The sequence below is a fragment of the Zosterops lateralis genome (assembly GCF_965231275.1).
Source record: "Zosterops lateralis genome assembly, chromosome: Z".
Taxonomy (NCBI): domain Eukaryota; kingdom Metazoa; phylum Chordata; class Aves; order Passeriformes; family Zosteropidae; genus Zosterops; species Zosterops lateralis.
Genome location: NC_139800.1, coordinates 7,133,424 through 7,353,455, shown reverse-complemented (window position 1 = coordinate 7,353,455; position 220,032 = coordinate 7,133,424). Strand labels below are relative to the sequence as shown.

At 39.6% G+C, this 220,032-nt stretch overlaps 2 protein-coding genes across 8 annotated transcripts; one reads left to right on the top strand and one right to left on the bottom strand.

The window, feature by feature from the left end:
* The first annotated feature begins 9,816 nt into the window (after positions 1–9,816).
* LHFPL2 (LHFPL tetraspan subfamily member 2) lies at positions 9,817–125,992 on the top strand. 7 transcript variants are annotated; one of them, XR_014592452.1, is made up of 6 exons: positions 9,817–9,898; positions 43,395–43,453; positions 66,297–66,350; positions 107,456–108,247; positions 121,745–122,688; positions 123,439–125,992. XR_014592452.1 is itself a non-coding variant. In XM_083883294.1 (6 exons), exons 5-6 carry the CDS (start codon positions 107,818–107,820, stop codon positions 121,999–122,001), a joined length of 687 nt encoding a protein of 228 aa, XP_083739420.1. In that variant the 5' UTR covers positions 9,817–9,898; positions 43,395–43,453; positions 66,297–66,350; positions 86,522–86,620; positions 107,456–107,817; the 3' UTR covers positions 122,002–125,992. The 7 variants fall into 7 exon arrangements, 6 of the variants coding, with proteins under 6 accessions (XP_083739420.1, XP_083739419.1, XP_083739422.1 ...); XM_083883294.1 differs by adding an exon at positions 86,522–86,620 and having other exon boundaries at positions 121,745–125,992; XM_083883293.1 differs by having other exon boundaries at positions 121,745–125,992.
* A 2,745-nt stretch (positions 125,993–128,737) lies between these two features.
* Positions 128,738–167,654, bottom strand: SCAMP1 (secretory carrier membrane protein 1). Its single transcript, XM_083883292.1, has 9 exons — positions 167,362–167,654; positions 154,819–154,896; positions 147,374–147,472; positions 147,008–147,119; positions 142,518–142,646; positions 136,516–136,675; positions 134,777–134,878; positions 132,891–133,008; positions 128,738–132,055 (listed from the first exon to the last, which is right to left on the bottom strand). Exons 1-9 carry the CDS (start codon positions 167,416–167,418, stop codon positions 131,891–131,893), a joined length of 1,020 nt encoding a protein of 339 aa, XP_083739418.1. The 5' UTR covers positions 167,419–167,654; the 3' UTR covers positions 128,738–131,890.
* Between the last annotated feature and the right edge of the window lie 52,378 nt (positions 167,655–220,032).

Below are 220,032 nucleotides of genomic sequence, written 5' to 3'. Positions count from 1 at the left end.
ATAATTTGTTTCCAAGCTATTGTTTTGATGTCATCTTATCTGCTCAAATAAGGAAAGCCTGAATTCCTAGGACACTGTAGTGTTTCATTAATGTTATCTCCACTAATTATTTTCATTTATGTTTTAATATAGATCATTCATCACTTCTTAAGCAGCTAATTTAGTTCTTTCAGAGACAAAAAACATAAAAATGGAATTTAAAGTTTCCTACTTACACACAGCACAGTTAAAGATGAAGTGTCACTTAGTGTGTGAGAGAATCTTTGAAAAATAAAAAGCTGCTCTTGTGCTTCTAGGTGTGTGATCCAAGGCCTCTAACAAGGATAGGTACTGTGGAAACAAGTTTTATGCTGCAGTCAGAACTGACCATTAGCAGGGAGCAAGATTATTTGATTATTTTGCAGAGAGACAAGTCAATTGACTCATCAGAAGACAGGGTTATCACTGAACATACACAAACCAGTGGCATAGAAGAGAAATTTACACACCTTATGGGGAGATGGTGCAGTGTTTGCAGTGTAGATAACTTTAAGGGCTGTGGAAAAGAACTGTAATTTTCCAGGAGGGCCATCAACCCATTAAAAGACAGGGATTCAAATTCTGAGTTTTTATGATGTGACCAGTAAAATCCTGAGTTAGAGATCCCAGCAAATCTCTCATGCTAGCATGCAGATAAGACCTAAAGGGTAAATGAGCAGTAAGGTGAAAGGAATTATTATGAAAATGCCAGTCTTTAATTTAAAGGAATTTAAGACTAGTAAGAAATAAATGTTTTAGCATAGGGCTGGGTGCCTAAAGAAATTCAGCAGCTTCTTGTCTGGAATCCTCAACCTCTAGCAAAAGCCTTTTTAGCAAAAGCTCCTAAATAGGTCTTGTCTATTTATATTGGGGCTGATTTTCACATTTTTAAAAAGTTGTTATAGAGATACCATATCTAACAAAGAGATTTATTTAGGTTTCAGTGAATAATTGGAAAAAGACAATACTTTCTACAGGAAAATAGCATAAATCCTAATTATTAGGCTCCTTCAGCAAGGTTTTTCTGTCATTAAATTTATTTTTAAAGTTGTTTGTTGTTTTTTTTAGACAGAATTCTGGTCAATAAAAGTCTTTACTGATGAAGCCTTGTAAGCTCAATTACATGGAATTTAAAGCCAAAACACTAGATTAACTTTTTGTGGCTTAATAATACATACAAGCTATTATTAAGCTGAAATATGATGTCAGAGTACTACTTCACAGAAATGCCACCTTATAATGAAAAGGCACAGTATTTTCAAAGAAGCTTCATGCAAAACTATGACTCTTCTGAAGACGCTTCAGTGGATTATGTAAAAAGAAAGGGTTTATTGCATTTGTTTGACTTTACAGTCTTATCCAAAAAAGAATTTCATTACTGTGTCATTAAGAGCTTCATATATGGGAGCAAGTGTGCTGACACAAATTTGGTATTTCTCAATAGATTCCTTTTTGAGTTCTGATTAAGTTCTGAGGTTATGTGTTTTCTTCTAAGGTTTTATAACCAGCAAGTTTGTTTGCTGGTTTTAAGTCAGAGTAGGGACTCACTCTTCATTGTTTATTCAGCGTATATATTCTTTGAAAGCATCTAATTTTAAGGCTCACTTAAGTTTAGTGTTGTGTGCTACAACGAACAATGAAATCTGATTTCCAAAATGTTGGAGTTTTTAAAGAATTGTGGTTAAACCTCGTTGTACATTAATTTTTTTACAGTGAAATTCAGGACACAAGGCCTTGTGCTGAGGAAGTTAACATTAAAACATTCTGTAGTTTGCCCAGTTATAAGGATATTGCTACACTGTAATTGTTAGTACATAATTGTGATTAGTGATTGACAAAGAAAAGCCTACTGGTGTCAGTCATTATCTATCAAAAATACACGCTTCAACCTTAAAAAGTATTTTTCCAATTCACAAATCTTTTCTTTTAGCCAGATCCAGGTTTCTCCAGGTTATGTAAACTGTATGTGATCCTCCACATTAAAAGATCATCTCCAAATTATTGTCAGTATGTACATGCATATCTTTTGTTCTTTGGAAGAGACATGAAGTCGTGTGCCCCCAGGCTTCTTAGGACATCTGAATCCCTTTAATCTGTCACATGTCAGATTAGTGCTCTTGTGAGGCCATAAACATAAACATAATGTAGCCCCACAGGATGTGTTAATGCTGCCAGAGGCTTTTTTTCAGAGAGGGTGTCTGACTTGTAAGATTATAATTTAAAATTCATATTCGATGGATATTTCAGGTATTCTACAGCTAAAACTGTCTCAGGGTCATAATTTTTTTCTTTTTAAATTATATATGATGTGCTAACTACCTTCTGGAAAAATTAAATATATTATGCTAATGAAGATGCTGCTGTACAATATGCCCTCCAAAGCTTAGGGGCTTTTTAAATATCAAGTGTGTTGGAATAGCTTGTGGCAAGGTCCAAGCAGATGGAAAAAGAATTACTTCTCAGAAAGCTTAAATTTAAACATAGAACAATTCCTTTTGTATTTTATTTTGTTTTTTAATTTATTTTCAGGGTTCTGGATAAACCAAAATATATAGTGCTGGCAAAAGTGCTGGGCTGCATGGTTTCCAACTTGGCTTTACAATCAATAAGCCTCAAAACACAAAGTAAAGGCTTCCCAGGGAGAAACAATGATCAAGGTTGAAAGTGTGGTTCAAGACAGCATGGTTTACCCTGAGAATTCCATCCTTCTTTTACACTGTCTGGAAATAGAAAGCTCATTTAACCTATTTTGGAGATGAATGTGATCATTTCATAATATCCATATTAGAGGTGGGAAGAGTTTCACTACATTTGTGATAGGAGCAGGAAAGGAAAACAGTGAAACCAGAGCCACATGAGACACAACAGGGAACAGATTTCAAAAAATATTCTAAAATACTACATTATACTACATTATTCTATATTACATATTATACATTAATATTACAGATGGCTGACAAGATAACAAGGATAAACTACTAATTCAAACTCCTGGGCTGGAGGGCATAAGTATAACTTCTGTAAGGACAGTTTTATCAGAGTGCAAGGTGTGGAAATGTGATACTCTACAGGATAAACAAAGCAAAGGGGAATCCAACAAAAACCAAACCAGATCAAAACAAAGGAGAATCCAACAAAAAACAATCTGCATTGTTTGTGCCTTCTTTTGGATCCTGGCAAAGCCATGGCCAGTGGGTAAAATCTTGAGAATCCAGATAAGCATAAAATATGTTCGGAATTTACTTCCTATCCTTGAACATGGGGAATGTGTGGAAATTAGCTAAAAACCAGCACAAACTGCCTCCTGGAGTATCAGGGTGTCTGTAACTGCTCTGATTTGTGCTGCACTGGTTCTCACTGACATGCTGTGGTGCCTAGGAAACTTAACTGTAATCATGGCTGAATTACTCCTAAGTCAGAATTCCTAGGAATGCCCATTTTAATTTTGAAAAATATTTCAAGAAGCTATTATAGAATGGGAATAAGGACTAACAAGACTGTTTCACTGAATTTCTTTGGATAGTTTGGAGGAATCTTCCCAATTCTTAAGCAATTTCTTCAAGTGTTAAATCGCTTTGAAAAACTTGGCAATGTTACAATCTCTGAGATTTATCTCTAATGATGTTAACACTGATGAATGAAACATTAAACATTTCTGAGATGTATAATTCCTAGAAATAGCACTAGGCTATTTCCTTTTATAATTTGTAACACAGCCAGTAGAACTGTAGGATATGTTGGAAAAAGTCCTAGAAAATGCCTCATTTGTGGATGAATAAGCTAGTAGTTGAAGAAGGTATCCGAGTTGCTTTATTTTAACTGGATATATGAGTTGATGGAGTAATTTCAAATGTTTTATGCATAGTAGCCTGCTCAGTCATTTGAATGTATATATTTTCTCTTAGCACTCCTGAGGACATTAGAAGCACAACAGATTAGCATAGCTGTTTATTAATGTGGGAATTTTAATAGGTGAACATCTTATTTAAAACCCAGCCTCTTTAATTATTTATACCTAATGCATCTCTTGGTTTGTTCGGTTGAAAGGATACTGTTAATTTAAATTCCCATTAATTACTGCATCAAAGTGCGCTTTAAAATATTCTCTGTCCTAGGGTGCCAAATTATGGGAAAGGAGATAAAACAGCTGTTACTGCTGTTGTGTCAGGCAGCATTTATTTGGCTAGACAGCTTTTTTTTTTTTTAATACTAGTTACAATAATATGTGTTTCAGAAATAGAGATTAGACACAGTGATAAATCTGGATCCCTTCAGTGAGCCTGAGTGTCTGCATTCAATTAAAGCCTTCTTAAAATACAGTGGTAGATTCTTCTATTGTACCATACTGGCAGAGTCCCAAATTAGTTTAACAATTAGTGTCCCCAAAACACACCAAGCTTGGTTCAGAGATGGAATGTGAGACCTCAGAACACTCAGCCAGGGTCAACAGATATCTCTTGACATCCACCACAGGCCTTTGTCTCTTCTCATGTTGCTTTCTTTTTAAAGGTCTCAGACTCTGAGACACTGTTTTACTGACCTTATTTTTTCAATTTGTTTTTATTTTGATGAATGCCTGCTGCTGCCTTGCATTGGTCTGTATGTCTGGAAGAGTGCTTTCTTCATTGCTTTCCCACGGAAACTTCAGCAGGCCTGTCCTTTGTCCCTTTCACTTATTCCTTGTATCTAAATAGGTTATTAAACTAGATTTCCTGAGTCACCCTTGACTTATTTCTCCTGTACAGATGAAAATGTTATGTCTCTGGATATATTGAAATTAGGTAAACAATTCAAATTCACTATGATTTAAGAGATGTCCCAGGCTTTCCTTCCAAACCTTTTTTCCTATTTCCTTTCTCTCTGCAGACATCTCCACGCTTTCTGCAATTCAGCACTGATCCTTCCCTAGGTCACCACATGCAGATAAGTCTAGATACTGTACCTAGGTTCTGTACATAACAGCTTTGAGATGGTAATTTTTCTTTCTCTATGGCTACAATTCTCACTTAAACTTTATTTTTTACCTGAACTATAAAATTCCCTTCCTCTGAAATCTATCAATTCAATATAATATTGCTGTTACCCACTGTGGATGCTCTTGCACCTTTTTTATTACCTACAACGTAAGGTGCTAATTTTGAATGACTTTTTTAGTTTAACCACAGCCTGTTTTCATTTCTCATTTGCTCCTGAAGTCTCCAGTATGAACAGATGGGTCTCCCCATTCTTCAAATGTCTTTTTTTTTTTTTTTTTGACCCTACTGTCACTAGCTATAGATCAAATTCTTTCCTGTAACACCATATACTGGTTGACACTAGAGCAATGAACTACTGAAAAATTAAATGTCACTCACCTAAGTGCATACAAAACCTGAAATTTCTGAAGCTGCAAACAAAAACAAGTGAGACTTGAAAAAGACACACTCTCTTGAAGATTTATTTTCACTGATGTTTTACATCTTACTTTCTGTTTGGGTAGAAGAACAAAAAACCCACAATAAAGTAACACTCATGTCCCTGCTCAATTTCCTCACTCTTCCAGAGCTGAGTCCTCCCTTTTATATACTTCCCACCATCTTCTGCCTCCCTACCTCCTCTTTTTCCATTTTCCTTGGAGTTTTTGGAACAAATTCCAAATGCAGCATTTTCTTTAACATTATTTTACTCCAAAAACTGTGTGTTTCTGTAGTCAGATCATTCATTTGAATAGAATATTAAAATTTATTCCCTTCCTTCACAGCCAGATGATTTTGGAAAAGCAGCCACTTAAAAAATGAAACCAAAATACCAGGAACAAAAAGCAAAAGAAAAGTAGGTTGGGAGCAATGAGGGAACAAATCTAGTGTGAATATATCTGAAGCTTAAAAAGTTGATGTTGATTTGCTCTTTAGTCCAACTACTAGTTCCAGTATGCACACATGATATTCACTTTTTGTTAATTTTTAGCTTTTTGTAGTCTCTATATATACATTTTTGTATCTTCTCCAATATTTTTAATAGTTTCCAGTGACTATTCACAGGCTGAGAACATAATTTTGTGCCAAATAGTGTCTGTTCTTCTTTCCAACCTGTATGTTATTTGCTAGTTATTTGGATGTCATAGTCTCTTTGGTTGTACTTTCTGTTATCCTGTTTTGTCTGCCCTGTCTATATTCTATTCTTACAACCTTCAGAGAATGTTTTCTGGGCCACATCCAAGGCTGTATTTGTTCAGGTGAACTTCAGGAAATTTCAGGGTAAAATAATCCTTCATTCTAACAGTCCATGGAGAATTTAAATCGATCAATCAAAATGAGATCAGCTATTACTATCTGGGGTTATAAGTAAACATATATTTGGGGAGGGGAACTGTCAAAACAAATTAATGCTTATGAGGTTAATATTTGGAAAGATCTATGAGCAAGAGGAAAAAACATTATATCATCTTTTTCATCTCATATATTACTTAATCCAAAGTGTGCTTGTTTGACGTCTCTGTTTCCTGTTTGGATAATGTGTATGTGCTAAGTTCTGGTGATGAGTTATTTGTTTGTGCAGTTGGGCTTAAAATAAGCTAAATAAAAATGTTTAGAGCTGCACATCAAAGCCAATATAGTAATTAGTTACGATTAAAACCCCACTACTTAGATAGAAGGAAATACCAAGTTCCTCACACCAATTCCAAATAAAGAAGTGTTCAAATTAAGAAAATTATATGCTATGCTTAGATCTGCCAGGGTCATAGTCCTTGGCCTTCAGACTACATCAGGGGAATTCAGTGTGCTGCTTCCTACCTCCTTGTGAAAACTGCCTGCTCGTGGCTGTTTTTCTAAGTCACAGACTTGTTCAGCCCCACAGCCTAATGCACTGAGCTTGCCACACAACTTTCTGCATCCAGGTAGTGTGCTTTTAAAAAGTACAGGTAACAACATGTGCTGTGGGCCAGACTGGATCCAATGGGGTCAGACTATCTGTTAGCCCAAATTAAAATGTTCTAAGCCATGGTTGCCTTTTGTGCTGCATGCAGTGCTGTAACTCAGTAACAAGTTTCTTAAAAACTTTATCATAGTGTTCCGTGGGTTATAATTTGCTTATTATCAGGTGTCATCTTTCCCATTAGTAATTACTTTATCCAGTGGCTAAGCCTGCACATTACCACTAACTGATAGCAGCACTGTGTAATTGTTCCTACTGTGTATTTTTAAATAGCAAACAAAATTTAAACAATTAATGGAAGAGGAAGAAAAAGCTGCTGCTGCCACTGGATCCACTACTGCAGCAACCAGCACAACATCACTCTTTATATCCAATCTGTTAATTGCTGTGAGACTTACCTGTGATTTGAACACATGTGGATGTCTATGTTTAAAAGCTGACTTTGCAAATGAAGATAGTAAGAATGCTTTAATAATTATTTTTCTTCACTCTAGGTAAGCGTTATTAAATCAATTAGCATTTTACTTCATCTTTTTAAGAGTTAATAGATATATCTTTTAAAAAGTTAATAGTGAGAAGACTGATGTTTGCTACATGCATATTTGCAATTCAGACTTTATACCTGAATTCACATTAGTGTTGTAGTATCACGGTTCTATCTTTTTGAAACAGAATGGAATATGTATCTATTTCAGAAAAAACTGATCCAAAAGTAGCAGACCTATGTATTGTGGATATCTGCTCAAAGAGCACTCCAAAACTGGAATGCAAGAGGTTTTTAAAACTAATATGACTATTATGTTAATTTTGTGTTATCAAATAGTGTTGCCAGTGAGCTATTTGTGTGAAGTCTCTAGGGTTAAAATATTCTTTAAAGAGATGTTTATTTTTGGGCAGACCTATTGAGTTGTCTCCTATTGTATGTTAAATTAGCTGCTCTCAAAGGTCACACAGAGTTCAGCTTGTCTTTTACAAAGACACCCTTATTATGTAGAAAATGAATTTTCAGGCTCTCTAATGGGAACATTTAAAAATGTCTCTAATATAACTTTTTAAAGAATGTTTTATTTGATGACTTGTCCAGAAAGAGGAAAAGTAATGTAAGGACACAACTTTGGACAATAATCAGACATGGAAGTATATGCTCTTGTTTTCAGTAAGTTTAGAGAATCGTGTATGTTTTTATTGTTTCTGTCATAAGAACATAATTCTTGGAGTTTTGTATTTGTTTTTTCTTCCTCAACCTATGTACTTGGGAAAACATGTACTGACTTTTGGTTTCCTGAGCAGCAGACATGAATTAAAAAAAAGCACAGATCCAGCAACTGGGTCCAGTCAGATGGAATGTGCTCTTGCAGAGTTGAAGAACTTTGGAGTCCCAAGCAGTCAAGATCAGCCTGCATTGCTTCCTCTGTATCATGGCTGTAAAATGATAATTTAGTCAAATGCCATATCATGGCTGTAAAAGGATAATTTAGTCAAAAGCCATAGTTTCAAGTAAACGCTGTGTTTGTGAAAGATACCATTCTGATAGCAGAAGAGAACTTTTTCCCAGAACGGCTTTAGCTGCACCAATCAAGTTTTGCACTGGTGTAGCACTTCATTTATGTCTCTGAGATACCCAGAGTGATTTATTTTATTGGCCAACTTAGCAGCTGGTTTTATCTGTTGCAGCAGCCAGTTCCAACCTAGCAAGTGGAGCTGACACTGGGATGAGCTGTATGAAGTTAGACACCTGTCACCCACTTACACCGAGCAGCACATTGCATCAGGGTGCAACAGTGGGGGATAGCAGAGGCAGGCAGAGACATGTCCAAACCCAAACTTTAATTTTCCCTGCAGATGCTTTAAATGAGTGTCCTTGCTTGTAGACACACATGTGTGTGGCATTAGACATCTCAAAATACTTTTAAAATCACAAATTTCTGGAAAAGCCTATGTCGCCTGACTTTCTTGCTTTCGAGTGTTTGAGTCTTTGCAGCACCGTTCTCACGCTGCTCCACATAAACAATGTTGTATTCTTAGAATTTATCTGTATGTTTTGCATAGTTGTTCTCTGAATTTGACTGATGGACATAGTGACCAATGGAGTCAGGAGGTTGTAACCTCATTGGGCCAATCTTGGCCCTCTGTACAAAATGTATATAAGTTATTGGAGTCAGATAATAAAGAGCCTTCCATGTTTGACCCTGCTGCTGCCTGCTGTCCTCTGTGAGGGTCCACACACACGTCACAACTTGTTACCCCTCTAAGGGCAGGAGTAACAAGCCTGGGTCAACAGAGTGTTGCTCTGAAACTGGAAGAGTGTTAAATGTGGTTTTTAAAGGGATATCGGTGGGAAATTATTTGTTCTAAGGGGGATAAGTTTGAAAGCAGAAGCATTGTAGACCTTTTAGACATTCCCCTGCAACGTAAATTGTATTTCCGAAGGTCTACACCAAGAGGAATTTTCAGAGACAGGAGGACTTGCTGTTTACCATTCATTCCTTCATTCATTCAGTGCACCCCCCATGGCCAGGTGCGGTACCTGGGGCAGGCTGGGATGCCCAGTGCAAGAGGCAGTGCCGGGCCACTCGTGCTGCTCAGTCGGACGGGGGAACCCTCGGTTATCCAAACTCCAGGATGGCGGGGCAGGGGATATTGGGGCTATTTCCCGAGCCTCTCTCCCGGCTGTGGCAGCCCCGGGGCCCGTCCATGGCCGTGGAGGCTCCAGGAACGGGCACGTCAGTGCGAGGGGGCCGGTCCTGGGCAGGGCAGGGCGCCCGCTCCCGTCCCTCCCCGCCCCTCTCCCTCCCTCCCTCCGGCTGGGGGCGGCCGGGGCGGCCCTCGCCGGGCTCCCATTCCTCCTCCCCCGGTGCATGGTGGCGGCGGCAGCGGAGGCGGCTGAGCCCGGCGGGGCGCGGGCCGGAGGCGGCGGAGAGAGAGCGGAGCCCCAGCGCGGAGGAGCCGCCTCTGCCCGGCAGAGGTGAGGGAGAGGCTCCGCCGAAGTTGTGGCGGGTTTGGGAGGACGGGGAGCGCTGGCTGCGCTTCCATTCATTGCCCGAGCGGCGGCCGGGCTGCGCTGCTCCTCCCGGGGCAGGGCTGAGGGCTGCAGCCGTAGGGACAGGCCGGGAGCAGCCGCGGGGGGACGGGGCAGGGCGCGGGGGTGGCCGCGGGGACGGGGCTGTGGCCAGGGGACGGGGCTGTGGCGCCGGCGAGAACCGCCCGGCCACCGGCGGGGCAGCGGCGGAGCGGGAGGGGACCCGGGCCCCTTCCCCGCGGGGAGCCCGGCGGGGACACAGGGCGCGACCCGGTGGGGCGCCCGCGGCCGCCTGGCTGCCTCCTTCCCCGGCTGCCTCTTTGCCCGGCTCCCTCCTTCCCTGGGTGCCTCCTTCCCCGGCTCCCTCCTTCCCTCGCTCCCTCCTTCCCTCGCTCCCTCCTTCTCTCCCTTCCTCTTTCCCTCGCTCCCTCCTTCCCTGTCTGCCTCTTTCCTTCGCTTCTTCCTTCCCTCGCTCCCTCCTTCCTTGGCTGCCTCCTTCCCTCTCTCCCTCTTTCCCTCTCTCCCTCGTTCCCCGCTCTCCTCCCTCCCGCACGGGGTCCAGCCGAGCGGGCGCTCCCGGCTCTTTCTCCGGCACCGCGGGGCGGCCGCGCTCTCTCCGCGCTCCCTGCGCGCCCCAAGGAGCGGAGCGGGGCGGGGACGGCGGGCACCGCCCGTCGGGGGGCCCCGGTCGGCTCCGAGCGGGTCGGGCTGCAGGAGTGGGGCTGCCCCCGGCCCGGGGCACCTGCAGCCTCCCCCCGGGGGCGCTGGAGCTTCTCGACTCTCCCCGAGGTGCCTGGGGGGGAGCGAGCGTTCTCTCAGCTCACCTGTGTGCCTTCGCATTGCTGCCGGGTTCTCAATACCCGTCGTGTTTCTGGGACCAGCTTTAGAGGGAGGGATGTGTGCGTGTGTGTGTATTTTAGTTTTCAGGGCCCTTCGGGGAAGGGCAAGGAAACAGGTGACACAGGTCACCGGTGCACCTTTTTCTGCTGGTTAAGGTGTCACTCCAAAGGCGCTCAGTAACACACCGGTGAGGCTGGATCCTATAATTCAGAAGTTGTGGGTGCTCTGGAGCAACATCCAGTAGAACAGCATCCGCTGGCTGTGCCATGTCCGGACAAGTGCCCACGCTGCCAGCCAGTACCTGGTGGCAGAGCAGCAGCGTTGCACCATCCTAGTAAATTTACACCAAGGCAGAACTAAGCAAACAGACATGCGGAGAGTGTGTGCATCCTCATGAGAGATGTAGAGGAGTAAATGAGGAGTAGGAGTAAAAGAGAACAATTACAAAGCTCCAGCTGACCTCTTCCAGAAGAAAATATTATATATGTTAATTACAAGGTTTGGCTTTCCTAGGGAAACATTTTTAGGCATCATTACAGATCCCTTACTGAAGATGTCTGCTTGGTTCTAGTCCTGCAGTGTGTTCTGACTGCTCAAGCTCATACCTGCATGAGGCCCTGCTGTTTTCATGGGTTTGCTTTGGTCACAGAAACCTTATGGTCCTTATAGTAATTCATAGAGACCTAGATTTGTGCTGTGCACAGTGGGAAATGTCAGTGACGTTCCATTTTATTTTTCTGAATAAAACATACTGCAAAAATATAACACAAATTAATCTCTGCGACCTTCTTGAGTATTTTATCCATGTTCATGCACTGGTCAGGGTGTAGGCAGACTGTTAAGGCAGTTGTTAATTACAGGGTTTTATCTCAGACACAGTTTCATGGGACTATTGCACAGTTTTTCATTCTGTATGCTGGTTGCAGCCACTCCAGCTTTAATCACATCGTTGCTTTCTTCACAGGATTTCTCCCTCTGAGTCATGGATTTATGGGTTTAATCAGTATCTAGGAAATTGCCCACTTTATCTTTTTTTTTAGTTAATCATCTGTTTTTATTAAGCATTCTGGGAAATGTTTGTATGATGATGTACCCACACATCAGGCGAGTAGTAGTAGTGTGTCATTTTCCTTTAGGACTGTAAATCTCTGGGAATGGATGCAGCATTGCTGTGTAAGATTGTAACAGTTACTTTTGTTACTTATTCAAAGCATAGTTCCTCTACATCTTCTAAGACACTCCTGATTGTGCTGGGCTGGTAAGTTAGGATCAGAAGTACTGCTGGCAAAGACTGAAAGGAAGCCAATAATTGCCATGATCCTTTTTCATGTTCCAACTTGTAGCTGTGAAGATTGCTTGTGGTGTTCTGTAATACAGTAGGACAATGACTTATTAACTGCTACATGTTATTGCATCAGCAGAACCTGAGTTAGCTGCAGGTGACTGTATAGCTGGCAACCAGACAAGAAACCTGGTGTTTTACTTTGCATATGGTGTAGACATTGCTGTTTCAATAATTACATGAAAAGGAGGATTCATTATTTTCCTGAGTATTTCGGAGAACAGAATTATTATTCATCAAAATTTGTGTTTCCAGAAGATTCTACTCTGTTAGACATTGAGTACCCATTGGAGGGCTCCCCAGGAAAAGAGAAGTGGTGGTTGCAACAAGGGGATGTGTTGAACACAGGATGGCAGCTCCTAGCTGATGTAAGATTTCTGGTTATCCACTACAGGCAAGAAAAACAGTTTCTAGGAATTTTACCCTCAGCATCTTAAACTTAACTAGTTTCAAGACAAAAAGAATCTCTCCATGTAGGAATAGCCACTGGTGAAGCTGCTGTTTGGCTCAGAGCTGTTTGTTAAAGCTTGAAGTGAGAGGGTGAGGATGTTTGCTCCGCTGTCCCTCGCTGTCCTCACCTCCTACACACACGCATGTTCATGCCCAGGCACAAGCACACACAGCTCCTCTTGCTGGCTGACCCTTCACACCATCCAGCCTGTGGGGAGGAGAGCAGTGCTCAGCTTCTGACTGCTGGTGGCAATAAGAGAAACTGGTTTATGTCCCCTATTCCTTCCCTGTGAACAAGGGCTTTCTGTATCTTCCTTTGTCCTCCTTTTCTCTGTGTTTTCAGTGCCTCTGTTCCCTCTCAAAAGTTCCCATTTCTCTGCTCTCTGCCTGCAGGATGAATCATTTTGGAGTGTCAGCATTTTGGACTCGTTTGGGAACAAGGGTAGAGGTGGCAAGCAACTGGAAGGTGTTACTGATTCTCAGAGCCCTTTTTTTAAAGACAGTTGCTGATGAGATTGTGGTTGACAAGTCTGTTAAAATAATACCTAAGACTTTTGCTTAGATTATTTCTCCCTTTTGGCTTTCCAGCTTTCTTGAAAATTGACAGGATTCTCCTGAGCTGTAGTGCCTAAAATCTGTCCTGGGAAAGCGGAACTAACAGGATGTAGCCTTCCAAAATCACTGTCCTACATACAGATGAATTGGAGTAAAGCTGAATGTAGGGCATTTGTAAAGCCTGGATTAAAAAAACAGTATTGTTATGCCTTGCCTTTTAAAATTGTTCAGAAGATGTGGCCAGATACTGTGAAAGCTGTCTAAACAAGTACTATTTTACTATCTTAAAAGTAAAGTAATATTTTAATGTTATACTGCTGACAGGAGGTGATGCATTTTGGAAAAAAAATGCAGATCTGAGGACCTAATTACTTTTTAATTTGCCTTTGTTTCTCCTTACAACTCTAGCAATTGAGAGTTAAGTATTTCAACATCAGTTAATCAGAGAGTAATCAATTTTCCTAGAAGCATTTTCCTAAAAAACATTTTTTTGTGGAAGGTAATTCCAAAGAAAACTGAACGCACAGTGGAAAAGTAATTAAATTATAAATACTCTGCAATGGCAAACATCTGACTGCAAGTGTACCTGATCTGTGTGAGTGGATCAGGAGTGTATCTGAAATTCTGAATTGTGGCAATATATATAGCAGTTGGACAGTTACAGTATCCATGACTGAGTATAAATAAATCACAGCAAAAATATTTAGAGACCCTTGTGCTGTTCACATAATCAATAGGTTTCAGTTTCTGATTCACTAATGTAATTGAAAAAATTCAAACAAAAAAACCCCAAAAAAGCATGGTCTTTTGCTAAAGATCAATTTCTCCTGCTCTCATTGCCTTCTGGTTTGCATAATCATACTGTCTTTTTCAGCTTGGAGCTCTATAGTTAAGTTAGATGTGGGCTCTTCAAAGGAGAATCCAGAATATTTAAGACATTGATGCATGGGAGGAATGCTGCAGCAATTTGTTCCCTAAAATATTTCTTATGTATTTTGGTTTAGATGTTGTTGGTTGGGGTTACTTTAAGGGGTTTCTCTGAAGCCCATGGTGAAAACACAGGAACTAAATGATAAACCATGAGAATGAAAGAAAATTCATTCCAGGAAAAGAACAAAAAATGTCTTGGAGAAAGCATAGTTTTGTGTTGCAGCCAGTGAGAGTACTATAATAAATGAATGTAGACACACAAGGAAGCTTATTTTAGCTGGTTTTTTTTCACCTTTAACAGCTTCTAGTGCTGATAAACAATAAATGAAGCAATACTGCTGAAGCAGCTGTACAATCTCTTTTGTCGTTAGTGTTACTGCTCTATTTCAGGTTTCTTTTTCTTAATACTGTCATCCTTAAGATGGTGAAGGTATTTTTGAACTGATGTGTTCTGTGTGGTATCATACCTCTTACTGATGAGTATGTCTTAGATTTTGATTACACACACAGTAGTAGCTTTAGAGTTGACTAAGTTGATCTGACACCTGACATTGCATACGTTGTATACCTTCTTGCTCATAATTTCTGAAATTCAGCAATAAGTGTTAAGGCTGTTATTCCATTCCAAATTAATAGCAGTAAGTTTTGTAGATAAAATAATATACTACCCTTTAATAGTACAATTGGTACTTACCGTGAAGTTTGACTGTAGCTCATCAGCTTTTTCATTCCTTTTGATCCCAAGTAGGTTTTCTGTAAGGATGCTTTAGGAGAAAATCCTGTGAGTTTACTGCATAGAAATGGTCAATATGGTAATTTGTAGCAATTACAACCAGAGCCTGGTCTGAACTGAATGTTGCATTACTTTATTAAAACCCATAGTTTTTAAATCTGCTTCCTTTGAGCAATGTGACTTCTCAGGGTGGTTGAGACTTTGGCTGGCTGTGACAAAACTTTCTTGGTTCAGTTTTCAATGATAATCCCTTAAACCTGTTTGGAAAGAATCACCTGTGATGTGGGAAGATAAATTCAGTCTCTGTATTTATTTGATCTTCTGCTGAGATTGCAGATAGGGTGCCAGTTGGTGCCATCTGTGTTTATAGATTTTGCAATAGTATTCACTGAGAGATTATCTGAAAGCCAAATCAGTTTACATAGGTCAGTGAATTGCAGCTTGCAAGGCTTGTGTCTGGGATCATTGTAAACAGGTTTTTCAGACTTTTCATTGAACTTTCATTTGTCTAAACCTGACCTCATCACTAAAGTGTGTGATGGTGATAATACACCAGTATTATATGTTGGTAGATACATTTGTCTTCAATGGTTATGTACTCTTGTTTTGTCTCTTAGCATGTGCATATTACTTCAATACATCGTCTGCAAATATGTGTGGAGAGGGAAGGCTGTGCCAAGAATACTTTCATATAAAGGGTGGAGTTTTTTTATTTAATTTTATTAAGTCTCATATATATTTTTTTTACACAGTGTTGTAAATGTAGCCACTATTCCCTGCTAAAATACCTGTAGAAGAGAGAGGTGCTGCAGATAAGAGTACATGTTCTGTCAGATATTAGGAGTTCACTGATGTTCTGGTTTTGGCTTAGTTAGAGTTACTTTCCTTCATAATAGCTGATACAGTCCTATGTTTTGGGTTTAGTGTGAGACCAATGTTGATACCACAGTGATGTTTTTGTTGTTGCTGACCTTGTAGTCACACCAAGTCAAGGACTTTTCAGCTGCTCATGCTCTGATGGCAAGTAGGCTGGGGTGAAACAAGAAGTTGGAAGGAGACACAGCCAGGACAGCTGACCACAACTGACCCCAGGGATGTTTCACACCAAGTAGCATTGTGCTCAGCAATAAAGCTAGGAGAAGAAGAAGATGAAGGGGATTGCAGTGATGTCATTTGCCTTCTTAAATCACTGTTACCTGTGATAGAGCCCTGCTCTCCTGGTGATGGATGAACAATGTCCTGCCCATGTGAAGCGTTGGTCAAATTCCCTGCTTTGCTTTGCTCATATGCATAGCATTTGCTTTACCTAATCAAGTGTCATGAGTTTTATCATTTTTCCTCTTCTGATTCTTTTCCCTGCCCCCATGAGGGAGGGTGAGTCACAGTCATGACAACTCAAGCAATATTTGTATGGAATATCTTGACAGAGTTCTTTGTGTGCAAAGAATGGCAGCATCTTTCTGCACAACTGTTTACTATTGATGAGTAATACATTCTGATTATACTTGAAATATAAACATTGGAGAATATCTTGTGCAAATACTCTAGTTCTTGCAGCCTTCTATGAAACTTTTTCCAGAAAATAAGGCAGTAGGTATACATGGTCATCATGACAATTTTGGCAATTGTAACTCTATTTCAGAATAGCCAGTTGATAAAACCTGAATTTCATTTTGCACAGGCAATTTCAAAGTAATTCAAAGTTTTCAAGAAAATTCTAAAGGTACATTCTAGTTTAAATATGGCAATGTATTATTTTATTTTGCATGTTGGAAATAGTAGCATATATTTTAATTTTATGTTGGGTCATATTTGTGGATATGTTTCTGTGCTCTTAGAAAATTGTTTTAAGTTCAACATAAGTGTTAGGACAAATTCAGCACAGTAGTAAAAGTTTCATGCATTCTTACACCTCTTCTGTCTCTCTCTGTCTACTGATTTTTTTCCAGATAGTTTTTCTCTGATATGGTTTACCTCTAAGGAGTTAACAAAGGTCTAATTTTCCTCTGTTTTAGGGCTTTTAAAGTTACTGATAGACATAGTACATGACAGCTGGCATGTAAGATATTCCATGGACTGCCCAGCTGATTGTGCTGCTGGGATGGTAGATCATTTAGAGGTATCCAGTTTGCAGAAATGTGGATGAGGTTTGTGTTGTGTATACATGTTTATTCAATCATTAGTCATGATCATGACTGCATAAAATCAGTGCAGTTACTTTCAACCAATCTTTACATCTAAGTGGCCCAGACCACATTCCATGGCAGCCCTGACAGCTTGAATTAAAGCTTGCCTTTTATGGCAGCTGAATTTGGAGTGCAGAAATATACAGCCTTTCTTGAGCTTGGTCACTGAAAGAATGGTACATGTTAATGTGGAAGAGTGGAAGTCCTGTCTAAAACAGAGCTTTAGGAATATTCTAATTTTTTGGTGCTTGACCAGCCTGTATCAGGTTTGCCTTTTTTTTCCTGTTGTTCATTTTATGCATTGCACAGTAGATAAACAATCCTTAAGAGTGCATCAGGACTGTCTCACATACTCATGTGCACTGTACTCTATGTAGCATGCCTCTGTTTCCCAACCAGATTTAAACAATGTCCAGGCAAGGTCAGACAATAGAAGTTCACCAGCAAAATGTCTCCAGATTTTGGCTGGTGGTCCCTCATTCTTTCCACAGACTCCTTGGAGTTGGGCAAGGAGAGAGTCTCAATAAATAATTTATTTGTGAGCAGGTTGTAACTTCTTTCTTCCCAGGGCAATCAATCCTGTAGCTCCTTTTAAACCCCCTCCTTTTTTATTTTGTTGTTGTTAAATCATTGAGAGGAAGAGATTCTGCCTGACATCCCAAGAAGGTCATACAAACATAGGACTGGAAGAGCCATTGCGGTGTCATCTACCCCATCCTTCTCCCTCAGATTAGGATCATCTCTATCTGTCATCTGTGACTTTTTCTAAGGATCTCAGTGGTCTCCCTTACGTTGCCATGATGTAAAATTTTCTTCCTGTGTTACCCAATTCATACCTTTCCTGTAGTAACTTAATACCGCAGTTGTCTAGCTCGTCCCACATCTATCTAGGACAAATAATTTTTTTTGTACATGTTGCTTTTTAAACTATAATAGTTACAATAATATAATAGTTACATAATAGCCTACTTTTTTTTCACTTCACAGGTGCTGGGGTTTTTACACCAGTTATTTTTGTTGCCTTTTTTTGGGTTACCTTTCATTACTTCACATCTATTTTCTTTGTCCATTTAGAAATATATTTGTCTTGAGGCTCCAGTGATGTAGAATAATACAGAATGGTATCCTCTTCATGCTTACTGACACAATGAGGATCTTCTTTTCAGCATTGTGACTCTCTTCAGTGGTTAAATTGGTGAGGAGAAGAGACAACTGGCGTGTGATGACACTTTTATAAAAGCATGAGTGGTGTGTGGTGAGTGGCTTAGGGATAAGTTGTTCACTTTCTTTCCCAGTACAAGAACTAATGAGCATGAAAATGAAACTAGCAGGTGTTGGGTTTGAAATACCAAAAAGAGAAACTTTGTCATGCATGTTTTAAGTTGTGTAACCCCACAGAATGTTGTGGATACTGAAAATTTATACAAATTTGAAGTGAAACTGGAAATTTCTGAATTAATTTCAAAAAATTAATGAAAAAAAGAGTCTGCAAAGGATTATTAAATACATAAGCATGACCTCTGGCTTTGAAAGTCCCTGAGCTGCAAATTATTGGAGACAAGGGTATTTGGGGAAAGTATGACTAAATGATTACACTATTCTCATGCTCTTCCCCAGACATCTGCTTTTGGCTGCTCTTGGAGACAGAGGTACTGGGTAGAAGATTTGACCTGGCATAATTTTAGATTTGTCCTTTTAAATTGTAAAAACTCAAGACACGTTTTTTCTATGAGTTAACAGCTCAGGGTAGCATCTGCAACCCTTGTACTTTTTAGACCAAAAGCCTCCAATCCATTTTCCGTGTAATTTAAGACAGAAGAACTTTCTTAATAAAACACAAAGATTACCATGAGTATTTGTCTCCTGCCAGTTGGCGTCAACTGCAAATTATGTTTCATTTCAGTCATGCTAAACTGCCAGATGAGATAATACATATTGTCTCATTTAGGCAATCTAAGCAGCTATGTCTGTAATCCTAACTTGGCTTTTCTGATTTATTTTCTCCTACGTGTGTGTGAAATTGTATTTAATGTGAAAGATTTTGGGTTTTTGCCCATCTCCCTTCTACTGTAGACACATTTTAACTGCTTACACGAACACATGCTACATGAGATTCCCTGCAGAGTTGGAGAAAAGACTGAAAGCCTTTATGTCTCTGATGGGGACAGAACAATATAGAGGGAGGAGGATGCTGTGTTACTCTGTACCCTACAGACACTGATTTATTGGCTTGATTTAGATTGTTGGTTCAATGGTACATTTTTAGGGCACTTGTGAGCTGATCAAAACCCATAACCACATGATGCAAATGTCTCATGTAAATATAACTTTTCATCCCCAGTTTTAATGTTAACCTTATATTAGTAGGTTTTCTGCTCTGTGGGGTGTTGCTCACCTATCTGTGACTCTGACAATACCTAAACAAATATTGTTTGTACTTTCTCAGCTGATGTGAAGTTGTCTTAAATGCAGCATCCTGCACTCAGGCAAACTTGACAGAAATGTGCTTATGTCTGCACTTGCTTGGGCATAAATTTGTATTGCATAGTGATCACACAAAATGGTAATGTACCAAATGGTAATCTGGCATTAAGGAAGACACAGCCATGGGTTGCACATGCCTTCTTTACTCTTCTGTCATATATTACTATGCTTAACACGTTTTGGCTGGGTTTTCCAAAGTGAGTATGGGGGTTAAATTAACAGTGTTCTCCCGCCAGACTCTCTCTGCAGGCTGCTTCATGTTTTACCCCATAAATGTTTCCTCTATTCTTTTAATACCAAATAAACAATTTTATGTTCCTCCTCTCAGTGGTTTGGGACATGAGGAAAAGCAATTTTGCCAGGAGGTGGAAAGTCTGTGCAGTGATCACAGTGGCAGTGAGGGTGTTTTATACCAGGTATTGGGCTGTTCTGTGCTACTGGTAGTTGAGGTCCCAGATTTATCCTGTGCTCCTGCAGTGGGGTCTGGGTTGAAGAGGTGAGGATCATGCAGGTATTAGGAGGTTTCTTCCTGAGCCTCTGTAGTCTGTATGTACACCTGCTGTTGGGGTAAATTAATCATACTTCAGCTCTATACACAGACCAGCGTGGGCTTTATTTGAATGGTGTGCCTTTGGAGGTGGGGATGGAAAGGCAACATTTCAGTTTGTGTAGGTGAGACCATTGAAGTTTGTTGTAAATAACTGTGAGTGCTGTTCTGTTATTGTTAGGATATTTGTATATAGTAACCACTTTGATCTCTATGCACCAAGTGAACATTAATTAATGTTAGTACAGCAAAATTATTTTCTGACTACTTTAAGACTGTAGGAAACCCTAGAAGGATCCTTTTGTTCAAATATCATCATTTGATACCTGCAAATATTTGAACTGATGATGTATTTGCATATAGCAAACACAGTTCTCTTCTCTGAAGGATTATTAAAGCTGTGCCAAATTCAGTTAGTCACAGTCAACAGTATCACAGCTGGGAATTTTGGAATTGATAAAGGAAACTATTCTGTTTAGGCAGTAAAACTTTCCAACTCTTCTGTTGGACTAAAACACTTCTCCTGTATGGATAGAGAAAGATTGAGCTGTCTTTAACTGATTATACTTACAAGTGTGTACTTGTAAGTATAATCAGTTAAAAACATATACACTTATAGGTAACACAAAGCTACTGTTTAGATATCTAAATGTCTGTGAGCTGAAGAAAAGTGCAAGGTTCTTTGCCAGAGATTTGGGGATTGTATCAGAGAGGTTCATACTTTAAATATGATCTGTGAAAACAGCAAACAAAAAATAATTTTTATAATGTTTTTTCTCCATTTAGCCTTTTTGCTAGTGAGCTATGCTGAGAAAAAAAAAAAAAAAAAAAAAAAAAAAAAAAAAAAAAAAAAAAAAAAAAAAAAAAGGTGACATTGTGTCTAGGTACCTCTCACAATTGCTTCATTGACCTCAGATATTAATTGAGTAATCCTCACACAGTCAGGATGAAAAGTTCAGATTTGAGTCAAACCAACCAAATAATTTGGAAAACAAATATCTCTCTTTCCAATGTACCTTCCTTTTCTGGAAGGAGTGAACAAAACTGATCAGTATCAGTGCTATCATTACTCTGGTGTGTTCTTCTATATCTGATAATGTGAAATGCTAAGCAGAAGCACTGGTTAATTAAAATCTGGTACATCAGACTTGTGTCTGTTTGGCCTGAGGCATCATTTATCAGTTGAGAAGAGCAGTATATGTATAGCCATCTTTGCAAAAGTGTAAAATACTCCATGTTCTCTCCAAAGGTCTTCAGATGTGACAACTCATAGGAGGAAGTTGATAATTGAAGAATGAGCACTTACAGTCCCAGTGTATGGTGAAGTGGTTTGCAGTCTGGGGGGAAACAAAATTATCTGCTACTTACTTTTTCTGGGCTGACTTAGACCATTTTGTGTCCTTCCTCAGTCAAATTCTCAGAAATACGAAGTTTCTTTTTTAGAAAGCAGGAGCTCCTTTTTAAGTTTGGATCCTGTGGTTTCCTGCATGGCCTCAGAAGCTTGGAAATCACCATGTATCTTCTTATTCAAAAAGGAAGCAGGTATGGTCAAACATTTGCTTTCTCTAAAGGAACTGTAATTTGTAAGAATAACAAAAGATGCTTTACATTAAATAGGAACTAAATAGGAATTATATAAGGAATTAATAATAATATTAATAGGAACTGAATAGGAATTAAATAAACATTTAATGGGGCTTAATATATAGAGATGTCTTGAAGAGCCCTGTGCATGGGGCACTGTAGTCATAGAGAGAGGAGAAGGCAGAAGGTCCAAGTGACAGTGCAAGGGTGGATGTTAGGGCTCAACAGGCAAACTCCAAAATCTGGGCTGCTCCTGGCAAAACCTGCAGATCTCTTGCCCCAGTGGCCCTGCTTTGTGAGCTGCTTTGCTCAGGACAGGGAGCATTCTGTTGTCTTTGGATAGCCACAGACATCCTGATTTTGCTTGAGAGAAGCAGAGATTGTATCTCTTAATTTGCATTTATGTCATTACCTCATGATAGAAACAGATCTTTCTAGAAATGGTCTTGCAGTGAAGCTGGTGTCCTGCTTAAGGAACAATAAATAGGTCCCCTTGCCTCTTCTGTCTGCTGCTCACAAATGGCAACTTGATAAAGTCTCTTTGCTGTACACCACTGTTCTGGTTTTGTATATAACTCTAAATTAATTATTTGATCCTGGATGTGTTATATGTCCTTGCAGCTCTGAATTTAACTCATTAGAATTGTGTGTTTCTGTTATTTTAACATGTGCATGCCATTAATGGTTTAATAATACAGTATAGTCTTCATCTATGAATCAAGAGAGGAATAAATGTTGCTGCTCAGCATTGTTGTTAGTGAGTAGAGGCTGATTTTAAGTTTTCAATCTTGATTTTCTCATGTATAATTTATTTTAGTTGTTTTTATTTGTCTGTGTGTGTTTTCATTTGAGTGAGATAAAGATTCAAAGCAGAAGACTACTAAGTATGGCTATAGTCAGCATAAAACTGTCTGTATGCTGCAGAAGGTACATCTGTTCCTCACAGTGGAATAAATGATTCAGTAGTTGGTCCATCCCTCTGGATTATGGATCTGTTGAGAGCCAAGCTTTTGAATGGCTCCTATGTGATCTGTTTTATTTTGAAGATAGCGTACATTTTTCTTTGGAAAGGGCAGACATACCTAACCTGTCAGCCAGCTGGAGGAGAAGCAGCTGTTGAATGAAAAATTTCATATTCCTTCTTCTGTAATTTAGCATGATCAGGAAGTAGTTGATTTTCCTTTTCCTTCACATGTAGGTTTACTTTGCATTGTTGGCTGGCACAACATCATCCATACCCACTTTTGTGGTTGCTGACTGTGACTCAGAGACCTTTGTACTTCTGAGGGCTTTTGCATCTTGAAGTTTTAAAAAGTAAATTAAGCAGTCAAAAGAAGGCTTGATCTAAAAATTATTTTGCTTTCCCTGTTTGCATTGGATTATTGGGGAATTCAAGCCTGTGAAGAGCCCTGTAGCTATTCCTCAAATGCCACTGGGATGGCTGGTGTTGAGTCTGGCAGTGGTGGTAGTTCTTGGTAACCATTTGGTGAATGTCTCTGTCTCCTTTTCCAGCCATATGTGAGTGATCTGAGCACTGCCCACTGGGTGGGTGAGTTGCTTCATCACTAATATGTGTGACTTTCTGGAGGGAGTGTGTGGTTCAAGAGACCTCACAGATTTCCTGAACATGGCCCACACTGTAGTTGTGTCTGTTATTTATTATATCCTTTCAGAAACAGAAGATAAACTAGTTTCCCTAATGACTATGTTTTTTCATATGCTTAAATGAGTTTCTGCCTGTAGTGGGGAGATATTTTGGCTCCCTTTCACTTATTTTTCTGTGTACTAATGCTTTCTCATAGCTCAGCTGGAAGATTCACCACCTACACATTGGTTTGTTCCAGCATAAGATAGATTGCTGTCTGAATATGTGAATAGTTAAATTTTTAAACGTGCATACTGTCTGGAAAATATTACAAAAGCAAATGGTTGTGTGTTGCAGTTTTTAGATATTTAATATTTAAAATAATGTGGCTGTTTGTTGCATTGGTGACTTTTGAGATGTATTTTGAATCTCACAAAAAAGCCACAGTCCTAATTTTGATGGATTGGACATGTGAAAAAAATAGTATTTGACAATAACTGGCATGCAGAACAACTGATGTATGATTTTCAGGACAGAAATCTGTGAAAAAATATCATCCGATACAGATATCATAGTATCATCATCCCTCATTCAGCATCAAGCCTTCCAAATTAAGTAAGAAGAGGAAACTGAGTTTTATCTTGAAATAATTTATTTAATACTATGCAGCTTTGCAGTTTAAACTAAAAAGAAAAGGGGTCTGAGAAACCTAAAAAGTACTAAAGAACTAGGAAAATCTGTAAGATTTAAGTTTGAGGTAGTAATGAAAAAAGATGAGCTCCAATTGTATGCAAAAAATATTCTAGGGACTAACAAAGAGGAGGAAAAAAAAAAGTGTTTCTTTCCTGTTTTATAAACACTTCTTTGTCCCAGAGTACATTTACATTTGTTTGAATTGCAGGTATTTCAAGGTATCTGTTATGAAAAGTTGTTGATAGATTCACGGGAATTAAGAAGAAGGTGTCAAAAGGATCAAAGGGTTGGTGGGATGATTTATGAGGAAAAACAAAACTACTCTTAATGGCCTTTTTTAACAGCAGTGAAATTAGGTCAAAGAAGCAAGGTGATAATGAAATGAGGAAAATGTGGGCTCTGTGTCAGTGTTACTTTTTGTATTGAAATAATTTTCTCTGGAAGCCTTTCTCATCAACTACCAAAAATTGCATTAGTCAGATACAATAAGATTAAGTGGGTTGCTTTGTTCAGAAAGCAGTGCTGTAATGAGCAGCCTTGCACTGACCTAGACTGAGCAGACTGTCTGTTCCTTATCTCCAATTTCTGAGCACCATTTGTGGGGATTGTGTTGTTTTTAGATGAACTTTAGCTTCATTAGTGCTAAAGTTTACTAGTTCTTGAACTCGTGTTAGAAGCTGTAATGGAAATATTTGCCAAATATTGATTTTAATATGCAGAATCTTCATGGCAATACTTAGCTGTGTAGGTTTATAGTTAATCTCTTTCATTCTCCAAATCTGGGAAACTTTCATATGTGATGTCAGATGGTTCATGTAATCATTCATTGGAAATTTTAAATGTAACCAATATGCAATGAACTAGATTAAAAAAAAAAATAAAATCTCTGCTTTAAAAAAAGGGTAGGTATTAATGCAAAAATTTTTGAACAGAAGGAATAGCTGAGGTATTTCCATTCCTCTTCCAAAACCTCATAACTACATCTCTTCTTATGAATTAATGAGTACTGCTCACAGTGTACTTCTCAGAGAACTCAGTAACCAACTGCATTTGTAGTCATGCAGTCTTCTGGTGTTTCCTTAGGAGGTGGGTTGGCACACTGCCAGGAAGTGTGGTTTATTAAATTAATTATCCCTGGTAAATACAAATTTTGAAGTTATGAGGCATCCACTTGCTTCATAATTTGAGGAAGCTTTCTATGATTCTGTCTGCTTTCCTTTATAGTTTGTGCATTTACAATTGATACTTTAGAAAGATGAATGTTGCTCCAGAAAATGGACACAATTAAAAGTTCATAAAAGCAAAGTTAGCTCATCCCTTTTTACAGTTACTTTATTCATTGCATTGTTGAACTATTAGGCTTTTTATTTGCATAAATGGTTTGAATGGGTTGACTTTTAAAAGAACAACTAATTCCTCAACTTGTCCATATTCTGGCATGGCTGCTATAGAGAAAAAGTGCTTCTAAGAAACCTCAGTACTCTGAAACATTACAACAGGGGCATTGTTTTGCAATTAGGAAAACATATACAGGATCTTTCATTTATAGCTGTTTGTTTTTTTTTTAACATGAAAATTTAAAGCACATTCTGTGAACTAACAGGTTTTATTCTAAATCAGACCGCAATAATATCTTTGCTTTCTTCTTATAATGGATGATGCAAAATTAGATTTTTAAATTGGGCTTTGTTTTGATAGGAGCAGAATAGCAGAGAATAGAGTGGTCTAAGTTTCTTGATAAAATTTTTGTGTTGAAATTATGCCTGTTAAATGGAGCATCTGTCTTGTTTCAGCTGAAATTAAGATAATTGCTTCAAAAAAGTACATGTTCAGTTTAGTATCTTGAAATTTTTTATCTCCTATTCCTGTCAGTTCCTGAGACCCTGTATTTATTATTCTTTTAGTCAGATAATAAAGCCTATGTTAAGCATTTGAGAAAGAAATGGGTGTAGATAATAATGAAAGGAGAGAGAGAGATTTACTTAAGAGATCTGTTGTCTGGGGTTTGGGGTTTTTTTGGTTTGTTTTGTTGTGTTGTGTTTGGGGTGTTTTTAATGTTTTGTTTTGGGGGCTTTTTGGTTTTTTTATTTTTTGGTTTGTTTTGGTTTTTTGTTCCAGAGGCTTTTTGGGGGGGGGGGTTAGTTTGGGGGGGGTTTGTTTGTTTTGGTTTTTGGTGGGTTTTGTTTGTTTGTTTGGGTTTTTTATGATTGATCTGACTTTGGTAGAAGAATGTTCTGAGTCTGCATGTCAGCAGCTTTGGAGAAGATGTCCCATAAAGGGAGGCTGTCTTGAGGTACCAAGTGAACGGGGCGTATTTTTCAGTCACTTAGAAAAGCCTAATTCTATTCCTTTAACTAAGATTTATTTATTTAATGTAGCATTGAAGACACAAATTCCAAGTCTTAAAACATGGTAAGCCTGTATAACAGATACACTTCCAGATGTTTTCAAGAGGGCTGTAGTTGTTATGGTGACAGGACACAGTTTTCATTTTGGGTTTTAACAAACAAAAAGGGACTGGAGTATGTTAAATAACACTACAAGCATTCTATCTACTTCTCTTTCTCTTCAGGAGGGATTTCTGTTTAATGTTGTCCAGAGATGTATGGAGCTAAATGGAGGCCCAAAATGCAGTGTTGTGCTCCTGCTGATGATGAGAGTTTTGGGTGTTTTTAAAGTTATCTCAGCAGCTGACTGACATTTAAGAGATGTAATCTTCCTTTGCTTTATAAAACTCTTCTTACTGACACTTCAGGGAAATATCAGCATCAATTATAACATGAACTGGTGCTGAAAATTTTAATAACTAGGAATAACTGTAGACAGCATTTAGCTATATATTTGGGTTTCGAGTTTTGGTGAATCTGTTGATCTAAAATTGAAAAAAGTTATGTTTCTGAAAAGTGTTGAAAGACTGATGACCCATTTGGCAGTGATGGTATTGTGGTACCACAGAGATCTGTCCTAAGTTTTGAGGTATTATGAAGGGTAAAAGGAGGTGAATTAAAATGTATGGTTTCCACTCATCAAAATTATACCTTGTATATATGCTTAGGATCACATAGATGTGAAGAAATCAGTTCTGCATGTGCAGAAATGGAAATTGTGGGCTGGAAATTTAATTAAAAACCTCAATCCAGTGTAGCTGATGTAGTCACACTTAAAGCTCTTTTCCAACAGAAACTGCTCCATGCCCATTTTCAATTGTCCTAAAATTCTGTAAGAACATACAATTTTTTGTGAAGCATACAGTTGCTGGAGGGCTTGTGGGTCCCAATGTGTGGTCTTTAGCTGTTATATGCAACTATACAGTACATTCTTAATTTTAAGAGCTTTGCAGAGTGTCTTTGCTCATCATGACACAAGTCAGAATGCTTCCCAGTGCCACCTATTAAACTTCAGATGTCTGTTCATTTCTAGGATACACAGAATTGTTTGTATTAAATCTGAAATTACAAAAATAGTAGTTTTTTACCTCAATCATTTGTGGTTTAAATTATATGGGGAGGATAATAATCAGTGTTCTCAGAACTTAGTCCCCTCCTGTTTCACCTCACAGGGGACTTCAGTTTTTGGATAATGAGGAGTCACCTACAAATCTTTAGGAGAAGTCAAAGCCCTGCCCCTTCAGTTTGATTGTCCTGATCACTGTGCTCAGGGCTGTTGAGCTTTTTCTATAAGAAACAAATTGAACTGCACATTACAGTTTGTGCATTAATATGAATGTCATAACTGTAAATGAGAGAGCAAAACCAACAAGATATTTGTAATTAGGATTGTTCAGTATTTGGATGAGACACTGTAGCTCTTATCACAAATCTGTAATAAGACAGACTCCAGTCCAATAACTACAACCATAAACAGAATCCATTAAAATCACCAAGGCCAAAGTGCTTTCAGAAAATTTGGAAAAGCTGAGCATTTCAGTTCTCTGAGCATTTCAGTTCTCTGTTCTGTTAATGCTATTTACATCCCCATCCTCCCCATCTTTCCCACCCATTTATATATATATATATATTTTTTTTTCCTTCTGGAGAAGTTTCAGACACTAGAACATGACATAAGTGTTCTGTCTCCAGTTTATTAGATTACATGTGATGACTTAATATTTTACAATGGACTTATGGGCTGGATCTGTGTTTTGTTATGGACTGCTGGGGAGGGGAGGTTAGCAAGACAGCTGCATGTGCAGATGTGTGAGTGTGCTGTGCTGTCAGCCCTGAACAGTCAGAGTGCCCTTGCTGCTGCCTGAGAAGGTAAAAGCAGATTGAAGGTAGCTGGCAGTGATGCCTTGGAATGGTCTCTGGGTCCCATTTTTGGTAGTTTCAGCCCTGACCTTCTGCATCAAGCTGTGGTAGGCAGCAATATTTCACTCCTCAGGCAGTGGGTACTACCTTGAATACCACACTTTTCTTTCTCCTGGGAAATGGTGATGGGTGGACTGGATAGAAATGCTGGAAAAAGCAGGATTTGTATGGGATATTGGGCTGTCTTTGGTGGGATTAACAGGCAGTAGAATAAGTGTATAAAACTAATGCTGACTGATACAGGCTTGAAAAAGTTTCATCTGATGAAAATTTCTAGATTGTTTTTATGTGAAGTGACAAGTTCAGTTGATGGATAAAGATGTGTAATAGGTTTAGGTGTAGTACTTAACCTTTCAACAACCATTTTTGGTCACAGAATTAGCCAAAGTAAAATCAAAGTATCAGCTTTGACCTGGCTGGCAGGTGCCTAATATAACTGTAAATATGGAGTTCTTGTTTAGCTGGATTTGTAGATAAGCTGCTCTCTCTTCACTGATGATTTTATTGGTGACCAAAATCACGTTACCCATGTGAGCCTCTGCAGAGTCACAAAACCAGAGCCTGCAAGGCCCTAAAGAACCCCTCTGGTCAGGCAGTCCGACTCTCAGGGCAGTGGAGGCATTATATATTTCTGGATTAATTCTTGTTCAACCTGTATCATAAAAAGAGCATTTAAAAATCATCAGTGATGGAAAAAGTCAATGTTATTTCAGTGCCAATAGCATAAAGCAGCTAGTGGAATGACAAATAGCAGAAAGAGATGGTGATGTGGACAGGCTGGAAATCCTGAAGTCAAAGTCAACCTGATGAGAAATATGAATAACTCCATGGGCATGTCATGTGGATGTGGGGCAACTCTGAAAAGAGGGTCACAGCAGATAATCAGCTCAACATAAGTTGTCAACACAGAGGAAAAGACCCCAGGATAAGAGGACAGACCTGTCACAATTCCAGAGAATAAAAATTATATGCTCTGCCTAGGAGTAGAGTTTATATCATGTATTTGGCACCAGTGCAATTGCTGCTGGAATAACCTGCCAATGTCTATTATCAAAGATGATGTTAACTGTTACCAGAGAAGAGTCATAAAAAAGTGGTCTGAGACAGGATGTCAGTAAGAAAGTTAAGGTCAATGCTAGAATCAAGATTGCACTTCCCTCCCCTGCTACCTTTCTCCACACCTGAAAAATAAACTGTAGTTCAATGCTGAATTGTTTCAAGAAAATTATGTGGCTTGAGTTAAGCAGCAGTTCTGCCTTTCTAGTTTGATAAGGAGAGGAGGAGAGGAGAAGGAGAAACACAACACTACTGCCATGTAGGGTCACCTGTGCTTTCTACCTGGCTTTACTTTCTGCCCTTGTTAGCCTGTGGGATAGTCCTGCCGTGTTATCCTTGTGGGATAGTCCTTCCTGCAGTGCAGTGACCTCCCCACCAATGCACTTATTGCCACATTCAGCTGGCCAGATGGACCCTGCAAGTGCATACCTCGCCAGCAGCCAGTGGCCCAGGATTTCTGCCCACTCACAAGTTTGATTGCCTTTTTGGAGACATCTCCTGTATGAAATAATATGTTCTTGAAATAATGCAATCTTGAAGATTCTCAGGATAAGTGAGACTGTTCAAAAATCCAGATAATTTCCCTAGATATATTACTCTTCAACAATAAATCATGGCAGCTATGGGACTACATTATTTATACTTGTCATGTCTTATTTCCAGGCTGAAATACCAACAGATGTATCTGATTTCTTTAGAGAAAAAAAAGGTACCTTCCCACCCACAATGCACACTCCTTCAGACATAATGAAAGATAACTTTTTTTTGAGCTTTTATCATTGCCATTCCATTTTATGTTAATTATAGGAGCTAGTTTTGGCATGATTTCATTAGCTGAGCACTTGCCATGTCACCAGTGTTTGATTTGATTTTTTTCTTTTCTTTCTGTCATTACTTCTGCTGTTGCGTAAAAAAACCTTGAAGCATATCACACAACCCAAAAAAGCAATTTAATTTTTTCTCCTTTTTCCCCTTCCCTGAAAAATTAGTTTAGGTTGGGATTCCTTATAGTACAGTAAAATAAAAACAAACCTTGATCTGATAAGTGCTTTGAAGAAAATCCTGTGTACTGAGTTAAGCCGTGAAATAGTGTTCCTAATTCGCTGATTTGAACATAAACTTCTAGAGACACATCTGGATACTTAGTTTAAAAAATAGATACTATGATGCTTTATTAGCTGATACAACTGAGTTCAGATGTTTAAAAAAGAAAAACATGCCTTAACAAAAAATATAGTATTATGAAGGGTAAAAGGAGGTGTTTTTCCCAAAAAATATAGTTTGAAAATAGGGTGAAAGTAAAAAAGGAATTAAAAATGGTAGAAATATAAAGCAAAGTCTGGTTTTAGTTCATGTTGTGGTTTTTTTAGTCTGAGTGTGCAATGGGTCTTAGCTAATGAGAAAAGGAGTAAATAATCAGTTCTTTCTAGCAATTAACTGATCTGCCTGCAGGATGATAATTAAAATGAGTCATGCATGTAAAAGGAAACTGAATCTTTCCCTTGACTCATTTTTCTTCCATTAATTCACTTTCAGAATGGCATGCTTTAAAATTCTGCCAGAAATTGATATATGAGTGTATTCAGTCATAAAAGTGCTGGGTGCTGCTTCAAAGCAATTCCACATGTGAATCCCTTGTAGTGCTGAAAAATTTGCCACCTGATTCATGTTACCTGACCCTTAAGAACCTGCAATGTTTGTAGAGTCAGTAGGAAGAACCAGAGATCCCCAAGGGAATGGTGAGTCTTGGGGCAGGGTTAGCCCATGGATAGGGTTGCTGCTCATCTCCTGCCTGATTTTTTGGCATGGTGCACCTGGCAGGTGGGTGTTGGGCATCTCTACCAGCGTGGGATCCTCTCCTGAGGATATGTAGGTGAGGTGTCCTCCCCATGAGGTCACAGAATTGTCAGAAGGAGAGGAGTTGGAGGGTTTTCCCATCTTTCTGAAGCTGAGCCTTACTCAGGAGTAAGAGAGCCAGGAGGACAGAGAAAATGCTTCAAAGAACCTGATTTTGTGAGGCTTTTAGCTGGTGCCTGCAGTTAGGAGTTGGGAATTACCATTTCTGATCCCTCTGCTTAGGAGCATGACCCATTTTAGGTAACTTCTTAAATATATGAAAAATATATGAAATTTCAGAGAGTTTGGGGAATGTGAGGCATGACAGCCATCTCATGTTTAATCAGAACATTGATTTTTTTTCTTCTTGCAGCTAGTGGTGAAGGCTGGTGCTAGGTTTCTGACACAGAAAAAGATGCATGTTAAAAGTGCCCATGTTTTGGCACCAGTGAAAGAATATCTCCAGCCCCACCAAGAGCTGACTGCTGAGCTGTCAGTGCTGTGGGCCAGGCAGGCTGGCTGCTGCACCTTTGTCTAATTAGGTGTGTATTTCAGAAACCAGCTTCCTCACAGTTCTACTGCATGAGAAATTTGATATTAACTTTGCATGCTGAATTATCAGCTGTGTTAGAAATTTCATTCACAAAAATGAGGAATGAGGGGTTATTTGCTAGAATATTTTGGAAGTATGTCATGTGATGCTTTCTTTATATTCAAGGCTTGATTTTCTCCAGGGAGCTGAAAACCGATGGTTCCAGTAAAAAGCAATGGAAGATATACTGCTTGCTATACCTGACTGCTTTTTATTATAGATCAAAAGAAAAAAAAAAAAACCCATGGGTTTTTTTAACATGCTGGTATTAAAGGTAAAATTCAGCTATTCTCTAGCATATCTTTTGCTTTTGATGCTTGCTTAATTAGCACCAGAGCTTTTCGGAGCTCTGTTAATATATGTTAGTTTTTCCAAAGATATTTTCAGAAATGAATTTTTCTTTAAAGTTTTGCTTTCTAGAATTGGTATTCCTCTCTTGAAGAAATATAAGAAAAGCCTTTTCTTGTTGACAAAATGAGATTTTTCCAGCAGTGCAGTTCATGTGTTTGACCAGGTGATTTTTTTCAGAGATTTGGGGTTTTTGTTAGGTATGATTGTAAGGAGTTCAACTGAGAAAATGAGTTTAAATTAGTTTTTTGGATCATAAATAATTCAGAAATAGAATTCAGACCACCAGGTTCCTAGTTATAATTAATGTAAATCTTAAAAAAGTTACTTCTGTATAGAGTTGTTGTTGGCTTGCAGCTATTGTTTGTATTTTCAGATCAAGGGAAATGAGCAGCAAGTAGGGTTTTTTTAAAGTAACTGGCTTATACTTTCTGAACACTGTAGATGGTAATCTTTAAACACATGGAATCAAGGGGTTAACTTCTCTTAAGTGATTACTCAGACTGGTTAAATATTTTGCCAATTAAGAAGCAGCAGATTTTATCTGACCTACTAGAGTGGGGTGGGATTGCTAAAGCTTAATCATTTATAAGCTTCATTTGATGTAAGGGGCTAATGTTTATTGACTGAACTCTTGGGTTTAACAGATTTTTTTTCTGAAATACAGTAGGATCTAATTTTATTTCATGTTGTCAGAGAAGTGTTGTGGGATTTTTTGTTTTTTGTTTGTTTTTTTTTTCTTTGAAATACATTGAAAATATTCTAAGGTAGCAATGTAGGTAACTAAACATCTGTTTAGCTCTGCTTACTAGAGATATAGATGACAGATGCACAGATGCACAAGTACATATATCTTGGAAGTGCATTCATTTGAATTAAGGCCAGCTCACTTGTGGATGGGTTTAAAATTTGGACTGACTTCAAGACTGTGTCAAATTTTTCCTGTAGTTACTGAAAACTGAACACTGTAATAGGGAAATAGTATGCTGGCCACATGAGGACTAATTGGAAGTATAGGCCTGTCAGGTTTTATCTGCAACTGGGTAACAGGAGTTGGACATGGAGAGGAAAGCTAGAAAGAAGAGTCAGATTAATTTCCCTTCCCTTCCCTTCCCTTCCCTTCCCTTCCCTTCCCTTCCCTTCCCTTCCCTTCCCTTCCCTTCCCTTCCCTTCCCTTCCCTTCCCTTCCCTTCCCTTCCCTTCCCTTCCCTTCCCTTCCCTTCCCTTCCCTTCCCTTCCCTTCCCTTCCCTTCCCTTCCCTTCCCTTCCCTTCCCTTCCCTTCCCTTCCCTTCCCTTCCCTTCCCTTCCCTTCCCTTCCCTTCCCTTCCCTTCCCTTCCCTTCCCTTCCCTTCCCTTCCCTTCCCTTCCCTTCCCTTCCCTTCCCTTCCCTTCCCTTCCCTTCCCTTCCCTTCCCTTCCCTTCCCTTTTTTAAATTTTTATTTGTATTTCTTTTCTTTCAAGAAAAGAAAGAAAAAGTAAACATTTTTTTCTGGCAGGGCAAGTCCTGCTTTGTTTGGGTGGGAGCAAAGAAGTGAGGCTACACTAAAGACATAGAGAATGGCCCTTTTTGTCCTCATTTTTTTCCTTTTATTTGGGATATTGATCAAATAAAAGGTGCCTTCTGACCAAGTGAACTAAAACATCCCATCATTTCCTAAGGGACCCAGTGTGGGCAGATTTCAGGAAGCTTGATGTAGTCAACAAAGAGCCAATGACCTGTTTTTGATAAGCTGTGGCCAGTGCTTTGCTCATGGCATGTACACTGCTGGATGGAATGCTTTAATAAGCCTGTTTTTCTCTGCATACATTTTTGTCACTCCTAGAATTGCAGGAATTGTTTTGTCTTTAGCTCATCTGTTAGAAGGACTATTCTATCTCTATTACCAGCTTGCACTAAATTTGTGATAACTGGGTGCTCTTCTTGAAAGCTTGGAAATTCTCTGTTAAAGGGTAGGGGGTTTTGTTGATTTTGGCTGTTTGGGTTTTTTCCCAACATCTCCACCATCTTAAGAGATGAGCTTGCCAATTCATTTGTTGCTAAAGACAGATGCAAATGAAATCTTGTCTGAAAGAAGAGTTCTTTATCTAGATTGGAACAGGAGATTCCTGCTGTGTCACAATTTACTGTTACCACTTAGAAAGATAAAGGTTGTTTTTCAGTAACGTCCAGCTCTTGATGTTGTTTTTTTTTAGGAGACGGTTTAGCTTCAGCAGATATTCACCCCTGCAAGTAGTGAAGCTTGGGTATGAAGTTTATCCTGACATTATTTTAATACTATCTTTTAAGTAGGAGTACTCAAATTACATATTTATTTATTTATTTATTTATTTATTTATTTATTTCAGGTGACAGATAACTTTTTGTTTGCTTTTTTGGTCAGCTGATCATTGAAAATTTTTGGTGATTTTCAAAACAGTGGTGCTTGGACAAATTTTTTTACGTTCACTGTCTCTCTAGATGTAAAAATCACAGGAATGAAGTGTTGTATCTCTTGGCAGACTTCAAGTGATCAGATGTGTTTTCAAATATGGTCACATAAATTCATTTGTTAACTGATGAATAAGTTTAGGCCATTTAAGTTCCTGTTCTTTTATTAAGTTTTTAATTCTAAACCTCTGTTTAAAATACATATAGGATCTGGAAGATATCTGATGCTTTCTTGGTGGAAGTGAAATATGAAGGTTTGTGTTTTGCTGTGACATTAAGTATCCTTAAAAAGGGAGGTCAGTATATTAGTAGCAGTTACAGTTTAAACTTACTTATTTCAAATAGGTGAAAATAAGTGTCAGGCACTGGATATATTATTCTGTGTAAGAGCTGTATTTTCTGACTGTGAAATATGAATTTGTCCCTGAAGTTGGACAGTTATGCATACATTTGTAAAGTACCTGCATTTGTATGTTACTACACAAAATCCTGTGACTATGTGTGTGTTAAAATACTCAGGACTCACAATGCTAGCATGCCCTGTTACTTAATTAACAGCTGTTTTATTTTAATCAAATGTGTGCTACAAACTTAACCATGTTTGTGTTACTCAATAAGAAAATGGTTCTGTTTATGTTAAAGGATTGTGCCCTTCAGTCAGTTAAAATAAACCAGCAAGCTAATAACATTTTTAGGTATGTCTCTTCTAAATCTGAGTTTCTTTTTGTCTTCTGCCATGATGGCAGAAAGGCTTTAACATGAGCAATTACCAAGGCTGAGTGCTTGTGCAGTGCTGCAGTCCTAATGGAAAGCAGAGCTGTCTGGAGTAATCTGAAAAAAACTGTGTGTTTGTTTGGCCTAACTCCAGTCAAATGATATTTAAAAATATTATAGGTAGCCAAATTAGAGGTGTTCCGAAGTCCCACAGATGTGCAACATTTCCAGTGGTATTCAAGGGGTTGAATACTGGGGTGACCCAGTGTGTTGATTCCCCAGAACTGAGGGAGGGATTAGCCTTGCTCTGCTCCTCATCAGCCCTACTCTCTCCCTCTCCCAGACTAACTCAAGACAAAAAAGAGCCCAGGCTTAGGGTGGTATGTCATGCTGATGTAAAGGAGGGAAAGAGATGGTACTGACTGGCCAGGTATAGGGGCAGAGTGAAGGGAGGGGAGAAGGTGAAGCCCTCTCTCATGTTCCTTTTTGGTTGGCAAAAACCTTCAAACTAGTTCAGCTGCTCCTGAAGCTGCAGCCATGGGGTTACAGGCAGGTCTCCTTCTTCTACAAGATGCTTTAATTTTGTGTGCAAAAGGGGCAACTCATCATTTGGATCAAAGGAGGTCAGTGGATATAGGATAAGATGTATGAGAGTTTTAGGAGCAGATCTCAGGCTTGGCTGCCTCTAAGGGTATGACATGACCGATGCCACGAAACTGACGTTGTTCTGCTTCAGATCAAAGCTTTGCAATCTTCTCCCCATCTTACTTCTAATTCCAGATAATTGGGGACAAGCACAGCAGGACACTGTCTGTCTGACACATCTAAACAAACTCTTATTGCAGAGATTCCTGTTCAAAGCATTTCTCCTTTTCCCTCCCCGGTGCTTGTGTTTCACAGATGGAAGGAAGCCATTTTGTTTTCACAACTTCTGTTATTGCTGTTTGATTCTCCCCTGGGTATCTCTTTTTTCCAGGATTACAGTAGCAGTAATGTTAGTTTTGGAAAGAGGAAAATAAACTGGTCTGTTCCTGGAAATCCAAGTAGTGCTTTATGCAAAGAGGAGAGACGTGGTGCTGTGGCCCTTGTATGTAGAACTCTGGACTGGGGAGTGACTGGCAGACGTGGCAGTGGCTGTGCTAAGATTAATGTTTTTAGGTACAAGGCAGTGCCCTAGAAAAACATAAATGGAAGAGTTAAGTGATATCACAGAAACCAAGCCTAATCATCCTGAGATCTATCAAAATACCAGAGAGGGACTTGCAGAGAGAGACTGGTTGAGGTTGAGTTACTTGCCATACTCAAGATGTCTTCCTTCTGGGTCCTCATCTGCCATTGGGATCCTGCACCTCTGTATCTGTAGACAGTAAAGAGCAATTGCTGTTTGAAGGGATCTTCTGAGGCAAAGGGCATTTGAGAGTCTGGCTCATTTATGTGCTGCTCACTGAGGTGTCACACTGCTCCTGCCTGCAGGAATATCAGGAATGTGCCGGTGGGTTTCATCTGTGCTTGCTGTGAGAGCTGCAGTTCTGCCTGACCTGCAGAGCCATCCTCCTGTTTCAGGGGAATCAGTTTCCCATTGCTTTGTGAACTGTCCATGCACTTCTTGTGTTTACGTGAAGGAAGATGGATCAGTGCTGGTGTGACAGTTCTGGCGGGCAGAGCAGCTCTCACAGCTGAGGAAAAGCACATAGCAGAGCCCTGCCAATGAGTTTGTGATCAGCCTCTTTGCATCTGGAAACTACTAGTAATAATCCCATTCTGCCAGCCAGTACGTGAGGACACAGTGGGAACTGTTTGGGTTGTTTTGCTTTTATTTTTTTGTGTTTTAAAGACTGCATTTTTTAAAAATTTCACTGATCATCTGTAATGGAACAAAAGATAGGACTGGGAGAGTGGCCCTGACACTGTTTTTATAATTTTCTGTCTGGGGAACTGCTTGCTCTTGGGTTTGTTTAACAAAACTCAGAGGCTTTGCAAATGCACCTTGGCAGAGGGAGTTTCCTGGTGAATAGCAGGCTTCCATCTGCATTTGTGTGGATTTAAAAAGAGTGTTTTGATGATGTAGTACATTGCTGAGCTAGGCTCTGGAAAGATATCAACAAGTGTTGTACTGGTGCATGTTAAGTCCAGCAGTTAAATACCTTTTTAACTATGTGAAGCATAAACTTAGGAGCTTTTTATGAGAGTTTAGGATGAAAGTATGATGGTATTATATCAATTATATTAACACTTGGAGGAGAGGTATTCTTTGCAAGGATTCCAGCATTAAATGGATCCTTAAGACATGAGTTTTATTCCCACCCTGCAATTTATAGATTGTGACTTATTTTTTCCCAACACTGTATTAAAATGTCTTGCTGTATCATGAGGTTTATTGAGTCTCCAGTGTGAGATTTTGTTTGAATTTAAGAACTTTCCTAGGAAAAAGAATTTTTTCTTTTTCATTAAACCATTTCCTATAACTCCCATGGCCACTCACTCTCTTGTGCAATTTGAAAACTGTTCCTCCTTCATTGTAATTCCTTAGTAATTTTCAAGCCTGAACAGTTGTACACCTCAAGTAAGGTTCTAGTTGTCTGTCAAGTGATAGTTAAGCATCATGATCCTTTTACTTTTCAGCCTTGGTCTCTATTTACTGCAGATGTTACTGATATATCTAAAATACCTGAGGGCACACAGTAGAGTGAGAAAAGCAGAGGGGAGATGGATTCTGGTTTACAGTGTGCTGTATGTCCAGGCTGGAACACTCTGCTCTGCTTCCTGGAGAAACAGACTCTTCCTGACTCTGGTCTGCTTCCTGCAGGCACATGTCTCATTCTAATGGATCTGTGGACCTGATGCAAGGAAAAAAAGGAAAGTTTTAATGTTTACCAGAAACTTAATTTTCTTTACAGACTAACTTTGCATCAACTAAGTCAGTTTAATTAATCTTGCTAAGAAATGGAAATTGACATTTTAGAGTTTGGATATGTTAGAACATAGCCTGTTTTGCAGAATGAGAAATTAATTGATGCATGCTTAAAGTAATCTGTTACTTAGGAAATGAACTCTTAATGGAAATTACAGGGGTTATGTACTATGAGACAGATTCACAAAAAGTGATGTACTAGGAAAAAGACCAACCATGTTAACAGATCTGGATACAAGTGAAAAGCAGGTATTTCAGATTTAATTTACCTTTGTGGCAGGTTTAGCAGTTGTTCTGTTGCTTAATGGTGAGGAATTCAATTTGAGATTACCTTTTGACTTTTCCAGCTGCACTCTTACTCCTCCTTAATTTGTGCTGTTCATTGCTTCAGGCTATTCCAAGCTTCAATACAGATAAGAGAGCAAACAACCCCTGCCATCCAAAAACTAAACTAAAACATAGCCTGTCTGAAAGAGTTTTCCTTGCAGTTTTTTTCCCTGCTGTGACATACATAATCTATCTCGATATTTGAGAGATCTTTATTCAAATTTTAAATACTGTTTCTACCCAACAAACTTTAAAGAACTGAGAGTTGATGTAGGCTTAATTGTCTTTGCCAGTTGGGTGGGACTGAAGTGCATCTTTGTGGAAAGGTACAAGAAAAGGAGTTTAAAAAGCATACTGATTTTGCTAATGAAGACTTTACATCCAGTGCCTGTAAAATTTCCAGAAATACTTGAGAGACACAGCTAAATTTTTGATGTGAAACCTTGGAGTTCAGATGTAAAAAGTATACTTTCAATTGTATGCATATACATCCCTTCTAGCTTCATATTTTGAGTATTTTATTCTTGCTCCTTCTCAAGCTTCTTTATTTTTCCTTCCTTTCCTGGACTGTTACCTTTTTCTTTCTCTGAGATCCTTAAAGAAGAAATGCAAATGATACTGTTCTTGCACAAAAACTGGTCAGCAAGTACAGTGTAACATGTCAGCTTTCATCTTTACAAGTTACATAACTTTTGAGGATCTTTTGCTTAATTTTGGGTTGGCTTAATTTTAAAGCCCAGCATGGACTTCTGAAGATACACAAAAGTGTGTATTTTCAGTGTGCCCCCAGTAACTAGAAGTCCAGCATTTTAGAAGCTCATTCTCAGTGAAGCAAACTTCACAGTAGGATACAGGCACTATCCTGTTGTTTAAAAGGACTCATTTGGTTACTTCTGGAAAATGTGAGAACTGTGAAGGAGCCAGTGTTGCAAATCTACTGTAATCAAAACCCAGTGAGACTCATCAGGAAAAAGCTCCACCATATACTACTGAAACAAAAGTTTAACAGATGGGCCTACTGAGATTATTTTTAGACATGTAAATTGGTTGAATGTAATGAGTAACACTTCTTACTTGAGCTGCAACCAATGCTTTGTCAATTTTTTCTGCATAGCCACCCAAAGATTAAATTAAAGTGTTTTAAAAATAATTTTTTTTGCCTATACATTTTGTTTTCAAGATCCACAGATATGAAATAAATAACTTTAAAATATCAAAATGGATTCTTTTTTCAACAGTCAAGAAGCAATGCAGTATGCTGCTAAACAGATTCATGGAGAAGATAATTGAAGGCTGTTAAGCAAAGCTTTTGAAAATCATTATAAAATACAACACAGTCTTTGTCAAGCTTTATGGATAACCTACTTTTAAAATAGGCCCCAAGAGCAGAAAAATTGCAGATTAAAGAAAATGCTTCTGTGTCTTAGGTTCTGTTGCTTCTGTAGTGTGATTTTCCCAAAGCTCTGGAGAGGTTACAAGCAGTAAGTACACTGACTGTTTCTTGGTTGCTATGAAAAAAATGAGGAATTTGCAAATCCAGAAACAAGAAAGCAGCAATTGATCCTGGTGTTACACAGGAACATCTGTCTGGAGTTTCAAAGGCAGCTTGCTATCAGCTATGGCACATTTTCTGTCTGGCTGTGTAAGGATTGTGAGAGCTTGTTGTGTCTATATTGAATCTCCTATTGTTCTCCTGCTGTGAAATGACAGATGGACATGTCTATCCTGAGAGATCTGCAACTTTTGGCTGACTCGTGGTTTCTGAATCCATGCATAATAAAGCTTGCTATAGTCCTTCAAGAGGGAAGAAAAACAAAAATAGGAAAAAAAAAATCCAAGTGAAACATATGGTGCCAGGCTGTATTGTGAAATCCTGAAAAGTAAATTCCTTTCTTCTTTTTGAAGGCAGATGAGTTGTCTTTCTGAATGGGAGCTATCAGCTTTTTCTTTATTTTTGTAGGGATCTAACGTATCTGATGCATATGTATGTATATATTTTTCTTTGTCTCAGATAAAACAAGTTATGGTGCTTTTCTGGTGTAGTCACATAAACAACCAGAACAGACACATGGAATCTGAAAAGAACAGTGATGACGGAGGCTAAATTGGTTGATATGTGTGGAGGGCATGGTGTCCAATTCAGAGATATGTTTTGTTTTCTAATGACATGAATTAACATGTCATTAGAAACACGTTAATTAGTTTTCCAATTACATGAGTTTGTCATAATGTGTAGCATAAATGTATGTTAATTGGGTAATAAATATATTTTATGGTTCTGAAAATGGTTTGTCTGACAAAATCTTATTAAAAACATGCATCTCTATTCAGCTCAGGTAAATATGTTTTGGTCTTGAAATAAATGATCTTAGAATTAAAAAAAGAAGATGGAATTACCACTAGTTTTGAGACATCTGTTGGGAAAATACAACTGAGTTAATTTGTGTCACTGTTTAAACGTAAAACTAGATGCTGATGCTTAGTCCTCAGTTTGCCATTGTTTAATGGAAACAGTGCATTTTTGCTTCTGTGATGTTTGCTCTGCAAGTTTGTGGATTGTTAAGGTCTGCTGAGACAATCCCATAGCCAAGTATGCACCACTGTAATTGTTTAAACTGGGAGCTATAAACCATCCTTCTAGACTGAAGGATCTGTATAAATGAAGGGCTTAATTTAACTCCTGTGAAAAGAAATACACAATGAGGAACTATATATTGTAGAAGGGGAAAACATGGAATGGGCTGTGGATCAACATAGTTTTTCTTTTCCGGAATGTTTTTTGTCACATGAATAGAAAGTGGATATTTTTAAAGCAGCAGAAAGACAACAATTTTGTTAAATATTTGGCTTGCCTTTCCTCATGCTGTACTGCAGGAGGGTTACAGCTCACCTCTCTGTTACCTCTAGTTCCTCACAGAATAGTTGAAGGAACTGGATGGGCCAGGATGGGGCAGCGTGACATGTTTTCTCTTCCAGGGACACACTGAGGTCTGTCAGTGAAAATCTGTTGCTCCTGAGCAAAGGGTCACTCAGAGTCAGCCAGTCACTGCCTCTTCCTTTTTCTTAAACTAGTAGGAGACTGTGCAGTCCAATTTCTTCAACTGCCATGTTCTGTGAAAAGTGATTTCTTTCTGATAATACATGACTTTAAAACGTCAAAAACAATTAGTTCAATTCAGGGCAGTGCAATTGAAGTACAGTATAGATACTATAACCTTGATCCTATTCAGTAGAATTTTGATCCACATCCAAGTGGAAGGATTTCTGCTTACCTAAATTGGTATTTGCCAGTGTGATCTGAGAATCCTTTTCAGCTGTGTTTCTGGATGACTCATGTTAAGACATACTTGATTTTTTAAGTATTTTTTGAATGAGAAGGTATAAATAACTACCACTGACAAAAAAAAAAAATTAAAAAAAAAATTTAAAAAAAAATCAAACTGCAAATTCAATTAATGAAATGTGGGCACTCTGGACATCTGCCATAAATAAGGGTTAAGAAATTTGCTGATCCAGTCCTCCTTCACCCATATATGTTATTGTCTTTTTCTCTAGCATGTTAGTACTCATTTCAGTTCTTCTAAATGTGTTTTGGATAAGTCTTAACTCTTCTAGTGGTATGCTGTCTGATGAGGTACATCACTGTATTGGCAACACACAGAAGATGTGAAGCTTTGTGCTTTCTCAGGTCCAATGTGTGCGTTGAATACAGCAAACTGAAACTGTGCAAAAAGTCTGCCCACATAGTGTCATAAGCCCAAATCTTATCAAGCAAAAAGAATAAATATAGATGTTTTACTTGTGAATGGTGTACTGGTAAAAGGAGGGAGTTGACTATTATACTTTCTGGGCTACAAGGAGATATGAAGCTACAGTATGTAGTTAATAATAGTGTCAGTAAACAGTGCTGGAGAATCGAGCCAGTGGGTCTAAATGCTGGAAATTATATGTGTTAACTGGCGACCTACTTTTTTATTGGTGTCTCTTGCTCTTAGTTTTATTTTTCTTTAAAAAACTTCCTTGTCTTTAATTTTCTCTTCTATTTAAAAGAAAGCGAGAGGAAGAGGGAGAGAACACCTTTTTGATATGACTAGCTTAGTGTGACCTTTTAGAATTGAATTATTTTAATAAATGCACACATGACAGGGTGGTTTCTGGCAGTACCAGTAGGTCACTTTAACTGATCAGTGTGTAACAGCGGATATTTGTGGAGTCATGTTTTTGTGTGCTGAGTACAGTGTGTAGCCTACCTGCTGGGTAACTTGACATTTCCATTTATTCCAAGGCAGGTACAAAAAGGAAGATTGCCTTCTTGTACTTCCTGCTGCATTCCCTGTGTCTGCACTCATATTTTGAGAAAACTCAACAGGGAAATCACAGTGCTGACTGCAGTTGCCAGCAGGGGATTTCCATTAGCACAATACCCTCCTACTAAAGCAGTAAGGAGTACCTTGGACCAGAGCAGTGGAGACAGCAGCTTCCTGCAGTTCTCCAGCAGTGTAGCTGAAGGCAATACCTGAGTAGATCTCCACTTGCCCAACCTGCCTGAAGGAGTTTAGTGTGTTTTTCACAATAGAAGTTTTGTTAAACTTCTATTGAATGACCCTGTTTTATTGCCCCTCAACAGGCTTTTGAAGCTAAGCAATAAGGTTAGTGGCTTATTCTACTTTTTTTTTGCTATCTTAATTGAAAGAAAAAAATCCAAACAACCAACCACAAACATTTACTGCTATCAGTGCTTCAAACTAGTGATTTGTTGTTGGGGTTTGTTTGTTCATGGTTTTTTAGATTTCATTTTTTAAAAAAATGTAGATGGTCAGGAGTCACTGTTACTGAAGTCCACTTCTCATAATTTTTCCCTCTCTCATAATTAAGGTCTTTTGTGATCAACTTTTCTTTTTATTTCACTGATTTTAAAGGTTTACCATGCTCAGGTAAGAACTGAAAAATTGGTAAACTGAAAACTCAACAATATAATTTATCTTTTTGTCAGGTACCAGTCCAAGTATTGAGAGAGTCTCTGAAAGAGCAGGAGAATCTTCAGAAGACTGGGTAAGGGCAAATGTGAACCTAATCTCCCTCTTTCTTTCTTACTTAAAAATATACATGAATATGTATATATATTGTAAAGGTGCTGGGGAATATGAAGGGAATTGTAAGCCAGTCAATAAAACCTGAAAGAAGAAAGGAATTACAAATTGGTCAATGAAACCTTAATCCCTGCACATTTCTTTAACAAGTTATTAAACAGTTACTTTATAAGCACCTCTGGAATAATAAAATTGATAAGCAACCAGTATAGATTTATCAAGGAGTAAGGAAATTTTCATTTCCTTCCTTGGTAGTATAGCTAACCTAGCAGATAGAAGATGAGTGGTAGATAGATGATGTATCTTGACTTTATTTCATTCAGTGACTGTGAGTGACTGTGACTACCCCCCACATCACTCATAGAAAAAGGTGTGGAACTCCACATGAAATCATTGTAAAATGAACACACAAGTGGTTGAGAAAAGGTCTCCAAGTATCATTAATGGTTTAGTGACCACTGAGAAGGCATTTCAGATGGGTCCAGGATATCTTCTGCTTTTGCTTGGGTACTTGGTACCAATAGAACACAGAGAATATGGTAAATGGTTATCAAGCAGACACTGTGAATCCACTCGTTGCATATAAGGAGTTGTGGCATCTAAGTAACAAAAGCAAACCTATTATCAGATGACCCAAATTCACTATACAGGGTCCTGTGCCTCAGCTGGAAAATTTAGATGGATTTCACATGGGAAAAAGGATGTCTGTAAAGCAGTTGCTTTGATAATTTGGAGAGGCAGTGCAAACACAATCAGTTGAAATTCCAAAAGGTGAGCACAATTTGGTGTGTTTTGCATACTTGCTGGAAGAGAAATAAAAAATTAAAGTAGTCTAGCCAGTGAAAAGCTGGAGTTTATAGCTGAAGGACAAATACACCTGTTTTTACATCTGAGATATGTTAATAAAAAATGTTGCATGTAAGGGGCCATAGCTGTTATTTTCTGTTTGGCACTAATGAGGTCTTAGGTAGAATACTGCACACAGCAGCTGTGATAAAGTCCTTTAATACTATGACCTGCGTGAAGATTTTGAAGGGAGTGACTGTTTAGCCTCACAGTAAAAAGACAAGAGCTGTGGAAAATCTCTCAAAAAAAGTGAAAATCTTTATAGGACATTGTCTTCCATTATGAGGAGGGCAGAAAAAAATAGCAGTATAATTTTGGATGGATAATAGAAAAGTAAGAACTTTCTTGGGTGTGCCATTTTCTGTGGCAGCTGCCTAATACCCAGTGTCTACTATGTGATTTATCCATTTATATGTTCTCAATAACTCATTTCCTTTTGTTTATTAGAAGGGACAGGTTCTCAGATGTCACATAACTGGAGACAGGGAGTCTCAGTGGCAGTAGGTGTCTGAGTCATGCTGGTTTTCCAGGCTGAAGTGTTATTCTCATTTCTGATGGCTACTGAGCATAGCAGTGAATGGAATCTGGACAGCAAACTCTGTCCAAAATAACAAAATCCTGTTTCATTTTATAAACAGGTGATGACAAAATTAAATCTAGATTGGTGTGTTGCCTTCCTCACAGAAAAGACATCAGATTTAGCCTCATCTTTAGAAAAAGTTTTGAAAAATCCCTCTGTACTTGATTCTTCTTGCTTTACGTCTCACACAATAAATAACCCTACCACTAAACAGACCCCTAGAACACCTGCAAACCCACTCCATTGCCACATAACTGGACTTGATTGGCCAGTTTACCAATGTTCAGATAAATCTGAAGCTCCTTATGGAAGTTTAGTAGTTAACCAGATTAAAAGGAACATTTAATATGCAAAGGGAGCAGAAGTTGTCCTAAATGACTCCTTTTTCCTTATACTGGGATGTGTGTACTGTGCTGGGGTGTTCCTCAGGTACAAGGTCCACCTGTCCAGGCTTAGTTTCCACTGAATTAAAAAAGCTTTCTAAAAGTGGACCAAAGTTTAACCTCTTTGTAGAATACAGCCTTGGCTCTTAAAAATGGTTGTACCTAATTTGTTTTCCTGCTTGAAAGTTGGCTATGGATCATGGCTTGTTTCCCAGCAGTGAATAAAATCACACTTATGGGACAAGCAAAATAATTTTTCTTATTTGCAATTTTTGTTTCTCACAATAATTGTACATAACTGTCTAAATCTGTTATGTCTTGAATTATATCATGCTGTTCACAGAAATTGTGATTAATACTGTTTGTAAACTGGGAGAGACTTAAGAGTCTAATGTCTGCTTACATTCTGTGCCTGTTGGTTTGTCTGCCTTCATCTGGTATTTGGCATATTTTCCTGTATTTCATGAGAACAGACAACTAGGCATGTTCTAGTCAGGCCAAGTGTCCATTTAGTTTCATACTCTTTCCAAAGGCAGCTAGTACATTTTCTTAGGGAGAAAAATGTAAGAAATGCATGAAGTATATGTAGTAATTCTTTCCCATGGTTAGGTCCTTTAATTAGTGGTTTAGGAGCTTCCTTAGCTCTTAAGGTTGAACCACAGGCATTTGTGTTTTCAGTAACCAGCAGTGGGTCTGTAATTCAAGAATTTAATTATTTTTTAGTCTATTTGTGCATTCTGTGTGTCCAGTGTCCTGCTGCAAAGATTCCATAATTCAGGTGTACATTGTGAAGAAAAAATACTTCCTAGTTTATTACAGATCTATCATTGTAGTAACCTGCCAGCTCAATTTTGTTGTGAGAAATGGATCCTTGTTGACTTTTCCATGCATCAGTCATTCTGTCAACCTCTTGTACACTTCTTGGTGATTTTTCTTTGCTGAAGACTTCCACTTTGGACTCGGAAGGTTTGACAGTCTTTTGATGAAAGAATCAATATCACAACATTGTGAAAGCACCACCATCCACTTGGTGGCCAAAGCACTGAAATTTTTCACTTTGTTATCAGTAAAACTGAGTGGAGACTTCTTTAATTCACTAAGATTCTATGAATTATGGGCTAGATGACATATATAAATTAAGGAGGAACGAGACTGATAATTTCCATAAGCAGTATAATACTGAAGTTCTTCCCTTTGTGTACTGTACATAGTCACTAACAGTGGGTGCTGTTATTTGATGACAGTTATTTTCACAGGCATTTTTTGGTGCCAGAAGCACTTGTAACAACTGTGTCTTTATGGTTTCTCCCTTTATTTTTATGTAAAAATTTGAGAATAATGAAGACAGTCTTATTATAGCATCTTACTTTGTTTGAAAAGCATGTTGACAGTTGGTGAGACTGAGATGCAAATTGAGTTAGATAAATTTCATTTAAGTAGGAGCAAAATTGCTCTAGAATTAAAGAAACCCCAAACACTTGCTTCTCATTCCAAAGAAAACCATCCATTTACCTGACCATGAACTGGGACTGAACTGTGACCAGTCTGTTGAGTCTGTAAAAGATCTTTCTCCATGCCCTGGCTGTCCAGTTTTGCCTCTTGTTTTCCCTGTTAGCCAACACATGGGCCACTCTGTGGTTTATCAAATGCCCTGTTACTCTGCATGAGTGTATTTGGCATGCAGTGGTGGAAAGGACACTGTGGCTGTTTTTTATTTCTTAGTATTTTATCTTTAGTTTGTGCATTACCACCTGTGCAGTGCAGAGGGTTGTGGAGCAGGGAGCAGTGAGAAGGGCTGGACGTTGCAGCTCTGCTGAATTGTGACTGTGTTGGGCATGAGGCAGTGGGTGCTGGGAGGAGATTCAGCAGAGAAGGTGTTGGCAAAGTGTTTGAGCCCTCTAGTTTTTCACTTTTGGCTTAGAAGGAAACCACATAATTCTGTGATATTAGGAGAAAAGGAGTGTGCATAGCCCAGAGACCTTCCCACGAGGGTAATTTGTGCAGTCCTGATGCAAGACATTGTCCTGGGTTTCAGTTTCTGGGCTGGGATCTGTAGGTGCTTCTTTCTCTGTGTAATTTTTTTTGTTCAGTTAAATGATTTCAGGCATCAGCAGAAAGGCAGACTTCTCAAAGCTTGATCAACTGTGAAGCACAAATCTGACAACAGTAAGCTTCATTAATGGCATAGCTCATGGATCTGCTTGCTTTAATTAGTTTTCCATAGCTGAGGAAATCTTTGCCATATAAGGGTTATTTTCAGATGCAAGTTTCCATTAGCAGGCAAACACTATAAATTTTAGTTAAAATAATTCAGACTTCACTCCTCTAAAATTTGTTGAAATAGCTTTTTTTTTTTTTTTTTTTTTTTTTTTTTTTTTTTTTTTTTTGGTGATTTCTTCACGTATTGTATTAGGAGCCTTAGTGGAGAGAAGGGCTGGAGAGATGACTCATCTGTCCTTTCATGCTAGGTTGCTTGAAAGACACTGTCTGTTGTGCACTTTGCAACTCCAGGCCAGAAGTTCCAAGTCTGTGCTGACCCTGTGGTAGTCTATAATGGAAACCTGGAGCTGTGTACCTTGAAGAAAGGGAAAGACCGCCAGAATGTTGAAAGGTCAGCTTGGCAGGTGAGAGGTGGGACACATATCTGGCCTGCTGTGCAAAACTAAACTTAAAGTCAAGGAAAAATGTTTTATGGGTCTTTCTTCTGCACATTTATCAGTGTTATTTTGAGTTACAGAAGTCAAAAGCAAATGATGAGTTTTGGTATGCTAATGTTTTCTAGCCCAGTGACCATAAATGAAGAGCTAAAATGTGAGGGTTTTTTTAGTAAATAACTTGTACTATTATCTAATAATTCACACCGTGTTCAAGTTAGAGTATTACAATCCATTAGTTCTTCTCTGTTTTAAATTGTAAAATATTCCTTCTATTTGGAAACAGAATTTTGACTGACAAGGCTTATAAACCTTGAATTTAGTATAGTATTTAAATCTTCTTTGTGTTTCAAAATTGAGTTATTCTCTAGTAGCCAGTAATAGCCTAAAGTTGTTTACACATAAGCAGGAGCAGTTGAATTAAGGCAGCATTTAGCACTTAAAAAAATTTATTTATATAACATTTTCGTTGTTGTTATAGAGGTTGGGTTATTTTTTGTGTGGCCAAGTGATTTCATATTATAATTTTATACTTGTTTTGCTGTTGATAAATACCAGTCAAAGAGCAGTGGTTTGGGTGGGGGGATCTTTGTAGCCTTGTTTCTAGGCATGTTCCAAAGTACACAGCTAAAATACTTCATAGGTTTTGTTTAGAGCAGGGCTTTTAATGGAAAGATCACTGCTGAGTTTTTTGGATGCAATTTTGCAAATACTTGATGCTTGTTCTTTCCTTCAAACTCATCATGACACTTCAGCAGTGGATTTGGCTGTTAAAAATACATAGCTTGTCCTGTTTTAACAAGGATCAGAGAGCCTGTCAATTTTTTTCTGAATGTGTGATGCTTTTGGAGAAATCTGGTAATGAAAGGAAGAGGAGAGTACATGAGAACTAATTGTGTAGAAGGCTCAAGGTATCATCTTGCTGCGGTAAATGTGGAGAGCTTCCTTTGGACTGTTTGGGTAAGGTTGTACCCTGATCTGCTCCTCAGTGCCCATGACTGAAATTTATGATGCGTGGTAGATGCCTTTAGGCAGAGAATGAGCTTTTCATTAATTTGTAACAGAGAGACTGGTGGGAACGTTGTTCAGTGCTGTGGAGAGCTTGTAGTGAATTGCTTCAATGTTAAGCAAGCTAAAAATAATTCTCCAGAAAATGTATGCTTTAGCTAAGCCCTTTGTTTTCTGAACATACATTAGAACAGAGGTTAAAACTATGTAATGAAAGTAAAAAGAGCAACACGTATGCTCCCTCTCTTTATTGTAATCTTGAAATGATTAAGCTGTGTGCTATGTGCAACCTGAAAAATATTGTAGAAAATTTATGATTTTATAAGCTCATAGTATTTTTGCAACTATTTTTACGTCTCCTTTCTGTATATTTATTCTGTGAAGGGACTGGGGTGGAAGAGCCGGCCCATCTGTCTGCAAGTAGATGACTTCCTAAATCCAGTGGCTCCTGATGGGCAGAGCAAAGGAAGAATTGCACACTGGATAAAACCAGTTTCCTCTGCTGCTGTTTGGAGGCATAAAGTTTCCTGAAATTTTAGTTTCCACAGGAAAGGGAACAAAGATAAGAACCATTGATGTAGCCCTTTAAAAACTGTGGTGGAGTGGATCATGGAGAGTGAGTTGCCAGAGGGGAGAGAGAGAACAGCTGTTGAAAGAAGCAGAGATGTTGTAGCTGAGGGGCCAAACACAGCTGAAGGAGGCTGGTTGCAAGCAGAATGAAAGCTTCTAAAAAGCAAGCAGTGCTTGCATGTGAGGCATCTTGGCTATACATTAATTTCTCCATCTGCTCACCAGGTACATTCAGGTATGTGAGAAGCAGAGGCAACATAAGTGTATATAGTCTACAATATTTCTGTGAAAATAGAATGTGTTTGTATTCTTTTTAAAGTAAATTTTTAAATTATGGATCTGTCTCTTCCTTTCCTCAGAGAACAAAGATGTTAAAATGCTGGAGGAAATTGCATAGGTGTATTTCAGCCTCTGGATCTCCTTGAGGAGTAAATGGTCCATGACAAGGATGTTGAGGGGAAGAAACCTTTTCCCCATGATCTCACTCTTTACTGGCTTGGAAGGAAAGCCAGAACTGTAACCCTTTCCTGAAAAAAACACCCTGCATTATTGTTTTGCAAAGGAAAAGGAAGAAAAAAAAGCATTACTTGAGTATTAAGATGCTGTTCTGCTCCCCACCTGTGTGGTAAACAAATCATAAGGAAACTTGGCTGTGAAGGTGTGTTTCTGTCCTTGCTTCGAGGTAGTTCAAACTGTCCCACCTCTCCTGGCCAGAGGGGCTGGAGCTGGCTGGACATCAGCAGTTTCTCTGGTCCTGCTGAAGCTGTGCCAGTGCACAGCTGGGAGCCCAGCCCTCTTTGTGTGGAAAAAGGGATGTTGGCCCTGAAGGAGAACAGAGTGGAGATCTCATCTCTCCTGCAGACACACTTCTTACAGCCTTTAACACTGAGCAGTCCCAAACCTCTCCCTGGATCTCATCTTAATTTAAACATTTGCTTTTTGTATTTGTATTGAGGGAGATGTGAGAGAGGAAATTGCTGCAAGCTGACCTAGAATCACGAATTTAACCTGGTATGTGTGTCCATGAAAGGATATGCATTAGCTTGCTGTTATTAGACCGGTTTTACTTTGCTAGCCTAGTTTTCCAGAGCAAAATATACTTTTGAGATCACTGTGGCAGCTGGTTGTGGTTGGTTTTGGTGGCTGCAGTATAGTTTGTGTCTGAATTTAGGAAGAAAGAAAATGAGAATAATTGGGTGTGAAGTTAAACTGCATAGCATATAAAATGAACTATATGAACACACCAGAACATCTCAACTAGGTGGATTTTCATGATGTTAGGTATGTGAATAGAGTTGCTGTCACTCACCTGGCTGAGAGTCTGGCAAAAACAAAACTATAACTTTTTTGTGGTGTAATACTAAGAAAAAGCAAAGATGCATTTATCAGAAAAACTCTTCCTTAAAATTCAAGTACGAAACGAGTGGAAATCTCATTGACATTGTGTTGAACCAGGAAAATACTTTTAATTTACTGTAGATACTGTTTTGACTGAATACAGGAATTTGTTTGTTTTGTAAAAGGCAGTAGAAATATTTAATTTAAAAACTGTTTGGGACAACATAAGCATATTACTTACCCAAAACACTTCAATGAAGGAAATATGTCCTTCCTGCTTTCCTAGGAATTAATGTTTTACTTTAAGGGTAGCAATTTACGCAACCTATGTATACAATAATCAATATTAACTGCAAGGGACTAAAGAGGTTTATTTGTCCTTCCTCATGACGACTGTCTTTCATCTCTTTACTGCACACAGCCTCATTACTAAAGACTTGTATTCTTCTATATGAAAAAATACTAGTAGCAATTTCATGTTTTCTTACTCTCAGGCAATAGCTTTAACTATCAATTCTTACTATTTATTACTTATGTTAATTGAGGCTTAAAAGCCATACTTGACTGCTGCGTAAATATGGCATAGCAAGATGCCATGAAAGCCTTTTTGTTTGTTTTGTAGGAATATTAAAAATTTCTTTTGGCTCGATGGTTGGCCTCACAACTTCTTCTCAAAGTTGTTTCATTTTTCTGCTGGAAGTGTTAAGCGTAATTATCATCTTGTGCTGAGTTTTATAACAAAGACTTTTGTTTTATAATCTAAACAAAAGCATTCCATTTGTTTTTGTAGAGATATTTACAGAATGGGTGATTAAAGAGAAGGATTGTTGCTTTTCTTTACCTTTATAAGTAATTAAAGCACATTCTGCCACTGTATTTTTCCTTCCCATTCTATTTTTTAAAAATAATTCTGTAAATGCTACATATGCTTATGTCAATGCTTGTGTCATTTCCATTTTAGATAATCTGTGCCAGAAATTGAAAAATATTAGTCCAAAATTAAGGTTCAAAAGAATTTTTGAACAAGGTCATCTTTTCATACAGACAGAAAGATGGGAGTAGCCTATCAGTCTAGGACAAGATTCCCAAAGAAAGTGATGTTTTCCATAGAGCTGAAAGGAAAAATAAACACAATTTTTGTCTATGGTATAGAGATGAGTTGTTGGGCCACAGGCTCTTTAGTACTGCAGATTAGATTTTACCTGTCTGAAAGGCATTTTTGCATTTGTATCCAACCAGTTCATTGCTATTAAAAAGCTCTTTAAGTCTTGTCCACATACTGTTGGATCACAGAACCTCAGATCTGAAGATCCAGAATATCCTCCAGGGTCATCACCAGACAGCACCTATTGGGCTGCTCATTGTTTTCTCTCTTCAGCAGTTTATTGTCTTGGCAATTCACTCCTTTGAATGGGAGCAGACATTAAAACATCTCTGAAAAATTCTCAGTGGTGCTGCAATACCATCTTTGAACAAAAAAGGCACAACAGTAGCAGTTTTCTTGAATGTTAGTGATTCAATTGTTCAGTGGAAGTTAGTTAATAGTATTAGTTAAATTAAAGCTTTAAATGAACTAGAATTCAATAAAAAGAATTTTGGCTGCAATGCTATGATAAACCTGAAAATTTTAAATACTTAGTTTAAAGAAGAACCTGCTTTTTGTAGCCTAACAAGATTATTTGAAATAAATACAATTTTTCAAAAGCTCCCTCCACAAAACTTCTGATTTTCATGCAGAAAGAGGAGGTTTCTATTTTCCTTGTTCAGGAGTAGCAGCTGCCTCTGGATTTCATTCTTGCTAGCTGATAATTGTAGGCAATAAACTTTAACAAGCCAGATGTGATATGCATCTTAATGTTATTCAAAGTAGGAAAAAAACCCCATGTATGACTAAAGGATAGGTGAAACTACATCCCTGGCCTCTCAGGTTCTTTAGTTCTGGTCTGCTTCAATGGATCTTTAATATTGTGAGAAGGAATGACTGAGGAATCCAAAGTGAGATCAGGAAGAACCTTCCCTGATTAGGTTTTTAAAACCACATATAAATATTTTTGGAGCTTGATTGTAATGTGATCACAGAGACATTGTGTGCTACTTAGAAAGACAATAATTTGATGATTAGAGAAAATGAAGTAGCATTTAGTTAATTAATCTTTGATTCTAGTAATTAAAAAATACTTGTTTCAGGAGCAGGGTGTTCCTGATTGAGTCTGTGGGAAGCCATTATATTAGGCACAAAGATTTGAGAGACAAGCTCAATAGCAATGTATGCTGTCATTTCATCCAAAACTACTTGTCTTTCATTGAAAACAAACTATTTAGGCTATTAAAGAAAAAAAAACAAAACACTTTTTTCAGACATACCATACAGTCTTTTAGAAGAATGTTGCAGATATTTACTATATGCAACCTGATGTAAGAGATATTAATTCACATGAATATCTGAGAGGAATGTTACAAATGCCTGGAATATACACCTAGCAATTACCAGTATTTAATTTCTGTGGCTCTTTTTAAAGTTCAGTTGAATTTTGAATTAAATATAATCTTTCATCACTGTGCTTATGACTAGTCTCTCTCTGAAACAATTCTTAGAATCTAAAGTATTTTTAACAGGAATATCATGGAATGGTTTAAGTTGGAAGGGTTCTTTAAGAATCATCTATTTCCAACCCCCCTGCTATGGTCAGGGACACTTTCCATTTGACCAGACACTGTTAAATGACTGGAGTTTTTCAAAGTAGCATTTCTTCTACATGACTTGTAGTTTTGGAAGCTTGAACACTGCACCTGGATGGAGAATCTTCTATGGCCTTATCTGGATGAACTTTATTTCCAGAAAATGGGGAAAAGTTGCAGAAACTTGGCAGTGTTTATTCTAGCATATTGATATCCTTTCTGAGTTCTCAGTGTTTGTGAAGACTGTCCTGGCTATGACAGAGTTCCTGTTAGTGAAACTGTTTGGCTGATTTATTAATGGAAGACATTGTAAGTTTCAGAGAAACTGAAGATGCCATTTTGCACAAGCAAGCAATTTTTCAAAGTAGTAGTCCATTCTCAAAAAAAAAAAAAAAAATTAGAATAACTAGCCTTGCTGTTGCTCAGTTTACTTATAATTTTAGTAGAAGTGAGAGTAGTGTTGAGCATTTGACAAGTTCCTCAGTATATGTGATAGAATAGCATGTCTTTCTGTGTTGAATACCTATCATCTTGTATAGATACAAAAAGGGGAATTGGTTCAGCTTTGCACATCAATGCTCCTTTGATATAAATTCTCCATTGATTTTTCTTCATTGTTATCTAGGTATTAGTATGGAGTAAAATTAATTTCCAAGCCACTGTCTTCCCTCCTGTAAAGTAAAACCAAACTTTTTTCTTGGTTCCCATTTTATTTTATTTCCTCAATTTGCTCTTTATTGCTTTGTGTTCATCCCTTCTTACTTCATAGGAGTCATTAAACAGCTCCTATGATTTTTTTTAAGAGGGTATGAAGGGACCCTAATAGGAATTTCTTTTCTGTCTCGGGATGCTAAAATCAATTTGGTGGCTGCATGTTATGGTGCTCTTCTTCCCTCCCCCACTGATGGAAACATGAGTGGTTTAATCTAGCCCCAAATTGCTGAACGGAAACCCTTTGCTCTTAAGTCAAAAAACTCAGTGCAAGTCTGTGAATCGTTTTATGAAAATACGAGATCGAGTTTCAAGCTTCGAGTCCCTGCTGATACATTAAATTCTTCATGGTATTGGCAGGGAAGAAGCAGGGGACCTTTCTTTAGCTAGATAAATAGGAGAAGTGTCAACTCCAGATGCCTGAGGGAGAGACTCCAGACAAGCTTTTAGTACAATTACAGAAGGACAAAGTGGAAGAGACCCATGGGACTCGTATGTGTATTGAATTTCTTTTAGCTTTTTGGTCACAATGGAGAAAAGTCCTGTAGTTGTCTTTAAAGTAGATATGCTTGTAGCCTTTTGTGTGTAAATATGGGGATGTGGCACTTTTAGGTGGGTTTGCTTTTTTTTTTTTAAATTTTTATTTATTTATTTTATTTTATTTTAATTTTATTTTTAATATATGCATGTATATGTTATATATCTACTGTAGTATTTTAGGAAATGGTGTTGGTAAAGGGTACTCAAGGTAAAAAAAATAGAAGTACCTCTCTTTCAGTGCCCATAGCAACATGGAAGAGTCAAGGCCCTTCCTTGGGACATTCCCAACAGCTGAATTACATGGACTTGCTCGGGACTGGTGCATAACTCAGCAGCATGGATGCTGAGCTTTGGTGCTGTCCTGACGTCAGCAGGATTGTATGTGCAGCAGGGAATTTTGTTTGCCCACCTGATACTCTCTACAGACAGTTAATGACTTGTCTGATCTTCACTTGCCTCAGAAAGCCTTCAGTGATTCTTTACATAAAGACATTTAAAATCATAGAATAAAACACAAAATCATTATTGTTTGCAGTTTGTTGATGGGCATGGCAATCGTGTCTGCATGACCTGCCTACTTTTTTTGTATAAATAAGGATATTTGTTGTATTTCAATCTTCAGCCAAGCCATATTGCTTATGCTTTTGAAGTTGTAGTGACTTGAATTCAGATTTGTTAGGAACATTTCTTTGAAAGCACAATGCTGTCTGATCATATGCTGTGCGTTATAAATCTTGCCTTTCTGATATTCTTTAAGTTACATAATGAAAATGAAAATTTATAATTATAATATGCAGTGCGTCCTCTTCGTGCCTTCTAATTTATAGAATTGGCTATTGTGTTCATTTTAAATGGATATACTAATTAAGTAGTGTCAGCAATTGTGTTGAGCAGAATACTTTTATAACCCATCACTGTCCTTTTCTGAAGACTGGCTATTTTTTTCCTTATCTGAATAGCTTCATTTTACATAAATTATATGAATTGTGTTATTGGACTTGATTTCTTCTGCACCTTTGCTGTGGTTTTATTTCAGGAACTTTCTCTGTTTCTCATTCTTGTTCTTCTGCTTCATCCACTGTAACACACTGGCCACATGAAACTACCAAGGTTTAACCTGGTTTTCCACTCTTAGCTGTACTGGGGAGTATGTGTGTGCATACATGTGTGTAACAAAACTAAAAATAATGACATTTCCTATTTTACAAATAAAATGTTATGATTTAGTTTGATCATTTGGATTGGGGTTTTTGGGATTTTTTTTAGCTTCTTTTTTCATCCATATTTTTAGTCTTAATGATTGTGTAGAAAAGTTTGAGAACACCTTTTCCAATGTGAGGTAATTCTGTTTCTCAGACATGTACCTTTTTAAGAAAACACCAAGAATTTGGAAGTTCACAGTATCATGGTAGCCCTTGGCAGCAGTATCTGGTTTCTTTGCGTGTGACTGAACTGAAATTTTGGCCCTTCTCTGAGGCATTTTTTTATATAGCTAAATAATTGTTCACAAAACCACAGAATATCCTGAGTTGCAAGGGGACCCACAAGGATCATGAAGTCCAACTCCAGTGAATGAACTAATCTCGGTAGTTTACTTTAATCCCAGAATTATTTAGAACATTTTTTTTAAAAACAGTGTCTTTCATTTACCATGAGCTCTCCCTCTGAATTTTTGTCAATCAGTGTAGATAATGTAACTGTTGCACTTCTTGTATTTGGAGGTCAGATGAAAGTCCAAGGTGATATTACAGGACTATAAATAAAGTAGTTAGAAGGATCTGGTAATAGCCAGTTGCCTCAAATACAGAGGAAATTTGAACTGATGTTTTCCATAGTTTCTGCCTCTCTTTGTGTTGAGGATTTACTGGAGGAAGCACTTGTTATGTTTAATGGCTATCAGTGGGTTGTTTATTTTGTAATTTGTTCCATCATTTCTTGATCAAATATGGAATTAAGCATCCAGAGCAAACTGTGGCAGATCTCTTCAATGTAACTGTGTCTTGCATGGAAAAAAGTACTTTCTTGAGCCTAACATTTCCCAATATGCTTTGATGCTATCTGCACTTGTTTTGGCAAATATAGTGAAGAGTTGCTATCCAGTCGTTTGGTTTTTTTCTTTCTGTGCTTATCCACATTTTCTAAGGATCAAAAGAAAATATACCCATATCACTTAAATCTGTGATCTGTTCAAAAGATCCGTACTTTTCATACTGTTATAGTCTGGAACATTCTCTCCCTACTACAGTGCTCCATGACACAATAATGTGTTTTGTGTGTTGAAGTTCTGCAGAAATTTGCCACTTCTGCATAACTTCTTTTAAAAGTTACCTGATAGGCCATAAAATGAGTTTTTCTGTCTAGGTAAAATCTGGGATGTGAAATTATGACCTTTAGGAAAAAAGTCTGGATTTTGCTTTGCCTTTTTAGTTATAGAGAATGACTTCTTAAGCATGTATTAATCATTTCCATTCAAGAGCATCTTATTTTTTTATCTTATTTAGAAAAGAAAAAAAAAAAAACGGGAAAAAAAGCTTCTTAGACTGATGGTGTTTTGCACTTCAGGATACTATTACACATGCTTGCGATTATCTACTCTGCAAACAATTGTCAGAAAACTTCATCTGTTTTCCAAGTCCCACAGAAGAACAGATGTGGAATTAAGTTTCAAACAATGTACTGTTAATCACTTACATCTGGACACGAAATGAACTGGAACACAGTGGGAACTGATTGGATGCTTTGTTAGTTGAGCATGGAGTGGAGAATTTGCATTGTTCTCAGTCTTCATTCTCTGAACAGACCTTGGAAAACAGTACTAATATATGAACAAGACAAGGGTCTGTTTCAGATATTTAACTCTTTCTGGAGAGCCAGAACTGTAGGGGACCACCTGAATGGCGATGGACTATATTGTGTGGATGAATATTGAAGAGAGATTGTGTATGTATGTGAAATTTTCATTTATTTGAGAGCTCTTTTGATGCTGTAAAGGATACTGAGGAGTAGCTGAATATAATTCCTGTGCTTTCAAAAACAGTTACTTAAACCAGTCAGCTTTGCTTGTAAGAGATTTAAAGTCAATGTTCAATTGCTGGAAAACCATAAGAAAACAATTATGTCAGAAAACCGACTCATGTTGTGTTCTAAACCTTAGCATTCATTGGAAAAATCACTTAAAAAGACATCTTATGCAACTTCTTCAGAAAGCTAGTTTTGGGGAGAGAAAGGATCACTATTTGGGGACTCTAGAACTTAGAGCTTCAACTTCACAGGGTTCTTATTATGGATCAGAGCATTAGAAGGTCACTGAGACCTAAATAATTGTTGGATTTTTGTTCTTGGAAGTATTTTTTTTACTACTTGATAAGAAAACTCATGGAAAAAGAGCTACTGATACGCGTTGCTTGTGTGATTGCCCTCTTTGAAGCATGTATAGGTCTAGAAAAATTGTATCTCCTCATAGGAATCTGCATTTTCTGCTGCTGTCAAATTGAATCTGTTGTTAAATTCTGTAGCTTACACGTGTGTGATTATTTTCAGTTACTTGATCCTGTGTAGCCTGGAAGTAATTTGCTTTCCTGAACCTTCAGAATAAAAAAGGGAGTGGGGGTGTGAAGAGAGAATCTAATGAATTTATTGCTTCTTAAATTTGATGAATTTGATTAGGCAGACAAGATTATGTCATATTTCAGGGTTTATAGTAGTTTCTTGAACATATTTAAACTCCCTTAGATGTTAAGCCTTATATTATATTAAAAGGTTAAAAAGCTATGAACTCAGCTGTGTATAGTTTTTGGCTTGAAAATAATAGAGTTGCCCCCAGACCTTGAAATGGGGCATGAAGAGTTTAGTAATAATGCATTTTCTTGCCTCCCACAGAGTTCTCTGCCTGACTGCCCCACTGGCTGTTCCTTAACTTCTCACCTTCACGTTCATCATTGTGTTTATTCTGGTAGTAAGCAAATGGCCAAAGCCAATTAAAATGTTAATTCCTGTTAAGATAGCAAAATACAGTGTTTTGAGAAATGGAGAGAACAGAAGGAACTTTCAGAAATGTTTGTTATGTTCCAGAGACATGTTGTCTCTTAGCTTGACTTTCAGAGAGATCTGTGAAGCTTAGAGCAGAGTTTATATATTCTTTAAACAAATCTTTCATATGGATTTCCTAGGGCTGTTTTGCTTGTGCTTTGTGAAATAACCGATTTCTTTATTTTCTTTGTTTTTGGGGAGGTCTGCTTGACCTTAAATTTTCATGTTTTCTTTCAAAATAACTTTCTTTCATGGATATTATTTTATTTATATGCTTTGCAGAAAAAAAAAAGATAATAACGTTCAAAATAAACATCTTTATATCCCCATATCTTGTTTTCTAGCCTTTGTCTAGAATGAAATAAATGGCTAAGCATTTCAAGTTCTTTAAATGTGACTTTGTGAATGTGGTTGATGTAGACATTGTGTGCATTATCAAGACTTAATAAATGTAGTTGTCTTCTGCCTTTAATAATCAAAAGCCTGGGTTACAGATAATAAGTCTGTATGGTGCTAGTAGAATTCAAATGAGAACCAGCATTTTTGATGAGTAATACTTTGAGAATATTTGAAATAGGTTTAGATTCCTTTTCTTGGTTTTAACAGAGGGTTTGGGACACCTTCAAGCTGTTTAATAAGTTTTTGCTGAGAGGTGAGTGGGAGGTATGCTAATATACTTAAAAAAGGATCTTTGAATGAGAGGGCCTTTAGCAAGGGAGTTTGTTGCCTTGTTATGCTTGTGTTGTTCCCCATACTATGTTTCATTAATTTGTTAATTTTGTGAATTTTGTGAATTTGTTTCATCATGTCATCAGCCTCTGACATAGAAATAGAGAGCTTTCTTATCCCTGCTCTTTTTCTTGAAAGATTATTGTCAAAATCCTGCTCTTTCAGATGGTCATTCTTATATCTCAGTTTTACTCAGAAATGGATGTTAAATAATAATTTAAAAATATTTAGAGGAGCTTAAAGGATATTTCTAACTTCATACAAAATGCATACTGTGACAGTCTTTAAAGAGGATGTTATTGACTTCAGGAAAAAAACTAAACCTAAATTTTCTGTTTGTATTGCCAGGAGATTTCTGAAGAGATTGTTTCTCTACCAGTGTTCAAATAAATTTGCTTCAGAAAAAGCTTAAAATGACAAAAATTTAAAAGGCATATGTTGTATACAAAACCACAATTAATGTATTTTTAGTTGCTCTTCAATGCCCATCATCCCCAGGGCTAGTTAATTCTTTCATCTGCAAATTAAATATGCTCTTTAAGGCTTACCCACTTGAGTGGCCAGCTCATTTCCTCTTCCTTGTGTTAGCATCAGAGGAGTTCCTCTTTGTGGGTTTGTAACCTCCAGCTGGAAAAGCATTCTGTATGGAGATGGCTCAGGACTCTTGGAGGTCTGCAGAAACTGCAGGGTGTTGTCCAGAGCTGGAAAATGCAGGAACGTTACCAGGCAATTTGGGCAGTCTAATGATTGTTGCATTACTTTGTAATAGTCACATCACCATGAGGATACTGCAACTTTGGCTGGAGAAGGAGGTGTGGGATTGAAATCCAAAGAAACCTGGCAGCTGTTCCTTTAAAGAGCATGTGTGGTGCAGATTAAATGAAAGAATTTGTTAATTGCTTATGACATAACAAAACTCCACAGTTGCCATCTCTGGACCTTCGGGAAAAGATAACTGACTTGTCTCCCTTGGAGATATTCTCTTCCACTCCTGCCAGAAGACAGCTTTGTTTGTAAATTTAGGATTTTGCAGGCCAGTGGGTGGTAATCTGGGAGCAATAATTCAAATGCTAATAAATACTCATCAAAATTTGTTACTTATTAAGCCAGCTGACATTTAGGAAGAATAGCCTGAGCTTGCCAAGTGGTTCTAGCTCATTGCTGTGGAGCATGCCACTGGTTAGAGCATTTGATTAGCAACCACATATCAGGGCTCAGGGGGACCCATGTGCCTCAGCCTCCTCTGGGTCCTGCTCATGCTCTTACCTGGGGTCCAGAAGTGTCTTTCAGCCCAGCCTCGTGCCATCAGTCCATGTTGGAGCTGTGCTGCCAATGTGCCTGGAGGCCCAGGAGCTTATCCTCAAGGTAGTTATGCCTCAATCCAGGAGGGGCTGAGGCAAATGGGGAAAGATACCCATTTAGGTCATGGTGAAGAAAACTTTCCTCCCATGGGGCTTTGCAGACACATGTTAATATTTCTTAGATTTCGTTGTTCTGTTTGTTTGTTAAGTTTATGTCACCCTGTTACCATATGTGTTCTTCTCTGTGGTGGCCACCTAGAGCAGCTTGATGGCCAATACAGAGCCAAGGAGCAATTTTAGGGGCTGTAGATGTACTTAGTAGAGATGCTGCTGCAAAGTTTAGGCTGCCTTGAGTTGGTAGAGGGTTGTACCAAAGAAAACCAAAGCTCTGGCTGTGGTGTAACTCATGGTGCAGCTGTGGACTTGCCATTTTGCTTTGTAGTCCCTGTGACTCAGCGATGCGACTTGAGAAGCACATTGTAAAGTGAACTTGTTAAGTGCTTTTACAGTGCCTCAAAAATAAACAGTTTATGCCCTTTTATCCTCATGGATAACACTAAAGATAAGGGCTCCTACTGATTTCAGTGAATGTGGGATCAGGCTCATGGCTGATGTTCTATGTTACTAACTTCAAATAAAGGTTTATGCTTAGCTAAAACAAACCTTAGGAGCCAAAATAAATTTTAGATAATAACTTTACTAATTCAAATTTGCGTATTTTTGCTTTAGTTGGTAATGACTAGCTTGTTTAAGAAATGTAATTTGATTCATTTACTACTCAGTGTTACTGTATTAAGTAAAACACTAAAAGGGATTTTTCTTCTGCAGTGCAGGTCTCTTAATGCTTCTGTATTTATTCTGCTTAGTTTTGTGAGAATTGCTAGGATTATAAAAAGGTATTATTTGGTTAAACATTTTAATGATATATAAAACTATGCTGTGCTGCCTTCTGGGTTGAGGTGGTGCAGTGGGAAAACTGGCATTAAGAGCAGGGATAAGTATATTAGGAGTACATCTGGCTTTTATTAAGTGCAAACTTCAGGACAGGTGCATTTGGGGAAAATATTTTTGTAGAATGAAAAGCAACTTTTTCTTCTGTTCTCTTTGAAACAGCTTGTAAATTAAGCCATTCTATATGACTTCAGAATTTGCTTTAAATTGCATACATATAGATATGTAGCATGATCTTCTAGATTGAACAGATTGGGTAGATAATACAAAAAGGAAAACTGAAATTTTTTCTTTTGTAGGTTTGTGTGAAAGAGAAAATAATGAGCCTGAGAAGAAATGTTTTTTAAAAAATCTGTTGTATATCTTGAGCTGTTAACTTCCTGTGGTGTTTAGCATTCACATTTATTTAGAAGGAGGTTTTATTTATGAGGGTTTTTTTAAAGCTACTATTAATATATCCCTAAAAAACATACTTTGTCCTTTTTGTTTTGCTGTTATTTCTGAAGGTAGCCTTAATGACGCCTATGAAATTCTACTTCTTTTTTTTTTTTTTTTTTTTCATTTTATGTTGTTTTGCATTGATAGCAAAAGACAAAGAACCCATTGAAGGTATTATTTCTATTCATAGTGACATAATTGGTCATACAAACCTCCTTGAAGTAAGCAAATATTTCTTTGATTTCAGTACTTGCTGTTATATAATACATGGAAGTATCACACAGTAGTATATCTGAAGTAAAAGCTACTTGAAAAGGATGTTTTAAGATACAGCAGATATATCTGTATTCTTTTTTTATTGTATTTGTGCTGGAGAGCCTAAGTATACCCACTTCCTACTGTGTACAAAGACAGAGTATGTGACATGGGAATGTTACCAAACCCATTGTGTTGTCTTAGCAGTGTCCAGTCTATTTGTTTCTCCTGTTGACTGTAAATAAGAGAACTTTAGATCAATCGCTCTGCTTGTTAAAGAGACTCTTTATCCCTTAGTTGTGATAAGACATTTATCCCTTGCAAATGAGAAAGGAGCTAAAAATGAAGAATGTAATGTTTCCACCTTTTTTGGAGGAGTGGAGTTGTTGAAACCAAACTTACAGCTAGCTGAGTAGAAAGGGATAAACAGATTTTATGTACTTTTGCCAGCTGTTCTAGAAATCTGTCTGAGCTATTGCAAGATTTGTAAGAGCTCCTGAGAGAAAGAATGAGAACATACATGTGTTTTTCCCATTTTGATTTTTTTGGGAGGATTTGGCCTCTTGAAGCATAAGGGAAGTGCCTGTGTGGTGATGGGGTAGTGGAAGGAGTGAGGACTTTCTTCTTGTTAGCTTTGTCGCAAATGTGGTGACAAAAAGAGACTTTTAAAGTACGGTACTTAACCTTCCTCTTTTTTCAAAGTTTTAGGTTTTTTCTAGTTCTTGTGGGCACATGAGGAAGAGCACTGCTGTGTCTTTGGCAGGTGGATGGCTTTGTGAGAGAGAGGCTTTTTCTACAGCTTCCTCTGTATGCTGATTCTATCTTACCATATTACTCTTTTTTAGGGTGCTCAGACTCCAAGCAAGCAAATTTTCCATAAAAGCACCACCTAATGGATTATTCAGCCAATTAGGTTTGTTTACATGTATTTAAAATTGATCCTGCATTTTTTGGTACTTGGGTTTAAGGAAAACAATTTGGGCCTTTTTGTTCTTGAAAACAGTCTCTGCCTCTGCTAACATTGCTGTATTTTCATTGCCATGCTAACTTTTTGAGACAGAAGTTGAAGTAATCACAGCTGCTTGGTCCAGTCAGTTGGTGTTTTTTTGGTGGTGTTGCTTTTTATTTTTTTTTTTTTTCCTGAAGGAATAGTCTGTATGCCAGGAATTCAGGGGCCATTTTAAGCTATGCTTGAATTTGCAGTGCTCCTAATACACTTTCCTTTGTCCTCAGAAGCACACTTTGTTGGAAGTTCTGCCCCAGTTTTTCAAGGCCAAATTATCTCCCTTTGTAAGAGTGAACTGACCTTCTGACTCACTTGGTTAGTTTATGTAAGGTTCTTCATGTATCTTTTCCACATAAATGTATAAAAATGCAGGATTTGGTATTACTGTGGGAAGTTCTGTATTTCAGTATTGCTGAATCAACCTAACCTCACTTTCATCCCCTTAATTTCTTGCTTTTTGGCAGTGGGGATACAAAACTGTTCAAGATGCTTATTCCTGAAAGTGCTGGCTGAAGGTGAATAATAGCCTATTAATGGGATCTTAGCCTGTAGACATATCCCAGGAAATTCTTGGCTTTCCTTGTTGCTAAGGCTAACTGTTGGTTCATGTGTAAATCAGTTTCTGCCCAGACCCTTACCCCCATTTCAGGAAATGTGCCCTGGGTAGCCAGTGCCCAGTGTCTCCAAGGGATTAGTCTGTCTCAGGTACAAGAATTTGTGTTTGTCCCTGCTTAATTCCATGAAACAGGGTGGAAGGAGTTTAAAGGTGTATTTTTGGGATGACCAGGCTATGTAGTTCAGGTTTTTATTGCAGTGGATTAGGAACTTTTGGAGTTTTCCCTAGGTCATACTTGATTTTAAAGTGCTATTATAAATTGCCATAGAATATACAAATAATCTTAAATGTATTTTCAGATCTTGATGTACTTTGTTAGTAAAATAAAGGAAGAGAAAAAGATGTGATTTTGTGCATGCTTAGCTTATGTGTTGCTGCTTCATAGAATCACAAGGTCACAGAATGATAGAATGGTTAGGGTTGGAAAGGATCTCAAAGGTTATCTGGCTCCAGTCCCCTGTTGTGGGCAGGGACATCCTCTGCTAGGCCAGGTTTCTCAAAGCCCCATCCAACCTGCCCTTGGAAATTTCAGGAATGAGGCATCCACACATTCTCTGGGCAAGCTATGCCTGACCACCCTCACAGTGAATTTATTTCTCCCTTACATCTAATGTAAACCTCCCCTCTTTCAGTCTAAAGCCACTAACCCCTGTTCTATCACTACATGCTGTTGTAAAAAGTCACTCTCTTGCTTTCTTTTAGGCCTTCTTCAGGTACTGGAATTCTGCTAGAAGGCTACAAAATCACAGAATAGGTTATGTTGGAAGGGACTAACTACAGTGGATCCTGTGTTCCAATCTCCCTGCTCAGGCAGGAACATCCTGGAGCACATGGCACTGGACTGTGTCCAGGCAGTTCTTAAATGATCTCCAGTGAGGAACATTCCACAACCTCTCTGGGCAATCTGTTCCAGTGCTCAGCCAGCCAGAGAGTAAAGAAGTTCTTCCTCAAGTTTAAGTGGAATTTCCTGTGCATCAGAGTCTTCCCATTGCCTCTTGTCATCCTGCTTGGCACCTCTGAGAAGAGCCTGGTCCATTGTCTTGATACCCTCCCTTCAGACACTGATAGACAGTGAAGTGTTATCTCTTTTCTCTGCTGAGCAGTGATATGACATGGGAAACCAGCATGAGGCTGTGTTTCCTGGGTATCAGGAAAAGGTTCCTCACTCTGAGGGTGGTTGGGCACTGGAACAGGCTCCCCAGAGAAGTGGTCACAGCACCAAGCCTGACAGAGTTCAAGAAGTGTTAGAACAATGCTCTCAGGCATATGGAGTGATTTTGTGGATTATCCTGTGCAGAGCCAGGAGTTGGACTCTACTTGTGGGTTCCTTCCAATTCAGGATATTCTGTGATCCTATGATGATCTTCATAGTCATTCACTGGACCATCTCCAGTAGTTCCATGTCTTTCTTAACCTTCTGCAATTTGAGCAGTGTGGCTGGAGCACTTGCCAGTGAAAACCGAGGCAAAAAAGTCAGAGAGTACCTCAGCCTTCTGCATGTCCTGGGTAACCACATCTCCTGTTTCTGTCCAGAGAGGGACCACATCTTCCCATCTTGCTTTTATCACCAGCAAACCTGTGGAAGCTTTTCTTTTTGTCCTTGACGTCTCTGGCAAGGTTGAATTCTATCAGGGCTTTAGCTTTCCTCATTAGCTTTTCCTTTTTTATCCCTGGCTTCTCAGACATCCTCTATGTATTCCTCCCAGGCTGCCTGTCCTTGCTTCTGCCCTTTGATTTATGTCTGTCCACAAGCTCCTTGTTCATCCTTGCAGGCCTGGCATTTCTGCCTGCCTTCCTTATTGTTGGGATGCATCCTCCCTGAGCTTGTAGGAGGAGATCCTGGAATGTTAATGAGTTTTCTTGGGCCTTTCTCCCATCCAGGGCTTTATTCCATGGTTATTTCACCAGACAGATGCCTGAAGAGTCCAAAGTCTTCTCTCCTGAAAACTGGGGTTTGTGCTTTGTCTTAGTGCCTTCGTGGTTGGAGTGATGTCCAGAATTCTGTGTTTCTACCCAAGCTGAAATGGCCTGGTAGTGAAATGTTGCCCATGTGCATATGATCTTTACAAGCAATGTTTTTACCATTCCAGCCACCAGTACTAATCATGAATATTGTTTTGATGTTTTTGGCTCTGTATCTTTCTTACATTTTACATCAATTATTTCTCTAGGTATTGCCAGGCGTCTGAAGTGGTTGACTAAGACCTAAAGGATTTGGAACAGTGGTGAGTAAATGAAATTCCGATTATATTTTCCGTGTTTTCACGTGCTGTCTGACTCTGAAGTTTTGCTACTGTATGAAGGATGAAAGATGTTCAGCAGTTTATACCTTTAGAACATTTTCTTCTGAATACCAAGTTCCTGTTCAGAGCATTCAGGCAATTTTTTTCAGCAGAAATTTTAAGAAGGAGGGGAGGAGGCAGTCTGTCTCATTGGCTGCTCTTGATAAATTAATCCTCTCCTCATATTGCCCTTTGAAAAAACTTTCAAGTGACAGTTCAACCTGTACTTACTGAAGTGGTAACCTGACCCATTGTATTAAAATAATGATTCCTGAAATGGCTTTTTGGAATAATGCAATTTTATACATTTAGCAATTATAAAATGAGACATCATTTTTATTTCTTTAAACTGCCAAACTTTGTTTGTAGTTTTTAACTCCCCCTCTGCAAATTGTGGCATCCTTTGTAAAATTAAATAATTTTCCTAATTCTCTATGCTTATTACTGGTTCTTTGCACTGTGTGTGCCAAATACTTATCATTTGGACTAGAGAAGATTGCAAGAAGGATCTAAGGAGAAAATTTGAAAATTTCAAATACTTAAAAAATTGAGGTTTGTAATCTTTTTATGACTATATTATTTGCACTTCCCTGTCTATAGGTGTAGGCTGTCAAAGAGAGCCTTAGAAATGCACAGATAAAGTCAGTGTTACTTGTACTTAATAATTGTGGAACAGAAGAGAATTATAAAATCATTAAGATTGGAAAAGACCTCCAAGATCATTGAGTCCAACTCTTGACCAAACACCACGACATCAGCTAAGGACACAAAGTGCCACGTCCAGTTGTTTCTTGAACACTTCCAGGGATGGTGACACTACCATATCCCTGTGGAACCAATTCCAATGCTTAACCACCTTTTAAAAATCCTTCCTTCAAAAAATCCTTCCTGATGTCCAACCTGAACCTTCCCTTGGTATAGTTTGAAGCCATTTTCTCTTGTCCTGTCACTGACTGCCTGGGAAAATGGAAGAAGGCCAATGGAAGAAGAGTAAAATAATATTTCCAAAAAGCAACTACGTTTTCTTGCCAAGAGGTAATTATTTGGAATAATGTAATGTTTCTAGTTCTCTGGTTTCCATGGCAGAGCAAATTTATGTGAAATATTTCATATTTAAGGGGTTTTGTTTGATTACAATGCTGTTGGCAGCAAATGTTTAGAACCCATATATTTTGTTCTATGTGCTGTTGACTTTGGTGACCAATTCAGTAAGAAACCTTTGCCTTGCTTTTTAATAATTTTTTGCTTTAAAGGGCTCTGAAGAGTATGTTTGTTCTTCATTTCAAAAGTTAGCATTTAGTTACAACTTTGAAGGAATTTATCAGTTTAGAATATTTGCTATTCATGTAGGTCTATATTTACTATGTCCTCTCTATTTCTGCTAGTATTTTACTAGAAAAAGTATATAAGTGAATTTAAAATTTGTCAGTTAGTTCTGGAAAATTCTTTTTTGCCTACATTTTAATCTGCCCCTGTGTTCGTGTTCTCCACTACCTGACAGTTATCAGGACTAAACTGCTGTATCCATGTTTCATCAGTGCACAGACAGAATGAAAGCATTATAGACAGTTCATATTTTTTTATCCAACAAAAAATACAGTTCAACTTTTATGCTGTTTTAGAAAGTGATACTTCAGAATTAAAGAAACTCCTATTAAATTAGAATTGCTTTTTGAGCAGTGTTACAGGTAATATAACTTACTTTATAATAATGGGCCTCAGACCAGCTAAGGGATGAGTCCTATGACACTTAACAACAAAACAGAAACACTAGCATGTGTGTTAATAACCAAACTTAAAAAACAACTTGAGCAACTCTTAGCAGCAGCATGTGGCAAAGACAGTGTACGGGTTAAGTGTAGTGATGATGATAAAATTGCACAATTGATAAGATTAACTCTGTGAGGATCTAATATGTTAAAATAAAATTGAAATTATAACTTTTCTGTAGTAACAAAATATGTAAATAATATTGTCTCTCTCTAGAGTACAGCAAAGTCGAGTTTTCTGCATTTTATTCAAAGGCATTGCATAATTTGTCTTGGTTAAGCACTTATTTGCATAAAAATCTTCAGTTGCAGCAAAATAATTAAGAAGATTGTAACTGGAAGCAATAAATAAACAACAAAGATAAAACTTTAAAGGATCAAATGACCTTTTGCTAATGTCTTAATATTTTGGGGGGTATTTTTTTTACTCTTTCAAGCATTCACATAGTTCCTTGTGTGTGCTCCTTTTGTGTGCAAGGTAAGTAGGATAGAAGCTTATAATATCTTTTCTAATAAACGTGATGGGTAGACGCTTAAATTGCATTATGCAAGAATATTTTTGTTTTCCATATAATATGAGCCAAGAAGTGAGTGCTTAGTGCAGGGGTGCTAAGATCCTTCCAGTACCTCCCTGATGGTAATCCACACTCCAGTGAGATGACTCAGTAAAAGTAGATGTTGTGCTAAGTCCTGGTGCTGGACATCTCTGGAAAACAGCAGGTGTTAATGGGCTTGGGGAGTGTTACCCTCAAAACTCTGATGGGTGATGATGAGATCATTGAAGTTGTGAAGGTCTGGTCCTCTGTTCTCAAAGCTGAAGTTTCACCAGCCACGGGCTGATATTTTTGACAGAGGTTGATACAAAGGTTCAGTTCTTGGACCATGGACTTCTGTCATGGCAGCTACTCTGGAACCTGCCAGCTGATGTGACAGATATTCTTCTGTGTTACATGAAAATACATGTTTTGACTAGCTAATCCTGTTCCTCTTCAGGTAATACACTTACCTAACTTCCCTAGATAGAATCCTTGGTGGGCTTTTGCCTTGGGAACAAATGGGAGAAATCAAGATGAAGGAAAGCAAGCAGTGTCTTTCTTCAGGTCTTTCCTTGTGAGATGTGATATCCATCAGAGGAAGAAAAGCTGTGGTTTGCTCAAGATGTTCTAACTGTAATCTTTGGGCTGAGGTTTGCCCTGTGATGGGATTTTGTGACTTAAGGAATTACATTTTGTGTTTCTGATTAAGTCCTGCCATTTCTCAAGCCTGAAATAGAAAACTTGTTGATAGGTTTGAAGTGACTAAAGGGTCTCTCTCTGTGTCTTAAATCCATGTAGTTAACAGCAGAATAGACATGGGGAGAGGGAATTGATTTTGGGGATTTGTGTTTGGTTTGGGATATATGGTTCTGTTAGTATCAGTACAGTTTTGTACTATGTACATAACAGCACAGAGACAGTGGGTTTTTACTTTTAGAAGCAAAAAACAGAGATGTGACCAGTGTTGCTGTATTTATTTGCATTTATTAATAGCCAGATTAAACAGGAAGCTATACTGCTTTTCTTCTTTGAACCGTCTCCTTTCTGTCTGTGCTTTGCCTTTTCTTTTTATTTTTCATATAGTTCATCTTGATTTACTCCTTCTTTGGAGAGCTTTAGGATGATCTAAAAGTACTAATCCCAAATTGTGCCTCACTTCCATTTAATAGAAAAAAAATAATGGTGGATTTTTTTTCAATTTTTATCCCTTTTGTCTGTCATTAGAGAGGAGAAAGGACATGTTACTGAGTCAAAAAATATTATGGTTTCGAGTTCTTTCCTTCGAAAGGCACTGGGAACTTTCAGATGCTGTAAACCACATGGAACTGATAATTTGCTTATGGAGTAGCAAATACAATGGTTCATTTTCATGTTATTATTTCTGGAACTTAGTGTGGTTCTTGACATGGAGATGCCATACCACAGGCAGTGAGGAAATAGCAATTGCTGCTACAGGAAGAAGTGTGATGTAGTGCCTAGAGCTGCCTGTCCCAACTCCTGCTTTTGACTTCTGCCTCTGTTATTCACATGCTAAGTGATATTAGGAAAGGTAATGAATTTCTTACTCCTCTTGTTGACTTAGATTGCAAAGCCTTTTGTCCAGGTATTGAGCCTCAGTTCCTGTCACTGTGCTTTGATGCCCTGTGGAGCCCTTCATTTGCTATAGTACTGCAATTTTTCCTTGCAGTTTCCCATTAGCTCTCAGAAACTCATTGTGTTATGTGGAATCCTGAAGACACTTGAATATTTATTCCACGAGAAGAAAGCTAGTAATACTTTCCAGAACATGGTTTAATATTGCATTTGGTCTTGTGCAACTGCAGGCTGATGCCAAAAGGAATAGTTCAGCCTTTCTTTCCCTCTCTTGCATCAGCCCCCAGTCCCAAGGTGAGTTCAAGGTAAGCAGCTGATTCAGAAAAAAAAAACCCTAACTGCCTGTGAGGGAAAACTAAATCCGAAAACTATGCTGGCCTGGCTTGTCCTGTGGGTGAGAAATAACTGGATGCAACAAAAGGGACAAAGACACAATAAGCAGCTGGAAGTACGTGGGGAGAGTGATACCGTTTCTTTCAGCAACAGGTAATAAATATACCAGATGAGACATAGCATGGAAACCTTATTAAGAGCTGCATTTTACAGCCATGTTTTGAGCATAACAGAAGAGTGTCTTGCAATGGATGTGACAGCCCAGGTACAGCTCTGAAGATATTTTTTTCTAATACAACTTTTTAATTGTTCTTTTTTCCTATAGTAACAGTTATCTTTGCTGTCTGCATAACAATTTCAAGGCATATTTCTGATGCCTAAATATAAGCTTTTATTTAATTTTAATTTTAAGCTGAAGTCCACTTAACCTTGCAAATTGGGTGACAGAGGCTGCTCTTGATGTGATAGTTTCTATAGACATTATATTCATAATTTCCCCTTTAAACTCTGTCAAGAAACTTGATTCATCCTTGAAAATCACTTGTGTAATTGGAATTGACTCTTTGAAGGGCATTTATCACTCACTGCACTTTCTCTTAAAAATGTATACAACAGATTAGATTGGCTTCTTTGATCTTGCTTTCTTTGTGAGCCTTGTGTAATAAGATCTTGTGTTGAAGACCTGTCTTTTCTTCCCCACTCACCATAAGTTTCCATGAAACAAAAAAAGGGGTGAACAGAACTGAAGAAGAGAGACATGAAATATTAATGTGATTTTGGAAAATGTAGTGACTAACTTTGATTGAGGAGTGTAACTAGCTGTACACATGCTTGTGAGGACATGAATGTTTCCCATCAGTTGGATTGATGGGTGAGGCTGCCGAGTGAATTCAGCTAAGCAGGAGAAACAACAGTTCAGCAGCAAAAAAAAAAAAAAGCAAGTGTGCCTCTGAGAATTCTGCAGCTCAACAGGGACCCTGGCTCTCAAAGCTGTCTGTGAAACTGACCTAGCCAATGATGTTGCTGAAATTTCACATCTGTTATTTCTTACTGCCCACTTCTTTGGCAACGACCAGTCTTCATTTTTTCCATTATAGGCAGCTGCTGGAACTAGAAAGAGCTTGAGCTCATTTTCAGATGTGCTAAATAGACTACGTTTTACCTTTCTTCCCTCCCCCCCTCTGCTCCCCTTTCTTCTACCACATACTGCAGCATACTGACTTGTTTCCAGAGAACAGGATCTGTGAGTTGCATGCCTAACATGTGTCTGAAGATAAGCAGATGTGTTACCCTTGTGCAGGCAAATAATTTTTTTAAAAAACAGGGCCATCATAAAGTCTGGGAAAAGAGATATTCTTAAAAAGAAGCTGTCAGTGAAAGGAGAATTCTACATATACGTTGTGTCAGAACTCACTGACATTTTCATTGAAACCTGCTTTCAACCCTGGCTGACTAGACTTACTTTATGAAGGAAGTAAATGCACAGAGCTCAATGGTGGAGCCAAGTACTTTATTACCAAATAGAACTGAGCTGCTTGAAATAAACAATTCCTTTTGCATTTCTTGAGGCTGTCTTACCATTTTTCTTCAGTGTCCCATAGAGGGATTCTCTTACATCCTTCTGGCCCTTTCTGGCTTAAACTATTGGAGCTGTTAGATTGCTTCCCAAAGCTATTAAATGGGGGAAGGTATTACAGCTTGGAAGAAGGTTTACAGCTTGGAGGAAGGTATTACCTCTAAACAAGCTTGAAAATAATCTGTTGATGGCTGTTCAAATTCATGCATCTAAAATTGTGGAATTGAAGCATAAGAATACAATGTATTTTCCTCCCAGTGATTTATAGAGGCAGACCATGGAAAAAACATTCAATGATAGTTACAAAATGAGAACTGGCCAGCCTGATGAGCAAAGCTTGCTGGCTGAACTCGTTACAAATACCAGGGAACCACCAGAATTCCTTCACTGATTTTTAAATCAGCATGAGATAATAGAATAATGTGGCTTAATCAAGGATGACTACTAATATATGTAGTGAGGTATCCCTGGCAGGTGAATGCTGTGGTCTGATCATGCTGCTGCAGTTCTGTGTAGCAGCAGTGCTTCCCTCAGAACAGCACTCACAGATCCCTGCTATGTAGTCAGAAGGATTTGAGACAAGGACCATACAACAGTCAGAGAATGCTACCAATTTTCAATGTCATTGAATGGATGGGAGGAGGTGAGGTAACATACCTGACCCAAAGGTGGATCAATCTTATGCTACATATGTCTCCTAAAATACTTCAAGATGAAGTATGAAAAATGCCTTTTAAATAAGTATTTTATTGTTTCTAAATATTAAATGTTATTCTGGTGAAATATAATTAAAAAGCCTGATAAAATTCTATATTGCTGTAATTGAAAAAAAATTGCTGTACCAAATGTAGGGTGATTATTTTCTTTGATTTTGCACTTTTTATATCTCTTTAAATCTGTTTTTTTTCTCTAGAGCAAAATAGTTTTGGCTGCTTGTAGAAGATTGCCATTGTCCTTTACCAGATGCTTTTTAAATCCACTTCTTACAGAAATCATGCAGGAAGATAAATATTTTCATAAAGATTCTTTTGGGGGTAAAGTTTAATGCAGCAGACAGTGAAAAAAATTATAACCTCTAAAGATTTATGAATTTTATTAAATGAGGGAAAAATCTTTCCCTGCAGATAATTTTTTTTATGTATTGGAAAAGTTGAATCTGAGAAGAACAAAAAGAAATTCAATACTAGGGAGGTTGAAAACATCCCTTGAAATCCAACTAGTTTTCCAGATTGTTTTGAGCATATTTCTCTCTTGAAATTGGCTACTATTATTCATATTTCTTCCTGAAACTGTCAAATCCATTAGAAGTATGATAATAAAATACTCTTGCATGGGCATATGTAAAGACAACATTATATTTAATACAATTAAAACATTTTCTAGGTCTGTCTCTCTAGCATTATTATGGATGTTTAGCAAGTTCTTTTTATTTGTTACTGAATTTTTCTTTTTAAATTATTGTTTTCCTGGCAACTGGAAGAACTCTATGTCAGAGTTACTACTAGTGCACTAAGGCTGTGTAATGTAGAGGAGATGCTGCTTTGTCTGCACGTGAAATAATCCAAGTGAATCAAAAGAAAATGGACCAGATGACTCTCACTTGGGAAGTCTTTATCCCATTTATTTTTACTTATTTTAATCAGCATTCTACATGTATAGTTCCTTCTTATTAAAGGAAAACCATGGACAGTAATGGCACACTAATTTGGGCTACATTTCAGCAAATTATTTTAAAAATTCATTCACTTCCATTTTAAGATGGTGCTCAACTAGCAGTGATAAGATAGGAAATAGGATTAGCTGTGCAAAATCATATTTTTTTAGCATGTTTTGTGACAGTCTGAAAGACTGCTATGTTCTTTTTTCCAGATGTGTCTGGAGGCACAGCTCAAAACATTAAACCTATGGAAAGCCTGTCAGAAGGTTTGTGTGTTTCCAGGTATTTGAAGTCATCTTGTTATGTTGGCTGACTTTTAATAATTTTACCTGTTAAAGCATCAAATAGCCCTACATGCCATGAGCAACCTTCTAATGTTGCCTGACTTTGGTTCAAAATGACTAAATTATTATCTGTTTGAAGTGTATTGCAATCATCAGAGAAAAGAAATTGTTTCTTTGCTGAGGTTATGGAATGTGGAAGTTGTCTGTAGTTGTGATGGTCTAAGGAAACATCCAGAAAGAGGGGGGGCGGGGGGGAAATGGTTTTTCTTCAATAATACTCTGGAAAAGTGAAAATTTCTGCATTCACTGCTGAGTACCAAGTCTCAACTTCTCTGTTAAAAGCATTTCTGTTTCTAAAAGTTGACTTTGTGGACTTTCACGAAGGCTGATGAAAATTAAAGAAACAGATTAAGAAAGGGAAGAATAGCAAGCAAAATATTAAAAAATAAAAGCCAGTGGCTAGAGAGCAAATAAACAAAGGTTGAAAGCTTAATTCTCTGTCTCTCACAAAGTAAATAACATTCGTTCTTCCCACACCCTAAGATGGGAGCTAGTAAACTTTGGGGTGTCCAAGTGTGAAGCATATGAAGTGTTAGACTGTTGCAGGAGATTCTGAGGAACTTTAAAGGGTTGTGATGGTGTCCCCTCAATTCAGCAGAGTGCCCAGCTGCTTTGGGCTTAATACTGGGGTAGAAAGTATAGCAGAGAGCACAGAGCAAAAGCACTTCTGAGAAGTGTTTTGAGCACAGAGCAAAAACACTTCTGAGAAGGGTTTGGTTCAGTCATTTTAAAACTAGACTGTGGAAGGGACAAGAGATAAGCTTCATTAATCTGGTGCACTGCAAGAAAACCTCAGGGCTCACTTGCTTTCTCACAGTGTAAGATGATTGTACTTAGACATCTGCAAAACTTATGACTAAGTTTTTGTTCCTTTTCTTCTGTAGGCTAATGATACTGAGTAAATTATAGCTCCTGCTCTTCAAGCCTTTATTCACATTGCTTAGATGTATGAAAATCCCTTTTGAGGGTGGCAGTCTGCTGTGAGTACACAGAGATGTTCTTAAGTGTCTGGAAAAGGGACCAGGGCTGATACTGAGCTGGATATTACTTTGTTCCATTTTCTCTTCTTCTTTGGATTAAAAAAAAAGTTATTTCTACTTGAAATACACTGAAGTGTTTTGCATAAGTAAAGAGATCAGTTTCTTCAGCTGTTGCATTATTTCCCTTTTCAGAAAATATTTTGAATCTAAACAAGGACTTTGATTCCATTTCTTTTCCCTCCTATTACAGGCTAACAAAAAATTAACAGCTTCCTAGTAGATCATGCAAAAATTGTGTTTGCTCTTTGAATGAGTTTTTCAATCCATCTTTGCCATGGGTAGTCATCCTTTTTTCTATCTTTGTTGTATTTGATGACAAGAGGAATGGGGCAGCCTTTGTCCCCCTTTGTGACAGCTGATCATTACCTTGAGCTCAGCCCACTTGCTGAGGCCATCAGCTTCATCTGAGGCTTGTCCTTCTTCTCACAGTTTAGTGACTGAATTTTGGTGAGAGCCCTCGAGTAAGATGCAGTCCATTTGTTCTGCTAACAGCCCAGCTGCGGGTATATAAAATCCCCTTTCCCTGTTGCTCCTTGCAACAGCAGGTTTAATTGTTACGGGCTCACAGGAACCAATTAGATTAACAGATGTTAAAGGGAGCCAGTTTCAGGTCTTGGTGGGAAGCAGTAATTTGAGAAGCCTTGTGTAAGGGCTTGCTAACACCTAGGTGATGAGTGTCTGGGTTTGAGGCTGTGGGTGCCATGAAAATTGCATCACTTTTCTCCTGTTTGCTGAGGCCAGATGGGGATGTTTGCAACAACAGCAGCCAGAGCACATTCTTACTTATTTTAGCAAATGACAGCATATTCTAGCAGCTCATCCTTGGTTTTGTTGCAAATTTCCCATACTGCATTAAGCTCTCCTGAACCCTTATATTCATACTTGCTTGAATGTGTCTTGTGGAGGGAGTTTATTTTGGAATCTTTTTGGGTTTCTGTATTAAATGGCAAGTTAGTTAGAATATGAAATATTGTTACAATTTGATGTGGCAGAGATCTCTTGGTTCACCTACTTAATCCATTGCTGGTTCAGAATTTCTTCCTGCTGGGTGCAACCTGAGAGAATGTTTTAGTCCTTTCCATGTTGGAAATGAGGGCGGGAGAATTTCTTTTTCTTCTTCCTCTACTGACTTAAATTGTTTTGGTCAGTGCTGCAATAGCAGGATCTGGTCTCTACAATGGTTCAAATTTACAGATGTTTATGTGGATATTGAAAGGCAATTTGTTTATGGATTTTCAAAGACTTAGTAAGAGTTTCAAGGGTATTCAGAGGAGCTGAATTTTAAAATATATATGTCTTCCCTTGTGTGTTTTTTCTCTCACTTTCTGATTTATAAAGTGTTGGGTCTTGCATGCCCACTTGCACCTTGAATAGCATTTGAATGGTTTTGAAATCACAGAACAGAATAAGAGCTTTTATCAACCAAGGCCCAGTCCATGTTGTTTACTTACTAATACTACTCATTAATTTTATTTGGTTGGTAGAGGAAAAAAATAACCCAACAATAAGGTTTAACTTCATCTATGTCCCTGCAGTTTTTGGCTTGTTCCATCTTATATGTGGGTGGAATGGCATACCATTGCTATCAAAATCTGTCTTATAATGAAATACTTGTTTTCCTCTGCAAGGAAAAAGATGGAAGTTCTTTTATTTGTGAATTTTTACACAGCAAAGAAGTTACATTGGAATTCATGTATGTGGATCTTGTTGCACATTCACTCAGGAATTGTCATTAGCATATGAAAAGCACTTTTATAGCTGTGTCTTGATTTTGTTTCACCAAAATTTGATACAAAATAGTCTGGCATGTGACCAAGGGCGTAGCCTGCATGCTCAGTGTCTTGATGCATATATGTAAACTGACAGATTCCTCTCTGTCTCACCACAGTAATGAAATTGTAAAATGTAATTATGGGCACTATGGTTGAGGCTCCTAAACGTGTGACTCAAGGAAAACACTAGATATGACTCATGATAAAATCACAAGAGCTGGAAATCATTTGAGCTCACTTGGTTTCGATAGATATCGGCTCTAGCTGCACATTTCTTTACAGGATCATGCTTGTAGGTTCAGCTAGCAGCATACTTTTGTGGTATTATCCATGCTAATAAAAAGGAAATTAATAACACCGGGAACTGTGCAGTGGTGTTTTGAGGATGGAACTTTGTTTTCTGTGCCAGCTGATGAAATAATAAGTATCGATTCAAGTAATTATACCCAAGCTTCACAAAGGAACTATATAAGTTTGACTTCATATTCACAAAACATAATATATTAAATAGTGTGACACAGAACTTTACAGTTTGGTTCATTGGAAACTAATGTATTATAAAACTTAATGTATTTAATAACAGGATGACTTTCCAAAATAGGTCCATAAAGCTGGACTTTCAATTATTCCTATGAATATTTACAACTTTATCCAACAGAAACAGGAGTCAGAATAGCAGACTCTTGGGTGAAGAGAAAATGAGACCATTTTCCACTTGAGTTTAATCTATAGATCAGTTCCATATTCTCAGCTGTTTGTGTGTGTTAGTCCCATTTCCTAACTGGCAAAGGGTGCAGTGATGCAGTGTCTATTGTATAGGTCCAGAAATTTGCAGCATGCCTAAATCAGTGAGAATTATATGAAGTTATGTATTTTGTCAGATTTTCCAACCAGGGTGGCCTGATCCGCCCAATTTTTTTAGACATTTTTAAAATGTTGGCAATGTTCAAACTTGGAATAATCAGCACAACTGTAAGAGATGTTACATGATCCACCTGGGTTTAATCCTTGAAGTCAGAAACAGCTGTGGCTTTTTCAAGAGCTGCTCCTATGCTGTTTGTGTGCATGCAGTTATGTTTAAACAAAGGAAGGGTATCTCCATACCTGTAGTAACACAGGTACACATCTGTCCAGTGTTCTCTGAAGATAGATGTAAAACTCCAGTTGGCTTCAGTGAGAGCTACTACACCTTTAGCAGTGGAGTTTGTGTTGAAACACACCTCATGCTAAAAAAGTCTTTTAGAACTTCACAGAATTTGGCACGTTATTTGAAAAATCTGCAAAAGTAGATTATTTATTAAAAGTAGACTATTAGAGTAGCTTTATTTCTTCCACCTCATTATATTTGAGACCTTTTTTTCACTTCTGGAATCTGTAAATCACAGGGTTAAAAGAGGCTCAGAGAGAAATGTTGGAGATAATACCCATGGATGTTTCAGAAGTCTTTGAGAAGAGGAGAGCAATAGATAAAGAACAGTAGATAAAACACTGGACGCTTTGTCATTACCCTAATTATTTTTGGAACAAAAGCAGTGTTCATCTTTGGATCTTGAGTGTATTGAGATGGAAAAAATCTGTTGAATATTTTGTTAATAGTTCATATTCTCCTACTTTTTAATTTATAAATAGTTTGCAACTCGCAGCTTAATTTGTTTAAATTCTTTGATTTGAGGATCAAGAAAAAGACCTAATCAGGTCTCTGAACTCTGTCTCTCAAAGCCTAACAGTCTGATATTTCTGTGACACAGTCTAGAACAAAGTCTGTTGAGTAAAACACTTATCAGTTGGTCTAAATTTATTATAACAGAATGGATGGTTGTGCCATGGAAAAGTTATTTAAACAGTGATGGAATAGAGTTGGTTTGCTGAAGTGTGATGAAGTACATACTGCAGTTAGGAACATATTATTTTAATTAAATGGATGCACAAGTCTTTGTGATCTTATTATTCTGATCAGCTCTTGATAAAGATCTAGACACAGTTTTCCAATTGCTAAAGCATTTTCCTGGCTTGTGCACGATGGCCAACAATGAGGGTTGACAGCAGCTGTGCTGATTAACATACTGCTTTTATAATTTTCATAAAGTAAGAGGCATTGTCCCAGATCATTATTACTACCTTTAGTTCTTAAATGTTAGCATTAGTGTTACTTACTACTGGATAGTAGTTATAGATCTGTTAGTTATAGCTGAACAGCTCTAAGTTGCTACTTTTGAAAGGTAAGTTGAATTGTGCCCCTTTGTTTCAAGGCAGAGCTCAGATTTTGGTACAGAGCAATTCTTGGGAGGTGATTTGTCTTTTCTAAAGTAGAAAAAGCCAAGGGGAGCTATAGTTTTGCAGGAGGAAAAAAGAAAAACTTGAGATGCTAAATCACACAGACATTTGGTAAGTTCTATGTTTTACATTGAATATTAGTGAATCAAGAGCAGATTCCAGTATCTTCTTTGCTGAGTATAAAGCTTTCCTACAGCTTTATTCAGAGAAAACCGTTCCATACTGCTTAACTTCTGCTTCTTTTCAGAAACTGTAGGAATATACTGCAGAATTTGTAGTGTTGTAGAAACTTTAGGTTATGCAGCTTCTTTCACTGCAGTATTTTAGCAGAGTATTTTGTTTACCCATAGCTGCCACTTTTGAAATGCAGAGTTGCTTCATACAGTTCTTGATTGTTCTAAGCTGACATTTACATGTTAAAAAAAATAATTTGTATTCAAACAATATTTTTAGGTGTGAGAGACAATTTGTAGTTCTTTTTCTAAAAAGAGGGTGCTGCTGTACCTTTAGTGAGAGCAACAATTTTGGTTGTGGTGATGTACAACCAAAGTGGGGACCGTGAAGTTTTTAAGTTAAAAGATGTTCTTCTTGAAAGTGAGTGATGGGTTTGTTGGTTTGTCTTATCCCAGGGTTAATGAGAAAATGCTAGTTCATTGCAGAGTGTGTTTTTCCCCTATTTAAAGTCTTTGTCATATCCTCCTCACGTTTTCAGGATGACTTTTAGCTCAGAAAGGGAAAGAAAACAGAGAGGTGCAGAGCTGACGGGAGGGTGATGGATAAACTCCTATAGCAAGTTTGAATGTTGGTCAATAACAAGTACACTGTGCTTGTTTGAAAAAGGATTTTGAGCCAAGACTGTTTTGAAATGTGCTTTTATCAAATCTCTTTCTAACTTAGTGTTCTCCAGAATAGTTTGCAATTGTTTCAACTTGCCATTTACAGCTGATGCTGCCTGATAACAAGCTGATGAAGAATTTTCTATGAACTTTCTTAAAACCTGAAGCTTTATGAAGTCAGTATTTTTCATAGGTCTGTATTACAGACTTTGACAAGAACAGAAATTTGGCACAAACTAGACAGATTAGTTTGCTCTGAAGCAGTGAACAAAGCTGGACAATTTCATCCAGAAATTCTGAGTTTTGTGCTTGTTCACTCCTACTAGGTAAAGATTTTGAAAATCTTGTCCATCTTTGATGTAATTAATTCCTGTGATGGAGGAAAGCTTGAATGATTTCTCTCCCCCATATAGACTATGTTTTTAGCTGTAGTGTATAAGTGTTTCCTTGTTTGTTTTGCTTTGTTTTACATACTTTTGTGTTGGGTTTTGGTTTGGGGGCATTTTTTTTTCCCAAAGCAGAATTAAAAAAAAAAAAATCCAGGAAGGGACAATAACTGTCTAACAGACAAAAACATTGTATACTAATGCTAAAAATCACTAGAAATACTTTGAAAAACCCCTCTTGCTATGTTGGTTAGGAAACTAGGTCATCTGTGTGTTTCATTACTGTGGTTTGATTTATATTGTCTAATTGCAGCTAGATCTTCAGGGCTTTAGAAATGTTCATTCCATTAGGAAAAGCGGTAGTTCTTTGTTTAAAGAAAAATTTCTGGCAGGAGGTAAGAAAGTCTGTAAATACACACACCTGTTTTGTGTGAGTATGTCCTTGCAAAATTTTCACTGAAATATAAGTGCCTCTTCTATCAAAATCAGAGGCTGTCGTGGGTTGCTGGCTGGAAACAGTTTGAGTCCCTGAATAAGATGCAGCATGGACTGAGGCTGGATTCCTCAGTACAGTCTGTTTTGTTTGGGTTTATTTTAATTTTTTTTTTTTCAGAAAGAGTGGCTGCACATTAATTCTTCAATAGGAGTGGGGAAAATATTTGATAAATTTGATAAAGGCACTTGGCAGGGTTTCATTTTATAACAAAACATGGCTTGAAAGCTTGGGGGTGTGAATCATGTCTTAGTTTCTCTTTTTTTGTTTAAATAACTTTTTTGGAAAACAAACTAGATGAGTTTGCTTGAGGGCAGTGTAGGATAGGATGGACAGAAAAATGTTCTAAGTTTATGCTGTTGTGAATTTTCATTAGATTTTAGTGTGCTGAGTCTGTATTTCATTTATACTGTCAGACTTTATGGATGTTTCCTCAAAGGTGATGGGCATTAATGTCAGGCCAAGCCCTTAACTCCCATTTTGGTGTGCTGATAACATATGAACAGCAGTAGGAGGAGGCAATGCAGTGGCTTTAACAGTGCTGCTGAGCATCAAGGACTGTCTGACTGTCTCTGACTGTTCATGACAGTGGTGATTTATGATCTGGGATCCTTTGCAGCACTTTAGTTTGGTATGCTGTTGTTGTGCATATTTATGCTAGGCCAGCAAATCTGTTTTGTGGCTTACAGTTCCTCTGCAGAAATCAGAAATAAAATTGTGAGAAAAGAGAAATTTTTAGATCATCTCACTTCTGTAAACTTCCTGGTTGATTGTATTAATTTTGGAGTAGACATCTGGAAATCCTGGCTCCAAATATGTTAAAACTCAGCAGGCAGCTATTAGTAAACATAGAGAGGAACATCTGCAGCAGCTGCAGCACGACTTTCTGTGCCTCTCCTCAAGACCCAGCTTCAACGACAACCTCTCTTACAAGCTATCTATTAAGACTTTGATGTAGAAGTGAAGAGAAGCAGATGTAAGATATAATCCTTCTGAGTTACTAGTGGGTATTACAAAACAACAGAGATGCAAGTGGCTTAGCAGCTGTTTCCAGTTAGCCATGCCTTCTTGTGTAACTTGGTGGTGATGCTTTAATCCAGGGATGGAAGAGTATGGGTTTCTCTTCCACTACTACAATGTAAATATTTGCACAGGAGAAAAACAATTATGCAAAGCATTATTCAGTAAGGTTGTGGGTCCCAAAGATAGAATGATACTAATTATCTTTCTTTAAAAAAAAAAAAAAAGAAAATTTTGTAAGGCTAGAATGATTACATATGCTATCTTCATGATAATTTTTAGGCCTTTAGTATCTTTATATTCCAGTATTTCATCCACTTGAATGCTTTCTGTTTTCACCATACGTTCTCCCATCTTCAGAAAAAGCATGACAAGTTTCCTCAAATTGTCTTGTTTTCCTCATTAGTTTGTCATAATTTTCCTTTGTTCTTCCAATGCCAGCCAAAATGGAGATATTTGCTTCTTTTATGTGTAGTTAAATGTTATGGATCTCAGCAGTGGAGGGGAAGAAGAGCCAACAGGACAGGCAGGCTGAGTGACAGGGGGAGTTTCTGCAGCTGCTCCAGTCTGACATCATTCATGCAGCAAGTTTTGCAAAAGGTCAGGTCTGCCAGTAGCAGCAGAACTTTTGTTTGGAGGATAAGGTAGATGATTCCTGACAAAAGAACTGGCACCTTTGCACAGAGAGTGAGAAACTTTATCACTGATTTTCTAGAAGTTAGTGTGGGATCTCTTTGAAAGAGGAGATGGGTGCAGGGGAAGTTTGTTTCTTCCTAGAGATTGCTGAAATCTGTGAGACAAATGGATATCTGTGACACAAAGTGTTAAGAGCATGGACTGGCAAAACACTGACTACTTGCTTTGTCTTGCTACCATTGTGGTTCAGTGGTCCATTTGATGATTATACTGGTAGGCCAAGGTCAAATACACCCCTACAGAAGCCTATGATAACTTGTCTGGTCTTGTTTTTTTAAGGACCTCTGAACTGGATCTGCATTATTCTGCTTTAATTATTTGTTAAAATGTTCTCATACTACCTATTGAAGGAAGCAATTTAGAGCTTTGATGAGCATGGCAAATCAGGACCAACTGATTTTTGTCAGGACTGACTTCTGGGCTTTAAATGCAATTTTCTCAACTCGTGACACAGCATAAGGAATATTTAAATTAAGCTTGCATCCTTCCTACTTCAACAGAGGCTTCCTACTTAAAACAGAAATCTGACTTCAGGCATCAACATCTTGTGTAAGGACTTAACTTTGACTTGCCAAAAGATTGCCTTAGAAGATTAGAGAAGTTTTCCCTTGCTCTTAGGATAATAGCAACAACAGTGACAAATGGAGAGCCTGTAGATTGCACTTCATGGGGGAGAGGTGAGTGACAGGGGAGGGAGTGGCAAATACAAATACAATATCCTTCCTTTTTTCTTTGCAAAATGTAGTATCAACTCTACAGAAAGAGGCTAGACAGAAATTGGGAAGTCTAAATTAAAGTGACAATGAAACAGAACAGGAAAATCAATTCAACCCTCACCTGAGAAGCTTAAGGTTTTATTTTTTGGGGGGGGGGGGGGGGGGGGGGGGCAGAGGTTGGAAGACAGCTACCAAGAGAGTGAATTAATGTTGAACTTAAAGGTCATTAAAAGGTAATTTTCAATTAGCAAGGTGTCTCATAGCTGAATGCAATTTATTACACTAGAGAAGACATCTTTTAAAACTGCTGTACCTATTTTTCGTGTGTGATTTTCTTTTAACTCTGTGGGATTTCAAAGGGTATTTTCTCTGTATGTTCTAATGTAAGTAGTGCAGCACTCTCAGAATTTGATAAATTTTGAGTATTATTTTTAGATTTGTTTCAAACATTTGTCAGCTCTAGCTGATGGCTGCAGTCAAAGAATAATGAATTGTTTTCAGCTTTGTGAATGATGTTTTTCAGGAAGTGGATGTTAGAAGCATTGAAATCCAACTTGCAGAGCTCCTCATAGCAAGAAGCACCTTTTCTCTCAAAAGGGTTGTTTGTGTTTTGGGTTTTTTTAAGTAGCCCACTCTAAATCTTTAATCCTGCAAAACATGGATTAATTGCTGTAGACACAAAACTCAGGCCATTTGTATATTTATTATGTAAGTTAGGAGAATTAAAAAAGAAGCATATTCTTATAGTCTACTATGTGAATAATGTTTGCATTATGAAAATGAAAGTCAGGAAGGATGCTTTACTTTCTTTACTGTGAGAGGCTTTTGTTGAGGAGAATGGGGTGACTGGCTGAGAAAATATCCCAAGCAGATTGTGAAAGCTTTGACTTTCACTTAGGATCCTACTCTGTTTGGGCATGCTAATGCATTAACCTGGGGCTTTGAGCATCACATGGCAGCTTAGAGATTCCCATACTGGCATTTGCTATTGCACACATTTTGCCAATTAGCTCTACCCTCTGCAAGCCCCTTCATTGCTTTCAAGGTGTTTTTGCTAATTCAGTTCTTCAGCCTCTGTTACACTGTGAAAAGCACTGATGGGCTGAGTTTTGTCTTTTGCCTAGGTAACTAAAACAGGATTTGTGTTAGAGAACCTTAACATGTGGCTTAAGTAAGAGAATATTCCATCAATAAAAGCATTTTTCCATTATGGTATTCTATTTTCAATGGTTAAATCAGTGCTAAATACTTCTACAAAATCTGTCTGGCAGTATAATTTATGATTAGACCTGAGTGGTGAAGGCTAACTCAGCAGTGTATTTCACATAAACAAGTGCTTGGAGCTGTGGGCTGAAAAGGCAATTTCTTTGGCACACGGGAAATGTAGGACATTTTCAAAGCCTAGACAAACTGAGACAATGCAAAAAAAAAAAAAAATCAAAGGAGGGAATATTTCATGCTCTGACTTGTAATTTTAATTGTTTTGGGGTTTTTGTTGTTCTCACATGCCAAGTTAGCAGTAAAAGCTTCCTATTCTTTTACCTACTTTTTGCAGATCTTGTGTAATGTGTCTAAATCCAAGTTCCTGAAAAGAAATACTTGCTTTTGGACTGTCTGAACTTTTCTAGGAACATAATCTACTTTCTTCTCTCAGCAGCATGGTGTAAGAAGTGGGTTAAACCCAAATACATGTCAGATGCTTCTTTGACAGGCTTGAAATCTAAAAAATGGCTGAATATACCCCTCCCTATAAAATATTCTGGGGAGTGGGTTGAAAAGTTTAAATTCAGCTTCTTAAGGATTGACTGTAAACTCTTACACAGTGTTCAAATCCATATTCAGTATTGTTAGACTAGGTGTATAACCTATTCTGTCAGTAATAAGTACCTTAATTTTCCCCATGAAGAATAGGGATAGTTGGTTGTCTGATTGACCTGGACATTTCTCAAGAAAAGCATGGACCAAAAGGAGCCTTCTGCTAAACTTGTGTCCTTCCCTCTCTGACCTCCAGTTTCTTTGTTGAAATATGTTGCTGGAGGACTGTTTCCTTAGAATTTCAATTTTTGAATCAGCCTTCTGGGCATATGGTTTAGGACTTCCAAACTACCCAGGAGATGATTTCACAATAGCAAAATCTTGTCATGACAAAATGCATCTGCTTATGAGTAATTAATGCTGAAAATAAATGGCAGTTGAACTGAATAGATCATCACGATGTGACAAACTCATCTGAAATCTTTGTTCTCCAAATAGACAGTAAAATATCTACTTCAGAATCTTGAACTGAAGTAATTTTTTCTCTTCCTCTTATGTCTCCATCTAACACTTTCAAGGGACTTCATTTATTTCTCAGCTCACATTAACACAGTGGAGTTTTAGGTTGAAAATCACTGGGAAACTTAGTTAAGATGTTTTACAACAAATTCTGAGATTTGTCTCAAATAGGTTTTTATTGTGTGTTTCACAACTGAGTTTATAAATAAACTTGCACTGTCTGCAATTTAATCAAGCCTAATCTTTCCCCAACACCCACAGGAACTGCCAGTGATACAAACATTTGGGAATTCTAATTGTATATACAGTGTTACCTAAATCCTTTCATCTGTCTGAGAGATATTCTTTCCTGTCTGTTATCTGGAAACCAAATTACTGAAGGGAAAAAGGAAAATCTCTTTCTTCTTCTTTTTTTTTTTATTTTTTTTTTTTTTTTTTAAATACGTATTTGTTAATGGTGGAAGCTGAGTCTTATTGCTTTCTTTATTGTGTGTCCTTATGGACATCTTACAGATGTACTCTATCTTTCTATGTGATACACACTTGCAACAGTTTCAAAACTATTTCTTGCATATATAAATATATATTTTTATATTTATATGTAAATGTTATATATAAATGTTAACAGTGATTATTTAAAACTCTGAGAGGACACATTTTGTGTTTAAGATTAGTATACCCAACTCACTCATGAGTGAGTGGAAAGGTGTTTTCAATTAAACATGTAATATTAAAGGCACTCAGCACTTGACATCTAGAAAGAGATGGAGTTTCTCAAAAAATACATTTAACCTTCCAGGAGCCCAGAGAAGCCTCCACCAGAGGCCTCCTGTGACTAATCCTGTGTTGGGAAGTCATACCTGATGTTCTGATTTGCAACAAAATCAATATATTGAATGTAAGAACAACAGACTGGAAGAAAAAAAAAAAAAAAGTAGATTGCTGGAACTAGATAAGTAAACCAACTGGAAGTTTGTTCTTTGAGAGCTGACTTGGACAGCGTGTGCATATTGAATTTTTTTAATGTGCATGTGTAGCTGTAGTTTTGATTGTTGAGCTCCCATGAGGAGATGAGCTCTGAGACAGAACTTGGAGGATAGTCATGGTAGATGAGGTCAGGAAGAGAGCTCAGGCCAAAAAATGCCTGAATGCAGCACAAGAATGTGATGCAATAATCTTTGATTCTTGCTGCAGACTGCTCGGTGTGTGGTGGGGTTTTTGTTGCTTTTCCCTTTTTTCTCCCAAGTGCACAAGTCTAACCTGTCATCTGGTGTGATGAATGGAGCTGGTCTGTGGCTGGAGATTGGTGTGGCAAGCCCTTCCCCACTTCAGCACACTTCATGTAGATCTGTGATGCAGAGCCAGCTCTGTCCAGAAGGACTGTGGGGCAGGGAGAGGCCACAGCCAGATTTGTATGTCTGTGCAATAAGGATTGACCTGCAGGGAATCACTTGGAAGGCTGCATGTCTTTCTGCGTGCTCAGGATGATCAGCAGCTTCACGAGGACAATTAATATCCTTGCTCTTAGCCCTGGGCATGAAAAGAACTGCTCTCCCCAGATCTCTCTGAAACTTTGGGGGGTCTTGCCTAGCACTTTCCAATGAGGTATCGGGGGACCACAGGTTCTTGTGTGACTCACTGGTCACAGCAGCCCAACTGTTTGGTGTCAGAGCCAAACAACAGGGCTGTTCAGTGCAGGGACACAAGTGCTGCTCCTCAGGCCACTGGCTGCTGTAATTTTCAAACACAAGTGTTGCAACTCAGAGCTGGATCACCCCATTCCTTTTTTGAGGTGGGTTTAAGTGCTTATTTATTTATTTCAACTGCAAGGATTGCCAGGATTTGCTGTTGTGGGGTCAGCAGGCTGTTAAGTGTGAAAAATAGAAAGAGAACTCTTCAGAACTTTGTCTGGAGTGTATTGTTTGAGCGTGGGTCCAGTTGTAATGTGGGTAAAAGAGGAAGAACTTACAATGAAAATGGAAGAATTAGTTTTCTAGTTTTCATCTTGAAGCTGGGCTGCCCCTGGATACAGTTGGACCAGTGTGACTGAACTACAGAAAAATAACAGTGACTGCATAAAACTACATTGTTTTCCACAAAGATATGAGCTAAACAATAAAGATGAGTTCTTTGTGGCTAATATACTGCACACCAGCCCATGAGTCACTGAAGCATTGCTAAAGGGAAATAATTCTAGCATGTGACTTGGCTTGTGACTGTGAATGAAGAAATATCAATAGTTTTGACATGTTTTCTGGAAGGAGCTTCTTTTTCTAGGGGCCTCAATCAATGGGGAGATTTAAGCAATTGCTAAGTCACACTGTAACTTTTGTAATAATGTCCTTCAACTTGTCATGGTGAAGGCCTTTCTTTGAAAAGAAGGGGGAAGCCTTGCCCTCCTCTCCTCTGCTCCCTGGGGTGTGGTCCTGCTGCCAGCTGGAGTGCTTTTCATCTTCACTGGGAGCCAGTTCAACTTGCTCAATGAGAAGATGCCAGTGTGCTTCCTTGCTGGTTTTCTTTCCTTCCCTTCTCTTCTGGATTAACTTTTTGATGGGTTGTCAGATTCAGTCACCTCATGGAGGAATCCAGTGGCTACCAGAACAGCAAAAGGAAGGAGGAAAATGTGTCAGGTGATGGGAAGAAAAGGATCATGTTTGGTCCCCAAGGAGTCCCTGCTAGGCTGGCTCTGCTGTAGCATCTTAATTCCACTCTCCACAACCTGTGTGTGGACATTGTCAAGTAATGGTTCAGATGCAGACCAAGGAACCTTTCAGAATATTGTCATGAAGAGTTTTGAAATGCAAGGAAATACCAGACTTGGGGGTGTTTGTGCAAAATAAATTCTGTACATTTCTAGGGGCTTTTCATCTGTTACTGTAAACACCCATTTGCCATCCCTGAGTAAGGTGGTTGGGATGCCTCCTGGAGAGACCTTACCTGTTTCTTTATTAGCAAACTCTGGATCTCACTGATCCAGACTCTCCATCTTCTTCCAGCTCACTTCATTCCTTCAGCTCACCCAGTCACCAGATATGGTGCGGTTGTTATTTTTTGTCTCCAGATATGGTGTGCTTGGTGGGTTGTTTTTTGGGGGTTAGTTTTTATAGTTCTTTCACTGTTTCCTTCTAAAGCAGCCCCCCCCCCCCCCCCCCCCCCCCGCCCCGCATAGCTCAGCCACTGGCAGGAGAGGGAAAAGCAGGCTCTGAACTGAGCTTTGATTTCAGCCCTGACCTGACATGGTCCATGGCTGATTGAAATCACGTGTTGTCCCCCAGGGAGGGTGACTGCTCTGCTGGTCTGGTTGGGACTCCAGCTTGACAGAAAGGTGTGCAAAATGAGGATGCAGACTGTGGAGGTTTGACTCACTGGGCAAACTTACAGGAGGCCTCCAGCTGCCAATTCAGGGAAGATGTGCATCCCTCAGTGTCATGAGCCATCTGATGGAGTAGAAGATTTTATCTATTCTTACAAAGCTTTCTTCCTTGAAGGAAAGCTTTTAATACTGAAAAATGTGTCTTCATTTTCTAGAATATCTAAATTGTTTGGCTGAAACTTTTGCAAAAAAAATCAGCCTCAGGCAGGCATCTGGTGTGGAAAGTTTCAGCCCAAACTGCTATTTTGGCAAAGTTGTAAAGCAATGAAAATACATTTTAAGAGTGGAAAGTGTTGAACAACTTCTGTACTAAGGCAGAACTTATATTTTGGTGGATAAAGGGAACCTGTGATGGAGTTGGAGGCTGAACTACAACAACTTTCATTCCACTTTCCTGTAAGGGGATGCCCTTACCCAACCTGAAATTCTCCATCAAACAACTGTGTCATATGAACATTTTTCTAGCACTTATATAGTTACTTTATGCAGCCTTAGCTCTTACCAAGGGGAATGTGGAGAAGCTCTGAGCTAATGTAACTAAAACTTGAGGAAAAAATAACCTGGGATTGTGATGGCATACCAGAGGTGTTCTTGCAGGTTCCTGCAGCACACTGCAAATATCAACAGGAAGACAAGCAGTAGATTTTGTTATGGGATCTAGTTTTATAATTAGTTCTGGACCATTTTGAGCAAATGCATCACCTGGGCTGGAAGTTACTGCAAACCCCCTTGGGTGTCTTACATCTGCATCCCAGAGGAGGTGTTCAAGAAACACTGCAACTGCCTGCACATCCTGTTTTGATTTGGTTGATTTATTGTCCTGTAATTTAGAGACTGGCCATGTGAAGGGCATGAATCTCAAGTTTGACTGATTGCACTGGAAAAGAAAGCTCTTTTCAGTTCACCCTGAAATTCTTACCACATTTCTGTCCAGCCATTCAAGCTTACCCCAGCCACAGCTGCCTTCATAGCTCTTGCTGAAACTTGAAACTTGAAGAAAGGTGGAGAAAATCTTTATACAGATTTTTTTTAATGGTAACCCTACACAGATTTTTTTCTGCTCCTTTATGCTTTCTTATGGCTCTGTTCAGTGCTGTAGTTGTTTTTACAACTGCATACCCATATAGGCTTCTGTTTTGTGTTTAAGGATAAAATTGTTTGTTGGACGAAACATTAATCTATGAAGGGTTTATGGACTGATTGTGAACCAGAACTCTGTTTCTAGGATCCTAGCTACATCAGTTCAGTTAATATCATGCCTACTCTTTCATATGAATTAAGGCTTCTTGTATCTTCCCTCCTGTCACATTTTTAAGACCTCCGGCCATTGCTTCTGTCCTCTGATCTCTCTTCTAATCTCTACATATTTTTCTGAAATGTTAAGCAAGAAGCTGGATGCTTTGAAAGTGCATGTAATCACTCCTTTCTGTGTTTTGGTGGGAGTACTAACACATTACTGAATTAGAACATCTTAGATTTGCTTTTGTCCTCTTATCATTCTTTTGACTCCTACTCACTTGTGACCCATTTTACATTTCTTTTCTATAGTACTGCTAGTTGTTGTTCAGTCTGTATTTATATACTTCTCTTTCTTGCTACTTGCCCTCATTGAATGTTGTCTTTTTTGATTTCATGCTAATTTATCTTGTACTTTTAGGAAATACTTGAATTCTGCTATATCCAGATTCCTGGAGGTTTCAATTGTTTTTAAAAAATGAAAGCAAAACTTCATTCACCATCCCCTTTCTGACAGGAAGAGAATGAAACTTTTGATGTAGGGTTCATTCTGATCCCATCCCCCTGTCAGACCCCCCTTCTCATCCCATCCCCACCTCCCTTGCTTTTTTTTTTCTCCATTGCCAGAAACATTCCAGATCTTTCTGTCTGCAATTCTCTGGACATCTAAGCACATACATACATTCTTGAGATATAGAAAAAGATTATCTCCTTCTCATGTACTATTTCTAGCTGAGAAAGCAGCATAACTGATTCAAAGTGCATCAGTATCCTATTAGCCCTTTTCCTCAGTTAATCTCATTGGTGTTAGTTAATTCATAACCCTTGATATACACCAAGGCTTCAAGTTCATTGTGTTTATGATATGCAATTACTCTGGGCAGATCCAATTACTGACTTCTATTTCAATAAATTGAATTCCTCTACATGAATGCCTCTTGAATTTCTCTACTAAAGATCATGTCTGCATACAGTGAAGGGCTGTAAGGGTTACCTTTGATTTAATCAGTTTTAGCATACTCAATTTTTTTTTTACTGCCTTTTCCAAACGCAGTTTTGGAAAACCCCTAATTGTTTGTATTTTCTGATGGCTGCTTGGTGGACTTAGTGTAAGCTACTGTCTGGGCTCACAATTCACAGCACAAGAATTTTTTTGACAGAGGTAGTCTTCTAGTGTTAAGAGCATATGTGGGCAATGTGAATATAATGTGAGCCTGGGTTTTAATTGTGAAGAGGAAGAACAAGCAACCCTGTTTTTTGGGGAGGGCTGGTGCTCAGCCTTGTTGGGCTCAAAACATTGAGGTCAGGATGTGTCAGATATGCATTCATTCCCAACTAAGTTTCTCCATTACCTGTTTTCTTTAAGAAGCTGTTTCCCAGTGATTTCATGTTGCATGTTTATTCTTCTAAACTTTTAAAAGGTCACCCATCATTTCAAGGGCTCCCTCAGATGATTAGTAATCAGAGTCTCACTTCCTGAATACCAGCCGATCTAAGTGAAAACATGGTAACTGAGTCACTTTGTTATTTTGTTTCTAAGATTACAGTTGTAGATGTGTGTTTTGTGTCCAAAGAAGCTTTTATTCCTGTGATCAAATAGCAAGGCAAGCCTCATGGAAATGATGAGTTCATAAACTGTTGGCAATTAAGTTAGGATTTTTGAATTACACTGAACTTTTACAATATCCTGTGAAATCTTTCTCTGCAGGAGGAAAAAAAAACCCAACAAAACTATGAAAACTTATTTACTGTTTCAAAAGCTTTGCTGTAGTTGAGAAGTCTGTCTGATATGTCTACAGCCTTGGTATTCTGTATTACTTTCTTCTGGGAACTGAATTCAGACAATGTCACTAACCAGAGGGATTTGTGTCTTAATATTCTGGTGGGTACATGAAAGCATTTTACCAGCTCAGAGATCAGTATCATAGTCTGTATTTTTTTTTTTTTGTGCTTTAAGCCACAATTTTAACTAGGAGGTAAATAATATTATGCATGAATATATCTATTAATCTGCAGAATATATCTAACAATTTTTTTTTTCAAAGTAGAACAAAATACACATCCCCATAACTCCACTTCAGAGAGCTTTGCCTGAATTTTATTATTGGAAAAAAATGGGCCTCAATTTCTTGCTTTCATGGCAGGGGGAAAAAAGTGGGTGAGATGTATTTTCCTTCTTCTCTCTGTCTAGTTTGTACAGAGCATTGGTTTGACAACATCCGTAACAGTTTATGTGTGTTGGAATAACAGATTCTCCCTGCAAAACTGTAAAAGCATGACATGAATATTGCCAGACTTAAAAATCCGCTCTATGCTAATGCCAGTTTTATGAAGTTAAATATGAATATTTTTTTTAAACTGTGTTCTTTGTATGCTGCCTCACTTAATCAGCCAAGGTATGGTATATTCTTACATTCACATGCTTTTCAAAAATGTCCAGTATCCCCAGTTTTTCACTATTAATGCAAATACACCATATGTCTACCAAGACAGGAAGGGAAAAAAGGCAAATTGAGGTTTTGTTCTGTTAACTTTTTGCATCTTTCATTTGTCTTATAAAGGAATTGCTTTACTTGTGAGTGGTAAGTGTACATGAGTACACTGCCAACAAACCTAAATGAATATTGTTTTTTTTCCTCTGCTGTCTTAGAAAGCAAATTGATGCCATAGTTTAATTGAGGTGATAGGGCTGGGTTGGACTCAATGATCTTGAAGGTCTCTTCCAACCTTGTGATTCTGTGAAATGAGAGAATGGACAAGTCAATATTATTTTTCTTAGTGCAGTGCTGCTAGATACTTGTTTTTGGATGGTTTCAAAACAAGCTAAGGGTAATTCCAGCTTTCTGAGCAATGTTAGTATTTGCTCATCAGGATCTTCAGGGCATGACTCTGCAGAATGAAGGGAAACTTCTGTTAATCTTAGCAGCTATATTGAGCTCTTGAAGGCTGTGATCCCTCAGCTAGAAGATTTTCAATGGTAGTCTACCCTTAGGAAATGGGATTATTTGGATTTTGAAAATGGGATGGTGCACCCAGATTAAGTATAACTTGTCTTCAGCAGCATTCTTCTGTGCATTTTTTCATAGTATTTTCAGGAGACAAAATATAATTTAAATTGCACAGAGAGATCACTGCCTGCTTGAAGACCCTTCTTGGTCTTCTCCCCCTGAAGATATAGTATTTTAAACTTTGGGGTTTAAAGAAACAGTCCATTAAAAGATGAGATTTACTTTCAAAATTTCATGTTCTTTATAGATTTAACTCTTGCTTATAAGAGTTCATAAGTTTCCTGTTTCTTGATCTTAGTTGGGTATAGGTTATTTTTTTTTACCCTCCAGCACTACGTTCTTCAATATTGAAATGTTACTGCTGCTTGATAAATTTCAGTCTTTTCTATTAAATTTCTTTTCACAAATTCCCCAAGAGCTTCCAAAGGTTAAACTGTGATTGACCATTCTTTTGCACACATTTAAATTATCTACCATCCTTTTACATTTTCTTATAAAATTCAGTATCACTTTTCCTTCATAATCATTTAACATTTGTATTATGAGACTTCTGGTAGTGTCACTTTTTGTACTGGTGAGTGCTGAAAATAATCCAAGGTGCAAGGACACCTTGTGTCAGACCTTTCCCAGGTCAATCAGACTGTTTGTGCTGCAGTGCTGTCAAGAAGTGGTGGTGCTGTTGGGTTTTTTGGAGGGTGAATGGCACAGCCTTTCTGAGTTGGCTCAGAAAGAGCAACCAGGCTCTTGGAGTGTGGATGAGCTGTCAGTCTCCACACAGGTACAGTGGAATGTCCAACATTCCTATTGTTCCTCTCCATATTTTAGCATATTTAGCATGTTATTTTCTCTGATTACAGTAATACTGCATTGACCTTCTTTTATGCGTGCAGCTTTCCTGTGCAGGTTATTATAACAGCCTGTGTTTTCATTCCCATAGTGTGCTTTGTTCCACCAGGCTCTTCCTCTCACCAGCTGGTTCCTATTTATTTATTTTCTTTTTAACTTTATTTGCATAAAGACATGGATGTCTTACTGTTACTTTGCTTCCTCACCAGCTTGTAACTGCTCCAGATTTATTTTTAGTATTTCACCTTATCTCTTCCTTGCATTTGCTTGTGGTGTAAGTACTTTCTGCTTATTGTTTCTTTTTATAGCTTCCTGTGAAAAAAAAACAACAAACCCTTAAACAAAACTACGAGTTTAAAAACAAGGGAGAGGATTGTTTTACTGGGTATGACTGTGACCAGCATGTTGATCTTACATTTCAGACACACATGTCTAATCTAACCTGGCCTGTCATGTTTGTTTGTTTGTTTGTTTGTTTGTTTGTTTTCAAACCAACAACTAGACCATTTGTATACTATCTTCTTGTAACAGGTCATAAAAAAGCCAAAAACTAGTACACAGAAGTTTTTACACATTTAGGGAAGGGAGCTATGTACATTCTTGTTTTTTCAGCGTATTTTTTTGCAGTTTTGGCTGGTTTTAAGCCCTCTTGGATACAAGGCAATGTCTGTGGAGTACAGAGAATTGAAGTGTGCACATGCTGCAAGCAGTATTAGGCTCCAGTACAATGCCGCTTGACAATTTCTGCAATTTCTTATTTCAGCCTGCATTTGGCAGACAAGCTACTGGGCATATCTTAGGTAACAGGACTAAGACTCTGCTAAATGCTTTAGAATTTTTTTGACAATGTGTTAAACACTCTGCAGTGAATAGTGGTGCTCTTCTTTTGTAATTCTTGTATTTTGTAAAAGCATTGGAGAGTTCAGTACAGCTGCAAGGACTCAGAAGTCTTAAATCACACTGCCAAGGCCATGGTCATGATGAGCAAAGACAAATATTGCTTATAGGACAGGAATTGCCCTAAGTTTGGTTTTGAAACTGTACAAAAAAGAGTGTTTAGCAGCACCATACTAAGAAAGAAAAATAAAAAAAGATAACTTTGCCAACTAATATCTTCTGCTTTCTATGTTCTCTTTCCCTAAATAGGATAGCAGATTTTGATTGTAGTAAAAAAGGAACAAAGTCATTCTTTCCTTTCTTGGGAAAAACATGCACAGTAAACAAATGTGAATGTCCTTGAAGCCAAGGACACACACCTTGAACAGAGAGGAGCACAACTGCCACCAACTGTGGCCTCTCCTGCGCCAATCTGTGTATATCTCTTCCAGTCCAGAGAAAACTGAATTTTCTGTGAGTTTTGGTGAAACATAAGCTATTTTTTCTTGTGCTCTATGCAGAATCAATCAGGCAGCATCTTAAAATAATGCTGCAAAACAGGCATCACCTGCAGTGCAGATGGCACCAGCAATGAAGCCAGTGGTGGTGGCCTCACACTCAAAGCCTGGTGCATGCTGAGTTTTTCCTTACACAAAGGCAAGGATTTGATGTGGGTTTCAGCCCTACAAGGGCAGGACCTGCAAGGACACAGAGCACAAATTGCAGCTGTGAGAAGACAGACAGCCTGCTGCCAGGGGGCTGCTGCAGCACTCCTGGCAGCTCTGACCTGGCTGTGCACATGCAGCAACTGGCCTTTGGGCACATCCCCAGGACCATCTGCTTGAGGAACCTCTCACTTCTGTCCCACAACAAAACCTTCTTTCTAGGAGAGCTGCTGAGGAATCTAGATTTTGCAACAGCAGTTATGTCATCTCAAGCAAATTGGTATTTTCACAGCTCCATTCAGATGAGATCATTATCCAAATGGTGAGTCAGGCCAGTCAAATCTTTTGTTCTGGCTGTGCTGCAAATAGACTAGGCTGCATCAAAAAGCTTTGAAAGCTGCTTTTCTGTTATTCCTGCCATCATCACAGCTCAGGGAGAAAGTGATTACAGAAGCAAGGACTCAAATGCTTCATTCAGCCTGTTTGGGTTTTGGTTTTTACCTTGGTAACTTCGGGTTTACTCTAGTTGAGTAAATGCAGTGTACACCAACCAGTGTATTCTTAGAATTTATGCTATGCAAAACACCAGATGGATCTTTCAACTCTTACTCTAGATAATGAATTAAATTGCAAAAGATAAGCAGTATTTCAAAAGAAACAATCCTTTTCTTTTTCTAAATATGACATTCACTGAACACAGATTAGTGAGTTTCATTTCCAGTTTCCTGTAGAGTTGTATTCTCTGGCATAAAGTTTATTAAAAGGGGAGCCTGTTGTGCCATTTTGGCTCAAGAGATGCCAAACTGATGATCTGCAAGTGCTGTAGACACTGTTCATCTAACAGTGCTGGGAGACTCTCAGGATACTGGGTAGGCATTGAAGCTGTTTTGCTTCCTGTTTGATTTATTCAGTGGATTGCAGAATTTGTAATAGTTTACGTTTTGTTTTGGTTTTGTTTTTTTTTCTTAAAGCTTTGAGATGATAATTTTTCAAGTTTAACTTTCATAGAAGTATTTCTGCTGGTTAAATAAAATAAGAATTTCCATGTCCTTAATGTTTTATCTCTCAAAACAGATGAATCTCCTGATGCAACCTTAATTCAGGAAGAATGTAAAATGACTTTGTAATGATAAAATATTTCCAAGCTTTTTGTTATATATATATGTATACATATGTATACACACACAAATACACACAAGACAAAACTTCAGCTGTGTCAGAAAGCAAGATTGTACACATTATCAGATATCTGGAGCTTAATAACGGGTAGCAGTCACTGCTGGAAAACATTTCAGTAACTTAGGCAGTGCTTCACTTAGAAGAACACTCAACCCCCCATCCCCAAGCCATTTTTATATATTGTGATGTTGGTCTTTCTACCTGCATGTTTTTGTCCTCTCTCTATTTAAGTAGTCTATTTTGATTTGTTTTCTTTATTTTCTCTCCCTTGATGCTTTGGACATCTCATAACTCTGTTGCTCAAAAGTGAGAGAACATTGGGCTAAGCATCTTTAAAAAACCAAACAAAGCAAAAAACAGAGAAAATATGGTTTGTTCAGAATATGCTGGTTTAGGCTTAAATGGTTTTGCTTATTTGACTGCATTATCTGAACTTTTAATTCTGCAACCCTACCATAACCAAATAGAAAAAGACTGGCAAAAGAGCATGTCCTGATCACCTGAGATAAAGTTAAATACACAACTACATAAACTGGGATGTTTGTCCCAGATTGGGGAGTCATGGTACAAAATTCTTAGTAAAATTCTGAGAAGTTTGAGTACATGTCTGGCCTGAATGACCGTATCTTTTTTTTTCAGCTTTATACATGCCATTAATGATTTGTTCAAATCTAATTAATTTTGCCTTTGATTAAACAAGTTGGTTTTTAGGAGAGCATTTATTAGGAAATAAAAGATAAAATTTATAGTTTGCAACCATGTATTTTAAAGAACCAATTAATGCTAGTAATAGTCAATGTCAACATACAGAATGCAATGAGTGTACTGTTTAGAATTGGTTTGAAATAGCAACTTCTCTGATGGACAGTTAATGAAACTGTTTCTTGTACCATACTTTTAATTTTGCCATGAAATTCTATGCTTGCATAGAACTTGAAATGCAATGAGGCAATCTACTCTATAATTAGATTATAATTAATCTTATATTTAAAGATAATTTTCAGAATTCAGTTAAATGTTTGAGACTTACAGAGAAGACAGATTTCCATAAAGCTTGTAGTATGCAGGGACCTTTTTCCTAGTAATAATTATCTGTCTGTTCCTTGGGAGATCTTGAGATATACATTTTGATTCATTTGCATTTCCCAATGGAAAAGACATAATCAAGAACTTTCCACCTTTTGGCAACAGTACAATCAGATGTTGCCCTCCCACCAGTCTGTAGACTGCATTTGCTTTCAAGAGAATTAATGTCACAGAGAACTGAAAGAAACTAACCCAACCTAATAGGTAAAAATGTGGTCTGTGGTGAAGTCAGTCCACTCCCTACAGCCTAGTGGGACCTGTGAGTATCTGTAGCTTTACCCTCTTCAATGAGGAACAGGTTTGGGAAATCATCTGCTACAGGTGTTTCAAGTTCATGTTCCTCTCTGAAGCACAAGTGGAGAAAGTTAGTTATAGAGGTAAGTTTGTTTCTTTACAGGTGAATTTCTTTGCAGCTGTTGTGACATGTTCCTGTGGTAATTGCCTGTTTCAGCAGCGGATACTGCAGGAAAAAAAACTTCAGTTTCATACCTAAACCGTTTCTCAGTGAGCAGAAAATCAAAGTCATTATTGGAGATGGGGCCATGTCCACAGTCCTCCTTTGGGGAGAAGGAAAAGTACAAATGCATGTGGTGTGTCAGGGCTAGATCTGCAAAGTGGCACAGGAATAGCTGAAGATTGTGTTTGAAGGAGAACAAGAACTGTGTTTGGCACAGTGCAAGACACTGCAGAGTACATTATATCCCCAAAATTTTAGAGTTTCTAGTGGCAACATTTAGGTTCAGTTCACAGTATTGCTACAGACTTCATTGCAGGAGTGAGGAACATCTCATCCAGAGCACTAGGATGGTTATTTATGCTTTTTTCCTTTTGTTTTGCCTTCCTTTTGTGTATTTGTATGGCAGTAAGGTGGCTCATTACCAGACCTATATGCATATCCCCACACAGGGGGATATGTTTTAGTTTTAGTTTGCACAATTTAGTGTTTCTGTGACACAGAATGCCTGACATCAAGAGACAGAGGCATGACAGCATTTTTGGAGCAAAGTGAAGCTGAGAAAGTTGCTCTTTCCCCCTTGTCTAGCCCTTTTCAATTTCTACAAATGCTCATTAGTTATTAATTTTTGTGGTCATATACATCTTAAGGACAGAAAAGGACTGTTAGCGTTATCTAGTCTAGCAAGTCAAACAGCACTAAAACAAGCCAGAATTTTGCACATGGCTCAGTTTGTAGAAGTATCTTCAACTTTGACTTTAGAATTAAATCCAGTTACTAAACTAAATAATCTGTTTATTTTTGCTTCTTGGTCTAAAATGGAGTTTCCAGAATTTCAGCCATTTGTCTAGATTTGTCCAAGCTCTTTGCAGTGAGCTTCCATTTTACAGATCCCAGCTGAACACAGCATTCCTGTAATTATTGATGAATGAAATACACAGTATTGAGAGTATTTCAGTTCTTCTCTTTGGCCACAGTCAGCAGGTTAACCATTAATAACAACTATAGCTCACGTTTATTTGATGTGCACAGAGATATGCCAGTCTGAGTACTTTGCATTTTCCTGGATAAAAGGCTTCTTGTGCATTCTTTTCAAGTTCACTTTAATATGTGGTGCCCAGATATTTCAGACATCCTTGCCAGCACAGAAACATGGCAGCTCTGATCCATCATAGCCCTTTTCCACTTCCTTGAGCCATTACTGGTTCTCCCCAGTCCCAATACCATCAAAAGTCTCAGTGAAGGTGTTTCTGTAATGTACACGTGCTTTATGCATCACTGTGCTTGTTTGTATTGATTGTTTTTGAAGAACGTCTCACTTTCTGATATATTCCCTATTCAACTTTCAGTCTGAATTAAGAGGAACAAGAATGATTGCATATCTTTGTGACAAGACAGGTTCTCCATTTCCTCAGTCACGTTTGTGTGTCTTGGATCCAAAGTGCAAGGTCCTGGCGTGCCAGAGAAATGTGCCCTCTCCTTGCTGTGGGAGTGTCACATGCCATGGGCCTGGGAAACAGTCAATACCTGTGAGGTGTCTTTCCAGGCAGTAGCAATCTGGGAAAACTTGACGTAGAAGATTGTTTGCAGGCGTTTACAGTGAGCAAACACCTCTGGGTTCTTCCTGCTTGCAGAGGTCAGCCCTTGGCTCTGCAGCCTTGGATCTGGTCTCAGCAGAAGGATGAGCCACCCCTGGCTGTTCAGACAGGCTGGAGAGCCATAAACTTTGTGGTTGCTCTGCTGACAGAGCCACAAATGTGAAAGGAGACACTGCAATCATTTCCTTTTGGGGATTAACTGAAGTGGTGTTTCCTTCATTCAAAGAACCAAGGCTGTTTGCTGGGCTGTCTGCTTTGTCTCAGAGCAAATGAGGAGCCCAATATGGTATTCCATCTTGGCCTAACTTCAACAGGCACATCCCATAGGTGCCTTTCTCTTAAGCTTGTTTGTCTGAAACAGATTCTCTTCCCTCCAGTTTGAAAGGCTGTTCCTTCCTAAACAATCCTCATGTCTTTGATCTGCTGTGTTTGTGAGGCTTTTCCTGAGCTAGTATTGTCTTTTTAGTAAGCAATTCCCTAGAGTTTGCTGAGAAGTGTCACAACTGAGTCATTCTTTCCTTTCCTGCCTGTTTTTCTCACTAGTCTCTAATATATTAAACAATAACCAATGTATTAGTATAATAAATATCTTAGTACAATATTAATAAATTATTAAGAGTAGTTCCAAATCTGTCACAATGAACTCATGGGAGTGAACTGCTTTTTTACAATAAGCACAGATTCCATGTGGTTTTGGTCTGATTCTCTAGTTTATGCACACACTATTAACTATTTAAATAGCCATAGTGTGCCTTCCTTTTAAAGTAAAAATCCTTAGTATAAAAATAGCAAAGATTTGTTACTACCAAATATTCGTAGTTCCTTCCTTCTGACTTCCTAACCTCTTTTTTTTCTGATCAGACACCTTTAGGAGCTCCAGTTAAAGAGTTGGAAGAAGTAATCACAGCACAATGAATATTTGAGTCTGCTTGCATATATGATAATGTAGGTAACCAAGAAAGGCGGCTTCAGATGAGACTTTTGAAGATTGAGACTTTAGTGAGCTACTGAGGAATCGAACTAGGAAAGGAAAGTCATGATTCTGCTCCCAGTTGGTGAATTCCTGAGCAGTTAGACTATCACTAATTGTAGCCAAGATTGCTCCCCTAGTGATGATTTTTGATGTGATGTGTAATTTTCTCTTGAGAAGCAACAATAGAAATACCACACATTAGCTTTCCTTAACATTGTAGGCTTTAATAAATTTTGGAATTACAAAAGATCCCACGTAAATTTTCAAAACACAGTGTAACGGCTGCAGATTTAAGGAATTTTGTAAGTCAACAAATACAGAGCAATGGAACAAATCTCCAGCTTGAGAATTTGTGCTTCATAGGCAATGCTGGAAATCTGAGTTACCTTGATCTCTTCTTAGTGGGGGGGCAATAAGCAAAGTTTTGTCTGGATGAGGGAAGAGGGAAATGAATTCTGTGTTTAAACCTCCCCTGCAGTTGGTCTGAAAATTTGGAAACTTTCATTCTTGTAGTGATTTTTCAGTGATGTATTGGCCCCATTAAAGTCAGTGGGAGTTTTGCCATGGTTTTTAATGAGGTCAGAAAAAGAATAGTACATTTCAACTGCCTTTTTTTTTTTAAGTTGGAAAGAAGTTTTATATTTGTTTCTTTTACAGTGATATATTCTAGAAACAAATCCACCTGTAATTAGATGGCATATTCCATAGCATTTGCAAACTGGAATGTAATAAATATCATATCCAGCTTCAAGAGACCAACAATCATTGTCAGAATTATTTTCTTTTGTTTTATACATTTATTTTTCACTTGGTGTACATAATATTTGGGCACATGAGGGATAGTTTAATTCAAATTTTATATCTACATTCCTTTGGTACGGAGAGGCTGAAGTAAACAGGGTAATTCAAAGGAACGACAAAGGAAATAGGGTTTTAATTAGGATACTTTAGTCAGTTTTGACTATTTTGAAAAATATTTTCATTTTCCATTTCATATCTTACATTGTGCCAGCAGGAACAAGACATGATGCATCATAAGTCTACATTCTTTCCATTACCAGTGAAATTCATCTGTTTAGTCTGATCTGTTTTCAACCACCTGTCATAATAATGCACTCATTAGTATGCCTGGGCAGGTTTATAATGGTTAAATATTCATGAGATATGCAAATATTTACTCTCTTTAATTCACAAGTGAAGACTAATCAAAACTGCTCTTTGTTCTCCAAGTAAAAAGCTCTATTCTGGGATGTTGTTAAGGCTGGCAATAATTTGATGAAAATACATAGGTGAATCCTTTGCTTATTCTCAGCTATTTCTCTGAAGCTGTGCAACCACTTCAACTTTAAAGCATCTTCTCCATTTTTGTTATCTGATGCTGAATATTTTTGATCACTTTGAAATGTGTTACATTTAGAAAACAAAACAAAGGCACAATGAAGTGTCCTTCCCTCTTCTTGGTCCAGGTGCTTCCTGTGGTGAGTTTGCAGTGCTTATCAGAGATCAGGGCCAGCAGAGCTCCTTGTAGTCTGCAGAGACAGCCCACACCAAATATTTGGGTCTTTCCTGAAGTACTCATCCTTGTCACTGTTCTCTCGTGACAGAGGAGTGTGATGAATGTACTTCTTACATTTGCAAGTCACCTCTAAGTGTGTGGGGTAGAAATGCAGAGGTGCACCCCCTACCTTTCTGTCTCCTGAGAAATGCTGCTTGGTGTCTGCTCTGCTGCTTTTAAGACTGCAGAAGGGTTGGCAGAAACCTGCCATCTCCTTCTCAACAGCAGTTCCTGTAAGAATCCTGAGAGCACCGAGTGGGAGGAGAAGTTTATTTACCAACATTTATCACTTACCCAGAAAATGCACAATCTCTAGTGCTCATACCACATTGTCCCTCTCACCTCAGTGGTTTGATGGCTGCCTCCCTCTGCCAGGCAGGGTGAACTCACAGTTGAATAGTTTGCTTGTCCAATGACACCTCAGGATGGAAGCTTTTTAAAGTGGGAGCTCACGTCAACCTGGGTGGGGGTCAGCTTGAGGTAATTGAGTCTTAGTGTGTGAGCCTCTTTCTATTTGTTTTAAATAGTGAGTCAACATCAACACAAATAGGAGCCACTTCCACTGTCATAGTTTAAAGCATATTCAGAGAGTTTATGACTGCTAATGAACAACATTACAGAAAAAGCAGAACCCAGGCTTCCAGGATTGGCACATTTTGGGTTGTGAGGTGCTCAAGCTTGTGTATGGTAAACAAGATATAGAAACTCATCTATGTAGTTGTACTTTGGACCCCAACAAATTTTGGAAGAAAATGTCTAACTATGCTTGGATTTATTTTATAAACAGGGATGGCTTCAGCAGTCTGTGTGGCCTTCCATTCAGATGTTTGCTTAAGCCAAGCCAAAAGCCACTTATCTAAAGATGATTTATTCTCACTCTTGAGCTGACAGAACTGGGCTGGAAAGGGCGAAAGCTAAATCATAGTCTAAGCCTCTGACTTCAGTCAAATCATAATGGGAGCATGCAGGACTGGCCATAACATTGTTCTGCAAGGTACTTTTGGTTCTCTTGTACACTGCTTGTTGGACACCTTTTTAAAATAAACAGCCATGGTATGTGATTGACTCAGATTTGAACTTTGCAGCTGTTCCTTTCTATCTGCCTGGTATGCCAAAGCAAAACCCTGCAGCTCAACATCTTCAAAATCAAAACTTTAATTCAAATATTGTAATTTGGATAAGCTTCCCACGTTCTGTTTTTGGCAGTGTAAGTAAAATGGAGGCAATTTTGTTTCTTTATCTAGTTCAGAAAAATAGATGTTGTTTATGTACTTTGAACATGGACATATTGTGTAGTAAAAGGCAACAGTTAAATAGTCCTAGCTAGAGATGTGAAATATGACTGGAGGCAGTGTATCTGGTTGTTGAAATTGAATCTGAAGGGAAAGAAAGTTTTAGCAATGTTTTAAGTTGGCTTGATTTGTAAGATTAAAACAACTGAAACAATTTTGCATTTGAGAACTCTTACTCTCTTTGGATGCTTTGAGGGTCTGATGTTCTTGTTGACATCTTTTCACTGTGTGAGACTTCACTTAGTGCAGAGCATGACTGTGAACATGGTTTTGGTAGCCAGGATAAATGAGGCTGAAGGTTTAGTTTTGACCCATCCAAGAGCTGTGCTGTCCAGACAAGGAATGTGGTTTATTATGGTGGGCCAGAATGGCACTGACCCTCATGCTGCTGTGGTGTGTGGCTTATGTGGGAACCTGCTATTCAGGGCTGTTTCCAGCATGGATGTCTCCCTTCCACAGCAGAGGAAGACTGGATGCAGTAGTAAAAACAGGGGGAGGCCCAAATGCCTAAGGGGTGAGGTTACTTCTTGTAATCTGCTTCTTCAGCAAGAATTACTTTGAATGAGTTAATACCAAAAGGGTTAAAGAACCATTGTGTATTTTGAATTTGGGCTGTCAAAGCAAATATTTTGACAGTCGGTCAGAAGTGGATGCTGAGTGGCGTGCTGTGAAGAACATACGGTTCTGTCATGGAAAAAAAACTTGTTGAGGGATGGGAAACTGAGAGGAAGAATAAACAGCTAGTTTTCAGCCTTGCAAGGGCCTGGTTTGAGTTTCTGCTGAGCAAAAACGAAGGGGAAAAAAGAAGCAGGGGGTGAGCAGAGTGAAGCTTCATGCAGCACAGTTATTTTAGCACAGCCTAATAGCTGGAAAGGCTTCCATGGCTCAAACATATTGTTGGAGCCATGTGAGAGATGGTTAGGTTAGTTGGGAAAGCCAAAGTGGGGAGGAGGTTGTGGGAAGCAAAAGGGGGAAGATGTTGTTGGGAGGAAAAGGTTGACTACATAAATGTGACTGAGCTGGAACTTGTCTTCTTTCCTTACTAAGTCTCAGAAAGAAATGCCTCTGCCCCTCCTTCTGTGCTCACCATCCTACTTTATATGTTTTTGTCTGTCTGACAAAAAGGACTTGTACATGAGTGCTGCTCTCCTTTCAGCATGTCACTAGTGCAAGAAAAAGCTAATGCAGATGTTCTCCCATGGATAAGGGTACATTGGTATGTGTATTGGCTCTTGGTATATTTTGCACCAGTATGAAGTATTCATTGCATATCTGCTACCTCACTTTTAGATGCTGCAAAATTTCCTTTCGTTGCACAACAGGGAAGTGAACTCCTGAGATTTGACATGACCTCCAGGCCAGCTTTAGACAAGCTGTTTTGTTCATGTAGTGACTTTTCTGGAGATACTGTCTTAAAATTTTGCTGCAATTTATTATTGCACTTCTGTTTCAGTTGGGAACAAACCCCATGATATGGTCTTTTCTTCCAGTATAGCATCCTATGTTCGTTATCAGTGACGTATTTTTATTGCTGCGAGTATTCGTCGAGAATTTCCACCTAGCTAAGTAAATATGAACTTTGTTTTCATCTATGTTCAATAAACAGTGTTTTATATCCAGTAGTACAGAGTCAACAGTAGGAGCCATTTGGGTGTTCAGCTCTTATGTCCCTTCCACCTCACTGAAAATTCTGGAAGTACAAAGATGAGGAGTTCATATGGGTGCAGTTCTTGCAGAAAAATACAGATTTTAGAGCATTTTGGAGCATGTTTTGAAAAAATAAAGGCATTTTCAATTAAATTCTCTTCATTCATGCAGATGACAGTGGAAGAATATAGATTTGTAGTGGGCATTTCCTACATTCCAATCATTATTTAAAGTGGAAATACTGAGCAAATTAACTTTTTTTGGCAGGCTGACACTTCAGCTCTCTGTTATTACAAAGGGTGTACTCAAGTCATTAGTATGTCAGGTTTCTTGAAAACTTAATGCTCTCCCCCCTTCAAAATGGAAAACTAGCGGAACTGTTTTCTCACCATGTCTAAAAACCCTTTTTTAAAGCAGTGCCATAACACTGAACTACAAATTCTGTCACTGGCACATCAGCTTCAAGCCACTTATACCAAAGGAATCTGCAGATCTAGATCATTCTCTACAACTAGTATGGGGGGACTAGAAAATGCTGGATGAAATTTTGAATGTGTGAAGTTGCACGTGTATGTTTCATTTTGCATTCAGTGGGACTAATATTCAACCACCTGAGTGGTTGAATAACTCCTAAGAAATTAAATACCAACACCGTGACAAACCTACATAAAAATACTGGGGATGCCTGTTTTTCTGGCATCTGTTGACTGCAGCAGCACAGCAGTGAGGTCCAGATCTGGTTCTTTACTCTTGCCTTCAGTTCAGTATTTGGGGTTTGGTGAGGAAAACTTGGAAGTGCTACATTCTCATCATGGAGGGGGTAACACGAGGGCGTTTCCTGCTCCCACCCTTGCATTCAAACAACTCTGTTTCAGTTCAAGAGTAGAGGCGTGTGGGATGACCTGTTTGTTATTTTGAGGCTGATATTTGGATAGGAGTTGGAAGTGTAGTGATCTCTGCCTCTTGTGCTAAGATAAAGTGTAACTCTGGGAATGTCATCAGGCACTGTTGAAAGGCAGTATAATGGCTTGGGGAAAGCCCTGGGGAACGTTTTGCTGCAGTCACAGCACACACAGAGCTGTGGAAGAGGGGAATTGAGAGGCGTTAGGGAGCTCAAGGCTGACTTGGGCAAAGCTTCTCTTTGGGGCTTTTGGCAGTGACTGGGGCACTTTCCCACCAATTCCTCTTTTTTACAATGGCTTAAGCCAGCAGAGGCTGCCAGTGCTGGCGGCAGTTCAAGGTGAGGTGTGTGACATACCTGCAGGCAGGTTGTTTTCCTGAAACACGGGTGCAAACCTCAATCCCGAACCCAGGCAGGCACCACTCCTTGGAAAATCCAGGCTTCAAAGGAGTCACCACATCACAGGATGAGCTGTCTGCAACTTATAATCTCGTTCACCTCTTCTTGAGGCGAGGCTGGCTCAGCTGCAGTCAGCAGAAACCCAGAAGGCTGGAACAAGGTTCCTGCATTGCCCCTTGCACCCAGGTGCCCGTGGCATGTGGGGAGCTGTGTTCAGCCTCTGCCCTGAAGGCGGGCTGTGCTGCCTCCCCAAAGTGAAGGCAGGAGCTGCACATCTGTGAAACTGCTTAAGCGTGTCCAAACATTTTGCTGGGTGACTGCCAGCACCCTTGGTAATTTGGACCAGAAGAAGATGATGGGGGTGTGGTGGTAGGAGTGGCTGGGACCGCTGGGTGTTACTGAGACCTTTGCTTGCAAAGGGCTTGACAAACACCCACCATGGGACAGGGCACAGCAGATACTGTAAGTATTGGCAGCAGTGGAGGGAGAGGAGATTAATTACTCCCCTGCAACGAATCAGGGAGGTTTGACCAGCCCTTGTTAGAGCTTTGTGTGTTGATGTGAATCTGTGCCAGGTCTTGGTTTTGTTGTGGGGGTGGAAATGACTTTTTTCTTATTGCTGATGTATTTTTGCTTTTCTTGTAGGTGTGTGATGTCAAACAGTGGGCAGTCCTTGCAGCCTCCCCCACCAGCCTTCAGTGTCATGTGCCAGTATGAATATTGAGAAAGAAAAGCATACTTCAGAGCTCAGCATCCCAGAAAAAAAAAACGAGGAACTAAACAGAGAGAGCAAATGATTGCACTGCTTGCAAAACTTGAGGCTGTTCACTTTTTCTCCTGAGAAGCTTCATCTTGCCCTTTGTGAGAGAGAGTCGAGAAAGTAGGCAGAGCAGCCACGGTGACTTTCTTAGAGTCTTTTTTTTAATTTTATTTTTTTAATTTAACACTTCCTCCCTCGTGTCTGGGATTTCATGCTGCACTGATCACGGGGCACTGGACCAGCAAATATGTGTCATGTCATAGTGACGTGCCGGTCGATGCTGTGGACTCTGCTGAGCATCGTGGTGGCTTTCGCCGAGCTCATCGCCTTCATGAGCGCCGACTGGCTGATCGGCAGGGCCAAGCCCTGGGGCCCCGAGGAGATGGACAACAGGACCGGGGGCCCGCAGGAGCCCTATCGCCCCACGCTGGGAATCTACGGCCGCTGCACCAGGATCTCGCACATGCAGTTCTCCCGGCGGGACACGCTCTGCGGCCCCTACGCCGAGAACTTCGGAGAGATTGCCAGTGGGTTCTGGCAGGCCACCGCTATCTTCCTGGCCTTGGGAATCATGATCCTCTGCACCGTGGCGTTTGTCTCTGTCTTCACCATGTGCGTGCAGAGTATTATGAAGAAAAGCATTTTTAATGTCTGTGGGCTGCTACAAGGGATTGCAGGTATGTGTCTCGCTGAACTTTTAATTTTTTGGGTGATTCAGAGGAAGAAATGTAGCAATTCTGGGCTGCCTGCAAGACAGGCTGCATTAGGCAGAGCCAGTGCCATTCTATATGCTGGTGTTTATTCAAACATAACTGAAATTTATAGCTACACAGCATGTAATACATTGACATTGGCAGCAGAACTGCAGCCTGATGTGTGCCAAAATGAACTGACCAGTGTTGCTTTTGTTTGCTGTTCATTTTTTTCCCCCTCTGTTTGAATTTCTTTCAGTTACAAAAACTCCTCTCCTTTGCTACCAGCAGAGAACAAAGTTAATACTCGTATTAAGGCAGTCTATCTCCCTCTTGCTACTTTAGTAATTTTTCCATGGACTGAAGGCAGTTCCCTCAGTGTCTCAAAGGCTTCATGACTGTGGTGAGAGTAAATACCACCCCAGGGCTAAGAACTGGTTGTAGTTGCACACCCAGTTCCTCCAGCATTTCATGCTAAGCAGCCTCTGTCAAAGCTGTGAGCTCGACAAGTGATACCTTGAGATAAACCTTTCCTTTAGCCAGCTTATTGTTCAGCTGCAGTTACACAGCCCACTGAGCTTGTCTTTTCACTGTTCAAGGATCAGCTGTGCTTTGCCTGAGAAGATGGATTTGTTCTAGAGATTTGTTTCTGCTTAAACCCATAGATTTTGCAGAGATTAAATGGCTGTTAGTAAACCAGCCCTGGACAGCTTTAGTTAGAGAAGTATTCATTTTTCTGTACTTGTTACTGAGCCATGGGGAAAACCTGTCTCATACAGAGGTTTTCATCTTTTGTGCTCTGTGTGTGTGGTCATCTGGAGGAGGAGAGTGGTCTTCTGCCCTGCCTCTGGCAGCCCTCAGAGGCCTGTGAGGAGAGAGGGAATGAGCAGGGCCATCTCCTCTTTCTATCTCGGTGGGGCTCTTAAACAGATGTTTTCAATTCACAAAATTATTTAATCACAACAAAAATTAGGTTTTAACTTGTTTTGCTTGAAATGTGAATCCAGCTTTCCCCCTTCCCACCTCCACTGAGGCGGCCAAACATGTCTGTGATACCTAAACAGGAGATGTAATGACAGATGCTCAGACATTTATCTGAAGCTGGATGGTTTCATTTGCTTAGTTGAGACCTAACGTAATCCTATTCTAAACACACATGGGGAAGTAGGTGAAAACTGATTTCGCTGCCTTCTGCAACCCTCTAGAACCAGTGTTACATGCCAGGGACTGGCTGATGCTGGCTCCTGGAGCACTGCCATGGTGGCTCTCACCATTGGCTACTTCATTCATCTTCAATATAGAAAATACTGACATATACTGATATAACACTTGACTTCATGTCCCCCACAATGTAAGGTTTGTGCTTCTGGAGCAGAATTATGTCCCTAGATTGGCTAAAGATGCTTCTGTTCATCTGATACCGTATAATCAGCATATCAGGTCCTTCAGATGAAAGTGACTGCTCTTGCTGTAGTCACTCTTGGTGCACAGAATTTGCCAGAAGCAATGTGACAAGGGAGCAGATTGGCAGTGCAGATTAAGCCAGGGTAAGTTGTTAGTTTCTTGCTTTATTACTCTATACTTCAGAAATAATCCATCACTGTTTTTCCAGGAGTTTCAATTATTACTTGTTTTCTTCTGGTGGGGTATTTGTATGGGAAAGATCGCTTAACAGCGTAAATAGATCTTTGGCATGTCAGATTTGGGTCTTTTGAAAAGATAACTTTACTTACAACTCTGATACCATCTCAAAATACCTAGTCTATCACCTTAGATTAGCAGGTAGAAGGTACTTGTATCTTAGAAGTGCGTTCTGGAGACCATCCATTTGTGAGGAAATGCATGCCAAGAGAGTTTAATGTTTTCATTTCAATCCAGCTGTACATAATGGGACTTGAAGCATAAAACATTGAACAGCATAGTTGACAAAGCATTTCTTACGTGTTAGGGCATAGATCAATCCTTCTTGACCTGTACTGAGCATAGAAGCACTTCCCTTCTTACAATTCAGATAAATGACACAGCAGGAAACTGGGTAAGAGCAAGGTCACCTTACTGGAAGGTTGCTATGTAGGCCTGCCAGTATTTACAGCAGGCAATTTGTGGCTCACAGCTCCTTCCCTCAAGATTTGTTTTATTGGGACCACTGCTACTTTTGTGCCAGTAGTATTACAGCATCTGCTTAGTTAGTTGCAATTATTTTCCTTATGACTAATAAAGGCTGCTAATTTAAACTTTCTCAGTTCCTGAGTTTTGAAAAACGCTTAAGCAAGTTGCTCAAGAGGGACAGTTGTCAGCATGGCTAATTCAAACAGGGATTGTGATAGATAAACTAATGCCCTGACCAGAGGACAAGATATAACCCTGCCTTAATTACTTTAAGCATTGCATCATTCTTTCTAATGTGACCAATGAGATTTTTAATAAGCGTACGAGAAGGACTCACAAAACAATTTTGTTAATCAGCCTATATCAGTGCAATATTTGCAAGTATGTCAAACATCTCCTTTTCAAACATGAGATGCACACATGGTAGAGTCATCTGCAGGAACTAAGGATCTTGCAGACTTAATCTCATTTAAAATCTCTATATCTTTGCAGTAGAGATTTAATATAATTAAAAACATACAACAACCTAATTTATTCCTGGAATTCATCATGACAAAACAATAACAGACACCGGATATATCTTTCCAGTCTAGCAAGATTGGTTGTGGATGATGCCTATGGTGGAATTACAGAACAGAAAGCAACAGCTCTTCTGTTATGGCCCTTGGACAGTGCAAACTGTCATTTAGATCAACAGGAGGAAGACATACACATATCTGGACCATAGAGATTTTTAAAATATTATTTTTTGTGGCAGAAAATGAGAAATACAAGACTATAGAATAAGAAAATGGCTCTTGTTTAAACTCCTGTAATTCCTTTGTTATAGAGCAGGAACTTCTACCATTTTACTTTCAGACTGCAGTGCCTTTTATTCTGCAGCTGTAGAAACAGTAATCAGTAGCCCTGGTTTTGGAGGATTGTTTCATCTGGATCAGCACCTTTTCTCTGCATTAGAGAGTGCAGAGAATGGAGACATGTAATTGAATAAATAATTACTATGCAGTAGCAAGAAGACCAGGGAGACTTTCATTTTTATGTCTTTTTAGGGAAAGTATTTTACTTTTAGTCTGTGAATTACTTGAAATGCAGAGGCTGGAGGAGGAAGGATATTATTACATGTTAACTGACAAGAATCAATTCAAAGTACATTTTCACAGTAATCATGTGGCTATAGGAAGTAAATAATTGGTGATTCCCATACTGACATACCTTGGTATGTCTATAATGTAATTGCATATATATTTGTCTTATTTGGGCTTGTGTACTTCACTTTGTTGCTAACTAATATAATATAAACATAACCTAGCCTCAAAGGAGGGTGGGGAAAGCTTAGGACAGAGTCTAAACCCAGTTTGGCTTTCATCTCTGATAGCTTCCTCTATGAAAGCTCATAGTCAACAAGTTGGCTTCCTTTTCTGGGCTTGGCCATGGCTGGGCAGACACAACCCCTTCCCCACAGCCAGTGTCTGCCTGACTTGCAGCTGAGCCACAATGCACCAGCACCACCCTGATTGCACACCAGGGGGAGGAAACTGCATTAGCTGCACCAATATTATAGCAACCACAGAATCTGAGCATGCCCCTCTGGGTTTTTGTCGGGAGCTCAACATCATGTGCCTGAAGAGGCTCTGGGGAGAGCACTGGGGAAATGAAGCTGGCATGTCAGGAGGGCTAATGGGTTTGGGAGTTCAATTTCTTCTACTGCTCTTTTGTTGTGCTGGAGCAGGGCTGCCTTGCCAGGAACATTTACCAAAAGAGGATAAATATAGTTCCTCTTCTCTAAAATCTTTCCAGGGCTTCATCTGAGACGCCTCTTGTGAGTCACCCCCTTATCATCTCTTCCTCTGTTCATAGTCCACTGTCTCCTAGCTCCAACAGGGCATGACAGAAGCATGCAGAAAAAAAGCATGTAAAAATTAGATTGCATCAGTCAGAAGACTAGCTGTGTCCCAGGTGCACAGCAAGGAGAGTCTCTGGTTTATTCAGATGAATGCATGGCTGCATTTGGCTGTCATGTGGCTTAGCTGGCTGTGCTAAGTGCCACTGGAGCTGCATCTTTTACAGGTAGATGACCAGGCAGCCAAAGCAGAGGTTTGTGTTTTCAAAGGCTGCAGGCAGGCCAGTTATGTTCCCTTGGATGTTTAGTTGAAGTCTGTCTGCTTGGGCCCAGATGCTGCAGCTTTGGGCCTCTCTCTGTCACCCCAGCAGTTTCTCCTCCAGCATTGCTGGGGAATGACTCAGCTTCTTCTTTTCCAAGGTCTGGGAGGTTTTTTTTTCCCCTGACAGTTTCCCTGCTCAGTCCCAAGCAGTGATAATTCTTCCACAGTACTTTCTATTCTCAGGTATCTCAAGAGGTCTTCTGTATTCTTTCTTCTGACCTTTTCATGATTACTCTCTATGACTGTCCATGTCTTCTCCTTTTCCCTTCTTGGTATCTTGGAGGGTTCCTCCATCAGGAGCTGCTGCAGTACCTTGGCAATAGTTCAGTTCCAGGAGTACAACTTTACCCCCAAATTCAAGGAAACTTCTCTGCAGCTTTCTAAAATGAAAAGATGAAATCCAGTTTCAAACCAGCTGCGTGTGTAACGTTCTGTCTTCGCTGCTGAAAGAGTTTGTTTTACATCTCTTGAGCTGAGAAATTGTTCAGCCTGTTATACTTACTTGGCATCGTTTCTATTTTGGGAGGCTGGGTGATTAGGAAGATGGCCTGAGCAGAGTGTGATAGGAACCATCTGAAGGGGATGAGGATCTGGAGCTGCCTGTGGGGGTGGGTGCAGCAGGATCCAGCCACACAGGGTGGGCTCATGGTGTTTGCAGCCATGCACTGCAGACTTCTGGCTGCTGGAAGTTAAGGAGGCCAGTGGGAGTTGCGGAGGAGGAAGCTGGGGAGGAAGTGGGAGGTCAGCCAGGCCTTTCATCATAGAGGGGAGAGAAAGCAGGAGACACAAGCTGTGGCAGAAGGGGCATGAGGCTTCTAGAGGCTTCTAGACCTCCTTCATATTCAGACCATAACAGAAAAGTTATGGTAGCTGCAGCATGGTTTAAGGTATTTGTTTATAGGTGGCATCACGCTGTACAAAGGATTATTTTGTCTAAGAAAGAGACAAACTGGTTAATAAGGAAGAAAGCACCTTGTGAGCTGAGTTACCTGCAGGCAACAGAAGCTGTTGCACAGCCAGAGAGCCCAAGCAGTAGGAGAGCAGACCAAGAGTGGTTTTGCCCTTGAAGGCAAGGAAGCTTCTTGTTTGTCTTTCTAAAACGCAGAGCATGCATTTTTCAAAAAGCATATTTCCTCTTTGGATTCAGCTCAGGGTTTTTCTTTTCTGATGCCAGAATTCCGAATTCTTGGGGTGGGAAGAAAGAAAAAAAGGGAGGGGAGAGGGATTTCTGATGGAAATCCTGACAGTCTGAACTGCTTTTGCTGTCTGCGGTATAGTGCTTCCTGTAACCTACATGGCCCAGTGCCAGCAGGATATCTAGCACACACTTGGCTGCTGAAAGTTCAAGCAAAGGGGACTGCTGTGTTGGAATATGCCAGGGAAGGAAAACTAAGTTCAAGTGCCAAATTTCTGTTGAGCCTGAGGGGAGACCTTAATAACTTCAAAGAAATAAATGAAGATTTCAGTGTTTTGTTAGATTCGGTGGTCGACTCACCTCCTGCACTATCAAGGTGGGCACTTGGAAACCAGCAGACACACAGCATATTAAAATGAGTAGAAAAATAAACAAATATTTCAGGTTTTCAGTGATCAAATTTGGCAGTTGATTATCTTGGCAAGCATAAATTTCTTCCAACAAACAGCACTTAGTGTGAGAGAGACTCCCATGCTACCCACTGAGAAACATTTTACTGTGGCACATGTGCACACTGAGGTCTCTTACTTCAACCAGCATAGGTGAAATGTTGAGCACTTCTTTACACCTCTGCCCTGGTGATGTGGGAAAGAGTGCTGGTGACCCCAAGAGGCCATGGGGATACCAGGAGGGCACAAGGGCTCTGTTTCTGTCAGATTTTTGGTTCTAAGCCTCAGCGCCAAGACAGATGCTGCTGTTTGTATATAGAATGCAAACACAGGAAAAATATTTAAACTTAGCAAATGCTGTGTTCTCACTCAAACACAAGAAAAAAAAAAAAAAGAGGAAAGGAGCTCTTCCAAGCCCCTTTTCTTGGACTAACTTTTGCTTAGCTCCTGTCTTTGTTGTTCCTGATGTGGTGGTGAGGAAATAAGTGGATTTGAACTGTGCTTTCTTACCCAGTACAGATGCCCTGCAGTCTGCTGCTGCATAGCTCACGAAGCCACAGGAAATTCTCCCCTTCCTGCATCTCCATTTGCCTTTCCCTTCAGGCTGAGTCCTAGTTCCTCTGCAGCTCCTCTCCCTCACCCCCAAACTGAGGTTTTGTTTGTATTATGGGATCAGTATTGAGGAAATGTTAGGCCATGAAAAAGGTGACCTGCAGCCCTTTTACCTCTGTTTAAGCGAAGGGAGGTGGTTGTTTTGGCCTCCCTTACTGAGCTATAGTCATATTTCATTCCCTTTCTGCTAACCCAGCATTGAGGAATTGGTGATTTGGAGGCAATGGCACTCATAGGTTGAACAGCAGTGGAAAAGGTTATGGTGAATGGTAGGAAATAGACTGGGTCTTTGCCTCTGCTTCTTTCAGGAGCAGACTATTTGACATGGCCTTTCCTTCCCTGATTCAGGAACTTCCTGGATTTACCACCCACAATTTAATTTCTCATTTAGGAGCATTTACTGAGTCTTTTATTGGGTCATCCTAGATTAAAATCACTCAGTGCTTTATTGGGTTTTAAGGTAAAATGTGAGAGGTGGCTGTGCCTGAGCAATGGCCCCATGAGTGGAGAGCCTTTGATTACCCCTGTACTGCTGAAAACTTGTAAACATTTGGCTTTTTCCCTGTAAGTTGCTTTATCTTGACTTAATTGCTGGGTTGACAGCCACCAACCACATGGGAGCCCCCAGAGTGTGGTGACTTTACAGCCAGCAAAGAGGCAGCAGTGTCATTTCAGAGCTTGGGACTGGTTTTACTTTGAGTCTACACATTTTCTTTCCTCCCAAATAATAGGCACTCTTACCACATCCATAAAAATTATTGAAAACTAAGAGTGAATTTACTCTCTCCTCTCTTAAAAACAGTAAGTCTGCAGGCTCACACTTTTCACCTCAGAGAAGTTCAAGCAGTAAGATCATACCAATGTAATAAACAACCCCCAAATTCCTCACATTGAGCTAATAAACTGAGTTATTTTGTGCCTTTTTTGGGGGGTAGTAAAATACAATAGTTGAGCATCCCACCAGTTGAGCATCCCTGCACTATATTTCTATCTCTGTTTCCAGATTGCAACAGCACTAATATCATCAGATGTTTGCATAGGTTTGGTTATGAATAAGTATCTCTGATTTGCATAATACATGGGAAAAGAAACATAAGAGTAAGGACCTCATCCTCTTCCTCAGCTTAGAGAAGGCAGTGGTTAGGGAAATATTTTTTCTTCTGGTAAGTGCATGCTCTTATAGTACCCTGAGACAGTTTTAAAGGGGAAAAAAAATCCATGTAGGTTTTGAGCCATCATCTGGTTGTAGTGTTAAACCTCTAATTCTACTGCCTCAGCTTAGGGTACACTGAAATCTATATATGTGAGCAGTCACCTGCAGTGACTGAAGGTATGAAGGTGTGCACTTGCCTCGGGGCACTGCCTGCTGGCAGCCCTCCCCACCTCATCAGCCATGCTTCCAAGTTACCCCAAAACACATCTGTTTGTGTTAGCCTGCACCAACTGTGGTGTCCAGGTAGGCTTTTTAAAGCATTGATCTTCATAATGCTGTGAGTTTTTCTTTTGTTTCTCAGGCAGCTTTTACCAGTAGGCCAGAGGCCATTTCCAAGGCACTGGGGCATGTGAAGTCTCCCCTTTCTTTCTGGACAAAGACCTACTCGCCTCTGGTCAGCTGCTTGCATTTGGTGGGTCTGGCAGCCACCCAGGGGGCTGAAGAGCAACTGCAGAGGCAGGTCTGGGGCTTGTGTTGTGGGTGCTGTGAGCAGTGCTCCATTCAGCATCTCATGCTTTTCCTGTAAGCCAGTGTGGAGTGCCAGAAGCACCATGTCAGCAGGCCTGAGCCCATCTCTTGGGCTCTCATCTGGTTAAAATGGTATTACTGGATCACTTCACTGGGGGAAGGTGTCTGTGGTGCAGCTGCCAAGTAGGAGGGTCTCCCTTCACCTGTCAGGGGGCAAAGTGAGCAAAAGTGCATGGGGTGGTAACCTGGTAGCATCCCTGCTGGGTTTGTCAGGAAAAACTTGCATATGGGAAAGCCCCCTTGGCTTAAGCTACACTAGTGCATTTGTACAGATATTTAGCACACAGAATGGTTTAGCATATTGACACGTGTGGAAATGTGAGCACTAAAGGCAGGGTGCCTGGCTGATGCAGTCTCCCTGGACTGATACTTAATCTCCTGTGGTTTTGCAGAAGATGAAAACAATCAGGACCAGTGCCACTGGGGATGCAGCCCACCTGCACTGCACTGCAAAGCTAGTCCCTCCCTGCTTCGACCCTTTTATCCTTTTTGTTTTCCTCTCTTAAAATGTTGCTGCTCAGTTGTGCTGCTCCATAGCAGCCTGTTGCAGTGCCACCTCATTGATCACAGCTGCTTAATTTCCTGTTTCTTCAGCAGTATTTAAAAGCTTTTTTTTTACTATTTTGCTAGGAAATTAGTAGATATTTTCAGGCTTTGCAATGGAAAGTGGCTTTGTTTAGTATATGCTCTTGTTTAATATGGCACAACAGCAGCTGCACAGGAGACTGTCAAAACTAAATAGCATGTCCTCATTTTAAACAAGGCTCTGCCCCACCTCCTGTCTCAAGAGTTGCTTCCAGGGAAGAAGAAAGGTTTTCCTCAGATCTGACCCCAGCTCATAATGTGACATAAAAATGTCCACGATGAAAGGCTGGTCTGTTGGTTTTCCACAACACTGACCTGGCAGCACTGCTGAGTGTATAAAAACCAGAAGGAGCAATACCTTGCTGCAGCTGCAGGCCTTTGAAAGGGGAAAAGTTCTTGATGCACAAATACAAAAAGTCTTCTCCCATAGGAAAAATCATTAATGAACTGTCTTTTGAAATATTTTTGCACAGTGATCCAATGTGCTACATTGATATTGACGTTCTCAGTGTGCTGTAAGGTTTTTCTTTGGTCTTTCATGAGAAAGGACTTGCTTTTACACCATTTAAATATTAAATAGGCTGTTGTAATCAGGAGATATATAGTAATCTAATAATAACACTAAAATCTAAATCTCATAAAGGCATCTTTTTGAAAGCAAGTAATTAGGGCCTGATAATAAAAGCTTATGTGGTCAAAATGCCTTCAGTGAAAGATGTAAACATGTTCTCCGCTGACAGAACTTACACCCAAAGAGTTATAGGTGAAGTCGCTGGGTAAAAAAGTAATTTGAATAAGACAGTTTTAATAAGATAGTTTTCTGTTGTCATACCTACGCACCTGGCAACATTGTGTGACACTCTTTCATAGCTCTGTTTTGAGGATTCCTAAGAGGACAGGTATCTGAGAGCTAGCAACAACTAACAAAAAGGAAATGTTGAAAAATTATCATATTGCAAATTATCAATTTTCAAGAAGTGGGATTGTGCTGCTTAAAAACTGGGAACAACAATATGTGTGCAGCAGAAGCTGCAGTTTCAGCAGTGCAGCTGTGCCCAGAGAGGGCGTTAAATCTAGAACAGTGCAAGCATGAGCTCTGTGAGCCTGTAGAGGAGCACAGATGGAAAACAGCTTGTAATGTTTCAGAGTGAATTTGTTTCTCCCAGCAGAGTGAACAAACAGCAGTAATTCCACAGGTAGGTTGGCTGTGAATTAAAAATCATTTATTGTACAGCAGCATGAGGAACTGAAAAGATTCACTGTAGAAAACTTGTTCAGACAGAGCACTGAAATTTTATTCTCTGTTCTTTTTCTTGAGTATTGGCTTCTCTTCAAAGACACAGGGATGAACAAAAACTGATTTATTAAGAATAAAAGCCCTCTATAATTAACATTTACTGTCCTCCTGCTAGATATGTCTCAAGGCAAACTGTCAACAGAAGAGAGCTTTTTCCTCCTCATCCCTTTGCATCCATGTTCCCAGGAGTAGTGGGGGTGGTTCTTTTTGAGGGGTGTCTGGCTGCAGTAGTTGAACAGTAAAGTGCTTTGGTCTGCTGTCTTCTATTTTAGGCAATTTAGGCAATGGATTGCACTGTTAGTGGGTGGTGGAGCATCATCATTTGCCTGTTTTGTTCAAGCTCTAGGAGTGTCTCTACTGGGTAGCAGGAGGCAAAGCTCCTCTTTAATTGCTCACTCCTTTCTGGGTGAATCAGGAGAGTCCTGCACAGCTCAGGATCCATTGCTCTGCATATTGGAGTTTTGAGCTGAATACAATGATGAGGGGCCTGGGCCTCTCCACTTGCTGTTAGCATGAATCAAAGAGTGCCTTTCTCCTGTGGGTATTTTGAATTGACTTAATGGAATCATCTTTATTTACTTTCCCTATTAAGCAGGAACCAGATAGTAATGAAATAAAAAATTGTGATAAATAGTGCTAAGAGACTCATGAGATACTTTCTGTCTGCACTGAAAGGGAATAGTAGAAAGGAAGTTTGGTAGTGAAAATACTATTTTTTTTATTTTTAGCTTTATTATGCTGGTCCAGAATAGGAGTTACAAAGTTAGCTGTCTGAAATCAGGTACATACTCTGACTGTATTCAAATCCATAGTTAAGGCTTTCCTCCAGATTTTGTTTTCATCTCTGAGAAAATAGCTGAAGTTTATCAAATTAGGACCTTTTATAGTATTTATTAGATTTATATATCCAGGAATTTTCTGTACTTTTGAAAAAAAAAAAGGTCTAAGTCCATAAAGTCCTAATGACTACATTTGGCGGCAGTGCTGTGCCTTTTGACAAGCCTGAGTTTTGGGTATTGGCTTTTCAGCTTGGGGCATACATTCCATGAACCAGTAGCTTTCGAGTTGCTCAGCGCTCTAGTTTTGATAAAAAGTGATGGATGTGTCTTCTTGGTCCTGCTTGTGACACTCAGCCATAAGCCAGGTTTGCTGTTAAACACAGGCTGTCGAGGTTTGTGAGTGATGGAGTGGTAAACTTAAAAAACTTCCGTGTTGGCAGCAGCTGCACTGGCATTTCAGATCCAGCCTCTTGAGTCAGTGGTGGTGATTTTTTTCCTGCCAAAGGGCTTGTGATCGTTAGAGAGAGCAGCAACTGGTCCATACCAATGTGCAGTCAGAGAGATACATGGTGTGGTCATACGGGTTGTGCAGAACAGGAAACTGGTGATGAATAGAGGAGAAGGAACTGCTGGTGTTTAGTCTGAAATGGCTGCAGGGCTCAGCAGGATGAATGCACAGCTTATCCAGGTCTGTCCAAGATAAAGCAATACTTTATACTTAATGTATTTGGCCAACCAGCCAGGAAACACTGCATAAAATTTGTCATTGGTTCTTAAATGTAAGCAGTGATGAAATCCCTCCACAGAGAACGGATATCACTCACTAATGGATTTTGCCGCCCCAAAGAGTAATGACATTTAGGTCATTCATGCCCATGGTGTTGTGTCATCATTAGAAAAACGCTGGAGGAAGGACTTTCCTTTGTGAAATGTCTGGCATTCACAGACATTCATTTTAGACAGTAGGATGATGGTTTTTGCATTTTGTGTAAATTAACTGCTTGCTAGCTAGGGCCCACCTTTTCGTTGTTCATCAGGAAGATTTCATGCATCTGGCTGAGTTTCTTGGAACAAACAAGGAACTCTAACATACTGCAGAGAAGTCTAACTGCTAGTCTCACTGAATGGGAGAAGATGTAAACAAGTCTTTAAACCTGTTCTTTGTAATCTCTTGGTAACAGGAAAGAAAAAAAAAAAAGGCTGGTTTTAGTGAACAATTTTTAGCCCACTTCTGGAAGGTGACAACACTTTCAGCAGCTGTTTTCATCAGGATACCAGGTTAAATAAAGGGCTTTAAAGTGCAGGAAAGGTTAATCAGAAATATTTACAGGATTTGGAAGGCTATATTAATTTTCTGGATAAACTGGTTGTATTTAAACAAAAACTGTTTTTTACAATTTTCCTGTTCTTTTAAGTAAATTTTTAAGGTAAACAGAAATTTTGATACTGTGAGCTGTTTAGCTCCTTCCTACACTTCTTGTAGGAGGGAGGTATGTGTTTATTTCGTTGTTATTTACACTGTAGCCACTAGCATATTAGACATTTTGATTAAATCTCCTTTCTTTGTGCAAAGACACATGTGTGCAGGGACTCTAATGTGACTTCCAATTCCCTTAATGAAGAAGCCCTTCACTGCTTAGATGATCTTCATAGAGAAACCCATGAATACAAGAGACAATCAATGGGCAAAACAACTAGTCTGAGCTTTTCACTTCCAGCCTGAGGCACACCAGAGTGTTTGGGTTGTTTAGCCAGATGGGGAGTTGAGGCTTTTGGCCCTGCCATCAGCAGGAAAGTTCTTTCCTTCTGAAGTAGTCAGTCGCCTGTTTGGAGGATCCCAGGGTTACGTATGTGCTGGCTGTGGGTACTTGGATTTGTTTGTTTGAGGCTGACTCCAGAATCCCTCTGTTATGAGAGCAGCTTACTGAATTGGCAGTGTTATTTTTCTGCTATGTCCTAATGTGGCCAAAAAAGCAGAAGTGTGAGGGTTTGGTGGTGGGTTTTTTTGGGTTGGTTTTTGTTTGTTTATTTATTTGTTTTTGTTTTGTGTGTGGTTTTGCTTGTTTTGTTTGTTGTTGGGGTGGTTTGTTGTTATTGTTTTGTTTTTTTCCTGGCAAGAAAATCAATATAGGCAAAATCCATAGGAAAAAAGGCAAACATGTTTATGGTGAATGGCTAAATAAAGCTGAATGAGGGCCAGCTAAATACAAAATCAAAAGTGGATGCAAGTATTCTTACGTTTTTGAGAAGTGCGAGCATAAGCAGTAGGTGGAGATGCTGGAAAATTTTGCCTGCTCGGTATTTGTAGCAATAGTGTGTGAGAGCAAAGGATGTAGGAGGAGTACAGAGATTAAAATAAGGAACTGGGCCATTATCATGAAAAATAAGCCTTTCTCTACATATATCACAGGATAGCTTGAAATTTAGTTAAAAGACAGCATGGCATATACTAGGGAACAATCAGTAAAGGAAGGTTGGATGGGTGAGATGGCAGTTTTCTCCTGATCCTGTTAAATGAGGAGTTTTAGCGAGCGTAATAACCATTACTACATGTGCTGCATTTGGTGTTAAACTGATTGATTATTAAAACTTATTTCTGTTTTTTATTTTCAGGGCTCTTCCTTATCTTAGGCTTGATACTTTACCCTGCAGGTTGGGGATGCCAGAAGGCGATAAGCTATTGTGGACCTTATGCTTCTGCTTACAAACTCGGAGACTGCTCCTTAGGCTGGGCCTTCTACACAGCCATTGGCGGCACTGTTCTGACCTTCATCTGTGCAGTCTTCTCAGCACAGGCTGAAATAGCCACCTCCAGTGACAAAGTGCAAGAAGAAATAGAAGAAGGAAAAAACCTTATCTGCCTCCTTTAACTCCAGTAGGGGAAAAACACCAGCACCTGGATCTTTATCTGCTTTCCATTGACTGGACAAGCAGATCCATTTACCTGTTTTTACCATTTGTGTGATTGAGCCCCATGCATTCCAGCCCTGAACTACTGAAAGGGTCTTTCTTCTTTGCTGGGCAATGAGGATCAGAGAAAGGATCCCAAGAAAGCAGAATGTAAATACCTGGGGATATTTTTAGTTTCATTCTGTGATCAGAACACAGTGGAATATGTTAATCCGACTGGGGATGTGAGTAATCACATGTATATAGCAGGAATGTTGTTCAAACTGACAAATTCTGATTGATCGGATTGCCTAACCCACCTTGGTCACTTTGAAGAATTTGGGTTTAAATAATAAAAGCCAGCACATATTTTTTTCTTTTCTTAAGCAAAAGAGAAGCCTATTTTAATGAGGCTTTGTTTCCAAGGGCTCCCCTCACTGGTGAATATTCCTTCACCATCATCTGGTTTGGTACCATTTTCATGGAGGTGCTTTTTGGTACTGAACTTCCTAGAAAGTACAGTGCCTTCTTGGATATTAACTCTATGTTGGAGAGAGAAAACCTGACATTTACAGCAATCTTCAGGCATTTAGAAAATCAAGTCCCTGCCAGGTTGCTCTCTCTTGAAACTTAAGAGTGCAAGGTGTGTGCAACTTGTTACTGAGCAGGTAAATATTGTTTCCACTGACTAGACAGAGAAGCTGTTGTTTAGACTGGCTCACTCCCGATTCAGATAAATTTGAAATATTTCTACAGCCTTTATTGTAACTTCTGAAATCCCAAGCAGACAACAGCTCCGCACAGCACCAGCCTTACCTGGGCTGCAGCCTCTCTTACAACTGTAGATTTCACATTGCACTTCAATAGTGTTACTTTTTCCTCTTGTCAGTGAAACATCATTCCCAGTCTACAGATCAGTCTGTCTGATGACCCAGATGCACATGAGTCTTTAGGAAATTTAAATTTTTCAGGAAGCCTTGACGAATTCTTTGTGGCTGGGAAGATTTTTTTTTTTTTTTTTTTTTAATGTGTGTGTGTTTGTGTGTGTAGTAGTAGTAGACCTTTTTCCAACTAAATCAGCAGAAATTAAACAGACCTTGCCACAAATGCCATTTTTTCTTCTCAAAGCCAGCTGGTTGTGTTATTTGTGGTATTGCTTCACTTACTAGAACTACTTCTGATACCAAACAGAGGAATGATGAAACTGTGCCATAGGAGCATTGGGGATAATTCATCCGAGAAGTAGTTCTAATAAAATTCTAGGTGAAGTGTAGACTCCTTTTCTTCTTTCTTGGTAACTTAACATCATCCAATGACAGTGTTGCTTCACTATTACACAGAGCAGAGATTCTTGTTTTTATCCTGGTCAGTCCGTTAAAATGTGCCATTACTTATTAAAAAATGGTTGTTCTGTCCAGGTGGGTAGCTGGTTTCAAGGCACTGCTGACCATCTCTGTGCCCACGGCACTTGCAGCCTGCCTGCTGGACAGGTGACCTCTCAGACACAGTGCAACAAGGTCAACTTCTGCCTGTATTCAAAAAGGGATGGTTTTAACCTGGCCTCTTCTTGCATTCACCTGTTCCTGCATCCACCATCTTCTGCTTTAAAACAGGTAACACTGGCCTTTAAATATTGAGTTTCAATCCACTCCAAAAATTATGGTCTGGGACCAACTGCCTGCACAAACCAAGATTTTAATAAAGCAGAATTACCAGCACAAAGTGGTGCCTGAGGGTGAAAATCACAGCCCAGGCACCCTGTCCACACACACCTGTGTTTGTCTCGTTGGCTTTGCTCCACACCTGAAGGACATGCACTGGGCATTCCTCCTGAGCCCCTGCTGGAGCATACACTGGACCTGGGCCACCAGCTCAGCTCTGCCCTGCCCTGGGGGCCCTGCAGTTGGGAAAGAGGGGGCAAGCACTTGACTGAATACAAAATCAACCAGCTAAAGATGAACTACTAAGGAGATGTATGGTTCTAGCTTCCTTAGGTGGGTAGCAATCCAAAGTCACCACTGCCAACAAGTCTTGACACAATATTAGGGTGAAAAATGCTGCTTTGGCTTAAGCACTTGATTAGTCAGAATCAAGTCAGTTCTTACAAAGGTGGAGAGGGCATACCCTGCTCTGGCTGAGAAGTAAACAATGAACAACCTTCATTCACATTACTAGCTGACCTCTGCTGTGATCCACATGACACTTAAAAAAATTTTAATATTCTGTTTTGTTTGGGTTTGGCTTTTTTAAGTACAAAGGAGAGATTTTCAGTGGCACATTTTGCTTTTGTTTGCATTAGTAACCAAGAAGAACCAGCTTTTCTGCTTGTTGCTGGTATATTATCAGCTTGCTCTGCAACAGCATAATTAACTAACTTGCAAGAATATCCATGTTCATCACATAGCACAGATAGAAGACAGGCTGGGAAGAAACACAGAGGAGAAATAATCAGAATTTCTTTTCTCAGGGTTCTGTTTTTCTAGCAAGTGATAAGGTGGTATATATTGCAAATTTTTTTCCCTGGATCAGGTTTTCAGGTGCAGGGTGCACTCATTAATTTTCACAGCTGTTTAAATTGCTCCTGAAGTTCACCTCAGTAGTAGCTTTCAAAGGGACTTTGGGAAAAGAAAAAAAGAAAAATCAGCTTAAAGCTAATTTAATTGATTTCATGAGAGGGCTGCAGAATGTAACTGCTTCTTCATGTACATGCACTGCATAGGATCTAGAGGAATTTGCTGTGGATTCTTTAAAACCTGTGTGCCAATTAGTTCAGTTTAACTTTGTTTTGTGGTATTGAAGATTTCTTCAAACATCTGTGGTTTCATCACCTTCTTAAACTTATATTCAATAAAGTGCCATAGACCTTTTTTTGAATTGTAGCATATTTAAATATATATATATATATACACAGACTTGTGTGAGACGTGCAATACAACAAATGGGTTTTGTGGGCGTTTTTTTGGTTATTGTCTTGTGGGGTTGTTTTTTTTGTTTTTGTTTTTTTTTTTTTTTTAAATTTCAGTTTTTTCTTTTGAACAAGTGATTAGAAAAGGGACTTCCCAGGGAAGAAGTGGCTGGAGTTTGGTGGTGTGGATATAGAGTAACGCAAAAAAATCACTGATGTTGAAGATCAATACAACAGTAGTAATAGCAGCTTGAAGATTTAACAAAAATGTCTTCTAGATTGATTTGAATTACGCAGAATACAGACACTTCCAGTGTGAAGCTGTGTCCACCTCTGGCCATTAACATTAAAAGCTGAAAAGGCTCAGCAAGGTTTCTTAGTGTGCTTTATTTGTAATGTGGCACTGCAAAAAACATTGCTACTGAGCTGCTTCTGGGTTGTCTATATCACCTTTGTATCTATTTTACTCAATAAAGTTCTCTGGATTCTGAGATTTTTTTTTTTTTTCAGCCAATAATTTCCATTTTGCATTGTTACCCTCCCCACTGAAGTTTCCCACATCCTAGTGGTAAATGGAGAGGAGTTCAGGCCTTCCTTGAAAGCCATGGGCACTGGTGCCCACACCTCAAGGGAAGGGCAGAGTCCAACAAAAGCAGAGCATGGCAGCAACGCACACACAGCTCCTCAGTGTAGGAAGAGTGGTTGCAGCGATCCAGCTAGAGTAGGGTTTGAGCCATGGTTTATTTGTGGTACTGTTTTTCTGTTCTTGACTCACCACTATGTACATTTGTTAGCATGAATGATGTACCTAATGTCTTCTTTTTAATCTAAATTTCAATTAAATGTGAGTTTTTGAAACTTTTAACAGGAGTCTGACTACCTTAATACAAGCATATTGGACAAGTTGAGCCAAGCTGAGCTTCCATTGTAGCTTTAATAGCATTTAAGATCCCAGTCCAATGATGTATTTCAGATTCCCATCTGACTTAAACACTTATTACTGCTTACCGATCAGAAGTATGTGATCTGAAATTGTAACTATGTGTTATACAATACAGTTGCATTAAAAAGACTTTCTAATTGAATATAGCTCTGTCAAAATGTGTTTCATTTTGCATTTAAAGCACTGCATTTCCTTTCTCATGAAAAAGGATAGTAACAGTTGTGAAACAAATATTGCTTCATCATACACAGATTTTTTTAAATGGTGTTTGCCACAGTGTGTTTTAGCTTTCAGCTGTGCCATGACAAACATTAGAGAAAGGTTACAAAGCCAGTTTATAGCAGAACCAGGAACAAGGCTTTCAGTAGTTTAACAATAAGTCAGCGTGTCACTTATTTGTCAGTTGCAATGGTCTACTTCTATTAAATTTATATTTAATTAATCACATATTGTTAAAATTACACTTTCTAACAGTTCCTAAACAGTTCTTGGTTACAACTTGGAACGTTTAAAAACCTATAGCTCAGAAGGGATAGATGCCACTGAATGCACCACTACCACAGTCAATTTATGAACTTCAGTGCAGGTATAGGTAGAGCACCTATTCTCCAAATATAAAACACTACTTAAAGAAATTATGAAGGACTGATTTGAACAGCTAAAAATATTACCTTCCTTTTTCAGTAAAGTTAATGGAGTTGGCAATGGCACAGAGTTCAAATCTCCAGTTCAGTTTAGAACAGTCAAGCAATCACAAACTGGATGTCTATTACCAGTGTTAAGAGTGACAGAAATATAAAGACGTTGTCTTGTTCTGCAATTCACCAAGAGCTTCTTTTCAAACAAATGCCTTTTATTTGGAATGTCTTCATATTGGTGAAATTCTGAGAGTGTAGGAATCAGTATCTGTAACTGGCTTAAGGTATCACTCATATATGGTGGGATCAGTAACTTAGTCTGACCAAGGTAAAGGAGAAAGAATGCCAAATTTAATCACATAGGTCATAGGCTGGAGTCAATGATCTCAGGAGTGTTTACTGATTCTGTGATTCTGTATTCTGACTACTTCCAGTTGTTCTCTTACCTTGGACAAAAAGTGCCATCTCACTGCCCAATCCAAGATATACATTTTTTCTTTTAAAAAATCATGCACTCCTCTAAAAAGAACATCATGCATCCCTCTAAAAAAAATACAGGCACAAGACAACAGTTCTGCACTGAAAAACAGCGACCATGCTTTGGCATGTGTGCAATGACTACAGCTCAGACACACACGATTGTTTAATTAGGCTATAAACATGATAAAATCTACTAGGAGCATTGTCAGCTGGAGCAGTGGCTGAGCAGCTGATGCCACAGAGGCACCAGTGGTCAGAGGCAGCTGCTCTGTACAGTGGTCTGGGCTCCAGCCAGTGTTGCCTCCCCAGCTCCAGCCGTACTGGCGCAGGGCAGAAAAGCTGAGTGCAGGGCCACGAGTAAATGAGGCCACTCTGTCTTCCAGGCCAGCACCAGGCCTGTTTTTACTAATACAGCCTCAAACTTTATCAAATAAAAATCAGTCCCATCTCTCCAGCTGGAAGTTTCCCTTCCCAAATCATGGATATAAAGAGGTAAAACCTGATATTCTCAACACCCTAAAGAGCAGCTGCACTATATTGAAGTGTTTTCCTTCACGTCCGAGTGTAATGGAACAGAACATGAAAGAGCACTAACTAAATGCAGGACAGTACATGTGTGTGTGTGTATATGTATGTATATATGTTATAAAATACATATATACATACACACATTACTTAGTCAACAGGAAGCTCCAAGTGTATTGAGAGACATTAAAACAAATGTATTGAAACCACAGCTGTTCAATGTAATCTCTTTTATCCAACAAAAAGCACATTTTAGTTGAGCTGTATATACTTCCATTAAACTGCTGGAAATTTATTTTTTTTTTCCAGAACAAAACATATGGCAGCATGAGAGACAAGTTATACATCCTTATCAATGCCTTTTTTCTTTTGCCCTCAGTATCATGTGACAGTATCCCCTCAGTATCTAGTGTAATCCTTGTATAAAGTTTCACTGGCTTTTGCTGCTGAGCTACATCTGCACTACTTCCTTTGTAAATCTTCCTCATTCTTCTAATTATGATAATAGAAGCTACTTGCAGACCTAAAATTATTTTGTAGAAAAAAAGTACAAAGTAATTCAAACATTTTAATGTAACTGAGTCAAACCTAATTAATTATCTGACCTACTGTGTCCTACTAAGGATTCCTAACCAGAATGTTCTAGGTGTGTACCTTTTCCTTGACAGAAGTATCTTTCCAGAAGTATCACTGAGTATTTTTAATTACAGTTCTCTTAACCCATGTTTTTCCAACTCCATGCTTAGAACCTCTTGAGGAAAGTAACCTGAGTGAAGCCAGAAGAATTATCTCCCATGAAGAGCACTAAAACTGTGTAATAATTCTAAACATAAAGCATGACTGGATCATATGGCACAACCAAGGTATCATTCACATTTACAAGAAAGTACAAAACCTCTTCCTTAGTCTGCTGACACTGCCATCCTCGATCTATAAATTACAAAGAAAGATCAAGGGGATGAAGAATTTCAATACTGATTGATGCATGCATGTGAAAGTACCTTCAAAAACATACATCTGTCATCTCCCAAAATAATCCTGACTGTACCTCAGAGCACTGTTCACTGTATCACTGCATGAATATGCATCATCCATTTGCAAACTTACCTACATCACAGTCTTCCAGATGAAGTCATTCAGCCCTCCAGAGAAAACCCAGTAGTGATATGTGTACTAGAGAGCAGGTGCTGCAACTGACATTACATGAAAAAAATCAACAGACTGTGATAGTGATTAAAAGAAAAAAAAGAAAAGAAAAAGGAGGACAGCAGTGACACAGAAATGCTGATTCACTGGCACAAATTAGGAAAATAAATACTACTGAAGCAAAATTTTTTTTCAGCAACTTCATTTTACTTTCAATAATGTTTTAAGAGTCACTTAATACCTGTAGAATTCCATCCAGTCATGACAGAGCATGTTTAATTTTAACCCTTCTGAGTTCACAGCACAAGAAGGTAAGCTGCAAGTATTTTAACAATTCTCTTCATAACAGTTGAGTAGGCTAACTCTCTTTAACCAGATTTATTGATAGTGGACATTTTGCTTCACCATTTCAGCAGAAATACAGCATCTATATACAGAATTATAAAAAGCAAGTCAGACTTTTACATAGATCATCCTCCCTGCATATCACCCTGACTGTTAGAAGAAAAATCCCCATTATTGGTCAAAACTATACAGAGCGAACACCTAGGAAAAAAGTCTTTTTTTTAATTCTATGACACTGTGTTAATACAATAAATATACAAAACTTCTGAACTACCCAGACATGCAACAGAGGGACAGAAGAAGTGCATTTATACAGAACCATGACATTTACCAGGATGGCAGAACATTGTTAGTAATTTACAAAATATACAAACATCCTCAGATAAATAAAAACAACTCCTAAATTACAGATCAATGACTACTGACATTCCAGTGTTTAAACTTCATACCTTGTACTCTGTCACAATACTACAAAAAGACAACTCAAGTGGGTGCCATACTCTGATTAATAAGAGATCGTAGAATCTAATTTTTGTTAGGTAAGAAATATTTTAACCAATCTCAGCCTTCTGCTGTCAAAGCTAACCAAACTTTTCCCTCCCCTTTGGGCTGCAAAAGTGTCACAGATTTCTGGTTTGAAGAATTCACACGTGACGCAACCCTGAATTTCACTCAGAAGGCTTAAATCCGTACATTCAATCCATGATATTACAAATCAATAATTCTTATACACAGAACATTACATAGGTTTTCTCAAAAAACCTTCAAACATCTGAGGAAAAAAAAACCAACCTGTGAAATTCAGGTTTTGTTCCTAATGTGTTTGGGTTTTTTTTCCAGTAATCTATGCTTCATGCAATTTTCAACTTCAGTTAAATTGTAAAGATGATGTCCCTAGGATTCCCATCCAAGAGACACCAAATGAATTCCCTAAATTTAGATTTAATCCATAGCAAAGTTCCTAGATACAACCCTCAAGTTAAGTTTAAAATATGAAAAGAACAATCTTGATATATAGCTTCTAAAATTATGATCCCCAATCTCAGCAGAGAACAGTGATTTTCCTCTGAAAAGCTTTAAAAACATTCCACGCAAATTTAAGTTCAGTGTTAGCATGTCCACTATTATGACATTTTAACAGCCTTGTTAGATAGAATATTTAAGCAAGTATATTCATTAATGTGAACTTCAGCATAGGTGAAACTATGATGTTTCTTTCAAATTCAAGTTTGGTTTAAAGAAATTAGTAAACGAAAGGAGACTAACAGAAGAATTCATGCTAACAGCATATCCAAGGATTAAGCTAGGGGAGTGTTTTTTTAAATGAACTTTTATTAGTGTACTGAAATAGACTATGAAATTCAGTCCACTTTCAGGGGGGCTTTATGCTGTGTTATTAAAGATGATTCACCTTAAGAGCTGAATTAATTTCAGCCACGGTGTGTACTTTACACAGGCTGTGGGATGTCATCTTTCCATTTTCTGGAAGTTTGAAAAACAGCCTAAGTATTACTTACATATTGTATGAAAGTCTCATGAGGCAATCCAAGAATATAAGGTCTTCAAAAAAAAAGAAAATTATATAAACTATACCAAAGCCTTGATGATACTGTATTTTAGAGTATTGTGATGGTATGTACCATTATGGATTGTTAGTTTCACAGAATCAATCTAATCTCTTAGGCCTCCAGTTCAATGAGTTAAAATTTAACTTTATTAAAGATAAACATTTCTCCCTTTGATGAATCAAAATAGTTTAAAAGCTTTTTCCCTATAGCTTAAATCACATTATAGAGATGGCTGAGTTAATATTAAAATTAATTCAAGTATCATTAAATGTCATTGCTTAAAGAGCCTAGTTTTAGACAATATTCCTGTTAGAAAATTAAATATTGAATATATATAGGTTTTGGACAGGCACTAAACAGAGTGACTGCCAGGCTAGAGATTTAGTACCATGGTTAAACATAAAACTATACTTGAAAAAAAAACCCAAACAAAAAACTAACCAAAAAAATCCCAAATAAAACAAAAATACCACTGCACATAGAAGAGGGACAGGGGATATGTGAATACTGAAGTTAAAAATAGCAAATACATAATCATTTAGCTAAATCACCAGTTAACTTCCTTAAACTGAACTATTCTATTACAGAGAATGTTTATGCCCCATAGTAATTTCTCACAGGTAGAGAATACTCCATGGAAATAGATACAAACAAATGCTATAAAGTGGCGCAGGTAAAATCTGGACCAAAACACTACTTAAACAAGGTCAGGTAACTCAACAGTATTCATGCAAACTTACAGGTTTATATCAAAAGACTTACCTAAAAAAAATAGACCAAAACCAAACAAGAAAAGAATTTATGTCTTACTTGTATTTGATCCCCAGCAGCTGTTGAAATTGCAAAAGAAGTAGTCAAACCTAACTATATCTCTCAGTCTACCCCACTTCTTATGGTAGAAACGGGGAAATCAGTTCTTTCAAAGAAAAATAATTAATCCAAAGTGCTTTCCTGAACTTTAAAAAAAATAGTGGAGTGAATTGCTAAAAAACTTTCCAGATTCTTAATACATTGTTTTGATCATTATATACCACAGTTCATTCTGAGGCCACTTGTTGAAATTTTTTATCCTCCATAAAACATGGAAAGCTTTACATTGCAGAATTCAACATGTTAAAGAAGTGAAAAAAAACAAAACGGTTTTCTTCTTAAAATAAACGAATTTATACTGAAATAAACCGAACATTTCCCATTTAACCCATGCACAGCTGCAGAAGAGACGAACATGCTGTGTGAATTTTGACCTAGGCATTGAGGGAGTACAGTGAGTGACCGTAAAATCAAGAGCAGTAGGAGAGAACTGTGGTAACTTTGTTTCCCCTACATCCGGTTACCCTTGAAGGCGTTCTGGGCCGCGCTGGTGGCGGCGGTGGAGGCAGCGTTGGCCGCGGCCGTTTGCACAGTTTTGTTGGACATCACTCCCGTGGCAAACTCCTGCTGCGCCTTTTCAAAGCTGGCGCCGGTCGTGCGGTACAGCCCGTGCACCTGCGGGGGGAAAACCGCTCAGGAAATGGCGCTTCCCATTCCTCAGCAGACCAACAGCAAAGCCTCAAACGCAAAGTGAAGCCAATAGGTGGGGAAATGAGATTTGTTTATTTGAGAGACTCACAGATGAGAACATGGAATTTCTTCCCCCAAACTTTTGAATTTTTCATTGTCCTGCTGCACACATAATTTGACTGTGGGGGATACCTGTAATGATCTGCAAGTTCAGAGGGGTCTCATAGTGTTTACTAAAAGGTGTGATGTATATTCGGTGAATTTTTCTCTACAAAAATATTTAGAAACCTTTTAGTTACTCTGCTGGTTACAAGAGTAAGCTCCACTCTGACTGAATATTAAAAATGTCAAAATATCCTAATTACAGAGGTACACATTTGCACATTACACATACCCTAATTACGCAGGTACAAAGTAGTGTGATGACCAATAGCTCTGCATAATTACCAGAGGAATAAACAATATGACCTATAAACGCTCTTAACGATATGGCATATTAAAAAAAAAAAAAGCCAACAAAGAAAGGCAAAAAATCTTGATTAACTTCCAATTACCTCAGCCATTAAAATTCAAATGCTATTTGTGACTCAGTTAAGCCACAAAGAGGTTGTCAAATAATATTACAAAGACATTTTCATTCCAGTATAACAGAGAAAAAAGTTATGTTAATTTTTTTGCTACACTGGAATGAAAATGTATAGTTGTTAATAGGTAAGGTTTGCCTTGAACATAATTTACTCCCCACTACTTTGTGAAAGAGTGCCTCTCTCAAGACAGAAAGCAAATGTAGGAAACAAAAAAGGGGAATAATGTAACTTACCTTTTTAAACATAACTAGTGAGATAACAGCAGATGCTGTGAAAAGTGCAGCTATGATTATCATCATAATGCCAACAGGAATACTCTTATTAAGTCCAGTAAGAGATGAAATCCACCCACTGAAGGAAGGAGAAAGAACAAATTTTCTTAGTACAGCACATGAATCATTTAATCAAAGATACTGTCATTGAAGAAAAGTTTATTACCTCCTGGTTCTGAACCATTGAGTATTTTTGAAGAAAAATCATGGGAATCTTACATAAGCATATTTTGGTTCTATGATATGCTTTTAAAGCTTAATTTCCATTTTTTCGAAGAAAATGCAGTTAAACTATATGAAAAATTGTTATTAGTATTATTATCCTTGAGCAAAAGTGTGGAGAAATTAGAGAGCTGCTTCTCAACTTCTTGAGGTTTTTTTTGTTATACTGTCATTTCGGATTGATTCAAGACTACATGAATTTGTAGATGAGAAAATATTCCTAAAAAGATAGTTTCTAACGTCTATAAATACAGAACAGGAAAATACCACACATACACAGTTTCCATGTGAAGAGTCATTTAATTGTATCCACAACTGAGGTTAATATAATTTTTTTAAGTAGAGAGCATGAGATGAACTAATGGAAAATGCTATATAAGTATCTACTTCAAGCATTTCACTGTTCTTCAAAATTGAAACACCGACAGACTCCGAAGAGTTTCAGACCTGACAACTAAAGAAGCAGGTTGCCTTAAGAACAAAACCCTATGCATTAAGATGGGAAAGATTTTTCCACGTTAGGAAAAGAAAAAAAAGCAAATAATTATGTAAATCCACACCTAAAAACTTTCTCCTGCCTGCCTCACACCACTATGTCCACTGTAATCTACCACAAAATCAAAAAATCCAAACTGTAATTAGGATTTTCTGATGATCTGGCTACTTTCAATACTCCTTCCCCAGGTTATGCCTAAAAGCACACTTCCCGGACTTGGATTAATAAGCAATAGATGATTCCTAAGCAAAAACAGTAAACCAGGATTTTTCCTTACGTAACAATTCTAAAGCAATACTGTTTTGTCTGCCTTGCATATATTTTGAGGTTTGCAGCAAAAAGCCCTGAAAGAGGGAAGTGTCATTACCCAACTACAGCACTGCCACTCGTGACTCTTCATGTTACCAGCTGGCTACTACAACTTTGCTTTTAGTTAATTCCTTTACCTCAATGACAGTGACTGATTCCCCATAGCTTCTCCTTGTAAATTCTCAATATTAGACTTCAAAGACTCAAATAAAAGATAATATATAAGCATCACGTAAAAGCTAATATATTTGCAAACATTTAAAACAAAGATCAACTTATTACAGGATATGGATGTGACTCAGACAAATGAACTTCTCAAATAATATCAAAGATATACTACCATATTCACCCAAATGCTTTGTTAACTCATTCTACAAATTTTAGTCATAAATTTCTCATCAAGTAGGAAGTATATTAATATTATTAGAAATACCTAACAATACATAAAATACGCAAACAATGTATTATTGATGTCTAAATTCTTGCTTTCCTTTACCTTAAATACTGTATGAGTAATAACTCCTTACACCACCAAAATAGAGGAGGTAGTGTATGAAAGAGTTAGTTCAAAGTGGTTTAAATTGAAGGATAAAATTTGGACCAGCCTAGTAACAGAAGTATCTCACATTCTTTGGATACATTTCACGCACTTCTCCTAGTTAAGAGCGCTCCAAAAATGCTTTCTTATGAGAGTTAAATCTAACATTCCAGTGAACACAAGATTACTCCTTTAAAAACACGGACTATATTGCAGTTGTTACTTCAAATATGAATGTTTGTCTTACAGACAGTACACCACTATGGCAAACAGAATACTCACCAGTTTCCCCATCTTTGAAATCCTGCAGCTTGAAGTACATGTACAGCAAACTGACAGATATATACAAAGAAGAACACAAAGAACCTGAATGAACTGTCACTCCTGAAAGAGGTGGGGGGAAAAAGATTAAAGCAGCCAGAAAATCCATTACTTTTATACATATTCTGTAGTACCAATCTAACTTTTTTGCACTAACTAGAGGAAAATTACTTTCATTTTTAAGTGACCTGAAGTATCAGCAATTCTGTGATTTTTATAGTATTTATTTACAAGAGCTGCTCTTTCTTCTTTAATATAGGCATTTTGCCATCTGCATCTCTAAGAAAGGTGAGAATAGTTCTCTACAGCTCAGAGCAGGGCCTCTTCAACTAACCATTTAACTTTGTATAAAGAATTCTGCTCCACTTTCAGAGTGAAGTTCAGAGTGATGGCAAGATGGTAACAGAATATTTAACTTGTGAAAGGAAATAAAATCTCATATGGAATTACTGAAACACAGGGCACACCAAAATACTGAAGCAGCTGTTATTTTAAAGTAAAATGTACAAAATACATTTGTTGTTTAAATTACTAAAATGCCAAAGACTGAAAATAAAAACCCCAGCCAAATGTACAGGCAAAATTTCAACCAAGTCTCAACTTACTACTGTCAAAACTATTGATTATATGGTATGCTTGCTACTAGAGTTCTTGCGAAAGTAGAAATCATTAAGTTAAGTTACAGATTTTGCCCTTAATACCTCTTCCTGCAGAAGGCAGTTCACAATTTCTATACAACCAATTCAGTTCAGTAACTATTTCACTTTCAGCTGATCAATTGACTGAAAGCTGAATATCCAAGTAGTGGCTCCTCAACCAACCTACTTCCCCCTAAGAAAATCTATGGATTTACTAGACAAGAAATGCACATTAAACTCTATGATTCCTCAAAGATTGTGGGTATAGCAATACTTCCTTGGTTAGCAAAAAGAAAAACTTCCTGTAGTCTAAGTGTTACAGTTAATTGCAATTTCTGGCCATCAATCTTTTAATGCAAGAATAGGGGTATTTTAACTGAGAGCATCCCAAATCACTTCAATGTAAAAAAATCCCAAAACTCCAGGAGTACAGGACTTGAAATCTCTGCATGCTGATCTTCTCTAAGAAAAAGTTTAATGTAGCATGCAAATACACCATTCTGTTCTTAATCACACACCTCATGCTTCTGAAGTTTGCAAAGATTACTAAGACTAGGAAAAATACTACATTGTTTACTATATACCTGCTCTATTAATTCTTAAGAATCTCAGGCTATTTCAATTACAGATACTGTAGGTGTCTACTGCTTAAAAATAGAAGATTTTAAGGTAAGCTATTTACAAAGTTCATTCAGGAAGCAAAAAATTTGAGACACTATTTACTACTAACCTACTCAAATTCTTGGTGTGAAGAGAAAGAGATTTAATGAAAATGTTCTTTGCAACTGTTACCAGCCCTTATTAACTTTAACTAAGTTTAGCATTTCTGACAAATATTTTGTCTGTGGCAAAAATAATTAAGTATTTTAGAGGATATTCCATAATACTACTAACTATTGGCATCTGTATTTCAAATTCAACAACTAAATTAATGCCAAACATAATCTTTGTTTCTAATGAAAGCACTTTGAAGGATTATCATCATGATAATCAAGCAAATTCTGGAATGATAATGCATTTTAACAAGTTTTTAAATATCTTAAGTCAAGCTGAAGTTGTTACCTGAAAGCTCCATAAAGTGGTCTGTACCAGCAGACAAAAGAACAAGGGGTAAAAAGCAAGAACCAGAGAATACTCAATCCAAAATCAACCCCTCGGGAAGCGTCAACGTAAAACCAGGCCAAACATCCAAAGATGTTAAGAAACAGTGTCACTGTATGGACTGTAGAAGCAAAAGCAAAACAGCCTTAATTAAGTTATGTTTAAACAATAAATTACTACAACTGCTAAAGTTATACCTAAACTTATAAACATTTTAAACATTTAAACAAAACAGCATTTTAAACAGAACATCAGCATGCTGACAATACAAATACCATCTCAAAACCTTCTGTAATAAATTGATTTTTACAGTTATCTAAATTTCAGGTAAACCCTGTATTCACAAGTGAAAGCAATCTACACGAAAATTTAAGTACCACCAGCTACCTGGCCATGGAAAACATCCTGTCATAAAAATAAAACACTTTCAAACACTAAATTAAGAAAAAAGAGGTTTCTACAACTGCAAGAATTGATTTTTTTTCCTACAGTAATAATTGAATACAAATATTTATGAGACTATTGAATGTATTTTAGAGCGAAAGCTCAAAAATAACATAAATTGCATCACTGTACTCTTTCAAATTTGAAAACAAAAATTTCCCAAATAATCTTTCAACAGAAAGCTCTTTGTCTTTCATATAATAAAACAAACAACAAAAAAAAAGAATGTTCCTCAGTAAAACATGGTCTGCAAGAAGCTCTTCTAGATCTTTAATATTTTTTGTATATTCAAATATTTCTTAGAACACTGGTCTTTCTTAGAGCATCTGCCTTTTTAGTGGTCTGTGGTTAGCTCAATAGTATATTTTTCTCACTGGCAGACCTTGCTACACATTAATTATTCAATTTCTACTAAAGAAAATGCATTTGAATTATGACTTCACATTTTATTTCAATTAAGTTTACTTCTTAGAATAGAATGAGGCAATATTAAGAAACATTACAATTACTACTTTCATGCTATCTGGCACAGAAGTTAGTTCTGCTAGACTTCAAAGATGAACATGAATTTCTCTCTTTGTTCAGCAATAACCAGTGATTCAGGAGGGATTTTGCTGCCTCAGAGAACAATTTCTTTTTTTGTGGATCAGGATAAAGTAGGGTATTTATAACTGCACAAACTGCTCCTGACAGCAATGATTTTTATTTTATTTAAGTTCAGAGCACCATTTTAGTCATTCTACTGGATGGTAAGGTTAACAGAACAGGCAAGATACTAAAGATTCTGAAAAAGAGAATCCTGAAATGCCTAGTTACTGTCTTAATTATAATTTGAGCTCTAAATCAACACAGTGGGAAAGAACTTTTAAAAGCAAGATGCACAGATCACTGCATGGAAGACTGATGAAACTGAAAACATTTCCTCAGATAAACAGATCATATTTTCCAGTAAGAGTCGCCAGAATCAAAACACTTTGTTTTTTTAAATAAAAGTCAATTATTGCACTGACATATCTTATATCATACAGCACTGCCCAAAGGGGTCAGCAAACAACTCATTTCAGAATTTGTGTGTTATGCCTCATAAAGCAAAAGACACTACACAAATCCCAGTTCCTGCCTTTCTTTGATAAGTAAAAAAAAAAAAAAGGGTATTCTCTCTTTTTCTACTCAATACTGGAACACATGGAGACCCCTATGTTACTAGAAATATTTGAATTCTCGTGGAGCTTGAACTTGTCAAAATGATTTTTCTTTTTATAACTGCAATTATGGTAACAGGACAAGTTTTAAAAGAGTATAATCAGTGCAGGGAAAAAAAAAAGCATCACACCCACTAGTGATACTAAAACCAGCAACACAGGGGTCTGCTTCACTACTGTAATAGCGAGTCTCAGCTGTACAAAACAAGTATTAGCAAGATATAGAGAAAGATAGCAGAGTTCACTGAAAATTATCACTTCACTGTGCTTGCCCTTCACTTGCTGCAAGGTACAGAGAGTCATTTATCCTCTGAGCCAACACCTTCACTAAGGGATCTAGGCAAGGTTAGCTCTTATATGAACAGACGTGTTTGCAGGTTCAGGGTAACAGTTTTAAGTACTTGTCTCAGCAAATTAAACCACAATACAAGCCATTAGAAAATAATGACCACCTGGGGGCTGAAATCACCTAGGGCTTTGGCAGGAGTCTGCAACATGCAATTTCTGTATGACAATCTCACAGTTATAACAATAGAACAGTGTGTGAATGAAGAAAGCCTTCTCATAGTTTGTGTGAGGAAGCAGCTGAAGCTGAAAAAAAGGCACTCATGCCAGAATAAGAGTCAACAATAAGAAATTGCATTAGTTTAATAAGTATTAATACTTTACTTCTTTTACTTTACTTACGGAAGAATTCTCCTTAGATCTATTCCTTGACTTAATTAACTACACTTTATCATCCATAAACGTCTGAAAGTGAGTTGCAGATAGAGACCACAAGTTGCACTGAAGATATTTGGCATGTACATTATTGAGATGATTTTGCTATTCCATTTGAGATTATATGAAAACAAATTTTTGTACTAAGTTTAATTTCAGTAATGTTTCATTGATGATATTCTCAGGAAACCCAAGTCCACATTAGGACACATGACTGTCACCCAAGACTGGAACTGCCTAAAGGGAAATGGGATGCCACAGAATGGAGAGTTTTGAAGCCACAAGGAGGACTGGGCTAGTGAAGTTTGATCACACATAACCTTGAGGCACTCAGTAGCTTCAGATGTTGTTTAGGCTTTTGTTCCTGGTCTATTCTGCTTGCTGGGGAGAGACACGCTAACATGCCTTACAAAAAACAGAAAGATCTTCCATAGGGAAAAAACAGATTTTAAAACAGACTTAGATAACATATGATAAGCATTAAACAGTCTTGGATCAGCACATAAACATGAGCTATCTAAAATGTCAAAGTACTTTTTAAAAATCTCCTGATGCTACACACTAAAAACCACACAACAATATAGAGGGGACCAAGAGTGAATCTGTATGACAGCAACCAGTCAAACCTTGAGAAAACATTACCCACCAAGAAAGGCTGAGTGATGAACTATGAACTATGCTAAGTAAAAGGAGATGACTAACAGGGATAAAAGCGTTTTCCATAACAACAGCGGATAGAACAGGAGACACAGGAGGGGAGAATTAAATTAATATACCAAGAAACAGCTTCTAATTCTAAAAGACAGCAACCCATCAGAACAGGCTTGGAGGGAGTTTGTGTGTATATATATATATATATACACACATATATACCCTCTATCATATCCTCAGAGAGAGAATGAGATGAAACCCTACTAAACAGAAGAAGAAAAACATTGGTACTTTCAGGGTATTATTTCTCTACTAGAATGTCTCCCATTTGTAACTTCAAAAAAGAAATATTATTTGAAAATCAGTGGTGTTTATTTGGCACATGTTATCAGCCTGTGGGCAAAGTAGCTGGAAAACATGTTTTTGAGCCTGTTTTTGACTTTCGGCAAAAGTCAGGAGACATTGTACTTGACACTGGACACAGTAATAGCACAAAAGGATAAAAAAATCAGTGCTCAGTGCTAATGAGCTAGGAAAACTGTCATTTTCATGTGCAAGCCCTTAAAGCACCAATGGCCACAAAGCCAAGACAGAATAGAAAAGCTCCAATGGTAACTGTAGAAAGTCATTGTTAATTGATTGTTAAAATTCACAAAAACATGTGAGCACTCAATATGTTTAAAAAAAAAAAGTCTCTCCCACGGAGAAAAAATGTGCAAAGATAAAACCACATCAAAAAATTAGAAAACTCTGACTTCTCATACAAAAGGAGAAAAGAGGGATGATTAATGAAATAGGGATACAGAGCTGTTTTCTCATGAAAGGAAGAGCATATGAATCTTAAGTAAAGAAGTTTCCTCAGAGATATAAAAACCAAGAACAATGATATAAAATTAATACTAACTGTGGAAACACAGAAAACTAAACTAGAAAGGTTGTTCCCAGGGCTACTACAAAGGAAAAGGACCTGCTTTATAAAGTGCTGAGAATGCAGTACTAGGTTTATCCAAATGTGATTGTGTTCACAGAACCCCTAGGAAGTTCTGGAAGAGGAACTAAAATGAAGAGTAGCAAGCAGAAGCAGGTCTACTGTGGGAATAATTACCTCCCCAGAGGAAAAATAGTCAATGAGAAATTAGCCAAACCACATAGATGCAATCCTAGGAAAGAAAAATCACAAGGATTGATTCAATAGCCAGCCCTAAGGGATGGGGTTCTATACTCACTTTTTTATCTATTTTTTTTAAAACTGTGAAATAGATTTTGTCTTTCATTTCCTTTATTATGCCCTGATCCTGCCTTCCTGAGTAATATATAAGTCAGAGAGTACTACCACTAAAGAACAAAGAGTGCAAGAAGACCTAGCTGAAACCTCAGTCTACCTAGAAGATTAGCTGTCATGTCAGTATAAAAGCACAGCTCTTATATATTTTGAAATAATATTGCTTCTTCCTTTACTTGCTGCCGTAAGAAGGAAAATTAACAACAATATTAATATCCCAATTCTATCTTTCTAATTTCACCTCATATGTTAAACATATGATCCTTCAGAACTCAGTCCTGCAAATGGCCAAAACTGGTAACTGTCACCCTAATTTTTCAGCTGATTGTTTTCAATTTCTACTGGAGTTTTCTCAGAATTGTTTCATAAACAAAGACTGATGTTTTGTAAACAACATTCTTTCTAGGGGGAAGGACAAATTGATGGACTTCTGAGTTGACCACTGGGGTCAAGGGGTGTTCCTCTCGTCGCCCAATCCTTGACCAAATCCCAAAAACTATATAAGATGAGATCCCAAAATAAACTGCCCTTTTTCCCTTTCATCTCACAACCTGACTGGTGAGTGTCGTTTTTTTCGTGTCCTGATTGTGACAGGTAACCATCCTAAAATTCTGAGTATTTCACCTTAGATTTTATATACATCTAAATGATCTGTCAGCTTTATGAGAATGACCAGCCACACGCTCCATAGTTGCTTATTTGAAGATGAATGATCCTGCAATGAATATAGAAAGCTGCAGAATATGATGAAGTGGAATTGATTTGATTCAATGCTGTCTGCTCATTTCATGTGTTTCAGTTACGTGCTTCAATCACAGCAATAAATTACCAGAGTAACGTGTAAAATTATGGAGATTTCCTAAATACATCTTAAGCTACGAAAAAAAGGTACAGAAAACATCTGAAATCCACATTTTCTTAGAAGGCTAAAATTATATTAAAGGCATCAAAGTATCTGAATCTTGTAATTTCTTCAGAGTCAGAGTATTTATCAGGCTTTTATCAATCACAGTGTACAAGGCAGAAGAAACAAGTGTGGCATCTGCACACTTGTTTATTCCAGCATTTTCCAGCCAAAACACAGCCCCTCAATCAGAGCAAAATTAATCCTACAAAGATGGTGCAGAACATTCTTTGCCTACAAAGGATAGTTTTAACATGGACTGATTTTTCAGCTAATTGACACTATTTCTTAAAATAGGGTAAAACGATATTAAGCCTTTGCTATAGATTAAAACCATATTAAACTATACAAAACTATGTATATTAAAGCAAATGGATATTATAATTCTTGAACTCAAAAGTGTATTAACATTAATTGTGAGATTTATTCCTTAACATATAAGTTTATTTTAAAAACAGTAAAATTATTTCTAAGTTAATAAATGGTCAAAGTTCATTTTACAACTGGAGAAACTTAAACCAGACAATTGCAATAAATTAGAACCAAATTGCCCTAGGATAATCTGCCTTTTTTCCTCTGAAGGCTTTTATGATGTAATTCAATACTTTTAAAACTGAATCTAATATAAAATTTTGCTTCAACATTTAGCTTCTGGATTGAAAATAGTTTTTCATTACAGATGTTGCAAAAGCCAAAGTAGCAGGTATGTATTACCAAGTTTGAACAAGCACTCTATTTTTCTTAAAAAGAAAATACTTACACATCCACAAGTAGTACATAATCTTTACTGTCTTCTGGAATTCTACAGGAATGTCTACTGAAAAATCCTGGTAAAAACAAGGACCTACAGGAAAATTCTCAGGAAGAGGTGGCCAGTTATTTTTTCTACCTGCAAAAGAGAAAATAAAGAAAAAAAAACGAAGGCCTTTATACTGTCTACTTGAAAGAGATATACATTTTATTTACATTTGAATTTTTTGGAACTGTTTAATGCATGAGTTTCTCAAGTGGATGGATAACTTGGGCTACCAAAACCCAAGAGTTTATGAGCAATCCTCAACATAAACTTCAGAAATGAAATACAAGTATCGCCAGGTCAAGGAAAGTACAGTATTTTATCTACATAGAAGACTGAGCAGGCATCTGACACTTCCTAAAAAGTAAGTGAATTTTTCACAAAACAGACAGAAAAACAATTTCTGAGAATTCCTTGACTTTTAAATTAGTATTTCCCTAAAGTCCCACCATACTGATATGGTTGAACACAAAGAGAGGGGACTGAAAAGCATTCTTCATTTTCAGAATCCTGATATTTTTAGTGTCAAAGTATCTCTAGTTTCCAATATGTTTTCTGTCAAAACTTACCTAAAAGGCAGGAAGTCTTAAGAAATACAATTACTGAAATGGTCTCTAAGTACCTTTTTCTAACAAGAATATGCCCTACATCATCTCTGTATTTTGACACAGCTGTGTGACAGAGTGAGGACACTGCAAAGGACACAGGACCAGACACTTGGATTTCCTGTATGCTTATCTGATCCCAGACTAGAGTACACACTCTGCTGAACACAAGTCATACCAGACACAGACTCAGAGATTCAACTGAGACAATCACTGCAACAAACCTGTGCCACAGAATTTCAAACTCTGGATGCAAGAGATGTATTAATCACCATGTGACCAAATGAATTAGTTGAAATAGGAGGCAGTACACTTTTATTAGCTCGACTGCACTGCCACACAGAAGCTGAGCAGACAAGGCCAAAGGCATCAAGCTGAGGTGACGTACCAGCTTGAAGATCTTTCACTGTAGTAAATTAAGACAACATATGGCAACAGTGTCCTAGATGTGCAGCCAGCACCTTAAAGTAAACGAATGCAAATAGCTAGAACATTGCAAAAAACCCTGTTCTCCAATCAAGGCCACTCTAGGGTGTCTTTAAAGGAGTCCAAGTTAGTGTGTGTGTCCCTGGGATCCAGAAATGCAATACACGGAATAATTCAAAGTTGTGCCAGGGCAGGTTCATGGACATCAGGACCATTTCTTTACCAAGAAAATGGTCAAGCACTACAATGGGTTTCCTAGAGGAGTGCTCAATGTCCTCAGCCTGGCAGTGTTTCAGGGCATATGAAAAATTCCCTTAAATAACATGCTTTAATTTACTGGTAATGAAGTGAGCAGAAGTTGGACTGGATGGCCATTGTCAGGAGGAGCAGCAGCAGCAACCAAAGCAAGTTTAGGGGTGAGCATTAGATCAAGCTGCTCAGAGTTTCTTGAGTTTAGGGACACATGAGCAGCAGCCCAAAGCCCTATCAGGACCCAGAAGCTCTCACTAAGCAGTGAGGCGTGGAGTGAGCATTACCAGGAGCAGTGTGGGAGATTTATTCAGCTTTAGGAAGCACAAGTGACTGGGCCATGGTGCACCAAAAAGATGTGGTGTGGCAGTTTATGCAGGAGGGCGAGCAGGGAGGGTGCTCCAATCCACAGGTAGGTCCATGACTCAGTGCTAAGTGCTCTAGGTCTCTGCCATAATGCTTGGCACTTGCCTCAGAGTCAAAACAAGTGTGTCTACTGACACAGCCCCAGAGAAGTCTGACTGACACATCCACTGAGGGAACTGGTAAGGAAAGAGACATGAGTACAGGTGGTAGCCTGCAATGGATGCCCAGATACTTCTCCTGGAGAAAAGGCTTGTATGTACATGAAAGGTGCAGTTTCAGTGGGGTCACGGCTGAATCAGATGGGTGTCTTGGTGAAGGAAGACAGAATTACTGAATGCCTTCTTTCCTTCAGTGTTAACTGCTGAGGCCAGCCCTCAGGAATCCCAGACTTTGGGGCAAGGAGAGGAAGGCTGGAAAAAAGATGACTTTCCCCAGTCATAAAGGGTTTGGTTAAAGATCAACTGTGCAGACTTCTAATGCACATAAACCCACAGGCCCTGATGAGATGCACCCAAAGTGCTGAGGGAGCTGGTAGATGCTGTAGCCAAGCCACTCTCCACCATCTTTGAAAAATCATAGAAAACAGGGCAACAGGGCCCAATGACTGAAGGAAAGCCAATGTTACTCCCACCTTCAAAACTGGCAAGAAGGATCCAGGAAACTACTAATCAGTCAGCCTCACCTCCATCCCTGGAAAGGTGATGGAAGAGAACATTCTGGAGGCCATCACTATGCACGTAGAAGAAAAGAAAGTCATCAGGAGCAGTCAGCAGGGATTCCCAAGAGGAAATCCTGCTTGACCAATCTGACAGCCCTCTGTGATGGCCAGGCAGGAGGGGTAGATGAGGGGAGAGCAGTGGTTGTTGACTCCCTCCACTGCAGCAAGGCTTGGGAGACCATCTCCCTCACAGGTAAGCACAGGAAATGTGGTTTAGATGAATGGACAGTGGGGTGGACCAAGGACTGGCTGAACGGCAGAGCTCAGAGGGTCAGGATCAGGGCAGGAGAATCCACTTGGAGGCCTGGAGTCAGTGGTGTTCCCCAGGGATCAGTACTGGGTCCAGTCTCACTCAGGTTGTTTATCACTGGCCTGGATGAAGGGATCCAAGGTACCTCAGCAGGTTTGCTGATGATACAAACTGGGGCAGTGGCTGATACACCTGAAGGCTCTGCTGCCTTTCAGCTGGACCTTGGTGGGCTGGAGAGTTGGGCAGAGAGAACCCTCATGAGGTTCAACAAGGGCCAGTGCAGGGCCCTGCCCCTGGGGAGGAACAAGCCCCAGGACCAGCCCAGGCTGGGGCTGCCCCACTGAGGAGCAGCTCTGCAGAGAAGGACCTGGGAGTCCTGGTGGGTCTCAAGGTGACAATGAGCCAGCAGGGTGCCCTTGTGGCCAGGAGCCCCAGTGGGATCCTGGGCTGCACTGGGAAGAGTGTGGCCAGCAGATCAGGGGAGCTGATCCTCCTGCTCTGCTGGGCCCTGGTGAGGCCACACCTGGAGTGCTGTGTCCAGCTCTGGGCTCCTCAGAGAGACAGGGAGCTCCTGGAGAGAGTCCAGTGAAGGGCCACAAAGATGATGAAGGGTCTGGAGCATCTCTCTTGCAAGGAAAGACCAAGAGTGCTGGGCCTGTTTAGAGAAAACTGAGAGGGGATCTCATCAACACATGTAAGAATCTCAAAAGAGAGTAGCAAGAGGATGATGCCAGACTTTTCAATGGTGCCCAAGATACTGGACAAGAAGCAATGGCAATAAACTAAAACACAAGAACTTCCATGGAAGAACTTCTTTACATTGAGGGTGGCAGAGCACTGGAACAGGCTTTGTGGAGTGTCCCTCTCTGGAGACCTTCAAAACCCACCTGGATGCATTCCTGTTCCTGTATCACCTGCTCCAGGTAAGCCTGCCTTAGATGAGATGGTCTCCAGAGTCCCCTTCCAACTTTATTCCAATCACTATTCTGTGATTCATTGTATGTCCCTTTCAACTGAAAATATTTTATTCTACTCTACAATTCTGACAACTTGAATTACTAAGGAATTATGCAATTTGGAATTGTAGCACTGCATATTGAAAAAACAGACCAGCATATGTTAAAATAAAAGAGAATGTAGATAAAAGTGAAATGACCATTAAAGTCACCCTCACACACAGTGGTTTGCTTTGTTGGGTTTTGGGGTTTTTTTGAACTTCTGAAGTTCTTCCTTTTGGAAAGGAATATTCCCACAGATGGACTTGTAGCAATGCATCTTCAATTAAGAGGATGTAAATCTTCTCATACTCGTGAAATTGCTTTTAAAAGCTGTTCATTTTGTAGAGCACGGAGTTCGTAGCATATAAAAAAACTAATAAAATATTAATAATAGAATACATTTTTCTGCTATTTGTGTAGAACATTATGTTTGTAATACAGCAAAAGAAATGAAATGTTTCAAACCAGAAAAGTTCTCCTACAGCTATATATACTGACAGATGAGATATCAAAGAGATGTTACTTTAAGAAGTTAGCTTTACTTCACCTCAAAATGCTCCATTTCTGTTCAGTAGTATTACTCAGATACTAATCTAGAATAAAGATAGAAGAGAGTAATAGATAGGAGAGAATAACATGCTACAAAGGCCACATATAAAACTTTTTCACTGAAAATGGGAAAGGACAGCCCAGTATGCATGTTCTCAAGGATGATAAACTTCCTTTTCCTGAAGACATTACAAAAATCCCTCTTCAATCTGCCTCACAATGCCACTGTAATATTAAAAGTTTCTAAGAAAAAGTGACATTTCTGAAATTTAAAGCATATTTTTCATGCATACCCCCTTGCTGATTGAGACTCTGCATTTCCCTTTCTCTGCGATCCAGTTCAGCTGCTTTTCTCTCCAGCTCTTCTTGACGCTTTAGCAGTTCTGCCTGGGCCAGGGCATGCTCCTGAACAAAACAAATATCATCAGATATTGACAAAATGCATGAATATGGCATAAATATCCCATGTCTTTTCACTATAATTACGCATCTCCATCTATGAAGACTGACTCAATACAGTACAAATTCACATATTACCAATTACTTAAAGGCAGAATTAATTTTAATTAGGAAAGCAATGCTTACTTACAGAATACATTATTCCAGAAGTATATTTAAATAACTATTATTAAAAGGAATCTTAAAAGTTGCAGACAAACCTTTGCTATTTGTGTGTAAGAAGATGGTTCTTCTGTTGGTTTCATTATTGCTGGCTGAGTACTTGGTACATTAGGCATTTTCACATTTCCTGGAGGAGGCTAAGAAAACAAAAGACAATTATAGGGAACCGTTGTCCTATTCTAATAAACTTCTTTCCATTATATCTGTAAGAACCAATTTGGATGTTTTAAAGGAAGTGCTACTGATATAAACTGAAAACTTGATATTCTGATTGCAATATTTACAATGTACAGAAAAAAGACATCAATGGAGTTCTGTGATGCAGCTTATCCTGCACTGCTTTCACCTAACATTTAAAGAATTTTAGGAGTTCAGTAAAAATAAATGGAATTTTAATTTTGTTCAGACATGGATATTAATACAACCAGTTACTGTTTCAGAGAATTGCAGCATTTAAGAGTCATCTATTCATACTCTGAAACACAACGTAATTTATTAATAATGTCCTCCAGAGCCTTCTACTTAACTAGAGAAGTAATGTACTATATGAAACTTTCAAATTCAAGATCTATAATCTATTCCTTGACTATTTCACCAATTTTTGCTAGGCATCACTCCAGAATTTCTGCTAGGTTGAATACAATCCCAGCAAAAGTTGCATTTCAGCCGTTGTTTGCAGAGGATACAGACATGCTGAAATACAGCACTATTTATTTCATTAAGTACAGGAGGAAAGTGCGTGTTTTTGATACCACTGTGTTTTCATATTTCCTTAGCTTCATAATGTGTGCCCAGGGAAACAAAGTCATAGTCATCATAATGATTTTAAATGCTGCAAGTTCAATATGGCTTTAATGTGTTTTTCCAGGTTACTACTCAAAGATTACAAAAATGCACAACAGGCACAGGTATTATACATCATCTATGACAGATGAAGAACCCAGTGAAGATCACCATGATCACAGAGCATTTCAAGTCAAAAGGGACCTGTAAGCACCACGGAGTCCAACTCCCAGCTTAAGGGGGTTAATCAGGACCTTCCCCTCATGGAGCAGTTCTGGCTCTAATGACTCTACTGTCTCTCAAATGTTTTTCTGTCGTTCACAGAATAACCTTCTCCATAATTTTACCGGCACTGGAGTGAAACTTATTGATCTGTGTAATTACCAAAGTCTCCCTTCTTAGTCTTCCATGAAAACTGAGACTACATTTGCCAGCTTCTAGTCAACTGATACCTTTCCAGACTCCCAAAACCATTGAAAAATAACATGGAGAGGACCCAAGAAATGATCAGCCAGCTCTTTCAGTACAATGGGGTGTAGGGACACATTTCCCACACCCAGCAAGTGTTTTTCCATATTGAGAAAAGTTTAAGACTCACTTCTTAAGGTAAAAAGCCCAGAATATTTGACACCCTCCTGACAAGGACTGGCTCAGGGCCAAGAGAGAAGCATCTATTGGACTTTGTCACTGTTCTTTAAACCCTGTATCTCCCTCTATTGGCTCCAAGCCAGGCTATCCCTCCTAAAACATTCACGATTTAGGAAGGGGCACAAAAGGAAGTAAAGGCTTTTTGGAATTGTTTTAGCAAGGTGCAAGAATTTTCTCAGACAACTGTGCACAGCTTATTATTTGTTTTCTGTAACATTTGTTATTTTGGTATTTTTACTTACTAAACCTTTTGATTTACAAAACACCTCCGAGGAGCAGTCTTGCTAATTAATTATAGCCACTTCTCTGCAGACCGCTGGTCCCTCGGGGATTGATACATTAGCGTGTGGCTTATTACACTCTGGCCACGTGTTACTCAGTATCACTGGGATGAATTCCATCAGTTCATCCCACTGACTTATGTGGAACAGTAAAACTTGAACAACTTCAGAGTTTACAAAGCCTTCAAGTCACAGGACTACAAGGGTCCCTGGGCCCATCAGTGCTATTATAGATACAGGTAAAAAAGTCATTAAACACCTCTGTTCCGTCTGCATCCCTAATTGTGAGGTGACTGACCTCATCAAGTAATGGACTAATATTATCTCTGAACATCCTTTTGCTGTTGACTTTTTTAAAAGGCCATTTTGTTGTCCACCACAGTGCTGTCCATCAAGCTCTAACCACACAAATCTCCTCCCTGCAGTGGCAAAGAGCATCTCTGCACCCTCCTGTGTCATCTGTCCTTTCCTTCAATGTCCAAACACTCTCCATTTTTATTTAAGCTCTAGAAAAAGATTCCTGCTCAGCCAAGCTGGCCTTCTGCCTCACTTCCTTGAATTACAATATTTTGAAATTGCTTGCTCTTGAGTTCTTAAAAGATGGCTCTTTAAAAATTTTAAAATTTCAAACATGCTTTTTAAACTCAGTTGGCTCCAAGACTTCCTGTCAAATTAAAGTACTTATTTTTATAATCCTCATCAAAGCTGAGAAGCAAAAAGAATACCACAGCTCCTTACAATGAAGCAAGCGGAAGTATTCAAATGCCTTGAAAAGTAATTTCGCTCCCAAAATAATGCTCAACAAAAACCCTGCAAAACATAGCTGCACAGCTTGGGATTTTCCTAGAAGTGAGAAGTACTGAAATTGTATCAGTACACTCTCAAGCTCCAGCACTGTGCTCACAACCTGGGCTCCATCCCAAGGAGCAGAAGCAGAAGCAGCCCCTGTCAGAGGAAGCAATTCTGCCCCTCCCTCTCTGCTCTACTGGATTGCTGCACCCAGCTCTGGAGCCCCCAGTCTAAGACCATGGACACAGGGAGTTCAGGAGGGACACCAGGATGATCAGAGGAATGGGGCACCTCCCCTGACAGAGGAGAGAGAGTTGGTTTGTTCAGCATGGAGAAGTGAAGGCTCCGGGGACACATTACAGCACTTTCCAGTACCTGAAAGACAGTTTGAGCTGGGTACCTCCTGAGAGAGACCCCAGAACAAAGAAGTCCCTGGGCTTTTATACCTTCACAACCTATGAACTCATTCTCCACACACTTTTTATGCACCCTGCATATGCCTTTTAGTCCCACTTGATTTTTGATGTGGGGTCTACTAGGTCTTTATAGAATTCTTCCTGTGTAGCTGTTTTTATCTGGACAGATTGCAGCTTCAGTTGACTGTTGCAGCTTCTTAATCTTTCAATTTGCACTTGCATTAGAGACTCCCTTCACAAAATTAATAAAGAATAGATCAACTTTCCCAAGGTGGAAGTTTGTAGTTTGCAGCCTAACGTTTCAGCAATAGTCAGTTTAAAAATAATCAGAATACAGTTTATAAAATTCATCTAACGAAACTTGTTTTCAACAGCTGACTGGAGATAGGTGTTCAAGAAGTTCTCTCTTGAACTGATTTCCTCATACAGATGAAGTTTATTTATTGGGGACAGGTTAAAACTTCCAGAAGAAGACAGGAGGGGATGACCATTTTGGCATCTTACAGACTTCTGTGTTTTCCTGCTGTGTTCAGATACAAGATGAATGGATAGGGAGTCACCCAGGAATTTTCTGGACAAAAAAGAGTCCACTCAAATACATCTCTTGAAACAAAAGAATAACTCCACTAATGATTTTTTTCCCAATTTTTTAATGCAGCAATTTGAAATTAGTTACTATATGCATTATTATGTATAGGTATATATGGGTACATAGGCTTGTCTATATACACAGAGTGCTCAGAGAATTAAAGAACTTAGAAGCAGGAAGAGATTAAAAGCTTTCTATAACATAATTTCATTAAATGATGAAGCAGAAATACTAATTGTAAAATCTAATTTTCACTGCTGATCCTCAGAAACAGGACAAAAGATACAATGTAATCTCCATGGCGACTGTAGGAGCTGGAGACAAAACCACTGAAGATCAGCCAAGGGTATTTAATCTTGACATTTACATCATTCCCTAATTTTTTTTTGTTTAACGATGAAAAAGTAAGACAGATTTTGAAATCTGATAAACATAAAGGAAAAAAACCCTAACAAACTCCTGATTTCTCCTGTTGAATTCTAAGGTGGTGACACATGCAACCTAAAATCTCCCTGGCCTACTTGTTCTTCTCCGTATGTCATAACATGTTACCCTCCTACCACTGAAGGTGAAAGATGAAAAAAAAAAAAAAAATTCAAGGCACAGAAATACCAGAAGTAAACAAAATGAGGAATATTGAGAAAAAGAAGGATTTACTTTTTTTTCCCTGTCCCATCCTGTATCAAAAAAGACTGGTAGGAAGCGCCTCACCCGACAGAGGGAGCACAACCGAGATAATGCAACCAATATTAGTATTCAGTTCAAAATCACTTTCTCACAGAATAAATTGAAATCCAGTCTGGATTTGAAATGGAGAAATACTTTTGCACTCTAGCACATCTTATTAACCTCCATTTGGAGAGAATGGGGAAAGAATCACCAACACCAGGCTGGAAGGAGACCTCAAGGACCATCTAACCCAACCTTTCTTAACAAAAGCACAGTCTAAAACAAGACGGCCTGGCACTCTGTCCAGCTCAGTGTGAACGCTGCAGAATCCAAAACTTCCCTGGGGAAATCAGTCCAGGCAAGTTGTCAAACAGGTTGTTCTCACTGTGAAACATTTTCCTCTTGTGTTCAATGGAATGTCCCCAGCAGTAACTTTTACCCATCACCCCTCATCTTCCGCACGTGACTTCTTGCACAAATGGAGTCTCCACCTTCTCTGTAGACACCTTCTGGAGGCTGGAACATGGAACTGAGGCCTTCCCTAAGACTTCATTTCTCAAATCTGAACAAACACAGTTTTCTTAGTCACTCCTCACATGGCAGGCTCCCCAGGCCTTTGACTGTCTTTGTGGCCCTTCTCTGGACCCTCTCCAGCCAGTCCACATATTTTTCGCACAGCAAGGATCAAAACTGAATGGTGTGCTAATTCTAGAGACTGAAAGATACCATCTTGTTACAACCACTACAAATCTGGAAATTAACTCCCAGCAAAACTTGGATGCTTTTGCTCTGAGCAGCACACAAACCACAGGGTGATGTCTATCCCTATCTGATGGACATCAGACAGGGACACTGACAGACACTTGGCTGTTCCCCCAAGTCTACAATTCACAGACCCTGCTTCTAACTCTGCTCATCCAACCTTATAAAGGCATTCATTTCCACTGTCTCTTCCATTACTCCTGTTGCAAATATTTCTTTATAAACACATAGCATGCCCTCCTCTTGCCTACAAAGCTGTTAGAAAAAGAGAGTCCTTGGAGTTGTGACTGTATTTTCAGGTATATTCCTTCAAATGCATTAATTACAGAACAAATACTCTTATGTTCAACATCCACAAGAAAGAGAGGAAGAGGAATAACACATAAAGGTTGATTATTACTACACTCTCAGTTTTATTTTTTCAGTCTTGCTCTTGTCAAGAAAACCTGTGGAAGTTCTTTACCTCTGCAGAGAAATGTTCATTTGGTGGACAATTTTTATAAATTTGTAAACACGCTGTAGATTATTAACCCAATCACAGTGCAACGTAGATCTGACCATCAACTCAGACTTCCTCCATCCTCCCAGTTTTTTGAGTGACATCTCTAATGAACAATTAGAATTTTTTATTCAAGCACATCTGACTGCTCAAAGCCAGATAATCTTAGCCATATGCTTCCATTCTCCTTCTCCTACAAAGCTGCATGTTAAAGTAAGTAAAGAAGTAATAAAAAAGTCACAGTAGCTTGAGATTACGTTTTTTTAAATATTATCTACTTATGGTCAATACAAAGCAATTCTGAAAGTCTTCAAGCTTCATAAAACTAAATCTAACATAATTCCTGATATTGTGATCTAGGGGAAAATAATTTTGGAGACTTAATTAACATGGTTGCTAGCTGTAAATTTTCTGCCTTAAACAGCTGATCTAATGCACACCCAAAACCAAGCTTCTTCCACACAGAATTTTAAAACAGCATGAAACCTTACTGTTTCATTGCTATCAGAGTCTGCTCCCCCTGTCCCTGCTATTTCCCACAATCTTGCTCAAGTTATACCCAGTGACAGCTGTAATGGATCCACCTGGCCATGCAGACTGCATCCAGCTCTTAGGCAGGTTTGGCAGAGACAATAACAGAACCCAAGGGCTGATCTGAGCAATGCCCCCCTAACCATAGTGCTAATAAAGATTTGACTCAAGCCAAGTTTGGAAGAAACTAACTTCTGTAATCAGTATGCAAATATGGCCATAAATCAATCATCTTACTCCATAAATAGTGCCCAGCCCAGGGCCCCTTGAGCTCTCTCACACAGCAATGGGCTGCGCACCAGGACCTCCCTTTGGGGACAGACACATCTCGTTACCCCTTGAGGCAGAGAAATTCCTTTTTCAACAGATTTTCAGTAACTGACACTAAACTTTGAAATCCTAGCTAAGTGATAGAAAGGGCTGATTGTGCACATGCAGTCCTTTAGATGTACATCACTGACAAAACCTGGGACTAAGTCTGGATCCACACATACCAAAACACCCCTCAGGAAGGAGTCCAGAGTGCAACAGGGCCCTTTCCAAACCTCATGACTCAACAGGAGGGTTTCCTTCACAGCTTTTCCTGACCAGGTCCTCCAGCAGTAATCCAATGTACCTCACCATCAAATTTTGTTAAACCACTTTACTACCAAACTTCACACTTGCTGTGTAACTTTGTTAAAATGCTGGTTAATATCAATTAACATAAGGTCCTTCTTTCTCACTAGTGAATTCTGTTGCTCCATCCATGACATTGCAAATACTCAAATATGAACACTCCCTAACAGCACTACCAGATTTGTCATAAAAAGTAAGACTGCACTTTAAAAATACATAAATTACATTGACAGACAATAAGCATCCACACATTTTGATAATCTTGCACAAGATCTTCACTATCAAAAGCAGCCACTGAAAAATGCAGTTACAGTATGAATTTACTATCCTATTTCTTGTATTCCTCCCCACAATGGAAAAAGCACAAAGTATATTGAAATTATATAAATTAGAGGTGCAAAACAACTGTTTCTTTGACACACATTTTTTCTTTCATTACTGCACCATCTTTCAAAGCCTGTGGACTGTTATTTAAACTCAGTATTTTCCTTATTCTGTGCAGCATTTTCATTAAGTGAAACAGAAATCAAAAGCAAAACCCTGGATAAGTGTACCACACTCATAAGCTTCAAAGCTACTGAAATGCAGAAAACCACAAGAACAGACTATCAGAAGCCTGTAAAAACAGTAAAAAGAAGATTAAAAACACAGGAAAAAAAAAAAAACAAACCTCAGCTCTGTTCTGGTTCTCTTTCAGAGGGCCAGACTTTACAAGTCAAAGCTCTCCAAAATCAGCCTTGCCAATGCATCCTCCAAATACTTCATGGAACTGTCTATTCTTACACACCTTCCACTACCTGTAGCTAGCCCATTATATATTCTACATCAGTCCCACTTCTGAAAATAAAACCTCACAAATTAAAGATTAACAGCATGATTAAGAAATAAACGTGCTTACTGTTCTTGAGTCAGAGAAGGGATTGTACTCATCAAGCCCCGGAGGAACATTTCTTGTCACTTGTGTAACAGAAGGATCCTAGAAGAGGAAACAGTTGTGTAAATCTGTGCACATGCATACAATCAAAAAGTCAACACCCACATCATTATATGATATAAAAGCCAGATTTTCTTTCAAAGTAAAAGAAGTTTATTTTCACTAAAAAAGTCTGTAAACATCCACCTCTTTATCTCCAAACCAACATCACTTCATTCTGAGCTTCTTATAAACCTATTTTTATATACATATACATATCTATACTGTTAACACAGTATAACACAAACCCCATCTGTCATATATTTGACTTATAAGGAAAAAAGCTCTGACCAGAGCAGGGAAAAACCCTTTTCTGTTTGCTGTGTTGGCAAGGCATGGACTCCACACCTACACACTTGAAAAGCACAAGAGAAGAAAATTTTTTCTGTAACCCTTAGATTTCCATACCCAGAAATACATTCAACCCCATCAAGAACAGAGAAAGCATTTCATGAAAATGAAGCTGAAGAAAAGGGGTCTCAAAATGCCAAAAGCACTTCTGATTCAGCTTCCACCTTAACTAAAACTAAGGAAAAAAGTTCCAATTTTTCTACCTCAATAAACTGTACAGCAAGAAAGACTTCTCAAGATTTCGCTTGAGAAAAGGATTTCAGGAGTGAACATACCTCTGTGCAACAGACAAGCAAACTCTGCTCTGCAGAAGAACAAAAGTGCCCATCACAAGGGACCACAGAAACCTAGTCTGAAAAAACCTGCACTTATTCCATGTGACGTCTTGTTCTACCACACTGTTTCTGTGCCTTAAAGTTTTTGAATTTTCAGAATAAAACAATGGATAAAAGGTAAGCTTTCTTGAAAATAAGTAACTCCATTTATTCAATACTGTTGTTTACATTTATATTTACATAAACGTACAAATGTACAATATTTTATACGTACACCAAACACAAAAAAGAGCTATATTTACACTATTTACTTATTTTATAACTATTATATTTAGATATAGATATTTTCTCATTTCCAACACTCTAGTTCAACATCAGAAAACAAACTGGAGTTGACAAAGACTGAGAAGAAAATAAATACATATTTACATTCATATTCTTTTTAGAGACAGATACATTTAAAACCTTCATATGTGACACAAAGAATAACAAGAAGGGCTTCTACAGGTTTGTTAAGCAGAAAAGGAAGGTCAAAGAAGTTCACCTCCAATAATGCAGCTGGTAACAATGGATAACTGGTAACAATGCAGGAAGAGAAGGCTGAGGTATTCAACATTTTTGCCTCAGTCTTCACAGGCAGCCTCTCTTCCAACACCTCTGCAGAGAATGGATGACAGGAAGAGAACTGGGGGAATGAAGTACCAGCCACTGTAAGAGATCAGGTTCATGACCACCTGAGGAACTGGAATGTACCTAAGTCTGTTGGACCTGACAAGATGCACCCCAGAGTCCTGAGGGGATTGGGTGATGTAGCTGCCAAGTCACTCTCCATGACATTTGAGAAGTCACTGCACTCAGGGTAAATCCCATGTGACTGGGAAAAGGAAACATGGCAGCCATTTTATGAGAAGGGTAGAAAGGAGGACCCTGGGAACTACTGACCTGTTGGCCTCAGTTCTGTGCCTGGCAAGAGGATGGAACAGATCCTCCTTGAGGCTGTGCCAAAGCACATGGAGAACAGGCAGGTGATTGAGGACATCAGTGACAAGTGTCCCTCAAGAATCTGCACTGGGAGCAGTGTTATTTAATATATTCATTAATGACACAGACAGACTGAGTGCACTCCCAGCAAATCTCCAAATGACCCCAAGCTGAGTGGTGCAGCTGACACACCTGAGTGATAGGATGCCATCCAGAGGGACCTGGACAAGCTCTGGGAGAAGGCACTTGGGAATCTGATGAGGTTTAACAAGACCAAGTGCTGGTGCTGCCCCTGGCTCAGAGCAGCCCTGGCACCAGCACAGGCTGGGCATGGACAGATCACAGCAGCCCTGCCCAGAAGGACCTGGGGGTGCTGCTGGGGGAGAGGCTGGACATGCCCCAGCCATGGGCACTGACAGCCCAGAGAGCCAAACGTGTCCTGGGCTGCATCCAGAGCAGTGTGGGCAGCAGGGCCAGGGAGGGGATCCTGCCCCTCTGCTCTGCTCTGCTCAGACCCCCCTGCAGGGCTGCACCAGCTCTGGGGGCCCAGCACAGGAAGGACATGGATCTGCTGGAGTGAGTCCAGAGGAGGCACAAAGATGCCAGAGGAATGGAGCACCTCTCCTTCAAAGACAGGCTGAGACAACTGGGGTTTTTCAGCCTGGAAAAAGCTTAAGGGTGACCTAATTGTGGCTTTCCAGTACCTGAAGGGCACATACAAGAAAGATGGAGAGAGATTTTTACAAGATCATGCAGTAACAGGAACAGGCGCACAGATTCAAACTGAAAGAGAGCAGGTTGAGATTAGATATTAGGAAGGAATTCTTTACTGTGAGGGTGATGAGACACCAGAACAAGTTGCCCAAGGAACTTGTGGATGCCCCATCCCTGAAGTGTTCAAGGCCAGGCTGGAGCTCTGGGGAACCTGCTCTAGTGAAAGGTGTCTGTGCCCATGGCTGGAGACACAGAACTAGATGGTCTTTAAGGTCCCTTCCAACCCAAGCTGTTCTATGATTCTATTACATATATATTTATTTTTTTAAAAAAATACAGTAAGTGACTTATCTACACTTAAGTAAATACAGAAATTATTAAGCTAAATAAAATAAAAATCAAATTTAAATGCAGAATCTGCTTTCTTATAGAATCAGCATCTATTATGGCTTAGCTTGGTCTTCTTAGCAGGAACTTTATTTGCAGATACAGGAAGGGGACTTTCTTAATGGCTGCAGTCAACTTATTCACAGCCAGAAACAAAAACCAGGGCAGAACACCTACCAGTTCTAAAATCCTAAGGGACAGAGCAAATGAGAACAAGTCTGTTTTTTCCAATAGCTACACTCATTTGTTCATAGGAGGCAATTTTAAAAGTTCACTACAAAAGAGCTTAAGAAAAATCATTGCCACTAAAATGAAAAAATTAAATGTTGTATATATTGTAAACAAATTCATGTACGTAAGCATACTTAAAACACCTTCTGGTCAAAACCCACATTTCATTAAAAATATATATTTAGTTGCAAAGCAGTATTTCAATAGTCACTGAACAAGAATCACCCTTTCTAAATATGTATACAAAACAATGTTAAAAGTAATTCAAGATCAGCTTTCTTATATTTGACTCATCTTTAATTAGTTGTTTCAAAATAGCCACACTGGTGAGTCTCCCTCACAAGCCTGCCACAGTTACCATGCTGGACTCAAAAACACTGTTAGAACTAAAATACCATCAGGTCCTGCAGAAACTGGTAAACTTATTAATTGTTACCATTTTCTTTGCTAAAATGGCTATCACAAAATACTGTGCAGATGAATAACAAAAAAAGAGGAAAAACATAGGGTGGTGAGTATATTTCTTGTCAAAAATCAACTAGAAATTACTTGAAACGTTGAACTGAAAAGTACATTAAAAATATGGGAATACTTAAATATAACAATGGAATTACACATTGGTTTACCAGACTCATCATCACAAGATCAAAAAATAGGAAGTTAAAACAAAGTTAATATAGATGAGACAATTTCATAACTTAATCGATAGAACAATAAAATGCTGTAAACAGCTGAAAACTTTTATTTTATTGTGATAGGTCTACTACAGCCAGCAGCAAGGCCCCCAAAGTAGTTGCTCACTCACCTCTCTGCAGTGGGATACAGGAGAACCAAAAAGGAAAAAGCAAATAAAACTTGTGTTTTTTAAGAAAAAAGACAGTTTAAAGGTGGGAGGGGAGAGGGGAAGGTAGAGGGGAAAAAAGACAACAGAATCCCACAAGTCATGCAGAGGCAATTGCTCAGAACCTCCCACCAACAGACACTTGCCCGTTCGGCCTCTGAGCGATGGCTGCCGGCAACAGCCCCCCCAGCACCACCAGCGCCTCCAGCGCTGCTGCCGAGCCCGATGAAAGGCAGAATGGAATATCCCTCTGGCCATCCCTCCTGCCTCTGCCCCTCCCAGCCTCCTGCCCAGCTCTGCTCCCTGAGGGGAAACACGGGTGTGCAGCAAAGGGGTCTCGGTGCGGGGCAAGCACTGCACAGCGATAGGAAAGGAAAGCACATCGGTGCCTTTCCAGCACTGCTCTGGTCACAAACCTGAAACGCAGCACAACGGACTGCTATGAAAAACATTAACTCCACCCTACTCAGACCTAGAACACTTACTGCAGTCTTTGCATGTTAATGTCAATTAGCAGAGCATAAAATGCTTTGTTCATGCTTTCTGTATGATCCCCCTTTCAAAAATGCTCTCATGTAATTCCCTTTCATAGAGGAATGTTCAAGTGCAGACACACGTGCAATTTGTGATTGCCAACCATCAGCCACACAGTGAAATGGTAGGTCTGATTACTATTACCTGAATAGCACTTAGGATTTTAGGTTGAATTAGCTCCTTAAAAAGTATATTTCAACACTGAATTTGTGTTTGAAGAGTGCACTACTAACCAACTGTGCCTGCAGACCATAAATTCAGTTATTTGAATATCCATATCAGACTCACGAGACACCCATTGAACAGCAGTGGTCAAGCCAAATTCAGAAGAGCAACCTATATTCAAAAATACAACATACAAACAAAAGTAAGTATCTGGTGAATGAAAACCATTTTTTTCCCTCAGTGTTTTAGAGAAGACCAGGGTCAAAAGCTCCTCAGATCTCTTTGTACATCTACTGTGACATTCCAGCACTGACAAACTAAAGAGAATATATGCTGAGACAACCAGGTGTACTAGAGCAAGTCTTAGCACTCAAAAACAAGTTCATCACTTAAATACACGCAGTCATCGGAGCAGAAGACTTTATCAGAAGTCCATCCCATTTTGAATTAACAGCTGCTACACTGCCACGTATTGCTATTGTTTGCTAAAGTAGCAGCAGCTCTAAAAGAATCCTGAATGACCCAGAGGATGTTCAATAATAGCTCTGTTCAAGTAAAGTTCCATTACTCAGTAAAGAAAGAAAATTACAGTTGTATTGAAATTCTCAAATTGAACTCCATGATTGCAAGTAACATTCAAATTCTGCATTCAGAAAACTTGAGTTACAGAGTCTGGACTTCAACAGAGGTTTGTGACACAGAAAGACTCAAGGAAAAGTAAACCAACCACCACAGGAAAGGAGGAATGTTACAGCTGAAGGAGGAAGTACCAGCCTGGAACTTCCTCTCTCTCCTATAATTCATTCATTGCCAGAACTGCCCTCAGCTCTCCAGTCAGGGTGCCCAGGTTCAGGTGCCATTCTGATTGTTCTGAACACCTACAGTGCTCCAAATGACTGATGCCAACAGCAGCTACACTTCATATTTCAAAACACTGCTTACAATATTTCTGAAAAGATTAGACCTAACATCCCACAAAGCACAAAGAATTGTTTTGAATCATTTACCTTACACTCATTGCATCTCATTTTAAAAATGGAGCAAATGCCAACTCATCTAAACACAGTGATGAAAACTGTGAAGCACTTATATTCACTGCTGCAGAATAAAAAAAAAAACCCAATGAATTCAGAAACTGTTCAGGGTTTGAATAATGAGTACAGACAATAAATGTTGTGCAGGATGACATACTCAGGAGAAGTGGCATTTAAATGAATGCTATCAAATTTCTATGTTGCATGACATGCATATTCTACTGGTTAAAAACAGTAAAAACTAATATTCCACAGAAATAAGTGAATCTATGCTGTAATAACTTGTTTTCCATATCTGATATTCCACCCAGCCTTATCTCACCCGAACTCCTTCCAGTTCAAACCTGGAGCTTCTGATCCTTTTATTTATTAGTCATACAATCACAAAATTAAAACCAGACTATTTTTCATATCCAGCTATTGCAGATACTGGTGCATTTAAGTCACACAGTCATTTCACATGACATTTTCAAGACCTGAATTAATTTAGGAGACTGAAGTTTTAACAAAGTAGTGCAACTTAATTTAGCTATTTTCCATCTAAATCTTTCCTTTTACCTGCTTCTTGCAGTCTCTCTCCTGTAAAGTCAATTTCAAAAGGAAATATTAACACTCTTCTTTTAATCCCAACAAGGCACATGCAAACAGTAACCTATTTTTTATGCCAAGGATGGAAAAGTCAGAAAAAACACCTCAAAAAACAGTAACAAAAACTGACAAAAGAAATCCAGAAAAACCAACACATCTATATTTCATACTGGCAGGAATGCCTATAGAACTACTAAAAACATTGTCCATGCCAAGCTAACAAATTATGCTCACATCACTCAGATATAGATAAAATCAACTGAATTCCCAGTTATCACAGAGGGCATACAAATACAATTAACTACAAACACTAATGTTTAAAACAGAGCAGAATAATCCATTTGACGTGAGCTTTTACAGCTTTTTTTAAAAAAACAAAATTGAAGCAAACAGACCTCTTGTTGTCTAGGAGACCAAAACTAGTCATCAGCTACCAGTTTCACTAACACAGAAGACACCAAATTAAAGACTGAGGAAGTGAATACATCTGGATATAGGTGCAGAATTGTTCCACCACAGTAAAATAGTTCTATAAAATACATAATGCAGTAATAATCTGAAAAACACCATCGGCTAAGCTTACATTGTTAGTTGTGATTTTGGTTTAAGTGAAGGGAATTTAGTTAACTAGGAATCAGCCCCACCAAACTGTCATTCGTGTTGTTGAAAAAACTTTTCACTTTGAGGGATACTCACTCTTCTACCAAAAAGACAAAAGCATTTTCTGCACAGAATGCTTTTTCAGTTTAGTCCCAAGGACTAGCAGAAAAGTAAAAGCAGTATTTCATTGCAGAGGTCAGGAAATGGAGTTTATGAACACTAAACACTGATTTGGACAGAGGTTCTAATGCTTTTACAACACACCAGCAACTGAAAACAATTTCAAATAAAAATAATTTAAATAACACAGAACCTAAAAAATAGGAAAGTAAGATTTAAGTAAGAATCTAAAAGTTGGAAAGTAAGATTTAAGTAAGAATTCATCCAGAAGTTTTGTGGATTTTGATCTTGGGGGTGGGAAGATGTTATAGTAATAGTAACTAGTAAATAGCTGTATTTCCTGCTCTCTGTAAAGTCCTCCCTAAGAAAACACCACTGGGTCAGAAAATTAAGCAAAAATGCAACACGAAATGCCTGAAACTGTTGGTCTGACTTTTTGATTTCTTAACCGAAGAAAAAATTATCCATCACACTTTTCATGAACAGGTCCTGGAGTGTTTCTCAGTCCCATAAGACTGCTGGACTAAGAATCTGAAATGGCAATTCGCACATGTCGAATAAACATTTTGTAAAAAATTCTGGAGTAAAAATAATAAAAATATCAAGTAGCCACATAACAGTTATATCATAATTCCAAGTTTTTCAAGTTTAACATATTGGTCACTTATCAGTCATTTTCCCAACCCCCTCATGACGGACAAACAGCTTTCTTTCCCACCCTGCCTGAACACAATTATTAAACAGGATACTGCAAAAGTAGTGCACTGGGTTTTCTTATACTTGTCCTTTGAACGCTGCTGTTATGTCACATTCATCACACAAAAGCAGAGCTGAGAAGGGCTCTGAGCAACTGAGCAAGGCAAGGTCCCCACCTCCGACACCCAGAAGAACTTCAGAGCTGACAAGGCCAGATTTGTCCAAAAGTTTGCACCAGCCTCATCCTGCAATGGAGCACTGGATGCCTGACAAAGGGTCACCTCCACCCCACAGCTGCTCATAAATCACTCTCCTTTCCCAGCTCTGGTGTGTGTGTGTTCCTCTTTATAATGCTGGGTCTCAGGATACAGAGCAACAATAACACCAGCCAATATGTGTTTTTAAGCAATTTTCACTTCAGTGAAAGTCTAGAGAGAAAAATCACATAAGATACTGAATAACTACCAAAACACTTCATGTTTTTAAAAGATTACAGTGCAGTCACAGCACTGGTGAAGTGTACTCTTAAAAGCCAACTTCCATGTGGACAGCTAAAGGACAATCCCCTACCACAATGTTCAGCATTAAATTATGCAAGATTTAGGGGTATTCATAATTTTTGAAGACATGAAGGGAAACTAAATAGTAAAAAGTCAGAAAAACCCCCTGTATTTTATGTCCTTTACTAACTTCATGACAGACAACTTAAATCAGTACATTTTATAGTCAGATACAGGAATTAAAACTCAGTTATGCACATATGCATGTACAAAACTGTTTTGTTCTACACAAACATTTTATGTAATAAGGGTCCCAATTCATCAAAAAAAAGTCAGGAATTCCCTTTCTTCCTCTAAGTTTCTATAACTTTATCTTCACTTCAGCAATCACATGATAAATGGCACAGATTCTGCTGCTACAGAAGGTAGAAGCCATTTGCACAACCACTTTCAGTATCAAACTTCCAGGTTGCGTTTCCCTCCAAACCAGACGGGAGATTAATTTGTGGTCGTGTGAGTTAAGATTAACTGTAATATCCAACTTATAACTGGAATTACTCCTAGTGCACCAAGTAATCCTGTGACCTCAGTGGGAGCAATTCAGCAATTTTTGGGTATTGCAGAGTATCCCAGCCACCCAAACAAGAATGTCAGTCATGACAGAACTATGTAAGATCTGTGTCTTTTTGGAGCAACAGCTCAAGGTTTAACCACAGTTTGGATCCCTAATCCAAATCAAATAAACTACTCAAATACTTAACATTACATACATTTGAAGTCTGCTCTGATTGTGCCCTCCCACATTAAATCTGATCAAGAAAAAAGAAAAATCTTCCTATCACACAGTGATTTGGCTTCTCCCTGAAGGTCACCATTCACATTTGAACTGAAATGTGTCTCAGTTTTCAGGTCTATCATAATTTCTATGGTGTCAAATACATCTTCTCTAAACAGATCAGATGAACTGACCCAACAGAATTTATTGCATAACTCAGTCTTTATAGTTCTCATTCTACAACCACCAAAAAAAAAGAACTGTTTCATATGTTTGGATAATTAGCAGTCAGTTTTCAAACCCTTTGCTATCTGTCAGCCAAGATCCAAATGCCTATGAAATTCTACTTAAATTTATCTGAGTAATGGGAATGTTCACATAGGAAAAAACAAAAACAAAACCAAGAACACAGAACCTATGATTTTTATTGCAGATGAACTGCTGATTGTTTCAGAGTAAATGATACACTGAATTTTGAGACTGCTGTTTCAGAACCTTTGTAACTGTATCACCTTCCATGACAGAAGACTACAACTATCACCTATCCTATGACATTAAAAAAAAAAAAGAAAAAAAAAGAACACAAAGAGACAGCTACATTAGAAATGTGCCTTTGTTTTGTCATGCAAAATTTATTTCATGCTGCTTTACCCTATTTAAGACAGACTGTCAGGAGCTCGAGGATTCCCAAACTCCTCTCAAGTGGTCAGACCCCATTCCTGGACATCACAGGACTGTTGGCTGATCCTGTTTACTTTCACTGCACCTGATCCTGACTCTGGTTTGGCTTTCTTTGGGCTCAGATCTGCCTCCTCTCTACAGATCTGCCCAGCACTGGATGCAGTTGCCATCACCACACCTGCTCTGCTCACCCTCAGTTTGGTGGGACTGCAGCATTTGTAACTGAGGGCTTTACAGAATGTGAATTCACACTCACAAAATATGACTGGTGCTTCTCAGTAAACACAATTAATAGATTTCATTATTAACCTGCTTCCAATCATGATACCTGAGGTTACACCAACTCTGTACTCCTCCACACTACTGATACATCATATTATAAAAGGAATTTCACATCTTCATTTGTATGGCACATGAATGCATTTTCTTCTGCACAACTCCAATGTCATCAAAAGCCTGTAAATGTCCGCCTGTCACTCATCTGCTTTTTACAGGACCCTCTGTCTTTCAAAAGAACCCATCTTTTGGCTTTGTTGGTGTAGCACTGAGAAGACATTTATTTAGAGAGGAAAACTATGACTTCAACAGCGTATCTGAGTCTGGATTCAGCTCCAGTTCACTGCTTTTTTTAAAGCAACAAAGAATAAAAAAAATGCAAAGGTTAGGTAGCCACTTGCCTCAAAATCCACAGCACTTCATGATCAAGCCAGATAAGCTAATTTCAGTTTTTCCAGCAGATAATTTATTTTTAGACTTCCAAAAGTATTATCTACCCAAAATACTGAGCATTAGATGTTTATTTTTTACCTTTATCTTTCCAGAGAACATTTTTATTTGATTCAACATCAAGCAAGAAGCTCTGCTCTAATCTTTTTACTGAAAGGCATAAGAACAGTCACAGGAAACCTCCCATGTAGATCACAGACAGCTAGTAACACCAAAATGTTTGAGAAAAAAAAGGATCTATCTTTAGACCCTGGCAACAACTCTCCCACCTGATGCCTCCCCACCCCTTCTCTGCCACTACTTTGTGATTTTACATCAGCACAGGAAGCAGCTTCGAAATCAAGGAAAACAACTAATCACATCATACGTAAAAATATCAAGCAAAGACAAAAATAGGAGTACATAAGGATACAGTGTTTAGACAGTATGACAATATGACTTATGTCAGGGTCCATCTGGAAATACTGGTTCTGTGCATAAAGCATTTTAAAACATACAGACAAAACTTATATATATACATGCATTACTACCCACTAATTTCAAAGCTGTTCTGCCAACAAGATGGCCATCAAGCTTTAGTTTGTATATGAGGCCTTTTGCCCCTTCAAATTAAATGCACAGGTAAGTAAAGGTATGCAGGATTACCTTTAATCTAGAATGTGATGGAAGCTAGCAAAGACTGAAAGAAGAGAAAAAAGCCTCTGAAAAAAATACACAGCTTTCCTGAACCATCTCTGCAAAGAAAGAAATCCAAACAGAGAGCTTCAAGTTACAGAGAAGCTGTTAAAGAGTCCTTTTACCACGTACTGCAGACGAGAAGCAGAGCATGGATTCTGCCCAGTACATACAATAGAAGTCTTTCCCTAAAGAGAAAACTGGAATAAGCTTTTCCACTTCAAGCAGCATCTTCAAACTGCAAGGATAATTGAGGTGGCTGGCTCAGGTCTCACAACACTACACAGAACCAGTTTCGTGGCCTGATCAGCACTGCAGAGGCAGCTGTTTTGTGCCAACACCCCTCACTGCCCTGGATTTTGCTAGATATTATTTGATTAACAGTTACAAGAAGGATGGAAGTCGGAGGAAACGTGTATCACGTATTTCTGTTGCAGAAGACACATCCTAGAGCGACACCTTTTCAGTGCCTGGTGCCAAAAGGAACAATGCTGCTCCCTGTTCCTTTTGGAACAGCCCAAACTATTGTTGGCAGCAGAGTCAAGGCCAGGGCTTGTGTTCACCTGGAGGAAGGTCACTGCACTGCAAACAGCAAGTGAAAACAGATCTTAGCCTAAGGAATTCTAGCCTAATGAATACTACTGCCTGTATTTTATGACTATAAAAACTAAACTAATGATTCAGACCGACTCTAATGAAGAAACATTAACTGCTTCCAGAATCTGCGTGGACAGAAGTATGCTTGGCTCGAAATGGCTCAATTTTTAAAGCTCTTAATTATTCCAGCTAACATTCTAACCTCGCTGCCATAGACTATATCTGTGTGCTTTAAAGTGCCTGGGAGAAGCTCAGTAATATTATCAAAGCAGGTTAGCTTCAGAAGTCAGTTGAACTGGTTTCAAATAACAAAGAAAAAAAACAGGAGGGGAAGCATCCAGGGAGGTCAGTTCGTTTTGACAGCTGAACCCAGTGAGTGAAGAAAACCCACAGCTGTACCACATGTAAACAGTGCGAAACCTAAAAGCTTTCTAGTACATTACAACAAAGCAGTTTGAGATGCAGCACAGAACTCGTGCCCAGCCATTGGTACCCTAATTACTTCAGATAAAATGTAAAGGAACCAGTGAGCTTTAAGGGGGTGGGAGGAAGCTGGAGAAGAAGATAATAAATTCACTAATTCATTAAGTTTAGCTATTTGGCTCAACGAGACGAATAAAAAAAAATAATAATAAAAAAAGACTGTAGTAGTGTTACTCCTAGCACAAAGCTAGGGATAAAATAAAATAAAATAAAATAAAATAACAAGCAACTTTACTTTTTTTTTTTTTTCCCCCATCGAAACAACGCATCTAAAATACGAGCTGTGTTATTTTAGCTACAGCAGGAAATACAGACTCCTGAAGTTGTGGAACGCTGTTTATCCTCCGCCCCGGGCCCCGCACCCGCCGAGGGCAGACCCCGGCCCGCAGCTCCCGCGGGGCCCTTCCCACCTTCCTTCCCTTCCCTTCCCCCTTCCCTCCCTTCCTTCCTCTCGCGGAAAGCCCGGGGCTCGGCGCACACCGACCCCGAGGACACCCTGCCTTGGCGCCCTCACCTTGAAGGGGTTGTTGAGGTCCGGGTCGGCGAAGGGGTTGCTGTCGAAGTCCGACATGGCGGGGGCGAGGCGGGCGCTGCGGTCCCCGGGCGGCGGCGGCGGCGGCTCTGCCCCTGCGGCGGCGCCCCGGTAGTGCCCGGCGCAGGTGTCTCCCCCCCTGGGCGCTGTCACAGCCCCTTGTCACACCGCCCTGTCGCTGTCACAGCCCCTGTCACAGCCCTGTCGCTGTCACAGCCCCCGGCCCGGGCCGAGCCCGCCCCGCCGCACCGACCAGCCACGGACCGCCCAAAATGGCCGCCCCGGAAGTGAAGCCGCGGGAGGGACGGGCCTGGCGGAGACAGAGGGAGAAGGGCGGAGCGGCCGCTCCCGGGGCTCCTGTGGGAGCCGAGCCCTCCCGGGGCGTGGGCGGGGCGAGGAGGGGAGAAGAGCCGGTTCCCGGGGCTGGCTGAGGGCTGGACATGAGCTCTTTGTGGGTGGGAGGGGCTGCAGTGAGGGGGCAGTGTCGTGTTAGCAGGTGCTGCTGTGGGGCAGTGGGGGCAATGGTGTCCCGCGCCTTCGGGAGTTAGAGCGGGCTGGGAGCCGGGGGAAAGGAGACCCGGGAGGGAAAGGAGACCCGGGGGGGAATAGGAGGCCCAGGGCTCCCCGGCGGGGTGGGCAGGCAGGCTGGGCTGGCCCCGGCCGGGTGTGTTCCCTCCTGTCCCGGCCCCGGCCGAGCCCCGCGGCCTCCCCGACCCTCCGCTCTGCTCCCCTCAGGGCGGGCCGGGCCGGCCGCGGTGGTTTGGGGAGGTAAGAGGGACGTGCGAATGATTTATTAAAAAACTATGGATATTAATCTAATACCAATATCTAACTATGACGGAGAAAGACTCTCTAACAGTTTAAAGTTAGAAAGTGTATGTTTATTACAACGCCGGGCAGCGTGTGGGATCGCTCCCAAATACACACCTCAGTTTACAGATGGTCACAGGGTCTTTTATGTACAGGAGTATTGAATACCCAAAACACAAATGCATATTCATAACTCTGGTACCTCCCATTCCCCGCTTCATATGGTAATTAGCCCAAAAAGCCATTAACCATGTGTAGTTTGTTCTTTAAAATGGGTCAGTGGTCTTTTTTATGGAGTAGGGTCCTAAAATGATGAAGTAAGGTGGGTCTTCCTCCCTTGACTTTTTAACCTTTAGTGTTAGTGACAGCTAAATCCTGTTTTTTTTCAGGACTGTTTGATTTATGATTGTATTGTATTCACGAGGTCTATTGATTATTCAGGATGCAAAAGCCTAGTTTGACAGTTTCCCTGATTTATCAGTTCCTTCAGTCTGGCCTCTGTTAACAAAAAGGGAAGTCCTAGCTACATGATCTCAGCACTATCTTTTTTGACTAAAGTCTCTAATTCTTCTAAATCAATGCTTCACCAAGGTTCTCAAGGTTCTCAGAAAGCCTTACTTGGTAAAACACCAATTTACTCTCTCGTTCCCGCCTCCTGTTGGTGTGGTGAATAGTTCAGCCGGGTTGTGGCTGCTCAGGTGATTTGTATAAAGGTTCTGCAGTGGAGGTGAGGGGCGGCTTTGAAGCACAGTCACGAAATCCCATGAGGAGGAAGCATTAAAAAGGCCTCTTGGAAGTGTTTAAGCGTTTCCAACAGTTCAAAGCACTCTTGGCTTCATCAGAAATGCTGCCAGTCCAGTTTGAAGAACCCGGTCCAAAAGATGCAAATAAATGTAAAGGAGAACCTTTGGTTCACAGCTATGGTTGAAATCTGAAATTCAATGCTACCAAAATTTGATGCAACACTTTCAAAACCAGCAAATCCTGAATTTCCTTACGTGCTTTCTAGAGAAATTATTTGAACTTTCATTTAAATCCAAAAGCATAGAAAAGAGGTTTGAAGCAGGTCAGACAAGATGAAAGTGTTATGACAGCAAACCTGTTCTTTTTTGCTATTCAAATATGTAATTTTCTTTTTTCCCCCACAAATGTTAACACTTCTATGATTTTTAATAGCTCTACATCTATCATTACTCTGATCTTTATGCTGACAGTCATTACAATTGGACTGTTTTGTCAACAGGCCAGGAATAATTCCATATGTACACGAGAAATGATTTTGCATGGATCTGCAGAGAAAGCAATACTCGCTTCAAGATCTGCTCTGATTTATGCAGAAGTTTCTCAGTTTTTGTGAAGTACTGTCAGACATAAAATAGTATGGAAATGGGACAAATCATAAAAGCACAGCTTCTAAGCAAAACACTTTCAACTTCTTGGTTGTTATGAAGTATAAAATACTTCATAGCAGCTGTTGCACAAACAAAAGTATGTTACAATATTAGTCCAAATCATACATATAACTAAGTTATGGTGACAGCACACAAAATCAAGTTGTTTTCCAATATTCACCCCTGGCTATAGTTATCATGACTCAATATATGTTGATAGTCTAAATGCTGTGTGCACTGACAACTGTGTATTTGCCTCTCTTTGAGCTAAACATGAATGGAATGCATGCATGCATGCATGAATGAATGAAAGTTTGGCTGAAAAGAATGTATTTTCCTCTATGGTTGCTGGTGCTTTAAATCACAGATTTGACATTGTAACATTTCTCTGATAATTTGTGCGCAGTTACAGAGGAATAATCTCTCCTCTGGCATACCTTTCAAGTCAATTATGAAACTGCAATGGGATGTTTTCTTTGGAAAGAATTGTGTATTTTTTAAAAAGCATCATGCTCCCATCCAGTCAGCTAGTGGGGTTCTGCAGGGTTCTATCCTCTTCAACACACTTGTTCACCTGGACACAGGATTCAAAGGAATACTAAGTAAGTTTGCTGACAACATTAAACTAGGAGGAGCTGTTGACTCCTTAGAGGGAAGAGAGGCTCTGCAGAGAGATCTTGATTAATTAGAGAGACGGACTATCACCAACCATGTGAAGTTTAACAAGGGCAAGTGCTGGATTCTGCCCTGGGATGGGGCAGCCCTGGATGTAGGGATGGACTGGGGAATGAGAGGCTGGAGAGCAGCACTGTGAAAAGGGACCTGAGGGTCCTGGTCAGTGGCAGGTTCAACATGAGCCAGCAGTGCCCTGGCAGCCAGAAGGGCCACCCCTGTCCTGGGGACATCAGGGACAGCATCAGCTGGGCAAGGGAGGGGATTGTCCTGCCCTTCTCTAGGGCAGCCTCACCTCCAGTGCTGGGGGCAGTTCTGGGTGCTACAGGATAAGAGAGACACAAAGCTCTTGGAGAATGTTCAAAGGAGAGCAATGAAAATGGTGAAGGGTCTGGAGGGAAAGCTGAGGAGAGGCTGAGGTCACTTGGTCTGTTCAGCCTGGAGCAGACTGAGGGGAGACCTTGCTGCTGTCTGCAACTTCCTCATGAGGGGAAGAGGAGGGGCAGACACTGATTGTTCCTTTGCTGTCACCAGTGACAGGACTCAAGATAACGGCATGAAGCTGAGTCAGGGCGTGTTTGGGTTGGATATTAGGAGAAGGTTCTTCACACAGGGAGTGGTTGGACACTGGAACAGACCCCCAGGGAAGTGGTCACAGCCTGACAGAGTTCAAGAAGCATTTGGACATTGCTCTCAGGCACATGGTGTTACTTGCAGTGTCCTACATAGGGCCAAATGTTGGACTTTGATGATCTTTGTGGGTCCCTTTCCAAATGAAAGTGTTGTATGATTAAAAGGTAGAACTTTGATAGCATATAGGTGCTACCAAATTCTACTATAAGTGCTACCATTCTTCCATAGGTGTTAACTTTGGGATGTACCAACTGACTGAAAGCTACTTGAAAATGAAAATTTATATATCTATCCAGCTAATTGAGTAGTTCATACTATACATGAACCACATGGGTAAATAACTTGTCATCATTTAATGCTGAGGATTGACATTGTCATTTTCCTCATCTTCCACAAGTGAAAAAGCTTGAGAACCAAAGGTATGGGGAATGATGCTTTCTTGGTTTCAAATCAACTATAAACAAATTGCAAAGTTTGAGTTAGAAAAAAGATATGATTAGCCAAGAATGCCCACCCTCAAAAAAATCCTCTTGATGCTGTGCTTTCCAAATAGTAGAATTTAATTATTTTTTTTTAGAATAACCTACTTGCAGTTAACTGTTTCTAATTCTGTCACAAGAAATAGCTCATAAATACATCATTCTGATTTATAAAATGCTAGTAAGTTTATTGAAAAATGACTCTTAGTAGAGAATGGCTGAATTACTTTATATAAAAATGTCTTTCTTAACTGGAAATTCTCCAGCCTTCTGAAACTGGTTTAATTCACTGCTTTTCAATAACTCTGAACCAGAGGTTTTCTTAGCAAACAAAACTATCTTAATCTGAATTGACTTTTTCCTCAGGAAGAAGGGTTCAAGCTGCTTCTGCGCGTGCTGTACTTGGATACTTGTGTTTAGGAAGTCTTGTGTAAGGAACTGACTTCATATAAATTCTTTTCAATCTTGGTTCTCTCCATTTTCTATCACTCGCGGGATTAGCAACATTTATGCCAAACTCAGATGTTGGTGAGGAGTGCTGAGATCATCTGACAAGAAAATCCATCAGGTTTTTTCAGTCTAAAATGTTCAAATGCTGACGACCAAGTAGTCTGTCTTGATCAGTAGTCTGCTTCAGTGAAATAAATCACAGTTTTACAGAGAATGCCTTTCAAATAACAAAACCAAGCTGTAACAAAGACCTTTAACTCTTTAACCTTAACTCTTCGTCATAGCTTGAAAGCAAAATGAGTGAGAGGCTCCAAGTCAGAAATATAATTTAATAAGAAGAAAGGTAAAAAGTAAAATAAAATAAAATAAATGCAATAACACAAAAGACCGCTGACAGAGTCAGAATACAACCTGAGCAGGATGGTGGAAGCAGTCCAGGTGAACTGCTCTTCCTGAAGCAGTGATCCTGTAGAAAGGTCTGGTAGCTCTGGTCCTCTGGGAATCCAGTGGGTCAGGGCTGCTTGTACTGTCTCAAATCCCAGATTCTATCCAGGTGGGAATGCTTGGCTCCTCCCCCTGGGCAGAGCATCTCACAATGGGATGAGGAGTCGTGCAGTGGCTCCTTGATGGCCCATTAAACAGAGATAACTCCTGGAGGGAGTTCCCTGTGAGTCATGGGCAAGGCATTGATGGGCCATGAGCAGAAGAGCCCAAAGGAAGGGGGCCTGGGAAAACACTGCCCCACCTGGTTCCAACACTTCATGAAGATGGTGATAGAATAAATACTTTGTGTACATCCTACACTACAACCCAGGACACTCTTGTAAAGAGTGTTTCCTCTCATAAAGTGGAGCAATCGTTCCAACTTCAAATGCAAGCATGATGATTAGAAGAAAGCAGGGATGATGAATTCTCCATGTGCCACATGAGCACATAGCTAAGGCTGGAGAAGTTGGGCAGAATTATTGGCATGGAAGACTTGACAACAGCTAGACACTCACATAATAATGAGGAGTAGATTTCTGGTAGTATAAGTAAAAGTTACAATTTCAAATTAGATCATATGCAGATACCAGTTGTAAAGTCTTGCAAAAGTTTAGGCAGAAGACACCTAGTCTGTTAGGTAAAACTTTAACTGGAGAGTTATTCAATAGTAGCTTCCGGAACATTTGAAATTGCAAGATAATTTTTCTCAGCTTTACAGCAAAGACATTTTCCTGTAAAATTTTTGGAAGATATTAACTTTAGGGGAGGGAACAGAAGTGTGATAAACAGGCATTTCAATGTAATACTTGAAGATCATGAGCTGCATTATTTCTTAAAATCTTTTACATCAGTTAAAAAAAAAAAGGCATGGAAAAAAATAGGAGAAAGGTCAGAATTCATAGTAGCATGGAGAACTATACATGCAGACCTCCATTTCACCTCTCATTCTTATAATCAACAAAGCCCTGATTCCACAAGAAAATAATTTTAGTTTCCCTGTGCCGATGACTGTATCAAAATCTCTATTTCCAGCACGCAGTGTTGAGCTGATAGAAGCTTGTTTTAATAGTCTGAAGTTGTAGCATTAGTCCTTTTCTAGGAGGGGGCAGCTTTGCCAGTTCTACTATCAGAAGTTACACTAACACTCTTTTCTGAGTAGAACCAGCATGGCCAACTTACAGAAGGCAGTGCATAACCATGTCAAGCCCCTGGAGTCACCTCACAAGGACAACAGTGAATGCTCTTGGGATGGTGAGCACCTTGGCCTTCGCAAGAGAAGTAGACTTAAAAAGTAGCACCCTGACTACTTTCTGAAGCTTTGCACTTAGATTTTCTCACTGTGTCCCAGAGTTGTAACAGGATGTTTGGAATTCTTCTTTGAAGAGCTCACTTCTTTGGGAGGAGAAGGAGGATTTCCAAGGCAAGAGCTGATTTGCAGAAGGGAACAGGTGAGTGGTGCACAGCCAGGCTGTGATCATTGTACCAAAAGCCAGCCTAGTACTGCCAGTGTTCTCATGCCCTGCATGTGCATGGTCTACACCACTCTTGCTGTGGCTGTTGCTGCCCTGTACAACACCCCAGACCCACCCCGAGGTAAGAATATATGAATCCAGACAGTGTTCTTCATGCCCCTCAGGAGGATCAGAACTGAACTTTAGTTTACAGCAGAGAACTAACTTGTTATATTTGCTTCTCAAAGTAACTGATTTCACTGATGTCCAGGTGCTGTAAGGGCATGCTGTGTGTTAACCAACTCATGCCAGTCTTGGCTTCAATAAAGAATCACTTTTGCTGAACTTAGAATGACATTCCTCAATTACATATTATTTGAAACAAAGGTATATAAAAAGTAAAAGCTGTTCTCAGTGGAGCCATTAGATGCTGCTGCTCTTCTTATTCCCTTTAGTTCTATTGTGGCCCATCTGTTCTGGGACAAAAAGTAAATCATCAGCAAAACATCCTTCCCTCTATTTTTTTCGCTGTGGAGCAGTTGCTTGTCTTCATGTAAGGAGTAGAGCCCTCCTCCCACAACAGGGGTTGCCTGTATTTTAGGAATGTGCATACACATTATAACTGTCACTAACAAGGTGTCTTCATTCTTCCCCCTGACTGAACTTGTCTGCCTGTTTCCCATCCCACAGACATTAATGTTAAGAGCCTGGCAATCACTGGCCCTGGCCAAAACAGCAGGATGTAATCATGTAGCAAAAGTTACTCCTGCTAGAAGAGGACCTATTTATTTGCCTAGAACAGTAGTAATTTTCCCCTGCTGTCTAAAGACTCATGACAGGTGTGGATATAGCCACACACTGCCACAAACACTACCTTTACGAGGATGGCTAGCCTGTCATGAAAGCCAATGCATGGCAGCAGTGAATAGTAAGCTGCAGTCATGAGGGAAGATGTGACAAAGCAAACACATGCTGCTTGGAAGTGAGGAGAGCATTGCAAGCAGCTTTGGAGTGAAGCCAAGCAGCACTGGCATATGCAGTCTGCTTGCATATGTTCCCTTTACTAACTTGAGAGTGGGAGGAAGAGCAGAAGCTAAGGAAAGTGATAAAAGAGCTGTTTCAGCCAGTGAGATCTCAGTCTCTCCTACCACTGTGTTTTCTCTTTCTGTATTACAGTGCAGATGCTTGTTTTCTGTGGCCCTGCTCTTATACCTCCCCAGCCTCTCCTCGTATCTGCACCCTCAATAAGAAGTACATAGGTAGCCATCAGTGGGAATTGCCTAATTGTGCAAGTGGCACAACTTGCACTCTGATCTCTTCCAGCCAAATGATCCTGAGAGATAACTTTTCAGTGTGTCTCTCATCCTTTCCATTTTAAAACTGTGCTTGTGTAGTTGAACATATATAGTTGTGTGCTTTTGGGTTATTTTGTTTTGCATTGTTTTAATAACTTTTATTTTCTTCATTGACTGATGAGTAAGTTGTAATTATTAAGTTATTAAATACCAATTGGAATACAGTTGGTTTGCATTTCTGAAAAATAATTCAAAAACGTAGTTTTCAAATGTCAGGACTTCTGAACAAATTAAAAAAGAATAGAAAATGAAAAACAGAAGGTGTTTCGGCATCAATTCAACAATATACAGTTTTGCAGAACAAATATAGTATTTTGCATAAAATAGCTCAGAGTGCATTCTTCTTAATTGGATTCTCCTGATTCTGTTGCACAGGTGCAAGTAGTTTCTCCACACAAAGCACAACAATTGCAAGTTTTTGGCTTGAGGTGGCCTGGTGTCTTTCCATTTCTACAGTTGCCTGTTCTCCCTGGATGTGACCGTTAGTGGACAAGAACTCTCACACCTGGCACAGAGAGTTTTGATACAGCTGTGTCAGGACACATACAGCTGTCATCAGGCAGGAATCCCCCCCTCTGCTGCTGCAGTCATGACCCATCAAAAGCAAATGTAGCCTGTAGTGTAGGAGAACTCTGGTGTGATACACAGAAGTCCAGCTCTTCTAGTGAGTGCAGTCCACAAGGAGTCCCAGTGGGAAAGATGATGAACTGAATGGCTCCACACAAAGCAGTAGAGTGCCAGGCTTCTCACCATCCAGAAACCTCCATTAATAGCTCTTGCTAACTGAGCAACAGTGCTGGAAAAGTGCCCTCACGTCAGAACTGACTCAGATCTGTATTCCAAGGCAATATGACTGTGCACAACTGCATGCATGCCACAACAGATTTAGATAAAAAGGGAAATTTGAGACAGTCACATATAGTTTGAGGCTAAGTCATGGATATAAAAAAATAAAATTATTAAATCTAAGGATCTACTGGTGAAACTTATCTTGCAGATTATCACACTGCTAGAAAGATAAGGTGTGGTATAGTTATTCTGAAGGCTGTAATAGTAGTCATGAAGTGAAGCTGACAGGATGGGCTGACATGAATAAACAATTTAAAGATAGAATAAGAAAAATATAGTGTTGAAGGAAAATTTGGCCAATTTTGGTTCAGTGAAAGGAATAATTTCCAGAAATTATAGCAAGTGGAAGGAGCAGAGATGAGAGTAAACCATAAGTTAGGTAATCAGATATCCCAGTTTTGGTAGAACTATGTTTTTTAACAGCATACGGTATTTTTCTTGTTTTTCTTTGCTCAAACTTTATTACTCAGAATTTTTATAGGACCATGACAGAACTAAAAACAGTGCTCTATCACACAGGCACATGACCTAAAGCAGAAGGTATCTATTCTATTACATGGCAAGTCTGTTTTATAAGATAAGTCATAGGAATTACAGCTTTCAAAATTCTCCACAGTCTTTGGGGACAAAATCAGCTGATGGCTTGTATATAATACAGACATTGTGCTCTCCTTTTCCCATGAGAGTTGGTGCTCTCATGGGAATTTTCTGTAGCATTTAGGAAAGCACATTGTGTTCGTTTTGCATAAATTGGTTTTTGGTGAGAAAAGAAGCAGCCAGCCATGGAAGTGATTTTTCCTGCAAGAAGCTGCTAAAAGCTTCCTCTATGCCTGGCAAAACCAATCCTTGGCTGGCTCTGAGAACAGACATGCTGCTAAGCCAAGTAGAAAAGCTGGTAGTGCCTCTGTGATATTGTATTTAAGGAAGACAAAACCACGGGAAGCTCCCTTTCTCCCTCACCTGTGAGGACAGATGAAAGTGTAAGAGACTGAATGAGAGATATGGGACTCCAGGTGGCTCTTTAAAAGTTCTGTTTATTTCATAGATTGAAGTCACAGCAGTCATGGGTTGTGGCTAACAGAGCCAAGCCTACAGCTGTCAGCATCAGCTTATAGGCAACACCTGAAGCCACTTTAGTTCTGGTTACAATGCATTATATAGTTTTCTTTACTGAGCATCTTAATACATAAAACCCAATCAGCATCATACACAATACCTTTACATTTACCTATAGCCTATCACAACTACTATTATTACCATATTGTGGTTAGTACTGTCCAATCAAGTTAGTATGTTACATTTTATCCAATCAAGTTAGTATCCAGTTAGTATGTAACATTTTAAGCTTAAAGTTGTTTTTCTGTTTTCTTGCAGTGGAAAATTCTTAGACCTTTTTTCTACTTGGTAAAAACTTGTTTTTGTTTCTAGATGACTTATCCTTTGCTCTTAACCATAGAAGTTTTCTTCCAACTCATCTTAACCTTTGTTCAGCAACACCTAACTCAGCAATCCCTAACTTAAACATTTTTTATTCTTCTATATCAAAACTTGCTTTCATTTCTAATGAGCGTTGTGCTAACCATTCATACCTGTGAGACTTTCCTGTTAAATTTTCACCTTCCCCAACAGAAGGGACCAGCTAGGCTCCTCTTGGCAGAGCCCACTGGTCCCTTTTCCAGTGGCCATGGCACCAAGGGCTATCCCCATGTGCCATGAGCAGCCACGTGCCAGGAGTGACTCCCAGCCAAGACTGAGAGCAGCCAGGGCCAGAAGTGGCCATGCAAGCCACCTCTGTCCTGGCATGGGCAGCAATAGACTTTCCTGTCTGGCCACTTCCAACCTGCCATACTGCAAACCAAAGTACAGAAATGGGAGCAGCTTTTTTCTTTTATTTCAGTGCTCCACATGAGGAGTGCGGCTTGCGCTGTGTCGGCGAAGATCGCCTGACCAACAGCAAGAGGCACAGCGAGCAATTCCCCAATCCCTGGACAAGATCAACCTTTCAGTGCTGCAAAACTCTATAAAAACTGTTTCACTTGGTAGAACTTGAGAACAAACGAACATACAAACGCCGATTCTCTCCTGAGTCAGAGAAAAGGAAAATGTGAAAACATATGAGGAGAATGACATGGAGACAACAAGGTCTGTGCAAATGAGGAAGGGGGAGAAGGAGGTGCTCCAAGCATCAGAGCTGAGATTAGTCTGCAAGCCATGGTGAGGACTATAATACAACAAACTGTTTCCCTGTAATTCATGAAGTGCATGGGGGGATGCAGCATCCACCCACAGCCTGTGTGGAAAAGGTGCTCACACCGGAGCATGTGGATGCTGAGAAGCTGTGATGTGGTGAGAGGCTTGAACAGAGAGAGAACTTTCACTTTTAGAGATAGAAAAAAGAAGACCCTTGCTTTTATACTGGAACAGATCATCCTTAAAAACAAAACCCCATTAACTAAATGACCCATGAAAAAAAGGAGTTAGGGGAAGACTGTTGTTGCCCATGGGAAGGACTCACATTTCAGCCGGTTTTTGGGAAAGACAGCTACTCATGAAAATCATGAAATTGGAAAAGTTCACAGAAAACTGTGTCCTGTGGGAAAGACTCCATGGCATAGCAAAAGACACGCCTCTCCCTAAGCCAGGTGAAGAAAAATCTTTACAAGTACCAAACTGACTAAAAATCCCATGTTTTGTCTCCCTGTGCTGTCAGTGGGAAAGAAAGAAGGGATGGGAAAGGTGTTCTAAAAGTTTATTTTAGTTCTCCTTTTCTTCTTTTAATACTGTTTATAAATTTTTCCTTATACCTTTTAATGTTTGAGCCTTTTTTGTTCTTGAAGTGTTTCTTCCCAATCCCTACCTCAACTCATGAATCCCATTAAAGTGTTTTCTTTCCCCCTCCTCTGGTTAACTATAGCAGAGGAGAATGAGTAAATGCTTTTTGTGGGGCACTGGCATTTGGCCAGCATCCAACCCCCAACACAGACTCGTTTAACAGTTGACTTTTGGAAAATCAGTTGTATCTTACTTGCATACTCTAAAAGTGTGCAAGCACCGAGCAAGCAGTGGGAATGGACAAGAAAATAACTCTGGGAGTTTCTGCTAGCTGTTCATGCACACAGCTGTAAACTCAGCAGAGTTCGAAATGGGAGAAATTTATTGCACAAAGGCTTATATAAAAAAGATAACTTTTAAAAAATTAATAACTTGTCCCTCTGAATTTGCCCTTTGATGTACTTAACAGGTTGTAAATCAGATCCTTTAAAGAAAATGCATTTTGGTAGAACTAAAAAAACTACCCACTCATTAATTTCAGAGGCTACTTTACAGAAGGGGCAAATTATGGATATGAAAAATGACAGAATTTGGCATGCAGATTATTAGGCTGTCTCTGAAGAAGAAATATAAATTGTTTGTTAAACTTGTGCCTGCTCAGATTCAAAGTCAATTAGAAAAGGAATCTATTTAATGTTAAAAATGAAGTAATTGCTCTCTCCTTTCAGTAACAGTGGCTCAGTGCACACTTTTACAGCAAGCATTGTTTCTTTAAAGCATCACAGATCTCTAGAGGAAAGGATTTCAACATTGATTAAATTTTGTACCAATTCTTTATTAGGACAGATTTTTTTTTTTAAATGGGCATGGGAGATAGCAAAGGAGAGAGGTACATCACTAAATTTAGTTGCTGGAAAGAAACAGGAACCAGATTAGTTGTTTTGTTGTGACCCTGATCTGTTATTTACAACAGTGTTTTAATTAAAATCTTTAAAACGTTACCAAAAGTAAATTTGTTCAGTGGTTGATACAAGCATCACTGGAAGCACATCAAAAGTGGGGAGAAACTCTCTGTACCTTTTCTGCCTTTGAAAAAAGCCTGTTTCTCTGAAGTATTGCATAGAAGGAAAACAAAATCACATTATTAGCTCAAAAGTTTAAAGTTCTTCTGGAGGTTACATGCTAAGAAAACTCTGCAATTCATGAGGAAAGATTTTCTTATTAGGGTCACATCCCTCTGTCCCCCATTTTAAATAAATAAATGCTTTTTCTCTGCTTTTGAAAGATGCTGTTTACATTAAATTGCAGAATTAGCTAAGGTGTCCATCAATCTCCATTCCAACCCATTGCCTTTATTGACCATGCAGCCTTTTATGTCCATGATAAGATAATTAAAAATGACACAAAAGAAGTTTTTATGTGGGGATAAACTTTAACATTATCTGAAATGAATAGGTAAAGAAATCCAGAACTTCACAAAAGTGCTTGACATTAAAGGTCATAGCACCAGTGCTGAGTTGCTGTTGGTAATCATGCTAAAGCACAACTATTGCACAGGTATTTTATTCCCTGTGAAATACCAGAGTGCTGCAAATACAAATGTGCTGCAAGCTCTATCCCATACTTGAAAATTCAAAGCTCAGAATAGCCTAGAAGCTGTAAATGGTAAATCATCATTTTAGTAAACAGAGATCTGAAGTGTTGGAGAGAAAACGTGCAAGACCATAGTGAAAAAATCTGACCATTGACAAAGTGGATGTTTTGCCAAAGATATTCTTGTTTCTGTCTTTCCATAAGGATGAAATAGATAATACTGTTGGCATTTATGTGGATAAAGAGTTATGGATAGAGTATATACTTAGTGCAGATCTATTAAACTGGGTTGTCAAATTATTTAAAATATCATAAGGTACCATGATTTCTGTGTGGTATGGCAGTAGTGCATGCAGAGTGCTCTGCTCCAGCTTGTGTTATCATAGAATAAAAAACATTTAGAAGTATATGTGTACTACTACAATACTGTGAATCAGTGCAAAGCAAGTTTTCCTTTTAGAGAATTCTGTCTCTCTTATAGTAAATGACTTATGAATTGAGGACTTATGAATCTGTAATAGAACACTGAAATAACTGTGAACTTCTCAAACCACTGAAAGGGCTGGAGTACAGCTCATAACCAGGTATTACAAATTGCCAAATAACTTTTTTGACAAGTGTCATGGCATTTTTACCAGAAATGAAGGTTTGATTTTTTTTTTTATCTACTAGTGTATTATTAATGCCTTAGATTGTCAATATCTTGAGAGTACTACCATAGTCTAAAGAGTCATAAGTGGCCAGCAGAAGATGGTATAATAAACTATTATTTTTGTTCTCAAAACACATTTTCCTTGAAAGCCCTAAACTCTTTTCCATTTTTAAATGTTAGTTTATGTTGTGATTTGAAAGCAAAACGAATGAGAGGCTCCAAGTCAAAGATATATTTAATAAGAAGAATGGTAAAAAGGTAAAAGTAAAATAAAATAAATGCAATAACACGAAGGATCACTGACAGAGTCAGAATACAACCTGAGCAGGATGGTGGAAGCAGTCCAGGTGATGTGCTCTTCCTGAAGCAGTGATCCTGTAGAGAGGTCTGGGAGCTCTGGTCCTCTGGGAATCCAGTGGATAAGTGCCCTTGCACTGTCCCAAATCCCAGCTTATATCCAGGTGAGAATGCTTGGCTCCTCCCCCTGGGCAGAGCATCTCACAATAGCATGAGAAGTGTGAAATGGGTCCTTGATGGCCCATTAACAGAGATAACCCCTGGAGGGAGTTACCTGTGACTCATGGGCCATTAGCAGAAGACACCCCAAAGGCGTTAATGGGCCATTAGCAGAAGAGGCAGGGGGCTTGGGAAAACACTAGCCCACCTGGTTTCAACAGTTCATGAAGATGGTGATAGAATAAATACTTTGTGTACATCCTACACTGCAACCCAGGACAGTTTCAATTTTTAAAATGTTGGTAGGTGTTTCATACATGAGATGCCACTTTTATTAAGCTTAATTAGAAAAACAGTCACCAGAAGCTATATGATTTGGTTGATGGAAAGAAACTCACTTTGAAACAAGGTACCAGCCTGTTAAACATTTCTTAGAAAAAATATAGAGAAGTTTATTCTTAGACTCAAAGGAGTTAATATTTTTTGATACAGACTATGACTGTAATTCAAAATCACTTATTTTTTCATGCTTTATAATTCAGAAGAAAATCCATATTTAAAACCAGTGAAAATATGAATAAGAAAGAACCCAAAGTGATACAGAATACAAAGTGCAGAATTTTGAAGCAAGAATACTAGTTTTGTGGAATTTCTGTTCCAAAGGGTAATTTCATTGTAAAGCATTTCTTCTTTGATTTGCAATATTCATAATAACAGATTAAGAATGCTGTATACTTTCTGCTTCATGCCCATGCTGTGAGATGCACTTAACATTTGAATAATATTTAACAACCAAATAACATTCTTTCTATTTTTGTGAAAGGACATCTATTAGAGCAGCACAGAAAGGCTAAGAAAATGCACACAGCCAAATAATATATTTGGTATTTAAATCAGATGAAAATTTATGTGAAAAATGCAACAAAAGTACTCCATCCTCTTAGTAACTATCTGGGAAAAAGAAATGCAACTTCACTTAAATGTCCCATCCAAGAGATAAGCTTGGTAATGATTCTGTCAAGCATTTGCAGTGAAACATAAAGTGAAGTAAAAATGCTAGAAATACACAGGTATAGTGGCCCTCTTTCTTATCCCCCCTAACACCTAAAACCCCTCAGCAGGGCTTTCATAATTTCATGTCTCATTTACTGTAACAACCTTTCCCTGAGTAATCCATTTTTCATTGTGCATCTCTTCCCAGAATTCTGTTGCTAAATTCATTTCCACTTCAGTTTTACAGCACTGCATGAGCTCTCCCTTCTCCAATATGTCCTGTATAAAGTATAATCTTACATTTTACACTGACATCTGAGACAACAGTACTGGCGAATTTTATAAAAATTAAAATGTTCCATGAAACAGATAGTACTGAATTTGTGTTGCTTGATTAATTTTGATGTCACAGTTGTGATCTGCATTAGCTCATTCCAATTTTTTGCTGTTGGTTCATATTTGCAATCCATACTCCCACAAATTTAGAGGCTCTGAATTTTGCCTTTTAAAACATAACATATGAAATAATACATAGCAAACCAATTCCCATTGCCTTTGAAAGTTGCAGATTTCTGTATATATGTCATAAAGTAGTTTTATCATCTTGCTTTCTAATGAGTGACTGCTTTTATAACCTTCTTATAAGTGACTGTTTTTAAAAACTCCTGTCACAGATAGTTGTTTTTAAATACGTCTGTTAAAAATATAATGTTTCCCAAGGTTGTATGCCATAGATAAATACTCTTGTTTTAAGACTTCAGCAATGTTTAATTTGAATCTGAGTGAAAACATCTTTCTCCTCTCTTTCTCTCCGTGTATGTAAATGTGTGTATGTTTCTATGCACTGTATTTATGTTGGTAAATTGTATATTGCCCAATGTGCCATGGACTACCACTTGTGCTTTTAAATTCTAGTGGTTGTTTATGCTTGCAAGAATTGGTGAGCAAATAAACTGAATATTTTGGACACAGCTACATTACAGGATTGAGGTCAGTAAATTCCATTCCATCACTGTTTCTGAAGAAGTGTTTCCTCCAGGAATTTTGTGATAACCAGTTTGTCCTGGTTTGTCCTACCACAGCATTGCGTCAGTTGCTCTATTTGTGTACTAACTTACAAATTAACACGTAGGAGTTGTTTAATTATTTTTGTAGAGTTGCTCGAAATTCTGTGGATTAACAGAGAATTAGTTAATTAAAAATTCAAGAAAAAGAGAACTTAAGTCCTATTAGGTATCTAAAAGTTGAAGAATTCACCAGATATTTTCGCTGGTAATAACATTTTAGCATTTACAGAAGTAAATAATTGCTATTCCATATACCACTGAAATAGGTCCTCCTTTGTAACATTAGTGCCAAAACATCTACTGTCTATACACTTTTGAAGTCATCTGCCATAATTTTCTGCTTTAAACAACAATGCGGTATGTGACTAGAGTGTTTTAATTAGTTTGCTTATTGCTGAAAGAAACCTATATTCTATAATCCTTCCCAAATCTATTATGTATATTATATTATAAATACAAAGTAATAAAAATATAAGGAAATCTAATTGCTGCTTCCAGGAGGTAAATCCCCCCACCTTATTCTTTGTCCCCACACAACTATCCAAAATGGCTTTCTAATTAAAAATGTGGTAAGTACAACAAATGTCAATGTCTTTTTCTTCCATATAATGTACTGTTTCTGGATTTTGTTATTAGCTTTTAGCTGTGAAATAGATGTGAAAAACAGTTATAGCTAATAGCAAGCTCAGTTTTTTAAAAACAAAAACAAGAAATTGGAACACTAAGGATTCCTGCTCTGATCCCTCTAAATTACATTGTGCTCAGAGAAATTTGATATATATAATCATTACATAAAATAAAAAAGATAATATAATCGTTGCTTATATTATCTTTTTTATTTTATGTAATGAGGAAACAATTCCTAAAGACTTAAGAATTGTTTTTGCAAAGGACTTAGGAGTGTTTGGGTGACCAATGCCCAGTGATCCCCTTTTGTCCCCTGTATTGTGCTATGGTGCATGACATGAGAAGCATTAACACACAGGAACTGTCACTGGAGACAGTGGGATTTAAAAAACACCCTGCAAACCCTGAGTGCCTGTTGAAGATGGAACCAGAGCTTCCCTGGTGATCTCTGTCTCCCTGCTGGTGTCAGCTGCACCCTTGCATGCGAGTAACAAGGTGGGTGGGAGTTAGGTTCCTCAGGTGTTTTAATATAACAGCAGTCTGCAAGTTTCACTTACTCCACAGCTTAATATTATGACTACATTAGACCCCCCCAAATTATACTCAAATGTCCCAAATGATACCTTAAAAAACACAACACTGATGTGATTAAAATTACTGCACTAATGGGCTTGGTGAAGGTGCCAGACTCCATATCACTAATGAATTGAAATAACAAAATACTCTCTTACAATTATTCATTGGAATAATAACAAAAATATATAACTCGTAAATGATATAAGGAAAAGTGACATGAGAGGGCCACTAAGAGCTACAACACTGAGGAAAGTCCATTGATTTTACTCAGCAATTTAGCAAAAAACAGGACAATGTCAACATTTATATTTATTCTTTAAGTGTTTTCTGATAAAAAAAAAGCCTGCAAACATTTTTCTGTGGTGGCTCTTGCCCGCAGGAACACAGCTCATGGTTTCCCTAGGGTAAAGAAAAGAGCTGATGATCCTCTGCCCATACTTTGTGTGGGGAACTACAGAGGTGCTACAAAAGCTGCCAGAAACTTCCTCATGTTTGATGGAGGGAGTTCCAGTCAACTTCAATGTGAACCTACTGCTGGCCAAGGCCAATCCATCAGCAAAGTTGGAAGCTTTTCTGGGATAACATGTTAAAGGTTGAGGGAGGATATAAGGCACAAACACAGGTGTGTTTGTGTGTGCATGTAACAAGCAGGCTGGGATGGAAGCAAGATTTGCTTTTGCCTAACATTGGGAAGGAAAGCAGTAAAGCCAGCTGGTTTTGCCAGATCTGAGAGCTGAGTATCAAAATAAATGTAAAGGCCATGAGTGTGAACGAGTAATTCTGTTCGTGTTTGTCTCTTAGAGGAAAAACACAGTCTTTTATTATGAACATCTAGTCTTTTCAAGGGAGCTGGAAGACAGTCGTAGGAATTCTCCATTAAGTGTTTTCTGAGGGGGTGTCATTAAGTGTTTGCTGGTGGGGTGTCCCCATAAATTTCCCTGAAAGATATCCTGTTCCTCTAAGTTTCAAAGAATGAGTGTTGAGGTGAGAGACTGGTCAGCTCACTACACCAAAGGAAGGAGAACATCTAGTGGCACTATTAGGTACCAAATAATTTATAACAGGGGTCTAGATGAAAGCCTCCCCTTTGAGAGAAAGCTTTGCAGTTGGTTCTCCACTCAACCACTTGCAGTCTCTTGCTCCTCTCAGAGCCACAGCACAGCCAGTGGCACCAGGAGTTCCTTGTGCTTCTCCAGTGCAGGCCATGTGCTCTGGGCCCTTGCACAGAGCCAGGCTCCTGCACACCTTCAGCTGGAGGCACCTTCCAGACAAGCACCAAGAAGACTCAGAGCTGTCTCTGCTCTGCTTTGCCCCATCCACAGGACTGACCAGCAATGCCCCACTGGGAAGGTGCTCACAGCAAACTTGCAGCAGCAGCAGGAGAAGTGCAAGAGGCCAGGGGGGCCCATCCCTGTTGGTGTCCCTGGGGTGCCCTGGGGTTCTGCATGGAATGTTGGGCTGTGCCCGTGGCAACTGTCGTTGTCTCCTGCTCCTGCGGCCGTTGGTGGAACACTGGTGGAGCAGCGCTGGAGCAGCAGCAGCAGCAGCAGCAGGAGCTGCTCCTGGGCTGGCCCTGACCACACACCACCCACTGCTGCCATTGCTGCCACATCAGCACCACATCTGGCCTCTGCATCCACACCCTCATCTCCTCATCTGCTGCCAGCCATCCCCACAGCACTTGGGGACTGTCAGAGGTAAGAAAATCCCCTCTCGCCATCACTGGAATGACAGGAGGCTCCACTTGGCTGCCCCAGCAACCAGCACAGACATGGTCTGTGCTCACTCTCCCCACACTAGATTGCTCATGAAAGCAGGGTCCAACTTCTGTAGGAATACTGATGCCTCCAGTGGAAATACACACCTTTCCATAGAGGATATAGAGAGTTGTCACGGTGCAGTTTCACATACTTGTCCACTGATGACCTGTTTTAGGGTTCCTGGTACCCATTTCACTCCCAAATCTCTGTTGTGGTGACCCCAAAACAATCTGGTCGTTACTGAGGAGTTCAGAGTTTCAGTGTCAACCAATCCAGTTAGGCCCTGGCTCTGCTCACATCACCTCCAAAGCTTTCCAAACCACAATGGTGGCACTTCTCTGTCATCCCTGTTGTTCAGGGCATGGAAGCAGTTTGCTGGGCTCGTCCTCCAATCCTGGCTTTTACCTATAGAAATGCTCAGGTTTCAGGCATGCTAACATACTTACATAATTTCATCACTTAAAGATCCATTGTATTTTAATATTTTTATATCTTTTTCAATTTCACCTGCACTGGATCTCTTTTCTGTGGAGATATTGGTAGAGATTTGTCAATGTTTTCCAATGCCTGTAGGGCTGCTTCTGCCTCACAAGCAGAGTCAGCCATGAAATGCCGTCTGGAGTGCTCCTCCTCAGGAGCACAGTCACAGTATCACAGAATTGTCTGGGCTGGAAAGGGACCCACAATACCATGGAGTCCGGCTCCTGGCTCTGCACAGGACAGCCTCAAGAATCACAACCTGTGATTGCCCAAGAGCAATGTCCAAACCATGGTTGAGCTCTGTCAGCCTTAGTGCTGTGAGCCCTTCCCTGGGGAGGCTGTTCCAGTGCCCAACCACTCTCTGGGTGAAGATCCTTTGCCTCATGTCCAACCTAAACCTCCCCTGACACAACTTCCCTGCCATCCTTTTGGGTCTTCTCACTGGCCCCAAGACTGAAGGGAGCAGTGTGTGCCCTTCTGCTTCCCCTCCTGAGGACACTGCAGACTGCCAGAGGGTCCTGCCTGGGAATTCCAAGAGAAAATGGCAGCAATTCCACCTAGCTGAGGGGAGCTGGGACAGATGAATTTGTGCATTGAAATGAGGAGGATGAGAAGGAAGGCTACCAACACATGTTGGCAGAATGCTTTCTATCTGGAGCACTGTTTTGATCTCTTCCAGGTGGAAAAGAGAGGCAGAATGAAGAGGAAAGCAAGAGCCCCCATTCAGCCGTGAGTTTGGGCACAGGCATTAAAGGAGGGCAACTTGAGCATTGGCAAAGAGGGGGAGGAGAAGTGCAATTTCAGAGTTGGGCTGGGATTGCTTCAAGCCTGTGGCTCCATGGGATGTGTCTCTTGAGCACCTGCGTTTCTTCCCTCCACTTTCTTCTCCCTTTAGACACATCAGTGTGGGCAGTGACTTTCAGGCCGAGCTCCCTGAGCTGCAGAGCAGACCGCCAAGTGAGGATGAAGAGCCTGCATCCCTGGTCTGGAAGCCTTGGGAGGAAGATGACTCTGCCATGGAAAAACCTGACAGAGGTAGCTGTCCAGCTTTTCTCCCTACCCATGACATCCTGGGGTGTGTCACATGCTCCAGTGTTGGTCAAAAGGCAGCTTTTTGCATGTTCTGCATCTCTCCTTGTCTGGCCCACCTTCCAACCTGGGAGTGTTAGAGGCAAGGAGAATGCTCTGGTTCTGCAGCAGAGCAGGAAAAAGAACAACTTTCCTGCTCTCCAAATCTGTCAGGGGCATTTCACAGTGGAAGAGGGGAGGTTGACCCCCTGATCCTTATGACCAAAGGCTCTGGGAAGGGAGAGCCAGCACTCCATGGGCCCTTGGTCCAGCTGCCCCTTCCTTTGCTCTCCTTTCCGTGCTCTCCATCCTGCTGCCTTTAGCTCCTGTGCTTTCCCTCTGCCTTGTGTGGCAGCCTTTGCTCTTGCTTGGCTCAGGCCTGACCTGGGCTGGGTTTTTGTTGTGCTTGCAGTCAGAGAACTGTTGGACATGGCCAGCTCCCGTGGCATTCCCGGGGCACAGGCTCAGCTGGAGCTGGCCCTGCACTGCCTGCACCAGGCGCACGGCAGTGTTCCGGTAAGGAGCGGCTCTTGGGGCACAGGGAAGAGAGGACAGGCAATTCATCAGCCCTGCCCACTGGCACAGCCTTTCCTGCCTGCTCCTCCAGGAAGGCACTCAACAAGAAGCACAGCACTTGCTGCCTGCTTGTCCCCTCCAGCTGCCCCAGGCCTAAACCCAAATGGCTCCAGCAGGGACAATCTCTCTCCTGGAGGCACCGGCCCAGGCTCCCACAGCCTGCTGCCTTGTCAGTCTGGAGATCTGTGTGCTCTGAGACATTTGGGGCTGGATTGAGGGGAAATTGCCACAAGCCTCAGCCAGCTGAGGCAACACTGGGTGAAAGATGAGTAAAATCATGGAGTTGGGGGAAAAATATGCCAATCCTTGGGAGCAGGATCAAAGGGTTGGGCAGCAACAAGGAGGGATTGAGAGCAAATCCCAATGTTTGACCCATATGAGATCCAGTGGACTGAATGCCTGAAGAGGCCAAGGAGCCGAAAGGCAGCATTGATGGGTTTTGGCCCACTTTGATGTGGTGGGGAAGCTAAAGCCTTTTCCTCTTTGGTCTTGCAGGAGGCTCTGGAGATGTTTCTCTCAGGGGGGCCTCCCACACCTCAAGGCCATCCCTTGGCTGATTATCATTACTCAGGTAACCAAAGCACAGCTTGTTCCTTCCCTGACAGATGCTGCTGGCCCCTCCATTGCCATGCCAAGCATTTCTGCCTAAACAAGTAACACCAGCACAAGGCCTGGCCTTCTCTGGGGGTGGGCAAAGCAGCATCTGCTCCTTCAGCTTGACTTGTTTTCCATGCTTTTTTCCCTGGCAATGCCTGCTCTTGTCTCCATGACTTTCTGTGGGAGCAGACACGTGCACAGCTAAATGATGGATGGTGCCAATTTCATTTGGGTGGCCAGTGGGATCTCCTTCAAGTGGATGGAGGGATCCATTGACCTGCTGTTTTTGATTGGCAGGCTCTGATAGATGGACCCCTGAGGAGAAGGAGTCCTTCCAGAAGGCTTTTCACACCTATGGCAAGGATTTTCATCTCATCCAGAAGCAGGTAAAGCCAGAAGACCTTCTTTCCCTTGGCAGATCATCACTAGGAAATGTTGATTATTTCTGGTACCAACTACTAGAATTCAGTCCCTCTTGTCTCAAATTCCAAACTATTAAAGTAATCCTGAAATAGGACACAAAAGGCCTGTGTGAAAGTGCTGATTCTGCCTCTCCAGCCCTCTTGTCCAAGCTGTTTTGGAAGAGGAAGATTTATTTTGTCAGATTGGTCTCGTAGGTGTGCTGGTGCTTCTACAACACATTGTGCTGGGAGAACTAGAGTAAATGGGGGAAAGAAAAACTGTGCCTAATGGATTTGTTGTATTACGTGTGCATTACATGTGTTACCAGAGAGCTTAATATATGGTTTACTACATTGCATAGTGCCTCTTTGACTCCCCCTTTGTTACATTTTGCACCCTACTCATGTCACTCCCTCATTTTATGTCCTAGTTTACTCCATCCTCTACTTTTCCTCTATTGCATCCTCTAATTTGACCATTGATGATTCCTCCTTTTTTTCTTCCCAACAGATTCAGACTAAGACTGTGGCACAGTGTGTGGAGTACTACTACTCCTGGAAAAAACAACAGAAACCTGCCAGCACTCCTGCTGCCCAGGTAACAAAATCAAGACATGCCAGCAGGGTCAGGAAACTGGAAGAAGGGCACAAAACCTGCTGGCCAGCCCTGCCAGACACTGCTCTGCCAGGATCCCATTGTGCCATGAACTGGGAAAGGCACAGCAGATGCTGCCCAGGGCTCCACTGTGCTGCTGCTGGCCTGAAATATGGAAATCTGGAACAGAACTTGGACCCAGCAAAGCAGCACCATCACTAAAATGGGCTTTGATGCTCCAGAGACTGGTTTGTCAAGGGCTGGTGGCCTCGCTGATTCCAATCAGATCCTTCATTCCCCACTGCTTGCTAACATCAGGAATCCTGGCTGCATTCATGGAAAGCTGCAGATTTTCAGGGATCATTTGTAGCATCCCAGCATAGTCCCCAAAAAGGAGCTGCCAGGGCTGTGGCTCCGCTAAAACTTTCCTTATTGGGAAACCTGAGTTTGGTTCACACAGAAAGTGAGAGATTTTATTGGGTAGCAGGAACTGAGTAACCATGTGTCTTCAGTAATTTCACAGAATTTCAAACCCATTCCCATGCCATTTGTGCAGAATAAATAGGGATAATTTGATAGTATGCAGAAACGTGTAAAGAAGAAATGTAGAACTAGAGATACCCACAGATTGATCCCACTCCTCTGGGCAGGAGAAAGGAGTTGTGTTTTCCTCCCAGTGCTGTGTTTGTCCCTTACCACAGCCCACCACCAAGTCCAGCTGTTTTCTCAGCTTGTTCAGGGTTTGCAGGAATTTGCTGAGGCCAAGGGAGTTTTGCGCTGGGCAGTGTGATTTGCAGGTGTGTGAGAGGAAGGAGAAATTGATGAGGACTCTTTGATTTGCAGAGTGTGGGCCAGGCCAAGAGGAGCACAAGCCCTGGCAGCCAGGAGCAGGGGCAGACAGGGAAGAGAAGCCGCAGGAGGGCCCGCACCGCGGAGTGTCCCTGCTGCCAACCGCCCCAGCCGCCCCAGCCGGCGGGAGGCCCCTTTCCCTGCGGGCACTGCCAACGGTGCGGAACTTCTTCCTCTTCCTGCTCACAGCCCGGCCCTTGGCACTCAAACCGCCTCACCCTTTCCAAAGGCACCACGGCCCAACCTCAGCCCACTTGCAGCATCGCCCCTGGCCGCCCTGCTCAGCCTCACAAGCCGCTGCAAACCCAAAGAGCTCAGCTCAACCCCAGCACTCACAATGAAACCTTGTCGTGCCCCAACGAGACACAATTCATACAAGGGGGAATAGGTGCACCAAAGCTGGGTTTGGTGGTGTTGATCAAATTCCAAATAGGATGGAGGGACAGGAGGAAGACATTAAAAGGAAATGAGACAAGAAAGATCAGATTCATGGTGATGATCAAGTTACAATTGTGTCCCACCCTGAAAAGACAGAAATTTTCATAGAGAAATGGAAGTTTCAGAACATTGAGTTTAATTGTGTGTATTGAATGAATGATGGCTGGTTTGTTTCCTGTCTTGCAGGGTGTTTGAAACCAAGAGGCAAAGGAGTGCACACATGAGAAGACATCGGCCACAGAAGGAAGCAGAGCCGCTCCCCAAGAAAAAAAGATCAAATTAGCCCTGCCCTTGTCCAGGGCTAGCAAGAGTTAGCTGCCAAGAGGACTAGATAGGAATAAGATTGTTTCTTAATCTTTTAGGGTTGTTTATTATCTTACAAAGTTAACTAGAGAGTCATTTCTCAATTTCATAGTTAAGATTCTTTGGTATTGTTAAAGATTTTATAGTCTTTTTAATATTTACCAGTAAATGTAAGAGGTTAGGTGTTGTTCACTCTGCTCCATCATTTGTCACTTTGTTAAGAAAAAATCTCTCTTTATCATTAAAGCAAAGTTGGTTTCATTTGGTCTTGTTGTCTGGATGAAATTGCTCAAGCCATGTCTGTTCCATGAGTTTGGTGTTGCAAACACAACATTTGCCCTGAGAGAAGAATCTGGGCAAGGGTGTCCTCCCACAGGCCCAGCCCCTTGGTCAGCTGGCAGCACTTCCAAAGGTGTGTCCCTGCTACTGCCAATGAAATAACACTGGGGTTTCATCCTTTGATTCCTAAAAATCTCACCTGGAAGTGGAAAGGGAGTGTTGCTTTAATTCTATGAATTGAATCTAAATGAGTGGCTTTGTCTCATTCTATCTGGAGGAATCAAAGGTGGTGGTTTTAGTCCTTTTTGCCACCAAGCCACATAGCTTTGTTTAATTTTGGTGGACAGATGGACTTGCCCAGCTTGGAGGACTTTTCTGACCTCTCAGATTTTAGAAAATGAAGATCCACATGCAATGCAAGGAGATCAATTGCTCAGCTACAGTTGCTCTTTAAAGGACCAGCCTCCTGAGCTAAAGCAAAGCAGGTGTGATCATTATCATCCCACTTCTCACAGCTTTGGGATTGGCCCCAAAGAAGCATTTAACTCACTCCTTTCTCCAGCCCAGGCAATGGCATAGCCTTGCAAGGTCTTGGTATCAGGGTCTGGGGAGGATGGGAAGGGGTCAGGGAGGGGAGAATTCCCAGGCTGGTTCTGGGCTGCTGACAGAAGCTTGGCCTTGTCTGATGGAGCCAATGCAGGTGGGATTTGGAGCCTCCAAAGTGTTTGCTTTGGAGTGGGCCTTGTTACAGCTGCCCCCTCAGGTTGCTGGTGTGTTTGTGCGTGTAACAAGCAGGCTGGGAAGGCTGCAAGATTTGCTTTTGCCTAACATTGGGCAGGAAAGCAGTAAAACCAGCTGGGTTTTGCCAGATCTGGGAGCTGAGTATTAAAACAAATGTGGATGTTAGTAGGTTGAACAAGTAATTCTGTTTGTGTTGGTCTGTTAGAGGAAAAACACAGTTTTTTTGAGATGAACATCTAGCCTCTTCAAGGGAGCTGGAGGAAAGTCATAAGTATTGTGCATTAAGTGATTGCTAAGGAATTGGTGGTGGAGTGTCCCCATCAATTCCCCTGAAAGATATCCTGTTTCTTTAAGTTTCAAAGACTGTGTGTTCAGGTGAGAAACCGGTCAGCTCAGTTCCCCAAAGGAGGGAAAACATCAAGTGACATTATGAGGCACCAGACTATTTTAAAAAGGGGACAGGATGAAAGCCTCCCCTTTGAGAGAAAGCTTTGCAGTTGGTTCTCCACTCAACCACTTGCAGTCTCTTGCTCCTCTCAGAGCCACAGCACAGCCAGTGGCACCAGGAGTTCCTTGTGCTTCTCCAGTGCAGGCCATGTGCTCTGGGCCCTTGCACAGAGCCAGGCTCCTGCACACCTTCAGCTGGAGGCACCTTCCAGACAAGCACCAAGAAGACTCAGAGCTGCCCCTGCTCTGCTTTGCCCCGTCCACAGGACTGACCAGCAATGCCCCACTGGGAAGGTGCTCACAGCAAACTTGCAGCAGCAGCAGCAGCAGGAGAAGTGCAAGAGGCCAGGGGGGCCCATCCTTGTTGGTGTCCCTGGGGTGCCCTGGGGTTCTGCATGGAATGTTGGGCTGTGCCCGTGGCAACTGTCGTTGTCTCCTGCTCCTGCGGCCGTTGGTGGAACACTGGTGGAGCAGCGCTGGAGCAGCAGCAGCAGGAGCTGCTCCTGGGCTGGCCCTGACCACACACCACCCACTGCTGCCATTGCTGCCACATCAGCACCACATCTGGCCTCTGCATCCACACCCTCATCTCCTCATCTGCTGCCAGCCATCCCCACAGCACTTGGGCACTGTCAGAGGTAAGAAAATCCCCTCTCACCATCACTAGAATGGCAGGAGGTTCCACTTGGCTGTCCCAGCAACCAGCACAGACATGGTCTGTGCTCACTCTCCCCACACCAGGTTGCCCATGAAAGCAGGGTCCAACTTCTGTAGGAATAATGATTCCACCAGTAGACTTACAGACCTTTCCATAGAGGATGTAGAGTTGTCACTGTGAATTTCAGATACTCGTCCACTGATGATCTGATTTAAGGTTCCTGGTCCCTATTTCAATTCCAAATCTCTGTTGTGGTGACCCCAAAGCAATCTTACTGAGGAGTTCAGGGTTTCAGGGTCAACCAATCCTGTTCAGCCCTGGCTCTGCTCACATCACCTCCAAAGCTTTCCAAACCACAATGGTGGCACTTCTCCTGTGTCATCCCTGTTGTTCAGGGCATGGAAGCAGTTTGCTGGGCTTGTCCTCCAATCCTGTCTTTCACCTATAGAAATGCTCAGGTTTCAGCCAGTCTCACACACTTACATACTTTCATAAATTACAGATACATTATATTTAATATTTTTATCATTTTTTTCCAACCTGCATTGGATCTCTTATCCATAGAGATTATGGTAGAGATTTCTCAATGTTTTCCAATGCCTTTAAAGCTGGATCTGACACGTGGCAGAGGCAGCCATGAAATTCCATCTGGAGTGCTCCTCCTCAGGAGCACAGTCACAGTATCACAGAATTGTCTGGGCTGGAAAGGGACCCACAATACCATGGAGTCCGGCTCCTGGCTCTGCACAGGACAGCCTCAAGAATCACAACCTGTGATTGCCCAAGAGCAATGTCCAAACCATGGTTGAGCTCTGTCAGCCTTAGTGCTGTGAGCCCTTCCCTGGGGAGGCTGTTCCAGTGCCCAACCACTCTCTGGGTGAAGATCCTTTGCCTCATGTCCAACCTAAACCTCCCCTGACACAACTTCCCTGCCATCCTTTTGGGTCTTCTCACTGGCCCCAAGACTGAAGGGAGCAGTGTGTGCCCTTCTGCTTCCCCTCCTGAGCACACTGCAGACTGCCAGAGGGTCCTGCCTGGGAAGTTCCAAGGAAAAAATGCAGCAATTCCACCCAAGTGAGGGGAGCTGGGACAGAGGAATTGCTGTTTTGCAATGATCAGGATGAGAAGGAAGGCTACCAACACATGTTGGCAGAATGATTTCTATCTGGAGCACTGTTTTCATCTCTTCCAGGTGGAAAGGAGAGGCAGAATGAAGAGGAAAGCAAGAGCCCCCATTCAGCCGTGAGTTTGGGCACAGGCATTAAAGGAGGGCAACTTGAGGAATGGCAAAGAGGGGGAGGAGAAGTGCAATTTCAGAGTTGGGCTGGGATTGCTTCAAGCCTGTGGCTCCATGGGATGTGTCTCTTGAGCACCTGCGTTTCTTCCCTCCACTTTCTTCTCCCTTTAGACACATCAGTGTGGGCAGTGACTTTCAGGCCGAGCTCCCTGAGCTGCAGAGCAGACCGCCAAGTGAGGATGAAGAGCCTGCATCCCTGGTCTGGAAGCCTTGGGAGGAAGATGACTCTGCCATGGAAAAACCTGACAGAGGTAGCTGTCCAGCTTTTCTCCCTACCCATGACATCCTGGGGTGTGTCACATGCTCCAGTGTTGGTCAAATGCAGCTTTTTGCATGTTCTGCTTCTCTCCTTGTCTGGCCCATCTTCCCACCTGGTAGTGTTAGAGGCAAGGAGAATGCTCTGGTTCTGCAGCAGAGCAGGAAAAAGAACAACTTTCCTGCTCTCCAAATCTGTCAGGGGCATTTCACAGTGGAAGAGGGGAGGTTGACCCCCTGATCCTTATGACCAAAGGCTCTGGGAAGGGAGAGCCAGCACTCTATGGGCCCTTGGTCCAGCTGCCCCTTCCTTTGCTCTCTTTTCCATGCTCTCCATCCTGCTGCCTTTAGCTCTTGTGCTTTCCCTCTGCCTTGTGTGGCAGCCTTTGCCCTTGCTTGGCTCAGGCCTGACCTGGGCTGGGTTTTTGTTGTGCTTGCAGTCAGAGAACTGTTGGACATGGCCAGCTCCCGTGGCATTCCCGGGGCACAGGCTCAGCTGGAGCTGGCCCTGCACTGCCTGCACCAGGCGCACGGCAGTGTTCCGGTAAGGAGCGGCTCTTGGGGCACAGGGAAGAGAGGACAGGCAATTCATCAGCCCTGCCCACTGGCACAGCCTTTCCTGCCTGCTCCTCCAGGAAGGCACTCAACAAGAAGCACAGCACTTGCTGCCTGCTTGTCCCCTCCAGCTGCCCCAGGCCTGAGCCCAAATAGCTCCAGCAGGGACAATCTCTCTCCTGGAGGCACCGGCCCAGGCTCCCACAGCCTGCTGCCTTGTCAGTCTGGAGATCTGTGTGCTCTGAGACATTTGGGTCTGGATGGAGGTTAAATTGGCAGAGGCTTCAGCCCGCTGAGGCAACACTGGGTGCAGGATGAGCAAAATCATGGAGCTGGGGGAAAATATTCCTCTCTGTGGGAGGAGGATCAAAGGGTTGGGCAGCAACAAGGAGGGATTGAGAGCAAATCCCAATGTTTGACCCATATGAGATCCAGTGGACTGAATGCCTGAAGAGGCCAAGGAGCCGAAAGGCAGCATTGATGGGTTTTGGCTCATTTTGATGTGGTGGGGAAGCTAAAGCCTTTTCCCCTTCGGTCTTGCAGGAGGCTCTGGAGATGTTTCTCTCAGGGGGGCCTCCCACACCTCAAGGCCATCCCTTGGCTGATTATCATTACTCAGGTAACCAAAGCACAGCTTGTTCCTTCCCTGACAGATGCTGCTGGCCCCTCCATTGCCATGCCAAGCATTTCTGCCTAAACAAGTAACACCAGCACAAGGTCTGACCTTCTCTGGGGGTGGGCAAAGCAGCAGCATCTGCTCCTTCAGCCTGACTTGTTTTCCATGCTTTTTTTCCTGGGCAATGCCTGATCTTGTCTTCATGATTTTCTGGGGGAGCAGACATGTGCACAGCTAAATGATGGATGGTGCCAATTTCATTTGGGGGTGGCCAGTGGGATCTCCTTCAAGTGGATGGAGGGATCCATTGACCTGCTGCTTTTGATTGGCAGGCTGTGATAGATGGACCCCTGAGGAGAAGGAGTCCTTCCAAAAGGCTTTTCACACCTATGGCAAGGATTTTCATCTCATCCAGAAGCAGGTAAAGCCAGAGGACCTTCTTTCTCCTGGCAGATCATCAGAAGGAAATGTTGATTATTTCTGGTACCAAATACTGCAATATAGTCTCTCTCTTCTCAAATGCCAAAACTATTAAAGAAATCATGAAATGAAACATGAGAAGTCCTGGCAAAAGTGCTGATTCTGCCTCTCCAGCCCTGTTGTCCCACGTATTTTGGAAGAGGAAGCTTTATTTTGTCAGATTGGTCTCCTAGGTGTGCTGGTCCTTCCACAACACATTGTGCTGGGATCACTGGAGTGAATGGGGGAAAGGAAAACTGTGCCTGATGGATTTGTTATTTCTCAGTTGTGCATTACGTGTGTTACCATATAGCAAAATACAGCATTCACTACATTGCATAGTTCATCTTTGACTCCCTACTTATTTCATTGCACACCCAACTCAAGTCAGTCCATCAATTTACTCCCTGGTTTAATTCATACTCTCTTTTTCCCCAATGCACACCACAGGGATGGCCATTTTTGATTCCTCTTTTTTCTCTTCCCAACAGATTCAGACTAAGACTGTGGCACAGTGTGTGGAGTACTACTACTCCTGGAAAAAACAACAGAAACCTGCCAGCACTCCTGCTGCCCGGGTAACAAAATCAAGACATGCCAGCAGGGTCAGGAAACTGGGAGAAGGGCACAAAACCTGCTGGCCAGCCCTGCCAGACACTGCTCTGCCAGGATCCCATTGTGCCATGAACTGGGAAAGGCACAGCAGATGCTGCCCAGGCCTCCATTGTGCTGCTGCTGCCCTGAAATATGGAAATCTGGAACAGAACTTGGACCCAACATAGCAGCACCATCACCAAAATGGGATTTCATACTCTAGAGACTGGTTTGTCAAGGGCTGGTGGCCTCGCTGATTCCAATCAGATCCCTCATTCCCCACTGCTTGCTAACATCAGGAATCCTGGCTGTATTCATGGAGGTGCTGCAGATTTTCAGGGATCATTTGTAGCATCCCAGCATAGTCCCCAAAAAGGAGCTGCCAGGGCTGTGGTTCCGATAAAACTTTCCTTACCAGCAAATCGGAATTTGGTTCACACAGAGAGAAAGATTATTTTGGGTAAGAGGAGCTGAGTAACCATGTGTCTTCGTTAATTTCACTCACTTTCAAACCCATTTCCATGGCATTTATGGAGGATAAATAGGGAGAAATACATGGTAGGCAGAGAGGTGCAAACAAGAAATGTAGAACTAGAGATACCTACCTCTTGATCCCACTCCTCTGGGCAGGAGAAAGGAGTTGTGTTTTCCTCCCAGTGCTGTGTTTGTCCCTTACCACAGCCCACCACCAAGTCCAGCCGTTTTCTCAGCTCGTTCAGGGTTTGCAGGAATTTGCTGAGGCCAAGGGAGTTTTGCGCTGGGCAGTGTGATTTGCAGGTGTGTGAGAGGAAGGAGAAATTGATGAGGACTCTTTGATTTGCAGAGTGTGGGCCAGGCCAAGAGGAGCACAAGCCCTGGCAGCCAGGAGCAGGGGCAGACAGGGAAGAGAAGCCGCAGGAGGGCCCGCACCACGGAGTGTCCCTGCTGCCAACCGCCCCAGCCGCCCCAGCCGGCGGGAGGCCCCTTTCCCTGCGGGCACTGCCAACGGTGCGGAACTTCTTCCTCTTCCTGCTCACAGCCTGGCCCTTGGCACTCAAACCGCCTCACCCTTTCCAAAGGCACCACGGCCCAACCTCAGCCCACTGGCAGCATCGCCCCTGGCCGCCCTGCTCAGCCTCACAAGCCGCTGCAAACCCAAAGAGCTCAGCTCAACCCCAGCACTCACAATGAAACCTTGTCGTGCCCCAACGGGACACAATTCATACAAGGAGGAATAGGTGCACCAAAGCTGGGTTTGGTGGTGCTGATCAAATTCCAAATAGGATGGAGGGACAGGAGGAAGACATTTGAAGGAACTGAGACAAGAAAGATTAGATTCACGGGGATGATCAAGTTACAGATGTGTCCCAACCTGAAAAGACAGAAATTTTCATAGAGAAATGGAAGTTTCAGAACATTGAGTTTAATTGTGTGTATTGAATGAACGATGGCTGGTTTGTTTCCTGTCTTGCAGGGTGTTTGAAACCAAGAGGCAAAGGAGTGCACATATGAGAAGACATCGGCCACAGAAGGAAGCAGAGCCTCTCCCCAAGAAGAAAAGACCAAATTAGCCCTGCCCTTGTCCAGGGCTAGCAAGAGTTAGCTGCCAAGAGGACTAGATAGGAATAAGATTGTTTCTTAATCTTTTAGGGTTGTTTATTCTCTTATTTAGTTTACCAGATAGGCATTTCTCAATTTCATAGTTAAGATTCATTAGTATTGTTCAAGATTTGTTAGTTTTATAAGATTTATCACTAAATGTAAGAGGTTAGGTGATGTTCACTCTGTTCCATCTTTTGTCACTTTGTCTTTGTTAAGAAAAACTCTGTCTTTATCATTAAAGTAAAGTTGGTTTCATTTGGTCTTTCCTGGATGAAATTGCTCAAGCCATGTCTGTTCCATGAGTTTGGTGTTGCAAACACAACATTTGCCCTGAGAGAAGAATCTGGGCAGGGGTGTCCTCCTGCAGGCCCAGCCCCTTGCTCAGCTGGCAGCACTTCCAAAGGTGTGTCCCTGTTACTGCCAATGAAATAACACTGGGGTTTCATCCTTTGATTCCTAAAAATCTCAGGTGGGAGTGGAAAGGGAGTGTTGCTTTAATTCTATGAATTGGATCTAAATGAGTGGCTTTGTCTCATTCTACCTGGAGGAATCAAAGCTGGTTTTAGTTCATTTTGCCACCAAGCCACATAACTTTGTTCAATTTTGGTGGACAGATGGACTTACCTAGCTGGGAGGACTTTTCTGACCTCTCAGATTTTAGAAAATGAAGATCCACATGCACTGCAAGGAGATCAATTGCTCAGCTACAGTTGCTCCTTAAAGGACCAGCCTCCTGAGCTAAAGCAAAGCAGGTGTGAACATTATCATCCCACTTCTCACAGCTTTGGGATTGGCCCCAAAGAAGCATTTAACTCACTCCTTTCTCCAGCCCAGTCAATGGCACAGCCTTGCAAGGTCTCGGCAGCAGGGTCTGGGGAGGATGGGAAGGGGTCAGGGAGGGGAGAATTCCCAGGCTGGTTCTGGGCTGCTGACAGAAGCTTGGCCTTGTCTGATGGAGCCAATGCAGGTGGGATTTGGAGCCTCCAAAGTGTTTGCTTTGGAGTGGGCCTTGTTACAGCTGCCCCTTCAGCTTGTAGGTGTGTAACAAGCAGGCTGGGAAGGAAACAAGATTTGCTTTTGCCTAACATTCGGCGGAAAAGCATTCGGCAGCAAAACCATATCTGGGGCCTAAATATTAAAATAAATGTGAAAGCCATTAGTGTCAACAAGTCATTCTGTTGATGTTAGTCTGTTAGAGGAAAACCACAATCTTTTGATAGGAACATCTAGCCTCTTCTGGAGAGCTGGAAGAAAGTCATAGGAATTGTGCATTAAGTGTTCTAATCTTTGATCATAAGCCAATTTTCATTCCCACAGATTTCTATTCTCAATATTTTCAACGTTTTGGGTGAATTAGGTATGAGGTTTTGATACATGTTTTCTTATTAACATTGGCATAAATGTGATCTATTCTTTATATTAATATGTACCTTTACGTCCTTCTGAACAAAAGCTTACCCTATAACCCAATCATCTTGAAATAATAGCAAAAGAAAAGTTTCAGTATGTATTCTAGTTTTTTTATGTTGGAGGTAGCCATTTCATTAGATTTAAAGCTTTTCTCTTGCTGCCATGAAGACTTAATATTTAGATATTCTCATGTGCCTATTCTCATCTAACTGTTGATGGTAATTTTTTTCCTATTAAATCCTACTTTCTGTTGCTTCATATCTCTTCCTGCTTTCGTATTACTCATTCAACTAAATAACTTTGTGAGTTAAAAAAAAAAGTCTATATTATTGTTTTAGTTTGAATGGCAGGTGTCAGCCAGGGAAAGTTGGAGTCTCCCTTGGAATGGAGAATGTAAATCCCCTCCCTCTGAATCATAATTTTGAAGTTAAGGGGCTCTCAGGCAATGGTATAGAGAAAGGAATAATAACAGTTCTTTACTAGTATGTATAACAAGGCAAACAAAACAATAACTACAGCATTAACAACAAAACAGAATCTGGAGCCTTGTGACAGCTTGGTCAAGACAGGAAGGGATGGAGAGGCTTTGCTTCACAAAGCCCTGGGACAGTCTGATCCTCAGGACTCTGAGGAGCACTGAGCTGGAATGGCAGGAATGAGCAGAAATCCCAGGCTGAGGGATGGATGAGATGTATCAGAAGCTCCACAGTGGAGCTGGAACGGCAGGAATGAGCAGAAATCCCAGGCTGGGGATAGATGAGCTGTATCAAAAGCTCCACAGTGGCAGCTGGAGCTGCAGGGGGATGTCCTGGCAGGGCAGGGGGTGCGGGGCTACAGCAAGGCAAAGACCCAGACTGGTGACCAAGAAACAGCAGGGGTGGGACAGCGGCTCCTGCAGGGCAGGGAAAAGCAAGTTCAGAATTCCTGGTGACACGAGCAGATGGTGGTAGGTCCCTAGGACTGGGCTCCAGTGATGACAGTGAATTCTCCCTGCAGTAAGAAACAGCTTGACTGTGCTCCCTCCAATGCCGAGAGCGAGGGAGAGCAGCTGCCACAGCCCCATCCTTTACCTGCCCCCAAAACTCACAGCATCTTCCTCCTCTGAGGGAAAACTGCCAGAGACAAAAGAAGTGTAGCCAGGTGTCCTTTACCTGCCCCCAAAACTCGTGCCCCTCTGAGAGAAAACTCCCAGAAACAAAAGAAGTGTACCCAGGTGTTACACTCCGCTCCTCTGGCTGCTTCTTCTGTTTCCTGCTTAAGTACTCGTAAGTACCCAGTAGTTAGTTTCCTAGCAACTTATGGGGGAAAATTCTATAAATAAAAAAAAGAAACAAATCTAAACCCCAACAACTAGTTACTTACTTAGAATAACAAAAATACAAATCAAATGGCTCCACACATGAAGTGATAAATGAAGCAACGAAAGATAGAGCATATGGTAATTATAATAAATGGCTTAACTGAAAATTTGTAAAATTAGTACCTCATCACTCATTTTGACTTGTCTGTCTTACTTAGATGGAGATGTCTCACCGCTTTGCTGTAATTTAGCTTTAATAACATCTCTGTTAAGTAGATGCCTGTTGAACAGACAAGCATTACTTAAATAATGGCACTTCAGCAGTGAATTAACTTTCTCCTCCACAATTAAGTAGCTGTCCATCACATTCATCAGCTCACTAAATCATCTTTCTGTATCTTCATTATTATGTATTAGCCACATACAGTGTTAGGCCATGCAGTAACTCCTTTCCAGGACTAGGTTTGAGTCCTTTACATACTGATGGTACTGGGGAGAAAAGAGAGGATAGTAGTAGCTACTCAAAAATCTGAGGATGGGTGATTTTTAGGGTTATGAAGGACAAAGGCATGTACTTGACTGACAGTAATAAAATGTTAGGTTATTATAATGGTGTCTTGTGTCTACAGCTACCTTACTCACATTGCATACACATCTACAAGCTTCATATTCTGCTCCAAATTTGTCAGATTAAGGTTAATTTTATTTTGCAGTGTTCATTTTAGGATGGAGAACAGGGGAGAATAGGACAAAAAGTTTATGATGCTTTCTTCAAATTCTTCCATGTTATTTACAGTAAATGTTTCCTTAAACCTGAAATTCACAGAATCACAATTGTAAAGGGTTAGGTAAAATCATGAGTTGAATGATTTAGATTTCTCATGTACCATGGATCACAAAGCCAAATATCCAGTTAATCCAGTTTTAAGCTAAACACATGGAGTTTAAACCAAACAAGTGGAGAATAAAATAACCATTTAGCTTTCATATGAATATGCTTTCTAAATTTTTTTGTTCCAGTGATTAACCATTTCAATTTTGATGGAGAAATGGCTTATTTTGTATTTTATGGCTTTAATTTCAATTCATTACCATTGCACTTATCTTGAGTAACTTCATTCTTTGTTACCTTTCATTTTGCCCTGATGCAATACAAGTACGTCCTAATAAAGTCATCTTTCATCTTTCTTTTGGTTGCCAGTCAAACTGAACTGATAAAATTCTAAGTTTCTCTAAGGTTTTATAATTTCTTCAGAGCTGTTGAGAAGTTTTGTTTCATACCCCTCCTCGTTCACTGAAAGACACAGATTAGTTAAGAGATTAGTTAAGTGGATGGGGCCACTGGTGGCCATCCAGCCCAACCTCTCTGCTCAAGCACAGTCTGCTAAACCAATGGTACTCAGGAAACTTTTGAGTATCTCTGGAGAAGGGGACTCCACAACATCTCTGTTCCAGTGTGTGGTCACCTGCACAGTAAAGTTCAGGTGGAACTTCCTGTGCATCAGTGTCTGCCCATTGCCTCTTTTCTATTGCTCAGCACCACCAAGAAGAGCCTGGTCCATCTTCTGGGACTTTCCCTTCGGGTACTGATAGATATTGATGAGGTCCCCTCTCAGTTCCATTTCCTTGAGGCTGAACAGGCCCAGCTCCCTCTGCCTTTTCTGATAACAGAAATGCTCCCTCAGTCTGCTGGCAGCGCCAAGCTATTGCTAATGTTTAAATGAAGTGATTAAAAAAAAAAAATCAAATTTTTTTGTATTGATAGCAGAACTGAATATTTTAGTCCTGCAGGTACTATTACTTCTTTTAGCTATTTTTGTGAAATGCAGCCTAGGACTCCACAGAAATGAGAAATTTCATACTGGTGGTGTAACAAATTATTTGACTTCTCTGTTTTCTGTTTTCTCTTTATTCTGGGGCTAGAATGCTTTCCTCTGTATTTGCCTGCCTTTCTTCCTCTTGTTTCCAAGGGTTCTGAAGTGTACCATGACAACATATTCCAACAAGTCTTCAGACAGATGGTCAGTTATAGCAAAGAGAGTCTGCAAATACGGCTTAATTTTAAAAATAGTATCTCCCTTCAATTTTCATGCCCTTTTCCTAGTGCTAAGACCTGTTCCATAATTAATGAAACCAAAATAAGAGCTCTCTCAGGAATAGCTTTCTTACTATTTTTTTTTCTTTTAAATATTTTTGGTTTTTTTATAGCTGTCTGTTTTGCTGCAAAATTGTTTCCAAAAGCATTAGCATCATAATTTGGCATACACTTCTCTGTGCACTGAGCAGTTTCTGGATTTCAAATTAAGTAGTACAAAGTTTAGCAAGGCTTAGCAAAGAATATCTGTTTGTTAGTTCCTTGCAATTCCAATACAAATATGAAGATTTTGCTCATATAGCTTAATAAATGAATAAAGTAATGCATTTTTTTTCCCTGAAATATGTAGTTGCTACAGTTTTTCAATATTTGCAATAGGGAGATACTAAGTTAAGGTGGTAGAAGTAGTGATATTCTCCTGATAGGAGATATATTTTTCCAAAGCTAGCTTTTGTTCATAAAGAGATTAGTTATATGAATTTATATGAAGCACATTACTACAATATCTCTAATAATTTTAAGATAAACAAAAGCAAGAAACAAAGAAACCATTTACTAGGCAATCTGTGCAATAGATTAGAAAAGCAGAAATATTAACAATTAAGTAAGTAGAGAAAAATATCTTCAATTTTTCCCTTTAGGAAACAGCCTAAATGGGACCCTGCCACTTACTGAATTGTGTATAGTTAATTACAAAAGCTTTGAACCATAATATTGAAATTCCATCTTTTTGCAAGTAGATCAAGGTTATGCTTAAGGATAATCTAGAAGTAGTGCACTGCAGAAAGGCAGTCCTAGAAGAGAAGCAATGAGCTTCATCCTCCAAGAAACATATCTGAAAAATTTTAGATCAGTGCAAGTCAAATAGTTGGATGTAGGAGACAGATAAATTTAAATGAGTGACACATGGGACCATTTAAGTTCTTGCAAAACAGAGCCAGCTCCTTGAATTTCATATCTCCTGACAGGAAAGAGAGCAATGTTCATTTTGGTCACATGTTTAGAGGCTGTGTATTCAAATTAATACCCAAAAGTTCTGGGTGATTTTTAGTGTCCCAGATAAAGCAGCTAAAATAGTTTAGCTATCTTAATCCACTCCTCTGTAATCATGTTTCTGGGATAATCTAAATTTGGGCTATTAAGTAAAAGAAGAGGTGGAGTTTTTTTCACTGCAAGTTTATTAGTTTTAACCTCAATTTAGTCACCATTTTAATATCAAAAAGAGATGTCCAATAAACAGTAAGATATTTTTAAAAACTTAATCTCTGAACTGGATAACTATCACTATTAGCAGTTGGGCTAAAATCTTAACAGTTGTGGAAAATCTTAACAAATCATATTTTGGCAACAGTTCTCTTCTCCCTGTGCTGAATAGCCTAAATTATTCTATTGGTAATTTTCGTGTATCCACCACCTTTTCTCAAATGAAAGCTGCAGTTAAGAGTAAACCTCTCCAGTTCTATATGAAAAGTTTCCCCAGATGGATCTGGTCAGCACAAACCAGGATGTTTTTCAGGAGATCAACTAAGTTCTGCTGTGTTTAGCTGTTTTCATACATTGTTATGCTAAAACTTCAAAAGCTATAAACCGCATAGCATTAAACGTTACACACCTAATTTTAAGGTAGGAGAGGTTGAATTTGAAATAGTGATCCCAATTCATCATCCCATTATTTTCCACTGGTTCTACAAGTTCCATCTACCTTCTTGTCTGGTGCATTTTTGGTACTGAAACAGGCTATCCAATTCAGCTCAAAAGTAAAAACTTACCTGGTTTTATAATTTCATTGTGCTTCAGTTTCCTGGTCCAATATTTGATAATTATCACATAACTGTAAGGCTATTTGCTTCACAATGATCACATACCATAGGCACACTCATGTATTCAAAAGCCATAGTTTAGGTATTGTTCTACATAGTATTCTATTACAGCATGTGATTCTGCCTTCTATTAGGCTGCTCTTGCTTTATGCAGTAGAGAACCAGGATGCCAGCTGAACTCCAAACCTTGTTACTAAAAATGTGTCAAGTGGGTCAGTCAGGATTCGAAGCCAAAAAGAGGAACCACTGCAAGGCTGTTCTGTGGTGTCTGATCTGTGCTCACAGCAGCAGCCTGTGACCTGAAACACACGTTGTTGTAGCACTGCAGAGTTGCTCCTTTTGGCTTCTTGCTGCCTGGGGGACAGGGTAGAGTGTCTGTGGTCTCTTCATGAAAGAGGCTGTCACAGTCTGGCTGATAAGTGGTTCATTTAAAGTCATGCTCAGCTCCTGCAGGCAGGGCTGGTTTTCCTTAGAATAGACTCTTTACCTACCAAATCTGTAACCAGTTTGTGCTGAAGGAGGTTTCTGCCAACATCCCAAGGTAAAAGGATAGCATTTAATTGTGTAAGCCTGTCTCATTCTGGCTTTTGCTGCTTAAATTCCTGAAGTATTAACATTGCATTAACAGAACTTGTTTGGATTGTTCATCTTGAGGGTTTCTTAAGAATGAAGTTAATTTGAAAATATAAAACTGCATTAGCTGGAGTTTTTCTTCAGTTATTGTTCCCCAAATGGTTTTCTTTTATGTGAAAAATGCTGCATGGGTACAAAGGAAGTTATTAAATTAATATAAGCTAGTGTTATATTTTTCATGCTATCACTTATGTGGAATAGTATTGGAGAGATTTCTGTGGGTATTGCCAAATATACTGCAAATCAATTATTCTTCACTTTCAACTTCAACAACCTGTTGGAATGCAGTGAATGGCTGTCAAGCCAATGAATGGTACAGGGACCAACAGAAGGATGCCTTCTTTGTATGATTGGTATTTTGCAGTGTATGAGACAGCAATTACAAATCATCTGCTGTAGCAGGGACAATGTACTCACAGCATCAAACCTCAGAGCAAAATTTACCTGATATAATTCAGCACAATGACATCTGAAGAAAATGAATGCATTGGATACAGGAATCTGCATAGGGCAGTTTTCACAATGGAAATGGATTATCACAAAATAACAGTGTAAATTGATGATCCATTGAAAAATGGCATTACAGAAAAGTTAGAAATGTCACATAAATGAAACAACAATTTATCCATAGGATTTTAGAAAATTAATGGCAGGTAATTACTTAAAATTTCAGATCCTTTGAAGTAACTATAATTCCCCATACAACAATTTTCTTACTGACAAAACAAATAAAATCTTCAGATAATAAGTAGAAATATTGATTTGCAAAAACTGTAATTGATTGCATTTCCTGAAAGGCTTTACAGGCTGCAACATATGATAAAGTAAGTCCCCTTTCTGAAACTCTTATTCATGCAAGCAACCCTCACTCATATAAGTAACTATAATAAAGTTAATGTGTCTTCTAATGAACATATACACAAACCAGATCCCACTATCATAAAAGAGACCTAGAATAAAAAAGGTTAGTTTTTACATTGGACCCTGTGAGTCTGTGTAACACACCGGTCTGTGAAAAAGTATGCTTAAAGTCTACACTGATGCCCTTTTTAAAAAGCAGTATCATATTTAGGTAGCTGTAAGAAGATTAGAATACAGATAATATTTTGAACATAATGGTTGAGTTAGGTTGATATGCAAAGCAATGCTCATATTTGCATTAATACAAAAATCTTACATAATAACATCACTGATAATCCTTCTTCTATGCAGCTGTTAACCAGGGAATGTATTTGTTGTTCCTATAGAAATTAAGTAAAAGTAGTATGTTGCTTTTTTGTCATGATATTTAGGAATGGAAAAGTTTTCACAATGTCAAAAATTCAAATATATTAAGGGACTCTAGTAGTTCTTCCTTATGACTTCTTATTAAAAAAATCCAAACCATATAATGCAAACTTAATATGTTAAAAATGTAACAGTGTTTCAGGGTACAGATGCACTTGGCTTTTAATCAAGTTAGATTTTCCATTTTGGCTTTTTAATCCGCTTAGGCTGATGAGAGCAAGAAATAACAAAACAGTCCCAACCCACACAGAATGTCACTAGATTCAGTGCAGGTCAGGTGAATGCCAGCAACATATTCTCATTCCCCCAAAAAATCAGTTTCACTGAAAAGTGCACGTAAGTGCATATAACAATATTTTGTTGAGAAAACTGCATTCCCTGTGAAGCCCCAAGATCCCCTGGGCAAAATAAATAACCCATTACAAATAAATGCTTGGCTACTCCCATTCTCCACATTACATCTTTACAATTAATCTCACTTTTTGTAAATGTATTGCTACATAAAACATAGAAGAGAAAATTAGCAACAGCTGACTACCCTTTATCCGAAGTACAAAAGCTGATTAGTAACGTAAAGTATTTGATGGATGTTTCATGTGAAAACATCTACCTCTTGTGCCCAAAGCTGGAACTGCCACAGAGAGTTTCCTTTAACCAATAATAGAATAAAATTTAATTTAATTTATTATTATTATTATTTCCCTTCAATGCTGATTCATACTAATAACATAGTTCTTCACAGTGTAAAGATAATGTGGAACTTCGCACAGTCCTTTTCTCTCTATGAACTTAAAAATCAGGACTCAGTGAGGGATAAGGTCTCCAATGGAAGGAAGCCATGCCAGGAAATCACCATGTAAAAAAAAGTTTCAAAAGCACTGATTTCTAATGCAACTAAGTTAAATTAGATGCCAAAGCTAAGTTTATTTCAAAAATTTTAGACTAGCTTCAAGGGCAAGAAGTACCTGATGAATACGAATTTTTGTTTTCTGCTAGGAGGCTTAGAATTCTGATTTATTTAATGTGGGTAGAAATGAGTAAACGGTATCAAAATCTTTAGAGAACCAGATTTGGTGTCTTTAACTTGGTGTCATGGAAATGTTGGTAAGGTTTTCTATTTTGTATTCCTCCAATCGTTCTTCTAAAACTTAATTTTATAGGTAACTTATTTCAGATTTACCATTTTCTGTTCCATGAAGTTTTCATACTTTTTTTGCCTTTATTACTTTAGAACAGATTTTCTGTACTGCTTCCATGTCACAATCTCAATTAAAAGAACATCAGAAAGGCCAGACTGGGACAGAACAAGAGGTCATCTCTTAGTCTCCTGCCTTCAAAGAGGAGAGATTTGAGATTTCCCCCAACCTTCCTTTATGTCTGGTATCAAATTTCTAACATATGGGAAGCTGACTGCCATTCAGAGAAACTAAAAAGGGGAATAAAATGTACAGAAAGAAAGGAAGAGATTTAAGTCCAAAGCAGTGGAGAAGGGAGTTCCCATACAGCTTTAAACTTATACCTATCGTTGTTTCAGGAAGCCTGAAAACTCATCTCTACTTAGAACTGAGTTTTGATGGTATATTCTGTTCTGGTGTTTGTAACTGCCTACCCTTTAAAGTAAGAGTGCCTGAATTCAGACACACTTCAATGCATTTGCAAGGACTTGGGTAAAACAGCCTGCTCCTCTAATTATTAACTCTGCTTAAATTAATTTTTGCTGAAAAATATTCAAGTCCTCAATATTTTTGAAAAGCAAGTATGTAAGTACCATAGAATCATTAAGGTTGGAAAAGACCTACAAGATCATCAAATGCAACCTTTGACCAACCACCACCATGTAAAATAACCATAGTACAAAGTGCCACATCCAGTCATTTCTTGAATATCTCAAGGGATGGGGAATTCCCACTTCCCTGGGCAGTCCATTCCAATGCTTAGCTACTCTTTCAGTGAAGAAATTCCTCCTGATGTTCAACCCTGGTGCAGCTCAAAGCAAAGTCCTCTCATCCTGCCTCTTGTTGCCTGGGAGGAGATACCAACCCCCACCTGCTTACAGCCTCCTTTCAGACAATTGCAGAGAGACACAAGGTTTCCCTTGAGCCTTCTTTTCTCCAGAATAAACACCTCCAGCTCCCTCAGCTGCTCCTCACAGGACATATTCTCCAGACCCTTCACCAGCTCTGTTGCTTCTCTGGACTAATTCCAGGACTCCAACGTCTTTTCTATCATAAGGGGCCCAGAGCTGGACACAGGATTTGAGGTGTGGCCTCAGCAGTGCCCAGCACAGGGGGACAATCCCTGCCCTGCTCCTGCTGCCCACACCATTGCCGATCCAGGCCAGGATGCCATTGGCTTTCTTGGCCCCCTGGGCACACCCTGCCTCATGTTCAGTCACTGTCACCAGCACCCCCAGGTCCTTTACAGCCACTCTGCCCCAGCCTGTGGAGCTGCCTGGGGCTGTTGTGAGCCAAGGGCAGGACCCAGCCCTGGGCCTTGTTGAACCTCCCACCATTGGCCTCAGCCCATGATCCAGCCTGTCCAGATCCCTCTGCAGAGCCTTCCTGCCCTCCAGCAGATCAGCACTGCCACCCAGACTGGTGTCACCTGAAAACTGCCTGAGGGTGCCCTCAATCCCTTGTCCAGGTCATCGGTGAAGGCATTAAACAGGACTGGCTCCAGTTCTGGTGACTGGCCATCAGCTGGCTATAACTCCATTCACCATCACTTTCTGAGCCTGGCCATTCAGCCAGTTTTTTACTCAGAAGAGAGTAAAAGAGCACCCATCCAAGCCATGGACTGTCAGCTTCTCCAGTAGAATGCTGTGGGAGAGAGTATCAAAGCTTTACTGAAGTCCAGGTAGAATACATCCACAGTTTTTCCCTCATTTATTCAGCAGGCTTATTTTGCTCACAGGCCCCAAAACTGGCAGAACTCAAGCAGCATTTAGACAATGCTCTCAAGTCACTTGGAGGGATTTTCCCTCTGCAGGGATAGGAGCTGGCCCCAGAATGCCAAAAAAACTGCAGAAGAGAAACTGCTATTTGGTCTTTGTCTCCCTGCTTTCAAGGAATGCGGCATTGTTTACTAATCCATATTGAAGAAATACTTTCGTCAAAGCAGAAGGAAGATGTTTGGAATCATGGGTGAAGTCTCAATGCTTTCACTTTCTTCAGTTCCCCCAGTCCAAAATCTAACTGGGCACGTGCACGGCTGAGGCTATGTTCTCCAATGCTCAGTGTTATCTTCTGCCCTAGAAGCAGAGCCCAATGCACAAAGCTCTTCTGAGGAGAACCAGATGCAGACCACCCTGGTCATTGTGTAGATGTATTCCCTGCTGTCCCAGCTGGATTCCTAACCCTGCTCCCATACCCCCACTATTCGGACTAGTGTGCCAGGTGTGTCTATGCTACATGTTCAATTTTGCAGTTTCCAAGTAGTTCAAACTCCTTTTGAATGTCCTGCTAGACATGCTCATTTTGTACAACACTGACCATTACTTTGGCTTTGCTTATCCCATCCATCTCTTTTTCTAATAGAATAATTTTGACAAACCTTGCTTGTTGTGAAGCAACTCAGACCACTAACAAGCAATGTTTTTTTCTCTGCAAAAACATTTTTCTCTACCCAGTAAAAAGGGTAATGGAAAAGCAGCTGTCTTCTTTCACTAGCATTTCATGACTCAGTCACTAATGATAAAAAGAAGGAAGAAATGCAGACATCAAAGACCGTGGAAGCAGAACTTTCTGATGAGAATGGTGTCAAGAGGTTTGCATGACACATTGGCAAATCTTTAAATGCTTTATTAAAATTTGAAAGGAAGTATGTCTAAGACCTCTGCTACTCTTAGATACTAGTTGTTTGTCTGATATTTGAATAATACACCTATCTTCTAAGATACTATTTCATTTTCAATAAACTTTTGTGGAAAATCTTTCCTTGTTTAACTTATGGAACAAACAGGTATAGAAGGCCAAATAAAATTTTGCTTCATCAGTGTCATCTTTCCCTCATATTTCTTTCATAAGAAAATGAATGACTGAAGTAGCTTGGAATCTAGAAACAAAACCCTGGATTGTAGTTCGCTGCTTCAGAGAAAAGGAATTTTTGCGTGATATTTGCTGTTTTGACTCAAGTGATTAGATGGAGTGAACTGCTTTGTGGAGCAATGGATTTAACAACCATGCAGCACCACAGCATTATAAACGAAGGATTATACAACCAGCAAGCTGGGACTTGGTGTCCCTGAGAACAGAATAGATGGGTCATCCTTCCTGTATCCTCTCAAGAACATAGTAAAGATAGCCATGATAGCCTTTTACTTTTTAAAGACTCATTGCAATGGTTTGGCAGGAGAGAACACAATTTTATTTTTTTTACAATTTCAAAAGAAATATCAAACAAGACCTGGAGGGATAAATAAGGCTGAAAACAGATGATGCTTCTGTTTTTCTCTCAAATAAAACAGGAAGCCTGAATGAAGTGTCAGCTTTTGTGATCAGAAGGGGATGTGCAGCCTGACTTGCACCATATGTGGCATTCTGCAAATACAGATAAAGTAGGGGACTGATGTGTCCCTTAGTAGAGTAAGCAGAAACAGAAAGGTAGCATGACTTTAGTTGTGATTCTACCAGACCACAAGTCTTTGGTAGAAGCTGAACCATTCCATTAGATAATGTATGTGCTAATTTCTTTCGTGCTCCACACAATTTCTCATTTTTCAGCTTCTGAGCTGTGTTATAAAAGGAATATCTACATATTTATCCAGCTGCAATAGGAACAGTGAATTGAAATACATAAGAACAGATGCACTACCAAAGGTTTATCTAGCCTCAAATACTTGTTAGCATTACCAGAAACAATTTCTTATGGAAAAAATATCAGAACAAGGAGACTACATAATGATATTTCTCTGTAGTAAAATTGCGGTTCAGAAACCTCCTGAGCCAGCAATGATTCAATAACCTTTGTGTTCAATAACCTTTTCTTTCATGATTTTGTCTTGTTCTTAAAACTCGTGGAAACTTCTGCATCAATAGTACTTCATGGCAACTATCAAAGTACATATTCAGTTGTGCTGTTGGACAAATATCTCTTTATTTTGGACCTACAATCTACTGGTTTTATATGATAACTCCTAACACATGGGATAATGAGTCACGTCCTCTGCACAATTCATGACATTATAGATATAGATCATAAACCAGAATGATCTCAATCAAATGTCTATTTTCTAGGCCACAGAGTTCAAGCCTATTCAGGCTTTTTCCTCTCATATTTAAGTCATTCTTTATCTTGATCTCTCCGTATCATTTCAAGTTTTGTTAAATACATCCTCAGATACACTGAACAGGACTAACTACAAATTTGTTTATTTAAATGAAGCCTATGCTCTACAAAAGGCTTGTGAATACATAAAATGTCTTCAAAAGTAAGAGCTTATAAATGTGCATTATAATTCCTTTATCTTAGTCTTTAAAATAACAACTTTTCTCACATACTTCTAAGCAAGTTCCTTTATAAAAGTATGGGGAAAAAAAGTATTTATATGATTGAGTGAGAGTAAAAAGAATAAAGTATCAGAGACATAGTCAGTTATTGTCATTAAAATTTTCATTTAAACTATTTATTTCTTCATAATTTATTTATTAATAATTTAAACTTTCTTATAGTTACATGAACATTTGTATAAACACCATTCCATTTGAATAGTAAATGCAATTTTAAAAAACATAGTTATCAACTTAATAATCATGATCAGGAAGTTTATTAAAAAAATACATTTTAAAAGGATTTTTTTCATATAAGTGACTATAAATTCTCCTTAATCTGAATTTCCTACATTTTTTTTGAGAAACAGGACATCTTGTAATAACTCTTAATCATAAGTAAACTAAATACATGAGTTAGCTTTTGAATCTCAGTTGTAGGGCCTTGAGAAGCTCTTATATCATTCCAAAACAAAACAGAGATATTGTTCAACAGAAGACACATTCCCATGGCTTTGGGAGTGCCAGTTTAGGAATGGTTGCTATTCAGATGTGACTGAAATGGAAGTGTCTGGCAAAAAAATGCTGGTTTTTTCCCCTTGTCTGAAATTATCTTCTTTGTATCTAGTGTTATTTCCAAGATGTTACTTCAACTTTCTCATTCCTGGTCTGCCAGGAAAATAATTTATTGACCTTTTCACCCCTTTAATACATAAGTGCTCTTGAGTGTAGCAATTGCTTACAGACCTTATTCTCAGACAGTTCATTATGCTCTTTCCAGAAACTATTTATAAATTATCATACATTTAAAAAAAAAATCTGTTAGGATAAGTAATGCAAGTGTTTCACCCTTAGGAAAATGGGAAGAATAACCATTTTTTGGCATGACGCCTTTAATTTCTTCCTTTGTTTCTCCTCCAATAAGAGACTATCCTATGTTTCTCACACAAATCCTATTACATTCTTGTTAAGAATTGTATCTTCTGTGATTACCACCTGAAAGAGTCACCATAGTTTTCTGAGACTTCATTCCTCCTTTTTGCTCATCCCAGTTTCTAAACCCAACTTTCTGCTTTTCTCTTATTTATTTCCATGTTCACTTTGTATTTTGTTTTCAAATACACCAATACATCAATTAACCAGTAACAAAATGAATATTAGGTATAATGTGAGCCTGCTACTGAACAGAATAGGGACCCGGTGACAGAGGTTGCACAGAAGGCAGAATTACTGAACATCTTCTTTGCTTCAGTCTTCCTGCCAAGGCCACCCTTCAGGAATTCTAACCCAGAAGATCAGGGAGAAGGTCTGGAAAAAGACAGACTTTCCTTTGGTTGAGAAGTATTGGGTAAAAGATCATTTAGTCAAACTTGACAGCCACATATCAAGTCCTGACCAGATGTATCCATGAGTGCTGAAAGAGTTGGTGGACACCACTGTGAGACCTGAGACCATCTTTAAAAGGTCATGGAGATCAAGAGAGGTGCTGAGGACTGGAAGAAGGCCAATGTCACCCTGGTATTCAAAAGGGGCAAGAAGGAGGACCCAGGAAACTACCAGCCAGTCAGCCTCACCTCAATCCCTGGGAAAGTGACACAGCACCTCATTCTGGAGACCATCTCTATGCACATGGATGACAAGATGATGATCAGGAGTCATCAACGTGGAGAAATCACACTTGCTTAGCCTGATTACCTTGTACAATGAGGCAAGTACCTGGATGGATGAGGGGAAAGTAGTGGATATTGTCTACCTCAACTTCAGAAAGTCTTTTGACACTATCTCTAATGACAGGCAAGTGCAGGGTCCTGCACCTGGGGAGGAACAACCTCAGGCCCCAGCACAGCCTTGGGCTGCCCTGCTGGGGAGTATTTCTGAGGAGAAGGACCTGGGGGTCCTGGTGGACAACAAGCTGTCCATGAGCCAGCAGCGTGTCCTGGTGGCCAAGAAATCCAATGGTATCCTGGGGGAACATTAGGAAGAGCATTGCCAGCAGGTCATGGAAGGTGATCCTGCCCCTCTATTCAGTCGTGGTGAGGATACAGCACTCCAGATGTTCTGGGCTCCTCAGGGCAACAGAGACATGGAGCTCCTGGAGCAGGTCCAGTAGAAGCTACAAAGATGATGGGGGCATTGTAGCATCTCTCTTGTAAGGAAAGGCAGAGGGAGCTGGTTTTGGTTGGCCTGGAGAAGCCTGAGAGGAGATCTATCAATGTGTAAGTATCTGAAGGGAGGATGTCAAGAGGATGGACCAGGCTCTTCTCAGAGGTGCTAAACAGAATGAGAGGCAATAGGCAGAAACTGGAACATGAGTTCTACTTGAACATGAGGAAGAACTCCTTTACTCAGGATGCCTGAGACCCAGAACAGATTTCCCAGAGAGGGTATGGAGTCTGTCTCTCCAGAAAAAAGATTATTCAAAAGCTGTCTGCACACATTCCTGAGTACCATTATTCTAGGGAAACCTGTTTGTGTAAGGAGGTTGGACTAGATGACCTAGAGTGGTCCTTGCCAGCCTTAGCCATGATTCCTTTTGGTTCCATGATTCTTTTTGATTCTGTGATCTTAAACAGGCATTTTTGGTGCTTTTGTGCTCCATGGGACATGACAGAGGCTGCATACTGTAGAAATAAGGTGTTATTTTTGAAGGGCATTGTGCTCCAGCTAGGGAGGAAAGGAGCATGGTACATATACATCAGTAAAACTTGTTCTGGTACCACTGTAATCTATCCCAGGACTAACGCATAGCTGACTCCATGCCAAAGAAATCCCACTGTGCATACAGTGTGTTTGCAGTATGTTAGCCTTCTCTCTGCTTATGGCCATATTCTCTTCTTATTATTGCACATATTGTCACTGCTGTTTATCCAACAGTAAACTGAATTACAATCTCAGTCTCAAGAACTGAATAGAGGTTCTTTGGGACAAACCTAAGATGATTGGAAAATACAGAAACACTCTGAGAAGATCTTATAAACCTGCTGTTCTTTTTATGAATATTTATCCCTTTATTTCTGCCAAACAACTCACTTACCTTTAGAAATCAAGCATGAACACAAATATGCATTACCTGCACTGGTGTAGCTTAAAGGTAGAACATGTAAGATGTGCAGGTACACAAGCAACACGAAGGTTTCAGTCCTTAGTAAGTGTGGCTTGATTTGCTTTAAAAACTCAGGATCCAGTAAGACACTTGAAGTTTTCCAACAATCAAGGCATGTATTTCAAGAGCAGCCTAACTCAGTGGAGCTTCTAGATAATGGCAGCACAATGCAGAAGAGATGTTACAATAAACACATAAACCATGTACATGTTTACCATGTACCAGTACCCCCTTCTTAAAGCCATTAATCTACACTGGATTAAAAAGATATTTAAATAAATGTACATTACAAACTGTAACTATCAAACTAAAATGCTAATTAAGGCAGATATGTTACAGTATAAGTTGTTTATATAGGCACAAGTTAAAAAAAAAATTCAGCTTCATTATTTAAACCAGTTAAATATTTTGTTGTAACTGCAGACTCTATGCCTTTCTAGATTTAGAAAAGGAGAAGATAAATTGGCAAACCCAAGCTTATGGTTGTTTCACCAACAGATCTAAGAGAAAACCTATAATTTATATTAAAAAGGCCAGTCAAGACTGAATCTGTAACTGGTGACTTCCTTAGAATGATAGTTATGACTAGCTGAAGTACTTGAGAGAATCCACCACACCCTGAATTTCTTCTCCTACTTAAAACAAACCTGAGAAAATGCCAAATGTTTTCATTCTTCAGGAGTAGGGGATTTTTAATATTTCGATATAGTGCAAGAAACATTTGAACACAGTTTTCAACATTTTAAACCTATTATTTGAGGTCTGTGAGCATTCTTCTCATGGGAGTAATGGGAAATTGTTGGCAGTTGATTTGGGTTTCCTGCTTTGATATCAGATTTGATGGTGCAATATTTAAGTATCTGGGGAGATAAACAATGAAAAAAATAACAAATAAGATTTTCGATTACAGTGGAAGCTTTGAACACTGGTTCACCTTCCATTTTAAACGGATTTTAATTACCATCAAACACACCAGATCTGATATCAGTATAAGAGTATCCCAGCACTTATTCTATTGGAGATTATTTGTATTTTTGTAATAGTTTTTTAATATAATCCCATTTTTCATTACATGGTATTCTCTATAGAAAAGTAAAATCTAATATTATGTTTTCAGTTCTACTAATACCTGTCTTGTATGTTCATGCCTGAAGAAATTACAAAGAACTCTACAATTGAAGAATTGTTTTATTTTTCAAATATTTCTGTTTTGTGTTCTATGTTTTTGCTTTTTGCCTTCTGCCTTTGTATTCATCATTTAGCTAAAATCATCATAACCATTTGAAGGAATACTAACTGATGAAGATAAAAGATATATATATTGTGCAATTTTAGAATTTACAGAAGACCTGTATAATAAAAGGAATAAAAGAGAGTTTGTAGTCTCATGATTTCAAGAGTTGCTATGTGAGCTCCACTTCTGTGGATAACATGGTAGCCAGTCCTGCTAAGAAGGAATAGAGAACTGGAAAAACACTCATTTGCTTTCATTACAGTCACAAGTCTTGATTAACTCAGAGATAGGCAGATTAAAGTGTTTTTCATGCTCAGGACTGCTGGAAGCTGGGTTTATGCCTCACACTGAAAACCCATTATTCCAGCTTGGGGAATGAGTTCTTGGCACTTAATTTTGAAGTAACTTATGCATTAGATTTCTAAATCATAAGTGAACAAAAAATCATATTGCAAGAAGTTTGGATTGTATCATTACTTATCCTTTATCAATGACATTGACAAGTTAAAACCCTTGCACTTTTGTGTAGAATCTGCATTATCAGCACATGTTGCATATACAAGAATCTATCAGCAACATATACAGGAGGAGCAAAGCCTTCAGTAGCTTGACATTCTTTAATACAGAGAATTCCACTTAAAAATAATTTTCTTACAAATGCATCTCCTGTCTTTTCCATGACAAATAACATACTGATAATCTGAGCCACAAGAGGGCACAAAGTAAGCATTTGGCAGCCCAGTGGCCACAAAATGTATATAACTTCGTAAAAAACACTGGGAAGTATCTTGTGGAAATGTTTCAGAAAGCCTAGAAAAGTTACTGTTTGTTGGAATGACAAAATCACAGGTTGCTGAGTGATGTAAATCTTTTCTCCCTCAAATGCATGTGTATACAACACTCTGCACAGGTTTTGATGAAAATGGATATACATTTATCCATACAAATATGTCTTCCCTTCCATTGAGCCTTGGAAATTATTTCTCAGTGCAATTAACTTCTAAAAGCTGTGCTTGTGCTTATATGTGTACATGCTTGTGTGTGTTCACACATTGTATATTTAACATCTGTGAGTGGAAAGTAAGAAACCATGTAATTACCAGACACTGGTAATTTAATAATAATAAGTAGATTTGTGAAGATGGTATGAATAATGGAAGTGAAATCATTTCAGAAAGGAACCTAAGTGGAAAAGTGAGAAGCAAAAGCCTTTTACGTTCTCTGTTTTATGCCATCTGTTAATTTTCTTATGCTGCACAAAAGTTTGAAATATAGAATGTTGTAACCAATGAATGTAAGTGGAGAATTTAGATTTGAAGTAATTTGCGTTTCATGATTCTGTAATTTTGATGTAATTGCATACAGGTATAAATTCAATGTGCAAGTACTTTATCACTGCACAGTGATTTTGAAGACATAACTTAGACAGGAAAAGGCTCTTCATTGAACAGTTGTGGCTTATTTCAGTCTAAAAACTGTATCAAGAACTCATAGCAGAAGCCCACAGCTAACGTTCCTGATAAGAATTTTCAATTACACCTAATAAACCTTCAGGTATTTTTTTTCTCCCATTTTCAAGACCCTTTCAAGCTCTTCATCACTGTTACTATTTCCTTCTCATATCACAGTCCCATGATGATCCACTTCAATAGCCATTTGTCTTATTTTTGCCATTTGTACTCCCACAAATTCCTCTGACATATTTTACAGGTCTATTGTTTTCTTTTACTCTAAGATTACTTAAGTAGTACACACACTAAACACTATGTAGCAGCTATACATAGTTAAAAAAAATTAGTTTCTTGTACTTAAGGAGTTTTTTGGTGCTAATACAGCCTTAATTTATATATTTATACAAAGAAGCAAGTGCATTTAACCTCTTGCCACAGAGAACAAGTAGACAGTCTTAAAAGAAAGCAGAACAGATCTACCTTACAAAATGTTGACTTGGCCTCCTATAGATTACCCCTCACTACACTGTGAGTGCCTGGTACACAAATAAAAGACATAGCCAGCAACCTCTTCATGTAAACAAAATCATGTCTGGAGTCAAAGTTCAAGTGCTGTTTCTGTTACAATTTGAAATAAATAGGCATGGTCTGGAAAACAGAGATGATTTCTAAGGACTGCTGACAGGAATTCTCAGATTTTTCTGTAGGGAGAAGGGGGTGTCAATTTTTGTCTGGTTCAGACCTAATTCTTCACAAGCCTACTCTGGTTTTTGATCCTTTAAAAATCAGGATGTAGAATTCTCTCTGGCTCTGTATGATTGAGAGGAGTCTGCCCCAAATCAAATCACTGGATGTGTATCAATAGTTCGTGTGACAGTTTAAGGCAGTAATAGTAAGATCTTTCTCTCTACAGGGAAAGAAAACTGATGACTGTTGCTGCAATCAATGCAAAAGGCAGAACAAAATTGGAAGT

Coding starts and splice junctions, on each gene's coding strand:
- SCAMP1 (XM_083883292.1), bottom strand. CDS start 167,418: ATGTCGGACTTCGACAGCAACCCCTTCGCCGACCCGGACCTCAACAAC. Junction 142,647..147,007: donor GAGTCTCAATCAGCAAGGGG/GTATGCATGAAA, acceptor TCTCTTTTGCAG/GTAGAAAAAATAACTGGCCA. Junction 136,676..142,517: donor TATGTACTACTTGTGGATGT/GTAAGTATTTTC, acceptor TTGCTTCTACAG/TCCATACAGTGACACTGTTT.
- LHFPL2 (XM_083883293.1), top strand. CDS start 107,818: ATGTGTCATGTCATAGTGACGTGCCGGTCGATGCTGTGGACTCTGCTG. Junction 108,248..121,744: donor GCTGCTACAAGGGATTGCAG/GTATGTGTCTCG, acceptor TTTTATTTTCAG/GGCTCTTCCTTATCTTAGGC.